The sequence below is a fragment of the Danio aesculapii genome, chromosome 3, assembly GCF_903798145.1.
Source record: "Danio aesculapii chromosome 3, fDanAes4.1, whole genome shotgun sequence".
Classification (NCBI taxonomy): domain Eukaryota; kingdom Metazoa; phylum Chordata; class Actinopteri; order Cypriniformes; family Danionidae; genus Danio; species Danio aesculapii.
The window spans coordinates 45,697,518-45,985,875 of NC_079437.1; the positions used below are offsets into that span (position 1 = coordinate 45,697,518).

At 35.2% G+C, this 288,358-nt stretch overlaps 8 protein-coding genes across 11 annotated transcripts in view; 1 reads left to right on the top strand and 7 right to left on the bottom strand.

Moving 5' to 3' along the window:
• pbx4 (pre-B-cell leukemia transcription factor 4) overlaps positions 1–8,384 on the bottom strand; it is a 77,098-nt gene extending 68,714 nt beyond the window's left edge. The window contains exons 1-2 of one of the 2 annotated variants that reach the window (XM_056454110.1): positions 7,218–8,384; positions 2,027–2,128 (exon numbers count right to left, since the gene is read on the bottom strand). In XM_056454110.1, the coding sequence (XP_056310085.1) occupies positions 2,027–2,128; positions 7,218–7,402 (287 nt within the window). In that variant the 5' untranslated portion in view covers positions 7,403–8,384. The remainder of the gene's footprint in view (positions 1–2,026; positions 2,129–7,217) is intronic. The other variant, XM_056454111.1, reaches the window with a different exon arrangement.
• Positions 8,385–27,738: 19,354 nt separating this feature from the next.
• Positions 27,739–41,401, bottom strand: LOC130219641 (kinetochore-associated protein DSN1 homolog). 3 transcript variants are annotated; one of them, XM_056452088.1, is made up of 11 exons: positions 41,342–41,401; positions 41,045–41,072; positions 37,330–37,588; positions 37,176–37,249; positions 37,015–37,087; positions 34,470–34,551; positions 34,345–34,395; positions 31,752–31,823; positions 31,504–31,675; positions 30,771–30,858; positions 27,739–28,222 (listed from the first exon to the last, which is right to left on the bottom strand). In XM_056452088.1, exons 1-11 carry the CDS (start codon positions 41,374–41,376, stop codon positions 28,140–28,142), a joined length of 1,017 nt encoding a protein of 338 aa, XP_056308063.1. In that variant the 5' UTR covers positions 41,377–41,401; the 3' UTR covers positions 27,739–28,139. The 3 variants fall into 3 exon arrangements, with proteins under 3 accessions (XP_056308063.1, XP_056308079.1, XP_056308070.1); XM_056452104.1 differs by having other exon boundaries at positions 37,330–37,522; positions 41,342–41,376; XM_056452095.1 differs by having other exon boundaries at positions 27,741–28,222; positions 31,504–31,651.
• A 1,721-nt stretch (positions 41,402–43,122) lies between these two features.
• Positions 43,123–89,607, bottom strand: atp13a1 (ATPase 13A1). Its single transcript, XM_056454112.1, has 25 exons — positions 89,151–89,607; positions 88,874–88,963; positions 85,198–85,461; positions 82,788–82,943; positions 77,931–78,000; positions 76,425–76,531; positions 76,220–76,349; positions 75,536–75,591; positions 75,332–75,458; positions 72,378–72,515; positions 72,170–72,290; positions 67,979–68,136; positions 66,622–66,797; positions 64,007–64,117; positions 63,803–63,928; positions 62,881–62,989; positions 60,329–60,522; positions 58,564–58,660; positions 53,886–54,073; positions 53,675–53,789; positions 52,441–52,637; positions 51,152–51,294; positions 49,272–49,383; positions 46,848–46,991; positions 43,123–43,643 (listed from the first exon to the last, which is right to left on the bottom strand). The coding sequence occupies exons 1-25, from the start codon at positions 89,469–89,471 to the stop codon at positions 43,533–43,535; spliced, it is 3,561 nt and encodes a 1,186-aa protein (XP_056310087.1). The 5' UTR covers positions 89,472–89,607; the 3' UTR covers positions 43,123–43,532.
• Positions 89,608–90,367: 760 nt separating this feature from the next.
• Positions 90,368–94,224, top strand: LOC130219660 (coiled-coil-helix-coiled-coil-helix domain-containing protein 5). The gene is made up of 4 exons (XM_056452117.1): positions 90,368–90,458; positions 90,686–90,826; positions 93,710–93,861; positions 93,955–94,224. Coding segments are annotated over exons 1-4 (321 nt in total). The 5' UTR covers positions 90,368–90,456; the 3' UTR covers positions 93,981–94,224.
• Positions 94,225–102,569: 8,345 nt separating this feature from the next.
• lmx1al (LIM homeobox transcription factor 1, alpha-like) lies at positions 102,570–174,549 on the bottom strand. Its single transcript, XM_056452807.1, has 9 exons — positions 174,512–174,549; positions 170,950–171,035; positions 166,297–166,504; positions 117,351–117,583; positions 111,080–111,243; positions 110,920–110,997; positions 109,257–109,374; positions 106,450–106,605; positions 102,570–102,871 (listed from the first exon to the last, which is right to left on the bottom strand). The coding sequence occupies exons 1-9, from the start codon at positions 174,547–174,549 to the stop codon at positions 102,714–102,716; spliced, it is 1,239 nt and encodes a 412-aa protein (XP_056308782.1). The 3' UTR covers positions 102,570–102,713.
• Positions 174,550–178,217: 3,668 nt separating this feature from the next.
• gmip (GEM interacting protein) lies at positions 178,218–241,303 on the bottom strand. Its single transcript, XM_056454114.1, has 21 exons — positions 241,100–241,303; positions 230,799–230,889; positions 225,508–225,601; positions 225,318–225,390; positions 217,657–217,782; positions 214,901–214,965; positions 211,227–211,334; positions 211,051–211,131; positions 207,539–207,700; positions 205,742–205,879; positions 203,380–203,570; positions 201,557–201,654; positions 201,417–201,476; positions 201,251–201,340; positions 201,013–201,173; positions 198,065–198,241; positions 197,557–197,694; positions 195,273–195,475; positions 187,290–187,617; positions 182,850–182,952; positions 178,218–180,377 (listed from the first exon to the last, which is right to left on the bottom strand). Exons 1-21 carry the CDS (start codon positions 241,140–241,142, stop codon positions 179,845–179,847), a joined length of 3,063 nt encoding a protein of 1,020 aa, XP_056310089.1. The 5' UTR covers positions 241,143–241,303; the 3' UTR covers positions 178,218–179,844.
• A 4,452-nt stretch (positions 241,304–245,755) lies between these two features.
• colgalt1a (collagen beta(1-O)galactosyltransferase 1a) lies at positions 245,756–281,142 on the bottom strand. The gene is made up of 12 exons (XM_056454115.1): positions 280,046–281,142; positions 269,576–269,686; positions 269,374–269,491; positions 264,833–264,967; positions 264,545–264,749; positions 261,500–261,619; positions 261,223–261,299; positions 259,356–259,462; positions 259,134–259,266; positions 255,966–256,093; positions 255,673–255,879; positions 245,756–251,982 (listed from the first exon to the last, which is right to left on the bottom strand). The coding sequence occupies exons 1-12, from the start codon at positions 280,291–280,293 to the stop codon at positions 251,715–251,717; spliced, it is 1,857 nt and encodes a 618-aa protein (XP_056310090.1). The 5' UTR covers positions 280,294–281,142; the 3' UTR covers positions 245,756–251,714.
• Positions 281,143–281,515: 373 nt separating this feature from the next.
• pgls (6-phosphogluconolactonase) overlaps positions 281,516–288,358 on the bottom strand; it is a 10,871-nt gene continuing 4,028 nt past the window's right edge. Inside the window, exons 3-6 of the mRNA XM_056454116.1 lie at positions 287,662–287,769; positions 287,468–287,569; positions 285,794–285,934; positions 281,516–282,650 (exon numbers count right to left, since the gene is read on the bottom strand). Coding sequence (XP_056310091.1) covers positions 282,504–282,650; positions 285,794–285,934; positions 287,468–287,569; positions 287,662–287,769 — 498 coding nt within the window. The 3' untranslated portion in view covers positions 281,516–282,503. The remainder of the gene's footprint in view (positions 282,651–285,793; positions 285,935–287,467; positions 287,570–287,661; positions 287,770–288,358) is intronic.

Here is a 288,358-nt window from a genome sequence, read left to right on the forward strand (position 1 = left end):
ACCGCTGGATATGATTACAATCACAGGTGCAAACATCTCCTCAGGAATCAATCAGGATGTAATGGACACACTAAGACTAAGAGTCTTTAAAAAAGCTCAGTGTCTGTAGATTGAGAAGACACAGCAGCAGTCTCGGCTCACTCCAACTAAATGAGTAACTGACACATGGTCATCATTTGTCTTCAGGGAAAAGCATTCCACCTTTTAATGGTATTATCCAGCCCTTTTTACACCCTGAACGTGCTTAATTTATTGAGCAGGTCTGGAGAATATCAAAACAAGCGAGGACCCTCCATCTCGCTGTGGAAACATTCTTCTCAAAGCCAGAATCATATGTGCTAAATCCAATCATCGATCATTTCGGGGCAGTCTCCCATCAGCAAACTTTATTTCTAGGCTCTGTAAGCTCTGATGCATGGGAAGCTTATCTACATGCAGCCAGATTTCAGTGCTACTGTATTAGAGAGCAGATGAAGCATGCTTTCCAGGAGCATTGTTAACCCGTAACAAATGCCAATAATCGAGGTGTATTCGTTAAAGCGGTTCAGCTAACAGCTGGGATTAACACGCCACCTGAGCATGCAAAGCGATAATGCCACAAATCAAAAACACACCGTCACTTCCAAATACGCAAAAGGTGTCTGCAATTGCTACAAGCTGCCCCACAAGCCTGAATAATCTTTTTTAAAAAGGACTAAACTGAACACCACAACACTTACTGCCTAATATTGCAGTTGGCTGCAACTAAACACTGTTAGATTGCTCCTCTTTTGCTTGAGGCAAACATATAACATGGGAAATCCCAAAAAAAAGATTGTTTTTTGTGGATGAGGCCTTAAGCTGATGACACACAGTGCAATACGTTGGGTAATTCTGTTGGAAATGGGCAACAGCACTAGCTTGGGCAATGCTGAACTGGTTACTGTTGATTAGTTAGCTTGTCTTATCATATTGCCTACTTTCCAACTGGCTCGAGTATCATGCAATGTGAGTTACTCCTAGCCAAGACTTCATTTGATTCTTAAAATGTCCTTTGTTGGCTTTGACGTGTTCACACCCAGATATTTCAGGTATGTAGCATTCAATGCAAGAGGAACAAACATTTCAAGTAATGAGATGGCATTAATGTAGGTCATTTCTTTATGCTTGAAAATTAATGCGATGCAAGCACAACAAATACAAAAAAAAGAAGAAAAAAACCATCCAGAACTGACAAGACATTACAAAGAGAAAACTAAACTTGAGTCTATGGATGGATGATCATGAAAAGACATAACGTAAACTTTTACTAGGGTGTTTATGAAAAGGGCAAAGAGTTTTTCAGTTAATTGTAAGACTAAAATATCCATGTGGTGGTTGGTCGAGAGTCATGTAACTAATCAAGAGCATTTGAAGAATTACTTTAAGTCCATCACTTATAAACAGCAAAAAGTTCCATGTTCACTTTACCTTCTCAAACACAACTAAACACATACTACTAATAATAACTGGCCAATTTAGGCTACTAAACAAAGAGAATGATGACATGCAATCAAACAAAGGAAAATTCAAGTTGCTTGTTTTTATCTGTAAAGGTAATCAGGGGCATATTTCAAAGCTATTGTAAAATGCACACTAATATTGAATTAAGTTCAGTTTTCTGAATGAAGAATTATTACTATGAACTATGATTTTGATAAACAAAAAAGTTAAGAAAATAAAAATAAAATAAATCTCCATTATAAACAAACAACTAAAAGCGGTATTTGACCACAATACTTGGCTACAACAGACCCAAATTAAAGCCCAATTGTGTAAATGTGAATGCAAATGGTGGTTCTTTCTTAACTTGCTTTGCATTTTTCTTCATTCAAAGAGGTCTGAGTTTGGTTCTTTTAAGAAGAATTGCACATTTGAAGACGGTAATATAAGTTTAGCCCCGCTGAGGTCTTTAAAAGACTGAACTGTATTTTTCTCTTTGTCATCAGCATGGAGGGGATGATGGGGGAGAGAAGAGGAGGGGGTGCTCATGCGCTCCTGTACTGACCTGTGCTGGAAGTTGAGCGGCAGGGCACACCCTGCTGTGCTCCCCCCCAGCTCCCCCTCCCTCTGTGGGGTCCACTGCGCCGGTGCCTCCTCTGGCCAGCATCTGGACACAGGGCAACAGGGTGAGAGGCTGAGGGCAGTGCTGGCATCTGCCCCCACCGTCCCAATGACATCCCACCACATCCACCCCTCAACACCGGGGACTAGAGACCCCCACAGCAAATAATGCAGATCAAGAGAACAAAACAGAAAATCAAGTACCGTGGCATTTGAGTCAGATTTTCTTAAATAAAATAAGGCAAGCTAACGAGTCAGTGTGAAAAGAAAATGATGAATAAATGATCAAGCACATAAGCATTCATTGCTTTTAAGAATAACTGGAAGCATTTTTGAATAGATGTAATCAGTATACTTAAAATGACCTTATCCTCCAATTACTGGCAGGGACAACAACAGACCAAAGCAAGTTAAGAAGTCTTGTGCATTTCATTTGTTTGTTTTTAACATGCAGTGAAACGGCAATCCAGCCAGGACCAGGTCTTAACGCGCTCTTGAGCGAAGCACATGCCTCCACTCAGCAAATAATGCAGGTTTGGGACACATTATACTAATTAATTTAAGAGGCATTATGATGAGCCACAAATCCATTTAATGAGATACCACAACTGTGCATATTTCATTAGTATCAAATAAAGGGAATCTGTTTAAAAGGGACAGGAAAAAAATGCATTTGTGTCCAGGAATGCTGACCACACTAGGTAAAATCCCTCTGAAGTGGAGTCAAGCGCTCTTCTCTGCAAATGAAGCTGCCTCCTCTGCCCTAAAACCATCCCACACTTGACAAAATAATAATGCATATTTCTCTCAGGTATCTGAACTATTTCAGGTCTGTGCGGAAGCACCGAAGGGCTTTTTTTGCCTCATAACTGAAGGCGGCAAGCGCTTATACTCAAGAAAATATGTAGGATATCAGTGACAGGGAAACAGTAACTAATGAGAAAATCCATTTACGTCCATCACCAACCATTTCTGGTAAAATCCTTAAAGGAAGAGTTCACCCAAAAATGAAAATTCTGTCATTTACTCAGCGCCGCTTTAATAAAAAGCTCTGAACACTGTTCACACTTTTATCATACGTCTTTCCCCTTTTCTCCAGCTCTCAATTCTAATTCACATCTGTATATTCAAACTTGCCATATCATGATCTATATCATGATGAGACACAAGAACCGACAGTGTTTGGGATCATTAACATGACACATGCTGTGACAAATCTTCATGCAAGTTTGAAGATGGCGGGTTTTAAATGAGATTTGAGAGCAACAGTGAGGGATTTTCTTTGCACTGTAAAAGGTAATACAAGGCTTAGTTTATTATAACAGTGATTTACTTGCTTGCTAGCTTTTAAAACTACTTTATTGTTTAGTATTATTCTTACAACAACAAATATTACAATGACTATTCAAAACCTTCCTGCTTCAAAAACTGGTCGATTAGTTTTGTTATACCATGTCGATGTCAAACTGTGACAGCACTCTCTGGATTTCCTCAAGTGTGCATTAAGTAACTTTTAAAGTTATTTCACATTTTAAAGGTACGTTAACACAGCAATGCACCACCAGGCCAGTAGATGGCGATGTCACATTGTGAAGAAACACTATGCATTTACGAACATACAGCCTTAGGCTACTTTTAGATTTAAAAAACTGTTTTGTTTTTTCCCTTTTGTTTCAAAGTTTCACGACAACGTTTTTTAACCACCCATAAAATATTGAAAATTCTGTATTATATATTTCAGCCCAGTATTTGACGCTGTCACTTGAAAGTGACGATATACCTGTGGCGGCTTGGCATCCACTGTTGTGCATTTAAAACGAACTATGTTAACGATGCATCTCAACTGTTGGTTGTATTACTGAATCAGTAAATCCACACTTTACTGAAGACACGTTACAAACTCATGAGTAGGCCCAATCGAAATCTGAGCGCACAGTAATCCGCAGATTTTTAGCTCATCATTGAGTCTATTTATTTACTTATCTACTTTACAACTTACAAAGATTATTTAACTTCTTATTAAACTCTTAATTTAGCCTTATTCCATCTGAAATTTAAAACAAAGCAATATCTTAACTTGATCGAAGATATTTTTTTTTGATATTTGGACTAGAAATTAGACAAAGAAAGTAAGAAAAGCATTTTTGCATTGTGATTATACAATTTCTGTACATGAATACTGTTAGATTCCCCAGAAAACAATCAAATACTGCTATTCAACTATCTTGGGAATCTGTATTTACGTCACATTATTTATTGCAGAAAAATAAAATATAATCGCAATAACATATTTTCCAATATCATGCAGCCCTATTATTAAGTGAACGCACAAAAAAAGACGTGCTAGCTTAGCATTTTGAAATCAATGCTTAACTGATATTTAGAGAACACACAGAATTCATTGTTCTAAGAATGACGAATGTACAATTATTTTACACTATATTTAAAACTCAAAGATGACAATATTATTGGGATAATTACCTAAATTATTTAAAATTGACAGTCGTGCATGCCATGAATGATAAAACACGCTTGACCATCTTAGATGCTAGTCTTTTCCTTAAAGTTATCATACAGCTTCATAAGACGCCGGACATAAAACTTAAAAATATATAGCACCGGTCATATTAACTACTTAGTACTTTATCATTTATGGAGCTGGGTGGCACCGCCAATCGCTTTCATTACTTAAACCCAGCAGCCAGGGCATTCGACGAAACAATAAAAGTATATTCATTTTTCGGTGAACAGTTCCTCATTCCTAATGACTGCTGATCTTCCACCAAATACCCATAAAACCCACTTCAACCAGACAAGCACGCTCTCGCAACATCATTCATTCATGAGTCTCTAGCACAAGCGCAGCGAAGTCACTACACAACACAATCACCCAGCGCACGCACTATAGATATAAAGGCAATATCTCGGCGTTCATAAGTTGGCCGTGTTGCGACCCTCCATCTCATTAATAGAAACTCAATTTGTGGACAGCTGCACACGCGCACACATTATAGGAGAATTGATTGCGCCCAACACACAATGAAAAGGATGAACACCAGGGAGGAGGAGGAGGGTAAAAGAGAAGTGAATTAATTAAGAGAACCAGGTGGTCAAATGGCTTGGTGGAAAATCACAAGCTAATGACACATCACAGGGCATACACGCACATACGATCCCTCATTAAAAAGCAGCTTTTGTCCAGGATCCGCCGCTCCAGTTGACCTTTCAACAGATCGCAGGTCACAGTGCGCAATCTAGCGATCCATGCCAGATCAATTTCACTGCGGTCAATATATATAAATATATAAACACACACCGGCTGTGTGTAAGGACAGTCTGCAGGAAAAGGTGGGAAAGTCGTCAAACTTGTCGGGTGTTTTCGTCTCGAGGTTAAGTCTGACACTGTTTGACGGCGATGACTTAATTAAGCGCGTGCTGATTATCTATGCTAATGACGAGGTAGCACATTAATCCAATTCATTTATCTAGTGGGGCCTCAATCTGGCAGACGCTCGCTGAAGACCAAATGGCTTCACAGAGCCCATGGGCTCCTGATAACAAACATATTGGTTGACCTCTGAAGCCTTTTTGGCCCTATTTAGCAAAGCTAGAGGAGGGAAAATACTTGTGTCTTTGGTTTATTTTTGGAGCATATTAAGGGCATTATAGGTGGGGAATTCAGGAATGTTTGTTGGCAGAAATTGTTAAAATCAAAAGACATACACACAAGGCGGTAATAGTATTTTAAACAGTCCATTCAGGATTTTGCAGGGCCATTTTTTTTAAATATATAAATCTGCAACCTAAAATGACTGCTTTTCTCAAAACTTGTGGCATTATATGCTTCAACTCGAGTAATGCTGTGAAAATGCACAAAATTCCTGTAAATGTTTTCTTTTTTGATATCAAAAACCATTGGACTCACAAAATCTGATTAAAAACACTTTTTTGAAATGTGATTGTTGGTTATCCTGGCACAAAAATGCTTTTCTTCATTTAATTTAACTTAACACTGGAATGGTATGAAAGCTAAAACTAAATCTTAGTGACTTAAGTCTGTACTCCAAAAACGTAACATTTTCAGGTCTATGCATAAAGACTATTAATAAGTAATAAGTGGATAATAACTACATAAATTGAATTAAGTAGCATAAAATCATTTTAAACGTAACATAGAACAAAACAATTGGTTAAATCTGGCATTTTTGGCTGCCACAAAAGGAGCACCTGATGGTTAAAGCATGATTTTTATAAACCTGCAATTACCTGATTTCTATAAATCTGCAACCTAAAATGACTGCCTTTTTCAAAACTTGTGGCATTATATGCCTCCTGTGTTTTGCTGTGAAAATGCACAATTCCTGTAAATGTTTTCTTTTTTGATATCAAAAACTATTGGACTCACAAAATCTGATTAAAAACTCTCTTGAAATGTAAATGTTGGTTATCCTGGCAAAAAAAAGGGTTTAATATTTATTTTAACACGGGAATGGAATAAAAGCTAAAACTAAATCTTACTGACTGTTGTCTGTACTCCAAAACCCTTAGTTGAAAACTACATTTATGGGTCTATGCATAAAGGATATTAATGAGTAATAAGTAGATAATAACTACACCAGTAGAAATGCATTGCATACAATTCAAAAAGAAATACTGAGCAAAACAAATGATAAAAATGGAGCATTTTGGCGGCCACGAAAGGATCACCTGAGGGTTTAACATGATTGCATTATGTAATCCTCAAAAGATCATTTACCAAGTGCATTTAGATTCATTAGGCAGATGCTTTTCTTCATTAAAACCTCAAATTAATTTCTTAACCTTAATCATCTTAAGGCCAACTTTTTACAACTTGAAAAAGAGGGAGCCAAAAGCACCTAAACAAACGTGGTGAATTAACTGTATTTTGCACCGTGCATATTTGAAAGCGTAAAACGCATTACACCTTATGCTTATTTCATCACAGTGGGTTTTCACGCGGCCGCACAAACGCAGCTATTTATATATAACGCAACGAGGTGTGCAGATTGTGTCTATTTGCTGTTGCACATCAATTCCCCTCAGAGAGCTCAATGAAGTATCTCTCAATCCATCAAATAAACAGTGCTTTTCCAGAGTGCGGCCACACTTCTTACCTCGCCTGGGCTTCGTCGAGGCTCTCGTCGGTGATGGCCATGATCTGCTGGAGGATATCTCCTATGTCTTGCTGCGGTTGACCGAGCGACTGCTGCTTCCGAACCGAATCGGGGTCACCCACGTCGGCTTGCGAGAGTCCGCCGAGCCCGCCCATGCTAGCCAGCATTCGGGTCTGATCATCCATAATACTTTTGAGCCGAATCTCTCCGTTTCCCCACCGCAAACCAATGAAAGCGTGTTTCAGCGGGCTGTCTCAGTGAGCATGTACCACCGACAGCGCGAATACAAACGCGGAACCGAACGAGCCACTAGATGAAGAAAGAAAACAAACAACGAGAGTGCGACTGAAATGTGAGGCTGAACCACATCAAAACGACGCGCGACCGATGGTGAAACACCGCGTGCGGTTCCTGCTAAAAAACCAGTGTTGTCTACAGCAAAAGGCTGCACACTAGCACTCCCATAAAGCAGACTAACAAGAAAATAAAAGCGTCCCTGGAAACATGAAGTATCCCACGCGCGGCATCTCAAACTATCGCCACTCGAAACAACCAAACACGATCATTCATGTCCACATAGACTGGCTTTTCGTCAAGGGGCTGTTGTCGCTGACAGCTATTACAGTAGAAATCTCAGACACTACTAACAAGCTGGACTAAACCAACCAGTGCGGCTAACAAGCTAATAGAGAGAAGAAAAAAGTCTTAGCTGGAAATAAATCGAAATAGAAACTCGCGCGACCGCTTATTAGCGTCCTCCCGCTGGGGAAAAAGACGAAACTCAACGAGCAAAACGAATCGCGAGAGCGGCGGGTGAACGTGACCGCTTTTAAACGTATTTCCGAGATCTCCGACACAATTGACTCGCAGTGTTGGCTAGCTGCTTAGCAGCGGGGCTAACTAGCATTCGAGCGCTGCTAGCAACAGATTCACTCGGGCTCCACAAACCCCCGGGACCAACAGCAAAACTGCCCCCGGCCTTGCGCGAATTGCCCCGGCTCTAGGCGGACGGCTCGAAACGGCTCAGAATGGAAACGCTCAGCTCCATGCCAGCCGACCCGACACAGTTGGTTTGTTCCCAAGCCGCGATGCTGTCGTAGAAAGACTTGCCCCTCTCTTGTGTTTCTGCCCTCCTCGGCGGCTCTTTCTCCCCCTCTGAGCGAGCGCACCACTGCGCGCGTTCACGCTACTACAGACGAGCCCTACGTCATCACCGCGCACAAAAGAGCCGCTGCGGTGCCGCGCGCGCACGACTCGCGCCTCCGTGCACGTTTGTAAACAACTTGCGCGTCTCCTTTCCCAAACAGATCATGCAAAGTGCTTTTGTACACTTTCGTACTGTAACCATAGCCGAACAGAGGCATGTGTGGTGCTTTCAACAAAAGTAAAACAATGGATGGCGCCTCATTGCTGTGCTTTGATCAGTGTAACTATGGTTTCTTTTACACAAGCGGTGGAATTTATTTAGAGACTGTAATTACAGATTCACAGTGAATGAAATTGATCCGCGTACAATGGATTAGAAAGGTGAAACCATGGTAAGTTTAGGTAAGGGTGGTTTAAGGAAGCATAGTCAAAATTATGTTCAAAACATGATGCAAAATATATCATTATTCTCATCAAATCAAATACGTAGAGGATGAAACAAAAACTTACCTGAATCATGGTTGTAAAAACCAGAACTGATGACGTTTAATAATATTGCTGTTTCCTTTTTTTCTGTGGCTTACATACAAATGAATTAACTGTAAAATATTTAACACTTAAATGCAAATATCACTAGACATAATTAATAGCAATTGACAATATGAACAGTTGTTTCCAATTCTTCAATAGTCCAGGTCCACTCAAGAGGTCTCCATGACCTCTGACCTGGCTGGGTAGATCCTGAGGAAACAAATCATTTGACATACAGAAAAAGCCATGATGTACATTTATTCCAGTTTTTCTCTGGAGTTGGATGACACTAAGGTCATCATATAATGTAGGCTCTTAAACATTTAACTTCATTAATAATCATAAAGGCATAAGAAAGTATGTTTTACTCCATCCTGGAGTGGACGTCCGTCAGAAAATCCACGCCATTAACATCATTGCAGAAAAGTAGTCTTTGAGGATTCATTCATTCATTTTCCTTCAGTTTAGTCCCTTTATTCATTAGGGGTCACCACAGCAGAATGAACCACCAACTTATCCAGCATATGTTTTACACAGCGGATGCCCTTCCAGCGGCAACCCAGTACTGGGAAAGTCTTTGTGAATTCTAAATAGTGAAGTCATATTAGCAGCCAATGACAACGAAAGCACAACATTGTTCACAGTCAAATAAATAGCGCTAATGTTGTTTTGAAGTCAATATACAAACAATATAGGGAGCATGTCAGTTTTCGCTGAGCAAATGTGGCAATATAAAGCAAACTTTACCTCAATTCATAATTGTAGGAGCCTTTTTTTCTTCATTAGAACATGTTTTAGCTGCAGTGGTGTGAAGTAACAAATTACAAATATTCAAATTACTGTAAGTAGTTTTTCTCTGGAACTGTACTTTACTAAATAGTTTTAAAAATGTGTACTTTTACTTTCACTTGAGTACATTTTTAGTACTGTATCGATACTTTTACTTCACTGCATTAACCTGCAGGCTATACATTATTATTTTTGTTGTCTATGGTGATTGGCTTGTAGAGAAGAAAGAGGAGTACTAGAAGTAGAATAATCAGTTCTGTGTTTGCCAATCAGTCAAATCGCACAAAAAAAAAAATCCATTATACAGAACAACCGTATGACAAAATCATTACACGCAATGACTGAGAGACTGTTTCGACTGCATGTCACTGATGAGATGGCGGATGTCTACTGTATGATGAAATCACCAAATGACCTTAAACAATTACTAAAGGCACTAAAGAATGTTACATTTTCACACACACACATGCACAGATTGATGCATCAATCTTTCACAGTGTGATACTCACTACTCTTGAGGACCTTTAAAAGAGCTACTTTTAACTCATACTTTGAGTAATATTTACAACAGATACTTTTATTCCCACTACAGTTTTGGGCAAGTAATGGTACTTGTATGATTTTCAGTACTTTTTCCACCACTGTTTAGCTGCAAAGTAAACATTATAGTAATTTTAATGGTTACTGACACTGAAAGATGCTATTTATCTGAATCATAATGTGTCCTAAGTTTGTCACCCGTGGTTTTTCTATCTTGGCTTTATCTTAAAGAAAATACATTGTGTCAGATGTCATGTCATGTGTTTGAGGTGTCATCTTCCATATTTTATGTCCTGTAACGGACCATATCAGTTTTTATTTACGTCTTTATATATATATATATATATATATATATATATATATATATATATATATATATATATATATATATATATATATATATATAAATATATATATTTCTCAAATTATGTTTAACAGAGCGAGGAAATTTTTAAAGTATGTCTGATAATATTTTTCTACTGGAGAAAGTTTTCTTTGTTTTATTTCGGCTAGAATAAAAGCAGTTCTTCATTTTTTAAAAACATTTTAAGGTCAAAATGATTGGCCCCTTTAAGCTATATATTTTTTTCAATTGCTACAGAGTAAACCATCGTTATACAATTACTTGCCTAATTACCCTAACCTGCCTAGTTAACCTCATTAACCTAGTTAAGCCTTTAAATGTCACTTTAAGCTGTATAGAAGTGTCTTGAAAAACATATAGGAAAATATTATTTACTGTCATCATGGCAAAGATAAAATAAATCAGTTATTAGAAATGAGTTAATAAAACTATTATGTTTAGTAATGTGTTGAAAAAAATCTATCAGTTAAACAGAAATTGGGGGAAAAATAAACAGGGGGGCTAATAATTCAGGGAGTTAATAATTCTGACTTCAACTGTATGTGCACACAGGCACAACAAAATGAGTACGTGTGACTGCTGATGGTACTTGGAGGTCTTGTGAAGTGAAATGATCAGTTTGTGCAAGAAACTAAACATTATTTACAGCATCATTACCTTTCATCTACATCAGGGGTGTCCAAACTCGGTCCTGGAGGGCCGATGTACTGCAAATTGCAGCTCCAACTTGCCTCAACACACCTGCATGGATGTTTGTAGAAAGCCTACACTGTAAAACCCAAAAAGTTAAGGTAACTCAAACCATTTGATTAAACCGATTGCAACAAACCATTTAAGTTCAAAAACTAATCCTAATGAGTACTGTGAACTTAATCCATTTGAGTAAACGAAGCAATTTGAGCACAGTTAAACCCAATAAATGAAGAGAACTCAAACCAACTGAGCACTGTAAAACCCAATAAGTTTAGGCATCTCAAACCATTTGAGGAAACTGATTGCTACAAACCATTTGAGTTAAAAACTAATTTATATGAGTACTGTGAACTTACTTCATTTAAGTTGAAGTAATGAGGTATTTAAATAACTCATTACCTTCAACATGGAGTTCAAAACTCTTTTCAAATGAGTAGAATTAACTTTGTCAATTTTGAGTTAACTACACTCATTTCATTTGATAAATTTACTGTTGGGATTTACAGTGTGGTAAGAGTTTGATTAGCTAGCCCAGGTATGACTAATTAGGGTTGGAACTAAACTTTGCAGGACACCGGCCTTCCAGGAGTTTGGACACCGCTGATTTACATCCTCAGAAAACTGTCCTGAAGTGTTAATGACAGTCTGGAGTGTGAACTTTTAGTTTTATAATGACGCGCGAGCGGACACAAACTCACATGTGAGCTGACGCTGTTTTTTATATAGGTTGCTGCATCCAGGATAAGCATAAGTGACATTTTGATGAACAATACAACACGCACGTCCTCCCTCAAACAGATATATATGACTAGAGGTTTGCGCTCCAGACTACAGTTGTAAATAATGTTCAGTTTTTCACAGTGAAAGAAGAGGACTTCAGAAGAACAATGTGTAAATGATCTTGGGGAAAGAGAGATCTAGATGTTACCTTGCTTTCTGACTGCAGTTAAAGGGATAGATCACCCCGAATGAAAAATTACTCACCATCTACTCAGACTCAAGTGGTTCTACACTTTTATGAATTTCTTTCTTCTGTTGAACACAAAACAAGATAATATAAAGAATGTAGGCAGAAAAGCTGCCATTTACATCCATAGGGACACAAAATAGCTGTTTTTTTCTTCTTTTGTCAATCAGTTTTTTACAATAAAGTTTTGCTTTGATTTTGAAATCAGGCACAGAAAAATGTATATAATGATTTTTAATTTTACAAGCCCCAAAGTGATGTGGAACCCCCCCCCCCCCCCCCCCCCCCCAAATACATACATAAACATGTAATATGCATGTCTTGAGCACGCGATATGTGTGTCTATGTCATGTTCATGCAATACGCATGTCCTGCACATACGATAAGTATATCTATAATTATAGCTATATAACTATATCTATATCTATAGTTCGCACACGATACTATGTTGTGCGCACACAATATGTGATGCGTATGTCATGTTCATGCGATACTATGTTGTGCGCACACAATATGTAATGCTTATGCGATACTATGTTGTGCGCACACAATATGTAATGCGCATGTCATGCTCATGCGATACTTTGTTGTGCGCACACAATATGTAATGCGCATGTCATGCTTATGCAATACTATGTTGTGCGCACACAATATGTAATGCGCATGTCATGCTCATGCGATACTATGTTGTAGGCACACAATATGTAATGCGCATGTCATGCTCATGTGATACTATGTTGTGCGCACACAATATGTAATATGCATGTCATGTGCACATGATTTGCATGTTGTCCACACATGATATGAAATATGTATGTCATCCGCCCACGCGATACTATGTCGTGCACATACAATACGTATGTTTATGTTGTCCGCATGTGATATGCATTTCATGCTCATGCGATACTATGTTGTGCACACACGATATGTAATGCGTATGTCATGCTCACACGATATGTAATGCATATATCATGCACACACAACATGTATGTTGCATGCATACAATAACCATGTCTCTTTTGTCCATATGCAATATGCATGTCGTGCTCTTGCGATACTATGTTGTGCACACGTTATGTAATACGTATGTCATGCGCATGTGATACTATGTCGTGTGCATACGATTCGCATGTCTAGGTTGTCCACACAAGATATGCATGTCGTCCTCATGTGATACTATGTTGTGCGCACACGATATGTAATACTGTACGCATATCATGCGCACACGATATGTATGTTGTGCTCACATGTTACTATGTTGTGCACACATGATATGAAATACATACGTCATGTGCATGCAATACTATGTTGTGCACATACGATGAGTATGTCTATGTCGTCTGCCTGCGATATGCATGTTGTGCGCACACGATACTATGTTGTGCACACATAATATGTAATGTGTATGCCATGCTCTTGCGATACTATGTTGTGCGCACACAATGTGTAATGCGTATGTCATGCACACGCGATATTCGTGTGCATACGATACGTATGTCTATGTTGTCCACACGTGATATGCATGTCGTCCTCATGTGATACTATGTTGTGCACACAAAATATGTAATACGTATGTCATGCGCACACAATATGTATGTTATGCACACATCATACTATGTTGTGCACACATGATATGAAATATGTATGTCATGCGAACGCGATTCTATGTTGTGCACATACGATAAGTGTGTCTATGTTGTTCGCACGTGATATGCTTGTCATGCTCATGCGATACTATGTTGTGCACACACGATATGTAATGCGTATATCATGCGCACACGATATGTATGTTGCGCGCATACAATAAGCATGTCTGTGTCGTCCACATGCAATATGCATGTCGTCCTCATGCGATACTATGTTGTGCGCACACGATATGTAATACATGTCATGCGTACACAATATGTATGTTGTGCACACATGATATTAAATACGTATGTCATTTGCATGCAATACTATATCATGCGCATATGATAAGTATGTTGATGTCATCTGCCTGCGATTTTCATGTCGTGCTCATGTGTTACTATGTTGTGCGCACATGATATGTAATACGTATGTCATGTGCATACGATAAGTATGTCTATATGTCGTCCACATGCAATATGCATGTCGTGCTGTGCTCATGCGATACTATGATGTGCACACATATGTAATACGTTAGTCATGCGCAAAAGATATGCATGGTGTGCACACTCGATATGCATGTCGTGCACACATGATACTATGTTGTGTGCACACAATATGAAATACATATGTCATACGCATACGATAAGTATGTCTATGTCGTTTGCACGTTTTTTGGTTTGTAAACAATTTATATGTGCTGAATTTAAACAAACATGAAATGATGTAATGCTAAACTTAACTTGTTTGTTTAAATTCAGCTTATGTAAATTGTTTGCAACAATTTGTAATGAATGCATGTATATACATCTCATATATTTTGCACGTCAATTTAAGGGCTCCATAATATATAAATTATCGCCTTCTAAATTTTATGAATTATCAGTATTGGCTAAAATATATACGTATTTGTGCATACCTTAAATTTTTTTTTTGCATAGACCGGTTAATCTGCTTTATTAGGCCTCAGCGGGTCCTCATGGAGTCACAGGTATTAATTTTGTTTTGCCATTAAGTTTTTTGAGTCTGAAAGTGCAGGTAGCTGTTGAAGTTTCGGCTAATAATCTTTTTTTAAATGTTTTACTGATGAAAAAAGTCACCTTCATCTTGCCTAGCTTGATGGTCAGTAAATTAACAGAAAGTTTTCATTTTAAGATGCAGGAGTCAGGACTATTCCCATTTTGGGGTAAATTTTGTTTACAATGTGCTGCTGTTTTAAAAGTGTGTTAAGCTTATACATTTTTGTAGTTAAACCTCAAAAACGGACTTCAACACACTTTTGACTGAAGTGTAAAACGAATGCTACGAGACAATATGACGACAACTTTTGTTTCTTTTCACACTAATGATATGTACAGGGACAAAATACTAAAAAAAGGATTATTTTTGTGGTTTTTCTGCACAAAACCAAATCAATAGCACAAAACAACTTATTTGTATCTGTGATTTGAAATTGAATAAATGTGCCTCACCTGTCTATCTTCAAATGGACAACTTTTCTGGTGTGGTCACTGTTTCTTCTCACACTGTAGATGTGAACAAGAAGTACGAATATATGAAACGTACCAATTCTTAAACAAAACATACTCAGAAAAATGTAGACACAAATTTCCAATTAGCCTAGGCTGAAAATGTTTTCCAAAGATACAGTGCACAGCATTAAATGAGTACACCCTTCACATATCTGCTTTTCTTTTAATTGTTATACTTTACAGGATGCCCATACAATAAAATATCTGTGTATATTCATTAGATTAGTCAGTACCAAAAGCGAAAACCTGAACTAATATAACAAACTAATGTAAGCTCATGTACAAAAACTAGTACACCTAAAATAATATGTTAAAATAGTATTTCAAATTTTAATCGAGTGGAAAAATCAAGAGAGCCATAAAAATGATTAAAATTCACTTTGTAGCTTGTAAATAAATTTTTCAACATCTCATCTGAATGTAAATGTGTTATACTTCTATGGCTAATGATGTTTTATGGCCAAACTCTAATTTTAATGAATTTAACCCTTTAATAAAACGGTTTTGTTTAAATGCATCAAAATATATTGTCTATATTTACTGAGAAATGGATAAAAACATTCATTTTCAAAAAGGGCTGCATTTATGCTAAGCAGTGTATTCTTGAAAATATCTTTCTTCTTCCATGGATATGTTTGAAATAAAAAGGATTTTCATTTCATTAGAACCATCCCTTTAGCCCATTGTAACAAAATTATTGTAATAATTTTGTGTAGAAAATATATGTATATATTCATCAAAAAGCAATGGGTCAGAGAACTTCAGATGACATAATGACTTTCAATTCACTTTAAGGGACAGTTCACCCCAAAATTAAACATTTCCTCATTTGCACATGCTCAGGTGGTTCTGAACTTTAAATTTCTTTCTTCTGTTGAACACAAATCAAGACAATGTGATGAATGTTGGGAGAAAGTAACTATGGATGTCTTTTCCCCAGCATTTTTCAGTATATCTTTGTGATGAATCCTTTTAAGACAGGTGTCAAACTCAGTTCCTGGAGGGCCGCAGCTCAGCTCTGTTTAGCATCAACCCTAATTAAATACCTGATCAAACTAATTGAGTGCTTTAGGCTTGTTTGATACCTACATATAGGGATGTAGAAGCAGGGCTGGGACTAAACTTTGCAGGGTTGCGGCCCTCCAGTTTGACACACATTTAGATATAACCAATTACATGTGAACCATGAATAACTTTTTGCATACATTGTAATAGATGTAGAGTGGGTATAGATTTCTAACATTTAATCTGAATGACCTGGCACAACGTTCCATTAACATGTACATAAATTAAGGTTTCAAAAATGAATTCTGAGAAAATTATATACAGTACATATGAGAGTTGCCTTCTTACCTTTGTATGCTGTAAAAAAACTCTTGGTATTTCTAAATGTTGTCTCAACACAAATCCATTAAGTTAACCTAATCCTTTTTACAAATTTAAGCGTAATGCATAAAGCAATTAAGTTGTCCCCACCAAAAAAACAACAACTTAAGAATTATGTTGTTTCCAAGTCATTTTAAGTGGATTGAACAAGCAGCAAAGGTTTGAGTGTAGAAAATGGCTCCAAAATATTAATAATAATAATTCAAAATTCAAAAAAGAGCCCAAATGTTTACATTTGTTGTCAGTGAAAATCAGAGTTATTAAACCAAATATTGATTTCCCTACTCTTCTGAAGTTAAAACATTGGTTGTGGGTCAAATATATAAAACATAAACCCTTTGTTAATTTGTTTAATTTACACTTACCGGTCACTTTATTAGGTACATCTTACTAGTACCGGGTTGGACCCCCTTTTGCCTTTAGAACTGCCTTAACCCTTTGTGGCATAGATTCAACAAGATACTGGAAATATTCCTCAGAGATTTTGAGAACTGGTGACTGTGGAGGCCATTTGAGTACAGTGAACATTGTTATTTTCAAGAAACCTGCCCGAGATGATTCACGCTATGACATGGCGCGTTATTCTGCTCGAAGTAGCCATCAGAAGATTAGTCCATTGTGGTCATAACAGAATGGACATGGTCAGCAACAATACTTAAGTAGGCTGTGGCGTTGACATGATGCTCAATTGGTACTAATGGGCCCAAAGTGTGCCAAGAAAATATCCGCCACACCATTTCACCACCACCACCTGCCTGAACAGTTGATAGGCAGTTGATGCTTTCATGTTGTTGATGCCAAAATCTGACCGTACCATCTGAATGTCGCAGCAGAAATCGAGCCTCATCAGACCAGGCCACATTTTCCAATCTTCTATTGCCAGTTTTGGTGAACCTGTGTAAATTGTAGCCTGTTTCCTGTTCTTAGCTGACAGAAGTGGCACCCGGTGTGGTCTTCTGCTGCTGTTTTCCATCCGCCTCATGGTTCGACATGTTGTGCATTCAGAGATGCTCTTCTGCATACCTCGGTTGTAATGAGTGGTTATTTGAAATACTGTTGCCTTTCTGAAGCTCAAACCAGTCTGGCCATTCTCCTCTGACATCAACAAGGCATTTGAGCTGCTGCTCACTGGATTTTTCTCTTTTTTGGACCATTCTCTGTAAACCCTAGAGATGGTTGAGCGTGAAAATCTCAGTAGATCAGCAGTTTCTAAAATACTCAGACCAACCCATCTGGCACCAACAACCATGCCACATTCAAAGTCACTTAAATCACCTTTCTTCCCCATTCTGATGCTCGGATTGACCTGCAGCAGATCGTCTTTTGACCATGTCTGCATGCTTAAATGCATTGAGTTGCTGCCATGTGATTGGCGGATTAGAAATTTGTGGTAACAAGTCGTTGGACAGCTGCACCAAATAAAGTGGCAGGTGAGTGAATGTGTATATATACACACACAGTTGAAGTCAGAATTATTAGCCCTTCTTTAATTTTTTATTCTTTTTTAAATATTTCCCAAATAATGTTGAATAGAGCAAGGAAAAATTCACAGTATGTCTGTTAATACTTTTTCTTCTGGAGAAAGTCTTATTTGTTTTATTTCAGCTAGAATAAAAGTGGTTTTAAATTTTTAAGAATCCATTTTAAAGTCAAAATTATTAGCGCCTTTAAGCTATTTTTATAGTCTACAAAACAAGCCATCGTTGGCTATATATACACATACATACACACATACAATATCTTTTTTTTTGTTATATTTATTGACCACATTAAAATACATTTACCAAATTGATTTAAACACAAATCCTATTAAATGTAAGTAGTGTACTTTAAAGTTGCAAATAAAATTACCCCCCAAAGAAAGGAAATTTAATCTAAAAGACGTTCCAAGGTCAGTTCAGCAGATATATTTACACAAACACTCAGGCCTACTAGCTACATAAAAAGAAACACATTATCTATAACCACATGAAGGATTTTAATGTCATCAAACCATTCTCATTCTAAATATGTAACCTTTTTGTTATATAAACTGTACTTACATGCACTGTTTTTTTTTGCTCAGGAAAATAAAAAAATAAATAAACAAAAGCCAGATTACAAAGACAAACGAATGGTCTAACTATATTAAGATGTTCATTTGGTCTCTATAAATATCAGACCATCGCTTATTTACACCAACATCTCTTTTTCTCCCCCCAAGTGCGCAGACAGAGCAGATTAAAAATAAGTGGTCGCAATGTTTTTTTGCAAACGTGGACGTTTCGGGGCAGTTCATCACTCAGAAAGAAAAGACAGGCTTCCTCCTCAGACGAATGGAGGTAGAGACTGAGCCTGGAGCATTTCAATGGGAGTTTGATGATGTGTGTGAGGCAGAGGGATGCTTTATGCTGACGCCGGGCACATCTCTCGGCTACAATCTAACACTAATCAATCTGAGCCCGGAATGAGAATATTAGAGAACAAACTGTAACCTCGACTCGTTATCACAGCGTCGCTTTCACACTCAGAGATTTTGAGTAATTGGAAATCTATATATTTTTTCTCTCTTTTTCCAAAAAAAAAAAAAAAAAAAAAACGTGGACAATGCGGCCCAGTAGTAAAATAAGCTATGATATTTGGCAAAAGCAGCCGTTTTGAACAATATTCCGGTCATTTACATTGTGTTAGAGTGTAGCTAATTAGCTTGTGTACATTTGCCATCGGTTTGTCACCGTTTTTTCGACGCGAACACATATAACTCATTCTGAATAGAGAATGAGATGATTAGAGATCAGACTGTAACCTGAACTCGTCAGAGGGAGATTTTGAGTGATGGTAAATCTATATTTTTCTTCTTCTTCACCATCTTTCTCCTTTTATTTTTTTTAAACGGTGGACAACCATGGAAAAATCTGGTAAATGAAATATGTCGATTTAAAAGTTTTAAGTCGGTTTTATATAGCTTTGAAAAAAATATTAGGATACCTACTATTTATGAGCTTGAGTAAAATGTTACATTAGCATATGCGTACGACTTATGAGACATTCAGCGACGCAACAAGAGACAATACACACAAGGGCTAATTATACAAACTGTAATTAAGCAACTGATGGTGCTACTGATAATTATGCACAAAATAAAGTGCTATAAGGAAGGGAATGTTGATAGATAGATAGATAGATAGATAGATAGATAGATAGATAGAGTAGATAGATAGTGTTTGTACAGGTGGTTTATCAAGCCCACTCAGCTGTTTGAAGCACACTTCATTAATGCACAATATGTATAGGGGAGCGCGGGGCACAAAGTAACGCGGGGTTAAATGTAACACAGAGTTTTAAGGTATTTACTCAGGGTTTACCATGGCATGCTTCCAAGGTTTTCACCAGTGTCGGCAGACATCATCTTGCCAATTATTGAAAATTTTTGGCGAAATTTGAATGAGAAACAATTTTTGCAGCATAAATGTATTTTTTATTATAGTCAATATTTTTTTTATTTAAAAAAAATCTGTGAAAGTATGAATGTAAAATCTTATATTGTTGTGATCACCGTTTTCTAGGCTAAGAGATGAAAGTATTTTGAAAGATGTAAGAAACACACAGTGACTGCTAGCCAGTTTTGAGGAAAACATGACACAGCAGGGTTAGTTGTAACAGGGTGTTACAATTAAGCAACACACTGTTGGACACCAATTCAACAAACAAAATAATTTTTTGAATTTTGAGTGTAATGTTGAGAACTTTTAAAAGAAAATGTTTTTTTAATAGAAAATATTGTTTTAATAAAATATATATATATTTTATTGCTAACAATGCAAATAGATGCATTATAATAATGGATAATAATGCAAATAGATTCAAATGTGTTTATCCAATAAACAAATAAACATACTGTGCTATATAGAATGAGAAAGAAATGAGCCAACTACTGAGAAAATATAGCTACTATTTAAAGTAAACTGAATTTAAATTAATTGTGTGAAATCTGCCTTTAAATTCATGTGATACAACTAACACTCTGTCTGTTACAACTTGCCTCGCAGGTGGGGTAAATAGTAACATTTTTACCTCTGGCACTTTTGGCAATACTGCACAGAAAGCATAGGTCCGGCGATCATAATTCCAGTGCTCATTTGTAGGAGAGGCCTGTGTGTTATTGGTATAATAATATGGTTCGTCTAACCCTATTACTTTGTTCATTATTTGACCAAAACCAAAAAGTGTTACTTTGTGCCCCGCTCTCCCCTATGTTTTAAATTATTTTGAAATATGGAGTGATTGTAAGAGTGTGTCTAGTGCAAACGTGCAAAAACTGGTACAAGTGTCAGGTAAAGTGTCAGAGAGATGAAAGAGTGTGTTTTCTACAGGGGTTTTGTCAAGCCCACTCACCTGTGTGAGGCATACTCAGAATTGCATAATGTTTAGAGGTTGTCGTGTGGTGATGAGAGAAAATGTTATTGCTTGTTTTACTGTGTGAAGGCCTGAGAACATTTCTTCCACATTTCAAATTAAAGACCGTCAGTATATTATGCATATTATGTATATTAATTTAGAGTGGATGCTTCTTGGGCGACGTCTAAGGACAATAGGATGTTCCACAAACCGTTATAAATTTCTTTTTGTGCCTGAAGCAATTCAGTTATGTAATAACTGTAGTTAATCAGTGGATCATTATTTATTATTAGTAATTATTAAAATGTTTGTATAAATTATTATTGTTAATAATTTGAATTTTTTTTCTTTCAGTTTTTTGTTTGTGTACTTGATGTTAAGCGTTTGTGTTTATTGTGTTAAGTGTGTCATCATTGTTATGTGAAGCACCACCATGTCAGAATGAATTACCCCAAGGGGGATTAAAAAAAGCTTTAAACTCAAACTTTTATTTTTTTACCTCATTGGTCAGAATAACAAATATTTAAATTTAGTGTAAGTGGATTTCAGGGTAATTAAATCAAATATGGATTTATGTACTCTTCTGAGGTTTGAAAAATTAATATAAAATGCCTAAAATCATGGAACTTTTGTGTTATTTTGTGTAAAAACTGCTTTAAATTACTATTTATTGATCACATTAAAAGATTTTCAAAATGATTTTGTATACATAAAGCATATTAAATAAGTATAGTCTACTTTAAAGTTGCAAATAAATGTAATGAAAAAAAAATTATTTAGGTGAAATAATGTTCAGTTCAATAACATTTACATACTACAAAAACATTATCACATTATCTTTATAACCATATACAATACGAAGTATTTTAATGTCATCAAATAATTCTCAATCGAAACGTTTTGTCATAGACACTGTTGTTACTGGTTTATTTTTTATAAGTAAAAAGTAGTTTATTTGCCATTAGACAAACCTATTTTAATATTTTGATAATAAACCTGTCATTACACATCACAAATTACAACTGTTTCTAACACTCAATATTGAAAATGAATCCTAAAGCAATAAAATGTCCATCTAATTTATTTTTATCCATATCGCCCTTAAAAAAACATTTATAAATATATTTAAAAAATATTTATATTACACAAAAAATTATATATTTATGATACATATCATCAGAAAAAAAGTGGCTAATTCAAACAGATTTTTTTTGTATGAAAATATATAATTTTTAAAAGGCATGGCCCCAAACCCCAACCCTACTTGTGGGATGAGTAAAAACTTGAATAATTGACAATAAATACTAAATCAAGTTAATTGTAGCAAGATTGCATTAAAAAATACAATTTTCCTTTGCACTGATGCTACAGAATAACTATCTATTTTCTTAAATTTAACCACATTATTCCATTATAAAGAAGCATTTGTGAATGTAAAGCTTCCATCAGTGTCGTCTTCACAAACGTCTATAAAAATTTGTCACTTTCAACAGAACCACTACACCTCAAGCACAGATTAATCCTCGTTTAAGGCAGATGCAACATATTATATCGACATTCATAAATTAAATGTTCAAAATTGGTTTTATAATACATAAAAATCATACTAAATGGAAGTGTCAAGTTTAATCCTGCAAACAAAATGCCAAAATCTGCATCAACTAATCGTCATTTAGCATAAAACTTTTAGACAAAGATGTAGTAACAAGAAAGTTAAATAGTTAAAAAAAAAAAAAAATCACGGCAAATGTTTTTGGTTCTGTAACTAGTTAAATAAACTCTGAGTACCAGGTACCCCGTCCGTGACGTAATTTACTTCTGCATTCTTTAAATTTAAAGGTCCGTACTGGCCCAATACACCTCATAAGTGGTTCCATTCTCTCATTAGTTAGAATAGAATAACGTTTGCATAGATTATGATAGAGACATTTTTCTTTTTTCCTATGATTACTGACATGTCCAGGAACCAACAAAATTAATACAGCAACCTAGACCACACAGAACCGCAAAGGTACACTTTCAAATTTGAGTTTACAAAAAATAAATAAATAAATAAAAAAATGAGCCTCTTTTTTTGGAGGGGTTTATTATAACACCGAAAACATATACAATTATTTTAATCACTTTCAACAGTGTTTTATGAAAATTCAAAGGGTTTTATTTTAAATTATACCAAACTTTTGCATTTACATCTTTGCATGTGGATTTGGGAAGCTTTTGAAGTTGGGTAGGCAAAATCCAGGCGGAAACCCCAAAATAGCACTTGACTTTAAGAGGTTAATCTAGTTAAGTTAATCACTTCAACTAATTAAACTTATTTGTTTATATAATTCTGAGTCAGTTTGACTGATGTAATGGGCTTTTTGCACACAGACTTTTAATTTCAGTCGGCCAGCCCCAGGGCTTCCGGTTAATTGTCATCCCATACAAAATCAGCACGTTTAAGATCTGATTTCTTTAAAAAAAAAGAGTGATCATCACTGCTTGGCTGAGATACGATATAAAGTGGGTCTCAGACCAAACAAGAAGCACTGCAATAAATTATGTTGTTCTGCACTATGTCTTTAAAATATGAAAATTCATTTTACCCCAGTATTTTCAATGGAATTTCTGCGCAGGCCTGCTACTGATGATGACGTCTGCGTTTAAACAGAATCTTTAGTCTCTTTTTACGCTTTAAGAAACAAATGGATGCTGAAGTCTATTCAACTGATTATATTTAAATGACATTACAACATCAATGCTGTAAAAGGGACCTTATGAAATTGAGAAAAAAAAATTTAAATAAATCATCATTGGCTGAAAAACACTAGCTGTGCATATAGCCCATTGATGATGTGATTAGAAAAGTTTAATCAACTTAAAAAAAAAAAGTATGGTGAAAAAAAATCCATTAATTTGAATCCATTAATAATAAGAATTTTGTCCTGCGTAATACACATTACAACCATAAAAATCTATTTATAACACTAAATATTGAAAACACATGATTTAACACAGCTACCAATAAAATGGCTGGTTAATTTTTACTCAAAAATAGCCCAAAAAAAGCTTGTTTTCCCACAATAAAGTGCCATCTACAACCATAAAGCTTCCGTCAGTGTCAAGTCTTCTCACAAAAGCACAGACATCTATAAAGAACCTTCATTTTCACAACTGCACCTACACAGGCAACTACTACACCTCTCGCACAGATTAATCTTAGTCAATTGACGTTTAATTTAAGAGCATTTGCCACCACGAGGATAGTCCCCCCCTCCTCTCTCGCCTGTGAATAGGTATTCTCCTTGAATCTGTTTGAGGCAGATGCAACCCTCGGCCCACGAGCGCTGAGCCTCATTTTCATCTAAATAAGAATCGATCCCTCTTGCTGTGCCTCCCCCAGTGCTGCGAACGCTTAACCCCGCTCTCAAACCACCTCCATCTCCACATTAACACACAAAACTAAATACAAGCCAAGTATAATCAAGCCCTTCATGTGCACACACATACACACACGCACACGCACACACAAAAACCCTGCTCTCTAACATCAGAAGGCTTGTATTTTTGGGTTTGTTAAACGTCGGTCTTTGATTTCTTTGATCACGGTGGACGTTGTATCGTTTTTGGTTTCAAGTCAAACTGTGCGATTATGGCATGGGTTGTGTTTGGTCTTGTGGGCCTGGAAATGTGATATAAAGAGGGAGGATGTGGCTGGTTTGTTGCTCAGCAGTCGTGTGCTGGGCTGAATGGAGATGCTGGTGTGGGGGAAGGTCACGGGACGCTCTCACAAACTCGCATAATAGAGGCTAAAAGGCCCTCCAAGAGCTCATGACTGAAGCCCAGAAGGCTAACGTAGTCTCTTTAAGCTAATAATGATGACTTAAAGGAACACTCAACATATTTGTTTCGAAAATAGGCTCCCCTAGTGTTAAACAGATGAGTTTTATTTTCCATTTTTGAGTTCATTCAGACAATTCTGGCAGGCACATTTTTAGCTTAGCATAGATGATTCGTATTAGACCATTAGCATCTCGCTCAGTAATCAAAAACAAGTCTTTTGATCATTTTAAATTTAAAATGGAGAACTGTATAGTTACATCATGCAGCAAGAGTCACAGAAAATGAAAAGTTGCTATTTTTAAGGCTGATATAGGTCACAAACGGTCTGCTTGTTAAGTCGTGACTTATGAAATACGGTTTCCAGGTCCAAGCAGCTACTCATTTGAATTGAGAAGATATTCATTTATGACCACTTTTCAGTCCTAACACAAATTAAAGTGAATTTTATATTAAAATTATGGTGTACATATATACATTGCGATCGTGATTTTCGAAAGTTTTACATCACTTTTTTATTACTATTTGTTGAGTCTGCCTGTACAGTTTGATAAAGCGATTGGACCTGAATTGGACCCGTAAGCTGTTTTGCGTGATGTCACACGTAACAAGTGGATAGTTTCTTGATTATTACGCTAGAATGAGAGTTCCTATAGCCGTATCGACTTAGCAAAGAGCAACTTTTTAAGTCCACAATGTAACTTTAAATATGCTTTAAATATATATTAAAAAAATCTAAATTCTTTTTTAAAAATTTGAGTGAGATGCTAATGGTCTAATCCGATTCAATGATTTATGCTAAGCTAAGCTAAATTGCTTCCGCCAGATCATAAGATTAGCTGCATGGATTCAAAAATGTTTTACTCTAGGAGATTTGAAAAATTAGCCTATTTAAATAATTGATAAGATAAAATAAATAACAATAATAATAATAATAATAGTATACAAGATAAAAAAATATAAAAGTTTTTTCTAAGGTTTACATTTGATAAAGATTGCACAAATTTGGAAAGATTTACATTTAAAAATATTTTACCTTTTATTCATAATTCACCACATTAGATGTGCGATGGATCAATTATATGTAGTACAGTTCAAATGTTTGAGGTCTGGAAGATTGCTTTAATGTTTCTCAAACAAATATGATCACATTGGCACTAATTATTAGAAATACTAAAAAACTGTAAAATTATTAGATATTTCCAGTTTAAACTAGTGTTTCTATTGCAATATACTTCTAAAGCATCAGCCTTCAGTGTCACATGATTAAAAAAAATAATTGCACAGGGTTCCCACTTTAAGCCAAATATCCAATTCCCCGCCACTCAAAAAATACACAACAATAAATAATTTAAATATTGACACTTCTGTAGTTACATTGTGTAGTAAGATTGAAGGAAAACGAAAAGTTGCTATTTTCAAGGCTGATGAAGCCACAAACTATATAGTTTATTGATTATTATGCTAGAATGAGAGTATAGTTCCTAGCCATTTCGACCTAGAAAGGAGCAACTTTTCATTTTCCATTGGTCTTAGTACACAATGTAACTATAGAAGAGATTTATTTTTCTTTTTAATTTGAGTGAGATGCTAATGGTCTAATCTGATTCAATGATTTATGCTAAGCTAAGCTAAATGTCTTCCACCAGATCAAGAGATCAGCTGCATGGATTGAAAAATGCTTAACTCAAGGAGACTTGAACAATGAGCCTTTATAAATAATAATAATATACAAGGTAATTAAAACAGTTTAAGGTTTACTTTTGATAAAATTTTTTGGAAAGATTCACATTTAAAAATATTTTACCTTGTATTCATAATTCACCACATTAGATGTGCGATGGATCAATTATATGTACTACAGTTCAAATGTTTGAGGTCTGGAAGATTGCTTGTTGAATTTTTCTAAAACAAATATGTTTACAGAGGCTCCAATTATTAGAAATACTAAAAATACTGTAAAATTCTTAGGTATTTCCACAGTTTAAACTAGTGTTTCTATTGCAATAGACTTTTTAAAATGTAGTTAATTTCTATGGTTCAAAGCTTCAGCCTTCAGTGGCACATAATTATAAAAAAAAATTTTCAGGGTTCCCACTTTAAGCCAAATATTCAATTCCCCGCCACTCAATAAATACACAACAATATATAATTTAAATATTTTAAATAGTGACTCTAAGATTGACGGAAAATGAAAAGTTGCTATTTTAAGGCTGATATAGCCACGAACGATAGTTTCTAATTCCTAGTCATATTGACCTAGAAAAGAGCAACTTTTCATTTTCCATTAGTACACAACGTAACTATAGAAGATTCCAGGTTCAAATATATATATATATATATATATATATATATATATATATATATATATATATATATATATATAAACATCTAAATTCTTTTTTGAATTTGAGTGAAATTCTAATGGTCTAATCCGATTTAATGTTTTATGCTAAGCTAAGCTAAATTTCTTCCGCCAGATCAAGTGATCAGCTGCATGGATTAAAAAAAGGTTAAACTCTAGGGGACTTGAAAAATGAGCCTATTTCAAAAAGAAAGTGGAGTGCTCCTTTAAAACGTATAAACATGGGCTGAGTTTGCCTTGGAAACATGATAGCAGGACAAACTCTTTATTCCGCTTCTGCATTCAGGCGGAGGAAATACAATCCAGGGATGGATGAGTCCATTTAGACATATGGGACTGTTTAAAAACTTGAAATGCAATCAAACCTTTTTGGGGTTTTTTTTGCGAAAAAAAGAAGAAACGGTTTTGTTTTGTTTGAAGGAAACGTCAAGGCATTTAATGTGGAATTCAGATTAAAAAAACGTACAAGAGAGCACTACACAGCTGTCTTTAAAATCTTACAGGTAAAAAAAAGAGCTTTAGGTGAACAACTAGTCTGCCATCTAGTGTTCATCTTTGTGTAATCTGTATACATGGCTGTTTCCTGCCACTAACTGGAAACAGATGCTAACGGACAATTCATCAGTCACAAAGATCAGATTTTTTTAAATCCTGGTTTACAGAAAAATGACATTTTGTTACTAGTAACATTGAAGAAGTTGATATTGCATAGCCAAATGGGTGACGTCAGACCGCTGAGCTTTATATTTGAGTATACTATGAGAGAATTTTACAACACTGTGAACTAGGAGGAAACACTAGATATGTGTGCTTTCACCAGCTGTCTGATTGGAGACGAAGGAAGATCCTCGAATCCTGCGCTGGAAGCTGTGAGGGGATAAAAAAGAAAAAAAAGTGCAGCGTCTAATGAAATAATTGTATTGCATGTCAATTTGCCTTGTATTCAGAGAGTTTTGAGTTTATTGCCATATCAGCTTCTCTGGCTAGGTCATGGTAAAAAACCAAAAACAACAGATCAAGTTTACCACATTTAATAAATATCACTTTTTTATAATCATAAAGATATTTTAACAATTAAAAGTCAGCAATAAATAATACATAAGATAAATACATAAATAACAGTAATAATAATAAACAAGATACAAACAAATCAAAACAGGTTTTGCAAATTAAGGTTTAATTTTGATACAAATTTTGGAAGGATTAATTTAAAAATATTTTGTCTTGTATTCATAATTCACCACATTAGATGTGCGATGGATCAAATATATGTACTACAGTTCAAATGTTTGAGGTCTGGAAGATTGGTTTAATGTTTCTCAATCAAATATGATCACAGAGGCTCTAATTATTAGAAATTCTAAAAATACGGTAAAATTATTAAATATTTTAAGAATTTAAACTAGTGTTTCTATTGCAATATACTTTTAAAATGTATTAATTTTAACAACAATTCATTTCTGTGGTTCATAACTGAAAATTCAGCATCATTACTCTATTCTTCAGTGTCACAAAATAAAAAAATTATAATAAACATATCCAATTCCCTGCCACTGAGAACAACAATAAATATTATTAGGGCTGCACAATATAAAAAAATCTGACATTGTAATATTTTGTTTTTCTGCGATTTATAATGCGATATGAATACAATTTCACAATAGGGCTTGAATAGGTCTATTTGGAATGAAACCCTTCATTTAGATTCATTGAAGTAATTTTGTAAGTGTGAAAATAAAAAAATAAACAAATTACAAGCAAAATATTTACAAAAGAGCAATAAAAAAAAAAGTAAAATAAACAATGCTTTATGGTTTTCCTGCGAGTCAAACAGTATTCAGGTACAGAAACATATATTCTTCATCATATTAATTCAGTGAAATTATTCTTTTTTTGTGGCAAAATGCTTTAAACTATTGAAATGCCTTTAAATACATGCAAATATTAAAGTTTCACACTGCTATGGTTATACTTTGCAATGACTCCACAAATCTCATGTATTCCCAACTGTTGTGCTGATCAACTATAATCCCAACTCAACATTGCAAATCCTGTGATGTGGCTATTGCAGACACACAACTCTTTTTTCAAAATCTGGATATTTTATGCTTGACGGTAGTTTTAGAAAAGCTACAATTATAGTGTGAGTCATCTACTTTTAAAACCCAGTCTTTGAATTGGACATTTTAAAAGAGAGAGAGAGTTAAGTTTATTGCCATATCTGCTTCTCTGGCTATGGTATGGCAAAAAAAAAAAACAGATAAAATTTACCACATTTTATAAATATTACTTTTCTAGAATTATAAAACTATTTATTAACAATAAAAAAAGCCTTCCACAGCAATAAATAATACAAAAGACAAAATACATAATAATAATAATAATAATAATAATATTATACAAGATAAAAACCTGAAACAGTTTATGGTTTACTTTTGATAAACATTGTACAATTTTGGAAGGTTTCACATTTAAAAACATTTCATTTAAAGTCTCTCCAGGTAACTGGAGAAAATCAGATCACTAAAAAAACTAAATCTGGCAACCTTTCATAGATTATTTTAAAGACATATATTCTACACGAAATTTAAAAAGAAGAGGATCAGACTACTTTAGATTAAACTAAAAGTCAGTATTTTGTTTCTATTTGATTTATTTATGTTTTTTTTTTTTTTTAAATCTTTTTTATTATTACTGACATTGTATTTATTATTTTTTTACTTTCTTATGTTTTGTTTGTACATGGTATCTTTTATTGTCAATTGCTGTGCAAATGTTTGTAGGTCGGAATTAGTAAGCCATTATGTTTGAATGTTTAAAAATCAAGAAAGTAAGTTGTAATAAAATGACAAATTAAAATAAAGTCTCTCCAGGTTAAAATCGTTGTCTGATAACATAAAAATAGGGCATTCCACAAGTACATCTTTAAGAGTTTGATAACTGGACATTTTAAAGCCAAAGTTTTAAAATGTTATATTATCATTGCATGTTAGCGGTAGTTAACAGGTACAGCTTGGAATGATTAGCGGTTGATTACAGCGAAAGGAATAAAATGAAGCTGAAAATAGCCTATAACAATAACAATAAAAAGTGCAATTTAAAAAAAAAAAGATAGAGAATTTTTTTTTTGATAAATGTAAAATAAAATTTAAACTGAAAAACAAAAATCCTGGATATACCATGACTTGAACAAAAATATATATTTTATATACTACAATATATAAATATCAAACTACCTGGCATTCAATGTCAGGAATACACCTGTAAAAATTCCATTATATTCCATAAATGTCCATGACTAGTGTAAACTCTGATTCTAATATGCTGATTTTCTTTGTAGAACCAGCTGTATTCACCTTACTGACCCCGTATTTTATGTCTATTTTCTACAGAGTGTATATCCACATATCCTCACCTAGTCTGGCGCTGGTCTCCTTCAGCAGCAGCTGAGATTTCTCATGGAAAGACAGCAGATCCTTCATTATACAACACTGAGAGTCCATCTGTGGACAAACACAACAGCATCTCCTTATGCATTTATAACAAACAATTATGAAATAATACTTATACGCTGAGCTTATACACCAACGCTAATCCGCACACACACTGAATTAACCACAGCAGCGGGTCATTCACATATCGCGTCTTTTCCACCCGCAAGTTCGTTATTTCCAATATTAGAATATATGCCAATATGCGTGCGCAAGCGGAGCTATGTGCTCGCACCTTCCAGATGCTCCTAGTAGAACAAGTAGGACAGTCATCAAAAACGACATTTTTATCATTTGCACATTAGTGTATTATTAAAGCATATTAGATATTAATGATATTAGAAATGCCATAAAATAAAAAACTGAAACAGACAATCAGAGCAGAGCTCATCATTAATATTCACGACCCTTCCAAATAAGGTCAAAATAGAGCATTTCATTATGGGGGCAAATACTAAGGTTGTAAATGAACGTACGAAAAAGTTTCTGGAGAATATTTGAACAAATTTATGCCACATATCCTCTATGTAGATAAGACAGAACAATTGAACATTGTTTTTCCAATGCATTCTACGGCACCTTCAACAGTTTTATATGACTGCTTTCTGAATCTATATCTGGTTCTCTGGACTGAATAGTTGAGCGTCACGGTCTCACCACTAGCTCCATGTTTTGGAGTAGTTTCTGCTGTCTCGTGAGCACGGTCTTGTAGTCAGGTTTGTTGAGAATGAGTTGACTCTGTGAAGACTTGGCAAAGCATGATGGGTCCAGCGGCACACCCGTGTCTTCACCCCGCTCCACACATCTGCAGCACGACAGAGAACCACAGCTAACACACAATTCAACAACACAATGCTCATAGTCCTTCTGCATCTATTCATGTGCTCGTGTGTTTGTGCACTCACTTGTTTAGTTCATCAGCTTTGAACCGGTGTTTGTGCAGTAGTGACTCCCATGAGGAACATTCGGCCTGTAACCTTCAGAAACACATGACGGCTATTAAAGTACTATTAAAAATGATCTGTCATGTAACTCAGTTCAAAGTAAATGAAAAGATCCAGCTGAGTTTTAAATATCAAAATACCCAAAGGAAATAATGCAAATCAAAAGAATAAAAGTTGGCTGACTACAAAACAAAAAGGATTGATTTTATTTGATATTTTTGCATTTATGTGGAAAAAGCCTCATTATGGATGTGATGCCTCTCTGTTATGGATGTGACAGATGTGAAATTGACATTTGCATGACTTTGGTAAATCAAATATAATTGTTTGAAAACACTGACAGAGATATTTGAGTATTTTACAGTACTGTAAAATAAAGGCATACGCAAACATATTAATTGCTCTGTAGTGGATTCTGGCAGATTCGATTGCATCACATTGCCACCTTTGGCTTGAGCCATGCTAACCTGAGCAAAGCGCATGCCACAGTCAAATCTAACTTTTGAAGGTATGCAAAATGAGTCTAATATTTCTGAATGTTGTCATATTACTTGAAGTTTTGATGAAGTATATGCTAGTCTACAAACTGCAGTGCTTTATTGATATGTTCCTGCATTGGGCTTACATATACATGCATTCATTTGACACACGCTGTAGACCAATCACAACAGACCTCATCATCAATTGGGAAAATTAGGAAAATTAAATGCATATTAAAAGACAATGAAAGTGTTTTATTTAGCCTGTTGTTGGGGACTTCCCAAAACTAAAATATAAACCTTTAATAATGCATAATAGAGCACTTTAATATCCATTGATGAACATGGCAAAATTAAATCCTGAAATCAATTAAATTCCTGTGGTGATGTAAGGCTGGGTGATGTGACCCAAAGGGTTCCCACTGTTTCATAAACAGCAGATTCAATGACTTTTTAAAGCACCATTAATTTCCAATCAAGCACCGTTGTAATTCACACCACCAGCATATATGAAAATCCTTACTGTAATTAACATTTCATACTTAATATTAACATTAAAATGCCACAATAATGATGTTTTGAAGGTTTTGATCAAAGGTTTTGAACAGTCATGATCAAAGAGCTTTAATAACATTATTTGAATTCAATACTGGTAATATTCAATTGTGGTTTCTGAAATATTGATAAAAATGTAAAAAAAAAATTTGTCATAATTCTTCTAAAAGATTTAAATTTAAGATTCTTAAATTGTTAAATACCATTCATACATTTATTAATTTTCCTTCGGCTTAGTCTCTATTTCAGAGGTCGCAACAGCGTAATGAACCACCAACTATTCTGGCATGTTTTACACAGTGGATGCCCTTCCAGCTGCAACCCAGTACTGGGAAACACCCACACACTCTCACATTCACACACGCACTTATACACTACAGACAAATTTAGCTTCCCCAGTTCACTTATAGTTCATGTCTTTGGACTGTGGGAGAAACCGGAGCACCAGGAGGAAACCCCACGCAAACGCGGAGAGAACATGCAAACTACAAAATGCTAAAGAAATGCTAAGCCAGGATTCGAACCAACGAACTTCTTGCTGTGTGGTGACAGCGCAAACCACTGAACCACCATGCCACCTACTGAAATGACACCATAAACTAATTTAATTTCTAATTGAATCCAAGCACTTGTTGTTAAAGTCAGAATTAGTAGCCCTCTTGAACTATTAGCCCCCCTGTTTATTTTTTTCCACAATTTCTGTTTAACGGAAAGAAGATTCTTTTCATCACATTTCTACACATAATAGTTTTAATAACTCATTTCTAATAACTGATTTATTTTATCTTTGCCATAAAGACAGTAAATAATATTTGACTAGATATTTTTCAATACACTTCTATACAGCTTAAAGTGACATTTAAAGGCTTAACTAGGTTAATTAGGTTAACTAGGCAGGTTAGGGTAATTAGGCAAGTTATTGTACAATGATGGTTTGTTCGGTAGACTATTGAAAAATAACATAGCTTAAAGGGGCTAATCATTTTCACCTTAAAATGGATTTTTTTTTAAATTAAAAACTGCTTTTATTCTAGCCGAAATAAAACTAATAAGACTTTCTCCAAAAGAAAAAATATGATCAGACATACTGTGGAAATTTCCTTGCTCTGTTAAACATCATTTGGAAAATATTTAAAAAAGAAAAAAAAATTCAAAGGGTGGCTAATAACTCTGACTTCAACTGTATGTTTGTTTTTAAGTACTTTCCAGGGCTTGAGTCCATATGTCTGAAATACAAGTACTTTCAAGATGCATGGGAATCCTGGACTCAACAATAAAAATATCACAAATGTGTATTGATAAAATTAATTAAATCTTCACACTGGTTTGATCTGCATGTAAACAAACCTACATGTGTTATACAGCTGTTGATTTGCACAAACAGAAAATAAGATCTAAAAAATGCTGTTTAGTTCAGATTTCTATTTTTAATCAAAGGAAATTTGATAATTTCATTAATTATTGTTACATCGCTCAGCCGTATTATTGTGAAGTCTTGCCAGATGATAGAGAAGAGTTACCTGTTAATGTCCTCCTGAATGCGTGCAGTGGTCATGTTAACAACGGGATCGCTGCAAATAAAAAGAGAATTTGAATGTGTTTCAGGATTGAATGTAAAATAGCAGATAAACAAACTGAACTTTACCTTTCAGCAGGTGGAAGTGAGTTCTGGATTTCTCTGCTAAAGTCTTTAGCCAGACTGTCCCATTCTTCATGCAAAGATTCAACTAAAAGTAAATGACATTGATACTGATCAGTGTCTGAGCAGAGGAGATGATTTTGGACACGTTAATGTAACCCAGAGTAAATTTGGGTTACTTAATATTATAGATGAGTGTGAGTGTGAACTCTTTTTATAAACTCTATGCAAATATGGTTGGTAAAAGCAGTGTCTGCTATTGGCTTTAAAAGTTATTGTCATGCCTCCAATAATGAAAGGAGGTTTCTGATTGGAGAGTGCGGGGGTTAATGAATTTGGAGAATCGGGGAGAACCATCAAAAAAACAGGACCAAAGTGTATGCACATTAGCATTAGCTGTGATTATACTTTCATTGCATATTCTGCTGATTTGCATGGTGAAAAGGCTTAATTGAAACTGGAAAAATGGCTTTTTGCTAAAGTCTTCTTAAGGTTTCTATCGTTCAAAGATAATATTAAAACAACCGTTTTCACAATGGTTAATTATAATAAATGTTTCTTAAATCAACAAAATCAGGATTAAGTGACACTGAAGATAAAATACTGAAAACTCAGATTTACATTATCGCCATTTACATTTCATAACTTAAAAATAGAAGAAATATTTCTTAATGAAATAAGTGCAGAAATGGTGAGTGTTAGACACTTCTTTTAATAAGTTTAAAATCTTGACAACTTTAAACTTAAACCTGACCTAACTGTAGAATTTCTAGCTAAATATAAATCAAACGCTGCGGAGAAAAAAATACCATTGGAAATTCTATAATTAATAGGCTTTCTACAACAACAACAAAATAATTTTTTTTGTCTGCGCAGTGCCAAATGTTAGTGCAGGCTTGCTGACCTTTCCCAATTTCATCCCCCGCTCTTTCTCCAACTTTATGGAGCCTGATCAGTCTCAAAAAGAATAATTTTAGAAATAAATTCATAACACAAACTTTGCAAATTTATTTGTAAATTTAAAACACGATTCATAAATACAACACACAATTTGTGAATTCAAAAGTAAAAATCCCAAAAATCTGCCCAAAATAAATTGGATTTGTGTAGTGATCTCTCACTATAAAGCAGTTAACGTTTTGCAGGCTTGCAGTTTCTCCGATTTTTTTCATGTAATTTAACATCCTTTTTTTCTACAGCACAATGTGTTCTGCTTCCTGATTGGCTGTAGACAATTGTCAATCAATCCTCTCCATCCCGTGTCTCCAGTACAGTACAGAATGCGTTCAGCTTGTCAAATTTAGATGGCACCACCATCTCTCAGGACCTGAAGTGGGACACTCACATTGACTTCATTGTCAAAAAAGCTCAACAGAGGCTATACTCTCTTCGTCAGCTGAGGAAGTTCAACCTCCCAAAGGAGCTGCTGAAACAGTTCTACACCTCCATCATTGAATCAGTCATCTGCACATCAATAAATGTAGCTGGTTTAGCTCAGCTACTAAATACGACTTCCAAAGACTACGTCGAATAGTTCGGACTGCTGAGCGAATTATTGGTACAACCCTTCCTACTCCCTAAGAACTGTACTTATCCAGAGCGAGCAGAAGGCTCATATAACGAGGGACCTCTGTATATGGAAATATGTGTTTTGAACTTACGAAGGAGATTTGTGTATTTATGAATTTATGAAAAGTGTTTTGAATTTACGAATTGAATTAAGGCATTTATGAATTGTGTTTTGAACTTACGAATTGAATTTTATAAATGTGAATTGTGTTGGGAATGTCTAAATTGTCTTTTGTAAATGTATTATTTTTGAGACTGATCTGGCTCCATACTACTTTGCTTCTTGTATATAGTGTCCAACCAAGCACATGTGCTCAGAACACAAACAAGTCGCAGGAAGTATTAAGTGTTTCTTCCAAACAAAAGCTTGTTTAAGCAAAATGCAAGCAGGCGTCTGTAGCTCCGCCTCTTTGCCCTTGTTTGGTATGCCCTGGTGGGTGCGAAGATGCATGAACAAAATGTCGATGGTTGGCCACACCTACTTGTAGCTTCTTTTGTGTTCTTGAAAAATCTATGGGTGATGTGACGGATACTATGTCCATATCTTTTACAGTCTATGATCCGAACACTGTGCTTTCCCAATAAAAGGTAAAAACAGCCAAAAAATAATAATAAATTAGATGGTTTTAAGGTCTAAAAAGTGAACATTTTATATCTATCAATTTTCATTTTCTTCAAATGAATGATCTAAATGATTGACACTTTCAAAACACATTAACAGTAGTTCATAAAAACAAACAAACTGACTTTAATTCAAAGTGCACCTATTATCCAGATCCAGATAAACAATAATAACTTTGAAGTTGTCTCTTAAATGTTTTTTAAAAAGCTGTTATTTTCAATGAATTCCCTCCCAAAAAAATAATTCCCTCATAAAAATGTAACACTTACTATAAAAAAACTGATCATTACTTTACGATTGATCCTTACAGAACAAGTAAAAAAACAAATTAAAAAAATCAGAAACCCTGACTTTACTTACCTTGAGTCTGAAGAGTCTCCGTATCGACACCAGGGATGGTGTACAGACTGCTTTTGACCCTCTGCACCGTCCTCTAGAAAACAACCAGCAAAAACAAAAAGTTCAAAAGGTGAAATTCATCAAGGACCAAAAAATAATAACAAAAATGGCATTGTAAACACCTGCATCGCAGCTTTCATGAGCATCTCCAGTCTCTCGTCATCAGGTAAAGACAGACTGATGGTTTCACACAGAGCTAAACGAGAAGAGAACACCAACAATCAGAAATGACTCAAGAAGGACGTTGTATGACAGGCTCTGTGATGCAGGACTCACGCTGAGAGGAGCTGCTAAAGGCCGGAAGAGAGCGTCGGCCTCTGGATGATCTCCTTAAAGACTTCCGCCGAGACCGAGGGTTTTGTTCGGGAGCAGGAACATTTACACTTTCCTCTTCTACCTTGTCCTCGGGCTGCTCGTTCTCTCCTAAACTCTGCATTGCTGCTGGAGCAGGAGACGTGCAGGGAGACTTCTGAGGAGGACCAGAGACGTGGTTGCTATCATGAGGACGTTTGACTCCATGAGACCCTTCTGAGGCCTGTCATACACATGACATTTAAACAGTTAAAGGGACAGTTCAATCAAAAATGAAAATTTCCTCACCATTTACACAAGCGTTTATGAATGTCTTTCTTCTGTTGAACACAAAACAAGAAGATACATAGAATGTTGGTAAAATGCAACAATTGACCTCCATAGTTGGAATACAAAATACAACGGAAGTCAATGGCTGCAGCTTTTTTTTGATTCAAAATATCCTGTTTTGTGTTCAACAGAAGATACAAATTCAAACAGACTTGTAAGAAATTGAAGGTGAAAAGTGGTCACAATTACACAGTATTTTATTCATATTCGTTCTTAAACGAATCTTCGTTCTCTGCAAAAAGATTAATCTGTTTTTTTACAAATCAACAGTAAACAATCCAATTTCTATTCTATTTGGTAGCCTTTAATATTTAAAAAATATCATCTAATCAAGTTTCATCTAATCTCTCTACACACACACACACACACACATGTATATATATATATATATATATATATATATATATATATATATATATATATATATATATATATATATATATATATCCACATATAAATTTATTTTTTTTGATGTCAAGTATGTTTTTTTATTTTCTAGCACTAACATTCCCTTTTCTATTCTTCTCCAATTAATAAAAACAAAAACATGATCTGACCTTCTAAAAATAAATCCTATTATTTTTTGTTTTTTATTAAACGCATTTACTTATATAGTTTTATACTAGAAACTATCATATCAATTACATACTTTTGATTTGTTTACTTCCATTATTCTCAATTGAAAGCCACTTTGGAGACATGCGTCCTTAAAATAATCAAAAGTAAATGTTCACCAAACAGCAAGCTGCAGACTAGGGCTGGCGATTAATCGAGAAGTAATCGAAATCGACATTCAGAACCTATAATCGATCAAATTTTTTCAGATCAATTTTTTCATTGACTTTTCCTACCACATGTAGTCACATGACCCCACTCTGTTTTATACTTCTGTGGCCAGTTTGCAGCCACATCTAATCTCTGGTCAAGCAGGACGATGGACCCATTCTTGAGCCTTAATTTGCACTACATTATCAATGATTGGAAGCTGCACCAGAGATGCCTTGAGACGGCATATTATCCCTTACATTAAAATTATTATTTACATTAAAATATATGTGTACAGTCGGCGCCAATAGCCAAGTGGTTAGTGCTTCGACACATAGCACTGAGGTGCTCGCGGTGAGCCGAGTTTGATTCCCGGCTCGAGGTCCTTTGCGGATCCTTCCCCTCTGCTTCCCACACTTTCCTGTCTCTAATCTCCACTGTCCTATTAATAAAGGTGAAAACCCCTAAAAAATAATAATAATTTAAAAATATATGTGTACAGAAGATGCAAAAATGCACTGTTTAAAATATTATTTACAGGATATACAAGAGTCACTTGATTTAGAAAAGATACTGTTTATTTTCTACTTTTAACATAAAAAAGCAACGAAAATAATAAACATTTTTATCCAAAAGTGCAAGTTATTTATTTTCACTTTTTTATAAGAAAAAAGTGGCTGTTGGTTTTAAGCAATGTGTTTTTAAATTTCAGTTGTTCAATGTTGATGTTCAATAAATAATCATAGATAGTGTGTTTTCTTCAATTATATTAAAGTCAAGTAATGTACCCTTCACTCAAAAATCTTTCACTTGTAATATGTGAGTATATTTACTGTATAAAAACCTGTCAGTGAACTATGAAGGCAAAAACATAAAATAAATAGATAAAATAATAGTTCATTAATCGTAATCGAGTTAACATGCTCAATAAATTGAGATTTTGATTTTAGCCCAAATCGTCCAGCCCTACTTTAAACACTTATGCAGGGGTTGTTTATGCATTTTTGGTGACATAAATCAGAACTCAGAAAGAGCTAAAGGCAACTAAACATGTTTATAAAGATGTGGAAAGATTTTTTGACCATCAGTTACAGATTTCTATAACTATACAGTATTTCTGAAATATTTGGGGTCTGGAAGATGTCTCTTATGATCACCTAGACTGTATTTACTTGATCAAAAATGCAATAATCTTGAAAATATTATTACAATTTAAAATGAAAAGTTCAAATTAAAACATTTTATGATCATATTCATAGTAGTAATAACAAAAACATAATTTATAAATTCATTAAAAAATCATTATGGGTTATGAGGTTTGTTCTTATTTTGAACACAAAATATATTGTTGATGTTGGAATGCTTGAAACTGAAAAAAATTTTTATGTTTGGAACAACTTGAGAGTAAATTTTCAGCTTTTGGTCAATCGCTATACTAATAATAGTCTAATAATATTCAAAACAAAGAAACTGCATATAAACAAAACATTTAGGTGAACAAAAACAGAAGAAAACATACAGTTGAAGTTAGAATTTTAGCCCTCCTGAATTATTAGCCCCACTGTTTATTTTTTTCCCCAATTTCTGTTTAACGGAGAGAAGATTTTTTTCAACACATTACTAAACATAATACTTTTAATAACTCATTTCTAATAACTGATTTATTTGATCTTTGTCATGATGACAGTACATAATATTTTACTGGATATATTTCAAGACACTTCTATACAGCTTGAAGTTACATTTAAAGGCTTAACTATGTTAATCAGGTTAACTAGGCAGGTTAGGGTAATTAGGCAAGTTATTGGATAACGAGTTTATTCAGTAGACTATCGGAAAAAAATGTATAGCTTAATGGGCTAATAATTTTGACCTTAAAATGGATTTTAAAAATTTTTTAAACTGCTTTTATTCTAGCCTAAATAAAACAAATAAGACTTTCTCCTGAATAAAAAATATTATCAGACAAACTGAGTTTAAACATCATTTGGAAAATATTTAAAATAGAAAAGAAAATTCAAAGCGGGGCTAACAACTCTGACTTAAACTGTACATGTTATACCTTATTTCCATGTTCATATATTCATATCCAAAGATAATGTAATATAAATCTATATAAATATAAAAGCTTTACACACGTATGCAGGTGTTGTTTATGCATTTTTGGTGACATTAAAGACAACTAAACAAGTTATAAAGATGCGGAAATGATTTTATGACCATCTAAACATCTAAAACTATTCAGTATTGCTGTATTTAAGTTTGTATTATAAGTTTGGCAGTATTTATTTGACCAAAATACAATAACATTGTAAAATAATATTACACATTAAAATAATTGTTTTCCGTTTTAATAGACTTTGAAATCATATTTATTTCTGTGATCAATTTCAAGCTCGATTTTGAGCATCATCAGAGATCACGCTATATATTATGAATATATAATGTATAAATATAGTATATAACATATGTTATTATATTATACTCAGTTGTTGAATAAATGTAATCATTTCTAAGAAAAAAACAAAAAACAAACACTGACTCGAAAGCTTTAAATGATACATAAATAACAAAGCAGATTTACCATAGTATTGATGTTACTGGCATCACATCTGTGAGAGAGAGTAGATGGTCATTTACAATGCAGCACGTCCAACAAACTAAACAGCCTTCTTTGACAGACAAAATATATTATAATGTATTAAAACATCTAAGAACATGTATTTTAGTTCCTAGTCAAGTTTAACGTTAGCAGTTTGACAACATCAACATTATTCTAAAAACTGTGTTGATTTCTTTATTATTAAAGGACATCGTTTGTGCAAGGTTACAATCAAATGTCACTGGTAAACATAAACTGTAATCATAATAAAACACTCACTGCTCGTAACCTTCTTGATTCTGAGGCTCCGCCATTTTCTTTCAAAGCCCGCGCGTCGACTCATATAAGCCCCGCCCACCTTCATTTCCACCGCGATGCCTTTTGGGATCTGTAGTTGTGTTAGATTACGGTCGATAACCTTTTCCCTAACATATTAACATGGCTTGAGGAAAAATCATTTATTCATACAAGGTGTACGTTCGTGTGGATACGAATAAATAATGTTTCCATATACTCAATGTAAAGCCCACTGGATTGGTGAAAATCAAAACTTCTGCGTGCACATGCAATGCTTTTGCTCTGCGGGCGCGTGTGGTGTAGAAACATATGATACATTAACATATCAACAACTGTGAATAAAACTCTGAAAATGTTGCTTACTTCTGTGCTTGGAACAAAGTGCTGTCGTGCTCCTCTTCATCCTAGTGGATATTTTCTTAGATTACAACAGGCAGAGCTTTAAAGCTGGTTCATTGGATGACAAAAGTCCAATAAATGATGAACAGTAACTTTAAATTCAGTGAAAAACCTTGGAATAACAATAACAACAACAAAAAAATTACCTGACATGTGATGTCAATTGAAACGGACGGAGGGTGAGAAAGGGTTAAAATTATTTATCATTTTATGATAATATATTGAGAGTTGTAATAAGAAAACATTATTTCTGAAAAAAAAAAATTATTGATTTTCAAATCTCGAGTTTTGTTCTTATTCTGAACACAAAAGATATTTTTAATGTTGGAATGCTTGAAACTGAAAATAAAAATGTAAATGTTTAAAACCACTTGAGAGGAAATTTTCAGTTTTTGTTGAATCTCTAATAATAATAATAATAATAATAATAATAATAATAACAATAGTAATAATAATAAAATCTAATGATATACAAAGCAAGGAAATTACATTTAAATCAACTATTTAGGTGGATAAAAACAGGAGAAAATGTATACATGTTAAACATTTATATTTACATCACATTAAATATTGCTTCTGTTTGTCAGCTTCCTACTTGTCATGTGAACGGTCAAAAAATGTGGGACCTTTGGGTTAAATTGCACCAACATAGGTGAAGACAATGTTGGGGTAATGCATTACAAGTAATATTTATCTTCTGAGTTATGAGTAAACTAATTCAAAAAATAAATAATAATATTTGAGTTACTGGTATAAAATATATAATACGAGTTACTTTAGCTTAATTAATCTAACAGCCCCAATCTAAAGCGTCTGGTAATTTCCTTATTTATCTGACAAACACTCTTTACCTTTCAGATTACCTTTCCAGTTGTTTTCCTGACTCTGCAATGTGGTGAGTCAATCTAAACAAGTGGTACTCACTGCAGAGCCACGTGGGCAGAGCTGAGCTCCAGCAGGGGAGGGGGCTTGGACTCCAGCTCCTCCTTGCTGCACTTCTTCTTTAAGTGATGTCACTGGGTGGGGTACATGCATTAAAACAGCTTATAAGAGGAGGAGAGCTTAAGCTCCCCCTCATTGGAGGTGAGCTCCGCCCAAGTGGCTCTGCAACAAAGTGTCCGAAACCCCCATAGAACAGGTTGTCCAGATGAAGACTAAATGATTTCCAATCCTGCTGAGGCTGAAAGTGTAACTAAACTCATGAGTCTGCAGGGCTGCAGCTCTCAAAGAACTGTGTCCGACCCCCTTGACGATGTAAAATAATGTAGTTTAAGTTCCCTTGCCTGACATGAACACAATTTGCTTGTTCTCTCATAAAAGTGTTGACATACAGAAGTCACACAAACAAACAACACAAGCACAGCTGTTTTATGGTCATTTATAAGTCTCTCTGAGAATCGTCTTTTTACAAAATGATGAAAACAAAAGGAAAATAAAGAAACACTTCTTCAGAATGCCCCATCACAGCCGTGTGCTTCACCCACACTACACGCACACACACATACACTCGCACCTCAGCACAATACTGTCGTTTTGTTGGCCGTCAGAGCGGAGGGGTGGTTAAAGAGGTCAGTAGACAGAAAATGAAGCGAGAGTATTAAAAGAGAGCGCAGACAGAGACTGGGAAGAAAGAGGGAACACTGGGGTGTGTACAGTATTGAGTTTCACGCCCGTCCATGTGTGCCAGCAGTCCAGAACCGTGTTCCTGTAAAGCCCGTTCACAGTCTGGTCACGAGGGGCAGCAGCTGCTCTGGTGATTGTCGACAAAAACAGTTCATTTCGGCAACCGCAGGGTTCCTTTGCCCAGCAGGAACTGCAAAACTCGGTCCACCAGCAGGGCGGCGACAAAATCCACAACGAGGACCTGGGCTATTATTAACTTAAACTGCAGAGAGAAGAAACACATCCTCACATTAAACAACAATACATGGATACAGAAATACGCATACAGAAAATTAAACAGGTGACATATATTTTAGAATAATGCTGTTCACACCAGATAGTGCGTACATAGACTTGTGAAAATTTTGAGTTTACTTGCTTCATTCGTGCATCAAATTTACATCACAATAAATGCAGATTCATGTCCTGGACAAGGCTTCTGTCTGCCCAGTGACTCTAGCGTCAATGCTAAATGGCTAACATGGATTTTATTGAGAGAGCAGCTGTGCTTTATGGAGGCTGAAAAAGAGCGTCGATACGTTTGGCGCCGTGACTGAGTGCACTAGATAATTTTCAGAGGTGCACCCAGCTTTGTGAGTTCATCAACAACTCCAGAAACTATAGCTGGATGATGGAGGCTTTCAGCGGTGCTTCCGACTGAGCCGAGCCCAGTTTGATGAGCTGTTGTCCGGTGTCGACAAGAGAGTTTCCCCTCTGAACACCAACAACAAGCACTACGTCATAATCACTCCCCTACAAGAGCAAGCTCCTGATTGGTTACCACGGCGCGAATGTCTGCTGAAGTTCAGATTTTCCTACTAAAGCCTTTTGCATCAAACACGCAGAACACTCAACTCGCGAGGCTTCATTCATGCGAATTGCGTCATTCATGCCACCTTATTCTCGCGAAACACACTGCAGGGTGTCTATTCACGTCTTTGCATTGACTTAACGTGTAGATCACTTGTGTTTTACCCTTCATCCGCATCTGGTGTGACGCAGCATTAGACTTTATCGTTTAAAATATGATGCTATTTGTATTTCAAAGTAACATTCGGCTGAATGAGTCATGCAAATATCGACTGTTACAGTAAATAAATTAGTTCTTTTTTTCATTCAAAATAATTGCTGTATATACATAGTGCCTAATATATAAACAGCATAAATTACATTTATAATGTGTCTAATTTTTATATTATTTATCTATGATATACGGTGGCCGGGAAGTACAAAACAATATTACAAAGTGTGAAACACTTTTACAAAGCTCGAGACAAATATACATTTTGAAAAACATTTTTACCTATCATAAGACACAATTACGTAGAAAAAACAATTTTACCAAGGACAAAACTAATTTGCATTTTAGAAAAAAATAACAAAACGCAAAACACTTTTACCAGTCCCGAAACAAATTTATAATTACAGATTCCTTACGGAAAGGGAATGTACCACACACCGGAAGTGACCTGGAATGTACAACGAGAGTGACGCAGGGAAAAGTGTTGTTGTTGGTGGTGAGCGCGGTAAATTCGTGCTGTGGAGTGCATGGCGTAAATAAAGATTATGGTGCCCGAACATGGACTGCAGTCAAGGGATGTTTTGCCTGTTTTGTGGCAAACACATGAGCAGCTTAACGCGGTTTTGCTTTACATGTGGTTGGTCCTTGGAGTTTATAAAGGACACGGACCAGATGGAAACACCAGACATACTGCATCACTCCATCAATGTGTTCAATATTTTAACGAGGGCCACTCGTACGCTATAATCATGGACATGATGTCAAGTCTACACGGTTTAAACATCTGCTTGAGGACTCTTAACAGTAAACTAAATGAAGCCGGTGTTGCGGTTTAACTGGTGACTGTGTTAACTGGGGATGTAAACTATTCACGTTTGCAGATTCGTCACTTTTTCACAGCAACAAAACATGCCCATACCAAATAAAGATTCTTATTACTGGGTGTCAGTGTAAACATTATTGATTTTAATATTTCTGTAGCAGAACAGTATATAACCAAAATTAATGTAAATAAATAATTATAATTGACATGTCATCAACGGGATTTGAACCCAGGTAAAAAGGTTCAGAGCAGGTATCAACCGACCTATCTAACTGAGCTATCCAGGTCTACATGGTGAAGTCGTTTCAATATCTTTATCAGTCAACATATGTCGTGCTGTGATTGTTTCCATGTACTTGCGTTTACATGTTTCTTCATACTCTCACCTGATTTTTCTCAAAATAACTCTAAATGACAAAACGATGTTTCATCGCAGTTGAAAAAACAATGATTTTTATTGTTATAGACGTGTTAACCTGTGTCTACAAAGTCACACACGAGCTGATATTTTCCGGTGTGTGGTACATTCCCTTTCCATAAGGAATCTGTAATTGTAAATTTGTTTCGGGACTTGTAAAAGTGTTTTGCGTTTTGTTATTGTTTTCTAAAATGTAAATTAGTTTCGTCCTTGGTAAAATTGTTTTTCCTATGTAATTGTGTCTTATGACAGGTAAAAAAAATTTCTAAATGTATATTTGTCTCGAGCTTTGTAAAAGTGTTTCACACTAATATTGTTTTGCACTTCCCGGCCACCGTAATGATAAAAGCCACGATACCATAACAAAACATGCAGAAAAAAAGACTTATCATCATCTTTACAAAAAATCTCAATAAATTATTCAAAACACACAAACACTTTTGTGTGTCTGAGTTATTTCACTCAACAATGACATTTTTTAACCGAATAATAGTCGTGACTTATTTTCATTTGTTCCATATCATGTTATGTTCATAGTTTAAGTCAAAGACCCCAAGAACTAAATATATAAACAACAGATCCAACAGTGTTTATGTCACCATAGAAATGAATTGAATTAATGCATGTTTTAAAGTCACTTTAAAGTCAAAACTGACAATTCATATTTGTTTATTGACTTACCAAATGTATTACTATTTTGTTGCATCTGTGCATTATTTATTTAAAAGAATTTGCTTTAGTCAATTTTAAATGAAAAAGGCCTCCTTTCCCCCTTCAACATCATCCCAGATTGGCATCTACAGGTGTGAGGGCAGGATTAACCTGTCACTCACATTAGATCCACCAATAGAAAACCATAACCATTCAATCAGTTTCCAATAAACAAATTCAAATGTTCTTGTAAGACGAGCTTGTGCACTTGGATATTCAATAATAAACATTTCTCGTTTTTTTAAAAAATTGTCCTAAGACAAAAATGGGTGTTGTTCAATAGTTTGAGGACCACTTTGATGAAAGATTTTGATCCACTTCAAATATTGACTACCGTACATCTCAACAGGAAAGAAAACATGATTGTGAATTCTCCTCGTTGTTGTTTTCCACTTCTAAATCTTTCCTTTAGTCATTGTAATGAGTTAGGGTTTGTGATGAGCTGGATTCATACCTCAGTTGGAATATCCACCAAGGCAAACTGCTCATTGAACTCAGGTGAAGATCCTGTCAGCAGTCCTACTATGGCGAGCCCTGATATAGCGATGCTCCACAGCAAGGGCCGATTCTCAGTGAGAGACTCCATGAACGGATGACCCTGGATGACAAGTAAAACCGGTCAAGGATAGGTTTACACAAAAACTAAAACCATAAAAATACTGTTAAGAAAGGCTGTAATAAAAACCAAATAAAGGCAACCTGCTTAAATAACTGAAAATTAGAGTGTTGATCTGGCAAAAAAGGCTCTGTCCACATGAACACAGGTATTTTGAAAACCAGCATTTTTTTCATGCACTTTGGCTGTTTGTCCACAAGAAAACGAAGTAATTCGCAGGGTAAAGATTTTCTGAAATTCTGGTTACAGGAGTTTTGGCCTCATGACATCAGTGTTTGCGGTGTTTTCTCCTTTCTGATTGGCCAACACCACTGGGTTCACATCAAATGTGGAAGACACAGTTGTGGTGAATTACATACATTAGTGGCATAGGATGATAATCCATCTTTGTTTTCAAGTTTGCATTGACCTGTATGCAGTTTACTCAAGCAAATACTTAATCCTGTGTTTGGTGTAAAGTAGGGCTTCACGATACTTGAAAAAGCGAACATTGCAATATTTTGTATTTCTGCAATATATGTTGCAATATAAATACAATTTTACCAGATGAATTGAATAGCTCTATCTGGAAACCATAAATAATTTTCGATTGATTGGCAGGAATTTGTAGGGGAACAAATCATGCATGAAATGTAATAAACAAGTGACAAGCATGGCTAAATGCAATAGAGCACATATAAAAGTGAAATAAACTTTATAAAATGCTTTATGGTTTTGAGAATATAGTCAAATCATATTCAGGTGCAGAAACTGAAACAAATCAAACATAAAACAACACAGCCAAGACTTTACTCCTTAAATAGTTCAATAAAATGATTTTCTATTAAAGCTACAAATGGTAAAATTGCTTGTGTGTAAATGATTTAAATTCTTATAGCGCTTATAAACTTGTGCAAATGATAAACTTTTATGGTTAAAACATTATGGTTAAACTGCAGTAACTCCACAAATTTTCTGTATTTTGAACTATGGTTATATAATCCCAATATGATATAAACAATCTTAAACTAAATAATCCCAATTTAACATTGCAGATCCTGTGATGTGACTATTGCTGATGTGCACATTGCGATATCAATGCTAAAACCATATATTGTGAGGTCCTGGTGTAAACCCAGCATAAAAGGCTTTTATCGCCACCTGTTGGTTCGGTGTTGCCTTAACATGCATCACAGTGAGTTTTTGTCTTGACTGAGTTTCTTTCCCTAATCATTGTACATATAGACATGGCCCAAATAAATCAATCAAGGTAAGTGATTGTAAAGTAAAATGACTAAAACTAATAAAAAGCTCAACAGGAAAAAGTTAAATAGCACAATAGCATTAAATTTACTAAAACATTAAGAAACATGAGTGTACAAATAAAATCATATATATATATATATATATATATATATATATATATATATATATATATATATATATATATATATATATATATATATATATATATATATGTGAAAAATAGTAGATGATCCTAAAAAAACTCTGGCTTGCACAATTAATATTGACACCTCAAGAAACACCTACAGTATGTGCTCAAATGTGATGTTCAACTGTAAAGCTTCCATGACCTCTTTCATTTTGGGTGAACTATTGACAGTAGAAAATGCTTAATTCCTTCACGTTGTCCAAACACAAATCGATTGTGTGGAATTAAGTTAAATTATGTATTCATTCATTCATTCATTCATTCATTCATTCATTCATTCTCCTTCGGCTTAGTCTTTATTTCAGAGGTTGCCACACTAGAATGAACCACCAACTTTTCCAGTATATGTTTTATACAGCGATGCTCTTCCTGCGCAACTCAGTACTGGGAAACACTCAAACACGCACATTCACACACACTACAGACAATTTAGTTTACCCAGTTCAACTATGGCGCATGTCTTTGGATGGTGGGGGAAACCGGAGCACCTGGAGGAAACCCAGGAGAACATGCAAACGCCACACAGAAATGCGAACTGACGCAGCCGAGACCTGAACCAGCGACCTTTCTTGCTGTGAGGCGACAGTGCTAACCAATGTTTTAGCAAATTTAAGTGGACTGAACATAAAACAATTATGTTATCCTCTTAAAAAATCTCAAGAATTGTGTTGCTTCAGCTCATTTTAAAGAAGTCTTTATTATGAGTAGTCATTTTCTGAGTGTTTGTTGACATGGAAAGGAAATAATATTTGACCAAAAGCACTGAAAATAATCGTTTCACATTTATGCAAGTCTAATACATGCAATTGGTGTAATTAATATGAAAGTACCTTATAATTAATGGCAAACGTGGCCATCTGCATGGCCATGGACATGATGTATACTGTACTGTTGATGAGGCTGGGCTCAAACTCTTTGTACAGGTCCACAAATTGCTCTGACCTGCGGGAGAAAAACACAGGGAAAAGCCAAACATCAAGACAGATCTGTTCAAATCTGATGCAAATGAGAACAATAACATCACATATATATAAAATTAAATAAAAGTCAGCTACAGACTAAACAGACATGCACTGATCTAAAGATTATTTTAAAAAAGATACGTTAATTACATCAGATACAAATTAAATCAATAAAGAATGTGTAGTAAAGACTACACGAGATTTCTCAAATAATCTTGAGCAGCAAATCATCATAGTATACTGATTTCTGAACACTGCAGTGATGCTGAAAATTCAGTTCTTGCCATCACAGGAATAAACAACATTTTAAAATATATCAACTTGGTAAACAAGTACTTTAAATTGGTAGTAATATTTCACAATACTCCTGTTTTTATTGTATTTTTATCACATTTAATTCTTGTGTATAAAGAGCGTAAATGTAAAAGTATAGAAATTAACCACCATGACTAAATACTTCTACAGCAATGGTTCTCAAACTGTGGTGCATGTACCACTAATGGTACACTGGCTTCCTTATAGTGGTACGCGGAGGAATCGCTGATTAATTAAAGTAAAAAAATTAACACACTTTTAACCTTTTGATGCATATGATAACACCGATGTGATCAGTAAATTGATTTTAATAGGCTAAACCTTCTATTTTATTTTCAGTGTTCTAATGTTTGTTATATATTTTATCATTTGAAGCTAATTTCCTCCCCATATTTGTAACTGTTGTTGGGGGGTATTCTGTATTTTTATATCCCAAAGTTGACAGGTATGGTTTAATGACTACATTTTCTGACACACAAAGCTGACTCTAGCGTGCAGTAAGCAGATCTAATTTAAATATGTTAATCCAATTCATATATCTAAAATACAAGTTAATGTTTAGGTTTTAAAGATATACAAATAAGTCACATGCATCATATATTTCAAAATTTATCAAAAAGAGTTTATATATGAATATGATGACATATAGCTTTTATTTATGAGGTCCAGGGAATATTTCCAGCTTTTGAGGAATAGGCTACTTTATGATAATACTTTACATTTAAGTACAGCAGTTTTCCTTTTACTTTTTTTTTAAAGAACAGTGGCATTTTTAATTAACTTTTAAAAGCTTATTTTCTATTTATAATGTTTAAAGTGGCTGACAATAATAAATATTGAACTGTGCAGTGCTGTAGCTGCTTAATTAGGACTACTACGCTACTGTATTTTAATACTGGTCATTATGGAAGTACTTGGAGAGACAATTATTTTCTGAGGTGGTACTTCGTGAAAAAAGTTTGAGAACCACTGTTCTAGAGCATAGGTCTCAAAGTTTGTTCCTAGAGGGCCGCAGCTCTGCACAGTTTTGCTTCAACCCTATCAAACACAGCTGATCCAAATAATTGAAGTGTTCAAAAGAGTCATGAACACCTTCATTAGTTTGATCAGCTGTGTTTGATAGGGTTGGAGCAAATCTGTGCAGAGAACTGGCCCTCCAGGAACTGACTTTGAGACCTCTGCTCTAGAGAATGCTGATGATGAACTTCTCTTCAAAAAAAAGCAAAGAATTAATGACAGTATATATAAAATCATTAGGATATTTCATTTTTGTTGTTGTAAAATAAATAAATTAATCAGTTAACAAAAAAAGGAAAAACAGGAATAATCATCCATCAACCAACAACTGCTCTTCTGGAAAAGCAGAGTAAGTTTGTGACTAAAATCCTATGTGCCCCGAATCTGTGGAGAATGATACCCTCTAGTGTTCATACCTGGGTGGGCTTCTGGTCTGCGCCCCCCTGTAGAGGTACACCAGACTGCAGAAGTGCACCGCAAACTGTAGCAGCACAGTGAGGACCGTGTACAGGTTGAAGATGTTTGGTAAAGGCCGCTCCTTAGACAACGACTTCAAAGGCTGACGAGAAACACACACACAGTCAATATCTGAGTTTCCATCACTCTGTGGTAAAGCACATTTTGAAGTACGGCATGAGAATGATGGAAAAGCCAAATTTCAACTAAAATCCCTCAAGTTTTTATACAAGCTTATATTAAACATTTGAACGCTTTATAGTGAGCATCTCAGCTGTGAACGGCCCTTAAAGGTTCAGTGAAGTGCTCTTTATACTCAAGTTTGACAGCTGAAATACGAAGACAGGGCAGAACATCTAGTAGCTCCTCCCCTTTTACAAAACAGCCAATAGGGTTTTGTTTTTATTAGAGCTCTGGCAGTATCTGCAGTTCCGAGAAGGACCAGTGTTGCCATATTGGACGGTTTTTGAATTTATTTTTGCGGGTAAAAAAGGACATAGGCGGGTGGTGAAAATTTGGGCGGTTTTGCAACGCAACGCCCGCCCCATGGAACATAACAGTTTATAATGTTTTGAATAATATAAAGAGATAATAAAGATAATAGAAAAACAAAAATTATATACAAATGTTTGTCATGACTTATTGTATATCCAGCTATTTGACAGCCCATATATTACACACTTTAACATGATTTTCCATTAATATAATAATGTTTATGACAGTATGTATTATTATACTGCTGTTTGTGTAAACTGTGCATTTAACATTAATAAAGGATCTGTCAACATATGAATAATAATTAAATAAATGTTTGTAAGAACTACAACACTTGTAAAAACATAAAAAAAGTAAAAAATAAATAAATAAATAGTTTAGTTAGAACTACAAGCGATTAAATAAAGTTAATCAAAGATGTCCTAGGCCAAGAATGGCTATTATTTTGGTTTTAGGTTAATTTGATCAGAGGTGTTGATCCACTTCAAATGTTGACTACATATACCAGCTGGTTTAGGCTACCATGTGTATCATCATTTGGGTGGTCAGAGTAAAATAAGTCAAATTTGAAGTAATCAAAGTACTTAAAAAAAAAAAAAAGTAAAAGTAAAATTTGAGCACAGAAGATATATTTTACCGACAACATGAATTTAGGCTAGTGGAAATGTCAAGTGGCTAGTGATTTTGGAAAATGACTAACCACAGTGGCTGATGAGCAAAAACAGTGAATGTCAAGCCCTAAATGAAATATTACCTTTGAGCGTGAGATGAAGAGGAAGCAGCCGGCCAGCAGCAGGCCCTGAAGAGTGGCCTGGAAGTCGCTGAATTTGACGCCCTCCAGGTAAAGCACAGACTGACTGTAGGCCAAAATCAGAGCGTTCAGCGCCAGGATCTTGAACATCTGCAGTGTGGTGACCAGAGTACAGCGGCCCTGCTTGATCACGTGACAGACTGGAAAAAAAAACACACACAGCAAAGTATGAGGACAAACATAAGCACATTAGACTAATAATCCAGACACATTTAGAGATGATGTTTTATTTTCTAATAGTGCACACTAACTAGGGCTGCTCCCAAACCGTGCGTACGAGATCATCAACACCCTGCTGTTGGCACTCTGACAATCCAATATGTTTACATGTTTTCTAACTAAACAAATAGATTTTAATTGGTTTACTTCATGAAGCTGTTGTGCTCATGTTTAAGTGCTAGTCTAACTTCAACAAACTGTTTATAGAAGACATTTAATAGCCTTCACCTTAACGATAATTTGAACTCATCCTATTACAAACTCGCCACCTGCTCCCATTGAAAATGAATGACTTCCACCTACTTTGGCCCTCTCAAGCACACCATAATAGTTGACTAACTGATAATCCACATGTAAATAGTTTATTAATAAATGTGTCAGTCACTAATGGTTAAAATGACTATTAGTAGACCATGAGGCCAGATTTGCAGGCTAGCCAGTTAAGTTTCATTTTAGTTTGCACAAATTCTGACTTTTAGGTACAATGAAAGCAGCTGAGCTGCTCCATAATAGCATGGAAACAAAGGGTGATTAAAGTCAAGCTGCATCCATGTTACCTAAAACCCAAGATTGACGCAGACTAATCTGAAACTTTACAGGCTAGTCAGCTAATCAAGCTTTATGCTACAGGCCGCAGAAAAACCTTTAGTCAAAGTTTGCAAACATTTTCCAATCATGTTCTTGTTTACACCAAAAAATAACCAAAAGACGCTTAGACATAATTTCCACACTATCCTCCCGTCACAATCTTTTTATTAGCAGATTTATGACAGAGTTTAGTGTGACTGTTAAATTGTGCAGCCTGTTATTATTGTTTTTAGAAAAAATGGACAAAGATTTCATACATTTTGATCATTCATTTACCAAATTCAACAAGTTTTTATGGGATAAAACCTTCATCTAGGTGTGGAGGCAAACTATAGAGGAAAAAGTATGTACAGCTTAAATGGTGTCTTACTGCACTGTATGGAGGACAGTTTGGAGGTGAACGGAGCAGCGATGGAGGCGTCACCCAGTTTGACAACCTGAATCTGGTCCTCTTCTAACTCCCGCAGCACCTGACTGATCCTCTCCTATGACACACGACATTAACACAACACAGGGTTACGTATTTAAAGTAAACAGTTGAGGATTAATATAAAAGCTTAAATTTAAAGATGATGAAGCACCTTCTGCGCAGCGAGTTGCTCCTCTCTCTGGGCCATGAGTCTCTGTCTGGCTGCACGGGAGCTTAGTTTGCCTCCTGAGGTTGGGACGGGGGGTCCAGGTCTGGACTCTCCAGATGAATACTCTTTCTCTTTGCTTCTCTTCTTCTTCTCAGGCATCCGCTCAGGAGCGTTCGCTAACAAGGCCACGCCTGGGAAACAGAGGACATCATATGTGTACATCTACTTTATACTAAAGATCCAGATATACAGCAAGTCAGCGCCATTCTGACTAAATGATCATTTCTGGATAAATTATCCCTTTTAAGCAGGGGTGTCAAACTCCGTTCCTTAACACAGTTTAGTTCCAACCCTTCTTCAACACCAAGTGGCAACCTCCCGCTCTCCCTCGTGAAGCAAATACGAAAGGAACTGAAACTGCAACTCGTCGAAATTCCACTAGTCTTGGCTTCATAATAGAGAAAATTTCTATTGAGCTCACTGTTAAAATGGCCAAATTTACAGCAGAAAAAGGTGTTTACAGCCTGGTACAAAGAATAATATTGGTTCATACGGCTAATATTACCCTTTATGACAATTGTTAGGTGGGAAATTTTTTATAACTCATCCGTTTCGTTTATATTAAGTTACATTATGTCTGCATATATAAGGGTGTGGCCACTTGAGTGACAGCTGGGTCTCGCTGGTCTCAGTCACTTCACCCCATCTGATTCTGGCTGATTAGCCTCTGAATTGGGCATATACATTGTATTTTTGTTTCGTTTTATGTGGCTTTACACAGTCAATAGCTTTATGGAATTCCTTCTTACAATTATCAGATACTATAGCATGCTGTGTGCACTTAACTGTGCTCACAAACCATTCACATGGCCTCCATTTCCCAGGTGAGTGAAATGATATACTTATACCATCTCTATAAATGTATTTGCTTTATTTAAGATCATTTATCATTTATAATTTTGTTTAGAACTTGAGTGCACTCCAGAATCTGACAGATTGATTAGCTGTAGGCTATAAATCAGTCATCTGAAACATTGATTTACAGATTTCTGCGTGGATTTCATAAATAGCCTTGCATTTACTAACACAGACTATATTTGAAGTGTTTGGAAATAATTCACCTTTTCCTCCTGTAGAAAAACATAAGAACAATGTTTAGTAGCTCAATGCATTTGCAGTGTTTTTAAACATCTAAAACTTTATTGACATAGTATACAACCAAGCACATGTGCTCAGAAAAGAAACGAGTCGCAGGTAACGAAGTATTAAAGAGCCCATATTATACATGAAATAGGGTCATATTTAGGTTGTAAGGGTCTCCAACAACAGTCTAATATGCATGCAAGGTCATAAAACACTTTGATGGTCTTATAACCTGCATTTATTTTTACCTAATTATCCCAACGACTCCCATATGAATCGTTCAGCGATTCATTTGTTCCCAACCCCCTCCTCAGCGCGAAGCTAATCTGCGCTGATTGGACCGATGACAGCCTGCTGCGATTGGTCGACAGTGACAGGCTTCAGCACGAGACAGAGTGAAATGCCCAGCTGGTAATCAACTATATAAAAGTAGTCACAGTGCACACGCGCTTCATAGTGTAAGGCTTTTTTCACACACACACACACACACAACCCTCCTCAGAAGAACTGGGGAGATCGACGCGAGTCTCTCTCTCTCTCTCTCTCTCTCCCTCTCCCTCTCCCACACACACACACAACGCTCCTCAGAAAAACTAGGGAAAGCGACGCGAGTCTCTCTCTCTCTCACACACACACACACAACGCTCCTCAGAAGAACTAGGGAAAGCGACGCGAGTCTCTCTCTCTCTCTCACACACACACACACACACACACACACACACACACACACACACACACACACACACACACACACACACACACACACACGCACACACACACGCACACACACACGCACACACACACACACACACACACAACGCTCCTCAGAAGAACTAGGGAAAGTGACACAAGTCTCCTAGCTTACGATCGATCGCCATAGCAACGACAAACGGCAGTGGAACGCGAGCTCACAAAAGCCTTTAACGTTAAATCCGTAAACAACGCGGCACGCGTCGCGTTTTTAACGTGGCTTACATGTGATAAGAGAATATAAAGAGTAACCGCGTGTACTGTACCAGGTTAACAACTCATCTTTGGGTAGAGACTGTCAATATTATCCATCTGAGCACAGCGTGACTTCATTCGACCGGCGGAGTCTGTGTGTGTGTCTAGTGTTTTTTCTGTGTTAGTGGGCGGGGCCGCAGGTTTCAAATCTCCCTGGTTTGCGCGCGTAACTACTGGCGAGGCTTGTGTTTCGTGGCTGCGTCATCGCGAAACACCTAATGACTCGTTATCAAGGCGACTCGTTTGAAGCACTATGAGTCGACTCTTTTATAGATGAATCAATAGTTTTAAACACTGTACACTTACAGATTTAAGCCTTAGCTGGATATTTCACTTCACTTAGAGCATTGATACACACTACATGGAAGGGCATTTTCAAAAACCCATAATATGGGCTCTTTAAGCATTTCTCCCAAAGAAAAGCCTGTCTTAGCAAAACGCTAGCAGGCGTCTGTAGCTCTGCTCACACTTCGCCTCTTTGTCCTTGTTTGGTATCCCCGGTTGGTGCGATGACGCACGAACAAAATGGTGACGGTTGGCCACGCCTGCTAGTAGCTTCTTTTGCGTTCTTTTGAAACCTATGGGTGACGTCATGGACACTACGTCCATTTCTTTTACAGTCTATGGTCAACACACTTGCCTGTAGGTATCAAACAAGCCTGAGGGACTCAATTAGTTTGATCAGTTGTGTTTAATTAGAGTTGGAACTAAACTGTGCAGAGCTGTGGCCCACTAGTTTGACACCCCTGCTTTGAAGTTTGTGTGTAATCAAATTTACAATGTTGACTTTACTAGCAAACATTGTTATTATTTAGGTGAAAAATTAATTCATGCAAGTAAAAAAAAAATTGTTTTGGTAATCTTCAATCAAACACTGACCATTTTAGAGTGGTGTTTTTTTTTCTGATGAAGTCGGTTTGATGGCTTCATCCACAATATTCTTAACCATGCCCCTCTTACCATTAGTTTCCGACGAGGGAATGATGGACAAAAAGAAATCCCCACCCCTACTCAATATTCAGCTTCAGCTGGCAGTATATCAACATACTGAAATAAAAAAAACTTTAAAAAGATTTGTTAAAGAAGTTGAAACTATTGACTTATTTTTATTTATTCCCTCGTTTTCGGTCTCTGAAAAATCAACATTCACACAGTGTTGGAAAACCTGGATATATGAGGAAGCCTAAAATCTTTTTAATATCATTGTCATGTGACACTTTTGTGTGTGTGTGTGTGTGTGTTTGTACGTATATGTTTTCCAAGCTTTAATGTATTTTTGGCAAATTGATGAGTAAACAAATCCATAACCTTACTATTAAAATCACAACCAACTTGACAAAAAAAATAAATAAAATAAAAAAAATAAAAAAAATCAAGTGAATTCCCAGGTTAAAATAATGGAATGCCTGAGGAATATTCAGCTATTCTGACCTTCTGAAAAGATGATATTTTATGCTAATTTTAATCATAATTACTTTATTTACATAAGAGAATCACTAGGACACAAAGGCTGCATTTACACTGCACTGTTCAAGTGACTCCATTCCGATTTTTTTCTCCCATCTGGCACAGATCGGATTTGGCCCATGTACGTCTAGCAGGAACAAATAACATGGATTCCGATTTACTCAAATCAGATTCAGGCCTTGTTCGTATGTGGAAATTTATCCGATATGAATCGAATCTGCGCCCTCGTGTCTGCAGGTTAAGCAGGTAGGTCGGATTTTCACCTGTCAACACGAGTCGTGCATCATTAAAAAGGTAGCGAATGACGTCAATTCTGATGCTTGCGTCAAACCTTAAATCTTTGGGACCAAAGTTACCAATAATCAAACATAAATAAATAAAATATAAAGATGCATAAACACATAGGCACTAGGGTAACATTTATTTGAAAATTACTGATTTAAAATAAAAACTCTTCAGAATGATATGTAATAAATTAAAAGTAATATATATTTTTCCACCAAATCATTTTTTTTACACCAGGCATAATCCATTACATGTCAGCCGCTTAGAAATAAAACTGTTTTGAGTTTTTTTTTTTCTCAACAAACACGCGCTGAACAAACACATATACACACACAAAAAAAAAGATATTTTGAACAATGCCAAAAACTGGTACCCATTCTAAATACTATGTAAATCAATGGTTACCAGTTTTCAACATTTATCAAAATATATATTTTTTGTGCTCAGCAGAAGAAGAAAACTCTGTCACACTTTATTTTGATGGTCTGTTTGTTAAATTTAAGTAACATTGCATCTACATGCCAACTAATTCTCATTAGACTGTAAGTGGACTGTCAGGTTGGAGTTAGTGCTTGCAAAGTTTCTTATAGTCAGTTAAATGTCTGTTGAAGGAGCAGAATCAACAGATATTAAGCAGACTGTCTAGTAATACTCAAATGGACCATCAAAATAAAGTGTTACCAAAAACTCAAACAGGTATGTTAAAACTGAAGGCTGAGAAAATTATGAAGTAAATTCCATTTTTAGAGGAATTGTACCTTTAAGAGGTTCAATGACTCACCTATGTGTGCATGTTTGAGTGCGCCAACGTCATTTGTGCCATCACCACACATCAGCGTAACAAAACCCAGTCCCTTCAGACTAGTTATGACAAACTCCTGCACACACAGAAACCAACACAGATTATCACATTGAACAGTTCACAGGGTTCCCACATTAAAGACTCTACTTCAAACTCGCTGATTTTTCCCTGGTTTACTAAAAAGCTGAATTTAAAAGCTACACAATCTATGCATCTAGTTTTTACTTGACTTTTAGGCTAAATGTAGATACAAACACCTATTTTACAAGAAAAGTGTCTTGTGAACACTTACAATGTCTTTATAGACTGACTGATGCTCCAACATTAGGCTCATTCAAATCAAGACTGAAAACACACCTGTTTAGCTGTGCCTTTACTGAATAAGCACTGTGTATGTTCGACAGATCACACTATTATGTCTCTCCTTTCTATTCAATCTTTTAAATCCTGTTTTAACACATTTCAATCTGTTTTTAATAATTCTTATGCTTCGATTTTATTTTTCTTGTTTCTTTTATTCTTGTTTATGTGAAGCACTATGAATTACCATTGTGTGTGTATTGTGCTATCAATAAACCTTCCTTGCCTTAATAGGTGCGATTATGCAATCATAATGGCAAGACCCTCATAGGGGTGGTCAATGTATATTTATATTATCTAATAGTTTAACTATTAATATTATTATTTAAGATACATGTCAGAGGAAACGGTTTCTCACTATTAAAGAGCTGACCCCCACACATCTTGTTTTCATGTCCTTCAGGTGTGATCAAGCGTTAAATTAGGGGGGTCAATCCCCCCAAACCCCCTTGTAATTCGCACTTTGTCTGTAATGAACTGTAAAACAGGCAGTCGTCATGTTGGGAAGTCCTTCCAGTGTTACGTAATTATGAAAATGCTAAATTTTAACCTTACATATGGAGAAGCTAACATCTGCATGAATAAAAAAAATTGTATCACACATTTTAGAAACACTGTAAAAATGTGCTTAAAGTAACTGTTTTCTGTATATTACGATTCATATGTTTTTGTTTTGTCCATTTATTTATGCATTTGAATTGCATATAGAAAGTGCCTATTTGGTGTGTGAGACCTCATGTTGTCAGAGAGGAACCAATGGTTCTTGAGGTAAAACAAAAAGAACTAAGATGTGCAATTTTTTGTGTATTTTCACAGTAAAACAACACAGGAAATTCCATTAATGTTGCCACAAATTGTGAGAAAAGACATAGCAAAATTAGTCATTTTAGGCTGCAAAAAATCTATTTTCTTTTGCAAAAAAATCTAGGAGCACTGAGTAGACAAAAAATTACAAAATTAAATAAACAAATTTAAAAAAAAGCCACAAACAATTTTAACATGTACAGCCTGGTGACTGCATTTAATTGTCAGTTGCCAAGCGAAAAAAGGAATAAAATGGCAGTAAAAGACAGCCTTCAGCCTAACCATAACAACTGGCAACACACGTAAAACGTTTAAACTTGATTAAAAATATATGTAAAAACGGTACAGAAAAATACATTTAAATTAAATAAGTAGTAAGTATAATTAAAAATGACCAACAAACAGTCCCTGATATTCCATGACAGACCAAAACAAATATAAAACTCCCTGACTTTTCAATGTCTGGAATAGAACTTGTAAAATTCTATGATATTCCAGTAAATTCCATGACCTGTGGGAACCCTGAGTTCTACTGATAATTCAGCCATCAGCACAGGTTTCTCAGATATGTGAATCTGACCTTCTGTTTGGGGCTGACACGAGCAAAGACTTGCACGTGAGGAAGCAGAGCGCTGAGCAGCCGTGGGTCAAGGGTCAGCCTGGCCAGTCCCTCTCCAGTCACACAAAGGTCGTACCGCTGAATCAGATCTGACACTGAAGATGGAGGAAGAGGAAGAGACACACTGCCGTCGATAGACACCCACTGCCATTCAGCTGTAAAACCCACATCACAAAAACAAAAAAATAAATGAGATTTATTTATGTGTTAATGCCATATCAGCAGCATTGGGTATATTCACTCACAAACATAACAGTTTAGCTTCTTAATAAATGTATTTTGTTTTTGAATGGTATTTATTTGTGTCCCTCCTTGCATAATAATAAAAATCAACAAATAACTGTATTAATACTGATACAATAGTGATAATGATAAAACAAAATTTATTTCATATAGTGCCTTTAAAAGAAGCATCTCAAAGCTCTTTAAAGGCAAATAAAAAGCACTGAAGTAAAAGATTCAAACAGGACTACATGCATAGACTGAACTAAAAACTATTTATAATAAAATAATAATTAATAATAATAATATTAATAAATTAGGATTATATAAATATATAACTAATTATAATAAAAAGCATCTTTAATAAAATGAAAGAAAATTTTAAAAAGCACATGAAGGCTAACATTAAAAAGTAATGTGTGAGTGATGATTTAAAAACACTCAGGTCTGATATAAATAAAAAGTCAGTGATAAATATTAAAATAAATAAACAAATTCCACACCTTTTAAACATATCCATAAAAAACGAAAGTAATCTCTATAATATTTAATCATCTATACAGTGCTTAGCCTAAATGAGTACACCCCTCACAGAGCTCTCTTTTAAAGGGCCACCAAACCCCCCTGTTTCAGCAGGGTGTTTTCACACCCCTAGTTTGGAAAGTCAGGAAAGTGGGTGTGTCCAGCTCTGTTTAGGTGGGAGTGTTGGAGGAGGGAAAGGTGCATAACAATTTGCATAAAAATGGGAGTTTCGGTTTGGGCACACGCTGATTTACAGAGGCAAAACAAACACACAGACGCAGGGCAGAAAGACAGTGACTGTGTTTACATGGACATCAGTAATCAAATTATTTGCCAAATTATTAAATGATAGACTTTAACTGAAGTTTGGAACATTCATTCATGACCCCTGTGACAAACGAGATATTTGACTCAAGAAACTGCTGGAAGCATGTATTTTTAATGGGATGTTTGATACTGCAAGGCGAATGTGAGAAAAAAACCCTCCGCATTTCTTGGCAACTTAGATGCACTCGGTAGGTAGCGTCAGAAAGCTGTGTGTGCATAGACTATCCTGTCACAAAATGTGGCGAAAATCCTACACGACGTAATTGTTTGATTGTGGTGTTTACATGTTTACACTTGGGGAGCTGCATTTACAGCGGATCTTTCAGTCCATAAAATTGTAGTGATATTAGCGTACTGCCAACTTAGAAATCATTTTGATATGGTCCGTCTTCAAACACTGAAAGAGTACTACTGACGACACGAACTAACTTTGCCATCTGAATAAACAAACAAAGACCACTGATCGCTTACTTACCAAATCTGTAGAGACAGGACGATCAACACCAACTGGAGCAGTGTCAATTTTAAAAGGAGACGAGCGGCAAATCGGGATTTCATCGTTTCCAGATGAGAGACGCTCTTGGGTAAAAAAAATGTTCCTTAGACACGTATTTTTGTTGCTCGTCGCGTGCACTGTAATCCACACGTGAGTCCAGCTGCGCTCTCATAGCGGGAAAATTAAAACAAATCCTTTGTTGCAGCAAATTATAAAAGCAACACTGACAACCTGTGTCTCCAAACAATTCTTCTTCTTCCACTTGTTTTGGCAACACAACATGGCGTCTCTCGGCCGTCTTCGAAACTATCATGCATATTAATGAAGTTGCACCGCATACACAATAGAGCGCGCTGATTAGGTTGTAGCAAGTCTTTGTCATGAATTAATGCTGCACACTCAGAGATGTCACGATGCACTTGCAGGTAGACACATCCAGTCTCCACGCTGGAACACATGAAAGTATCTAATCGCCGTGACGCAGCTTAAAAAATTTGTTTTAAACCGGAAGAACGAATTTGCTTGAAATAACGCAAAAACAACCAACTTGCACTTTTTAGTGAAAAATGTGTCCTAATAGTGTTTTTAGCAGCGTGGGACACATAACGCTATATGACTGTCAACAGCTCAAAAAATATGTTTTGGTGTTTCGTGACCCTTTAAATGAATATTTTCTACAAGATGCTTTACAGTGTCATATTTGTGAATATACATTAGATTATTCAGTACCAAAGCCAAATCTGGAGTTAATTTAACTAAATAAATGATAAGATAACGGTACAAAAAATTTGTACACTCAAATAACTATGTTAGTAAAAAAGAAATTACATTTTTTAAAATCAAACACTTATCCAAACAGTGACACGATACATGTCTGTAAAAGCGTAATAGCAGCACTTTAAAGCATGTAACTCAAGCTCTGAAGCTCCTGAGAGATGTCACGCACCTTGACTGGAGCTCTGCTGCAGGATCAGGGTGTGCTCTTTCTGGATGAAATGCAGCTCTCTGGCCACGTGACACGCTGTTAGAGGGTTGTCACCTGTGATCATTACAACCTGTGGACAGAGATTGTGACAATATTAGACCTTCCACAAACCAGAGCTTGCGAAATAATGTTTAATAAATGCTAAAAAACATGTTTACCATATAAATGTTTACGTATTTACCACTAACTAATAAATGTGCAATTTATCTGCTAAATTATTAATACATTTTTGTATCCGTTAATAAAAATATATGTATGTCCATGTTAGCTCAGATTCATTAAAAAAATGGTAATATTAGGGTAAAACGTTTGCTTTAATCAGAAAATCAAGACAAGATCGGAAAAGTTGAAAATAACTTGAAAATATGCCTCATTCTTATATTCTAGCCTTGTTTAACTCAAAATCTGAAATTGCATACTTTGAATGTAGTGAAATGTATATTTTTTACGATAACCGGTTTCAATGTTTACCGTGGTTTTAACAAGTCAAGATTTAAACATTTTCTGTTATGTTGTTCCTAAGGTATATGGTATCTGGCATAAAGGTTTTTGTGTGTTGTAAAGAAATCTGTGTTTCTGAAATTAATGAAGACAGCAGAAGTCAATTATTTATTTTAGTTATTTAGCCTGACATGTTTACTGTCATTATAAATGTTTCCTAAAATGAAATATTTTGTGTTCAATGGGGGGACAAAATGCAGTGATCACAATACAGTGATATCGTGATATTTTTATCCAAGGTTATCGTACCATCAGAAACTTATACCGGTCTATGCCTAACTGTATCGAAGTGTTTTTTGCATATTTTAATGAAAGAATTTGATCTTGCCTTTAATGCATTTGAAAACACACACAAGCTAGCATACAGCGATAATACACTCACATGGTGTGAGGCCTCTTGTATTTCTCTGATCACTGCTTTGCTGTCGGACTTCAGAGGACAAGACACGACCATGAATCCAGCAAAGCGCAGGTCACACTCAAGCTGCTCACGGCTCACCTCTCTCACCTGAAAACACACACACAGAGAGCAGAATAAACCACAGAGAAATTGTAAAGCTGAGGTGTTTCACTCGCTCATCAATACCTGCTGATGGCTCAGGTGGCCCATCTCTTTATATCCCAGGGCCAGCACTCGGGCTCCCTCACGGGACATCTCTCTGTGCACCTCGTCATAGCTGGCCGGACACTCGGAGAACTGCAAAACAACAACAAATTAATACATTATATTTGAACCACAATCCATAACACCTAATCAACTTAAAAAAAATCTTTCTCCATAATGTGGGGATTTCATTTCAAAGGGTTTTTAAATTTTTTTTTTTTTGCAAAGTAAGTGGCATACATAAAATTTTAACTCTTCAAATATTTTCTGTGTTTTTTAATATAAAGAAAGACTTTCTCAACACATCTCTAAACATAATAGTTTTATAACAAATTTCTAATAACTAATTTCTTTTATTTTTGCCATGATGACAGAACATTCAGTTGAAGTCTTTTGAATTATTAGCCCCCGTGAATAATTATCCCATTTTCTTTAATAAATGAACCTGTACAGGACAAAGATGACAAAAAAGCTGCTGCTTTGAATTGGACTCACTACTATTCATCTATTGATCGTGTCTATTAAAAATAAACAAACAAAAAAAGTAAAATACAGCAATCATCCAAATTATATAAAACATATTTAATAATAAAATCAAATAATAGAACAATAATTAAGTTTTTAAGCTATCTCGCTTTCCCTACCTGCAGGATCGCTGAGGCCTACGAGTGGGCCACTAGGAGGCAAATAATACTGATCTTTTTTTTTTTTTTTTTTTTTTTTAAGTAAATAAAGAAAACTTCCCCCGCCAAACTAAAAAAAATAATAGTGTCTAACTTCATTATACTTACTTGCATACTTTCTTGAATACGTTATTTAACACTTCTGTGTAATTAATTCACAGAAGTAGAGTAATTGTATTTATTTTGAAGAATAATTTTATTTTTCAACTAAAGTTGCGCACATAAGTCATATGTATGATTTGTTTGTTTGTTTGCATCATGAAACATCAACAACTTTTGGCTACTTCTAAATTGAATAAGAGATGATGGCAAAATATTACATATTATATTTACTTTACATGAATATATTAAATTAAACATTTCCTGGAGTACATTTTTAAAAGCATTCATCAAAGTGCTCTCAGCGGTGGCTCAGTGGTTAGCACTGTTGCCTCACAACAAGAAGGTCGCTGGTTCGAGTCCCAGCTGGGTCAGTTGGCGTTTCTGTGTGGAGTTTGCATGTTCTCCCCGTGTAGCCGTGGGTTTCCTTCGGGTGCTTCGGTTTCCCCCACAGTTCAAAGACATGCGCTATAGGTGATTTGAATAAACTAAATTGGCTGTAGTGTATGAGTGTGTGTGTGAATGTGAGTGTATGGGAGTTTCCTAGTACTGGGTTGCAGCTGAAAGGGCATCCGCTGCGTAAAACATATGACGGAATAGTTGATGGTTCATTCCGCTGTGGTGACCCCTGATAAATAAGGAACTAAGCCGAAGTAAAATTAATGGATAAGTAAATGGACTAAGAAATTATTGACAGTATACAGTATTTATCAAATAGGCTTTCACTACTTTGGTTTAATACACACAATTGTTACAGTTTTGCATTACAGCATTTGTATTTTTTAACACAGCTACAGCTACCATGTTGGAATCACATTTAAAGAATTAAAAATTTTAATTTCTATTGTCCGTGTTTTGATTTATAGGGACTTTATTTAGTATTTTATGTAGACAAGTAATTAAATTACTTTTTATATACGAAAGCACAATTAGAACATTTAAGTATAATTAACTGATGTAAATACTAATCAGTAGGGCCAGACAGAATCTGCAGACATTTTGTGCTGTTTCTGTGGAGAATATTGTAAAAAACCTGAATGATTTTGGGAGTATCATAACTAAAAACAATATATGAAATAAAAATAATACCTTTTTATTTAAAGTTTACAATGCAAACCCAATTAGATCCACTTATTTAGTAAACAAAGTCTCTATATATAATCTATAATATCTATATATAATCTATATCTATATATAATATCTCTACTAAAAGACAGAACATATTACTTTACAAATTGTATTGTAAATAAATCACGTGAACATTTTTATGCTAGTCAATAATATTAGTGAAATTCATTTAAAAACTGAATAAATATCCATTTACACAAGTAAATAAATAGACTTAATAACCAAAAAAATGTCTATGTATTCCCTATTTACTCTCCCTCAGGTGGTTCCAAACCTTTAAAGGTTTGTTTACTCTGTTGAACACAAAACAAGATGTTATGAAGCAAGCTGAAAACCTGTAACCATCGACATTCATAGTAGGAAAAACAAATACAATGAAAGTCAATGGTTACAGGTTTCCAGCATTCTTCAAAATATCTTCTTTTGTGTTTAACAAAAGACTGAAGCTTATAACCGGGAGAGTAAATAGGTGACAATGGTCATTTTTTGAGTGAACAATGCCTTTAAATACTTGAAGTAACTTACCCAACACTGTATACTCAGTGTAAAGTTTAATCAGGGAGAGTGGCTCTTGCTAGCTAAAGAATGTGCCTGTCAGGGTTTTCATTCAGTTTTTGTCAAAAGCAGAGCAGATGTGTGTGGCGTGTGTTGGACGTAATCCAGCTAAAGAGCAACAGATCTGCTCACCATGTTCCTCAGGGTCTCTGGAGCTCCTTTCACAGTAGAGATATAGCAGAGCTCGGTGGAGCCCATGCGCTCATATGACGCCAGCACAGACATTCGCTTCAGAGCGCTGGTGAAGTGAAACCTCTGATGGATCTTCAGCCCTGGAGTCTTTATGCTGCGAGCAAACACCTTCTCGTCTAAACAGACCAAAAGAAAACATGTCATAAATTACTATTAGAGGCGGATGAATTCTAAAGTATAAATACTTTCGATACTTATAATGTATCAAAAGTGTAAATTTTTAGTAAATGTATCTTCACTATGTTTTTTTAAATGAGTGATCACTAATTTTAGATTATCTTAATAATAGCAAAGAGCTCAGAATCACCAAGAGGCGACACTCAATAGAAAGTTTCATTGCAACAGCAGCACCCAGCACTTAGGAGTGAGAGCAATCATTTCTGTCGCGATGACAAGCTGCTGCTTTGTTTTTTTATTTGAAAAGCACATTAAAGCTGAAATACAAACTGAAAGACGACAATACAGACTATTAAGAAGCAAGACTATAACAGATAGGTTTTTAAGCTGTTTGGTCCATTCTAACATGCAAATTAGGGATGCACCGATATGGATTTTTGGCCTCATAATCGATATTTCATAAGAGATAAATATAAATATTTAAAAATTTTAGATTTTTGTACAACTGATTTTATTTTAAAAACTTAAAAAAAAAAAATGTGAAGTGATCTTAGAATAGCCAACCCAAAGCAAAAGAAAATAAAAACAACAATTTCAAAATTTCACAGTGAATATACAGACCTATTCACAATTTCACATAAATCAGCTGCCAAAAATAAATTATTTATTTTTCTTAGCACAACAAATTAACATGCAACTTGACTGTTGCATAAAAATAATAGGTTAAATGACAAAACTGCATTTAATTAACAGACAAGTTAAATAAATATATTTCAAATAAAATGAAAATGAAAGAACTAAGAACTGAAACCAACTCAAATGTTCTTGAAATAAAGTGTTACAGTAAACGTACAATTGTTAGTCATTTGATTCTTTTATAACCACACTCCCACAAGATTCTCACTGCTTACTAGGGACACATTTCTGTACAATTACGTAATTTATTGGCTTAAAGATATCTGCCTAATTTTAATACCGGACAGATAACGATAACATTAAAAATAGCATTTTTCGGCCAATAACGATATGGCCGAGTGTTTTAAAGTCTAGGGCCTGCCACTGCAAATGCACTGTAATAAATCTCTTCAATATAATCCAAATGTCCAGCAATGTGGAAATCAGAGCCTTAAAGATGATGTGTGCGGCTCAGCCTCTGTCTTGTGCAATGTATTAATCAAACCTTTAGTGAGCGTCCAGTCTGCGGCGGTCAGCATGGCCTTCTCCAGCGGGTCCCCCACCAGCTGACCGTCATCTAGAGTGACCAGCGAATGACACGTGGCCACCACCCGATGAGTGTCCACTGGAATCTCTGACACTGGCATCACCTGTTTCCCCTCTCTGAGGAAAAGAGGATCACAATTACACACATTTCACATTTACGGCCTTCTCAGAAGCAGAAGCGGTCATATTAAGGGTGAATTTCTACACAACTATGTAAATGTGATATTTGCCTTCCAGTTCGAGGTGTGTGACATTTGTCACCAATGAAAAAGGTTTATTTCTTTGATTAACTAAAAATACATCTAAAATCATTGACAGCATGATAAGGCTATTAGAATGTAGTTAGAATTAGGGGTACATTTGGCAATGAATTGTGGTTGAATTGTGAGTACATTACAGCAAAGTATACCTTGTTATCTATAAAAGAAATAATGATTGGCTGTAGATTTAGGGACATTTTTCTTATACTTTTAGACTCCCATTATCCTCATTTTTGTCTGTTTCTATCTTCTGAATAAAACATAGAGTTTTTATTATCAAGAAGTTATTAAGTTTAATTATCAATTTCTTGTGTTTAAATAGTAACTTGCATAAAACATCTCATATGCATGTTATTTGTAATTGATTAGAAAAACATTATTTTGTGTTTGTCCCTAAGTTCTGGTCAACTGGTTACATCAGTTATAAAAAAAATCTTGAACAATCTTTAACAGAAAAGCATGCGACTTGCTGCAAGGAAGAAAACTCTGAAAGGCACTGAGGCATGTCATTATTTTTCTCTCATTAACTTGTACAAAATGCTTAGGATACATCTAGGGTTGCAAAATACAGGGAATTTTGAAGGCTGGAAACTTTCCATGGGAATTAACAGGAATTTATGGGAATTAATGGGAATAAACTGTGAATTTGGTTAGCCTATGACAGGGCACTTAATTGTAATCGACAAAATTAATTTTGGTTAAAACAACAACCAAAAAAACCCGGTGTCTACTGCGGTGTGTGTGTGCACACGTGAACTTTGTGTGACTCTGCGATGCAACTGCACAATAAATACTCATTGGTAAAGTTCTTACTGTAGTATTTCTCACAAACGCTACATGAGATCTGCTTCCTTTAAGTCTGTCTGTTGCCTGACACAGCTGAGGAAGAAGATTAAGGCACGCAGAAAGGCATGTAGAAACGGTGGGCGGGGAGGACTAGCCTTAAAGGAGCAGTACACCAAAACCGCCACCCAGTGAAAAAAAGTGTATAAATAGGAATTTAATAAAAGGTATAATAAAAAATCTTATGGGTGTTTTGAGCTGAAACTTTACAGAAACATTCTGGAGACACAAAACACTTATATTAAATCTGAAAAAGGGATAACCTAGGTGCCCTTTAAAGGCTTAACTAGGTTAAGTAGGTTAACTAGGCAGGTGTGTAATTAGGCAAGTTATTGTATATCAAAGATTTGTTCTGTAGACTATCGAAAAAAAATTGCTTAAAGGGGCTAATAATTTCAACCTTAAATTGGTTTTTTAAAAAAATGTTTTTATTCTAGCCAAAATAAAATGAATAAAACTTTCTGCAGAAGAAAAAATAGAATCAGACATACTGTGAAAATTTCCTTGCTCTGTTAAACATCATTCGGGAAATATTTTAAAAAGAAAAATCAAAATCAAAGGAAGGCTAATAATTCTGACTTCAACTGTATATCCAAACACACGTCCTATGCCCCATATGGTTCAAAACCTGGCAGGAGGGCAAAACTAACCTTGTTTTTAATAAAACAAATATAAATATGCATATAATAAACAATACTGCTCATATTATTAACATTATACAAAAGCAAGTTGTCATGAATAAACTGAAAAAAAAAAAAAACCCGAGATGAAGGCAGTAGTTTTTATATTTATAGAAAAAAATAATTTTTGTAATATTTTAATCCTTTAATTCTTTTTCATATGTAAAGACATTTGCTTATTGCTGTATATCCTGTGTGTTTTAAGCAATGTGTAAGTAGTAAAAATTTTGTTCCTCAAAATAGCAACACAGAAACAACGTGCCTTGACACACCTCTTTTCTAGACCGGAACACCGATGAGTCCACAAAGTAGCGCAAATGGATTTGCTATTTAAACGTAGCGGAAAAATGGAAAATTAATGTTTCAATGGTCTGAAAATAGCAACACGTCGAGGCAAACACGTCTTGCGTCTTATTGCGCCGGGTGTGTGATAGAACCCAGAATGTTAGAAGGTGAAGTTCCCATAGAAATGTCCGCCCTTTTGCAACCCTAGATACAGCAATAGAAGATAAATTATTTGTCAACTCTATTATTGTGATTTTTCAGTGAAAAAAATGACATGCCTTGTGTTATCTGGTTTGAGGTTAGCATCTTGAGTTAAAGCACATGGTGTTAAAAAATTTGAACTCTTATGGTTCAAAATGTTTATCACCTAGTTACACAACTAATAACAGAATTAAATGTTCCATATCCTGGGTTGTTTTCAAGTGGCAACCTCCAGCTCTCCCTCATGAAGCAAATACAAAAGTCACTGAAACTGCAACTCGTCGAAATTCCCCTAGTCCTGACTTCATAATAGAGAAAATTTCTATTGAGCCCACTGTTAAAATGGCCAACTTTACAGCAGAAAAAGGTGTTTACAGCCTGGTACAAAGAACGATTTTGGTTCATACGGCTAATATTACCCTTCATGACAATTGTGAGGGTGTGTATTTTTTTTATAACTTTATAACTTATAACATAGCTTATTTTCGTTTATATTAAGTTACATTATGTCTGCATAATTAAAGGCATGGCCACTTTAGTGACAGCTAGGTCTCACTGGTTGCAGTCACTTCACCTCAGCTGATTCCGGCTGATTAGCCACTGAACTCGGCATATACATTGTACTTTTGTGTTGTTTTATGTGGCTTTACACAGTCAATTGCTTTATGGAATTATTTCATACAATTATCAGATGCTTTGTGCACTTAATTGTGCTCACAAGCCATTCAAGTGGCCTCCATTTCCCAGGTGAGTGAAATTATATACTTATACCATCTCTATAAATGTATTTGTTTTATTTACGATAATTTATATTTTTCTTAAGAAATGAAATGCACTCCAGAATCTGACAGATTGATTAGCTGTAGGTTCTTGAACAGTCATCTGAAACGTTGTCATTCAGTGGTATAACTGGATTTCAAAAATAGCCTTGCATTTACTAACACAGACTATATTTTAAGAGTTTGGAAATAATTTGCGTTTTCCTCCTGTAGAAAAACATCATAAGAACAATGTTTAGTGGCTCAATGTATTACAACAGTGTTTTTATAAGACTAAACACTTTATTAATATAGTGTACAACCAAGCACATGTGGTCAGAACACAAACGAGTCGCAGGTAATAAAGTATTAAGCGTTTCTCCCCTGTCTACCCCCGGTTGGAGCGATGACGCGCAAACAAAATGGCGACGGTTGGCCACGCCCACTTGTAGATTCATTTGCGCCCTTCAGAAACCTATGGGTGATGTCACAGATCCTATGTCCATATTTTTACAGTCTATGTGAAAAACAGTAATCTGGTTTGAGGTTAGCATCTTGGGCTAAAGCACAAAATGGTAGAAAATGTCAAATCTGTTAGTGGTTTAAACTAAATTACACAACTAATAACAGAAATCAATGTTCCCTATCATAATTAAGCATTTTGGGATATTTTCCACAAAACATATAGCATTTTCTGTCAATACTGCACACTCCTGTTTTATCCACAATGATAAGAATCAGCTCTTTTCAAATCCCGCCACTTCAGTAAACTTAAAACTGCTGAACTGTTTTCTAAAGAATGACAAACATGAATTACAGATTCAAACTAAGATATATGAAAATGTCATTGATGAATAAAGTGCAATATTCACTTCAGATCTAAGGCCAAATTACAGGAGAGAAATTAACTTTAGACAGGTGGTGGTTTCATAATATTTATACAGAGATTCCTGTTTTATTATATGCCAATGAGTTGAAGAATGAAAAAATATTAAATGCATCTCATCATCCCTGTTGATGTTGCATCTGAATCAACATTGTTTTGGAATCCAGAAATGAGTATAATTTTTTTTTATACACATTAACCTTCAAATAGTCTGTGAAAAGCAGACTATTCAATCACCTGAGCCCTGCGACTCCACGGACTACCAAGCTGTCGCTTGTCAGGGTGCCGGTCTTGTCGAAACAGCAAATCTCCACTTTCCCAGCAAAGGGGATCCTGAACGGTTCTGTGCAGAACACATCTGTGAGAGAAACACACAAGAGTGAGTGTGAGAAGGCAAAGATGAAATAGTGTGATAAAAAGATAAACAATGTTGAATCCAACCCACAGAGTTTGGCCAGGGCTATGAGAGATGTGTTAACAGCCAGCGAGAGCTCTATGGGTAATTCAGGAGGAACCACTGATGTCAGGATTAGCGTACACTCCAAAAACAGCTTATACTTGTTCCTGCTTGGATCCTTTGTCCCTGAAAGACACACAGAGAGAAAGAGAGGTATTTAAGAGACTAAATATGGAGCATGTGTGCATCTCAATCAACACCCTAGCTCCCTAGGTAGTTCATCAGTAGGTTGAGTGCATTAATTCGGCATTGGTAAGGACAGTGATTAGTTTGGTTGACAACACATTGAGTGTAACATGAGAACATACTCATTGTATATTATAGCAGCAAGATATTGGAAAAAAAACTGACATTTCGATAATTTTTTTCATTTTTCATGGAGACATATATTACAATACGAGTACAATTTTTCCAGATGACTGGAACAGCTCTATTTGTGAACAGTTCATAATTTTAGATTGATTTAGATGATTTTGTAGGGGAGCGTATGATCATAAAACATATTTTAAAAAACATTTTATTTATGATTTTCTGGAGAGTCGAAACAGCAGTTGGAACAGCAAATAAATAACCAAATGTAAAAAAGCACTATAGTATTTTAATTTTGTGAATAATCAACTTAACTTGCATGGTATAGCTTCGAAGACTGTTTTTACCTATTTAGAGTATATACAGGAATTAGAGAGTAAAATTCAATACCTTTTAAGACCTTTAAGACCCTTTCCATACATTTTTTCCATACATACTTATAACCACTTTTCAACCAGAAACACTGGCGAGACTTTAATTTACAGTATATTTACTAATTATTAATCTAAGAAAGTAATCCAAAACTAAAACATTATTCATGTACTAAATAAAAATCTATTAAAACTAGCTAATTCAGCAGATTGGCGCCTATAGAACTGCAGAAACAATGGTGTTGCATGGTGTCAAATCTAGTAGGATATCATTGACTTCATAAACTACACAGCATCCTGATATTCGCAGATTTAATTCAGGCAAACTTTAGCATACAACCATACATTGCATAATCAAAAATGATCTAAAATTTAATACCTTGCAAAATAGCAATTAAGACTTTAATACTTTTTAAGGGCCTTAAATTTCTCTACATTGATTTATCAACTTTTAATACTTAAGACCCCGCGGACACCCTGCTGTCGCAGTGTTCAGAGAGATGCCGCGTTGTGTTGCCAACCTGAATTCAAACTAATTATAGAAAATTAACAATAAAAAGACATTAACAGCAAGAAATAACATATATCTCCATAAATAAACACAAAAATAACTCACATATCACACAGTAAAATGCTATTTAAACGAAACAGGCTTCCTTCAAACTGAAGTAATGGTGAAATATCAGTCCAATTTGTAAGGAACTTATTGTGGAATTAGAATGAATGTCTGATATAAAAAACAAAAGAAACACACAAAAAGCGCAGGGGCGCAAGGACTGGAGTATGTATTGTTGGAAATTTGTGATTTTAGTCTCTATCCAGGTCACGGCACCAAATTGTTGAAAATTTCAGAACCCAAGCCATGAGACTCGTATCAAGCAGAATTGTTTATTGAGAAAGTATTGGTTGTTCTGCAGCCTAGCAGGCATCTTCAAAGAAGTCTACAAGAGTTTGATTTGAGTTAGTTGTCCCATCTAATATATATGTTATGAGGGGCAGAGTTTATGGGTGGAGATAAAAAAAAAAACAGGCTTAGTTGACTTGGTCAAAGGCTTTTATAGATCCTGAATGGCCTGAAAGTATCACCCGGACCCTGCCCTTAGCATTTGTATTACTTTGGGATCTGCCAATGATCAGCAATGCAAAAGGTTTAATGTCTCTCACACCTTGGCTTTGAAGTAAATTACATTTTTAAAAACCCAATGTATTTAACTATTCGGTTATATGTTATCTTTAATTTGGAACTGGATTGTTTGGGACATTCTACCAGAAATGTACATTATCTGTCCCTGAAATAAAAATATAAATACAGTGAATAAAAGCATTTCATCCCAAAAATGTCTAAAATGGACTAATGGTTCATTTTGAGCTGGTCTGCAAAGGAATATGTCATTCAATTGGTTCTCAGATTTTTGTTCTTTATTAAAAACACTTTAAACTTTTACAAACTCTGTCACTGTCCTTGTCCTCAGCCTAATTGATCCTACAGCCTTAATAGTTTTGTTATACTAAAAACTGTTATTTAGAAAAAAACTACAGAAATAGCAACTTTAAGTTGTTCTCATTCACATCAGTTGATTAAAAACGTGAAATTATAAATAAATTCTACAAATAAATACTACAAATATATAATACAAATAAATTTGCAATTGTCCCTGTGTTTCAGTCAGTCCTGTCACATTTGCATTAAATTTAACATAAAATGCATGCAATACACCTTCAAGGCTATGACTCAAAGGAAATGACATCATTTGATGGAGAAGCGGACAGTGATCAAGGATGCATCCTATTACTGAATCGTTTGATTTTATGCTTGTTTTTGTATGAATGTTTGAGGAAGACAAGCTTAAATCAGGTCCTGTCACATTTTTTATAAGTGAAAATGTACATTTCTGGTAGAATGGCCCATTACATTTTTAATTGCACATTATATATATATATATATATATATATATATATATATATATATATATATATATATATATATATATATATATATATATATAAAATTCTTCTCTAGGATAAGGGAAAAAATGTATAAAATTAAATAAAAACGTGATATAAACTATTGTATGCAATATTGTACTGCAATACTGATTTTATTTCTCAAATAATGCTGAAAGATAAACCTATTATGCTTTCCACAGAAATATTATTAATAAATATTATTATTGATAATTACGAATTGACAATAATAAAAAATGTTTCTTTAACAAATCAGTATATTCATCTCAGAGCAAGAGTATTATGCAGATAACTTACCCTCGACCCAAACATACACAGCGGCTGCAATTGCAAAAACCAATAGGAACAGGATGAAGATGAAAGTCTCCAGGTTGTTGGCTGTTACCCTTTTCACACCAAACAGAATTGTTCTCAATAATTTTCCCTAAAAGATAAGACAAAGTTTAAGACGATAATAATAAACTAACCTAAAGGAAAAATCTCCTTGATTCAATGGCTCACCTGAGAAGTGTAGAAGCCCGTTCTTAAAACATAAGCAACACAGCCATTGTCTACAGCTGTGAAAAGACAGAATAAGACATTACATAATAACATATACAAATCTTAAACTGATATATTAATCACATTTATAAATCATTAATTTGCATGTTTGAGCTGCCTTAAAGGGATAGTTCACACAAAAGTCTAAATTACCTCACCATTTACTCTCCCTTATGTGGTTTTATATATATTTATAAGTTTCTTTTTTCTGCACACAAAAACATATATATTTTGGAAAAATATGGCAATCCCCACTCGACAATGCAGATGTGACTATTGCAGAATCACACATTGAGATTTAGTTGCTGAAATTATATTCCTACTAACATATAAAGAACTTGATTTTAATTTCCCGGGACCTTTACGTTTTCACTTGAGGACATCTAACCTCCACAGACTAAAAGAAAGAAATGAACTGGCAATTTTTGCAAGTTAAAGAGGACGGGGCCAGAGAGACACACCCACTAATTATATAATCAACCAATGGCAGTTTTGAAGGTGTTTAACAGCTAGATAGACCAAACTTGACCCAAAAGCTTGTTTTGGCAAGCCGTTTCAAATGATTAAACTGAACAGATTGTTTTGGCCTCATATTCTTTCTTATTACGTCAAATTATTCTTTAGAGCTGAAGCACATGTACTAACGTTTCAGGCCTGCGCTGGCTTTGAGTGGTGGGCTGTGCTGAACCACTTTGGTGCCGCCTGAAATTATGTGAAGACGGGAGTCTGTCTGCAGGTCCAGGATCCTGTTAGGGTCCAGGTCCTCTATAGGCTCCTGTAGACACAGCATAGGCAATTACAGAGAGCTGATGGTGTAGAAGTTTGAATTAGAAAGAGCGAGCAGACGCACCTTCATCTGCGGCACAGACTCTCCAGTGAGCATGGCTTCATCCACAATGCAGCGGCCCCTCAGCAGCAGCACATCACACGGGACCAGGTTATCCTGAGGAGAACGTCCTGTCAAGACACAGGAAATAGATGCTCATTACTTGCTAGTACGGTTATTGTAATTATTAATATATTTTGTAAATTTATTTTTTAAAGTAACGTGTAGTTCATCCCATTAAATACAATTGAGACGAACACAAGTTTATTAAGTTTTATTCTTAATTTTAAATAGTATTATCCACTGTTGGGGTTTGTTAAGATGTTTTTTAAATAAACTTCTGCATTTATTTGACTAAATATGGGTGAAAAAAACAGTATTTAGCAAAATACTAGTGCAGTTGAATATAATTGTTTTCTATTAAATGCATTTTGAAATGTCATTTATTTCTGTGACATCAAAGCTGAATTTCCATCATCTTTACTCCAGTCTTTAGTGTAATTTAAAATCCTTCAAAAATCATTGTAATAAGCGTCTTTTTCAGGGTTATTTGATAAATTCAAGTTTTTTTTTAAAAACTTCTTCACCATTATAAAAGTTTTATAATCAATTTTGATCAACTCAATGAATGCTTCCTAAATAAAAGTATTTATGAGAAAAAAAATTATATACACAGTTAAAGTGAGAATTATTAGCCCCCATTAATATTTTTCCCAAACTTCTGTTTAACGGAGTGAATATTTTTTCAACACATTTCTAAACATAATAGTTTTAATAACTCATATCTAATAACTGATTTCTTTTATTTTGGCCATGATGACAGCAAATAATATTTGACTAGATATTTTTCAAGACACTTCTATACAGCTTAAAGTGACATTTAAAAGCTTAACTAGGCTAATTAGGTTAACTAAGCAGGTTAGGGTATTTAGGCAAGTTATTGTATAATGATGTACTGTTCTGTAGACTATCGAAAAAAAATTAGCTTAAAGGGGCTAATTATTTTAATCTTAAAATGGCTTTTAAAAAACTAAAAACTGCTTTTATCCTAGCTGCAACAAAATAAATAAGACTTTCTTCAGAAAAAAAATATATATATAATCAGACACACTGTGAAAATGTTCTTGCTCTGTTAAACATCATTTGGGAAATATTTGAAAAAGAAAAAAAAATAAATAAATCAAAGGGGGGCTAATAATTCTGACTTCAGCTGTATGTATGTATATGTGTACATGTATATATACATATAAATAAAAATTAAATAAATAAATAAAAACTACTTAAATGACAGCAGTAGTCCATATATTACTTTACTATGTCCTTTTAAATTCTAGCAAACCTTTTGAAAAAAGAATTGCTCAAAGTGTAATTGATTTATTATCTGCCATTATAATAAGGTATAGCATGTGTTATTGCTTAAAAAAAGCAAAGATATTCTTATAATTTTTTATATAAATAACTTATACACTAGAGTCTCTAGCGATTAAGTATTTGTTTTGTGGCCATATAGACTGATTTCACGAAACTCACCAACTGAGACGATGTCTCCAGGCACCAGCTCATCACTGGATATAGGCCTCCATTTTCTGTTCCGATAAACCTGTTACAAACAAAAATGAGCTCAAATTATACAAATCACCATAATACATAACTGTTCATTAATTAAGCAGAGAATGTGAGTTAAGTGAATGCCCTCTAGCATTTAGGAAAAGGCAACAAATACTGAAAGGAAAGTACAAGTATGAACAGTCCTAATGTAATTTCAAACTAAATCATTCAGAGTTTGTTTCAGGTCATAAAAACATTGAACTCTGATTTGCTCATCCTAGTATGTTAACATAATATCTATATAACATGACTGCATAACAGTTATTACATAAACTACAATTACTACTTATTACAAAAATCACATTCTTTGAGCACCAACCTTCGATTTACTTCATAATAATACTCCCAATACTCCCTTTCTTGCTGTACATGGACGGTGTGTTTATATGTTACTAAATCATAGACAATACCACTTAGAGAATGATAAATTGACCAATCAGAGGCAGAACCTGCATTATGTACTTTTTGAAGAACATTTCAATAAGAGTTAGTAGACAAACATGATAGGCATTTAAAGGTACAACAGAATCAAATGTGACGATTCCTATTTATATATAAAATACTGCAGTAAGTAGCATTTTGGTCTGGTTCCAGCAGCCATTTTAATTTTATTTGTGTTACAATGTAGAAAATAATAAATAAAGAATAATAAAAAGTAAATAAATTAATCAAAATATTTGTATTTTTGCCTGAACTGCAATATACAGCACACATCTCTATATTTTTACTTTATTTTATTTGTTATTTATTTTTTATTTATTCTATATACAGCATACATCTCTATATCTTCTAAATGTTTTGTTTAATTTGTATTTATTTATTAGTGTTGTTTTATATCCTGTCCAATATCTTCAAGCAAATTAAGTTATATATAAAAATACTATAAAGGCTATAACACAAATACAGTAAATGCATAACTATTTAGGCTCTGCTACACATTGTGCAAAAAATGGTTTAAACACAAGACAATGTGAACGATTATCAAAGCAGAAGTGAAATTCACCAAACTATCTTGAGTACACCATTACAATAATTCCTTTACAATTACTGCAATTAGAACACACTTACTAGATTTAAAATTATACAAATGGCACATTTACTGTCCAATAGTATATATATTTTAGCCCGAATTATTGTGCTTCTAAGTTACTGTATACACACATTCTCATTTGTAAGTCACTTTGGACAAAAGCATATATATATATATATATATATATATATATATATATATATATATATATATATATATATATATATATATATATATATATATATATATATATATATATATATATATATATATATATATATATATATATATATATATATATATATATATATATATATATATATATATATATATATATATATGGCTTTATAATAACAACCATCAGCCCTGCCAAATGAGGGTAGATTTCAGCTGTGGCGGGAAATTGCAGTGTTCTTTAAAGCAGGGTTTGACAATAAAGATGGGCCAATATGCGTGCAAATGTGAATCGAGAAGCAGCACGACTGACAAAGCTAACTGTTCGCGCAAGCAAAAGAAAGCAGGTGAATCCTGAATGAGAGGATGATCACTTGCGCCAACAGCTGAAGTGATGCACGCGGCTGTTTAAAACAAGTGCTCGCTCCCATTTCCTCCTTGCTTGAAGAAACTGTGCCTAGAAACACAACTGGTGTGATCGGTTCTCATTCAAATAGACTAGACAAAAAGTAATGCTCATGCAGCCACAGTCCTGCTGCTTTCAAGAGCTCCAGATTTGTCTTTTTGAAAGCAGCACTGGTTGCTTTCGTTTTAACATTATTTGAACAGACTATTAACAGGCCTAACGTTAACCGTGTGTGTGATCATCCTTCCATTACCACACGCTATTTTTCCACCTGATTTCTTTTTCTTAGAGTTATTGTTGTTAATATGGTTTAATTATAATGTTTTACAATAACATTGCTTTAATAGGAGATTAACTTCCCATTTATGTGAAGTTAACTAGTGATCTGGGACCTTTAGCCTGGACAGATTACCGTGCATGTTTTAGATGCATGACAATAACTATTTTTATATGTCAATTGTCTTTTTTTTTTAAAAATGTTTTGTTAAATAAAAAGTATAGTATTCAGCTATTTTTTGCTTGTTTTGCCACATTTAAAATTTGTGGCTAAGAAATAAATATTTATTTATTTTTAGTGTGGTTAGAGAAATTTATTAACTCCTTAATTTTCAGCTCTGAAAAAGTCATGTGGGATTAAAATTGTAATACGACACTATGAAACCATGACCCATTTAAAAAAAACACAAAACAATGAAATGAATGAGGAGGCATGTGGACATAAAATCTAAATCAAGTAACTTTAACATCATATTTATGCATATAAAATATGTTTGCCCAACAACAAAATTGTCACAGTGGCTGGCGATCAAAAAAGTTAATGTCAAGCCCTGTTCACATGATTTGTGGGCAAGTGTGTGTCCTCTCAGTAGTAAACAAACAGTGCTTCAGCTCATGTGTCATTTGGGGCCACGAATACATCAGCTTTTAAATGTCAATTTAAGCTGAATAGAAGTGTCTTGAAAAATATGAAGTAAAATATTATTTACTGTCATCACAGCAAAGATAAAATAAATCAGTTATTAGAAATGAGTTAATAAAACTATTATGTTTATAAAAATGTTGAAAAAACTTCTCTCCGTTAAACAGGGGGGATAATTTTGCTGACTTCAACTGTTTATTTTGATTATCTGAAACAATAAAGTGTGACAAACATGTAAAAAAATAAGAAATCTGCAAACACTTTTTCACACCATGGTAGGGCTGCATGATTCATGGCTAAAATGAGAATAACGTTTTTTCCGAAACGATCTCTCTATGTAACAAACTGAATACTATTTTAGCACTTTATTACCTGTTAATCACAGCCTATGCAGGTTCTGTTCACATCATTCATGGGCAAGTGTGTGTCCACTCAGTAGTAAACAAACAGTGCGTCAGCTCATGTGTCATTCACGGCCACGAATACATCATTACATTGAGACAGAAATGATATTTTTGGTGAACTATGCCTTATAAATAAAGTATGTAACTCTTCAAACCCTATTTGGAGGGGTCCATGTTGATGAATGGGCGACGCAGTGGCGCAGTAGGAAGTGCTGTCGCCTCACAGCAAGAAGGTCGCTAATTCGGGTCTCGGCTGGGTCAGTTGGCATTTCTGTGTGGAGTTTGCATGCTCTCCCTGTGTTTGTGTGGGTTTTCTCTGTGTGCTCCGGTTTCCCCCACAGTCCAAAGACATGCGGTATAGGTGAAAAGGGTAGGCTAAATTGTCCATAGTGTATGAGTGTGAATGAGTGTTTATGGACTATTGATCAGAGATGGGTTGCAGCTGGAAGGGCATCCGCTGCGTAAAACATGTGCTGGATAAGTTGGCGGTTCATTCCATGGTGACGACCCCGGATTAAAAAAGAGACTAAGCCGAAAAGAAAATGAATGTTGATGAGCAACGTATGTAAAACAATGTATAGACTTGTGCAAACTCCTTTATTCTTCTCCCAAACTTGAAAATATAATTGGCTGTAGAGATGCTAAATTAGGATCATGTGGGGGATCAAATTGAGATGGCGATCTTTTTTCGAATAATTTTGCAGCCCTAACCATGGTTTCTATTTGTATAAATATCAGTGGTGTAAAGTAACTAATTACAAATACTCAAATTACTGTAATTGAGTAGTTTTTCTCAGGAATTGTATTTTACTAAATAGTTTTAAAAATGTGTACTTTTACTTTCCCTCGATAACATTTTTACTGCAGCATTGGTACTTTTACTCCACTACAATCCTTCAACCTGCAGTCATTACTTTTCAATGCTTTTTGCAGTCACTACAATTTTTTCTTCTCTATCGGGATCAGAAAAATCAGTCCTGTGATTCCTGTCTAATGAAATCACACATTGAAGGTAAATTGCATCATAATAAACTAAAAGTTTCTAAGATGTCCAAAATCTTTACACACATTGACCCAGAGACTGTTTAGACTGTTGGTCACTGATGAGAAGATGACGGCTGTTTACTGTATGATGACCGAAAGGGCCTTAAACAACCAGCAGGCACAAGACGTCAACATGACGTCAGATTGACTTTGTACTCTAACGTCATGGGGATGTTGCATTTTGTTTGGAAATCGGGTTGATGTCAGAACTCAACGTCAGGCCAATGCCATTGTCCAACCTAACACCATCCAAATATCAACATCTAATGATGTTACAGTTTGAAGTAGTATGGACGTTACCACTATGACGTCCTTCAGACCTTGGATTTTGGTTGCCATACCTGACAAATAAATGTCAGTATTTGACGTCAATATGACACTGATTTAAGATGTTGGCTTGATGTTAGATTTTAGTCACTTTCTAACAACCTAAAATCAATCAAATATCAACATCATTTGACATCGTTATTGGACATCAAAACAACATTGTCCTTAGATGCTGGCTAGATGCTGAATTTTGGTCACCTGACATCACAACCTAAATCTAACCTAATATTAAGGTCTTATGATGTTGTGTGCCTGCTGGGCAATAACTAGGTGCACTACAGAATGTTACGTTTATACACACATGCACAAATTCCATGTAAACGCATCAAATTTTAACAGTGTAATACTCACTAATCACTACTCTTGAGTACTTTAGAAAGAGCTACTTTTTACTTATTCTTTGAGTAATATTTACAACAGATACTCTTTCCACCACTGATAAAAAAACTCCAAATAATCTAAAACCGAGAGTCACCTGGATCATGTAAGGCTTGTTCCCCATTCTGCGGATTTCTGACATATTCCTCATCTGCTGCTGCACTAGTGACGCTTCAAAGGCCACCAGCATGAAGAGCGTGAAGACACTGTAGTACCAGTACTCGTCCAAACACCACAGACCAACACAAAACACCTGCAGACCAACACAAACAAACAGATCATATCAAACACACAACATTTGACTCAAATCTAGACCTGGTTTCAATATCTGATGCAGAACCACTGCCAGGAGCATTTACAGTAACCTTCAACTCAGAGCTGGGTAGTGGTGTCATTTTTAAAGAATAATTCAGTAGGATACTTTTCAAGGCTTGTTGTCGCCACCTTTTGGTTAATTAATGTAATTGCTGCCTACAATTTTTATTTTTGACCGTCAAGTTAAATGCATATGATGGTGATTTTAATCTTTACCATAAACATCAGTGGTTATATCTACATTATAAACTGTTATCCCAGTACTTCTGTTATTTGACTATTTGTAACTTTCATAACTAACTCAAAACATTAAAAATTCTCTTTCTTCATTTTTGTGTTTTTCAATCACAGATTTGAATGCAGCAATTGGAAGGATTATTAAACATGTGCAAATCACCATCATTTATAATTTTTGCTGCGTGGTTGTTGAGATCGCAATCTTTTAATGATTAATCGTGCAGCTTACACTGAATGCATTAATGCAGGCTAAACAAGTAGTGACAGTAAACACCTTTAATCAGCTAAGAAACCCGCCACATTCCGAATAATCTACCACAACTTCCTCCGTCATCATTACATTTTACAGGAAAGCCTAAATGTTTTTATACATGTGATTTGAATTACACAAGCTTTCTGTGAACGTTACAAATTTAGCATTAATCTACCAGTCAAAAAATTTATTTATCCGTGGGCCATGTGTGTTCTGAACCATGGGTTGTGATCCGTACGAATCACAGATCAGTTTTAATAACTCAATTCTATTAACTAATTTATTTTATCTTTGCCATGAAAACAGTAAATAATATTTGACTAGATATTTTTCAAGACACTTCTATACAGCTTAAAGTGACATTTAAAGGCTAAACTAGGTTAATTAGGTGAACTAGGCAGGTTAGGGTAACTAGGCAAGTTATTGTATAACGGTGGTTTGTTCTGTAGACTATCCGAAAACAAATATAGCTTAAAGGGGCTAATAATTTTGACCTTAAAATGGTGTTTAAAAGAATTAATAACTGCTTTTATTTTAGCCGAAATAAAACAAATAAGATAATGAAATACTATTAGACATACTGTGAAAGTTTCCTTGCTCTGTTAAACATAATTTGGGAAATATTTAAAAAAGAAAAAAAATTCAAAGGGGGGGGGGGGGGGGGGGGGGGGGCTAATAATTCTGACTTCAACTGTATATTGAAGTAGGATAATCTATTATTTTGACACATGAAATCCATTCTTTAAGACATTTATCTAATAATCATTTTACTGATCGTTAGCTTATGATTTGATTACTATTGACAATTATTTGTCAGTTGATTATGATTTATATTATTACTATTTTCCTATACTTATGGCTTTATTATATTTCCTTTTTTCAATATTGTTATCATCTTAATAGTGTGTGGATTTAAGCAACACTTGTTTTCAAGAATAAGAGAAAAAAAATGTCTCCATTTCAAGGTCTGTATTGTCTCTGGACAATGTTGTGAAGCAGTAATTTTCCCATTGCTCTTGATTTATCGTAGAATTGAAACATTGAATCATACGCAACTATCATTCAATAAACTCTGCTCTTTCTTGATCATTATTACTTCGTTACCTGTTTCTGCTCCTCTCTGTAAAATCTGTAAAATAAAACTCACAAAAGATTAATAATAAAAGTTAAATATAGTTTACTCTAAAATTAAATATACTCTTATTACAAGTATATTGGTTTTTTATAATTTGATTACATAATTCAGATTCTACATACAATTATTAGCCCGGTTGTGATTTTTCTTTGCTTTTTCAAAAATTTCCCTAATGATGTTTAACAGAGCAAGGAAATTTCACAGTATTTGCTAGAATGTTTTTTTTTCTTCTGGAGAAAGTTTAATTTGTTTTATTTTGGCTAGAATAAAAGTAGTTTTAATCTTTAAAAAAACATTTTAAGGTCAAAATGATAATTTATTAATAAATTATTCAAATAAATCAGTTATTGGAAACGAGTTATTAAAACTTTTATGTTTAGAAATGTGTTGAAAACAATCTTCTTTCCGTTAAACAGAAATTGGGTAAAAAAAATACAGGGGGGCTAATAATTCCTGACTTCAACTGTTTTCTGCTACTAGCCAGCTCTACTTTTCTATAGTACATGCTATCAATCCAGCATGTAAAGCTTGATGGTAAATATCCAATAAACCACAGATGTACAGTACCTGGAAGACAAAGAAGGGTGCTGTGGCTCTCTCCTTGAAGAGCTCAAGGAAATCCGGCACCACCATCTCTGCACGGTTGGTGCCATATCGCTTCTCTGCGGCCCGCAGCTGAGCCTCCTCCTGATAGCCTCTCCAGTTTTGGAAATGGCTCATGGGAAAGCTGATGGGAAAGGCCACCGGCAGAAACTGCTTCTTCTCCTCGCTGTCGTACACATAACGGATCTTCTGGAACTCAAAGGACAGGATTTCTGCTCCATCCTCATCCTACAGAGAGGAAAAAAGGGACATCTTTTGATTTCATTTCATCTACAATAATAGGCATGGGTTGGTATACGTTTCAGATGGTATGATAATCTTGGATAAAAATACTATGGTTTCACAGTATTGTGATTACTGCTCTAATATATGCTCTTTTTTTGTCTGGGTAAAATAAATAAAAATAAAAATTTCCCCCTATTGAACACAATATTTTAAATTTTAGGAAACATTTATAATATTTTGTAACAGTCAAGCTAAATAGTTTAAATAAATTATTGACTTTTGCTGTTTTCATTAGTTTCAATAATACAGATTTCTTTGCAGCACATTTTAAAAAACACATTAAAAAAACCTTACATATACCTTATGAACGTTATTGTCCCATGCCTAATGTATACATGTATTTCCTGTACTAAAAGTGCTAATTTTGTGAACTAAATTTGAAAAAAAAAAAAAAGTATAATATACATGTATGTAATTTGCTAAACATAAGTTTAAGTTTTAAGATAAGTTAAGTTTAGCAACTTTATTAATCCCGCAAGGGACAACTAAATTAAGGCAGTAACATCATGATACAACAAACACATAAAGAGACAAGTCACTTACAAACAATATTAAAAAACACAATCCAGCATGCTTCATAATGATGAAAGTATATCCCAATATATTATATTATATATTTGTCAATATACATTACCAGTCAAAAGTTTTTAAACAGTTATTTTATAGTGCAATAACATTTCATAATTCACAATTTGTACTGTATTTTTGTCAAATTTTTTTAATATCGTGCAGCACTAAATACAATCATGACGTTTCAGGCAAAAATAAGTAATATATTCTAAACTTATTAGCCCAGTTTTAACTCTTTCAAATATTTCTAATGTGCTGCTTAATGGAGACCTTTCTTTCAACACGTTTAAAAAAAATTTAATGGCTTTAATTACTCATTTATTTTGTCTTTGCCATGATGAGAGCACATATTTTACTAGCTATTTTGCAAAACACTAGTATGCAGTTTAAAGTGTGTTTTAAAGGTTTTATTAGACAGGTCATTGGACAACAGTAGTTTGAATAGTTTGAACTAATAAATTTCTTATTAATAATAATAATATTTACTAATAATAAAAAAGAACTGCTTTAATTCCAGCCTAACCTAAAAAAAAACATTTTCCAGATCAAAAATATAATAGAAAATACTGTGAAAATTTCAGAGAGCTGTATAACTACTATTACATTTCAGAGCAATATATATATTGTTAAAAAATAAGAATAAAACTTAAATATTAGGTTTTATTAAACTGTTACTTAGTTAATTCTCTAGTAAACAAAGAAATCTGAACAAAGAAATCATGGGCATGATTAGAAATGGCCTCAAAGACTAGTCTTTGATAATGAATGAGAAATACAAAATACAGTTGAAGTCAGAATTATTAGTCCCCCTTTGATTTTTTTTCTTTCTCTTTTTTAAATTTTTCCCAAATGAAGTTTAACAGAGCAATAGAATTTTCACAGTATGTCTGATAATATTTTTTTCTTCTGGAGAAAGTCTTATTTGTTTTATTTCAGCTTGAATAAAAGCAGTTTTTAATTTTTTAAAATCCATTTTAAAGGTCAAAATTATTAGCCCCTTTAAGCTAATTGTTTTGACTGTCTACAGAACAAACCATCTTTATACAATAACTGGCCTTATTACCCTAACCTGCCTAGTTAAACTAATTAACCTAGTTAAGCTTTTAAATGTCACTTTAAGCTGTATCGAAGCGTCTTGAAAAAAATCTAGTCAAATATTATTTAATGTCATCATGGCAAAGATAACATAAATCAGTTATTAGAAATTAGTTATTAAAACTATTATGTTTAGAAATGTGTTTGAAAAAAAAATCTTCTCCCCGTTAAACAGAAATTGTGGAAAAAAATTAACAGGGGGCTAATAATTCTGACTTCCACTGTATGTAGGGCATTTTATTAGGGTACAATCTGCCAATAAATGAGCTATAAAACCACTTATGTCTAAAATACTTTCATTAGGACAACACCTAGGTCCTACAATAAATTTATACAGATATATAGCTAGAGAGTATATTTATGTAATTTCCAAATTTTCTAAATCAAATGGTATCAATGAGCAACCCACGACTGAGAATTTAAACACAACCATTCCATCTTTAAATAAACACAACATTTATCATTAATTCATTTTTTTTTCGGCCTAGTCCCTTTATTCATCAGGGGTTGCCACAGCGGAATGAACCACCCACTTATCAAGCACATGTTTTACACAGCGGATGCTCTTCCAGCTGCAACCCAGTAGTGGGAAGACACATTTAAAAAAATAATAATAATAGTAATAATAAATTTGAATTATTGTTTAAAAGACAAATGTAGCATAATTCAACGAAGAATGTTATTCAGTGCCATAAAACCCCTAAAATAATATATATATAGCTATTTTGCCAAATAGTATTCAGTATTGAGTATTCAGCTTGAAGTGCGATTTAAAGGCTTAACTAGGTTATGTAGGCGTTTTTGGTTTATTAGGCAAGTCATTTGATAAAAGTGGTTTGAATGGGTCAAACAAATAGTTTTAACAATATTTATGATATAAAAAAAGAACTGCCTATATTACAGCCAAACTAAAAGAAATAAGACACTCTCCAAAAGAAAAATATTATTAAAAATACTGTGAAAAATTCAGACAGTTGTGCAACATTTCAGAGCAATATGTAAAAAGAAAATTAATAAAACCCTCAATATTAGTACAACTGGTACTAATTTAGTTCTCTAGTGGTCTTTCATCAGACTAGTCACACTTGTGTCTTTAGAAATGAAAGAAAAGTACAAAAAACATTAAAAAATGCCCTATAAAACCAAGCAATTATGTCTAAAATACTTTTATAAGGACTTATATACCAAGTTCCTATTATCATAGTCATTATCAAGTAGTTATAGAGTTTATTTATATAAGGTTCTAAATCAAATGGCACAAATCTGCATTCACAAACAGTTGCATCTTTATATAAACCTAACATTATTTGAAAATATCATTATTACAAATTTTTCTATAATTGTCAACAAGATAAACAGCGAATAATTTAAAGAAGAATGTCATTCAGTGCCATGAAAACCCCTAAAATAAAAATAATTAAAGAACAATAAATATTACTAAAACTAAATACAGTGAGATTTAAACCACACTGAACAAAACTGTATTTTAACTCTGAACTGTGAACTGTATTTTAAAACTGGACTGACACAATTTCAATTTATTAGAACTTTTATGTCAAGCTGCTTTGACACAATCTACATTGTAAAACTGCTATAGAAATGAAAATAAACATCGTTTTCATTACCAAATTTGCTTATTGTCTTTGTGTTTTTGACCAATATCAAGCAAAGGGGAAAAAAAAGATCTCACCTTATCCCTCAGAAGAGGCACTAATTCTGCTGAGCCATTATTGGGTGTTGGTATAACTTTTGCAAATGTGGCTTTGACTGGATCAGACTCCTGTTTGAGACATAATTTCATAATCACAGTCTGCTTTTTCATTGAGAATCTCCCAAACATATGTTAGACATCATCACCAAAACAAGCCAATAAATAAAAGCAATCATTAAAAATGTGTCATTCTATCAAAACACCGTTTATGTTTAACGTTTACATGAAGCAAACATGTTTTATTCGTGATTTTCACCTTCGAGCAGGTGAGCAGGCAGTGCGCGTGCACGGACCAGTATCCAGAAAGCACCGTCAGGACGTGCGCGATCCCGAGAGCGGCGAGAGCCAGTAGTCCGGCCTCAACGTACTCCGCTGCCCCGTAAACACCAAACCACGTATATAAACAGGCCGGGTAGAGGATGAGGAACGGGAAGACCGTCCCGTGCAGCATGCGTGGCCTGCGGCTGTGGAGAGACACTGCTCTCACCAAGTCGTCGCTCGGCGCGCGCGTCCGCGTCCCCGCCGGCCCATCAACGCCGTCCGCGGCCATATTTGCCCCTTTTTTAGCTTCATCCATTCTTCCTCCTACTCTCCACCTCCTCCTTGCAGGCGCTGGTGGTAAAAGGGCAGCTTTGCACCGGCCTGTTGTCTGCCCACTCCACAGATTTCTGAAAAAATTCAGACACACACACGCGACAGCTTCCGCGTACGCAAGCACGTACGCCGGTGACGCAGTATCCGGTGCATGTCGTTGCGTGGAGATTTTTGTGGAACGATATGTTTTTTTATATTTATGACCTGTAAAAGCATAAATAAACACCAGTGGATATACAAAATTTGTGCACAATTCTTGTCCAAATTATATTATGAAAAAACGAATGCAACATGCATCTATAATTATTTGTGAATATGTACTTTTTCTAAGTTACATTGCGTATTTTTGTAGTCATTGCAGAACTGACATTTATTTACAAATGTATTTATTTATTTCAGTAATGTTAATCAATCTTTAATATATTAATAATATACATTTATAAGTTATATATTTATATATTTATATATTTATAAATTATGTAATAACTTTTTTATTTATTCGCTTAAAATTATTAATGCTGTCATTATTTTTAATCTTTCTTTTTCTTTCTTTTACTGCATTTTTTCATTTATCTTAATACATTGTTTGTATATTAATTATTAATATTATTAATTTATGATTTATTTTATTTGTTTTTATTATTTCTTAAATATTTATATATATTAAATATTTATTTATACATTTATTTATTTATTATTTTCGTCCTAAATTTGTAAGCTTTTTTTCATACATTTCCAAGGTCCCCGTAAAAGTGAAGATAAAAGTGGAAACAGAAATTAATTTATTAAAGTCACGCCCATTCTTTCAACCGCTCAACAAAAACCACCAATAGGATCAAGGTAAGTGTAAAAATTGACCAATCACATTCCTCCGGCGGGAGCGCGGACGTTCCCTTGAACATGTGCGTGCGTGATATTCGGCATAACCTTCATTCACTAGAAGCGGCTGAAAATAAAAGTAGTTCAGCATGTGAGTAAAGCAGAGCTACAGCTGTGTGTTCGACATTATGTGTATTAAATGTATCATTCTTTACGCTTTAATACGACGACAACAGCCTGATTGCAAGCTAAACTTCATTAGCTTAATGAACTAGCATTAGGTAAACCACAATGTTTATACGGTCGTGGTGTTCTTGACCGCTGTTGATGTCCTATTGTATTCTAGATGTAGCGTGATAAAATCTTTTTTACTGACAGGGAAGCAGCAATGGCCATTACGACCAAATTCTGCCAGAAGGAGCTGGAGGAGTACGGCGGCTGCGTGGTGTCCAACCCCACATCCTGGCAGGAGAAATGTCAGGAGCTGAAGCTGAGGGTCGCTCACTGCACATCCTCACAGTATGTGCACAGATAGACAGACACACATCATCACATACATGCTGAACATCACCAGCAGCATCAGGTTTCAGTCTCAAGCTTTCCGTTTGAAATTAAGAGGATAGTTGACCCCATAAATTAATATTGTTATTATAATAGTTCTCATAACTGATTGTTAAATACGTCTAAGTCAATGAAGACATCATAAAACAAGACCACAAAGCTGAACACACACACACACACGCACACACACACACACACACACACACACACACACACACACACACACACACACACCACGTATGTGCACATCACAAACATAATGTTCATCACCAGCACCATCGTGCTTTCAGACTCAAGCTTTCTATTAGAAATAAAGTGATAGTTCAATCCATAAATTTTAATAGTTTTCATAAGACAACAAAGTTTTGTTCTCTGTTGTTTTATGATGACTGCACACGGTTTATTCCACCACACAGAATGAAAACATCAAAAACCATAATGATATTTAATGTACAGGGTTCAACGCTAAGGATTTTGTTCTAGTAGCTGCTCGGGCCAGTAGTTCAGATTTTTACTTGCCCTGCCAAAATTTTGACTGGCCCCACCAAAAAAATAAGTTAATAGCTATTTCTTAGCCAAATATTTTAAATAATGTGTCAAAAATAACGTCTGTGAATCTATAATTTAGATATATAAAAAAAAATGTTAATAAATACATAATGAGCAAAATTCAAAGTGTTTTGCAATCAAAAAGCGCAGTATGGAAATTTTGCAGGCATTTTATTGCACTTCTGAATTATTTAACAAAAGGTGGCTGACTTACCAAACTGACAGCAAATTGTCCACTTCATTTTTTTTTTCGTTGTGTTGTACCCATGAAAATGTCTGCTTCCAAGACGTTAGAAACAGACGTTTCTTTTTGGCCTTATAATTTGATGTTACAGCCTCTTTGCTGTACTGATTGTTACCAGGTTATGGGAAAAAAATAACGTGCTAAAAACATCCAATCTGTTAAACGGAATTAAAAAGAAGTATGATGTTTACGACATCACAGAGAAGGTAACATTTAAGACCTAAAAACACAAACTATTTCTCCATTTTAAGACTGTATTTGCATGCAATTGATAAATAGTCGCAGGCAAATTAAACTTTATCAACAAGGCCCGATCGGGCCAGTAACGATCCAGTCCACTGTCCCGAGCATCTCTCACGATGACCAGGACAATCGGGCAGTCCTTATTGTTGAGCCCTGATGTACTACTTTGTCAGTCAGACAGCTGTGCTAGTGAAGATAAAATCTGAAACTGAATGTTGTATGTTCTTTTTTTTATTTAATTGTATATGGTTTATCCAAACATTGCTGGTTATGAAATATTAAGTTGAAAACAGCCTATTTTATGTCACAAATCTTTACATTTATAATGCTTTTAAAACTTAAAATTAATTAAATACATTTTCCCCCATATACAAAACATAAGTGACACTAAAATATCTATAATATTGAATATATATATATATATTTAAATATTATAGACATTATATATATATATGTATGTGTGTGTGTGTGTGTGTGTGTGTGTGTGTGTATATGTATGTAGTTGTCAGCATAAATAAATACACCCCATTTTGAAAATGAATATTTTTATCCATCAAACATCTCACGAGTCACTGAACATCTTTAGAAATGGAAAGATAGTTCATTACATTTAAATTCAAGCAAAATATTGAAAAAAAAAAATAGAGCTGTGTGGTTTGGGGAAAATATCTAATTGCAATTTTTTGACGGATTTTGCGATTTAATTTTGTAGTCAAGCTTCAGCTCAATAATCTGCATCATAACTTTTTACTGCTAAAATACAGTGAGTGTTAGTTAAAAAAAAGAAACTGAAAAGATAGTAACTTACTCCAACATTTATTCTGATTTGTTTTAAAATATTTAGAAATTAAAGACATTTTTCTCTAAAGCAAACACTAAGCACACATAAAATGACCTTACCTTTCTGTAAACAAGTTAGAGAGATTGTGTAGCTTATTTTACAAACAAAAAAAATCTAAATCAAAAATACAGAACACTCAGCAAACAGGGCTAATAAGAGGCAAATTGAAACATTCTGATAGGGCAGAGCAAAAATGTGCACACTCATTTGGCCGGTAAGTCTATCACACACAGACAGCAGTCACACATTTGCTCTGGGTGGGGGAAATTAAATAACACATATATATTCCATATCACAGCCTTTTCCGATTAGCTAATCACAACGCTTCAAATAGCGATTGTGATTCGATTTTAATTAATTGCACAGCCCTACTCTTGATTTTTGCTCTTTCTTTTTTTATTTAATATTTGTCTATAACATATGAATTTGAGTGTACTATTTTTGGACCATTATCGTAAGTTATTTTGTTAGATAAGCTCCAGATTTGGCTTCAGTACTGACTAATCTAATGTATATGCTCAATTATAATATTGTATAGCTTCCTATTAAAAATATGAATTTAAATGAGAGATTTGTGAGGGGTGTACTTATATATGCGGAGCACTGTATAGATAGATAGATAGATAGATAGAATCCTCATCAGTTGCAGCTTCAAGCCTTTAGGCTGTATCTATTTGTTAGTTACAATATTTTTCCCTAATTCTTATAAATTTTTAAATGAGTACAACTCAGAATAAGTATCTATTTCAATTATTACCTAAACATGTTTGCTCCACACAAGATCTTGACCCATATTTACTTAAGAAACACAAACATGTTCCTAAAAAAAGTTCCTAAAAGCTCACATGAGTTTTCTGAGTACAGTGTCTGACAGAAAAGCTAAATCAAGAACTAAACAGTTTATTTACCCAGTTGAATATGCAAATCAGTCTGTATGTGATGTTGTTGTCGTTTGTCGCTGCAGTCCAGTGATCAGGAAGATCCGCTCAGACTGTGCAAGTGAGTTCTCGGTGTTCGAGCGTTGTCTGCAGGAGAATCAGAGCTCAGCTGAAGTCTGTCAGTCTCACCTCTCACGGTTCCTGACCTGCGTCGAGACCGTCGATCTCTCTGGAGTTGGTGAGAACTGACTGTGTGTGTGGGTGTGTGCTTTTATCATATCCAAAATCTGCAGCATAAAGACATAATGAATGAACAACTTTCTTCCTACAGCACACGCTGCGCCTCAGCCGTCATAGACGGGTTCTGTTTAATGAGGAACACAGGTGATTAATGCTCAATACTGGGAAGAAATGGGTTTTGAAAATGTCTGAAGAAGTGCCACACACACCAAAAACAAGAACTCAATATTTTGCAAACCTTTAGTTTTTCTCAAACTGTATAATGTGATTTTTTTTCTTCTTCTTTTGTTTGTTGGAAGTTTTCACACTATTTATGAGATGAACCATTTTTAAAATGTTTCCATGATATTAAAAACACAGTTGCAATAAAAAATAATATATTTTTAAAAAATATCTCTGCCCTTTTAAAGATTGTGTGTCCTGTTTTAGCAGCATTTTGGTTCACTGTTGAATCGATAAATCCCAAAGTGTTTATTGTTCCCTAAAATGAGATTCTGCTGCAAAAATACACAGAGGACTTATAACAAGAGAAATAAAATAATATAGTTTTTAAATGAGATGTAAAAAAGGTCTGAAATTAGGAGAGGCAGGGGAAAAAATGTAATTCTTTTTAGATTAACATGCTCTTCTTTCTTTCGTTTTATTATTATTATTTTCACATCTCTGAAACATGGATTTCTTCCCCAAAAAGGGATTTTGAGCATCAAAACAAGAAAAGTAGGATACAGCTTTACATGTTTCCCCATAAATAAAATTAAAACTATTAATAAGTACAGTGATCAATATATAGTTGAAGTCAGAATTATTAGCCCCCTTTGAATTTTTTTTATTCTTTTTTAAATATTTCTCAAAGGATGTTAAACAGAACAAGGAAATTTTCACAGTATGTCTGATAATATTATTTCTTCTGGAGAAAGTCTTATTTGTTTTATTTCAGCTAGAATAAAAGCAGTTTTAAATTTTTTTAAAAAACCTTTTAAGGTCAATATTATTAGCGATATTGATAGATATTATATCGATAGTCTACAGAACAAACCATCATTATACAATAACTTGCCTAATTTCCCTAACCTGCCTAGTTAACCTAATTAACGTAGTTACCCTTTCTAGTCACTTTAAGCTGTATAGAAGTGTCTTGAAAAATATCTGGTCAAATATTATTTACTGTCACATGGCAAAGATTAAATAAATCAGTTATTAGAAATGAGTTATTAAAACTATTATGTTTAGTAATGTGTTAAAAAAATAGGGAAAATACAGGGGGACTAATAATTCAGGAGGTTTAATAATTTAACTGTAAATGGGTACACCCCATTTTGAAAACTAATATTTAGATAATATATTTTGGTGCATTTGAAACTGATGTTTATTAAAATAATATTTTAGCCACCAAACTAAATTGAACTAAAGCTTCCTATATCTTTATAAATAGAAAGATATAACATTTAAATTCATTTGAAATATTGGGGAAAATTTTGAAATAATTTTAGTTTCTCTTGAATTTTGCTCTTAAAATTTGTATTTAATATTTTTCATATGAATTTGGGTGTACTAAGTTTGGACCATTATCGTAAGTTATTTTGTTAGATGAGCTCCAGATTTGGCTTCAGTACTGACTAATCTAATGTATATGCACCAATATAATATTGTATAGCTTCCTATTAAAAATAGGAATTTAAAGGAGAGATTTGTGAGGGGTGTACTTATATATGCTGAGCACTGTATGTAGTACCATACACTTTTATGATTTACATAAATTCACTAAAACGCCATTCTGTTCGTTTATATACCAAAACATACGCGAGCGTATTTAAAACAAGGATCATTTGATGTCATAAAATATTAATGCTAGTTTTTATACTTTGGCACAACACTTTAAACGACGCTTCAAATTACGTTTGACCGTAGGTTTTTACTCATTGAAACTATAATTAATCTAATATGATCACATGATATTTTATGCATCTTGGATCTAGACCTTCAGGAGCAGGTGGAGGGTGCAGTGGCAGTTTTTTATTTTAGCTCAATAAACTATTAAATTACCTGCTTATTGATAGTTAATAGTATAGTGGGGTTTAGGTATTGAGTATAAGGGATGTAGAATAAAATCATACTTTATAAGTGCTAATAAACAGTTCATTTATTGATAATAGGCAGGTAATAAGCCAGTAGTACACTGAAAGAAATGACTTTTTAGTGTAGTCAAATCTAATAAATTGACTCTCATAATTTTTAAATTGTAATATTAAGTGTCAAGGATAAATAGAATTTTCTTAGTACATATTTAATATTTACACATTTACTTTATGTAATAAATGAAATTAGTGGAAAGAGTTAAATATTAATATTCATTTACTCGTAATATTTAAATATTTTCTAATCATCGCAAACCTAGTATCATTAAGTTTTAATAATGGATATGCTGCAATGGATTGTTCCCAGCATGCTTTGCAAGAGATTGAATTAAAAGAAAAGTATTTTGAAAATAAAAGTGTTTAAATTTGAGAGAAATATTTGTTAGAATTTGATCATCTTTAGTTTGTAGATTAAGAAGAGTTTTGAGTGTGTCTTTTAGTTTTAAGGTTACCACCTTGCAGAAGAGCAGCACTCATGTTTTGGGTCTTGTCATTTTTATTGTCAGCATTAATGTTTGACGCTTCACTCAGATAATCAAAGCTGTGCTAACACTATCGCTGACATCAGTAAGCATTTATAAAGTAAATTTGCTCTTGCTAAATAAATTTGCCTAAAATTAAGGGAAATAACACTTTTCAAGTGGAAATGTGTCTTAATTAAACCAAGTTGCACCAAATATACTAATTTGTAACTAATAAGATTTATTTAAATTGATAAAAGCAATGTTCCTTCTGCTAAAACAAGAAAATGACATTACTTGGTTCATTTAAATAAATAAAGACTCAAAAGTAAAGATAATCTACTTTTACTTAATGTTTAACCTAACACTCCTAAATTAAGCAAATTTTAAATGATATTGACTAGTTAATTGTACCAATTATAGGATTGTAAAATTTACTTGAAATTTGTTTGTGCAAATTGTTACGAGTGTTACCATTTTATTTGTACATAACTATATCTGTTACACTGAATGATCATTTCACTAATATTTGGCCATTGTATTTTCACAAAATGCATTTCTAGAAGTTAAAGTATATAAAATCACTTTTGTAAATCGATGCAGACACAAAATGGGCTAATAATATTAGCTTTAAGAGCTAAAAGAGTCTGTTTAGGATACCTGCTGATTTAGTGTATTAATGAGCCTAACTTCAGGTTTATGTCATGTATAAAGGGTTTTTCTTGTTCTCTATTAGTCATTATTTGAATATTTTTCTTCTTACCTCAGCCTAGCTGTGTAATATTAAACTAAGGAATGCAGGCATGTAATGTCTCCCCCTCATATGCCCACTGGTTCCCCGCGTCCAGGAACAAAAGAGCGAAGGGGAGGCATTAGATTAGGACTGCTTTGACCGCTGGGTAAACGGGTGGGAGGACACAGACTTCTGAGCCTTTGACCACCGGCCTGAAAAAAAGTAGTGTATTCCCAGAATCACGCATATGAGCCATAAACCACACAGCCGAGCATCAGTGCTTGAAATGACGAGTTATATTGAAAAAACTGAGAACAACACACACTAAAACACAGTCACTGAAGAAAACAGAAAGACATAGCGATTAATCTCCTCATCAACAGCCGGAGAATTATTACACCACTCCAAAAATCAAACAGTTTCACAAATGAATGCTAGAAACTACATTTGAGTTGTTTTTTTTCATAAGCAGGTGTTGTTACTGTACATTCCTCCATATAAATATTACATTTCACATATACAGTGCATCATGCTGCAACATAAATATTCCCATGATATTTCAAATAGCCAACAAGAGGAACAGAATGAGTAAAAAGAGGCGAAGTAAGTACATGTATGACAATAGTGGCAATCACAACAACAGTCATGTGACCAACACATTTAGGTAGTATATTACATTAAAGCACACTTTGCCAAAAGCACACATTTTGTAACATTTAGGGGGTATTTTTTTAATACTTGTGCTATTCTTCTTGTGATAGATGTCATTTATGATCAACCCTGTATCTGTGATTATATCTAACCCTGTAACGGCAATAACCCTGATTCTTTCCTCATCATAAAGTCAGTTTTTCCTACATTTTACCTGTTGCCTAACAATCTAAAACTCTGCCTGTTTCATCATGCTGAAAATCTACCCTGTGTCCAAACTTTATACAGTTCAAAACCTGAGATCTAAATTAAATCATGTAATTTGTGGTTTTGTTAAAAATGTATATCTATTTCCATACTTGTGGTTAAATCAAGCGCTGTATTTTATTTGATTTAATCGATGCATGTTTTGATAGTGTTGACTGAGTCACTATGGTATGTGTGTCTGCTCTGCTCTGTGAACCCTGTCAAAACTCCCTCACTTGTTTTGTCTTTGAGATATTTAATTCAGTCTTGCATTATCCTAACTATATTTTATTATTTATAATCTATTTTAATTCACAATTAATGGAATAGTTCACCCAAAATGGTAAATTTCCTTTGTTTATTCACACTGAAGTGGTTGTGGGCTTTCTTTACAAAATATCTGACAGAAGGGGAAGAGAAAAGGATAGAAGAAAGGTTTGGAAAAGTGGAGGATGAGTAAATGATGACAGAATTTTCTATTTTGGGTGAACTATTCCTTTAAGGTAGCATTAAGAAAAAACTGGAAAAAAACACTGAGCACGAAATATTGAAGAAGTAAAAAATAAAGAAAAACTACCAAATAAATTTTTAATGGGAGAAATTTATAAAGGTGCACCCAGTTTTATTTTCCTTTTAGACATCAACAAAATCCAACATTTTTCACAAAAATAATGTATAATTATACATTATCATGAGATCAGCCTTAAAATTGTAATTTTAAACTGTAATTTTCATACATTTATTTTAGCTTTTTGAATTACTTTATTTTATTACATACTGTTTTTGAAATGCTGCATTCTTGCCACTAGGTGTCAGTTGAACACCAAGACATTTACTTTATCAGTCAGCTCCTTGTACTGTACATTAGCAAAAAACTACACAGTAAAAATTAAGGTAACTCAAACCATTTAAGTTCAAAACTAATCCTAATGAGTACTGAGAACTTAATCCATTTGAGTGAACAAAGCAATTTGAGCACAGTAAAACCCAATAAATGAAGAGAACTCAAACCATTTAAGGAAACCGATTGCTACAAACCATTTGAGTTAAAAACTAATCTATATGAGTACTGTGAACTTACTCCATTTAAGTTGAAGTAATGAGGTATTTAATTAACTGATTACCTTCAACACTGAGTTCAAAACTCTTTTCAAATGAGTAGAATTAACTTTCAGTACATTTTGAGTTAACTACACTCATTTCATTTGATAAAGTTGACTGTTTGTTTTACAGTGTAATAATACCTACTGAGTGCATCTTCAATAGTTTTCTTTAGAAGAACGTAAGGATGGCAATAACAGTTGTAGGAGTAATAGGAAATTTTAATGTGGATTTGTCCAAAATATTTTACTGTATCCTTTATAGTGCACTATTTTAGTTGACAGCCATTTGTGGCGTTCAAAAGCGGACAGAACAATAGGCTCATTCCTTGGCTCATTCAGAGGGCTTTATATGTTTAAACTTAATATAATTTTTTTGTAGGCCAACCTGAAAGTTTGCATCATCTGGACTCCCTTTGTAAAAACTAAATATTAGGATTTATCTATTAAGATGAACCTCTTGAGATGCACCATTAATTACAGCATAATAACAACAAAAGATGCCGGTTGCATGACTTTAACGTCACCAAAATAATTCCAAACAAATTCCTGAAATTTCTAATAGTTTGCAAGAACATCAAAACAGAGAGGCTATAATGGGTGTTTGTAAATGACTCTCTTCTTAGTCAATGCTTTTGGAGCTCTATAGAGCGTACTACTGATCTGTTAATGCAGAAAAAATGTGAAAATATTTTGAGCTTGTGCGTTAAACGCGTATCCAAAGACAAAGATAAAAAGCTCATTGATTTGGATGATGAAACTGAAAGTGCTAAAATGGGAAGTTGTTTGAGGGTTTTGGCCTATAAATATAGCTGATCCCTGCAGCACTCTGTTTGTGGATTAGTAGGGAATAGTGAACGGGAGGCATTTTCGGACACAACCTTGCTCAATTCATCAACTGTTCAGTGAGTAAAGGGTGAGGTAAACCTTACACCAGTGTTTCATAAACCTGTTCCTGGAGGCACACCAAGAGTACATATATTGGGTGTCTCTTTTTTATCTAACCCAATACAAGTGTAATGGCTAAAACTCTTGGTCTGACTGTCAACACACAACTCAACGACTGAAAGTCATTGGACGTCAAAGCTGTAATGTGATTGGTTATGAAGATCCAATTTGCTTTGAACATTTTGACTTACCTGTGGCATGTGAAATCACATACTGTCTGTATAGGTAGTGTATTTGAATGTGAACTTGCCTCACAACTGTTAAATAACACCACTTATATACAGTAATATGAATATGAGTAGTGTACTAATGAAATTCAGGGTATGTCTCAATCTGCTTCATAAGTCGTGAATCAGTATTGTAGGTGGTGTACATAATGTCAGGCAATGGTGAGGACGGTGCCTTGATCCACTACACAGAACGTTGTACTACATCAAATCTGGAACTAATGATATGAATAAATGTAATGAATAAAAGCAGAGCTGATATTTTTTTACATAATAATTTCATAAATTAATACATTTAAAAAAGTACATTATAACTAAACTGACTTAAAGCATGTATTAATTATAAATATTTGCTTAATTGTTAACAATGTTTATGGTTAAAAAAAAGCCTAGAGCTTGATTAGCTAGCCCAGGTGTGTCTGGTTGGAGTTGGAGCTAAAATCTGCAAGACACCAGAACTTCAGGACTAAGATTGATAACCCCTGCCCTAAACCCTTGAGCACCTAGGAACTAAACTGTTGTGAAGTCACAATCGCATTGCATTCTGGGACATATAAGTTCTGGATTGGACATATGAATCTGACTCCCTTCCCTGGTCAAAATCAAGGGCATGTCTATGCAAGCTTCTCTTGTTCGCTTGATGAAGTAGAACACACTTTAAAATGGGAAGTGCTGAGGGAAATTCACAAATGTATGTCTAAAAGTTGATTGGAACGCAGCCATAGTGAGCATCGATGTTCCCTGATTCCCTGATAAGTACATAGTGCATGAGTGCATAGTGTATAGTGTGCCATTTGAGACGCAGCTAATGACTTGGGCCTTGTCCACTCTAATACATTGTCCTGTAAAAATCTGAAAGTTTTGCTTTCATTCCACATTTAGAAGGTGTTTTTGTTAATACAAACGCCACTTTTTCAAAACATTCTCCAATGGATAGCTATAAAAACGTGGGCTGTAAAATTGAGCTTTTCATTGTAAAGTGAAAATTGAGCTTTTAAAAAAACAATGACACAGTTGTAGTCATGTCATGCAGTCACTTACTGTATCTGTAAACCTGATAGCTTTCAGTTTTTCTGTATTTCATATTTTTCTGTGAGAGATCTTTTTGAGATGAGAATTTGAGAATATTGAGAGTCTTTACTGTAGGGGTATCATCAGCATGTTTTCACAAATTTTTACAATTTTATACTCTCATGTTACTCACAGCAACTCTACCTCATCATACATGCATCTAAAACCCCCCACAAATTTCAAGGAGAGTAAAGCATCTTATTTTTTACTAAAGCACAGTAGATGGGCGTACGTGATTTCACACATATTTCAGTGATTTCAGAGTGGTTAAGCAACTTTTGGAAAATGTCTGAGAATTCTAGTTTGGATGAAGAATGTTTTTAGACGAACACACTTTTTTCGTTAATATGCATTAGCAGTGTTGGGGTAACGCAGTACAAGTAACACGAGTTACGTAATAACATTACTTTTCTAAGTAACGAGTAATGCATTACTTTTAAAAATTAAGTAATAATAATTGAGTTACTTTTTAAAAAAATGTAATGTGAGTCACTTATTAGATTAGCTATTTCGCTTAAAAAAATAAATTGCTGTGGTCGTAATGACGATGAAAATGAAGATGGCAGAGCCTTATGTTTCTGAGATGGAAAATTCTCATTATTTTGAACACATGGAAGAAAAGAAAAAGAGGATGACCTGAGTAGACAGTGGTTTTACTTTTTAATAAGTACAAAAAGTAGCAAACGCATTGCTTTAAACTTTCATTAATCGGTATATACGGCATGTAAAGCTCTGGGGTCAAGTTTTCTGAAGATAACGTTGTCCTACTTTAATTTTTTCTGTAGTTTTTTTAGGTAAATAACCTAAACCCCACCCCCCCCCGAAAAAAAAAATTCTGAAAAAGATCAAGCCTTAGGGAGGACAGAAAAAGTAATGCAAAAGTAACTCAAAAATAATGTAACGCAATATTTCCTATAAACAGTAATGCAACTACTGTACTTCCTTTTTTGTGGAGAAACTCAATATTGTAATACATTACTTTCTAAAGTATCTTTTCCCAACACTGTGCAGCTGCCTGTTGATGTCTGTTGTGTGCCCATGATAAAATAGTGCATATGTAGAATATTAAACATGTTATTCCAGTGAATTGCCATTCTGTCCATGACATTCTGCATTTCACAGGGTCTGATCCTATCCTGGGTGGCTGTTTAAAGCTTGATTGGCACCACTAAGATGTGAATTTAGTAATTGAAGTAGGTTATGATGTTGAACGACACCTCACTTTATCTGCTGCTCCCTGAAGTGCTGTTGGAGCGCTTTAATTAGGCTGAACCAGGGTCATGAAGTAAAGTAGGAGTTCTGCATGGAGTAGAGGCGATCGATGGGATTTCCTATCCGTCCTGCCAGAACGCCACCATCCGCAGTCGACAAGAGACAGTCGCCAAGATGACTGAGGCTTCCATCACTGTCTAGGTCATGGAAAACTGTCTCTGAGTCTGTAATGAGGCCAATACAATCCGTTTCAATACTAATTCACGTAAAGGGTTAGTTCACACAAAAAATTAAGATTGTTTTATTAATCCTTGTGTGCTGTTGGGGATGTTTTCATCCACTCTGGGGTGATTTTGAGTCTTAATTTGGCCACAACTTTCTCTGTGTTTCAGCAAATGGAATGATTATTGATAGCAAATCTTATTTTGACACATATTTTGGGAAAATGCTTTGACATGAGCAAATTTACTACCCTATCGTTATGCTAGTGGCTGTTTTGGCCCCATCGACTTTCTCAATTTTAATGACATTTTTTTATTGCAAAGCCATGATACCATATAATTCTGCATTCTTAATTGTTGGTGGTTTTCCCTGTTGAGGAGAGGTCAAATCTGCAAATTTGTGTGATTTGTGTTGGGGCAACGTGAAGAAATAAAGTTAATTTATTAGTTTTTACAAATTTAAGTGGATTGAACAAAGCATTTATGTACCCCCCCCCCCCCAAAAAAAAAACAAAAAAACTCAAGAATTGTGTTGTTTCAGCTTATATTCAAAACATTAAACATAATTTTTGAGTGTATGCAAGTGAACACTGAAATTTGATTTATGTTTTTTTCCTGCACTCAGAATATCTTTATGGGATATTTCTGTTTATGTTCAATTTCAGTATGAACTGATACATGGAGTTTTGGTTTTAATATGTATGTTTGTGGCATTTTTTACTTTTTTTTTTTTTTTTACTGTTGATCATCAGTATCAGTTCAAAAACCTTAGTTTCTGGCTTTTTTCATGGAGTATAGTGTGTGAGAGAATGTAAGAGAGATGTTTGCAGAATTAACTTGAAATGTCTGAGTAAATCACCTCTGCTCTCAGAAGAACACAGTAAACAAAAGTGTATTTATGCACACACACACACACACTATAATCTGTTGTTTTCTCCTTAGAACTCTATATAAAAGCCATAAATGTTTTTGCACAAGCCTATCTAAAGGGTTAAGGGTGCCAACTGTTGACCAACACTAAAAATGACTAGTTGTACCTCTTCCCAACAGAGAAAATCAACAACAATAAAGAATGCATGATTATGTGGCATCAAGGCATTGCAATCAAAAAATGTGATTGTAATGGAAGTCAATATGACCAAAAACGGCCACCAACATAATGAAAGGGTAGTAAATTTTAACAATACATAAGAGTTAATTACTTGCCCTCATTTTGTTCCAAACCCTTGAGACATTCGTTCATCTTCAGAACACAAATTAACATATTTTAAATGAATTCGGAGAGCGCCCTCATCCTCCATATACAACAATGTTTCAGACTCGTTTAAAGTCTAGAAAAATACCAACAAAAATCCTCAAAATAGACCATATGCATTCAGGGATTCAATCCGAATATTACAAGCTACAAAAATACTTATGTGCGCACATAAAACAAAAACAACTCATTTATTCAACTGTTTCTTTTCCTCAGTGTCAGTATATTGTGCATACCTGACAGCCAAATTCTGCGAGACCGGTATGTTGGGATGGCAGTACGTGTTGTACAAATAACACGGTTGAGAACTGGGTTAGTAACTGTAATATTAGTAACTGTACTGGACGGGGTTTCGGGCTGCCGCTGCGATCGGAGACTATACCAAAGTTGGTGACCCTGGGGCGTTACAGACTATACTAAAAACCTGAGGACTTGGGGCGCAATGAAATTTTTTCTGGGAGTTTTCTGGGAGAAAAAAACAAACGGGAGGGTTGGGGGAAATGGGTCTGTAATCCCCCCCCCCCCACACACACATTTGTAGTGTTACAAATAATTATATATTTATTATAAGTACAATTATTAATATTATTATTATTAATATTCATTCATTCATTCATTTTCTTTTCGGCTTAGTCCCTTTTCTTAATCCAGGGTCGCCACAGCGGAATGAACAGCCAACTTATCCAGCACATGTTTTTTGCAGCGGATGCCCTTCCAGCTGCAACCCATCTCTGGGACTCATTCACCCTCATACACTACGGACAATTTAGCTTACCCAATTCACCTGAACAGCATTTCTTTGGATTGTGGGGGAAACCGAAGCACCCGGAGGAAACCCAGGCGAACGCAGAGAGAACATGCAAACTCCAAACAGAAACGCCAACTAACCTAGCCGGGGCTCGAACCAGCGACCTTCTTGCTGTGAGGGGACAGCATTACCTACTGTGCCACCGCGTTGCCCATTATTATTGTTATACAATTATTATTCTACATAAATAACATAAAACAATCCTAAATGTAACTAGAAAACAACGTAAAAACAAAACTGGAGTGATATGCTAAGATCACCAGAAATATTTTGCATGAATATTATGACAATTCTATAGAATACAAAAAAATATATGTTTTACAGAATTATCTGTTCATCTTAGACCTGACCCAAGGCCGAGAATTAATGTTATTAAGTCTTACCTCCCTGACTCTATCCTTTTTTCTGCTTCATAGTCATGCTTAGTCAAAATAAGATCATCGTCATCATATTATAAGCTTCAGTTTTGTCAACTTGCAAAACTCGCTGCGTGTCGACACCTCGTGTCATAAAAGTAACAGAAAAGGCATTTACTTTGGTTTCACAGCGCATGAGCATCGCATAATTTATCGGCGTGCATGTAAACGAGAGCAGGATCAGCGCGTGAAGTGCGCGGGAATGGTTTTCTGTGCATATGCGTCAGTTTGCTTTCACCAGTCACCAAATGTGAGTGGTCCCTAACGTCTTTATTCTGGGAATACCACTCTAAATTAACACATTTGCATAAAGTAAATTGTATCTCTTAAAGCTTACTGGGGCACAGATGATTTTTACTGGGGCACATTTTTTTTCCTCCCGCCCCGCCCCCCAATAAGAGGCCTAAATCCACCACTGTTGACAGGTATGATATTGTGCACATTCATGAGAATGCTGTGCAGTGTACAGCATTCTCATGAACGAGTGCAATATACTGACACTGAGGAGAAGGAAAAAAAAAGTTGAAAATAGTTGCTATTTTTGTTTTATGTCTGAACAAAAGTATTCTCGTAGCTTGTTAATATTCTGATTGAACCACTAAATGCATATGAACTGTTTTGAGAATCATTTTTGGTTTCACACGGGGCATCAGCGTCAAAGCTTCAGTAGCGTTGCTTGCTGCAGAAGTTGGGAATTTCTCAACTTTTCAAGCATCAACGGACACAATAGCCAATCAGATCGCTTTATGCAAATATCCCAGCTCAGACAGTAGCCGATTGCGGACTAATTTAATTGGCTGACGCTTCTATGATGATCGCATCAGCCCCAACTTCAGACATGCCCTTGGTCAAGCGTTGACTCTGAAGCCCCGTGTGAATGCATGGTAAGCGTCTCAGGACCCTTGCTGTCTATGGAGGATGAGAGAGTACTCAGATTTCACCTAAAATACATTCATTTGTGTTCTGAAGATGAACTAAGGTCTCAGGGGATTGGAATGACATGACAGTGAGTAAAATAATAAAACAATTACATTTCTTTCTGTGAACTATTTAATAAAATAAGATAAATCTTGCAGACATTGATACAGTGAGAAACTTTTACCATAGGAGTGCATCTGGTCAGGGCCCAGCTGTGGAGGTGTGAGGCCGTGTCTGAACTGCTCGCTGCCATATATGTTCGGATCTAAGGCCAGCAATTGTTGTCGTGGCAGAGAGGAATATGAGAGCAGACCATCCAGTCCATGAGTGCTGGAGCCATCTGTGGAGCGACAGAATTGGGTTTACACCTTTATTAAAGTACACATGAAATCAAAACTAACCATATTGATTTTGTTAGCTCACATTGACAGTTTTGTGGTGAATAATTCATCTATGTCATTAAGAGAAAAAAAGCCCTTCTTGTTTGTTTTCAGTTCAATTTTCAGATTACGTCTGTCTGAGGTATTGGGTGAGGTCAAAGTCCCTTTAAGGCAAGTCATTTGAGAAGGGTAAACAGAGGTCAGAGGCAGCTCCATGTTTGTGGAACTCGAGTTCCAAGTGGGTGGGCCTTCGAGCTCCAAGTGGGCTGTACAAACTTTTTTTGATTTATATATTGTCTTGTACATGACATGGAGTCCAATATTGTGCTTTATGAGTTTCTACACCTACGCCAATCCTAAACCCAACCTCACAGTTACGTGATGTGCTTTATTAATATCTGCTCTACCTACACCACCTAAACACAACCTACTTGTGGTTTAAGTCCCTCCCACTTGATGGTCACCCAACCTATTTGCGGTGTAATCCCTCCCACTTGGAGGTCTCCAGGCTGCAGCGATACCTACTTCAGTCACTCACCGGCCATCTTTGAAACACCTCTCGGGCACTTTGCTTGAATGGGGAAACATCAAATTCTCCAAAATTACTTTACATTAGGAATCACCAATAAAATTAAACAACCGTCTCTTTAGTTTCATTTCTAAATGTTAGAATTATACAAAACCTACAGAAACTTACATCTGGTCAAAGCCCCTCCACCAGAGAATCGTCAGTCTATAGCAATTGATAATTGTCTCCTGTACTAGAAGGCGGGGCTTCATTTGCTACTCTTTTCCCCCATTCAAAACTATACAAGTGACACGTCTTGTGTATTCTACTGTCTTTGGCAAGATTGACATCCTTAACCACTCCCCTCCAACTGTCAGTTTGGTCAGAAATGGTCTGAGAGGTTTTAATCACCCTCCAAAAACGCTTTCACCCCATCTTTCTGAATAAAATGCCTACTTAACTACATCCAATCAGCTCGCAGTAGACAAAACAAGCCACGCCCACTGTTTTCTCATGATATTTTGTTTCTCTAGGAACTGCGTCACAGTACAAAAAAACTGTCACAGCTTCTGGTTCATGCACACTTTAAAACTTTTAACACAATTGTCCTTAACCCTCCTGTCGTGTACACATCCTGCCCTTTACGTTAGTGTTCCTGTTCAAAATTGACCGGTCTGTTTTAACTGCTCTTATATTAGCACAAAAATCATTTCTCTCCACCAAATCTTTATTCAACATTCTTTAGCTGTGAACAATGTCTCAAAGTAGTGTTTTGTGTCAGAATTAGACATAATTAGACATGTCAGAATTAGACATAAAATAACTGCAATAAAAATAAAATTAGGTGCTGAAAATATATTACAAAATGAACAATAGATGACAGAATTCAAAATACTTTGTTTCATTACTAATAGAATGCTTGCTAAAATAACTATCACAGGGTCTGAGCAAAGAAATTGAAATGTTAATCCATCTGAATGATTTATCAACTAGCAAAGCACAATCAAAATGCTATCCTTTCCTGTGTTCTCAGTGATCGAATTTTCAGTCCTTCAAGTGTAATAATATAGGGAATAGTGACTGAGGGTATATACGGTGAGCATGGACACAGAACTAGCACTAGTTATGCTTTGGTCATTTTTGAGCGAGATAATAACAGTCTAATATAATATAATAATTGTTGCTAAGCTAAGCTAAAAGTGCTCCTGCTAGACTCAGAGATTGGCTGAGCGGAGATTGGCAGAAAGAAAGGAAGAAAAAAAGGGAACAAGTTTCCTTCTCTGTGCTTCTTTCCAGAGAGAGAGAAATAAATAAATAAATAAATAAATAAATAAACAAAAAGAATAAAATAAGAAAAAGAAAGAAAGAAAGAAAGAAAGAGACACACACAGATGGATTTACCTAACAGACACCTAGTCTGTGTGAAGATATGATACACTGTTTTATCAGGAAGTTAATTCACGTTGGAGCATCCAACAATTTCATGGCCATTCATAAATTATTGGTTTAGTAGCTAATCCATATGAATTTGTACGGTCTCTTTCATAAAGTTTTGTACAATTTGCCTATCCTCAATGACGATTGGGTTTAGGGGTGGGGTTGGGTGCCACGCCTCTTTTCAAAATCATACAATTTTGTACGACTGAACTCATATGAATTAGCCACTCAACTGACAAAACGTAAAATAGTTATGTTTCCTTGTGAGATCAAGCTGGAGAATCAGCAAATAAGCGCATAAAACAGATGTGTACCTGCAAAAGACATTGCTCAGTCTGAAATGAGTGAGTGAGTGAGTGAGTTGGGGTAGTGTGTGTGGGGATGTTTTTTGTCTGATGAATGAATATAGCCTGGATACCCATTTATTTTCTATGGCGGTCACTTTTGACCGGAAACACCACAGGTGTAACAAGGTTGATTAAAACACTCAAAATTCAATGAAAGAGATGATCATCACTTTTATATGTTCAAATGCATACTGTGGAGGATATGTCATTAGGCCTTGAGGCAATCAGATGTAAAACACAATAGTTATGAGGGATTTAAGTTGTAAATCGGTCAGATTTAACCCAAACACGACAGGGAGGTTAATTGTGTATGTCTTACCCTCACTGTCATCGTTACTCTGGCGCCCCCCTCTGCTCGGGCCCCTTCTGGAGCCCCCCATCTGCTCCTGTTCCTGCTGCTGCTGTTGCTGCTGCTGTCTGCGGGCAATCTTCTTCATCTGAACAACAGACTAATGCCATCAGCTGCTCCTGGATCAGCACTCACATCTAATTCTCATGTAACAATTAGCCTAGGTCTGTTCACACTGACAACAATTCTGTCGCTTGAAGTCAGAACAGCAGTGCTGTTGGATGCTAGTTAAAGGTGATATAAAAAGGAGATTTGAAAAACACTTGAGCAGAGTGTTGGATCGCTACCCAAAACACACTTGCAGCCAGTCAGCGGTAAGGGGCGTGTCTAGTATTATGGAAATATCAAAAATCTTTCTGTTTGTCTTTCTGTCTGTGTGTCTATATATCTGTCCATCAATCTGTCTGTTTCTATCTTTTTGTCTGTCTATTTTTTTTCTGTCTGTCTGTCTATCTATCCATCTTTCTCTCTATCCTTCTTTCTGTCTGTCTATCTGACTGTCTAGCTTTGTCTATCTGTCTTTTTGTTTATTGAACTTTCTGTCTATTGGTCTGTCTATTTTTCTTTCTGTCTGTCCATCTGTCAGTTTATCTTTCTATCAGTCTGTCTTTCTAGCTTTCTGACTATCTATATTTCTGTCTGTCTGTCTGTCTTTCTGCCTGTCTATACATCTTTTTGCCTGCCTTTCCATCTGTCTATCAAGTTGTCTGTCTGTCTGTCTGTCTGTCTGTCTGTCTGTCTGTCTATTCGTCTGTATGTCTATCTGGCAGTCTATCTTTTTGTCTAGCTTTCTGTCTGTCTGTCTATCCATCCCTCTGTCTGTCTGTCCATCCATCAATTTGTTTGTCTTTCTATCTGCCTGTCCATCTGTCTATCAATCTGTCTGTCTATCTTTCTGTAGATCCTTTTGTTTGTCTGTCAATCAGTCTGTTTGTCTGTCAATTAATCTGTCGGTCTGTCTGTCTATCCTTCTGTCTGTCTGTCTGTCTATCTGTCTGTCCATCAATTTGTTTGTCTGTCTATCTGTCTGTCCATCTGTCTATCTATCTGTCTGTTTGTCTGTTTATATTTCTATATATCCTTTTGTCTGTCTGTCTGTCTAGCTTACTGTCTGTCTATCTGTCTATATATTTTGTCTGTCGGTTTGTCTGTCGAACAGTCTGTCTGTCTATCTGTCAATCCTTCTGTCTGTCTAGCTTTCTGTCTATCTGTCTTTCTGTTTATTTATCTCTCTGTGTCTCTGTCTGTCTGTCTATACATCTTTTTGTCTGTCCATCTGTCTGTCTATCAATCTGTCTATCCTTCGGTCTGTCCATCTGTCAGTCTATCCTTCTGTCTGTCTCTCTGTCTGTCTGTCTGTCTGTCTACCTATCTGTCCATCAGTCTGTCTATTCTTCAGTCTTTCTAACTTTCTGTCTGTCAATCTATCCTTCTGTTTGTCTGTTTGTCAATTTATCTCTCTATCCTTCTGTCTTTCTGTCCGTCCATCTGTCTGTCTCTGTCTAGCTTTCTGTCTGTCAATTTGTGTGTCTATCTGTTTTTCTTTCTATCTGTCAGTCCATCTGTCTATCTGTATAGCTTTCTGTCTGTCAATTTTTCTTTCTCTTAGAAATAAATCATGATGGCAGCCCACCTTTGCCCTCTGATTCTGGAACCACACCTGTACGACCCTGACCGTCAGTCCAGTCTCAGCTGCCAGAGTTTCTCTGACCTGCAGAAACAACGTATATAGATCAGATAAGTTCCAATCCCACATATAAAACCTGCACAGATGCCCTCTGACCATCACTGACCTTTCGGCAGGGTTTGGAAGACACCTCGAAGGAAGCCTTGAAGGCGCGCCGCTGTTGTGTGGTCAGGATGGTCCGGGGCCTCTTGGATCTCTTGTGCTCCTTTCCATCCTCCCCAGCCTTCCCTCCGACAGAGACACCACCACCCTCCTCATCCTCACTCTTTACTGCACAGGGGAAAAAAGATTAAAGCTTTGAGAAGAAAAGTGGACACTACTTGAAATTTTTAAAATGTTTGTAAAGTCTGTGTAAAATCTAAACGTACAATATCAATTTTGATAGCGCACATTGCTATTCTTTAGGTGAACATTTATTCTGTAAATTAATCCACTGAAGGAAATGGTTCATTTTTAAGCAAACAATGTCGTACTTTTTTAAAATACTAGTTTTCTTATTGAATACACTTTAAAAATGTAATTGATTCCTGTGATTCAATGTTGAATTTTCATCATCATGTCTCTCCAGTCTATAGCATCACATGATCCTTCAGAAATCATTATGATACATTATAATAAGATGATCTGCTGCTCAAGAATTTTTTTATTATTAATAAGCTGATTATTAATTTATTATTATTAAGTGCTGAAAACTGCTGAGCTGCTTCAGATTTAAACAATATCATTCAAAAAAGTACCATTACAAATGTATTTACTTTTATACACGAAAGACATTTAGAATGGACCCAGTTCAAAGCCTGTTACACGCTTAATGGTCATCATAATCTTAAATCCTTGAAAGTTTTTAATATTTAGATTTTTTAAAAAAGCCTATGGACATGTTTATGTATTTATGTATGTATTGTATCATTTTTGCGTCAAATAAAAAAAAATGTATTACTGCTTATGCAAGGTGTTTCTAATGCAGCTATGCGTCTGTGGGGCTGAGAGTAAATTTGATGTTATTTGATGTCTCACACTGTTTTCTTCGCTTTTTTCTGAACGTCTCGATAAAATAATCGTGGAGTTTTTCTTTTATTATTTCAGCAAATAGGATTGTAAAAAAATTATTTGTTGTTCTCTCACATTCACTGCACTCTAAGGATGCTTTCACTCTTAGACTTTTGTTTCGGAACCTGTCGCGTTTCCCCAGTTAGCGCGGTTCATTTTGGCATGTGTGAATCCAGCAATCGCGCTCGTATCCGCGCCAAAACAATCGGTCTGAAGGTGCTTTTGTAACGCCGCCGGTCGTACACCACCCAACCCGCTCCACACCACTTACTAGCTGGCCTCCGTTACACTCACCCCCCTAAACCTCACTCCCACCCTGTCGCGGCACGAATGTAACGCTACCAGTCCTACACCACCCAAACCGCTCTGAGCTGGGATCGAACCGGCGACCTTCCACATGGGAGTCGGTTGCTCTAACAAGGAGGTTAAAGACCATGGTTCCTAGCGTCCGTCGCTAGAGCACCTTTAGAGGTCAGAGGAGTGAGGTTTACCTGCACAGCACTTACTAGATGGCCTCCGTTACACTTTCACTACTGTTTTGTTCCGAAACAGGGATTAAAATTGTTACAAGGTTGCACTTTGTACTTGGTGCGGTTCGCATTCACACTGCAAAGTTTCTAAATGGACCAAAAGAGCTAAAACAAGTCACGTGCGAGTAAACTCTCCTCACATTGGTCAGAGTTTGACGATTTATTTTGCAGTCCTGCTCAGCTGTCATGCGTCCTTATTTTAATTTATGGCAATGAGCAATAAGACATTAATTTTGAATGGTGACACCCACAGACATCGTCACCAAGTATAAATCAGAGGTAAGACTTTCTCATACAGAGCCTTTGGCTAGAATTATGCATTATAGGCTTTACATTATAGAGAGAAAAAAACAGATCTACATTTACATTTAGTCATTTAGCAGACGCTTTTATCCAAAAATGAGGACAAGGAAGCAATTTACACAACTATAAGAGCAGCAGTGAATATGTGCTATAGACAAGTTTCAGGTGTATAAAGTCTAAGAAGCAAAGCATTAGTAATGTTTTTTTTTTTTTTTTGAGAGAGAGTACAGTTAGTGGTATAGCCAGAGAGGCAGTTAAGATTAGGAAGGAAAGTGGAGACTAAATAGTTGAGTTTTAGTCGTTTCTTGAAGACAGCAAGTGATTCTGCTGTTCTGATGCAGATAGGGAGTTCATTCCAGTGATTTCTTCCCTCTTAGGGATGGAACCACGAGGCGACGTTCATTCACAGAACGCAGGTTTCTAATGGGCACATAAATCTGCAGAAGTGAGAGCAGATAAGAAGGAGCAAAGCCAGAGGTCGCCTTGTAAGCAAACATCAGAGCTTTGAATTTGATGCGAGCAGCAACTGGCAGCCAGTGCAAACAGGTGAGTAGCGGAGTGACATGTGCTCTTTTGGGTTCATCAAAGACCACTCGTGCTGCTGCGTTCTGAAGCAGCTGAAGAGGTTTGATAGAATTAACTGGAAGCCCGGCTAGTAGAGAGTTGCAATAAACCAGTTTGAAGAGAACAAGAGCTTGAACAATGAGTTGTGCTGCATGTTCAGATAGGAAGGGTCGAACCTTTCTGATGTTGTAGAGTGCGAATCTGCAAGATTGAGTAGTTCTAGAAATGTGGTCAGAGAAGTTTAGTTGGTCATCAATCGTTACTCCAAGGCTTTTTACCATTTTGGATGCAGTAACGGTTGCCCCATCCATCTGGATTGAAAAGTTATGGTGTAGAGTCGGGTTGGCAGAAACTTCAAGCATTTCCGTTTTTGCGAGGTTAAGCTGAAGATGATGATCTTTCATCCAGTGTGAAATGTCTGACAGGCAGGCTGAGATGCGAGCTGGAACCGAGGGATTATCAGGGTGAAAAGAGAGGTATAGCTGGGTATCATCAGCATAGCAGTGGTAGGAAAATCCATGTTTCTGGATGACTGGTCCTAAAGATGTCGTGTAGATGGAGAAGAGAAGTGGCCCAAGCACAGAGCCCTGAGGTACCCCAGTGTTTAGATGCTGTAGGTTGGACACCACTCCCCTCCAAGACACCTTGAATGACCTGTCAGAGAGGTAAGATCTGAACCATTGCATAACAGTGCCTGCAACGCCCAGTGACTCAAGCGTAGATAGCAGGATCTGGTGGTTTACAGTGTCAAAAGCACCTGATAAATCCAGCAAGATGAGGACAGATGATTTAGAGTCTGCTTTAGCCAGTCTGAGATCCTCCATGACCGAGAGCAGGGCAGTCTCAGTTGAGTGGCCTTTCTTAAAGCCAGATTGCTTGTTGTCCATGAGGTTGTTTTGAGTAAGAAAGTCCAGGACTTGATTGAACACTAATTTCTCCAAAATCTTGGCCATGAATGGAAGCAGGGAAACCGGCCGGGTAGTTATCATGTAGCGTTTGATCCAGGTTGGATTTCTTTAGCAGTGGGGTTACCCTAGCCTGCTTAAATAAAGTAGGGAATAAACCAGTCAAGAGATGTGTTAATTATGTGAGTCAGTGTTGGTATGACTGCAGGAGAGATGGCTTGCAAGAGATGAGAGGAAATGGGATCAAGCGGACAGGTGGTTGCATGGCTACATAGTACGAGATTGGACACCTCCGACTCAGAGAGCTGGGAAAAAGAGGTGAGTGTGTGTGGAGTTGGTGGTGTATCTTGCATGTTTGTTGTAGGTGCAGCAAATTGAGCACTGATTTTTGCAGTTTTGGTGCAAAAGAATGTAGCAGTATGTAGTAGTATGTTGGTAGCACTGTTGACTTTCTGACGGAAGTATGTCTGCTTTGCAGAAGTAACCTCAGCCGAGAAAGAGGACAGAAGAGTTTGGTATGTTATGAGCTGTTCAGGATTTTTAGTTTTTCGCCAAATTCTCTTTGCAGCCCGAAGTTTTGAGCGATGCTCACGGAGAACATCAAAGAGCCAGGGTTCAGGAGGACTGGCACGGGCTGGCCTGGATGTAAGAGGACAAAGTCTGTCTAGACATGATGCTACTGTATCAGTGGCACTGTTCGTATCAAGTGCAAAGAGTTTGCAAGATGGAGGAAGAGAGTTTGAAACAATGGTGGATAGATAAAGACTGCTGTTCAGTCAATTTTCCTAACAGAAAAACAGCTCTCGTTAATAGTTTCGTATAGTTCTCGTTAATAGTATCGTATTTGACATGAAACATGCTCATTTACCGATAGGAATGATGACATCTCGCCCTACTCATAATTCATATAGCCATATTACATATCAATAATACACTATGATATAGCCGAGCTCGGATCACTTTGCTTTCTCACTACAATCGATATGCTCCAGAGTTCCTTTCAATCGAGCAGAGACCACCTCATTCAGGCGATCTAAGACCAATGGTTTTGAAGCGGATCCGAGCGTGAACGCTGGATTCACATATGTCAAACGAACCGCGCTAACTGAGGAAACGTGACAGGCTCTAAAACAAAAGTCTAGGTGTGAAAGCACCCTGATATTGCCTAAATGAGGTGGTCTCGGCTCGATTGAAATGAACTCTGAAGCAGATCGATTGTAGTGAGAAAGCAAAACGATCCGAGCCCGGCTATATCACAGTGTATTATGGATATGTAATAGGCATATACAGTATATGGCTATATGAAGAGAGAATGAGTAGGGCAGGATGCCATTCCTACCGGTAAATGTTTCATGTCAAATACGAAAGTGAAAGCATGCTGAACTATTAACGAGAGCTGTTTATCCGTTAGGAAAACAGCAGTCTTGGTTTATCGGTTATTTCTCTCTATAATGTAAAGCATATAATGCATAATTATAGCCAAGGGCTCTGTATAAGAGAGTTACCTCTGATTTATAATTGATGACGATGTCTGTGGGTGTCACCACCAAAATTAAAAAAAGTGCAGCTTTCCAATTATAATGTCTCATCGTCATAAATTAAAATAAGGATGCATGACAGCTGAGCAGGACTGCAAAATAAACCATGAAACTCTGACCAATGTGAGAAGAGTTTAGTCGCACGTGACTTGTTTTAGCTCTTTTGATCAATTTAGAAACTTTGCAGTGTGAAGGAGAACAGCACAAAGTACAAAGTGCAACATTGTAACAATTTTAATGCCTGTTTTGGAACCAAACAGGAGTGAAAGCACCCTAAGTTTGCCCAACTATGATGCCGTCCGCTACTGAGAAACCCGGATATGTGTAAAGGGTCTATATACACTGTTAACCATTTCCTGTAGAATCTACAGTAACTTATTGTAAATCAGTTACAGCAAAAACACCGTATTTACATTTACAGCATCATTTATCTTGCTGTACATGTATTTACAGTATTGTACTGTATATCTGTAAAAAATACAGTAATTAGCACGATGCAACTTTAAAATACAGTAACATACTGCATAACTGTCTTAGTAAAGTAAAATACAGTAAAATACAGTTTATATAGTAATAATAGTTAATATAGTTACAGTTAATATAGTAAAATACAGTTTATATTACAGTTAAATACTGTGCCATTTACAAATATCATTAACAGTGTAAAAAAAAAAGATTTTGTGTTAAATAAATGTTGATGTCAAAGAATCCAAAAAAGTTGTTTCCATGAAAATGTGAATCTGCAAAAATGTCTGTATATATCTTTGTGTGTCTGTAAATCTGTCTATCTATCTGTCTGTCTGTTTGTTTGTCTATCTGTCCGTCCATCAGTCCTTCCATCCATCCATCCATCCATCCATCTATCTATCTGCCCGTCCGTCCGTCCGTCCGTCCGTCCGTCCGTCCGTCCGTCCGTCCGTCCGTCCATCCATCCATCTATCTATCTATCTATCTATCTATCTATCTATCTATCTATCTATCTATCTATCTATCTATCTATCTATCTATCTATCTATCTATCTATCTATCTATCTATCTATCTATCTATCTATCTAATGTTTGTCTAACCATCTTTCTATCAGTCTGTCTGTCAATCTGTCTATAATTTCTGTCAATCAATCAATCAATCAATCAATCAATCAATCAATCAATCAATCAATCAATCAATCAATCAATCAATCAATCAATCAATCAATCAATCAATCAATCAATCAATCAATCAATCAATCAAGCAATCAATCAATCCTTCAATCAATCAATCTATCTATCTATCTGTCTGTCCATCTGTCTATCTTTCTGCCCATATATTTTTATGTATGTGTGTCTGTCCATGTGTCTATCAATCTGTCTGTTTGTCTGTCTGTCTATCAATCTATCTGTTTTACAGTTTTTACAGTACTTTTGATCAAATAAATACTTCTTTTAAAGACTCTCTTCGATCAGTAGTGTCCATCATCCAGCTCTTCTGTGTGTTCAGTGAGTTTTACCTGACTCTGTGGGTGCCGGGCTGATGGCGGCCAGCATCTCTCTCTCCTTTTCATAGTCTCCTCTGCAGAGCAGCTGTCCCTCCTTTAGCACAAACTCATCTCCTCTCTGCAGGCGGCGCTCACACTCGCAGCAGCTGAAGCAGCCCAGGTGATACACCTGTCCCAACACTCGCATGATGAGCTCCGAGCGGCCGATCGCCTGCAGACACGCGCTGCACTTACGCACAAACAACCTGACAAACACACACAAACAGTTATTCAATGATTCTGATCCTGAATGGTGGCTTTATGCAGTGTTTTGTTTGTAACACTGGGTGGCAATATTTGACAATAGACTAAATATCACACCAGCAACCTAACAAATTTATTACACTGTACAAAATGATGGGTTCCACATAATTGTCCCAACACAAATTAAGTTAACTTAATTGTTTTTTCAAATTTGAACATAAAACAATTAAGTTGAGCCCCCTTCAAAACACTTAAAAATTGTGTTGTTTCAGCTCATTTTAAATAAGTAGTTTGAACAAGCAGCAAAAGTCATTTTCTGAGTGTACTTATGCTTATAAACCTGCTGTATTGTGTGTGGTATATGACAGACATCCATAGAAATAGCCTGATCACCAATGAGAAACTGCTGTGCACAATTTACTACATGAATTATATGTAATTATATATATTTTTGTTCATGAAGGGTTTTTTAGCAAGCAAAGCTTTTTGTACAAAACGCCTAAATACATATAAGAATAAAAATGTACATTATTATGAATATTATAAGATGAACACATATTGGACTGATGCTACTTAGATTAACTTGATTTACCTCATTATTATCTACCCAAAATAATCATCAAAATAAAAAGGGCTGCGGGATTATTACCCAATTTTACAGTATGTTCTTTATGTAGCTTTAAACTAAAATGTCAATGTAAATAAAGGTCTTAAATATGTCAATAAAATTCCCTTTATTAACTACAGAGTTCAAAACATTGAACGTCCACTGTAAAAGAAACGCTGGCTTCTGCATCATTACATCATGTTATCTCAGCACAAATCGATTGCTAACTTAATAATTTTTACAAATTGAAGTGGACTGAACACAAAACAATTAAGTTATCCCCCCAAAAACACACAAAAAGTGTTGATTCATCTCGTTTTAAATAAGTAGTTTAAACAAGCAGCAAAAGTCATTTGAGTGCCGTTTGACCAGAAATCTCTATAAATGCAGAATATTAAACTGTAAATAAAAAGAAATAATAAAAAACACAATTGACTGCCTTCTCAAGTTGCATTTAAACAAGAGCTGGCTTTTGTTTATTTTCAATGACTGTTATGTTGCATCACATACACGCTGTATTTTTTTACAGAAGTGTCCTGTCTTTTCAGTAAAATATATTTGTGTGTATTTGTGTTTTTTAAAACAGTCGATCATTTACGAATTTGTGTATTTTTAAATCAGGTTTTGAATTTACGAATTATATTTGTGTAAATGTTTATGTTGTAAATGTGAATTGTGTTGTGGGTCAATAAATTTTCTTTTGTAAATGAGACTGAACAGGTTCCATACAGTTTCAGATACTTGAAGGGAAAATGTGGGCAAGCGCTCACGAGTGTCCCATTAGCAATGCCCACAACCACCTCCTGCTCTCCATAAGCTGTGTTTTTGCTCATCACCATCACACAATTGCTTTTAAAGGCGCTCTCTGGCTCCTCAATCCCTAGCAAACCCCTTGTTTTTTTCCTCGTCTCTCCCCTCCCTTGCCGCTTGGTATTTTCTGCCAGAATTCCCTGTCCTCCCGCTCTCCCTCCTCCCCAGCTCCGTGAAACTAATAAAGACAGGATTAATTAGATTGTTGTTTAAACAGTGCGATGCCCAGACAGACGCTGTAAACTCATAACCAGGGATTGAGGATAGCATGGGGTTAATCTCTCCTCTCTCTTTTTCACACACTCCAATAAACACACACACACACACTCTCAGCAGCACCTATATAGGGCCGAGCTGATGTACTCTCATCCGTATTGACAGGTACCCACAGATGAACCTAGAGATGCTCATATGGAGTCGATGGCAATCTAATCCTTGTGTACATTTCATTAAGCCAAAGCAACAGCCATGATTCACCCCAAAATATGAAGTTACTGTCTATATATATAAACCAGGCACACACCGATGAGGAATTTTTAATTGATGGCTGATAACTATTTAGATTTGAGATAGATTTGGAGGCTGATAGCCGATATTATATCACATTTTTATGCATGACTGCAAAAACAAAATACGAAAACGTACATTGAACAATGGTTTTAATTTTAAAAACTACATTTATAATGTTTATTTTGCTAGTGCACATTGGTATCATTTAGGTGGTCAATTAAGGAAGTTAATCTACAAGAAAAGTTTGTTTTGGTAATCTTTAATCAAAATCTGTCCATTTGCATTCATGTTTGGAGTGGCTGTCCATCTGTTGATATCAGTTTTTAACGGCGTCAGCCCCAATATTCTTAGCCACACCCCTCCTACCTTTAGTTGCTATGAGGGAATGATGCACAAAAAGAAAGTGCATCTACTCAACATTACATTGCAGTTGAAAGTACATCAACATACTGAAATAAAAGTCTCAGCAACTTCCTGTTCATGAGGAATTTAAAGGGAACCTATGATGAAAATCATCTTTCGTAAGCTGTTTGGACAGGACTGTGTGCAGGTATAGTGTGTCCACAGTCATATTGTAGTGATAGAAACACAATAAGCCTCTTTTTAAAAATTTTCTGATGTTTAAATAGGATCCAAATCCCTCCCTATTTTGAGGCCAAATGCAACATGACATAGGAGCACGGTTTCCCCGCCCAGCAAATTGATTGACAGCCTCGTATTAACAAGTCTCCGAAAGTAACACATATTCATGTCAACAAGACAGGACGTGCGCAAAGCAACTGAGATGAAAAGATCTGTTCATCTCTCTGTGATCATCAATCATCATAAAATGTGATCAAGAATGAGTTTTACAAATTTAAAACGTTTTTAGAAACAGTGCATGTTTGTAATGAATTACAGCAATTTTACCGTCTTTATCACCACAGCCCCATAGTGTCAGTACAATTATATACAAAGACGCTTCAATCCTGGTTTGTGGATGTTAAATCAGGTTTATTATGTACATTAACATATATCCATACAGCAGTGGATATTAACAGTGTGTCCGCTGTGTGTGTCTCTGTGTATGTGCGCGAAAACTGTAACGACATTGTGTGTGACTCATAGTTGCAGAAAGACTTGAATTAACTCCACAACAAATACATCAAATAACCATTGGGAAAGTTCTTACTGTAGTATTTTTCACAAACGTTACGCGAGATCTGCTTCCTTCATGTCTGTCACTGTGCTGTTTATCTGATGCAGCCGAGGCGGAGATTAAGGCACACTCTGACAGGCACGGTGGGCGGGGAGAACTAGCATTAAAGGCACAGGCCACAAAAACAGCTACCTTGTGTTTAGAGCAGAAAATTTCAAACTTCTGAAAAGTATCATAAATAATCTGATGGGTGTTTTGAGCTGAAACTTTACAGACACATTCTGGAGACACAAAAGACTTATCTTAAATCTTGAAAAAGAGGTAAAATAGGGGCCCTTTGACTTCAAAAAAGTTTGAACTGATCTCTGAACTTTAATAATTAGCTATTAAATTATTTGGCCAACTTTTAAATAATTCATAAATAAAGCAACAAAGTCAACAATCTTTTAACCAAACTCAAAATACCAATAAGGTAATAAAAATGTGCAACAAATAAATCAATGTTTTTTTTATACAGCACATGGCACTCTAGTCTACCTTTTAACAGCAAATGTTGCTATATGCTAGTTTTTAACAGTAGATGGTGCTCTACAATACCTTTTTTTTTTACAGTAGATGGCACTCTAGACTAGTTTTTAACAGCAAATGGCGCTATATGCTAGTTATCATCAACAGTCGGTGCTTTAGGCTAGTTTTTTTTTTTTTTTTTTTACAGTAGATGGCACTCTAGGCTAGTTTTTAACAGCAGATGGCACTATATGCTAGTTTTTAACAACAGCTGGTGCTCTGGGCTAGTTTTTAACAGTAGATGTGCTCTAGGCTAGTTTTTAACAGTAGATAACCCAAACAAGGCTAGTTTGTAACAGTAGATCTGCTCTAGGCTAGTTTTTAACAGCAGATGGCACTATATGCTAGATTTTAACAGTAGATGTGCTCTATGCTAGTTTTTAACAGTAGATGTGCTCTAGGCTAGTTTTTAACAGTAGATGTGCTCTAGGCTAGTTTTTAACAGTAGATGTGCTCTAAGCTAGTTTTTAACAGTGGATGTGGTCTATGCTAGTTTTTAACAGTAAATGTGCTCTAGGCTAGTTTTTAACAGTAGATGTGCTCTAGGCTAGTTTTTAACAGTAGATGTGCTAGGCTAGTTTTTAACAGTAGATGTGCTCTAGGCTAGTTTTTAACAGTGGATGTGCTCTAGGCTAGTTTTTAACAGTAGATGGCACTTTAGGTTAGTTTTTAACAGTAGATGTGCTCTGGGCTAGTTTTTAACAGTAGATGTGCTCTAGGCTAGTTTTTAACAGTAGATGGCACTCTAGGCTAGTTTTTAACAGTGGATGTGCTCTAGACTAGTTTTTAACAGTAGATGGCACTCTAGGCTAGTTTTTAACAGTGGATGTGCTCTAGGCTAGTTTTTAACAGTAGATGGCACTCTAGGCTAGTTTTTAACAGTGGATGTGCTCTGGGCTAGTTTTTAACAGTAGATGTGCTCTAGGTTAGTTTTTAACAGTAGATGGCACTCAAGGCTAGTTTTAACAGTAGATGTGCTCTAGGTTAGTTTTTAACAGTAGATGTGCTCTGGGCTAGTTTTTAACAGTAGATGTGCTCTGGGCTAGTTTTTAACAGTAGATGTGCTCTGGGCTAGTTTTTAACAGTAGATGGCACTCTAGGTTAGTTTTTAACAGTAGATGTGCTCTAGGCTAGTTTTTAACAGTAGATGGCACTCTAGGTTAGTTTTTAACAGTAGATGTGCTCTGGGCTAGTTTTTAACAGTAGATGTGCTCTAAGGCTAGTTTTTAAGTAGTGCACTCTAGGTTATTTTAACAGTAGATATGCTCTAGGGCTAGTTTTTAACAGTAGATGTGCTCTAGGCTAGTTTTTAACAGTAGATATGCTCTAGGTTAGTTTTTAACAGTAGATATGCTCTAGGCTAGTTTTTAACAGTAGATGTGCTCTAGGCTAGTTTTTAACAGTAGATATGCTCTAGGTTAGTTTTTAACAGTAGATGTGCTCTAGGTTAATTTTTAACAGTAGATATGCTCTAGGCTAGTTTTTAACAGTAGATGTGCTCTAGGCTAGTTTTTAACAGTAGATATGCTCTAGGTTAGTTTTTAACAGTAGATGTGCTCTAGGTTAGTTTTTAACAGTAGATATGCTCTAGGTTAGTTTTTAACAGTAGATATGCTCTAGGCTAGTTTTTAACAGTAGATGTGCTCTAGGCTAGTTTTAAACAGTAGATATGCTCTAGGTTAGTTTTTAACAGTAGATGTGCTCTAGGCTAGTTTTTAACAGTAGATGGCACTCTAGGTTAATTTTTAACAGTAGATGTGCTCTAGGCTAGTTTTTAACAGTAGATGTGCTCTAGACTAGTTTTTAACAGTAGATGGCACTCTAGGTTAATTTTTAACAGTAGATGTGCTCTAGGCTAGTTTTTAACAGTAGATGTGCTCTAGACTAGTTTTTAACAGCAGTTAGTGCTCTAGGCTAGTTTTTAACTGTAGATGGTGCTCTAGGCTGTTTTTAAACCTAAAACTCAAATGCATGTAAAGTTATGTAAGTTTGCTTGTATGTCACAAGATTACTATAAACACGACTATATGCCCTCTTGTATTTTGCTTAAACTTTTTCTAATTTTACTATTGATTATCTTAGATTCAAACGGTATTTGTATGTATGGCTGTTTGTAAAGCATACAGCATCATCTGCTGTTAAAAGCTTAGCGATGCATTTTGAGAATCACTGAATCAATGCAGAATCGATTTCCCAATTGATTTTTCACCACAGCTCCAAAGAAATATGTTTAAATGCCATTCAAATTGATGTATCAATTGTTCATGTTGTCAGGAATAATTTAAAGGAAAAGAAACAATAATAATTGCGGCAAGAATCACAATAAATATTTAAGAATTTAAATATTCATGCTAAAAGTTGTATTCAGATCTCTAACTCTGAATATTAGCAATAATAATAGTGATAGTGCACTGTTGTATATACATTTTTTTTTCACATTTAAGCAAATTTGAGTAAATTTTGGCCAGTGCCAACTAATGAAAACAAAATTACACATATAAGAAGCAAAGGAAAGCCTATCCTCTAAATAAATAACCTGCTGTTGAGCCAAATATGGACAAACTCAACACTGAGCTAATTTTTAGAATTAGATTCAAATTTAAATTACACTCTTTAACCCATATTTGTCCATATTTGACTCAATGTTGAGTTACAATAACCCGGCATGTTTTAGAGTGTGCATGATGTCATGTGCTGAGATGAATACAAAAAACCCCCAAACATTTTGGAGTTGAGGAACAGATGAAATGCTCGTTTGATGGATAACACAGACTTGATGACAGTTGCAGAGACGGATGGCAGGAGTGCTGGTGTGTGTGTCTGTGTCTGTGTGTGTGTCTGTTGAGGAGTGCAGGAGATGAAGGTGTCATCTCTGAAATCTGCTGAAGGGAGAGGCAGCCAGGTCCACACATTATAGCCTCTAATCTGCACGGATGTGATGATCCTGTCCGAAACGCAGCTGCTATGGCTAATCTGTCTCAATCCATCTGCCAAAAATACCAAATTACCCAAATCACCACCTACTACACCCAGATCAAAGACCAAGAGTTTTCTTTCTTTTTTTATGAGTCCATGAGTGAATCCGCCTGTCAAGAACACACATTTCACCTCAAAGCTGACAGAAATAAGAAAAAAAGTTAAAACACTGAAGCCTGTTTTGAGCTTTTTTTTGCATTATCACAGTTTCAAGTCATTGTGGTCCCAAAGCAGTAAGAATAATGAATCATGAAACTTCACGGTTGTGAGTTGGTGAATATATACATTAAAAAATAGAGACAACTTCCAAACTTAAAATATAGCAATTCTTGTTTTCAGACTTCACCTTTAGATAATGTAATACCAATTCAGACAAGTTAAGAAAATAAAATATTTTTTGCATTATAACATACATTATTATATGCAATTATCATCACAGTTTCAAGGCTGTGAAATATTGTAAAGACAAAATAAGATCATGACACTTCATGGTTGTATGTATGTATATATATATATATATATATATATATATATATATATATATATATATATATATATATATATATATATATATATATATATATATATTTTGTGTACATTTATACAACAGTTCAAATCTGATTAGTTGATAGCTGTGCGATATTCTGCATTATCAGAACTCCTACAGTCTTATATATTTTGTGTACATTTATACAACAGTTCAAATCTGATTGGTTGATAGCTGTGCGATATTCTGCATTATCAGAACTCCTCCAGTCTCTTCCCCCTTCTGTATTACTCCGCCCACATATGGTGACAACAGATCAATGAACTCTTTAAAGTTTATAGTTAAATATAGCAGCTGTTGGACAAACAAATGCTTTTTTTAGGCGATGATGTACTTGTTTAGGTTGCATCTATGCAGTTTATGTATAAAGATAGTGCCTATTTTAAATTTTTATAATTTCTGAGAGACAGTACCTCGGCATCTGTCATACTGAGCAGAGCAAATATGGTTGACGTTGTCCATCCACAAGATGGCAACGGAGACCACATAATAAGCCCTTAGAGGAGAAAACATCAGCGTAATTTTAAACTACAGTTGATCAAATCATTAAACATCTGGTAAGTGACGTTCAAAGTAGATCTCTCTCTTTTGTATGTTGCAGCGCTGTATTTATACCATAGTAAATGTAGTGTATTGAGTGTGAGATGGGACTCGCATATCAGGAATGTATGTATTTTGTGTTGGCCACTCTTTGTATGACAGTGTTACTTTTTGGTTGGCCATCTGTTTGTTTCTAATGCATCTCCTGTTTTCGTTACTGCAGACTAGATCGGTAAACAGAAAGAAAGATGAAATGCCCGCATGCGTTTAGCGTTTTTCCTTATCGCAAACACAACAGTATTCTGGTAGTGATTTTGCTGCTTTAGCTTTTTTGGGGTTAATTATTGTAATCTCCCGACTGCAACAGAGAAATACTGGGAAATATCTCTGTAGACTGATGGCATTTCATGCCGTTCAGCCTTCTAATCTTAAAATGTGAGCAAAAAAAAAAATCACCCTTTTTTGACATCACTTTAGACATTATGCAAGAGAATCATTCAAATACAACGCACACCTACCAACAGTGCCGATATACAGCCTTATCGCACTGTTTCTCATGTGGTATTGCTCATATAAATGAAAAGACTTCCAAACTTAACTTTTCACTTAACTTTTCCAAACTTTTCTTTTTTTTTTTTGAGTAGATTTAAGAAAAAAAAGTGCTGTGTTTTTAGACTTTAAGCTTATATAACATAATACCAATTCAGACGAGTCAAGAAATCATATTTGGTGAAAGATCCCTGATTTTTAATAACAAAACTATTGAGGAAAAATGCTCTAAGTGACAATATTTTAATTTGAAATTTAAAAGAAGTGTTTTCAGATTAATAAAATTGAATAAAGATCGATATTTTACTCAAATCCATTTCTAATAAATCCTAAATTTGGTCAATTTTGTTTTCTAGAAACATTTCTAAAAATGTCAAGTGGTCTCTTGTTTCTTTTTTCCATTGCTGTAGATATTACTTTATTTATATTTACACTGTTAACGATTTTTGTAAATGACACAGTATTTTACTGTAATATGTACTGTATTTTCATGTAGGACTGTTACTGCAGTATGTTACTGTATTTTAAAGTTCCATTGTGAAAATTACTGTACATTTTAAGTGATATTAAGTAATATTATATATTTTAAGATAAAAGACATACTGAAAATACACTTACAGCAAGATAAACGATGCTGTAAATGTAAATAATGTATTTTTTGCTGTAATTGATTTACAGTAAGTTACTGGTGAACTACTTTATTATTCATATACAGGACATTTTTAATAGTGTATATAAACTACATATTATACTTAAGTTGATGTTTAGCCGAACCAAATTGGTGTATCGTAACATCTTCTTTTTTTATGAGGTGGGTTGTTAGCCCAACGCTCAACCCCCAACCTGGAAGACCAGGACACACACACATACACTAAGCCTAATTCACCTACATCACATGTCTTTGGACTGTGGCGGAGACCAGAGGAAACCCACGGGAACACGGGGAGAACATGCAAACTACACACAGAAACGCAAACTGACCCAGCCGGGACTTGAACAAATGACCTTGCTCTGAGGCAACAGCGCTACCCACTGCGCCACTGTTGCCATATATAAACTACATAGCGTTACAAAACATCTGGATACAATATTGACAATCTAAGGTGTATTTAAAAATGATCACAACACAGAGACTATTGATCGATCATAAAATAACCACTATTTTTATCATGCAAAACACACAACATGTTTAAAGTTTTATTTTGAGACATTCAGCATCAAAACAAAATAAAAATTCAGCTGAAACTTGATATTTGCGATAAAGAGAAGTCCATATCTCACACTTTAGCATTCAAAACCAAAAGTTAACCGAGAATGAAACTACCTCAGGGAGAGAAATTACGAGTTCAGGAAGGAAATCAGGCGCTTTGTTCCTACGAGCTGTGTTTATGATGTCAATTCAATAAAGTTTTACATGAATCTATAGCCAAATTGTAATGTGTGTGGAGGGGGCCTAATTCATGCACGAACACATAATTTTACATAATCAAACACTTACTGTCATAGTTGCGAGGTTGATCTCACACACTTTTGCAGCATGCTGTATATATAGAGAGAGCCAGTATGTAAATCATACATGTACACATAATTGCAAAGGTTGGAGCTGTGTGTGCGTGCGTGCATGTGTATGTGTGTGCGTGAAAGAAAGAAAGAAAGAAAGAGAGCGGATATTGCTGTGAGGGAAGGTGGCTCAGAGCCAGGGTTCAGTAATCACATCATCTTCTTTTATTAAATCTCACTGCACTGCTTCTGCGTTATTAAAATCTCCCAGCATTCCCCACAAACCCACCGCCACCGCCACCCTCCCTCCCCTACACACGCGCACCAATATTCACAATGATGAAATATGAGAAAACCAACAGGTAGCTGATAAAAATGTACACATCCGAGCAGTCGTACGCCAAGGAGAAAGCGCAGGTGAGCAGCTAAACCGTTCAGCACTGACACATATTATGCTGGCCCGGCATTGTCACTTACTTTTAAAATAAATAAATAAATAAATTAACAAATAAATAAATAAGCTTTTTTTTAACTTGGCATGCGATCAATTCAGTGCAATAAAAAGTATTAAAGTGATAATCAACTGGTGGCATGCTTACTTTAATTGAGTAATTATGTTTGATTGCATTGAGACGCGTCGTAACATTTGAGTTGATGCTAATAAAACAACAAACAGTGCGACTGTACAATATCTGAAGCTCCAAACTGCTCTCCGGTGAATTCAGAAGGTTACGTTTGTCGTTTATTGGTCATATAATGAACATTTCACCAGGCTCGCTAATAAATGTGCTGTCTTTCAAGGTAGCAGTAAAGTAGAAATGACATTTCTTATGATGATTGCTGTCTTTAATGACAATCAATAGTTTTAGGTTTATACACTGAAAACAATGATTCATTGGATTTACACATTTTTTTAAGGTAAGTGGTCGCAAACAATTTATATGGGCTGAATTTTAACAAACAAATTAAATGTGTTAAATTTCAACTTAATTTGTTTGGTTAAATTCAGCCCATATAAATTGTTTGCGACCACTGACCTTAAAAAAAATTTGTAAATCCAATGAATCATTGTTTGCAGTGTGGAATCACACTGTAAAAGCGATTAGTCGACTTTATTTGAATAAAAGTGAATACAATTTAGAAAGTTTTAATTAAGTCAACTTAACAGGTCTTGGTGACAATGGGAGAATGTTTGGATTTAACACCATATTAAACGTGCTTTTAGCTTATCTGGTAAATGTAATGCAAAGAACACAATTCAAGAGCTTAAAGTACTGTAAAAAGATGTAAATATGGCATGGTTGCTTAAAAAAACATAGTTACTGCACATTTGTTTCTTTAGGTTAGGTTTACTGTAGGTGGTTTGTTATTTTAAAATGCAAAAAATACATTTTTAACGTCACTTGCAGAAATCTTGACGTCTAAATTGCTGTAATATTTCCTTTGGAATCCTTCAATATATCTTCTTTACTGTTTAACATAAATAAAAAAAACATCTATCCATTAAAATTGTGAACACAAATTAATAATCCTTATTCAAAATTCAATTATAAATTATGACTTAATAAATATTCCCTTATTTTCATTTAATTACAATAGATAAATTACTACAAACAACAACAACATGTCCACAATTTTGTAAAACTGTCACCTCATTTTAGCAGCAGAAGCAGATTTTAGCACAGCAGTATATGATTTATTTAAAACCCCAAAACACCAGGATCACAAATTGTACAAACAACCTAATCTGAAGAGAATGAAAACTGACTGTAAATGAACAGAAATGGAGATCATGCAGACAAACCAATTCAATTCAACCAAAATCAAATATAGAGGGAAATGTTGACCTAAAAAAGTAATCTAAGGTGTTTAAAGTTAATAGAAAGACTTGTTAGAGTTGAATCTTCACTTTTGTTTAAAGATTTAAAAGATTTCCATGTAAGGTTTTGAGGTTACCATCTTGCAGAAGCACCCATGTTTTGAGTGTTGGCAGCTTAATTAGCAAAATGATGTTTTTGCTTTGCTCAGTGAGCAATAACTGCCCTATAAAGTGAGTTCTGAGATCAGTCTCACTCAACTATGTAACTCATCAAATATGCTTAAAAATCACTCTTTTAGTTCATTTAGGATAACTTCAAATGAAAGAGACTTCGAAATAAATGACACAATAGACACATCATATTATCAGACCTTTGAGTTTAAGTTTACAAATGTATTTAAACTTTTATTTGATAAAATCATGTTGGACCAACTCAATTACATTTAATTGTGTAAATAGTTTTTTAGTTGGTGTTAAATAAATTTGTTGGATAGAAATCCTGTCCTCAATTAAAAACAAGGTAGCATATTGGGGCATACACTTTTTAACATTTATGTTAATGATATGGCTTCTGCTGCAGGTGATTCTTACATAAATCTATACGCTGATGATACCATCATTTATACATCTAGTTTTTCTTTGACTACAGCACTTTCTTCACTGCAAGCCAGTTTTTAAGCATCCAACGCGCTTTTACCAAACTTAATTTAGTTTTAAATACTAATAAAACAAAATGTATGGTTTTTAATAGAAATTTACCACATGTTGAGTTTCCTCCTACAATGTCCTCATTGGACAGTACTGAAATTGATTATGTTGACTGCTACAAATATCTTGGCACCTGGTTAGATGGGAAACTGACATCTGAAATTTACATAAATGAATTGCTCAAAAAGGTTAAAGCCCGGATTGGTTTTCTTTACAGAAACAAATCTTCCTTTACGCACTCTTCAAAGCAGCATTTTGGTCAAATTAACAGTATTACCAATTTTGGATTATGGGGATTTAATTTACAGATCAGCTTCAAAAACTCTCCTTCACAAACTGGATGTTATTTAGCATGCAGCAATTCATTTTGTTACTGGTGCTCCATTTAATACTCATCACTGTCAACTGTATTCTTTATTGAACTGGCCTTCTCTTCAATCATGTGGACAAATTCACTGGTTTCATTTACAAAACTTTTATCAGAAAAACTCACTATATTTACAAGCACTTTTTAACATTCAGGAATCATGTCGAAATCTGCGCTCTAGCAGTTTTATTAAACTTTGCATACCCAAAGTTTGCTATTTTTTTCAGTTTTCTGCTGCTGATGCTTGGAATCATCTGCAGCAGACTTTAAAGCTCAGCACTTTCATTCCACTATCATCTTTTAAAAGTTCAATCCAGTCAATAGTACAAGATCACTGCTTGTTTTTAGTTTTGCGTTAGTTTTATATGTTATGATATCTGCATTTGTGAAATTGTTATTGTATTGTGTCCCTGCTGCTTTGTACTGTATCTGATTTTGATGTTGCCTCTTGGCCAGGTTGTCATTGTAAATAAGAACTGGTTCTCAATTGACTTACCTGGTTAAATAAAGGTTATTATTATCAATAGTTAACATTGTGTCACGTATTAATTAATGTTACAGTATATGTTAATCTTTGAGTGTAAATAATTGACTGTAAAAATTGCTGAGTTTCACACAATCGATTTGTGTTGGGACAACATGAAGGAATTAAGTTAACTAATCAGTTTTTACACATTTAAGTGGATTAAACATAAAACAATTAAGTTGTCCCCCCAAAAAACTGAATAATTGTGTTGTTTCAGGCTATTATAAATAAGTAGTTAGAACAAAAATATTTAGCGTTGGCTCTGGTCTGTTCAAACCTTTGGATGTGTATTAATTTCTAATAATTCAACTTACTGGAATCAATTATTCTGCTAATACTATGATTAAGTTAATTACAACTACAGACACTGTTCAGATGTTGTACTTTGAGACATTTGTCAAAGCCTTCTGATGTGATTGTTGAATGCTCTGAAATAACTGAAATCATTCAGTGTACTTTAGCTGTACATTTATTTGAAAACCCCTTAGACATGTTCGTCAGCCAATCAGAATCAAGCATTCAATAGACACATGCTAGTATAATGCCAGTTAATAAACATGCATTCTTGTTTTATTTCATATTAAGTCAGTTCTGTTAAATAATGTTAGCAATAGTTTTCCAATTGAATAATGTATTAGTAAATTGGCGATATATAAGTATTTTAACAACCTTAATTATAAGGTAAGTATACTAATAAGAATTCATTTTACTTTTACTATACTATATTTATATTTTACTATAATTGTTTAGAAATATATTTTTCAAAACGAAAGTTCATGATTTACTGCATTTTTTAGCTGATGTGAACATCAGAGGCAATAAAACACAAACAAACCTTCACACCTTTTTCCTAAAATTATAATTATGGGGTAAATTATTATTAAACACTCGCTAAAAATATTAATTAAGACTCGCTTCTGAACCTCCTTGCACAATACTCTCACATCAATACACATTTTTACCGTAGTGCATGATTTGGAACCAAATATCTTTTAAGATATTAAGGCATAACATAGAGATATCATAGTATCATAGAGATACAAAAGTTGTTACTGTTTTTTTTGTACTTAATGTTTATACTTTAGGTATTAAAGTACTTTTAAAGGGTTAGTTCACTTAAAAATAAAATGTACTCACAATTTATTCACCCTTAAGTGATTATAAACCTTTATGAGTTTCTTTCCTCTGTTGAACACCAAAAGAAGATATTTTGAAAAAAGCTGAAAGCCTGTAACCATTGAATGCCATAGCAGGAAAAAACAAATACTATGCAAGTCAAGGATTACAGGTTTCTAGCAATCTTCAAAAATGTTTTGTGTTCAACAGAAGAAAGAAACTCATAAAGGTTTGAAACAAGTAAAGTATGAGCAAATGATGGCAGAAATTTCATTTGAGAACTTAAGCCTGCGACACACCAACTAGTGTTTAACATTCTTGTTTGTCTTGCTATTTCTCACATCTGCTGCCAAGAGCACATAGCTCATTTATTTACCCATATTTTTGTATTATTTTTGTATTTTTATTTCTGCCTGTTTGTTTTTTCTGTTATGTTGTTCATGCATTGTTGTCTGGATTTGTATGTTTGGTTGGTTTGAGTAGTTTGAATGAGTAATTTTTGAGCTAGGGGAGGACTGTATGTGGATGGGGGCTAAATGTTTATTTTAATTCATAAAAATGTGAAAAAACAGAACAGTGGACATTTTGTAAACACTTCTCCCACAGAGTGGGAGAACAAAAACTGAAGTGACGTAACAAGTTAACTATTGAAGTAAACATTTTGTAAACACTTGTGTTTGCATACAAAAAATTAAGCACCACTGTCACAGTAATTGTAACTCCCCACTAAGGGATTCACTCATACAAATATGTCTAATAATCTAGTAATCCATATTGTTTGCAAATATTTGAGAAATTTTGCAAAATGACAGCTGGCTTCTCTGTGTTCCTTCTTAACTTGAATCCACTTGTTAGGTCGTGACGTATAAAATACTGTTTCCGGGTCCAAGGCGCTACTCATTTGAATTGAGAAAAAATTTATTATTTTTATTAGTCCTATCACACATTAAAGTGAATTTTATATAAAATCATGGTGTACACAACAGACTCTGGACTTTATACTCTACATCACAAATACCAAAATTTTAACAATTTATTAAAAATTAACCACTTTCTGGCCATCTGATATTAGGCATGGTTATATACAGTATATTGAGGTCATGATTTACGAAAGTATTATATTGCTTTATAAATGTTTATTATTACCATTTGATGAGTCTCCCCATACATTTTGATAGAGCGTTTGGACCCAGAAGTCGCTTTGTGTGACATCACAGTTAACAAGCGGATAGTTTGCTTGCTACGCCACTTCAGTTTTTGTTCTCCTGCACTGATTTGTCACTGAATAACTAATCAGAGAGCTCTTTTCAGCTGATGGCCTACGGGAATTCTACATGCTTAGTTGAGCCAATGAGCTCCAACATTAACACAACAAGAGCTCTCTAATTGGATATTCAGCAACGAATCAGAGTTGGAGAACAAAAACTGAAGTGACATAAGTAAATATTGAAGTCAAGAAGAAACACCGAAATTTCACTACATTTCTCAAATATCTATCTTCAGCGGATGTTAATCTGATGGGAGGAGATGTGTGGAACACCAAACCAACTACCTGGAGCGAGACTCATATAGACTTATTTTGGTTGTGACATGATTTGACCAAAATTCAATGTCTAGCCAGCATCTAAGGACAACGTTAATTTGATCTCCATTAATTTCAAATGACGTGGATATTTGGTTGATTTTAGGTTGTGTTGGAAAGTGACACAAATCCAATGTCGAGCCAACATCTTAAACCAACGTCATATTGACGTCAAGTACTGACATTTATTCGTCAGGTATGGCAACCAAAATCCAACGTCTGATAGACGTCATATTGGTAATGTCCACACAACGCCAAGCTGTAACATTATTAGATGTTGATATTTGGTTGATTTCAGGTTGGACATTGGCCTGATGTTGGGTTCTGATGTCAACCTGATTTTCATTTCCAAACAAAATGCAACGTCTCAACACTGGGGTACAACATCAATTTGATGTCATGTTGACGTTCTGTGCCTGCTGAGAGAGCACTCGGTTAACACATTTCATCAAAAGAGTTTAAAGTACTGTAATAAGAAGTAAATATGGCATGGTTGCCTTGGAAAAAAAAAAACATCTTTACTGCACATTTGTTTTTTTAGGTTAGGTTTAGTGTAAGTGGTTTGGTATTTCAAAGTGCAATAAAACAATACTTTTAATGTCACTTGAAGAACTCTTCATTTCCAAACTTCTGGAATATTTGCATGAAGAACTGTAATAAAACATTGACAATAATGTGTACTTTGGAGCCCAGCACACATGGAGAAAATAAAAATATTGTAGTCGCAAAATAAAATGTACTAATTAATTAATCATAAGTAATTCACACAAAGGCATAGTTCATAACATCCATAGTAGGGAGAAAAAATAACTACCATTTTCCCGAAATCTTCAAAATATCTTAGTGTTTATCATAAATAAATAAAAAACACTAAGGATTGAACTATCCATTTAAATTTTGTCCATCAATTAATAACTAATCCAGAGACATATTAAATATTCCCCTTTCCCCCCCTAATTACAACAAATAATAATAAACATGCTTACAATTTAGCAAAACTGTCAACCCAGTTTAGCAGCAGAGGCAGATTCAAGCACATCAGTATACGATTTATTTAAAACCTCCAAACACCCATACATCACAAAATGTACAAACAACTTCACCTGAACACAATGATAACTGACTGTAAACGAACAGAAATGAAGATCATGCAGACAAAATAAAATCAAACACTAGACAGAAATCAATCAGACAAGCAGTACAGAAAAAGAAAGAAACCTGCTGAAAACTAGGTCAACTCAATACGCCAAAACTAAAACAGATCAGGATAACCACAAACAAAGGCTACATAAATGAATGAGTCACATTCTGTGCATAATATCCTTTAAACGACAGAAAAAAAATTAGCAAAAATATTCAAGAGAATTAGTTCATCTTTGGACATGTTTATGTCTTGTGCGGGGCTGCATAGGACAATGTACTGTCATTTTTAAAAAAAATGTATTTAGATTGAGTTGTATTTAATAAACAGAGTAACAAATACATTAACTAATGTTACTGATGGAGCCTCATGGATGGTCGACACAGCTGGGCAAAGTTCTACCATGGTGAACGCAAACTGCTGTTTTATTCACTTCGGTTATGAAAGAAAAAACTTCACAATAGTTTTCTATGATGTTATAAGCAAGGAAAAAACATTGAGAGTTTGATTACGCTCACACACAAAAATGTTTTTTTAAAGCTGAAACTCCTCAATTCTTGAGATTTTTTAAGGGACAATTTAATTGCTTTATGTTGAATCTACTTAAAATTGTTAAAACGGTTCAGCTAAAGTAGTTCCGAGCATACAAAAATCACATCAAAACTAATCAGAAGGCTTTGGATGAGATGCAAAAACCCAGTACCATACGAAACAGTGGTTTCAGGATGAAAACCTGACAAAAGTCTCGGAATACAACACCTGAAGTGTCTGTCTGTAGTTGTGGTAACCATAGCATAAGCAGAATAACTGACTCCGATAAGATGAATTGTTAGCAATGAATGCACATCCAAAGGTTTCAACAAACCAGAGTCAACACTCAAAAAATTACATTTGCCATTTGTTCAAAACTACTTAATGAAAATGAGCTGAAACAACTCAATTCTTAAGATTTTTTGGGGACAACTTAATTTATGTTCAGTTCACTTAATTGTGTTAAAACAGCACAGCTAACGTAGTTCCAGCTAGTCTCCTATCACTACACAAAATGATTTAATTTATTTCAGAGCATACAACAATCACATCAAAACAAATCAGAAGGCTTTGGATGAGATGCAAAAAACCCAGTCCTACACAAAACAGAGGGTTCAGGACAAAAACCTAATAAAAGTCTCAAATTCAACATCTGAACTGTGTATAGTTGTGGTAACCGTAGTATAAGCAGAATAGCTGACTCCGATAAGATGAATTGTTAGAAATGAATGCACATCCTGACGTTTCAAAAAACCAAAGTCAACACTCAAAGAAAAAAAAAAAATCACATTTGCTGTTTGTTCAAACTACACATTTAAAATGAGCTGAAACAACTCAATTTTTAAGATTTTTGGTGGAGGACAGTTTAATTGTTTTATGTTCAGTTCACTTACATTTGTTAAGTTAACTTAATTTGTGTTGGGACAACAAGAATGAATTATGTGTGCATAATGATCAAAATCTGCCATCACGCAATCTGTCGGTGTATCAGAAACACTCATAATCACAGATAATCACTAAGAGCAGTGTAGTAAATGTACATTATATTTATAAACAATGAAATTTATTTAAATGAAGCATTTTAAAGAAAGTTCAGTGCATTAAAAATGTGCTTAATGAATACATGTTGTATCTGTTTCCACCATTAATGAAATGTTCATGTTATTGATAGTGTAACAGACAAAAAAATATATGCATATAATAATCAGCTTTTTCTTTCAGTACACTCTTATAGACGTTTTATTGGCAGTGAAGATTTTTCTGAAAAGCCTTTAATATCCATTCAACCTTTCCATTCCACAAAAGGATCTTTAAAATAAATTATTTTTTTTATTTTGTACTTTCCCTGCCAGTCATAGCCAGCTTTTTTGATTTTCACCTAAATTTAACAACCCCTTAGAATATTTTTTGACTATGACTATATGAGCATATTATATATCAAAATATAAAAGCAAATCTCTGCTATTTAGCAAAAAAAAAAAGCATTTTATTCAATCTTCATGTGCTCATGTTTCATCACCACTTAAATGCAAAAAGTTGCATCTGTTTAGAATTTCACTGTTGTACATTTGCATGTTTTTATTTGCTCAGTGATGTACATTGTGCATTTTGTACTTACCTCCTGTGCATTGTATGCCCATATTTATAGTACAGTGTTAATCAATCATAACTGTGTGGACTGTTTTGTAATGCAAATCTGTATTTTATTAATTCAATTCAGTTCATGTTTATTTCTATAGTGCTTTTACAATGAAGATTGTGTCAAAGCAGCTTAACATTAAGTTCTAGTAAACTTAAACAGTATCAGTCCAGTTTTCAGAGTTTTGTTCAGTTCAGTATGGTTTAATTTTTACTGCTGAAAGTCCAAACACTGAAGAGCAAATCCATCAATGTACAGCTCCACAAGTCCCAAAACCAAGCAAGCCAGTGGTAACTGGCAAGGAACAAACTTTAACAATTGACGAAAGTTAAGGAAGAAAATCTTGAGAGAAACCAGGCTCAGTTTAATATCTGCAAAATTAATATTTAACATGAAATATTGAATATTGAATGTAATTAATTGAACCTTTCAACTTCCAGTCTAAGACCAAACTTTTTTAGGCCAAAGACTTTATATAAATTGTGTTTCTGCCAACTAAATTGTGAGCTTTTTTTATGTTTTATTGGTAAGATATGAAAAAAAGGGACACGCAGACAGTTAAGAAAACCACTTAAAATCACCAAATTAAATCACCAAATTGGTCGCATTAACCAGTTCAATCTCTACCAGGTACACCAAAAGCGAATTTTAAATCATGCATTAATATATATAAATGATACAAGAATTATTTCAAGTAACTGAATTAACCTGACAACAATACATTACACAAATAAAAGTCATTTTGAAGGGTCAGACTCTGCAAAAACAGATTAAGCCAAAGCTCATTAGAACATGACATTTTGCCATCAGCATTTTTGTCTGACAATGAATGGCAGCGGGATCTAAAACAATGTTGTTTTAAAATAAAGGCTCTTTTACTCCATCAAGAACCTTTAACATATTGTTAGGTGAATAACAGTGGACAAAGAATCAGAGATTAAATCAATCACAAAGACTTTACTAAAGATAATAATCTGCAGTGTCTTCAGCAAAAGCCAGCTTCGCTTACAATCTCAAATCAACTACAATTATAATATTGTTATTATTTTATTATTTATTTCCCAAATAAACAAATCTACTCTATTTCTAAAGGAAGGCATACCCTTGCCTGTTCAAGCTGCGAATGCAATGCATTGGTGGAGCAATCTTATTTTTCTCTCACACTCTCTGGGTTAATTTAGTCTATAATAAATACAAAAACAACTCCCAAGTTTTTTTACATCGCCGAGAATGTTTTCCAACTTGTACTATACACAGAACAATTCACTCATTCATCATGTTCCTTCGGCTTAGTCCCTTTATTCATCAGGGGTCACCACAGCCGAATGAACCACCAACTTATCCAGCATATGTTTTACGCAGTGGATGCCCTTCCAGCTGCAACCCATTACTGGGAAACATCCATATACACTCATTCACACACACTCATCCACTACGGCCAATTTTGTTTACCCAATTCAACTATACCACATGTCTTTGGACTGTGGGGGAAACCAGAGCACCCTGAGGAAACCCACGCCAACATGGGTAGAACATGCAAACTCCACACAGAAATGCCAACTAGTCCAGCCAGGACTCGAACCAGTGACCTTCTTGCTGTGAGGTGACAATTCCTTTTCACAAAATCATCTTTAAAAAGGAAGTTAAACTCAAAATACATCACTGGGATACCTATTTTTAACTATTTTTGGTTAGTTAACTTCATTTGTCCCTGTAGGGAAATTTCAATTGCAGCATACACTCACAGAGACATCTGACATTTTACATTTGGCATATATACCACAAGATGTAAACCATTGGTATGCCTAAAAAAACAGGAAGGCCAGATTAGAGTTCTAAAAAAGCCTTCACAGTTCTGGAACAACATCCCATGGACAGATGAGATCAAGATCAACTTGTACCAGAGTGATGGGAAGAGAAGGGTATGGAGTAGGAAAGGAACTGCTCATGATCCTAAGCAGTGAAGCATGGTGGTAATAGTGACATAGCGTGGGCATGTATGGCTGTCAATGGAACTTGTTCTCTTGTATTTATTGATGATGTGACTGCTGACAAAAGCAGCAGGAGGAATTCTGAATTCTGAATCTGAAGTTTCGGGCAATATTTTCTGCTCATATTAAGCCAAATACTTCAGAACTCATTGGACAGTGCTTCATAGTGCAGATGAAGAATGACCCAAATGCATATTACTAAAGCAACCAACGGGTTTTTGAAGGGAAAGAAGTGGAATGTTATGCAATGGCCAAGTCAATCACCTGATCCTAAATCTGATTGAGCATGCATTTCACTTGCTGAGGACAAAACTGAAGGGAAAATGCCCCAAGAATAAGCAGGCCCTGAAGACAGTTGCTGTAGAGGCCTGGCAGAGCAGCACCAGGAATGAAACCCAGCGTCTGCTTATGTCTATGGATTTGTCTAAAGATTTGCAACCAAGTTTTAAAAAATATGAAAGTTTGATTTATGATTATTATTCCGTCCTATTACTTTTAGACCCTTAACAAGTGGGAGGCACATATGCAAACTGTTGTAATTCCTACACTGTACACCATTTCTTACACATCTGGGAACACACTTTCGAAGACCGGATGGTAACAATTGGAAGGTGTATGATAAAGAATGTCTTTTATAATTGACTATCATGATAGTCTTATTTACTACTCTTTCTTTGTATATACTATCAATGCTCTTTAGTTTTATTCCCAAAAACTTACTGGCTGTTGTTACCACCTTCTCCAGTGACCTCTTCTGGGCCTCAGAAGCATTTCCATACCAACAGATCACACAAAATGTTACAATACTTTCAATAAAAGCACTATAGAACATGATCAACAATAGAGTGGAGGCCATGTAGGCTAATTGGTTTTAAAACTGTATGTATAAATGTGCCTACATATTATTATTTAAGACATATTTAAATAAGTGTATCGGTCGCTTGCATACAGCCCGTTTACCTTAGTAACAGATGACAGAAATGAAGCGTGAGGGACAAGTTTATGCTGGCAAGTTCCATCATGGACACAGAACAACATTCAATATTCTTTTTTTGTCACAAAGTACAGCGAAAAGCAGCCCATACCACACGTGCTTTACATTTTAAGGAGGAGTGTAAAAATTGCAGTTATGACAGAGTTAAATGTGTTTAGATGCAAACTGCAAAAAATCAATTGATCACATTAAAATGACAGATAATATGTATGTATTTTTACACATTTAATCACATGTTTGCATTACTGAGAACAGGAAAGAGACAGGCTGCTCTGGTAAGCAGTAACCCCAAAAATATAATTTAATTAAAATAAAGGATCAACAAATGAACCTGTCTTGACGGTTTCTACAAGTGAAGGAATTCTCTACACACAATATGAATTCTCAATAAGAAGAATACTACAAACTATAAAATACTATTAATGAAAATACTTAAATCACAGACAAATCCTGATGCTCAACGCAAGCGAGCTGTGTTCCAGACCAGTTTAGCTGGATGATGTATAATGTCTCAGACACCACCTGTAGTCCCATTTAGCAACTTGTTAGCAATCGTCTTTTTAAAGAAGCGCAACCGATTAAAAAAGTCAAGAGTGAGATGTAACTGATGGGTTTTATGTTGTAGAATTAAACGTGAAATCTTGAGTTTGTGGAGGCCACGAACTATATTTAATCGATTTTATCGAAATCCCACTCAGAAAACCCATTGACATTGGGACGAGGGAATCGGAATTGCTAAAATGCTACCTTGCTTCCGGGTTTTTGCATACAAATTGACATCATAGTTCCTTCACTCTATGTGTTGTCAACATTCAAAGACAGTAAATTCTAAAAAAAAATAAAAATTTGAATTTTCTCATTTAAAAAAGATCTGTTTTGTTTCACAGAAGAAAAGAAGTGATACTCACTCAAAATACATATTTTACTGATTGTTCAGACTACTTATTTTAAAAAAGCTGATACAACTCTTAAGTTGGGACAGCTTAATTGTTTTATGTTCATTCAACCTAAAATTGTAAATACAATAAATCAACTTAATCAATTTTAGTTGAGACAACATGACTGCCCAACTGAGCCTGGTTTCTCTCAGTTGGTGTTGTCCCTCGCCACTGTTGCCACTGGCTTGCTTGGTTTGGGACTCGTGGAGCTGCGTATCAATGGATGTGCTCTTAAGTGGTTAGACGTTCAGCAGTGAAAATTAAACCACACTGAAGTAAACTTCAACTGGACTGACACAGTTTCAGTAGTTTACTAGACCTTCTATGTTAAGCTGCTTGGACACAATCTACATTGTAAAACCGCTATAGAAATAAACATGAATTGAATTAAAATTGAAAAATAAAGGGATTGTCTGCACTGTAAAAAGTAAAGGTGCTTAAAATACCCTGTTGAGTATACTCAAGGAACTTCAAAACGTATTTTAAGTGCCTCAAAGCCTTTTCTCTCAAAAAGGGGTTACTTAAGGAATCACTGACAGTCTTTGCAGTACTTGCAGGATCCTTTTGCAGTAATTGGGATCCTTCAAGCACTTTTTGTCAATACTGAGGTTGTGGAGTCACTGTTCCCTTTTACTAAGACCTCTGAGCACTTTGAAAGTTGTTAGAGTAACTCAAATTATAAAAAAAGAGTTACTGTAAGATCTGTAAACTTATATAATTGTTCCTGGTGGATCTCTCTTCTTAAAGCTAGCACTTAAAGAAACCAAGAGATTTTGTGACAATTAAATGGGACAATTGTAGAAACCAGAAAATAAGAGGAATGTTCCTTTACTTAATATTTACTTAGGCAGTTGTGTTTTTGGGAAATTGTGGAAAAATCTGAAAATGTAAAAGTAATTCTGGAGGGTAAAATACAAATGAGCTTCAACAGAGGAAAAAAGAGACAAAAACATGCACAGGCATGTACAATCATGGAACCCTGCATTTTTTACAGTAAATGGTGAAAAAACATCAATGAGAATTTTGTGGAAAATGATACCTTCAACCTAATATATTTTACTCTTTTAAATGCTGCACAATCTATGATTTCTCATTCATTACATGCCAATAAACCTACTGAGACACACTGAATCTGACAGTTGGCCTGTAGTAGTGATGCGCTTCATGATGTGCCACAAACAAAGCATTTCAAATACACACAAAAATACACTGTTGATGCACTTATTGCCATCTTTTCCCTGACTGACAGCATATCCTGTCCATCCGCTACAGTCACACTCTTCTCGTGTGTGTGTGTGTGTGTGTCTGATACTCAAGGGTTCAGAGAGCGTCAGTATGGATGTGTGGAACTGTGTGTGTGTTTGGATAAAACAGCTAATCCCCAGGCCACCCAAACGCAATATCCTGTCTGGCAGATTCTCATTTCCTGTCTCTCTGTGGCGGGGCGTCGAGGGGGGACGGGGGATTCGTTGCCCAGAAACAGGAGATACGGCAGCCCTGTTTCAGGATATCTATGGCATTCTTCCTATCTCTCCCCCCTCCCGCTTTCATTTTTTTTTTGCCGTTCTTCTTTTATTATCTCAGATTTAATAAAGCCAAGGCGAGCAGCTTGTTCTGCCATGAAACATTTATTAGCCGTCTGTAATGAAATTGTTGTGCGGCGGGCGAGGTGATGGAGACTCATCACACATTATGCAAAAACAGTGGCAATATCAGGAGAGGAGACACCTCCAGCTCATCTCTGCTCTTCCTCATGTCATCTTCCTCTCTCCACCTCTGTTTGTCACCTCTGTGTCCTCCTCACTCACGCCAGATCCCTCCACCACAGCAAATAAATCTTCCATCAGGAACCTTTCACAGCTTTAAAACAATGAGGGCTTTTGCATTGATGCCATTCAAGAGTTATTTTTGGGGAAGAGCAAAGAATTCTTAAATTGATCCAGGGTTCCCACTCTTTCGTGGACACCGAATTCTTTTCGTGGACACCAAATTCAAGGACTATTTAAATCACTGATCATTTTAAATCAAGCACCTTTGTAATTCACAGTGTATATATAGTGCCATGAAAGTCCTTCCTATATTTAAATTGTCATTTACACTTAATATTTACATTAAAATGTCATAATGATGGGCAATATGGTGGCTCAGTGGTTAGCACTGTCACCTCACAGCAAGAAGGTGGCTGGTTTGAGTCCAGTGGGTTTCCTCTGGGTGCTCCGGTTTCCCCCACAGTCCAAATACCTGCACTATAGGTGAATTAAATTAACTAAAATGGCCGTAGTGTATGTGAGTGAATGTGAGAGTGTATGGATGTTTCCCAGTACTGGGTTGCAGCTGGAAGGATATACGCTGTGAAAAACATATGCTGGATAAGTTGGCGGATCATTCCGCTGTGGTGTCCCCTGTTGAATAAAGGGACTAAGCCGAAGAAAAATGTAGGAATGAATGAATATCATAATGATGTTTTGATGGTGTAATTTTCAAAAAATGTTGAAAAAATGTTTTAAAGTCATGTTCAAAGAACTTTAATACCATTAGTTGAATTTAATACTGGTGCTTTCTGAAGTGTTGATGAAATACATTATTTGTCATAGTTCTTCGATAAGATTTAAATGCAAGTTTAAGGTAAATTAAGAATTTCTTCATTTTTTTCAATTCAGTTTATGAAAGCAGCTCAGCATAAATGTTGAAATAACACCATAAACTGTAAATTCAAGCACTTTCAAGAAACTATGTTTGTTTTTAATACTTCTTTGAATTCGTATGTCTGATATTGAAGTACTTTCAAGAAGCATGAGAACCCTGTGATCACTTTAATCAGTGCATGGTACATTTTGAATAAAGATCCTTATTCCCTGTAAAAGAAACCTTTGTGGAATATGGAGGTTTTGTGGATGTCTATAAAAGGAACCATTAAGGTCAAATTATAAAGAACCTTTATTTTTTTAAATGCAGAAACCTTCCCAGCCAAATGTTACCTTACAGGGGAATAAAATGTCCTTTATTGTTAAAATGTTCTTCACACTGAGAGGATAGCAATGATGCCATTTTAATTCCCCAAAAAAGGTTTCAGCAAAGAGTTCTTAAAAGGACTATTTTTCTCATTTTAACTAATGAACCCTTTTGCCCTATAAAGAAACTTTAATGGAATATGGAGGTTTCATTGATGTTTGAGATTCTCAGTGGAACCATTGATGAAAAATTCAAAAGAACCTTTTTTTTTAGTGTGCAGAAATCTTCTGTGGTACAAATGTTACCTTTCAGTTGAAGAAATAGATTATTCAAATGTTCTTCACACTGAGAAGTCAATGATCAGTCTTAAAAATAAAGATTACAAGTTTTTTTTTCCATAGAAGAGCCATTTTTGGTTCCCAAAAACCTTTTAGTGAAGAGTTTAAAAACAAAATAATAAAAAAAACAACAACAATATTTTCTTAGTGGAAAAGCATTTCCATGATCTAAAGAACCTTAAAGACAAGGGCGTAGAATTGGCATAGAGGGAGGGGACATGTCCCCACCAATATCCACCAATTACTGAAATGTCCCAATAATTTAATCAACTTCAAAATAAAGTAATGCTCCATCAACTCTTAATCCACAAGTCAAGTTCAGCGTAATACTATTAACCTGTGGTTGTGCAATTAATCAAAACTCAGTTTCAATGTTGGCCTCCATGATTATAAAAATACAATAATCGGGATAAAACAGTTAAATTGCATCACACACCTATCTAAATTCTTCTACATTCATACCTCCTCAAAGCCTGACTGCAATAAAATCATGTAAATTGACTTTGCAGCATGGGACAGGATGTTATTTGTATTATTAAGTGTTTGTTTAATATTATTAAGTACTTTATTCATGTTTTTAAAAGCGTGAAACAGAATTTGTGCCGTTCAATGCATGCGCTTTAGGGATGTATGTCCCCACCAATGTTAAGAGCGTATCTATCTAGAACATTTTGTGCAATGGAAAGGTTCTTTGGAAGATAAATGTTTTTATAAGAGCATCTTTACACAGAAAGGGCTGTACAGAAACCAATAAATTTACGGCATAAAACACCATAAATGTTCAAAAATGTGTATTTAAAAAAATGCGGAATATAATCTGCTTTCAGCCCACGTTAAACTAGCTGTGTGAGGATGACTTAATATAAGAACCTTTTAAAACCCTAGTGAGGTAAATTGAAAACCAAGAATTTTAATTTAAGATGTGCGAACACATTGCATTAAAATATGCACTTATATTAAGCTGAAAGAAAGCAGGCTGATGTGTTTATATGCAGAGCAAAATTTGAGTAACCTAAGGGGCAAAAATCTACCAGTGATCATACGTTAATGTTTATCATATACATTGAACTGGTGCTGCAAACCAAGCTTGTGCAGCTCTGATCGAATGCATGACATTTGGGCATTTGTTTGTAAACATGCATTTAGTTATTGTTTAAGGATGTCTCTCAGTTGAAGCTCGCAATGGTTTTGCATCTTCTTGAACACTTTGAATACATCCGCACTGTATGTGTTTGCTGCATTTATAAGGTGTTCATGTTTTGAGGTTGGTCTGTGTGATGCAAATTTCTATGCATGATTTGATTAAATGCGTATCACAGGACTGATTATTCTACTAGCCAATCACCACAAATACTGTGATGACTGCATGCTAAAGGAAAATAGCACAGTAAAAGCAAAGATACAGCACTAAAAATATACTCAAGCAAAAGTAAAAGTGCACTTTATCGATGTTATAAAGTACAGTTACTCAGAAAAACTACTCAATTTCAGTAATCTGATTATTTGTAATTCATTACTTTATACCACTGCATATAGCCCTTTTATGAAGTGTTCACTGAAAGATTCTACAAAACCCCATCTGCAGGCTTTATTTTTAAGATCTTCAACAAGGGATACAACTCCTCGGGTTTAGAAAAACAAAGTAAGCTAGAAAATGTCTTGAACTTCTTAAACAATATATTTGTGTCCAGATCTGAAGCACAGTGTAAACACATCCACCAACATCACTACACACGTGAGGTTCTGTATGATCAGGACTAATACTGGGCTGAGGTGGTTCAGTGTCTTTGATCTTGAGGAAGGAACTGGAGTTTATATTTGAAAAAAAGCGCAGCCATCATTAGCCTGAATTAGCATATCCAACACGATTTCACAGCTATTCGTAACTTTTTGATTTAGTGGCTAATTTGTATGATCTCATTCGTACAATTTAGTACGATTTCAACACAGGCTCATTCTGAAAACGTAGGCCTATATACACTTCTGGAGATCGCAAATTATGAAGCTAGAAGTGCATATGGCTGCATTTTGTCTTTAAAATGAATGCTGCGAGGCGGTATGATGCCGTTTCTTTTCGCACAGATGGCTTTCCCGCTGTTACGAGTTTGTCCAGCAGCTCGTGCCATGTACGTCTGCGGATAAACGAGTAAATAACAGGGTTAGAATGTGGCAAAATCTGAAAATGTGGTAAAAATAAGGCGAGGGCTTTTCTTTTTCTGGATTGCTTTTTAAAACTGGTGATTGGTTGGTTGGGTTTGGGAAGTGGGTGGGCGGATAAATCTGTGCTTTTGAAAATACTAATGGTTGGGTTTAGGGAAGGAGGATGGTGGGTTAGTTGATCAGTGGCCTCTGGTGGATTTACGTTAGTACAGCAGGCGCGAATGGTACTCGCGCGAGAAATTTGAGATCTCAAAAAGCATACAGAGAGGCCTCTGGTGGATTTGCGGAAACAAAAACTGCAAAAAAAACCTCCTGGGAAGTATTTTCCGCTCTCCAGAAATGTATATAGCAGTACGTTTTCAGAATAAGTCTGGGTTGTACGATTTGCTTGTCCCCCAATGACGATTTCGTTTAGGGGTATGGTTGGGTGCCATGGCCCCTTTTTTTTAATCATTAGCCACCAACCTGAAAAAAATGTAAAATTGTTACATTTCCTCATGAGATCAGGCATGTTAATATATCAGTTATGTTAAATGATGACAAAACTATTTTACACACATTTTGACTTTTTTCAGTTTTCTTAAACATCAGCTGATACTCTACTTGCATTAAATCTGATTTGTTTGCATATAAAAATAAATAGCTAATTTCCCATTTGACGTTGCTGTGTGTGTGTTTGTTTACTTTGTATTCCTTATATTGTGGGGACCATAAATGTCCTCACTAGTATAGCAATACTAGTAATTTTTGAGCTTATGGGAATTTTTTTTTTTTGGCCCCCATGAAGACAATAGCTCTTTAATAAGACACAAATAAGACAATTTTGAAAATTTATTCCTCTGAATGGTTGGGTTTAGGGCTAGAGCAGGATTGAATATATAGTCAGCAGGGCTTGACAATAACACCCTTCAAATGCTGGTGGATTTCAGCGGTGGCGGGTTAGACAGTCACTCCCACTAGCCACTTTTGCTGGTTGAAAGTAATTTTTAAATTGTAGTTTTCTTAAAAGCAGGGTTTGTGCACCCCTTTCAAGAGCTTGTGATAAAAAAAGGTATTTTATGTAAGCAGCAGCAGCAGTTGCAGCTTTCGCTTTTACCATTCTTTGAATAGATTATTAATGGGCTTAATGTTAACCGTGTGCGCGTGATCATCCTTACATTATTGCACACGGTATGTTTTTCACCTGCTTTCCTTTGCTTATGGCTATTTTTGTTAATATGGTTTAAATATCATTTAATTTAATTATTGTTATCATGGTTTAAATATATTATAATTTTTTGCCAGTTTTTGAAATAATAATAATAATTTATTTATTTTTTGGTGTGGCCAGAGGAATATTTGTTAAAGACCATGAAACCACTACCGATTTGTTCATGCTCTTTGAGTAAAGTCATACACAACACGCAAAACAGTGAAATAAAGTCATGTAGACATAACACAATATCTAAATCAAGTAATTTAGCACGCAAGTCAATTTATGCATGTAAAATATATTTTCCCAACAACAAAATTGTGGCTACTGAAAATGACGATTGGCAAGTAATGTTAAAAAACTCATGATAATGATCAAAAAAGTTAATGTCGAGCCCTGATAGTTAGTATAAAAATCATTACTTCTACGAGACATCCCCATTAAGATTAAGGAATAATTTACATTTTTCTGTATTTCCAAACATTTGTCAGGACATTTTTTGTAGTCTAACTGCAGCCTGATCTTACGAGGAAAAGTAACTATTTTATGTTTTGTCAGTTTAGTGGCTAATTCATTCAAATTTGTATAGGTTCAGTTGGATGAAAATGTACGATTTTAAAATGAAGGTGTGGCACACCACCCCTAAACCCAACCATCATTGGAGGATGACCAAATTATACCAAATTCATACGATTTCATACAAATTAGCCACAACCTTAGAGGTACAGTGCATCCGAAAAGCATAGTGCTTCAATTTTTCTACATTTCTTATGTTACAGCCTTATTCCAAAATGGATTAAATTAATTTCCTTAAAATTCTACACACAATACCCCATAATGACAATGTGAAAAAATAGTTTTTGAAATTGTTGAAAATGTATTAAAAATAAAAAACCTAAAAAAATCAGATGTACATAAGTATTCACAGCCTTTGCCGTGAAGCTCTAAATTGAGCTCAAGTACATTCTGTTTCCACTGATTATTCTTGAGATGTTTCAGCAGCTTCATTGGAGTTCACTTGTGGTTAAATTCAGTTGATTGGACATGATTTGAAAAGGCATCCACCTGTCTATATAAGGTCCCAGGGTTGACAGTGAATGTCAAAGCACAAACCAAGCATGAAGACAAGGGAATTGTCTGTAGACTTCCGAGACAGGATTGTCTCGAGGCACAAGGCTAAAGAAGTTTACAGAAAAATGTCTGCTGCTCTGAAATTTCCAATGATCACAGTGGCCTCCATCATCCGTAATTGGAAGATGTTTGGAACCACCAAGACTCTTCCTGGGCATCTAAGCTGAGTGATCGGGGGAGAATGGCCTTAGTCAGGAAGGTGATCAATAACCCGATAGTCATTCTGTCTGATCTCCAGCATTCTTCTGTAGAGAGAGGAGAATTTTACAGAAAGACAAACATCTGTGCAGCAATCCACCAATCAGGCCTGTATGGTAGCGTGGCCAGACAGAAGCCACTCCTTAGTAAAGGGCACATAGCAGCCTGCCTGGAATTTGCAAAAAGGCATCTCAAACAAAATTCTCTGGTCTGATGAGACTAAAACTAAACTCTTTGGAGTGAATGCCAGGCATTACGTTTGGAGAAAACCAGGCACCGTTCATCACCAGGCTAATACCATCCCTACAGTGAAACATGGGGGTGACAGCATCATCCTGTGGGGATGTTTTCAGAAGCAGGAACTGGAAGACTAGTCAGGATAGAGGGAAAGATGAATGCAGCAATGTACAGAGACATCCTGAATGAAAACCTGCTTCAGAGTGCTCTTGACCTCAGACTGCGGTGACTGCTCACCTTCTAGCAGGACAATGACCCAAAGCACACCACCAAAATATCAATGGAGTGGCTTCACAACAACTCGTCAAAGTCCTTGAGCGGCCCAGCTAGAGCCCAGTCCCAAATCCTATTGAACATCTCTGGAGAGAACTGAAAATGGCTGTACACAGTCAAAAGTGAAGCGCTATGAATACTTTCCGCATGCACTGTACATAATAACACCTAAAAAGTACAACCATATACCTTGTAGTACCATGAAGGTACAAAAGTGTACACCAAAGTGTGTATTGGATATCCTCCACAGGCTTTTTGACAGTTGAAATCATCATGATTAACAGCAAATAAAGTCTGATTACATAAACCACAATAAAAGTATAAATGTTAATACTAATGCCTTTATTATTACCATTTACCAGAAGGCATGGCTAACTAGCTTAATGACTCCATAGAGAAATGCAGTGTATACGGTGGCATCGTACATATGTCATATCCCTGTCTGACAGTACTACAACTCTCTAAGCACAGCACAGCTTGTAGTCGTGTGTAAAAACATAATTAGCGCCGTTTCCCAATCAAGAGGCTTCCTCCACCCTCCTCCACCCGCTCCAGCAGACAGCCAGCGGTGAGATGATTAAGCCAAAATGTGGGATAAATGGAGAGATAAACTGATTGGTGTCATCGCAGCTATAAATCTCAACAAGTCGGAAATGAAGTTTGGAACAGAAATATTATTATAAACCAGACAGTGATGGATGAGCTAGAGGTGAGAAACACAGGGAAAGAGAGAGAGAGAGAGAGAGAGAGAGAGAGAGAGAGAGAGAGAGAGAGAGAGAGAGAGAGAGAGAGAGAGAGAGAGAGAGAGAGAGAGAGAGAGAGAGAGAGAGGAGAGAGAGAGAGAGAGAGAGAGAGAGAGAGAGAGCAGAAGAAAGGTGAAGGTTTTTATAACCAACAAGCTAAACATGCTCATGATAATCACTCCGACTGATGATCTGAGCGGAGAGGTGTAACTTAAACATGACTTCAGTGAGAAAATGGAACAATTTAGAGGTTGCTCTTTCAGATTTAACTTGTTATTACAAGCAATTTGAAATGTTATAATGAAGAACTGTCCTCCATATGCTTTAAAAAATGTTTCATGAAAATGGTGGGGCACGTTTTGTTTCAATATTATTTAACCCCTTCAGACCCGAATTATGTTCGAAGTTTCTGAAAAATGTAAAACTATGTTTTTGCAGTTCCTCCTATAAATCAGACCAAATAATAATAATAAAAATTCAACACCCTTCAAGTATATACAGTTGAAGTCAGAATTATTAGCCCCCTTGAATTATTAGCCCCCTGTTTATTTTTTTCCCCAATTTCAGTTTAACGGAGAGAAGATTTTTTTTCAGCACATTTCTAAACATAATAATTTTAATAACTCATCTCTAATAACTGATTTATTTTATCTTTGCCATGATGACAGTAAATAATTTTTGACTAGATATTTTTCAAGGTACTTCTATACAGCTTAAAGTGACATTTAAAGGCTTTAACTAGGTTAATTAGGTTAACTAGGCAGGTTAGGGTAATTAGGCATAATATAAATATAAATAAATTGCATCATGTCAAGTAATGTACTTTCCCGCTGGTACTTTTATTTGAGCGTGATTTTTGTTTTGAAGTACTCTTTCAACCACTGATTTTTGTAAAAAGCAGTAATATTGCAAATGATTATTTGTCTGTTCTTATAAACTTAATTAAACTTAGAAAATTACAATAGCCTTACCACTTCTGTTAGATCTCATCTCTGATTATTTTTTACTGGCTCAAGAGCGGGACAATATCATGTCACTCATTCAAGATCCAAACACACCAATTACAACTAGTTCCCCATCAAGTTCTATATATTTTTCCATGTTTGGAAAATGATTTTACTCCAGTATACAGTTGAAGTCAGAAGTATTAGCCCCTCTTTGAATTTTTTTTATTTTTTAAATATTTTCTAAATGATGTTTAACAGCAATGAAATGTTCACTGTATGTCTGATAATATTTTTTCTTCTGGAAAAATTCTTATTTGTGTTATTTCTGCAGAATAAAAGCAGTTATTAATTTTTTAAAAACCGTTTTAAGGTCAATATTATTAGCCTCTTTAAGCTATATATTTTTTCAATATTGTAGCGATGATTTGTTCTATAGACTAACTTGCCTGATTACCCTGTCTGTCTGATACCCTAGTCTGTCTGAAAGATTAAATAAATCAGTTATTAGAAATGAGTTATTAAAACTATTATGTTTAGAAATGTGTTGAAAAAAATAAACAGGAGGGGATAATAATTCAGGGGGGCTAATAATATTGACTTCAATTGTATGTGAGAATACAGAAGAAAAACAGCACATTGCTAATTTGAAATGAATCCAGATATTATGGATAGCCTACATAATTCACATTAAATCTAAAAAATTCTTTTAGCAGACTGATATTTTGACATCTTATAAAACTGTAAAAAGGACATGATTTTTTGGGGTCTTTTTTCTCTGACATGCAAGAGAATTTAGCAAAAAATATCCATTTGCTGTCCTGAAGAAATGACTGTGACATTAAAGAGCTCTCATTTGAGATTTTAATTCATTGGTTTGAGATCCTCTCTGCATCTCTTTACACTCTGGGGGCTGTTTTGGTTTTTGTTTCCCACCCCGCAGAGTGATCTATTAAACGTGGGGCCGTCTTAAATATCCGCTCCCCTGTCTGTGTTCTGATAGGCCACAGAGAGGCTCGCTAGTCTAATTTTCTGCCAGGGATCCAGGCACCGTACCCTGGGGCTGCAAGCCTTTATTGGTCTGGGACTGGTTTCTCTAGTCTGGGCTATGTGCTGTTTTTTTGCTGGATGTCTGAGAGCTGTCGAATCAGCCAGGAAGACAATGATGGAGACGATCTGACTATTTCATGGATGTTCAGCAAGTGTATGTGGGTTTAATGAATAGGGTTTGGCTTTGGTTTCAGAGGTGCATAGCTGTTGTTGCGATAACACAGAATCGAATATCACACATGAAATGAATGCCTGTGCATAATCAAACATCTGATATCACAACAATGATATATGATGAAATAGTAAATTTCTGTAAATTGAGATATGAAATAATATTTTATATCTACTGAGTACATTGAAAGGCCATTTCTGGATTACATTTTAAAGTGTATAGTCTAAGATGTATTCATTTATTTGTCCTTTTTTACCACTTTAGTACTTTTTGGCAAATGCTTGATTCAAAATGTAGAAACATAGAATAAACAATAATGAAATATAAAACAGACTTCAAAGACGAATGATTACAGGCCAAAAAGAAAAGAAAATATTGATAAATAAAATGAAAAATGTAAACGTCATACCGTCAAGCTTAAAAATTGTACATACTTGATAAAAAAAATACATACTTGATAAAAAAGTTTTACCATAATTTTGTACACTGCCTGTCCAAAAAAAGTCACACACTCTAATAAGAAGTTAAACCAACTTTAGATTTGATTACAGCTAACTTTCACTGTGGCATCATTTCAATATGCTTCTGCAATGTCACAACATTTATTCCCATCCAGAATTATATACTTTTTTTGCCAGGATCGTGTATTTTAGATGAAAGAGCACAATGTCTTCAGCACATTTCAAAGTTGCTCAATAGGGTTAAAGTCTGGACTCTGTGTGGCCAGTCCATGTGTTAAAATCATGTCTCATGCTCCCTGAACATTTCACAATCCCAATCCCTCGAGTTCCCTTCACACTGTGGGTCAAGATGGTGTCATTTTCACTATTAAACATAACCTTGAGATTTTATCATTTGATTTTACCAGACGTTTAAGTGATCTACGATCTTTATCATACAATTTTTTTTTCAGACCACATATCTTCCTTTAACTGCCTGCTCTACCCAATGGTTGACTGTATTTGAATTGTACAAAATAATCAAACAAACATCATCATCAGTAGTTGCACTACTACACTTGATTTTGGTTTTATTGTAAAAAACATGTTAAATGAGAATCTGAAAAATGTTATGGTGTACTTCAAAAAGTAAATTTCGATTTAATATTCAAAAGGGATTTAATTTGATTATGTTTTAAATTAAATTGGTCTTACACTTCATATTTTCAGATTTTCTTAGTATATGTATTAATTCAGGTACTTCTACCATAAACCTACATGTGAACCATTTATTAGAGGTTGATATTTTAGAAATTATGGGATGTGTTGAAAATGAAATGCATTCAGTGTGTTAACTAAACATTAATATTTAAGTTAAATGCAATCCTAACATTTTTTTCATAGTGGGGCAGTTAACGAACTCACAAATATGCTCAAAAATATTGAAGACGTACCCAACACGTTACTATACAACGAGCCATTAGATATGCCCATGACATTTACATTCACAAACACATTCCCAACATGTCATAACTGTCAAATATTTGATCAGATTTTGTGGTGCAAAGTGAAAAACTAGTTTTAATGAGTCTTTAATAACTTGGCAAATGACTATGGAATAAGCAGGATAATCAATGGCTTGTTGTGGATTTTAAATGCACTTCATGATGTGAGGTGGTTTTTTGAATTTGAAATCCTTTAACGCACGGCAATCTGTTGATCATCTTTGACTTAATATTACCAGTGTGAGGCTGAATACCAATTTACTTGGCATTTATTTTCTTGCGGAAAGCGGCAGCAGTTTACCTCAGATCTTGAAAGTAAAATAACTAGCAAACATAGATTACACTACACATTAGAACTGTGAATTCAGTGCAAACCAAAAATATCCATCACATTTAGCATGTAATTTTAGTAATGTTGTAAAGGTTTAACATTATTAATTTTATTATAAACCTATGCATTTGGGAGTCCAGTGGACTTTTCTGCACTTCTGTTGTGTATAAAGGAATATTTCATCAAAAAAAAAATTTATTCTGTTATCATTGACTCGCCGTTTCCAAACCAGTTCCATTTTTTTTCTGTTCTGAATACTGTGGAATACTAAAAAGCTGAAACCATTTACTTCCATAGCAGGAAAAAACAAATACTATGGAGGTCAATGGTTACAGTTTTCCAACATTTTACTAAGTATCTTCTTTTGTGTTCAACAAAGGAAAGAAACTAACTGGTTTGAAACACAAAGAGTGGATTTTCCCATAAAATGTTTTTGTCATGTCACTGTCATCTGGTGCATACAGCCATATTGATTGTCACTGAATCTTTTTGTTGTAAGGACACAGCGTAACTCACCACTGATTGAGCCAGAAAAAAAAGGTGACAATGGCTTTTGATGAAATCAAGTTAAGTTCTAATTTTAAACTAATATTCTCCCTTGACGTATTTGTTTTAAATGAATAAAAAATTAAGAGATTGTTCTAAAAGTATGCACACAATGACCACGATGAAAGCTCAAATCTCGACTACAAATCTCAAAACCGTGTCTCCTTTCCCGGATCTAAAGGGACACCATTACTGATCAGGTTAAGGAGGGAGCTTCCAATAAGACTGAATCCAATTATGACTTTAATATACCGTACATAGTGATATATCCAATATGTAGTAATGATTGCATACTGTTTTGGGTTATAATGGACAATAGAAGACTAAAAGGCTGCTTGATCTGATCAATCTGAATATTTCTACTGCAACATTCAGATAGAGTCAGAACTTGGCATGTGTGATGGTGGTGTGATTGTGTGAAGGATATTTATTTGGCACACTTTAGGCCACTTAGTACCATCTGAGCATCGTTTATAAACCTCAGTATTGCTTCTGACGATCTTCATCCCTTTATGACCATCTTGTGATGCTGCTTCAAACAGGAGAGCATGCAATTAAACAAAGCTCGAATCATCAAAAACTGGCATCTTGAACATGACATTGAGTTCACTATACTTTAATAGCCTCCATAGACTCCAGATTTTAATAAAGCTCTATTGAAATGTGCTTAACTAGGTGATTCACATCATGAATGTACATCACACAGTCCTGCAGCAACTGTGTGATGTTATCATGTCAATATGAGGCAAAATATCTTAGGAGTGCTCCCAGCACCTTGTTGAATCCGTGCCACAAAGATTAATTCATGATAAAGTGTAGCTAAAGAAGTGAATGTCTGTTTCTCCATGCTCTTCTTGTAATTTTATAGATTTTCAATACATGTATTAAAGCAGTTTTTTATTTAAAGGGCACCTATTTTACCTCTTTATCAAGATTTAACATAAGTCTTTTGTGTCTCCAGAATGTGTCTGTAAAGTTTCAGCTCAAAACACCTATCAGATTATTCATTATACCTTTCAGAATATTGTAATTTTCTGCTCTGAACACAATGTTGCTGTTTTTCGTTGCCTGTGCTTTTATTGAAAGCTCTCCCCGCCCACCATTCCCACGTGCCTGTCAGAGTGTGCCTCAATCTCCGCCTCGGCTGGGTCAGATAAACAGAACAGTCACAGACATGAAGGAAGCAGATCTCACGTAACGTTTGTGAAAAATACTACAGTAAGAACTTTCCCAATGGTTATTTGATGTATTTGTTGTGGAGTTGCAACGATGAGTCACACACAATGTTACACACACACACACAGCACGTATGTTTAACTTTGCACTGTTTTTGCACACAAATGTGACAGGATACCCGTTAATATTCACTGCTGTATGGATATTATTAATGTAATGTAATATATTGTTAATGTAAATAAACCAGATCTAACATCCACAATCGGGATTAAATCGTCTTCTTTTATAATTGTACTGACACGCAGCTGTGGTGATAAAGATGGTAAAATCGCAGTAATTCATTATAAACTGTTTTAAAAACGTTTTAAACTTGTAAAACTAATTCTTGATCACATTTGATGAGGATTGGTGATCACAGAGAGCTGAACAGATCTTTTAATCCCAGTTGCTTTTTGTATCTTGTTGATATGATTATACGTGTTCCTACGGAGACATGTTAATGCACAGCTGTCAATCAATTCGGTGGAAGGGGAAATTGAACTCCTATGTCACATTGCGGTGGACCTCAAAATGGAATCCTATTCAGAATCCTATTTTAACTTTGGGAAAAAAAAAAGAAAAAGAAAAAGAGACTTGTGTTTCTATCACTCCAATATGACCAACAAGTTCTGTCCAAACAGCTTACAAAAGATGGTTTTCATCATAGGTGCCCTTTAAAAGTCACATGAAGTGCTTTGAAATGTGTAATGTAGTAAGACTAAATTCCTATCTAAATGAATGAGAATCTTGAAATCTTGAAAACTGAACTCGCAATTAAATGACATTTCGAATCAGCAACAAAATTTGAAGTGACATGTTCTATTACTATTTCCATTTACTCCAGCTACTGCGCATTCACAAATACTGGCATGAACTAACCTCCTTTATGGTGGTTTCAATGGTAAGCAGAGGATGTGGTTAAAAACACTAGAAGAACAGAGACAAAACACTTATAGTTCTTAAATAAAATAAAGACACGAAAGATAGAGTTATAATCGAAATTCAATGTTATCAGAGAGCAGCTCATCAAAACACGACTACGCCATATTTTCCACACATGTGCCCCCCTTTTGTTTTTAATCACAGCTCTGCCAGTGAGAGGGATCGAGATAAAGCGCATCAAAAGAAAAGTGTCTTAAAGGAGGCGGGACTTGTCAGAAACTATAGGGCAATTACCAACCTACATCACATGGGTTCAACCACGTATACGGGTTGCAAAAAAAAGACCGGTTCAATAGCAAACATGTCGTGCTGTGCAGTAAGACACAAATTTAAAAACTTAACTTTTACCTTGCACCACACTGCTTTTATGCCAACCGCAGACGTCTTTGGCTGAAATGGAGCTGAATGGAGTGAGGACCTAATTAAAAATGCTAGACTCTGCAGTTCTCATATTATATCAGGTAAGTTCATGCTATGCTGAATCATTCACATTACTCGTTTTTGATTGCAGCAACGATTTTAGTAAAAACAGTTAAATATGTTTATTAAACTGCGGACACTGAGTGCTAAGAATGAAATGTAAAAATGTACATTCACATACCCTGCCGTACAGGTGTAGTTCGCTGTCAGAATGCAGTTGTTTTGCTTGTTGATGATTACCCAGGCCTTGTACAGTTCTGTCTTCTTTCCTTGTCTTTGACTAGGCAGAACCTCGGTTTTTAGTACTACAAAGTTTTGAATCTGGTAATCATGGAACATTATTTCTTGCACATGACCACACAGAAAAAAAATTGTTGGCATCCAAAGACTTTAATTTTAACCTCTCTCTTGTAAAATCACTTAGAGTTTTAATGAGTTGTATTTTTTGTGGTGGACTCTTGGTCATTTCGTCTTATCCAATATCCATTGGGAGGGTGCTATTGCAAATGGACATGTAAGACAAATGTTGCTCACTTTAACGTTAATTTAGCAGAATAACTGTGCTTATTACTGGGTGATAAGTTGTTATAATATGCTGAAAGCATTATATAAATAAAATATATATTATATAATCAATATAACTTATCTCTAATACAACAACAAACTCTGTACCGCATCGGATGTAATTCCCTTGCTGTAAATGCTAGCGCTCCTGGTTTTTTCTGCAACCTCGCTGTGCGTGCATCCTGGATGTTTACAAACCGGTAATTCGTCTATAGAGCATTTGATTGGTCAGAGGATTTGATGAGAAACGGAAGTTTGAGGTGATGACAAAAAAATCGTTAAATCAATACAAGTAACAAACTGCACGCTTTGGATTTTTATATCTTCTTAAAGCTAATTTTGTCGATCTATTGGTATGCACTAGATCATGTTTAGATATCTTTAAGACCAAAATACTGATACATAAAAATTTATTTTGATTTTACGAGGACTTTAACATTATTACATATAGAATATTTAAGTATGTGTTTTACACTAAAGTATATTATTAGCACAAGCTTTTTTTTCCATTTGCCCAAATTCCATTTTTTTAACACCATCAAAGATTCCTTGGCACCCCCAAACTGGAGCACACACCTGCTGCAGATGGGACAGGGGTGAAATAGGCAAGAACGGCAGTGCTGACGGACAGACCGCGAGAACACAAGGAGACATTGTTGAGGATTCAGTCAAGGTCACCCGCACAACACTGTGCCAACTCTCCTCCACAAATACAGCACATACCACGCAAGATCCACTAATAACCTCTGCAAACCAAACATTCACATCCACACACACACTGTACACAATCATTGTGCCTTACTTAGTATAAAAAATAAGATGAGAAAATATTAAATCTTTAATCACCCCAGTAAAACTTTCAGGTCTGTTTGGGCAGGAAAGATACACAGTGATTCCTGAAATTAGATAAGGAAGCAAATACTTTACTATCAAAATACACATCATATATTATTTATAATTTATTATTATTTATTCATTATAAATACAGTTTGACATTTCCTGTTCATTTTGATGTGGTCACTTTGGTATGTGGTTAGGTATGGCCCATTATTATTATTACTATTATTATTATTATTATTATTATTATTATTATTATTATTATTATTATTATTATAAATATTATTATAAATATTATTATTATTATTGTTATTATGTGTCAAAAACTTTTGTAAAACACATTTAGCCTGTTCTCGGTATCTCTCACACTTTAGGAACTTAATTTTGTTTATAATGAATATGTGCACACATTAACAAATAATGTATGAAAAAATTTTAAAATTATAATTGACAAATAAAATGTATTTAATTAAATTCAATCTAATGGGGTTATTTAAATTTTCCATCCATTATATTTTATTGTAAAATTTAGATATATACATGCAATTGGTCAATTGGTGAATGCTCCATGCCACTGTCGCCACTGGCTTGATTGGTTTGGACTTGCAGAGCTGTGCATTGATGGATTTGTTCTTCAGTGTTTGGACTTTCAGTAGTGAAAATTAAACCACACTGAACCTATATATATATATATATATATATATATATATATATATATATATATATATATATATATATATATATATATATATATTTATATATATATTTATATATATATATATATATGCTAAAACACTGCTTTATTTATTTATTTATTTAATTATTTATTTGTGTATGTGTGCATGTTTGTGCTTTCATTTTGGTTGTCTTTTATTTCTTCAATTTTACATTCCAAAATGAATCCTCTTTGCCCTTAACAAGTTTTTTACAATGATAATAAAGCTTGTTAACAAGTTTTTAATGACTATTGAAGGAATTATAATGCTTTGTTTCATTATTTCATTTTCATTTACAGGTAGCAGGGTATTTACAGCTACTGTACATTTCTTTCCATTCACATCTCATCCCCACCTAAAAACATGTTCTTAATCCCTTAGTGCCATGGTGCCGCTACACGCGGCAGGAATGGTCCTTTTGAAGTGTCACCCACTGTATATATGAATATTTTTATAAATTTCTCATTGAATATTGGTAATATAATTTGGTGGATTTTAACAAATTATTTATTAAACAGACATTTATTTACATAATATTTTACTCATCGAACATCCTTGGAAATAGAAAGATAATACATTTAAATTCAAGTGAAATATTGCACGAAAATATTACCAACTACAAAATTTCAACCACATTTTTGTTTCTTTTTCTCTTTTTACTTTTCCTCTTTAAATATTTTTTCCTAACATATTCATTTGGGTGTACTACTTTTTAGACCATTATCATAAGTTATTTTGTTAGATAAGCTCCAAATTTGGCTTCAATACTTACTAAACTAATATATATGCACAAATATAATATCGAATAGCCTCTTATAGAAAATATTAATTTAAAAGAGAGATTTGTGAGGGGTGTACTTATCCATGGTCTGTTAAAATTCCTGATTCTGATTGGCCTGAAGGTGTGCAGTGCAATCATTAAACGCACAGGTATAGTTTTGCATATTTAATGGCAATATACAATAAGCGTAATGAGTACCTTCTTTATAGCAGAAAAAAATACAAATCAAGCTAAATATAATGACACTGGTTTCAGTATTTTAAGCATCCAACTTTTGGAGCTATAGGCATTATAAAAATCATTTTATATAATTCATTTAAAAAAAAAGAAAAAATTAGACTAAACTAATGTATATGTAAATTTTACAATGTAAAATAAGTACACTAATGTAAATTTACGAATAAAGCTTGATAAATTGACTCTTTAGTATTCTAAGCATCCAGCTTTTGGAGCTATGGGCATTATAAAATACATTTTAGTTTGTTATACTTCCACTTTATAAAACATATGCCAGAGTAGTTGGCGGTTCATTACACTGTAGCGCCCCCTAATAAATCAGGGACTAAGCTGAAGGAAAATGAATTAATTAATTTTTAAAAACTGAAATTTCGGAGCAGGGGATACAGTCATCCAGATTCCCAAAACATGGAGAACAGCATTTAGTATTATATCCATGTCAATGGCAGCGCACAGTGTATTTATAGGCAAAAAAATGTAATGTGAAGTCGCAAGCTTTCTTTACCAACCTAAGAGCTTCTCACAACAATAAGAAGTCTTGTATAACTGGAAAGTTTTCTTTTTCCACAAGTGGCTAAAAACAAATGGTTTTACTAATGAACAATGATTCTTTGGGTCTAAAAAAAATAGGTCTGGAATGAGCAAATAGTCTATGGATTTTGAATGTATTAAAAGTGATACACAAAAATCCAAGTCCTGAATGCAAATGATAAACAAACTCCAAAACTCCATGGAAAAAACTGCAGCAGCCAGCATCCGCTTGTCGTTTGTAATCGTTGATCACTTTTAGCCTCATTATGACATGCTTTGCTGCAGGCCTCTATGCAAAACAATTATCAAATCTATAGTCCCATTTCTCATCACGGTGTGAAGTGCTGTCAGTTAGTATGGTAATTTCATACCCCGGAACAGTCCGGTGATCTATCTTCCCGGCAAGAACGATTTCAGACTCCATGAGTTCGAAATTCTTCCAGTGTCTTTTTATCCTGTCCTGTCTCTTCTTTCAGGATGGCCTCCAGATGTCAGCAACAGAGGGAGAGTCCATACTTCTCCATGGTGTCTGACACTTCTCACAACAGTGATAACAGGCCACAAAATTGCCCTTCAACTGTCCGCACTCCTGCTGATGTCACGGGGAAATTATGGCTGCTGGGAATCTCCCTCTGACCCTAACCAATAACTGACGGATTCATCAGAGAACCAGCCTTTAAAGCAGCGGTTCACCCAAAACATGTTCAATTTTACCATGTTCATTTTTTAGGTTAGGTGAGTAGTTTTTAGGTTTTTCAGGTTTCTCCTTTGTTTTCCACACACAAAAAAATTATTTAATTGTTTATTAATGGACCGTTGGTTAACTGAACTGAGATGTGACCCTGGACCACAAAACCGCAGTTGAACAGGTGTATTTTTTTGGCAATAGCAAAAGTATATAGTACACTGTAAAAAATGCTGGGTTCCACACAATCGATTTGTGTTTGGGACAACATGAAGGAATTAAGGTAGAGTATTAGCTTTTAAAGATTTAAGTGGATTGGACATAAAACTATTAAGTTATTGGCCCAAAAAATCTCAATAATTGTGTTTGTTCAGCTTATTTTTAAGGGGTCACGAAACCCTCCTATTTTAAAAAATGTTTGTTATATCATTTTAAAGATAATAATGTTTGTATAAACACAAATGAGGCGTCACGGTGTTGCAGTGGGTAGCACGATCGCCTCACAGCAAGAAAGTCGCTGGTTCCAGCCCTGGCTGTGTCAGTTGGCATTTCTGTGTGGAGTTTCCATGTTCTTCCCGTGTTCACGTGGGTTTCCTCCGGGTGCTTCGGTTTCCCCCACAGTCCAAAGACATGCGCTATAGGTGAATTGGGTAAGCTAAATTGTCTGTAGTGTATGTGTGTGAATGGGTAATTCCCAGTTTTGGGTTGCGGCTGGAAGGGCATCTGCTGCGTAAAATATATGCTGAATAAGTTGGTTCATTCTGCTGTGGCGACCCCTGATTAATAAAGGGACTAAGCTGAAAAGAAAATGAATGAATGAATGAATGAATGAATGAATGAATGAATGAATAAATGAATAAACACTAAACGAGGAGGACTTTTCTCCTTCTAAATCGCTGGGTCTGAATGCAGACAAAGTGGAGCAATGCAGCAGGTCTCTTGACCCATCTATTTCAACCATTAACCCTGCCGGTAATCTAAACATGCGTGAACACAGCAGCACGGATATAGGTGACGTGTCTGAATGTTAACGAACTCAACTAATAAAAGACAAAGTCAGCCATTCTCCAATTCTCGTACAAAGCACGCATAGCACGTACAGCCATGAATAATTAAGAAGCAGGGTCTTCTCATAGAATAAGAAAGCTCAGTCTATGAATAATAATGAGAAAATGACACATCATCAATGGACAGGCAGAGAGATATTGCTACGTCACCGATTTTGATGCCAATAATGATTTTAAACCCGGAAGATGAAATTAGCTGACAAAACCTCAAAATTATCCAGGTTTCCCCACAATTAATTAAAGCTGACAGGTGCTAATGTTGTCTTAAATGATGCTCAACACACACAAATCTGATAAAATCTCAACAAAAAAAAAGTACTCGAGGGTTTCTTAAACCTTTAATAAGCAGTTTTAACAAACAGCAAACGTCAATTTTTGAGGTTATGAATGGGTTAAAAAAAGATTTAACTTTTTTGTCAAAAATCATTTGAATTTTGGGTAAAGATCATGTTCAATTAAGATATTTTCTACATTTCCTACTGTAAATATATTACAACTCAACATTGCTAAGAACTTCATTTAGAAAACCTAAAATGTGATTTTCTCAGTATTTAGATTTTATTTTTTTAACCTTCAGATTCCCGATATTAAAATAGTTGGCCAAATATTGTCCAATCCTAACAAACCAAACATCAAGCTTATTTATTCAACATGTGATCTATAAATCACGTTCACAAAAATCAACACAAACTTGTATGGTTAAACTACAGCTCTCAACCTATGCTTAGAAACAACTTCCTAATATGACAATTGGACTTTAACATATGAATCTTGAACATGAGCAAATATATCATGTTAACATGCAGCACAACCACTCTTATTTTTTATTGTGGACTTTCTTTTAATTACTTCTAGGCCTTTTAGTTTGTTAGGTGAATTATAGTTTTTGGGTTTTATTGAAATATATAGTTGTGTATCATCTGCATAGCAGTGAAAGCTAATTTAATAATGTCTACTGGGACAGCGAGTGTATTTGAAATAGTAAAGGGCCTAAGACCGATCCTTAAGGCACTTCATATGTCACTGCCATTACATCTGACGGTTGTCTATTATTCTGTATGTCATTTTTGATCTGCAGCACAGCAGTGTACATACATGCAAAGTATTTTTTAAATCCGGTTGAGAAAACACCTAAAGTACATGCTTTTTTTCTGAATTATTTCACAGTTATCCTCAATTGTACTCGATTGTTCTGAGCTAAATTCAGATTTATTGATTTGAAAGGCTATGTATGTAAATGAAAAGTATGAATGATATAAATAATTGAATCATGTAAATGCTGTTTTCTAAAAGATCATTTTAAAATAGCTTGTGCACATGTGGAGTAAAGTCATTGTTGCTAGTAAACAAACCCAATTAGGACAAAACTTTCTTTTTGCATAAAAAGATTTTAAAGCAATTGCAGTTTTTAAAACCAAATTACTCAACTAAAACATTTTTTTATTGTCTTTCAGATCAAAACTAACTTGGGATGTATTTCCCAAATAACCATGTAATACACACAAGTGTTTCCCAAACCTGTAGTCGGTCACAGATCCATCTTTTGAACCATGTTGGTTAAAATGTAAAAAGTCCACAATGACGCTCTAATCAGAGTGGAGTAACAACTTCTTTGAAGAAAATCTGCATCATTTTTTTTCAAATCTAATCTTGATAAAAACATGCGTTTACTTTTCCTTAATTACAACACTTGGCTAAACAGCACACATAGGACTTTCTTTCTTCTTCTTCTATTTCTTCAACAAACATTGTTGATAATTTTCTATATTCTATTCATTTTCTTTTCGGTTTAGTCCCTTTTATAAATCTGGGGTCGGAATGATTTGTTTTCACAAACTTTGGAGATGCATCAAAGATTTCAGCTTGTAAATAATATCAAGTCACCTACTGTATAGCTTTCATCACGAGCCACGACTGCATTCAAAACGGCATAAATGATTTCAAAGTGTATAAGCAAGGGAGCACAATTGTCAATTTGAAGATCGTTAAAAATGCACTATAAAAAAAGAACTCTGAAAGCAAAATCACAGTAAATGTGAGAGACACAACTTTATGCTTTTTAAAAATCATTCAAAGTGGAAGATGAAGTGTGAAAGAAATGTGGGCATAGAGTGGAATAACTCGGAATACAGCACAGCCATAAACTATGCTTCTAACTACAGTTCTTTACAATAAACAAAATCTGTAAATGAGCAGTTTTCCATATTTTGTGATTCATATTTTTTTTATTCTCCCTGTTTATTTGCTTTTGAATTGAATTATGGATCCTTGATCTTTCTTCGAACAACTTTTAACAGGTTAAAAAATTGACTTTTATGAGCAATTTTGATAGTTTAAAGTAATATATTGTCTGGGTTGGTGTTGTATATTATGATTCAAAAACCTTTTAATAAAACTTCCAGCACATTTTCAGTTATTTTACAGATTTATTTCTCTCTATATGTTATTTCTTATACATTACACAGTGGTGTAAAGTAAAAAATTACAAATACTCAAACTACTGTAATTGAGTAGTTGTTTCTCAGGACATGGCGATTTATAATTGCAGCAAACTGTTTGGAAGCATTAAAAGTGTCCAAGATGTATAAATCTTTACACACACTGACCCAGAGACTGTTTTGACTGTTGGTCACTGATAAGAAGATGATGGATGTTTACTGTATGATGACCGAAATGGCTTTAAAAACCCAGCAGGCACAAGACATCAACATGACGTCAGACTGATGTTATACCCCAACGTCATGGGCACGTTGCATTTTGTTTGGAAATGAAAATTGGGTTGACATTAGAACCAAACATCAGGCCTACGTCAATGTCCAACATCGAATCTAAAAATCAACCAAATATCAACATCTAATGATGTTACAGCTTGACGTTGTGTGGACGTTACCACTATGACGTCTATCAGATGTTGGATTTTGACAAATAAATGTCAGTATTTTACATCCATATAACGTTGGCTCGACGTTGGATTTTGGTCACTTTCCAACAAATACACTTTCCAAAAATCAACCAAATATCAATGTTATTTGACGTTGTTATTGAACATCAAAATAACGTTGTCCTTAGACACTGGCAAGACTTGAATTTTTGGTCACCTGACATCACAACCTAAATCTAACCTAATATTAGCGTCTTTAGCCTGCTGGGCACTACAGAATATTACGTTTACACACATCCACAAATTACATGTAAATGCATCAGCTTTTTACAGTGTAATACTCACTACTCTTAAGCACTTTTGAAAGGTCTACTTTTTACTCATACCTTGAGTAATGTTTACCACAGATTATTTTACTCTACTTGCACTACATTTTTATGCAAGTAATAGCACTTTTACTTAAGTATGATTTTTCAGTACTCTGTCCAACACTGACATATATTATAATATTATTTCAAACTACGAAAATGTCAATAAAAGTCACTTTGTTAATCTCTAGAGTTGAAGTTACAACATCAAAAGTCAAGAGAACTGAGATGGAGGTCCCATAACACAATTCACAACTGTAAATAAACTGAAAATGATTCACAAAATATGGAAACTGTTAATTAACAGATTTTTTACATTTGCAACCACACAAGTTTGCAACACTAACATTGGATTCAGGCAACACCAAAACAACTGAACTATGTTTGTAAAGACAGAAATATCGATCATTTGGGGAAACACATCCCTGAATGGGTTTCAGTGAAGGCTGAAAAAAAACAATATTTCCAAAATTCCTCATATATTTCCCAACAAAGGCTTCAGCATCACAGCATGATCAGAGCAAACACACAAACACACTCATGCTTCATTTAGAGAGAGATCAGGGGGATGTTCTGCTACAGTACACTGAAAGCTGAAGGTTTTGCCACACCAGGACTTTGACTGCGTGTGTACAGACACAGGATAAACAGTGAACTGTCTTACTTCTCGTAATCGTGCTTGCAGTAGAGCAGTCTGTCCCGACAGTAGCAGGTCCCGCTCAGAGCACTGCGACACACTGCACACTTCACACAGGTCTCGTGCCAGGACAGTTCATTGACGCGCAGCAGGAACCGGTCCGCGATGGGGGACTCGCAGCCTGCGCACACCTCACCTCCTCCCACATGCTCTGGTGGAGGAGAACAGGTGTCAGCTGATGCCAGGACACAAATAAATGCACCATTACTGCAATAGACACAATACACACACATCATTGCATGCAGATCAACATGTAAAGATTCAAAAATGTGAAATGTGGCCTGCAAGTGAAGTGCATTGTGGTGCTGTCTCCCCCAAAAAGGACAAAAATCACATTGACATACTGTACTTCTACTGTTGAGTTTCTTTCTTCTTTTAAACACTAAAGATGATGTTTTGAAAAAAGCTGGAATACTAGAACCACTGACATTGATTTGTTTTCCTACAATGGAAGTCAATGGTTACAGGTTTTAAGCTTTTCTAAAAATATTCTCATTTGTCTTTAATGAAAGAATTCCTTGAGGGTGAGTAACTAGTGAGTACATTTTTCTTTTTTGGTTAACTACACAAAAAAATGAAGACTTTTGCTGTTTATTCAAGCTATTTATATAAAATGAGCTGAAACAACACAATTATAAAGTTTTTCCAGGCAAATTTTTATTGTTTTAGTTTAAATCCGCTTAAATTTGTAAAAACGATTGTGTACACTAAAAAATGCAGGGTTCATCACAATTCATTCATGTTGTCCCAACACAAATCTACAGTGGCCGAGAGAGCTTAACATGCTGCAATTTAAGAACATGTGCAATTAGAAAAAACGGCAGCAAATTGAGAAAAGATCTTCATCCGTTTGACACCGAAACTCATCTTTCAAAGATCACCTACAACTTCACTGAGCAATAGTCACGGCAAAGCGGCATCCGTCACGTATTTGGGTCCACTTGAAACATGTCAGTTGTGTTCCATTCTTTTTGCAAGTGTTGTGAGAAAATGCAGCGTGGTTTCGTAATTATTGTTTGCTTTGTGAGAAAATACAGCGTGTTATTAATTGTTTGCGTTGTGAGAAAATGCAGCACATTTTATTAATTGTTTGCGTTGTGAGAAAATGCAGCGTGTTTTAATAATTTGCTTGTGAGAAAATGCAGCGTGTTTTATTAATTTGTTTGTGCTGTGAGAAAATGCAATGAGTTTTATTAACTTTCTTGCGTTGTTAGTATGCAGCATGTTTTTTTATGTAAATTGTTTGCGTTGTGATAAAATGCAGCGCGTTTTATTAATTGTTTGCCTTGTGACAAATTGCAGCACGTTTTCGTAAATTGTTTGCGTTGTGATAAAATGCAATGCGTTTTATTAATTATTTGTGTTGTGAGAAAATGTAGCACGTTTTAATAATTTGTTTGCATTGAGAGAGAATGCAGCGCATTTTATTTGTTTGCATTGTGAAAAAAAGCAGCATGTTTTATTAATTGTTTGCATTGTGAAAAAAGGCAGCGCGTTTTATTAATTTGTTTGCATTGTGAAAAAAAGCAGCGCGTTTTATTAATTTGTTTGCGTTGTGAAAAAAGGCAGCGCGTTTTATTAATTTGTTTGCGTTGTGAAAAAAGGCAGCGCGTTTTATTAATTTGTTTGCGTTGTGAAAAAAGGCAGCGCGTTTTATTAATTTGTTTGCGTTGTGAAAAAAGGCAGCGCGTTTTATTAATTTGTTTGCGTTGTGAGAAAATGCTGTGCGTTTTATTAATTTGTTTGCATTGTGAGAAAATGCAGCACGTTTTATTAATTGTTCGCATTGTGAGAAAAAGCAGTGTGTTTTTTAATAATGCATGCGTTGTGAGGATTTGCAGTACATCTGCTGTCAAACGGATGAAGATCTTTTTTTAATTTGCTGGCGCTTTTTGTAGATGCACGTGTTTTCTTAAAATGCAGCACGTTAAGCACTCTCAGCCGCCATACAAATCTATTAAGTTAACTTAAATTTAGGTGAATTGAACGTAAAACAATTAAATTGTCCCCCAAAAATCTCATGAATTGTGTTGTTTCAGCTCATTTTAAGTAAGTAGTTTGAAAAAATAGCAAAAATCTTTTTGAGCATGCAAAATTCTGTTGTATGGCCCTGCGAAAAAGGGATTAAACAAGATGATAAGAAATTTTAAAAAGCCATGATTGTTCCATGTTTTAATTTCCTGTTCAGAGAGGTTATGTTTCAATGTTCGACTGGTCTCATGCAATCATGCGATGCAATTTCACAGGTCAGAGCTCACCAATCTAACTTTCATACACAGAGAACTGCGAAACTTAATGTACGAGCTTGCGTTTATGGTCTGACGCATGCGTGCAAAAAGTGCAAAAAGACTGGAAAAGTGCAGTGTGACCGCAGCTTTATTCTGTCCTTCTCGTCGGTCTTGTTTTGCACGGTGCATTACACTGTAAAAAAATGCTGGGTTTCACACAATTCCTTCATGTTTTCCCAACACATATAAAGTTCACCTGTTTTTATAAATTTAAGTAGATTAAACATAAAACAATTAAGTTGTCCCCCCAAAAACCTCAAGAATTGTGTTGATTCAGCTTATTTTAAGTAAGTAGTTTGAATAAGCAGAAGTATAGATCAGGCAGCCAGGACTGGGAAATAATTCAGTTCAGTTTAATATAAATGTCACTACTGAAGTTCAGTTCAGTTTATTACTAACACTTTCTTTTATAGACTCAATTCTTTTTATTCTGCTTGTTCAAACGACTTATTTAAAATGAACTGAATCAACACAATTCTTGAGAGTTTGTGATAACTTAATTGTTTTATGTTCAATCCACTTAAATTTGTAAAAACTATTAAGTTAACTTATTTGAGGGCAACCTGAAGGAAATGCATGAAACCCAGGATTTTTACAATGTCTTTTCTACTATATAACAATGCTCTTGTCCTCCAACACCAGTGTTGCCGACTTTTTTGCTAAATTTAGCAACTTTAGCTAGTGACTTTTGGACCAAAATCCTTTTTTGCTCTGATCATTGAGCTCTGATGTGCATGTGCAGGCTGTGATGTCTCCTAACAGCTTCATCTGCTTCTGCTTTGCTTTATAGTTAAATTATTTAATTTGATCATTTATTTGTTTCTAGTAAATGTATTTCTCACAGTCACATAGCTACATACCAGTTTCTGAACTTGTCTGAGTTCGTGTTTTATGTCTATTCGAGTATACTATAAATGACCTACACTGTATCGGTTTTAGTTTTACTGTATAGTATTGAACTATATTTTACTGTAAAACAAGTAGCGAAAATATAAATGCCACTTTATTAAACACAGATACAAACTGATATAAATAGGACATGATGGCATCAGTAATAAGCACATTTTAACATGACGTCATCTAGCAATATTTAGCAAATTTTATCCCACCAAACCATATCTTTCCCATACACTAATGTTACCATACACTCTTAAAACGAAGGTTTTTTTCTTAATGCCATCAATGTTTCCTTGAAGAACATTTAACACCCCTTCATTCCAGAAACAAATTCTTTCATTTGGAAAAATGTCCCTTCAATCACTGGTTCCCAAAGTGGAAAGTGGAGGGGGGGGGGGGAGGGCACTTGGCGATTTCCAAAAATCTAATTCATTTTATTAAACTATTAGAATTACCATATTTTATCCATAACCTGCTGAAGAACAACACAGTAGTTAATAGTAACGTTTTTAACATGTTAATAATAAACATTAAAAACAACATGCTAATAAAAAGCCATCAGCCTTTTGATTTTTTTGCGACCCCTGGGGTGATTACGGTATATTAAAGACAGCAACAGGGTCAAATGCAGCACATTGACTTTACAGCACCAGGTTAAACTTTGTGACACCTTTATGGCACTCAAGCACATTAAAAATAAATACAAGCCACAACTGAACATGGAGGATGGTCTCCGAGTGGCGTTCTCCAAAACTAAACGATGAATAAACTTGAGCCTATTGGTATGTGTGCGCCATTGTTTGGAAGGTTAATATATTTATAAACCACCTCAGAGAATATTGGGGGTCGCGAGTCACTGGCATTGTTATTTTGAGGGCCGCATGGTGAAAAGTTTGGGAACCCCTGCTTTAGATTATTAAAATGCTTACTAAATTGTGTTCTGAGTACCAAAAAAACAAGGTTCTTCATAGGCATCACTGGAAAGTCACCTTTTTGGCTCCTTTATAATCAAATGGAAACCACACTTAATTTTGCCTACCAAAAACTGTCAAACAGAATACTGCAGGGAGGTTTTCTGTAATAACTTAAAGGGAACCTGAAAGAGAATTTTCTGGTAACGTTCCAGTTTACAGTGATCCATCTATTTATGCAAATAAACTTTCCTAACTAACCAACAGAGAACATTCCAAGAAAATAAATCTAAAAAATTATATTCCCAGAACATTCTGGGAACAAAGATTGTTCGCTGTAAAATTGTATACTGCATAAGACTAACAAGGAGTTAATGTGTTTTTTGTGCTATTGTTGCTTTGTATACGTTGATTATTCTCATTTGACAGTCGCTCTGCATAAAAGCATCTTCTGAATTACTGAATGTAAGGAGAGAACACAGACTGAAGGGGGTTTGATAGTCAGATTATTGGCAGTGTCTCACCGTAAGGTGTGGCAGAGGGGGCCTGCTGAAGACATGACTGGTTTTCTTCTGTTTTCATTCCGCTCCTTCCTTCTTTGGAGTGCTGACTGAAGACCAACAACATCACACAAAAAACTTCATCAGTTTGTGCTAATTTCAACATCTGTTGGCTACAATAGGGCTTTTTACACTGCTCTAAACTTTGGGTCATCATTGTAAATACCGCTCTTAACCCTGGGTTAAGGGTTGTTTCACAGTTGTGGTTGGATTAGTAGCAATGCTTTTAACCCAGGATTAAAACAAATTTTGCCCCTGAAGAGGGCAAGCACTGCGTTAGCGCATGCGCAGTATGAGAGGATGATGCAGCGTTTAACTGTTTATCGATTGACAGGCATTATCACGTGCTTCAATTATCGCCTTTGTTTGAGCGTTTGACTGAAAAGTAAATAGCCTAGGCTACGTCTCAATGGAAGTGGAGAAAAAAACCTTTGTACCTGTTTATACCGAAAAGCCCATTTAGGACCAACTTCATTCTGAAGCAGGTCGAGTGTTGTTCATCCACACATTGGCGTAAATATGCAAATGCAAATTAGGCCGGTAAATCAGGGTTTGTAAATGTTTCATCAGTGTGAAAGGTTTGCGTGTTTAAATTGACCCGAATTAGCTGTTTGTGCATGCCAAATGATGAGCAATGTGAAACTGAAGCAGGTGGCAGCGCTCCCTTAATGGCCCAGGGTTAGTACAAGTGTAACACAGGCTGATGGTGAGGTGTTTAGTTTTAATGTGAGTATTTCAAGGTATCGTATCAATCGTTCATCATTCATTTTCCTTCAGCTTAGGTCCATTTATCAATCTTTCAATAGCAGAATTTAAAACACAAAGGCGAACTGCAAAAATTATTACAATTGTTTGTTTTAGGCTACCTTATATAAGGTTAAAATGATTTTACAAGTAATGTTGAGATGCAGATAACATGAATATTTAATATTAAATGCGTAAATTTGTAAGCTCAGTTTTAGTGAATGAGGCTATATGTTATGGCTGCGGTGTAGCCCAATTAGGCTATACAGCAATTCAATAAATTAAGTTTTTTTACGTAGGAAATTGTAAATAATATGCATACATCATACGTTTGTGCAATAAATGATTAATTATCAATTTTGAATGCAAGTAAAGGGTAAATAATGCGAAAATGCATGCCCTGCATCACGCATATTTCCACTGAATAGGCTATTCTTACCTCGTTTATGTAGCCTATATGCTATAGCCTAGTGTTTGCCTGTATGCCTTTTAATGTCAACACAATATTTTAGCTTTATATCTTAGGTATTTTGTGTTTGAATCAATAGCACACACGATCACCATTGCTAATGTCGGCTTTAGGCTGAACTTTAAGGCACCGTTTTTCTCAGCAGGTTGTACAAAAGAAAAAATAGCCAAATATGATATAGACTACATAAACATGATATGATTTAAATACTTATTGACAGGAACAGTATGGTAGCCTACAATGTGAAAGTGATCTTGTATGTTTGGAAGAATGTCAAGTTCTGGACGCGGGTCTTTAACCTTATTTGGTGTTTTTTTTATATTTATTTGTAGCGGCTTAAGTTAAGAGATAGTGTTTTCTTTTCTTCTATTCGACCGTTGTATAATAGAAAATGTTTAATGGGTGTATTTATAGGTGTTCATTAATGAGCTCGTGCAGGTGTGCCCGGTTTGTAAGGGCGCGCGCGGATCGGCAGACTGACACTTAAAGAGCACTCTATGGTATTTGGGCAAAACCCCCCAAAAAATTAAAAATCATTGTCGGTTCATCGTTAGATTTAAAACAGCGAGAATATTACTCCTGCAAAAATACGGATATAATTAGGCTAATCCTTTTATTATTGTACTGTTCTAAAATAATTGTAATAAAACTATTATTTTGTTGTTTTAAATATGATCATTTATTTAGTTTATTTCTGCTTATTTCCCATTTCCCCCTTGAAACTGATTCATTCATAGTATTGTGTGTCTGAAATCACACTGCGTGTGTTAGGCATTAATAATGCAGTTAATTGCATGAGTTGATTATTAAAAAAAAAACACGGCTAATGGGTCATCAGTCTCACTGAGCAATAATAATACTGTCATACCAGCATTAGGTGGGAAATGTATAGGCTAAGCGTTATTATTAAAACCTAATCGTCATTTTTTTTTGCGCAGCCAAATGCAATTAATACTGGGAAGATCTGTTTTTGTAGTGTGTTTTTCTATTTAATTTAATTTTATCTACACAACTGTCGCAGTAAAGGGAACAGGCTGTTATGATTTCGGCTAACAGACCCTAAATACAGAAACACTCACAGCAACTGAGGCTGTCATTCCAAGTGTAGCCTAGCCTTATTTAAAAACACTCCTACCAACATTTGATCTGAACATTGAACATCTGAGGTTTTCGTTATATTTTGATGTTAAAATCATATATCATTTAGTTTAATAGTAAAGTTTAATTTTAAGATTTTATGACAACTACTAATAGGCTATACTGCAGTCAATTTGGTCCTAAAATTGTTCAAACTATTTAAAAACGCCACAATTAAAAAAAAAATTTATTTTACAGGGACTCTAAAGAACCATATTCGTTTCTTTAAATAGACCCACTCTATTTTTCATTGAACATATCTCTAACTAATATATATTTTTAGTCTGATAAACATTTTTTAAAAAGCCCAAAGACCGCTTTTGCGCACTTAAGATTCAAGGGTTCTTTGGTCATTGATGCCTAGAAAAATAAAGCCAATAACTGACCTAGTTGTGCTCAGTTAAAAAAAAAAAAAGAAAAGAAAAAAACCCAGATTTCTAAAAGGTTAAGCTATTCTGGAATAAAAGGCTTTTTATCTGTTAGAATTATGTATTTACATTTGATATTTGCAAATTTGACAAATTATTTTCTTCCACATTCGCCAGGTCTTAAAGATGTAAAATATAAAGCACAATTTGTCATTTTTTCCTCAAATTTTTATCATACATTAATATGAATTCGTAAATAATTAAATTCGAGCACAATCAAAACCGCATTTCTGTAAAATACAATGCAGCAAAAAGCAATGCGTGTGTGTGCGCAAGTAAAATTGTTAATAAAATTATGGGGGAAAAATACCATGCAGAATTCTTTGCGACATTAAAAGTTCATTAATATCATCAAGTATCATTTGTGTCATACTTGACTATAGTAATGCCAGTCAGCGCGTTCCGTGCACTCACCTTGTGCTGAAACACACTCCTCCTGAGATTTCTGTAGGTAACATCAAAATACCTTTGAAGAAGGGCACGGGGAACAGACCTCCAAAAGCCAAACTTAAGTGTTATTATAGTCCAAGACGGAGTAACGCTCAAGCAGAGCCAGACTGTGTGTGTGATGTTCAGGCGCGCTTTATGTGATGGAGTGAAGACTCGAGCTGCGCGCGCACGATGAGTGACTGCTGGAGGAGGGCAGAATCACTGAGGAGAGAAACAACGACAAGAAAAATCACAAACACTCAGTAGAGGAAAACGAGGATCTGTCTTTAATTGTCTGACCATCAATTAAAACACTTACCTGTCTGATTGATAGGCTGTTCTACTGATAAATTCCATAACGCAAGGAAATCTGATGGCTATGGCATATGAACATAGCTTTTATAAAATGAGTATAGCTAATACATAGAATTTTAACACATGACAATTAAAACACACGGCCAATTTTGCAATAAAATAGGTTACATGACATACATAGGCTATGTTATGTGAAATTGAAGCTTGAAATAGGCCTATATCAGATAACTTTATGGGATGGATAACCTAATAATCTTAGACTTTGGGTAATACTCAGACTAGAAATAGAAGGTATTTTAATAATAATACAGTCTTAAGTTAAGACAATGAGCGTTCAACTTGTGAAGGAAAGGTAAAAATGCGCATAGCCTGTACGGTTGAAAACAGCTCTTTAGTGTGCGTATTGGGCAAATATACGTACAAATGTGTGCCTTTTTCGTGTAGTCTGCATATTTGTAACATAAAGCGAATATAAACATTAAAAACCACACATTTTAACTGAAAAATTGGCTATAATAACACAAGTAAGCTGCTAGTTTGTATTATAACCTACAGAGACGCCTCGCGAGCTACAGTCTAGGACCAGTTATTCTGTATTTACAGATCTGTTGACAAAACAGTGGTTAGTATTGAAGTTTAAATCATTTTCATAAGTAATTAAGATACCCAATTAGGAGACTGATAGATTGAACAATCAGGCAAATGCAGTGCAGGTTCACGCGTGTCGCTCCTGCCATCTAGTGGCTTAAAAGAGGCACAGCAGAATTTGAAAAGGTCATACACAGGTCTAACTTCTAAGAAATAATTTTCTCGGATGATGAAAGGCATCAGTGTATTTTTTCACTTTACTTTCTCATGCTACCTGTTAGTCTCCACTTAAGCACCTCTAAATTGTCCGGACAGCTTAAATTTACGACGTTTGTCACGTGATTGAGGTGATTAAACTTTTCTCAACATAGTAGGCTACTTGGTGGCCTGCATCAGAAATAGCATAGTTGAAAAAAAAAAAAATAGGCTTAATGACAAAAAGTGTGTACTTTAATTAAAATAGATAAACAAATAACTTTATAGACAAAAACTACGACGAAGTAGCCTAGCCTACGTCCAAAATACACTATATCAAAGCTACAAACACACATGCCGCTACAATGTAGCATACTTTTTCGGTGGTTACTTAGTAATTACTTAATCAAAACAAGTAGTTACTTACCTGATTATGTGTGATTTTAGATGACTTTTGATTGCGATAACCGTATTTACTAGTGGTAATATTGTTAGTAGTATAAGTAGTAGTACACTGATAAAACTATTTTGTACCATGTAGTTAAGGCTAGAATAAACTAATAAGTAAATTCACTATTGTGTTTACTCACCCTCAAGTGATTCCAATGCTTTGTTTCTTTCTTCTGTTGAACACAAAAGAAAGTATTTTGAAGAAAGATGAAAACCTGTAACTATTGACTTCCATAGTAGAAAAAAACAACAACTATGGAATTCAATGGCTACAGGTTTTAGCTTTCATCAAAATATCATCTTTCGTGTTCAACAGAAGAAAGTCAGTCAAACAGGTTTGGAACAAGTGAAGGGTGAGTAATGATGATAGAAATGACATGAAAGCTGGTACTTAAAGTGTATATTTTACTTAGAATGTTTTATGTTTGAGTGAATATCAAAGCAAGAAAAAATAAGTAAAACCAATTTACGATAGACTACTGGTTTCCCCATCATGCAGCTTCAGTTAAATGTAGTGTTTTATCATTGCTTTTGTTGTTAGGTGTAGTAGCTTGTTGTTTTATAACATCTAGAGTTCACTTATGTTTACTGAAAATGACACACTTATACTCGAGGAAACATTAACATTAACTGGGATTGTGTTGAAAAAATCATACTCTAGTAAAAGTAAAAATGTAGTGCAAGTAAAGTGAAAGTATCTGTTGTAAATATTACTCAAAGTATGAGTAAAAAGATCTTTCAAAAGTACTCATGAGTTGTGAGTAGTGTGCAGCATTACGCTGTCAAAAGCTGATGTGTTTTTCATGTAATTTGTGGTTGAGTGTAAACGTAACATTATGTAGTGCATTTAGTTATTGCCCAGCAGGCACACAACATCATCAGACATTCCTATTAGGTTAGATTTAGGTTGTGATGTCAGGTAACCAAATTCAAGTTTAGCTAGCGTCTAAGGACAATGTTATTTTATGAAGTTGATATTTGGTCGATTTTAGGTTGTTAGAAAGTGAGCAAAATCCAACGTCGAGCCAACATCTTATATCAACGTCATAATGCTGCAAACACTGACATTTATTCGTCAGGTGTGGCAACCAAAATCCAAAGTCTGATATACGTTATAGTGTTAACATCCACACAACGTCAAGCGGTTACATCATTAGAAGTTGATATTTGGTTGATTTTAGGTTGGACATTGGAATCGGCCTGATGTTGAGTTCTGGCATCAACCCTATTTTTATTTCCAAACAAAATCCAACGTCCCCACAATGTTGGGGTATGTTGGGGTCATGCTGACATCTTTTTATACCTGCTGGATGTTTAAGGCCATTTTGGTCTTCATACAGTAAACATCCGTCATTTTCTCATCAGTGACCTGCATCTAAACAGTCGCTGGGTCAATGCGTGTAAAGATTTTGGATATCTTCTTGGACACTTGTAACGATTCCAAACAGTTTGCTGCAATTATAAATTGCCCATGTCTTGAGGTAGTTCATTATGATGCGATTTACTTTCTATGTGCAATTTCATTGGACAGGAATCACAGGACAGATTTTTCTAACCCCCATAGACAAGAAAAAATAAAGTAGTGACTACAGGTTGAAGGAAAATAGTGGAGTAAAAGTACCGATACTGCACTAAAATGTTCTCAAGGGAAAGTAAAAGTACACATTTTTATAACTACTTAGTAAATTACAATTCCTGAGACTACTCGATTACAGTAATTTGAGTATTTATAATTTGTTACTTTACGCCACTGGTTGTGTTAGCGGCCTATAGTTCACTTTAGGAACCACAGTACTAGATCCAGTCATTGTCTGCAATTCAGTATAACAAGATAAAACACAGAACTTAATTGGATATGTTTCCAATATATAAATGTTCAACTCTCACTGAAGATTCAATCTGCATTACATAATATATAACATTTTGGTAATATACTTAAAGCTATTAAAATATACTTTTATAATAAGGAAGCATTTCTTGCTCAGAGGATTATTTCACCAGTAGTTCCCTTAGGATTTTAAGAATTTGTAAGTTTATGCATTAAACAAGGTCTGTAAACACAAAATCTTTTTTTCTGTTAAACACAAAGAAAGCTATAAAGAAGAATGTTGAAAAAGCAAACTGACATTATTTTTCATAGTGTTCAACTATACAGGCATAAATGGTTAATTTTTTCCACCATTTTTCAGAATATCTTTTGTGTGTGTGTGTATGTGTGTGTGTGTGTGCGTGTGTGCGTGTGTGTGTGTGTGTGCGTGTGTGTGTGTGTTCAACAGATGAAAGAAACTCAAAGTTTAAAACCTCTTGGATCTAAGCAAATGATGAGGATATCTTGAGTATGAGAAAAAGTGTATGAACTGTCCCTTAACAAGAGACCTTATTTTACTCATAAATGTAAAAACACATCTGTAAAGAAAATCTGCCCCACTACCTACAGTAGCTCTCCATAGTTAAAGATAAAGATGTAAACAAACACAAAAAATTAAGTAGTTTTTATATACTCTGGAAAAAAGAAAACAAATATCCATTTTTTGTTTCCACATACAGCACGTTCATCCCAAAGGAGTCATGTTTCAGCATTAAACATCTATACAAGACAGGCTGTCTATGTTTCACAAATAAACACCAGAAAATCTGCCAGATATCCAGTGAGAATGGAAACTGCCATCTGCACCGTGTATTAAGGGAACACTTATTCTTAAATATTTTGAAAAAAGGGCTATTTTTACAGCTCTACTCAGTTAAACAGTTGAGTTTTACCATTTTGAATCTATTCAGCCGATCTACAAGTCACTTTTAGCATAGCATAAATTATTGAATCGGATTAGACCATTAGCAGCTCAAAACATTTTTAAAAAAAGAGTTTAGATAATTTTTGTATTCAAAGCTGGACTGTTCTTCAGTTACACCGTAGTAATGCAGCAAAGTTCCTTGATTATTACACCAGAATGAGAGCATAGTTCCTATTGTATATAGACCGAGAAAATAGCAACTTCTCATTTTCCATCAGTCTTAGCACACGATGTAACCACAGAAGAGTAAAGCTTTAAATAGGAAAATTATCAAAAATATTTTTTCAGCAAGATGCTAATGGTCTAATCCAATTCAATGATCTATGCTAAGCTAAAACTGCTCCCGCCAGAATGAGAGTACAGTTCCTACTGTTTATCATCCGGAAAAATAGCAACTTCTCATTTTTCCGTCAGTCTTAGTAGACGATGTAACCACAGAAGAGTAAAGCTTTAAATAGGAAAATTATCAAAAATATTTTTTGAGTGAAATACTGATCTAATCCAATTCAATGATCTATGCTTGGCTAAAAGTGCTCCTGCCAGAATGAGCGTATAGCAACTTCTCATTTTTCCATCAGTCTTAGTATACAATGTAACCACAGAAGAGTCAATCTTTAAATTGCAAAATGATCAAAAATGTTTTGTGAAATTTTGAGTGGGATGATAATGGTCTAATCCGACTCAAGGATCTATGCTAAGCTAAGCTAAAACTGCTCCCGCCAGAATGAGAGTAGAGTTCCTGATATATATTGACCAAGAAAATAGCAACTTCTCATTTTTCCTTCAGTCTTATTACACAATGTAACCACAGAAGAGTCGAGCTTTAAATAGGAAAATTATCAAAAATATTTTTTAAGCGAGATGCTAATGGCCTAATCCAATTCAATGATCTTTGCTAAGCTAAAAGTTCTCCCGCCAGAATGAGAGCATAGTTCCTACTGTATATCGATTAAGAAAATAGCAACTTCCCACGATGTAACCACAAAAGAGTCAAGCTTTAAATAGGAAAATTATTGAAACACTTTCTTGAAATGTTTCGAGATGCTAATGGCATAATCCGCTTCAATGATCTATGCTAAGCTAAGCTAAAAGTGCTCGGCTGAACGAATTTATAAATGGTAAAAGTCAACCATTTAACAAAACGTGACTCCTAAAATGAGCCTATTTCCAAAAAAATGTCATCCATTCATCGTGGGCCACAAAGCAGGAAGACTTAAAAATGTACCGCGCATGTTAAAATACTGTTGCTTTACAAATCGGGATTTATTCCAGCGAATCCCAAGTAAACAAGTTAGCTCTGTTTCATTCAGTGTCAAACGAAATGAAGCTGCTCGCCCTTCCCTGAATTCAGCCTAAGTCCAGACAGCACCTTCTGGGATGTTTTCTCTTCAACAGGACGCCTCCTCAAGGAGCGAATCAGGCGCTCTCTGCCCCGTAGGGTGTTGTTGGACTGGTTTGTGTTACCTTCTCTGACCAATGAAGACGCTCCTGCTTGAACAGACTCCTGTGAAACTGTCCTCTGCACCCCTGTGTGAGCTCCAATCTGACTCTCTGTCTTGTCCTGTGGGACAACGGTCTTTTGTAGGTGGAGAAGAGTTTTTAAGGGCTCAGGAGAGGAGCTGCGACTGCTGTCTGCGCTTCCAGATACGAGTCCTTCTCCGCTTACAGAAATGTTCTCATCCCGTAACTGAGTAGCTGTTTTTCGTGACTGCGCTCCTGCTGAACTCTGTCTGTAGTACTTGACCGGCTGCCTGCTGAGGTGAGTCCTGGAGCGAGTTTGTAGTTGATTTTCTGCAGCCTGTCCTGGAAGCCCTTGAGGAGATGCCGTGGCACTCATAGCCAGGACTAGAAGAGAACAAATCAGACATTTATTCACAACAACTTGGTTTTGTTTGAGAATCAATTTAATTTCTAGTATGGCTGCATGATATTGGAAAAATCGCACATTGCGATATTTAGATTTTCTGCAATAAATATTGCGATAAACTTCAAATACTATATCATTTCACTAGAAAACTGCTGTGTGGAAAATATTTATTAAATTAGATTGATTGGGATTGTTCTGTAGAGAAGTTAGTTATGCATAAAATGTAACAAACAAATGATAAGCATAAATAAATACAAAAGAGCAAAAACAAAGTGCGATTAAATAGTGTTTTATGGTCTTCAGGGCAGTCAGATAGTATTCAGGTACAGAACTTTAAAAATAAATGTAAAATAACACTCCAAAAGTGTTCGAAGGATAAATAATTCAATACTAATTATTCTGTATTAAAGTTACAACTGGTAAAATTTCTTGTGTCTGAATTCTTTGAACTCTGTCAGGTCTTTAAAACATGTGCAAATGATACATTTTCAGTCTATTATGGTTAAACTCTGCAAAACTACACAATTTTCATGTGTTCTGAACTGTTTTTGCTGGTCAACTGTAATCAACTTAACATTGCACGTCCTGCTATTGCTTATGTGCACATTGCTATATCGATGCTGAAACAATATATTGTGCAGCCCTAATTTCTAGTCATTCAAAAAATGTAATAAAATAAAACATTGGTTACATTTTAGCTTGGGGACCAACTCTCATTATTTACAACAACTTTTACACCTTAATTACCTTCTTATTTGCTGCTTATAAATAGGTAGTGAAAAGTGTCCTGCAAGTTATTTCAAAACATTTATTAATTATTAATTACATTGAATTTTATTAAAATATTTTATATTCACTGGCTGAAAAGTAACAAAATTACTCAGTAATTTAATTACTTGACTCGATACTATATAAAATCCCTAATAATATATACTTTTAAAAGAATTTTATTAACAAACATAACATTATTTAGTTAATGAAGAGACTTACCTTGCAAAAAAAATTAAAAGTTAAACATCATATGTATTAAAGTATTCCTTTACTGATATTTTTATAAAAATGTTTCATGTGTATGATGTTAAATAAGTTACTTTAAAAAGTAATTAATTAATGACATGATTAAAAATGTATTTAATATTTTTTTTAGTTATATCCCCTGAAACATCTTACTCATGTATTACATAAAAACTGAACTTTATTTCAAAATTTTGACTCCATATTTGGTTTATTTGGATCCTACTGTAGTCTTTGCCCTATCATATCAAAAGAAATACTGTAACTGTATTATTATCTGGAAAATAAGTAATGTTTTACCCCTTTTTCTGATCTGTTTTATTTGGGGTAGTCCTGTTTTATATATAATCTGAGCTTTCTCTCCCCTTTTATTTCCCTTGTTTTATTTTGAATTTATTATCTGTGCATTTGTTGATGAAGTATTGTTATGCAATACAATACAATACAAAAAGACTTTATTGTCAGACTTGCATCTGAATTTTTTCTTGCACAACAGCATGCTAAATACTCCTTACAAAGAGACAAAGACTAAAAGAATATAATAATAATTTTAAACAGACCTTATTCAGCTCCAAGACAGCCTGATGTACAAATGACTGTTTTATTCATTAATTCGGGTTAGTCCCTTTATTAATCAGGGGTCACGACAGCGGAATGAACCGCCAATTTATCCAGCATATGTTTTACACAGCAGATGCCCTTGCAGCTGCAACCAAGTACTGGGAAACATCCATATACACTCATTTACACACATACACTATGGCCAATTTAGCTTATTCAGTTCATCTATAACGCATCTCTTTTTGGACTGTGTGGGAAACCGGAGCATCCGGAGGAAACCTATGCAAACACGGCGAGAACATGCAAACTCCAGGGTTTGAAATGATGTTCCTGCCAGCCTTGTGAGGTTCTTGTAATATGAAAGGTCATATAATTTCTCAAGAGGTTATATTAGTGTAAAAATTTAATAAACATAATTATGTAAATGTATTTAAATGACTTTCTAATTACTTTAAAAAGTAACCACAACACATAATTACTTAAATTCCTTATAAATCTAAAAGCATACAGAATAATTTTAATTCTGCTCTTTTAATTCTTTAAAATTGCCTTTTAGCTTCATATTAAACCTAACAAAAAATGTATCAAAATCTTTCATAATTATAAATATAATGTAAAAATATAAGTTAGAGGGTCTTTTCTGTAATTGTGGACATTTTCTCATTTTTTTTTTTTCAAAGTTGTTAGTGAGAATTGGTCTTCAAACTAAAGTGTTACCAAAAAAAAAAAAAAAACCAAAAAACTTTTGTAAGAGCAGACGATAGCTTTGCTTATGACAACAGGAAGGAAATGACAAAGGCACAGAAACACAGAGCAAATGTTTGCGCAAGCAGCCAGCTGATACTGAACGTCAATACCATTTAAAGCCCGCCTACCTGCTCTCTCATTGGCTTCTGGGCTCAGCTGGTCCATTGCTTCGTTGGATGAGGACTTGTCAGAAATATAACCTTCGCTTGAATCTCTCTTGATAGTGCGATTCTGTTAAAATGATAAGAATTCTGTGTATTATTGACTTGAGAGCCAATAAGGCAGAATTTAGATTTATTGTACTTGTGTTTTTTTTTAACTGCAGTATTATAAACAAAGAGTCGGTTCATTTACATAAAAGTTAGAATGTGAAGTTACACAAATTAACAATTTCATAACTACATTTGGGGTCAGTAAGATTTAATTTTACTTTATTTTATTGTATTATTTTATTATATATATATATATATATATATATATATATATATATATATATATATATATATATATATATATATGTATATATATATATATATATGTATATATATATATATATATATATATATATATATATATATATATATATATATATATATATATATATATATATTTTTTTTTATATTTAATTAATTTATTTTATTTTATATTTTATATTTTATTTTATTCTTTTTTTATTTAGTTTTTTATTTTATTTTATTTATTTACTTTTTTATCTTATATATATTTTATTTTATTTATTTTATATATTTTATTTTAAAAATATATAAAATATATCAAATAAATCAAGTATTTGTTGATTTACAAAATATGATAATTATCAGTGTCTCATATTTTGTGATTCACGAATGTTTTACATTTACTTGCACTTCTGAATTGGAATATTAGACGTTTATTGATGTTTTTAGAAGATACACACTATATTGTGTAAAAATTACTAATTATTATTATATTATTCATGTTTTGTACAGTGTTGGTGAGCACAAAAGACATATTTTTCTTTTAAATGGTGAAAATCTGACTGGCTTCAAACTTATAAATGGCAGGACTTGTTGATGTGAATCATTTTCGCATACACTTTAAAAATGACATTGTGTTGGGACAACATGAAGGAATTAAGTTAACTTCTTAGTCTTTACAAATTTAAGTTGATTAAACATAAAACAATTAGGTTGTCCTAAAAAAAACCTCAAGAATTGTGTTGCTTCAGCTTATTTTAAATAAGTATTTTTTCTGAGAGCATAAATATATTATATAAATCTATTTGTGCCAGTCAGTGTGGGTTAAATTAAACATGCTGGTCTAGCTCCAGCTATTCGTGAGAAAGGATTCGGCATTAAACCGCTAAGACAATCTTAACGTGTGGAAGACTTTGACCTTTGAGTTCTGTTGTGGTTCTTGCTATAATCAGAAATCCTCTGATGGGTAAACTCTTTTGGTTAGAGGACACTAGGTTTAATTGCAAAGCTATTATCATCCTCCAGCCTTTACCGAGGTAAACAATTATCAGAAAAGCCCTTCACTGTCTAAAGGTTAATATTCACTGAGTGTATTATTCTTCAATAGTAGTTTGAAATACCTGAGCAGCAGGATATGATTAGAAAAGATTCTGTCATTCTTCACACATCGCAGGACAGCTTTTGGATGAACATTAAAGTGTTTGCTGAACACTTTCTTCCCGATAACAAAATAAACATAAACTACAATGATAAGAGTAGTACATAAAGCATCTGATAATTGCGATAGACATTCATTTTAACCTGATTTTAATTAATATGATGTCTAAATGTGTGAGTATATCTGTTAATACAATATATTGAGCTAATGAACACGCATGATATTGCCATCTTGGGCACTTTAAAATAATGTAAAGAATTATTATTTAATCTTTTAGATTATTATTTAATGTATTATTTAATGTTTTTTATTTCATGTTTTTTTTTTTTTTTTACAGATGACTTATTATGTTTTTATTTTTAAACACAGACATTTGTGATCTGGCCTACAACATGCCTGAGACATAGAGTGAAAATGTTATGATTCTTGGTTGTTCCTTAATACAGCAAGGATCTAGTTGAGCATATTAGACAAATAAACTAAACTCATAATGAAAACTACTTCTAAAGTATTCATTAAAGCCTCTTATGTGATGTTACTTTTATAGGTAATATCCAATAACTCCATAAAACAGAACCTCTGTAACAGAAGTACTGTAGCAATTTCTCACTGCTGATGTTAGTTAAAGCATTATTATTGTTCTTGTTATTTAAGTGTTACCCAGTGTTGGGGAAAGTTAATTTTGAAAGTAATACATTAAAACACTGAGTTACTCCCTAAAAAAGTAACTAGTTCCATTACTTAGTTACTTTTTATGGCAAGTAATGCATTACGTTAGTTTTGAGTTACTTTTTCTGACCTGGCTGAGGCTTGATCTCTTTCAGAACTTGCAGGGTTTCTTTTCTTTCTTTTTTTTTTTTTTTTAATTGAGGAGCTCTGCAATTTACAACACACTGTGTAACCTACATCTACATTTACCTTTAAAAAACATTACACATTTACACATAAAAAAAATTAAGGATAATGTTATCTGAGACCTTCCTGACCCCAGACCTATGCTGTACAGTATATACAGATTAATGACAGCTTAAAGCAACGTGTTTGCTACTTTTGTACTATTGTTCATTGAGACAATCCTTTTCCTTTCTTTCGATGCGTTCAAAATAATAACTACTTTGACAAAATATTGTGACTACTTTTATTTTAATTCAGCAATTTGTTTTTAAAAATGCTAATTATTTAATTAAAATGTAACTCGCATTATATTTTCAAAAAAGTAACTCAAATATTATTACTTATTTTTTTAAAAGTAATGCTTTACTTTACTCGTTACTTAGAAAAATAATATTATTATGTAACTAACGTTACTTGTAATGCGTTACCCCCAACACTGGTGTTACCTATTATGCCTCATTCACACTAACAGAGACTTTGTAGCTGCCTGTTGTTCTGGGTGGCAACCTGCTGCAAACGCAGGTCTGTGTAGGTCTATAGCATAATATAGCATAATATAGCAAACTGAGAGAGGATCACGTGAGCTGCTATTGGCTGTCGTTCAAGAAAGTCGCTCTTCATTTGCATGAAGTTGAAAGATTCTCAACTTTGTTGCGTCGCTCGACATGCCCACCTGGTTGCCAACAGTCGCTGTCGCTTGTGTTGAAGGGGGTCGCCAGAGGTCGCCGGAAGTGGCTCACGTTCCATTGAAATTAATGGTCGCTTGTCACTTTGCCTCTGCAAGTCACTCGTAGTGTGAATGAGGCTTTACTTATACCTTTTAGCAAGTTAACTCTATATAGGATTGGAAAAAACCTGGAGTGCCACTAGGGGCAATTATAAGACCTTTGAACTTTAATAAATAATAAAAAATTATATTGTAATCGACGTCATTAAAGTTACCATTTATGGTCGTTCACCACCATAAATGGTTAATTTGTTTGAAACCTTCGTTTACTTTAACTGAATATCTTTAGAAATTTCACCCTATATAGGGCACTCATTGAAATACTCATTGAAAAAACTCTGGAGTGCCACTGGGGTCAATTATAAGACCTTTGAACTTTTCTGACTATTATATAATCACTGTAATTATATATTATATATATTCATTCATTCATTTTTATCTCGGCTTAGTCTCTATTTTAGAGGTCGCCACAGTGGAATGAACCGCCAAGTATTCTAACATGTGTTTTACGCAGCTGATGCCCTTCCAGCCGCAACCCAGTACTGGGAAGCATCCATACAGACTCATTCACACACATACACTATGGCCAATTTAGTCTTTTCAATTTACCTATAGCGCATGTCTTTGGAATGTGGGGGAAACCAGAGCACCTGGAAGAAACCCATGCGAACATGAGGAGAACATGCAAACTCCACACAGAAATGCCAACTGACCCAGCCAGGACTCAAACCAGATACATTCTTGCTGTTAGGCGACAGTGCTAACAACTGAGCCACCGTACCACCCTATTGTATATATATTAATATAATGTAATCATTGTAATTAACTATTAACATATGTACAATATTTAAAAATGTAGTTATTTTTTGTAACTTTTAAAAACAATTATGGTACCGTATATCGTGGTAACACTTCCAGCTTTTAAATTGAATAAATTATACATTCATAAATATTAAATAGTAATTAAATATTAATAAATAATTCATAGAAATCATTCATTTGAAGCTAAGATATGCCTATTAAAGTAATGTTGAGTTCACATGTCTATCTTGTTTTGTCTCTTCTTTGATTTCTCCTAAAGTATATTGGGTCCTTAAAGCGCAGTACAGCAGAGGTGAGACTCTGACATAAGCACAAGCGCACAGGCAAGCAAAAGTAATCTTCACAGAATAAGCGTTTAATCCCTCCAGGCCTTTCCGCGGCCACGGCGGGACAATTCAAGCCCAAGCGGCGCAAGAGCGGCTCAAAGCAGATTAAGATAAACTCCTCCAGCTGCACGAGCACATCCACCTGAGGCAAGCTTTACTAGCCTGGTCATGACATTATTGCCTACCTCCAGCGAGCGCGGACGTTCTCTGGAAGCAGATGCAGGGTCCTGAGAGGAGCTGCCGGATGGAGAAACAGGACAGGTCGCTCTTGGTGGAGTTTCTGGAAGCGGTGCTGTGGGTGGAGGTGGCGGAGGTGTGCTGGATCTTGTGGAGGAACTGAATACTTGGTCATAGTTGGAGATCATGAACTCCACCAGGAGGGCTTGATAGCTAGTTTCCAGAAGCGCGATCATCGATACGTCTCCAGATACTAGGGGCCGCAGGAGCGTCGGCCCAAACACAATACCCAGGTTTCCTGGAGACATCTTGTTGTCCTCGAATTGTTCAGCCACCCTGAGGAGAAGAACAGAGATTTATAAAGTACTAGAAACCCAGACTTAAGTAAAAGTACAAGTGCTCTATCAAAAAGTGACTTGAGTAGAAGTTGAAGTGCTCTTTAAGCATCATACTTAAGTGGAAGTACTACAGTATTCAACATTTTTTGTACTTAAGTATTGCAAGTAGTTTATTTCAAAATTGACTACTCAAGTACTGAAAGTAAAATAACAAGTATTGTGTAATGTAGTTATTAAAGAAAGCAGTCAAAATGCATCACATTTGTTATCATATCATGTTTTGTTTATTTTAAATATCTTTTTTTGGGGCATGTGATTAAGCAGCATGAAAAGAAACATGGCTTACGATACTGTTTTCTCTCGCACTTGAACCACAGATCTGACAGATTAAAACAGCTTTAACACACACCTTTCAAAGTTCTGTGTCACAAAAACACTCCGTAATTCACTCAAAATGCTCCAGTACATGCACAGAAGACAGCATGAGCATTTATAGCAAATAAACTTATGTAAATATTATCCCGCTTGCTTTTTGAGCGCTGACAGGCGAGATCTTACACCCCTATGATTGGTCATTGTCTTTACCTGCTTAACTGAAAGGGCTGCGATCAGCTTTAGAAATGAAAGTGCTGTTCACCGATGGCAGGAACAGCCGGGGTACAGTCTGTATGCGCATAATATGCGGTTATCACAGGTAATCCATAATAGACACAGTGGAGCAAACTTGCACCTCAGACACGCTCGTGCCAGAATCCACAACTATCGCTTTAACAGCCAAGAGGAGAGGAAAAGTTACCTCACAAACGCCAGAGGATCAAATGTCCAAAGTAAGAGAGAAAGGGGCAGAGATGGAGTTTTACAGAATTTCTCCGTAGTAGTGAAATAGCGGCTCGTGTGCTGTGCCACCATGATTGTAGTAAGAGCGTTATTTAGTCGCCCTCGCCTCCTTCGCCATAGTATTCTACTGTGACATCACGCATAGGAGATAAATGACGTCAGTACGTAATACCTGATTATGATCTATTACTGAACCTATATCAATAATTTTGACACCCCTAGTAACGAGTAACAATGCAGCACATAAATAATCTATTGGAGTAAAAGTATTAAACTCATCGAAAATATGTATTGAAGTAAAAGTGGATGTAGGAGAAAAAAACAATACTCCAGTAGAGTACAGATACTACCTTTTAGTACTTAAGTACAGTAGTGAAGTAGTTCTACTTCGTTACTCTACATCTCTGGATAAGAATGACATTTAGGAGGGCTGAACGATATTGAAAATATCTAACATTGCAATATTTTGTCACTCTGTTATATGAATATAATTTCACCAGATGACTTAAATATCTCTGTTTGGAAAGATTTGTTCATTTTAGACTGATTGGGAAGATTCTGTATGGCAGTAAATCTGCATTATAAACAATCTACAAGCATAGTTCAAAACAATAAAGAAAAAGATACAAATAAAATAAACAGTGTTCCCATTGTTTTCTGAAAAATCTAATTATATTTATTTATTCACTTTCCTTCTATTTTAGAGTTTGCCACAGTGGAATGAGCCACCTCCAGCATATGTTTTACACAACGGATGCCCTTCCAGCCACAACCCAGTACTGGGAAACACCCATACACTCTCACACTCAGGCCAATTTAGTTTTTTCAATTCACCTATAGCGCATGTCTTTGGACTTGTGGGGGAAACCGGAGCACCCGGAGGAAACCCATGCCAACACAGGGAAAACATGCAAACTCCACACAGAAACGCCAACTGACCCAGCCAGAACAGTATTCAGTATTCAGGTATACAGAAATTGAATATTCAAATGTAAAATAGTACTGCATAATCTTTGTTGTATAAATAATTCAGTACAATTAAAAGTTATTAAAGTTGCAGTTGGTAACATCTCATATGCCTGAATGCATTTAAAACCTTCATACAGTCACAGGCCTCAACAACAAATGATAAATATAATAATCCAGACTCTACATTGTATATCCTGCGATATAACTATTGCAAGTGATCACATTGTGATGTCGATGCTGAAGCAATATTTAGGACTTATTTATATTAGTTATTAAAATACCCATTAACTGTATTATATTAATGTAATGTAACATCCCACCCACCCCAACACTTAACCTACCCCTCACACAATAATGTAGAAACAGTCATTATCTTTGTACAGTAATTGTATTGTTGTAATAATATAAATAATTGTTATTAACTTCCAGTTCTAGCCCTACTAGACTGCACCTTTCTTCTTTCAGGAATTGGAATTTAAAAAAGGTCAGAAAGAAATAAACATGCTCATACAAATCTCTTGTGAATACTTGTGTTTGGCTTTTTTTGAGAACCTTCCCTCTCCAGACTAATGTTGGGTTCACACCAAATGCAAATTTAAAGGGCACCTATTATGCAAAAATCACTTTCATGAGAGGTTTAAACACAGTTTTGTGTCAATAGTCTATAAATATAGCCAGCCTCTAAAGTTAAATGTTTACTAATTCTGTTTTTTTATAATCACACTTCATAAAAAGAGTCTGCAGAAACACTTTAATTGTCACTTTCCAGTTGTACATGTCATCAGTTGTACTCTGCCCATTAGTGGTGATCTCTCTCTCCCTCGTTAGCATAGACAGCCCTGAGTGAGAAGCAGCCCCTATGCTGATACTTAAGACATTTATAGCTCCACCCTCTTTTGAAAAGATCCTAAGACCACAATCTCATTTGAACTTAAAGCGACAGTCACCAAAATGTCACAATTTGGATCAAAGCCTAAATGGGTGAGATCCAAATAGTTATAAATTGTTATTTTTTGGGTATTTTTAGCTAAAACTTCACATACAGTTGAGGTCAGAATTACTAGCCCCCCTGAATTATTAGCCCCCCTGTTTATTTTTTCCGCAATTACTGTTTAACGGAGAGAAGATTTTTTTCAACACATTTCTAAGCATAATAGTTTTAATAACTGGCTTCTAATAACTGATTTATTTTATCTTTGCCATGAAGACAGTAAATAATATTTGACTAGATATTTTCAAGACACTTCTATACAGCTTAAAGTGACATTTAAAGGCTTAACTAGGTTAATTAGGTTAACTAGGCAGGTTAGGGTAATTAGGCAAGTTATTGTAAAACAATGATTAGTTCTGTAGACTACCGAAAAATATAGAGCTTAAAGGGGCTAATCATTTTGACCTTCAAATGGGTTTTAAAAACTGCTTTTATTCTAGCCAAAATAAAACAAATAATTTCCTTGCTCTGTTAAACATAATTTGGGAAATATTTAAAAAAGAAAGAAAAAAAAAAAAAACCAAAGGGGGGCTAATAATTCTGACTTTAACTGTACAAACTCTAAGGACACCAGAGATTTATTTTAAATCTTGTAAAAAGGGGCATAATAGGTCTCCTTTAAGTATTTGCATGAGTAGATTACATACGAAGACAATGCAAATGCACAAATGGCATAGAACAAAAGTCTTTGCACACTGAATGCTAATTTTTCTTAAAAGAAAGTCTTTTCCTAAAATTTTGTAATGCACAGAAACCTTACACGTTGAGTCTGATGCATATTAATTAAGTTGTTGCCAAAAAAATTCCCCAAACCAATACAAAAAGTCTTTAAGCTGTGAGTACGGCTTTGTTGTCCTCTCTCTTCTTTTAAAAAAGAAAGAGGAGATGCTGGGTTCATCCAATCATTATTAGACTGACTCAGCTTAATACTGGTGCTGAGCTGTTCCACAATCTGTCTTTATGTTCCATATGCAGAAAAAAATCTAATTGGATCGTTTTTTTTTTTACAGAAATATTTTGGTTGCAGTGTTTAAACATGATTGACAAAATTTCAGACACTGTGTTCAGTGATTTTTAGGATTAGTTTACCTAGAAATTAAAATTATGTTAATTACTCTCACTTCGCTCCAACCTTTGAGCCATTTGTTTGTCTTTGGAACCCAAATTAAGAAATTTTAGATTAAACAACCTAACAAACTGGCCATATACTGTACCTACAATGGTTCAATAGGGTATAAGCTCACAGACTTTTAATTTTAGCCAGCCAGCTTCAGCGCTTCCGGTGAACTGTCTTTCCATTATAAAATTGTCACGTTTAAGATCTGATTTCTTTAAAATTCAGTGATTTTTACTGCCTGATAGATTTAAGATATGAAGTGGGTCTCAGATCGGACAAGAAGCACTGCATTAAATTCCATTTTCCTCACCATGTCTTTAAAATATGGCAGTTTATTTTAACCCAGTATTTTCAAGAGAGTTTCTGCATTAGTCTGCTGATCCTGATGGCGCTAGCTAATTTAATGCTTAAGTCTATTTAACGGAATGTATTGTAATTACATTACAACATCGATGCTGTAAAAGAAACTTTATGAAATTGAAAATAGTCACATAAGGCTTTCACCGAAAGTTTATCATTGGCTGAAAAACCCTAGCTATGCATATAGCCCATTGGAATATTATCAAGCTATGAGAATACTTACATGGGCACGTAAAATAAAAAATAACGACTTTAATTAACAGTTTCTTCACCTCAGTGTACAGACTGTGCAAAATTTGATATGGCATACCACAATACTAAGGTCAAGTTTGTGTTACCACAGTAATATCCTGGGTTGATTTGTAGACTGAAACACAAGCCCTGATTCATTTTGTCTTTTGTCTAGTTTAAATCACCGACACATTTGAGGTTGCTAATATAACGCAATTCTAACCCGATCTCAAAGTGCTGTTTAGTGCCTAATATGACAAATATTAAACAGCAAACATATCAGAAGCATTACAGAATACCCTACTTGTCTGATCCATCCTCCACACAAACAACAAATGGTCTCTTGCAGCACAAAGTTCAAATAAAAAACGCTATTTTGTTCTACTTAGTTGCTCAAACAGGAAAAAAAAATTGCAAAGTGAAACCATTTAGTTGCAGTCTGAAGCCCTGTGCCTTATTTTTCTCGCTCTACAAATCTCTTTCATGATAGCAAATGAAAAGAATGTGGACAGCAAGTACAGTTTCAGTTGTAACCTTTGTGTTTAGATATTACAGCATATAGTGAGGTGTGACTAGTTTTGGTGTGCTTCCTTACAACATGAAAGTAGACAGAGAGTAGGTGATTATTTTTTTAAATTCTTTGTACAACAAATTTATTAAATATATATTATGAATTATTTTTTGTACTATAAAAGCAATCTGATCAAACATCCAATTAAAAAAGTTTCAAACCCCATATTTAGCATTGTCCATTTGTAATCATATTGACCAAATTGCATTGGTTGGTACACAGTAAAAAATATGGACGTAAAAGATACGGACGTAGTATCCGTAACGTCACCCATAGGTTTCTGAAGAATACAAAAGAAGCTACCAGTTGGTGTGGCCAACCATTGCTAAATTGTTTGCGCGTCATCGCACCGACCGGGGATACCAAACAAGGGCAAAGAGGCGGAGCGTGAGCGGAGCTACAGACGCCTGCTAGCATTTCGCTTAGACGGGCTTTTCTTTGGGAGAAATGCTTAATACTTTATTACCTGCGACTCCATGTTCTTACCACATGTGCTTGTACACTGTTGTACAGTATATCAATAAAGTGTTTAGACTTTTAAAAACACTGTTGTAATACATTGAGCCACTAAACATTGTTCTTATGACGCTTTACTACAGGAGGAAAACGCAAATTACTTCAATATATAATCTGTGTTAGTAAATGCAAGACTATTGATGATATTCAGGCATAACACTGTATGACAACGTTTCAGATGACTGTTCTAGAGCCTACAGCTAATCAATCTGTCAGATTCTGGAGTGCACTCAAGTTCTAAAAAAAATGATAAATGATCTTAATAAAACAAATACATTTATAGAGATGGTATAAGTATATAATTTCACTCACCGGGGAAATGGAGGCTACGTGAATTGTTTGTGAGCACAATTAAGTGCACACAGCATGCCATATCATCTGATAATTGTAAGAAATAACTCCAGAAAGCAACTGACTATGTAAAGCCACATAAAACAACACAAAAGTACAATGTATATGCCGAGTTCAGCAGTTAATCAGCCGGAATCCGCTGAGGTGAAGTGACGGCACCCAGCTGTCACTCAAGTGGCCACTCCCTTAATTATGCAGGCTTAATATAATCTAATATACAGAAAACGGATGAGTTATAAAAAAAATCCTCCCTCACAGTTGTCATGAAGGGTAATATCAGCTATATATATCAAAATCATTCTTTGTACCAGGCTGTGAACACCTTTTTTTCAGCTTTAAAGTTGGCAATTTTAACAGTGGGCTCAATAGAAATCTGCTATATTATGGAGCCAAGACTAGCGGAATTTCAATGAATTGCAGTTTCAGTTACTTCCTTATTTGCTTCACGAGGGAGAGCAGGAGGTTGCCGCTTGGGTTCCACACAATCGATTTGAGTAGGGAATGAAAGAATTAAAGGTGCAGTAGGTAAGTTTGACACCCAGTGGTTAAACTAGGTATTGCACGCCTGGTTCAAAACACAGGCAAGCGCAGCAAGCGCAGGAGCAAGGCCGAATATTGAGCCTAAAGGTTGATTTAAGGCTGATTTTAATCGTGTTCTAAATAAAAGCTATGGCTCGCAATAGACTGAATGTTTTCCATATTAAAAGGAGTTTTTGTTTTAACCAACACATGAAATTTATATTTTAGAAATGGCTTATATTTTTGCAGCTGAAGAACAATAAAACTGACAATGACCACCTAAGGTACACCTCATGTGCTTTATTCAGTGTTAAATGCTAATAATGTGAGTTTGAATGTCATTTCACATGACAATATTGCTATACTATTGAAAGCAGCAGCAGCAGATAGTTCACCTCAGATCTTGAAAATAAAATAGTCACAGTTCTAAAGTTCAATTTCAAACTCAGTTCACGCCAACGCATATCATTGATTCAGAATGTACATTTTAAAATGTTAAAAAGGTTTAATATGTATTAATTATTTTATAAAAGTTACCATTTCATTGGAGTGCAGTGAGTGCACTATTCTGTGCTTCTGAATGGCTGTATTTAGATTTCTATCGTGTTTTGTCTGGTGCAAAAAGCCAAATCACGTCACGTAGCATGTTGATAGTACACGGGGTAATAATGTAACCTGCTCACCTAATGTTTACGTTCGTAATATTTATATTTTTAGCTAATTAATATCCTCATGTGGAACTCTGCATCTGCTTCCAGTTTCAAAGTCCGCTTCTGTCCACTGGAAGTCGCATTTCGGTCATGGACGCATGCTTTATGAGCCTTCCTGACTGAATGAATGAAATTCTCTGTTTTCCATTAAGGCAACTCAGGGTGGTGAAATATAATTGGCTAAACTGGCATTGGGTGGGTTAAAAGACCAAAACAAAGACTGTGTTTTTCTTACCAGAACACTTTTTCAAAGCAGAATATCTGACTTCAGCAATGTTTTTCAGATAAACAAGAATGTTCACTTAGCATGTTTCATATTATGGTATTTTATGCTTTAGAAGAGTCAAAAACTTACACACAGCACTTTTAAGTTAAGTTATTTTACAAATTTAAGTTGTCCCAAAAAAACTCAAGAATTGTGTTGATTCAGCTCATTTAAAATAAGTAGCTTAATCAAACAGCAAACATAATTTGAATGTACCTGTTCAAGTGGGCAATCATGTGCTGCACTGTGATGTAGTTGCACACAGGTAATCGGCCAATGAGCTCTCTGAGCCTGCGCACTATATTCTCCATAATCCCAGGAGTCTCGGCAGCATTGTCCTTTTCGCTGAGCCTCTGAATCTCCTTACCCACACCAATGAAGTCGTTGTAAAGGTCAAAAGTGAGTAACGGCTCTGGGAGCTGAGAAAGAAGACAGGAAGGCCACACGTTACATAACCCTATATTAACCCTATGAACCTACTGTACAAATCGCTAATGTGTAGTTTATTTATGTTTTCAGGAGTGTCTATTTACTCTTAAAGCACATAGTCCTTCCTATTTACTATTTACACAAACCTTTCAGACCAATAATGTACCCCAAAACAATTTCTTTTAAATAAAAATGAAATCAAAAAAGTATTAATAAAATGCCTAAAGCCTTTATTTGTTCCAACAAGGCAGCTTCCATTTGATAATTAATATGGTATTGTTACATACTGTTTTATGTAGCCTAAACACGAAGGTATACACTCACCAGCCACTTTATTAGGTACACCTTACTAGTACTGAGTTGGACCCCCTTTTGCCTTCAGAATTGCCTTAAACTTTCAATGCATAAACTTAACAAGGTACTGGAAATACTCCTCAGAGATTTTGGTCCATATTGACATGACAGCATCATGCAGTTGCTGCAGATTTGTCAGCTGCACATCCACAAGCAATTGAAAAAGTGTACCTTATAAAGTGGCCGGTGAGTGTATCTCTGCCATTATTTCCCCTAAGTATTAACTAAATCTATTACAAAATGTATTGCCATTTTTAAAAAGACCATAAACAAAACCTACAGCTTATTGCATACTGTTTTAAAATATTGCATCAACACTGAAGTGAATCTGCCACTGTTTCCACTAAGCGTTAACAACTTTTATTGTATTGTTAACAACTTGTATTGCTATTTTTACATATTGTAGGGTATAAACAAATCCCGTTTTGCATAAAGCTGCTGCCTATTTAAGGCTTTTAGCGTAATTATACAAATATAACATGTTATTTTGCCTGAAATAGTGTTTTGGTATAAGTATTGGTTTATGTAATGTAAGATTTTTACATTACATTTTTTTGTCTTTAGCATATTTAATGAATGCTTATTTTACTGAAATAATTTAGTTGATTTTTAACAATTATTTCAGTTTAAAAAAATCACATTAAAACGAAAGCAAAAAAGGATTCAATCATAAAACAAATAATTTAAATGTCCTATTAAGATATAATATTGGAAATATAGAGCAACCCATGATATTAATCTGATTTCATGTCAGTATTCTGTTATTGTGTTATATAAAGACCTCCTTGATATGTTAACTTCGATTCAGCTTTCAGCCATTTAAATATCAAAATCTGCACCAAATGTTTGGCCTGAGATGCTTTTTTGCTCCTCAATTGTGAACTCTGTATTCCATTACAGAATAATGAGCTATTAAACAAAATCAACAAAAAACACTTATAAAAAAGTTTTGTTTATACAAATTTTGTCTTATATTTAAGTTTTTGTTCCATATTGAATTTTTCTTAATTCATATGCAGGTTGTAAGGTAACAAATTACAAACACTCAAATTACTTTAAGTAGTAATTTTTTACTGTATTGAGTAGTATTAATTACTGTATTAAGTAGTATTACTGTAATTAATTCTCAGGAATTGTAATTTACTAAGTCGTTTTAAAAATGTGTACTTTTACTTTCCCTTGAGAACATTTTTAGTGCTGTATTAGTACTTTTACTCAATTATTTTCCTTCAAACTGCAGTTACTAGTTTATTTATTCTTATCTATGGTGATTAGCTGAGTGAAAAATCAGTCCTGAGATTCCTGTCTAATGAAATTGCACATAGAAAGTCAATCGCACCACACTGAACAACCTCAAGACCAGAGACTGTTTTGTCACTGATGAGATGGCGGATGTTTACTACACTAAAATCACCGAATAGTCTTAAACAATCACTAAATACACTACAGAATGTTACATTTACACACACACACACAAATTTCATCTAAATGCATCAGACTTTCACAGCGTAATACTCAACACTCATATAAAGACTACTTTTTACTTAAAGATTAAGTAATATTCACAACAGATCTACTGTACTTGTGCCACATTTTTGGCCAAGTAATGGTACTTTAACTTGAGTATAATTTTTCAGTACTCTTTCCATTACTGTTCATATGAGAGGGTTTAAATGAGCGTGAGTGAAAAAAACGTTGAAAATGTGCTTTTTTTTACCTCCTTGAAGAAGTGCTTGAGTACAGAGGTGATGTCGTGTGGTGAAAGGTCACTAAGGTCAACTTGGTCCTTCTGGATTTCAAAGGCCTGACATAATTTCAAAATGCGAGGTTTGGATCCACTGATTCGATACACTCCCTACATAAAGAAGAACAAGAGGGTGAAGAAAACTGAACCAAAAATAAGATCAATCAATCAATCAATCAATCAATCAAATAGATAAATAAATAAAAACTAAAATCTTATTTACTAATAATTCTAATTTATTAATAATTATTAAGCCTGTACTTAATTATTGATACTATGAAAACCTGTGCATTTGCTTGTGTGTCTTTACTAACACACACATTCACAAAGAAATGTGGTATACTTTGGGCTTAAAAGTACTTTATGAGCAGTAGTATTAGCTGACTTTCGTTATACTAATAAGCACAGAACAGGAAAGTAATTCCTGTAATATTATTTGATACACTTTCTTCAGTAGCTTAGTGTTTTGTTTTATTCCTACCTGCACTCCAAGAGCCCTGTTCTCGATCTCTTCGGTGCAGCGCAGGACAACGAAGGGCACAGAGTCTTGCGTTTCTCTGGGCAGTAAGGAGAACTCTGTGCCAAAAATGAAGCCTCTCCTGTGCTCACACTCCAGCTGGCAAACCTCCAGGCACTTCCTATGGACTGCGAGACCACACTGACAAGAGACGAGCGACAGTCAGTCTGCATCTTCAAACTAACCATTCACTAATACAACCTATGTCTGATCTTTCTTTTTCATAGAAAAACTGAAAAAAATGTTGTATCTTTTAAAAGTATGCAGTAGTGTGCAGTAAACATGCGGCAGGCTAAAACTGAGTTTGTGTAAGATGAGTAAACCTGCAGAAGAGCAGGAGCAACTATGAGAAGCTATGCTGTAAAATAACTGCACTGATTACGTTAAATACCCATATGAAGCTATATCTGTGAAAGGCATTCATTAGAGGGAATGACATATTATTTTAATATACCATCATGACAATGTATGTAAACCCATATATAACCATACTAGAAGAATTTAGCAAAGGAATGTAGAGCTGAGCTATCAATGACCTGGGCTGCCAAGAATAACGCAGAAACAGCATATAGTGTATTTATGAAATGTATACTGAGTAACAAACATGAGTGGGAGAAAAATAACGTATAAAAGCAGGACCATGGACGGACAGATTGTCTGGGGGAGACTTCAGCTTGGCCTGAAGGGCTGTTTTCAGACATCTCGGCTTTATGTTCAATTAAGTCTGGTATAATCTTCATATATTGAAAACCTCCAGTCTGATTGTGGTTAATTAATGGAAAGGCCGGGATATATATTTTAAAGCAAGCTTACAATGTGATACTAAAAGATCTTCTTTAAAAGATGCTAATAATGTGCTAAAACAGGGGTGCTCAACCCCATTCCTGGAGATCTACCTTCCTGCAGAGTTCAGCTGCAACCTTGATCACACATACCTGTCTTTAATCACCAAGTGCTCATTAGTTTATGCTTGGTTGTTTTGGTTGGGTTTGATCAGGGTTGGAGCTAAACTCTGCAGGAAGCTAAAATATTGTAGTAACACGCTATCATAACATAAAAATGCTAAAACATGCAACTTAGTTCATGATGTCAAAAGAGTAATTTTATAAAACATGCCAGGAATCTTACATTGTGATAGCAATGCCTATTAACACAAGTTACCAACTTTCTGAAACATGCTATGAATATGCTATTCAATAGCAAAGTTTGCAAAAAAAAAAAAAAAAAGCTACAAAAAAACAAACATGTTTTTCCTGTTTGTCTGTTTGTTGATAACACGATTTTTTTTTTCAGATCAAGCTTTTAAAGGGTCATGAAACGCTCCTCTTTCAGTTCAAGTCTATCTCAGAATTTTTTCAAAAAATGCTCCAAGATGGGTGTGGATCTCTGGGAGCAGAGGGAGGAGTGGGCGTGGCTGGCAGAGCAGGTGAAAAAACCATGAGGCAGCCCATGATTTTATAGTTGACAAAGTTAAAATGCAAAACACTAAGTAATTGAATGCCCTGCTACATATACGATAGGCTTTTTGCAATTTCATATAATATATACATGTGGGCTACACATAACCATTGTTTTATCCTGATAAAGATAATCATGTTTATATAAACACTAAATGAGGACTTCTCCCCTCCTGAATCCCCGGGTCTGAATGCCGACACAGTGGACAGCAGTACAACAGGTCTCTTTCTCTATCTATTTCAACCATCAAGCCTGCCAGTAATCTAGAAGATTTTAAACATGGCAGCACGGATATAGGCGATGTGTCTTAATGGTAACAAACTCAACTGATAAAAGACAAAGTCTGCCATTTTTCGTACAGCTCTTTCGACAAAAATGCTTGCTACACACAAACAGCTTGGCTGTAACAGTAGCCTGGACAGCATTGCAGGGAAAAACATGCAACAAACCCCGTGGATCATGGTAACAATGCACGGCCATGGTTTCACAGCTTGGCAGATCTGTCATAACAAAGCATGTGCTCTCATGAATAATTAAGAAGCAGGGCCTTCTCATAGGATAAGAAAACTCGGCTATGAATAATAATGAGAAATGACAATTCATCACTGGATAGGCTGATGAGAGATATGTCACAGATTTTGATCCCGCCCCAAAAATGATTTTAAACCCAAAAAAGTTGAGACCCGGGGGTTTTTAATACAAATACTATACAATACAATTTTGCATTTAAAACAGTTTAATATGTACAAAACTAAAATGAAGTCACAAATTATTTCTTTGATAACTGGAAAAGAATATTTGAACCTATCGGTTTACAATATACTGATGGCCTGTTTTTCTGGGCTTTATGGTGATAATGGTCAGGAATGTTGGACCATTATTGCCTTTTTAGAATAAGAAGAGGACAGAAACAAACCAGACAGTAATGAGTAAATTGTGGAGCGGCTAAGTCAAAAAAAAAAAAAACATCTGTATTTTTTAGTAGTAGTACTTTTTTTTGCTTTTATTCTTGCCATAATAAAATATATATTTGTAGAGCAACCCTTTGTTCTGTTGTCATTGATATTTTAATAAACTTTAATAGGTAAAACTGTCCGAGATATGAACAAAAGCAAGTCATGAATGAAATTTTGATTACAAAAAATCTTGAATGTTTATAAAAATCCTTATAATCATTTAAATAATTTATAAAAATAATACAAATAATTTGTTTAAAAATAATGAATGATATTAATGATATGACGTAGTTCCGGAAACTTTCTACTTCTCTGTTAATCCGTCTGATTTTACAGTCAGTTTCTTTTGACCGCCCACTGCCGTTTTAAAAAATATCACAAAGGCGAACACAGCAAGTATAAAAGTCTCGTCCGTTTTGTGAGGTGCGCACACAGTCAGCGGAGGTCCGCGATGCAGCGCCAGGCAAAAGTATAAATCCAGCTTTAAACAGCACTAACCTCCTCACATTCAATCCCGTTGACCAGGATGTAGTTGTCACACTGCTTACACTTGACCATTTTGCTCTTCATTTTTCTCAGTCTGTGGGTCAAGGCGGCACGCGATGCAGATCGTGGTTTGCATGTCATGCCATTGCTGTCAGACAAACCCTCTTCACTCTCTGTACACGGATCAAGAAGAGTCAACAAATGCCATGTAAAATCCATTAAAAGCATACAAAAAAAGAAGTGTGCAAACCTGCTTCTTGCAGAGCATCTTTCTCATCCAGATCATCTGAAGACATGGTTCCTGTGGAGGAGGCCTTGGGCAGCTTACGGGTCCCATGAGCTTCAGAGAGGAGATACATGAGTAACATCCAGAGGCAACAGTGATAAAGTTGAGATTTGTTAGAGATTTCTTCTACCTGGGCTGGACAGTGATTCAAGACTTCCAGTGCTGTCTCTATCACTCTGGCCTGGCCGTCCTGTACATTAACACGTCACATGACAATTTTCAGGAGCACTAGAGAAATGCAACAAATTTCATGACAGGAATCAGACTTACGTCCATCTACTAAACTGCTGCTGTGTTTCAGATCATCTGGCAGTGCATATAAATCTTGTTGGATATTGCTCTGTTTACGTCGGCCTATTGGTGGGGATCTGTGAAAATGAAAAGTGAAAAACAGATATTTTATGGATATAGAGAAATCTGCGTCATATCAAAGAGAAAATTAAAAAAATTTGATGTGATTAAAAAAATGTTTTTCAAAATTATTTTAAGACAAGAATAGGTGTTGTTAAATAATTCTAGGACATTTTGATTAATGGTTTTGATCCACTTCAAATGCAGATTACTGTATACTGTTTATTGTTTTAAAGTTTTTTGTGCGCACCAATTATAAATCAATTAGATCAAATACAGTAAAACAGAAATACTGTGAACTATTAAAAAATTTAATAATTGTTATTTCTTTTAATGTATATTAGGCCATTATTGATAAGGCTAAACATTACCCTAGGATATGTTAAGGATATTCAAAAAGACATCAGCATAATGGGAAAAAAACTATCGGCATGCAAGGAATGAGTTGAAACAGGATAGCAAACATAAAAAGATGCTACAAATATGTTAGCACTTGCTGCAACATGTAAGCAATGTGTTAAAACATATAACAGCAGGTTAAAACATGGCAAAGTGTAAAACAAGAGGCTAATAGTGTCAAAACATGTTATCAATGTGTTGAAAAAAATGCTGTGCACTCTTGAGAACACAGTAAAAACAACAATGAAAATGTAAAATATTATTGCAATTAAAAATAATGATGTTATTGTGTTTGTTTGAGAAGGTTAAAAAGTCACTCACTGTAGAGGTTACTGAAATGCTGACATTTGCTATTAATGAGCCAATGCAAATTACAAATGCTAACAGTGTGCTAAAACACACAACAAACAAGATACCAGTGTAAAATATGCAAAAATGGTAACAAGATGCTAGCAATATGTTAAAACATGCTAGCATTGGCTAAATATCCTGGAAATATGTTAAAGCATGCTAGCATTGGCTATTAATGAGCCAATGCAAATTACAATTGCTAACAGTGTGCTAAAACACTCAACTAACAGGATACCAGTGTAAAATATGCAAAAATGGTAACAAGACGCTAGCAATATGTTAAAACATATCAGCAACATGCTATTAATGTGCCTGTAACATGTAACATGATACTAACAAGCTACCAGGGTAAAAAATGTTAGTAATAACAATGCTAGAAATATGTTAAACATCCTAGCAACACGCTGCTAATTTGCCAATGCAAACTAAAACAATGCGCTAAAACACTATATTAATATACTACAGTACCTTTATAAAACATACTAAAATGATAACAAGAAGCTATCAATATGTTAAACATGCTAGCAACATTCTATTATTGTGCTAAAATTGTTAACAGTGTACTAAAATGTGTTACAAACATGCTAGTAGTGTGTTAAAAGTTGCAACCAAGGTGTTAAAACACGCCAGCATTGCTAACACACACACAGCAGCCACCCAAACCAAATTTCTAACGATGCCTTGAAAGCCACACCATCTATATCTAAAACTGTATTAACCTCAAACTACTTTGAATATCTTCAACCTTAAGTATTTCAAATTCTTCAAACTTTCTGCTAAGAATTTTTCACATTCAAGTTTTTTCTACAGTTCAAAGTTCAGATTTTTCTGCAGCATTCAGTGTCACATGATCCTTCAGAAGTTCATCTAATATGATGATTTGATGTTCAATAAGTGTCACTCATAGTAATATCATGCAACTGTTTTATACCTAATATTTTTTATAAAAACTGTGATGAACAAAAAGACTAAAGAACAGTATAGGTCCTCACCTCTTGTTCTGGGGAATGAACTCCTGAAAGATGTAGGTCTGGGGAGGCTGGTCAGGCAGGCGTTTGCCCAGTATGTAGTGCAGGTAAGGTTCCCCTGGCTCACAGGGTGCGCATGTCAGCTGCAGGTTCTGGTAGGCCAGAGGAACCGGCTCTGTCTGCTGCCGCTGGAAATTGAACATTTTCATCGTTGCCTGGCGTAAGAACAAACCACAGACACTGATTAAGAAGGCATGGGTAAATGTAAATATATAAATACAGAGTTCCCACTCTTAGCCAAATGTCCCTGACTTTTATGCATTAAAAAGTGGAAAAGCATATAATAAATAGATTCTGCAGGCTATGTGTGATTCTGCGATCGCTGAATTGAATGTATTGTAAAATTTATTTAGAGAAGATTGCAATTTTCTTTAGTGTTAACATATTTCCCACAGATGTTGGCTAGCTAGAATGTTGTTCAATTGTCATCGAATTTGCCTTCTGCACAGTTTTAAATTAAATAACACTTAAATGATCTAGACTTAAAAGTCTAAAGCGCATGGCGCAAAAGCATTAAGGCCGTGTCTGAATCCACTTTTGCTATTTTAAGGATGATGTTGATGATGTTATTGTGTTTGTTTGAGAAGGTTAAAAAGTTACTCACTGTAGATGTTACTGATATGCTGACATATGCCAGTAAATAATACTAGTAATGTGCTAATACATGCTATTATTATGTTAAATATGTAAAACATGCAAAAACTGTGACAAGATTATAGAAATATGTTAATAAATGTCTCCAAAACCTGATAGGTGGACAAATCTAAACAAATATAAAAAAATATATATAATACTACTAACAATAAAAAACATTATAATACAAATGCAAATGGCCATGAATAAACTGAAAAAAGCCCCCTGGCATGGAGGTAGTGGTTGTTATATTTATGTAGCAAATAATAAATTGCTAACACTTCATAATAACTACACATTATGAATCATTTATTAAGCATTAGCAAACAGTGAATTTATTATTTGTTAAGCATTAACTCTGCATTAATAGATGCTAGTAAGCTGTTTATGACTGCAGATACAAATGCTCTATTCTTGACTTATACACTGTAAAACCCAACAGTCAACTTTATCAAATGAAATAAGTGTAGTTAACTCAAAATTGACTGAAAGTTAATTCTACTCATTTGAAAAGAGTTTTGAACTCAGTGTTGAAGGTAATGAGTTAATAAAATACCTCATTACTTCAACTTAAATAGAGTAAGTCCACAGTACTCAACAGGATTATTTTTTTAACTTAAATGGTTTGTTGCAATATATTTCCTCAAATGGTTTGAGTTACCTTAACTTTTTGGGTTTTTACAGTGTAAGAATATATATATATATATATATATATATATATATATATATATATATATATATATATATATATATATATATATATATATATATATATATATATATATATGTGCTTATTGGTAGTATTTTTATACTTTGTTAATTATTATTATTTTTTATTACTAAATTAAGTATTGCATTATTTACAAACCAGTTATTTAAGAGAACCTGCATAGGCGCATATCTAACTTGCTCTGTGCTGCACTTTAGACCAGCTTTTGCTTGGTCAATGGCACAGTCTATTTCAGCTTCTCAAAATAGCAACGCGCCAACAATGCACCTTAACACACCGGAACACCCATGAATCCACAAAGTGGCACAAATGGATTTGCTTTTCAAACAACGAGTCGCAAAATGTGAAAATTAGGGTTGCGCTGGTCTGAAAGGAGCAAAAAAATCACGCCAAACACATATGGTGCCTTGTTACGCTGGGTGTATGATAGTTTTTATTTGTATATTGTATGCTTTTGCCCAGTGTGTGACAAACAAAAATCCCCGATATTCTTTGATAATAATAATAAAAAGATTTCCATGGGAAATCTGTGGATACAGTACTGTATGTACATTTCTAAGTGGTCAATATTCATTTGTTGGGGCATCTTTTGGATTTCTATAATTATTACTTAAAAGTGTAGTCCACTCAAACGTAATTAAATTTACTCCCCCTTAATTCCAAAATTTTTTTTAGAATTTATTTAGATATTTTGAAGAATGTTGGAAAGCGGTAGCTACTGATATCAATAGTAGGGGAAAAATATAATGGAAGTCAACCAGTTTCTAACAATCTTCAAAATATCTTCTTTTGTGTTCAAAAGAAATAGGAAATTAGTTAATAATCTTTGGAACAAATGGAGGATGAGTGAATGGTGACTTTTAATTTTAAGGTAAGCTGTCCATTTTACAGTGCAAAACAAAAAAGCCTTCAGTTATTATATAGTATTTTGGTCTCTAGAAATTATTTTCAAAGGTGACTAACCTCTTTGAGCACAGTGTCTCCTTGACAGATAAGCTTGCGGATATGGACGATGATCTTGCGCTTCACCTTGTCCAGCTCTTTCTGATGGTTGTTTGCTTCACTCACACACTGTCTGTACAGCACCTCAGTTTCTGTTACCTATACAATCACAAATGAAGAGTTTGGATGAGAACGTGCTATTTGAAAATTTCTTCTAAAATCAGCCATTTTTCTCAGGCTCACGTTTATGTTCAGTATTTTTTACTTTAAGGGCAATGAAAATAACCTATTCATCACCATAAGTTAATGATTATTGGAGATTTTGCATCTAAACTCTTCAAATACACCATATTCAAAGAATGTTAATGAACATAACGCATATATTTAGACATTTAGCTATCAGAAATAGTTAAACAAGGAATAATAGTGAATCAAAGTCTCACTAAAATGTTTATGGCACTTTTTTACCATTAAGGAAAAGTATATAAGGTTAAATTTACTATGTTTTTGGACGGTGGTACTTTTGCAATTATCTTAATTTACTGTTATTACTGTTACGATTACATGTAACTAGCAATAAAGATACTGTAAAATGAAGTAGATACTATAATCTCATTGAAATGTTTGTACCCACTATTTATTTGCTTTAAATTGCCTTGAGATTCTTTACAATTTTAATGTCCTTTTTGAATTTTGAGTGGTTCTCATGTTCAAAAATATAAATAAAAATCATGTCATCATGTTTTCCCTTCACTTTTTCCAGCAAAAAGGTTCTGTCAAACAATTTTATTGAGTGGACAAAGAAATAACTGTACAATATAGCAACGTTGATACAATATTCTTATAAATATGACTAATTTTGTTTTGGATTCTTTTTTGTCAACTAGTTTTAATTGAAGTTAAAATTTTGTTAAATTTTATTTTGTCTGGTCTCCATTAAATGGTGAAATAAAATGTTTGTGATCAAAAAGCTAATTAACTGAAACTATAAAGTTCCTTAGAAATATTAGTTACATTTTTACAAACTGTACAATTACATTAAGCAACTTTAAGCAATAATTAAAATTGTATGTTTATCAAATTCATTTTAATTCTGTTCAGATTTTAAAAATGTGTGATTATGTCTTTTAAAAATGCCTTTTTCCATTATGAATTATAATTGTTCTCAAAAGGGGTGTCACGGTGGCACAGTGGGTAGCACGATCGCCTCATAGCAAGAAGGTCACTGGTTCGAGCCCGTCAGTTGGCATTACTGTGTGGAGTTTGTAAGTTCTCCCCGTGTTCACGTGGGTTTCCTCCGGGTGCTCCGGTTTACCCCACAAGTCCAAAGTCATGCGCTATGGGTGAATGAATAAGCTACATTGGCCTGCAAGAGCACTGGGTGTTTCCCAGTGATGGGCATCCATTGCTTAAAATATATGCTGAATTAGCTGGCGGTTCATTCCACTGTGGCGACCCTTAATTTATAAAGGGACTAAGCCAAAAAGAAAATGAATGAATGAATGTTCTCAGAAGTACATTTTACTAAAATAATAGGCCTATTTTACACAATTGTATTTATTTTTGGCTCTCAAATGTTTTTTTAAATTATGAAACAGTTTTTTGTTTTGCATCACAAAAATAAAATATACCCTAAATTTGTCCTAGCAAGCAAATATAGCAGGTAAACTACCTTCCTCCAATAATATCTTAAGTGTTAAGCTAGGCAACTCTCAGATATCTAACACTGATAAAAAAAATGACCACCAGTAATTGAACTGAAAAACCATTATGCTTTGTTCTCTTTTGTTAATGTGAAGTTACAAAACGAGGAATGACCTTTGTCTGTGCGTCATCTCTTGACTTCCTCCTCTTGTCCAGGGTCTTATAACCGCCGGTCTCCTCTTCAGCTTTGGCGGTCATGGCTTTGGCCTTCTCCAGTTCCTCACAGCGCTGCGTATACTGCTGCCGGGCTCTCTTCAGTGCCGACACCGCATCATGCTAATGCACAAAAACACATCAGTAACATATATCAGCAAAAACAGTGCCACTTTATATTAGGTGGCAATTAAGAGGTGGCAATTAGGTGGTTAAAATTAAGTTGTTTTTCGTTAAAACAAGTAAGTAAAGTGTATTTATAAAGCACGTTTAACTTCAGTTTGGCATCGACTAAGTGAAAAAAAAAACACACACACTATAAAACAGCAAAATATCAATAAAATTATTAATAAAATAATAATATGAACAACAACAATGCACAATAAAGATTAAAAGCCTGGGAAGGCAACATTACAAAAATGTGTCTTAAGTCTGAATTTAAAATAGAGAGAGAAGAAGCACTCATAATGCCCGGTGGTAGCTGGTTCCACAAATGTGGAGCAGCGACTACAAAGGCTCATTTAAGTCGTGGTCGAGGAATTTGTAGTAAAACATTGGTCGCTAGTTTCAGCTTGGCGCAAGAGTCGTTTTGACATTTTAAATATAAAAACCATACTTTCATGCCTTCTTCATCTCAGGGTTTTTTTTCAGTTTATTCACGACAACTTGCGTTTGTATAATGTTATTATTATTATTAACAATATTATTTATTATATGCATATTCATATTTGTTTTATTAAAAACAAGCTTAGATTTGCCCACCTGTCAGGTTTTAGACCACATAGGGCATAGCATGTGTATTTGGATATAACTCAGTTTTTTGACTACACTTCGTTTTTATTGTTCATTTATTTGTTTGAGGGAAATTAGAACTGACTTTAGAAATAGTTTTGAAACAAATCTTTGGCTTAATAAACAAAATTAATTATGTATAGGCTAATAGATGTCTGTGCGTACAAGAAGTTTCCCTATCCACGAGAGTGAAAGTGAAAGTAAATAATGAGGAGGCTCATCTCTCATTCTCGTGCTGTAAATGCTCTGTTTAACTGTTTTCTCGCTAGTTAAGCGTTCAGTTTTTCCACTTACAAAGTCCGTCGTGCTAAGCAAATGCACCATGGCACGACGCAACTGACTCTTAAATGGAATGGGAGATAAGACTCTCAGTGGTTTATTCTCAAACACACCTATAACTCAGTAAGAGAATAAGCTCAACTCTGTAGGACCACGCGCCGAGGCGCAAAGCGGATTTTTCCATCCTTAAAATAGCAAAAGTGGAATCTGACACGCCCCTAATGCATTTGCGCTCTGTGTTTTCCATTTTGCGCATGGATCGTCAAAATAGAGCCCTTAGTCTTTTAACTAAAATTCCATTTTAGTTTAAGTCATACTTTAGTCTTCTGAATCATTTTAGTTTTTAGCATTATTTCCTCCCAATATGGTTTACAGTCTTTTTGTCTGACATCAAACGTGAATCTTGTTTTTCTCTCAGCTATGGCTATCTCATTATAGTTTAATGAATCTGACAGACGCCCCTATGGATGATGATGATGTAATCGCATCCAGCATCTAGTCGATCAGTTACTTTTCAAATGTGTGCATCATGCATCACACACCAAGATTAATTCTGATTGGATATTTCAATCACATTCTCGTCTCGTTTTTATTAGTCAACGAAAATGTCAGTATATTTTTATTATAGTTGTCATCATCATCACTTAATTTTTATTTAGTTTTCATTGCTAAAAACTAGGTGCTTGCCCATTAAGTGCTTTTAAAAAACAAGAAGTAAAATCTAAATTCTAAAATCAACTGGAATCCAATGAAGGGATGCTAAAACTGGTGAGTTATAAGCAGGTTTTTTGATGCCTGTTAAAAGTCTAGCTGCCACATTTTAAACCAATTACAACCACGCTAATGACGATTAAAGGAGACTAATTTATAAGGAATTACAATAGTCTAGGCGAGATGTGATAAAAGCATGAATGACTTTTTCCAGATCTAGGAAGGAAAGTTTGGATTTACATCTGGAGATGATCCTCAGCTGATAGTAACTATTCGTAATGACTGAGCTAATTTGTTTTTCTAGACAAAGCTCAGAATTTAAGAGAATTTAAGATTTTTTTTACTTGAGATTTAACATATACAGTTAGGTCAATAAATAGTGGGACATTGACACAATTCTAACATTTTTGGCTCTATACACCAACACAATGGATTTGAAATGAAACGAACAAGATGTGCTTTAACTGCAGACTGCCAGCTTTAATTTGACGGTATTTACATCCAAATCAGGCGAAAGGTGTAGGAATTACAACAGTTTGCATATGTGCATCACACTTGTTAAGGGTCCAAAAGTAATTGGACCAAAAAATAATCATGAATCAAACTTTCCCTTTTTAATACTTGGTTGCAAATCCTTTGCAGTCAATTACAGCCTGAAATCTGGAATGCATAGATATCACCAGACTCTGGGTTTCATTCCTGGTAGTGCTCTGCCAGCAACTGTCTTCAGATCCTGCTTATTCTTGGGGCATTTTCCCTTCAGTTTTGTCTTTAGCAAGTAAAATTGTGAAGTGAAATTGACTTGGCCATTGCATAACATTCCACTTCCTTCCCCTCAAAAACTCTTTGGTAGCTTTAGCAGTATGCTTTGGGTCATTTTCCATCTGCAATGTGAAGCGTCGTCCAATGAGTTCTGAAGTATTTAGCTTAATATGAGCAGAAAAATATTGCCTGAAACACTTTAGAATTCATCTTGCTGCTTTAATCAGCAGTCACATTATCAATAAATACCAGAGAACAAGTTCCATTGACAGCCATACATATCATCGCCATGTCACTACTACCACCATGCTTTACTGCTTAGGATCACACACCTGGTCATGGAACAGCTTAGAAGCCAAATGTCCAATTACTTCTGGACCCTTAACAAGTGGGAAGCACATATGCAAACTGCTGTAATTCCTTTAGCATTCACCTGATTTGGATTTAAATACCCTCAAATTAAAGCCGATAGTCTGCAGTTAAAGCACATTTTGTTTGTTTCATTTCAAATCTATTGTGTTGGTGTATAGAGCCAAAATTGTTAGAATTATGTCAATGTTCCAATATTTATGGATATAGAGATTTAACATATGGTGTACAACTTCCCAATGCCTCAATATAAGACACTCTTGTTCTAGAGGGGCCAAAGAGAATCATCTCAATATTGTCATTATTTAGCTACAGGAAAAACTAGCTCAATAATCTGCCAGAGGGGTAAGCAAAATAAACTTATTTCAAACCAAGATTATTTTACTTAGCCCACTGGCAGATTATGTGACTTGTTTTGACCTATAATTTAAGAAAACAAATCTATATATTTTACTTGACTGGAAAATGCTTCTTCATTATTAGATATAATATAGAAATATTGAATTTTTACATTTTTGTTCAGATAAATCAGGAAAAAACATTTTTGGCAGTGAACTAACCATCCTCTTCTGCTCCTTCGACCACTGCTCTTTGAATTCCCTCCTCCACTTGTCGATCTCGTTCCTCTTGGCTGACAGGGCCTTCGGGATACAAACACATCACACTTTACATTCATCAGATATAGTGTATATAGTATATTTGTTTGTAAAGATAGCTAAGATGTTGGATGGAGGACCTGGTAGCAGCGCTGTTGTATGTTTTCAGCACTTTGTTTGGCTGATGCGCTGGTTTTGAGATCATGCTCCAGTGCCTGTGTGTAGATGTTCTGTAGAGGCATCATATCCTGCCCAAATAGATCAATCAAGACAGTTATTAGACAATTACGCAGCATAAAACAAAATAACACTTAACATTTACACTTGCCACTTGTCAATTATAAACCAGCTGACCATTCTGAGAACGCGGTATGGTTTAATGTGATTGCAAATTCATAAAGAGTGTGTTGTAATTATTTTATTATGTAATAGGCGTTATTGTGATGTTTTGATGTGAGGAGCTTATTATAAGAGTGTTTCTCAGCATCTAGGATTAGCCTGGTTTACCGTTAATTACGCATATTATCTCCATTTGGGGTCCCTTTTGAAAATGAAATGTGCTAAATGTCTTATAAGAATGATTTATTAATTATTCCTGTGGTTTTCCATCAAATCAATCCCATCAGATCAAATACTTAAAAGAAAAGAGAAAAATATATATAGTTTAGCAGTTTTATTGTTGTTATATGAAATAGTATAACAAGCTAAAATATTAAAAACAAAATCAGTGATAAAATGTGTTTTCTTATGGAATAATTAACATATTTCAGGCTTCAAAAAAGAACTTCATCATATCAACTTAACCATCCATGGACTCTTTGAAATGCACAAAATTTAAACAAATGTTTAAACATAAATTACCATTACATTTTTTCCAATAAAACTAACAATCCATCATTTGATTCATTTAAAAACACACTCCTTTGAAAAAGACATTAAAAAAAGACAAATAAAATAAAATAAAATAATTTATATACACACACACACACACACATACATACACATACATTCAATCTGCTATCTCTAATAGCTGTGCGATATTCTGCAAATAACAGCACTCGTCCAGCCTCTTAACCCTTCACCCTTGTGTATTACTCCACCCACATACAGTGACAAACAGAAGACACTCTACAGCAGGGCTATTAAATTGGCAGCCCTCAGGCCGAACCTGGCACTCGAGGCAATTTGTTCCGGCCCTCCAAATATTGTGACCAAGACATAAAAAATAAATTTAGTTACAATGCACTAATATCGTTAATAGGGATGCAATGATTAGCCGATTTCACTATTAACCCCGCTTTAACTCATTACAGTTAATTAATCGTAAAGGCTTCTCAACGCCGCGTTTCTACGCGACTAATATGCACGCACATTGGATTAACTATAGCAGCAGGCTGTTCACATATTGTGTATTTTCCGCACGCAAGTTCATTGTTTCCAACGGAGATGTGCGCATACTGGGAGCGGTGCGCGCACGGCTCGTAGAGCGGAACGATGCACTCGCGCCCTCCAGGTGCACACAGTAGAAGTTATCTGATGCTGTAGCGGTGAGAGTTGTGCGTGGCTTTCAGTGCAATGTAAACAAAAGATACATTAGACGAAATATTACAAATTATTTAAATGATTATGTATGCATGAACGCAGATGATAACAACAGTTCATTTTTTATACTTACCTAATATAAAGCTTAAATTAACATTAAACCAATTTTTTTTTTTTATTCTTATTTTTATTTATTTTTTTCATTTGTTCTGTCATTTATTTTCATTGTAAAAATATCACTCATGTTATAATCAAAAACTTTTTTATTTATTTTTAAGTACAAAGAGTGAAATTGACTATTTTTTGTGTTTCATTAATATTTTGTGCTGTATTTGGTTACTGAGCGACAATAAACAACAATTTAAAGTTTTCTTGAAATTTTCTGAACTAGTAGTGTTTTAAATGTAGTAAATGCATAATAATCGTGATAACCGTAAAAGATTATTCTACAGACTATAATTGTACAACCAAAATCTATAATCGTTGCATCCATAATTGTTACGCAGTTCAAAACATAACATATGAATGTGTTTGAATGTAGAAGAAGCCTACTTGAGCAATGCACTGATTTTGTTGTACTTTGAAATACAACGTTTGAATATGTTTGTAAAAAAGCCACATTGTACAATTCTGTGATGTTGTGTAGTTTAAAAATACAATATATTAATGTTTTAACGTAGACATCACCTATATTGCAAGTAATATCTCTCTGGCCCCTCATTTTGGATGCTTTTCATGAACTGGCCCCCATGACAATCTAATTAAATAGCCCTGATCTACAGTTTGACAAATATTGCTGCTGTTGGACAACATAATGTACTTTTGAGGCTTTTCTAGTTGAGAATGTAGTTGTTTAGATTGCAACTATGCAGTTTATTTAGTGGGATAGTGCCTATTTTAAAATATTTATCATTTTGGAGCATCAGATTCAGTGCATAGGCCGCCATCAGCCTGAGTAGACCAAAGAAAGTGACGGTTGATGTTCTGCCACAAGATGGCAACAGAGACCTTAGGTATTAAAAACAGCATTTTCTCATAAAACTACATAATAATAATTAACATCCTTAAAACTATGTACATTATATTTTTGACGTCGGTTGCGGGCCGGAGGGAGGAGGAGGGCGGGCTGTAAATTACACTCATTGATATAAGTATTGCAATGTGGTTGTATATTGTCACTAGTTAGTGCACTAAGCCACTCTCCTGCAGCCTCCCACACCAGTGCTGATATAAAGCCCCATTGCACTGCTACTCATGTGATATTATATATATGTATATATGTGGTGTCACGAAAGTAGACATTCATGGATTGATTCAGGAATGAGTACTATAATACATATTGTTATTGAATTCTACAGCCACAAACAATCCATTGTGAATTTTTAATGTTTGCTTTTTGCTAGTCTGAATGAAAACACGGTGGCATGGTAGCTCAGTGGTTAGCACTGTTGCCTCACAGCCAGAAGGTCGCTGGTTCAAGTCCTAGCTGGGCATTTCTGTGTGGAGTTTGCATGTTCTTTCAGTGTTCGCGTTGGTTTCCTCTGGGTGCTCAAGTTTCCCCCACAGACCAAAGACTATGTGCTATGGGGGAATTGGGTAAACAAAATTGGCCATATGAGAGTGTGTGTGATTGTGATAGTGTATGGGTGTTTCCCAATATAGGGTTGTGGCTGTAAGGCCATCCGTTGCGTAAAACATATGCTGTAAAGCTGAAGGAAAATGAATGAAAGTGCAACTTTTTGACACTCTTGAAAGATTTTATATATAGACAATGGTGTGTTCCAAACTGGATATATCTCCCTCAAATGCATTTTGGAGTGAAAAGAATCATGGTCGACATTTTGAAATGTCGTTCAAAACTGGCCCTTTCGGAATGGAGGTTTTCGAAGGGTACAACTGATGGCCCCCATGATCCTTTGCGCAGGGAAGTCGTTTGGTGTCGAACAGCTTGAAACAGTGTCTAAAAAATGTGCCGGTAACATGTGCGATGATTTTAAAGATGTGAGACGCGAGCGTAACATTGACGTGTTTACATTGAAAAAGAATAGAAAAGTAGCACATTCTGTGTGAAAGACCAATAATGGCATCTTTTTTAAAACTTTAAAGCTGAAAAGTCTGCCTTTTCAAAACACCGTTATCATGTAAATGATCAGTCAAAATTTAATGTTTGTTTCACTTTTAATTCAAAATGGTGCCTTACATATTGATGTGTGGAGAAATAAATACACTAGTTAGAATATGACAACAACAGACAAACACACACACACTTTACCTGTTGAGCAACACATGACTTGGCTGCATCTGCCGCTCTCATAATACTTTTTGCAAACTCTTGCTCTGTAAACAAACAAAACGATTGCTGTAAACATATAAAACACAGGATCACTGATAAGTCTGAGAAGTCACAAACTGAATACATGTAGCCAAACACTAAATGGAAAAAAATTCACCATTGACCAATAGTTATAAAATAATTTACATCTGTGTTGGTGGACTGAAATCAGAGTGCTGCGAAATATCAATACTAGAATGATCAAACATGAGGTGACATAACTGTATCGGGCCAGAAGCCATTAGCATCACTGCTGAATGGAAAATAGATACTCACTATTAGTGATTCCAGGAAAACTGCACAGATTATGTATTACAGTGGTCACGTACTGCATGCTCTCTCTGTACGTTCATTAATATTGATGCTTGCTCTTGGCTCGGTTTCAAAGTCAATTTTCTCTTATTGCTCTTGTCATGCATTATACTTCAGTTTATAGCAAAACTATATATATTTCAGCATTGTTTATACAGGTTATAATGCATATAATGCAGCCATTTGCTGTATCTTGTGAGAAATGAGGGCACTTAACTGTATTGAGAGTACACTTGTGGCATGCTTTAAATCATGAAAGCATATATAGTGATTTTAGAAAACTGTACGTGCAGATAATATAACATTAATTGTATTTATTATTTCTATTAAGTTAAGTTATATAAAATATAGTTGTACTTTCATGATTTTTTCTTATCATAAAAACACTTAAAAGTGCACTTTATAATAACATCCAATTAAAAGTATCGGTCACACTTTATTTTAATGGTCTGTTTGTTGAATTTCGGTACATTGCATCTACAATGCCAACTAATTCTCATTAGATTATAAGTAGAATATTATAGCGTAAGTTGACATGTACTTGCAAAGTTTCTTATAGTCAGTTAAATGTCTGTTAAAGGAGCATATCAACAGATATTAAGCAGACAGTCTACTTATACTCAAATGGACCATCAAAATAAAGTGTTAATAACGTATTAATGTAAACTATATTTTAAATAAACAGTTTTAATGATCTTTTTATGTGTTATAAACAGAAATATGATCTGCTGACTAACATGTGAAATACTTGAATTTAATTTAAATATAATTAGCTTAATTCAATATTACATTATCCAAACTCTCAGAAATAAAGGTACGTGAGCTGTCACTGGGGTGGTACCTTTTCAAAAGGTACAAATTTGTACCTAAAAGGTCCATAATAATACCTCAAGGGTACATATTTTACCTAAAAAGTACAAAAGTGTTCTTCTTAAAATTTTTAGGTACTAATATATACATTTGAGGTACCAAATTAGACCCTTTAAGGGTACAAATGTGTAGCTTTTCAAAAGGTACCACTCCAGTGACAGCTCACATACCTTTTCTGAGAGTGTAGCACATTCAGCCAATATGCAAATGTAATAAATGTACGTGTATAAAAACAACCCATATTGTATGTACAAATATTATTTATAAATGTTAGCTATATTTGTAGTCAAAAACTATATACTGACATAAATCAAGCTTATAATAATACTTTACATTAACATACAATATAATATATTTGGATTCTATATACAGTTGAAGTCAGTATTATTAGCCCCCCTGAATTATTAGCCCCTCTGTTTATTTTTTCCCCAATTTCTGTTTAATGCAGAGACACATTTTTTCAACACATTTCTAAACATAATAGTTTTAATAACTCATTTCTAATAACTGATTTATTTTATCTTTGCCATGATGACAGTAAATAATATTTCACTAGATATTTTTCAAGATATTAGGTTAACTAGGCGGGTTAGGGTAATTAGACAAGTTATTGTATAATGATGGTTTGTTCCATAGACAATTTAAAAAATATAGCTTAAAGGGGCTAATAATTTTGACCTTAAAATGGCTTAATTAAAAAAATAAAAACTGCTTTTATTCTAGCTAAAATAAAGCAAATTAGACTTTATCCAGAAGAAAAAATATTATGAGACGTACTGTGAAAATTTCCTTGCTCTGTTAAACATCATTTGGGAAATATTTAAAAAAGACAAAAAAAATGCTAATAATTCTGACTTCAACTTTATACATTATATATTATATTATATTATATTATATTATATTATATTATATTATATTATATTATATTATATTATATTATATTATATACAAGTATATTGTTGTATAAGCACATTATTACCTTAAGGGGATTGTTCACTCAAAAACTAAAACTTCCTCACCATTTCATCACACTCATGAGAGGTTTTAAACTTGAATTTCAATTGACATCCATAGCATAGAAAACAAAACATACTGAGGAAATCAATGGCTGTTTCCCCCTAACATTCCTCAGTATATAGTCCTCTGTGTCCAACAGAAGAAAAGAACTAATTGTCTAGAATCTGGTAGAACTATCCATTTAATAAGTACTCTTTTTTTTTTAATTTAAGTATGTAGAATCTGTCCACCAGATGGCGCTGCTGAGAGTGACGTTATGTTAAAGGTTACTTCATCCTATTACAGGTGTCATTCACAAGTCATATTCTCTCCAAGATCTAAATTTAGACTGTTATGCTGTTTCCAAGAAGAGGACCTTCGACTTACCTTCCAGGCAGAAGCGATCTATAATTACTGCTTAACAAATCCAGCCTAACAAAATGTGTCGGAACATTAAACGCATCTAATTTCTGACAGTAAAAGTGTGTGACTGTTATACATAAATCAGAAGCACTCACCAAGGCTGATTCTCTTGTCCATCCAGGTGAGCAGGTCTTTGGCATAGCGGCACCACATTTTAGCATACTGCAGGGCGAGCTCCACGCCATCCTCGCAGTGGCAGAGGCTCAGGTCGGCATCCTGGGCTGAAAACGAACACATCAGCATCAACAGATCGTGTGTGCGCAAATTGGACCCGCTCAGGGCGGACTGACACTTGTCCTCAACCAGCTTTACTGATCCTGATGGCTGTCAATCACAGCCTTCCCAGTCACTGGGGATGAATAAAACTCTTCAAGCATTGGAAAATGCAACATATTTCCATCATAACACAAAAATAAAAGTGATTAAATAATGCAGATAGGCTCCATTCTTCAAATAAACACCATCTATGACAGTCAAGGAGTCTTTCCAAAACAATATTCCAGATTGATAACTCAAAAATCCATGCTAAAAGTCTGTATAGGAACGTCCTGGTCTCGCTCAGTTGTGTCCATCAGGCTTTGGGACTCAATGGCGAGTGTGTGTGAGGATTTGATGCACCCTCCCTCTGTTTGCTGTCTCCTCCCTGTCCATCAAATGCAAAAAATCTGATCTGATTAGGAATAAACGTGTAGTTTTTCCATCGTTCCTCATTATTATTTGTACTGAAGTGTCTATATCCTGCTGCATTGGCTTGTTTTGTCTAGTTAAAGCATGTGTGGTTGTTTGTGTGGTTTTGGCTCAGCGGGGAGGGGAATTAATCCTGGACGGTGGCAGATTGTGGAGTGATGGTCTGTGTATTAGGGTGGAGTTGACTTCCTGATATGACAGTATAGATTTTTTATCATTACCTTGCACTTTTTTAAATACAATAGCTCCAACAGTTATCAGTTATATGACAATGATTGCTTTTTCTTGCCAATAACAGTGTTAATGTTTTAGATTTTCTTGATTTTCTGTTTACATACACTTAAAAAAAAAATGAAAAAAAAAACTCCTTAATGTTGTCCCAACACAAATCGATTAGGTTAACTTGATTGTTTTTGCAAATTTAAGTGGATTAAACTTGAAACAATTAAGTTGCAAAACTCAAGAATTGTGTTATTCAGCTCATTTTAAATAAGTAGTTTGAACAACCAGCAAACTTTTTTTTTGAGTTTATGTGGTCACACAATTACCATGATATTAAAAATCAATCAATAAATAAATTTTTTTGCAATCATTATTTTTTAACCTTTATTTTACAGGATAGGCCATTAAAAATGCTGGTTTCCACACAATCATCACGAAGAAATTAACTTAACTTCTTATTTTTTTTACAAATTGAAGTGGATTTAACATAAAACAATTAAGTTCAGCTCATTTTAAATAAGTGGTTTGAATGAACAGCAAACATAACTTTTTTGATAGTATAGAAGTGACAGGAAAGCATGAGGAGCAGATAGAGAGGAGAATATCGGTAAAGGATCTCGAGTTGGGAATCGAACCGCGAGCATCTCAGTGTTATATGTTGATGCACTAACCACAAGTTTTTTCACTCAAATGCAAATAAAAATGTCTGTTTCATGATCTACAGTATGATAGAGGGGAAAATAACTTTCTCAGGGGTAGAAGTGTTATTCTCATTGCCATCATCAACATGATGGTACAGAGAAAAAAATGGCCATTTTGTTTTTCTGGTCATTTGAATCATTTTGTTTTCATGACTTGAATGCAATAACTGTGATATGAAAATGTCATTTCCATTACTTTATTTGTAATTTAAATATTTAGATGTTTTTAAAAATCTCACTGCCATGAGTTAAAAGGATTTCATTTTTGTTCGGAAATATTAGAAAAATGTTATTTACCATGATATACAGAGATAATCTCATTCTTATTATCATGATATTTTATATGTTATATCTAATAACAGATATACAGAGACAAGACATCATTTTTATTACTGTGACATGAAAAAAAATATTTTTGTTTTACTCAAATATAATGTTTTAGAAATTCTCAATACTCTGATGAGAAAACAAATTCTCATTCTTCAAATGCAAAATAACAAAAAATAAAAAATAAATAAATCTGATTGTTTTAACATTTCTTTTTTACAAATCACATTCTCATTACTATAGTGTAAAAAAATCTAGTTTTTATAACACAATTTCACTCCCTTCACTGTAAAAAAAAAACTAAGTTGACTCAACTTTAAAATTGAGGCAACAAACTTAAGGACATTTGAGTTTACTCAACTTAAATTGAGTCAAGTGCAGTAATTGACAGTTGAGTCAACTCAAAAATGTCCTGAAGTCTGTTGGCCTAAAACTTTAATATAAGTTAAACTTTTTTTACAGTGCTGTATCTTCCCTGTTCATTAAAAGTTCTAAACAATTTAAATAAAAAAAATATGATTTAATATGATATTGAATATTGTACAAGATGAAAAACTGACGTCACAAAATGTCTCTGCTTACTCAGTCCCTTTGAATGATCTGATCTCACAGTGGGGGTTAAAGAACTAGGCTAAGACGCCATAAGAAAAAATGGTTGATGCTGAATTCTGTCTCGGGCATGTAAGCTGTGAAAGCACTGAGGCCATTTGAGAGAATGAGACTGTGTTCGTGCTAATTCATATAAAAGTTTTCCAAGTGCTGTTTAACAGAGCAAGGAGATTTTTCACAGTATTTCCTAATATATTTTCTTCTGGAGAAAGTCTTATTTATTTTAGTTTGGCTGGAATTAAATGATTTAAAATACAATTATTATTATTTCAGAATTAAAATAATAAAAAAAAATTAAAAACTACTAAAAGTCGATATTTTGTTCATGATTATATATATATATATATATATATATATATATATATATATATATATATATATATATGTATTTATTTATTTATTTAATTTTTTTATTGGCTACAGAAAAGAATCCACTGACTTGCTGAATTTACCAAACTTGCCTATAGTTAGCATAATAACCTACACTTTATGGTATCTGGTCTGGCAAAATAACTACTAAAATAAATATGCTGTCATGGCAAAGACAAAAGAAATTAGTTAATTAGTTAAAAATAATCACGTTTAAAAAATGTGTTGAATAACACTTGAGAAATGTTTGACAGGGAAGCTAAACTTCAAAGGAGGGCTAATAATTTTTTCTTCAACTATCCATGCAAGCATAAAGGAAAAGCACTGCCACCTATTGGCTATTCCAGATAACACAGTCCTACTTTTAAATCAACACCTGCCATCGTGTTTCTTTCAGTCTCTAAAAAATGAGACAGCATATCTGGTTAAAAACATCAGCGCTTAGCACTGGTCTCAGTTGTTGAGTAATGAAGGTAAGTACAAGCTAAGGGATCACCTTTAAGGTCAGCATGCGGATGTTTTATTTAAACTTTAAGTGTTAGCGTAATCCCTAATCTCAGCTAGCAAACAGCTAGATACTGTATGCTCACAAGAAGAGCGGCTAGTCTAACCAAAGTAGCACTCAAAGAAAGATTGCATCGATATATATATTCAAAAAAGCATAGCTAATGCTAAATCAAACTATATCTAAATTATTTTTTAACGACTAGTCTTTATTAAATAAATATCTTCCTTTTGTACATGAATTTCATATAAAGATTACAGTTCAAATGCTAACATTCTTAAACATTCGCTCTTCTTCCTCTCTCTATAGTTCTCGTAGAGATGGATCAGCGGAAAAAAACAAGAGAGCAGCTGTCTGCCGGTTTAATCTGCTCTCTAACCCCCGTCCGGTGCTAATCTTGTTAGCGAGGGGCAATTAGTCCATGTGGCTAATTACACGTAAACAGCGCTGGTTGAAGAAGAGAGATTTAGTAGCTTGACATGATGCCTCCGAGTCTGATCAGTCACTCTTGCTTTGCTCTTTTCAGATATCATGCTATGTCATGTTATGTCATTAGATTGTGTACATAAGCCTATTGGTGCATTAGAAATGGCATATTGCCTGGAATAAAAGATGTAAAAAAAACAGTCCGTGCATCCAAAAATCGCACTATTCCGATATAGCAGTGTGTTTGAATTCATAGTATTATTTATATAAAAGACAGTAGTACTCGGATGACCTACAACTTCAGGTGAGATCCTGAAAGGTGCATCCAATAGACACTTTATTATCCCATGAAGTCACAATAGAGAATTTATGAATGGGAGTAAAGCGGGACGTGGGACTGACTTGGGGAGGTTGTGTGATACTGACAAAATGGTGGATGCAACATGCCCGAATTTCATTCAAACTCCTCACATTCATACTATATAGAAGATACATTTTGTGAAATAAATTCAAATTCAAACATAGTACCAAGTTGAGTATCAAACACTATAGAATACACAAGACAGGGGAAATCTGTAACGGTCAATATGTAACAGTCAATGAAGCCCCACCTGCTAGTACAGGGACCAGATTTAAAATGTAAACAGTGCAAAGCTTGTTAGATTCAAATAATGTAGTGGCAAAACATTGTGAAACATCAATATCTGTGCACTGTCCATTAATATAAAAAGTTTATCAGATGTATAGGTATTATGAAGCAATATAAATAATGTATAGTTTTATACATTATATTAATCTTTTAAAACATAGCTCAAATTAGCAAATAAAACACGAGGCAGGCCTACTGGGCAAAAAGGGGATCAGACCCTTTTAGAAGCTGTCATTCATTCATCCTCACCATACTCAAGGTCTTTTTATTGTCTCTTGTTTATCCCTCATAGCCTCCATGTGAGATAAAAGAACAGCATCTTAACTTTGCCTTTCATGAAATGGAGTTGCCGTTTAATATATAGTAAATCAGAGTTATTCAAAGTAGCGTCACTGTGCAAAAAATTGTTATGAATGCATGCTACACTTCTGTCTGTATAGTGTGTTTTCTTTTTCTTATAATGCACAGAGTTTTGACGTAAGGGACGTTTTCGTTTGCCATTCACTGACAGTCGGACAGGCTCATCCAATTGATCAGACTCCATCTTTTAAAATCTAAATCTGAAGCGGAATAAACCAGTCTCCTCATAAAAGCCAGCTTATCAGCGTGCCATTACATTGGAAACATATGATTTGATTCACGCCTTCTGATTGGTTCTCGGGACATAGTGGCTTTTGCTGTCAAAGGCATAGAGGCTTTTGCAAACAAATTGTTATTTCTAAATGCACTGACTCTGGGACTAAGATGATTCAAAGCAAAAATATTTGTTGAAAATGTACTACTCACTTAAAGCATTCGCTTAATGTCATTATCTCATTTTTGGCAGAAGTGGCGTTTAGCGGCTTTTGCATCTGAACTCTTCAAATATATCGAAATAAAGCTTGAAATCTGTACTTTTAAATGAACCAACTACACTGGAAAACAAAAGCTTTTTTAGTTTTGTAATCTGCATGTGAGGCACAGTCCGTGCTGTTAAACGCACATCACATGACAGCAGCAACTCCAACGCCCACAAACTTGTAAACTGAGTCGCTGTCATTTCTGGAAGAGATTCACCATCAAGACCAAGTTGTGAATTACTTCAGAAAAGCAGCGATGATCATTATCCAGAGGATGATAATGTGTAACACGGCCATAAATGAGGTTGGTGTCGTGATCTCGTTTTTTTCGAGTGAAAAACACTTTCTTTAGCTTGGGCAACCTGAAAAAATGCCAAATTTGTTTGATTCAGATGTTTAGAAATTAAACTTATGAGACAGATGTTGTTTAATTTTATTGATGATTTCAAACGTGCAATGTAATCGTAAGCTTTTGGACAATTTAATGTTTACCAATTCAGACAGAATGCCCAAGCATACCGCCTGAGAGGCGTTTCAAAGACAGCCGCCGAGTGAAATGACTTGCTTTAAAGACTTTGGTAGTATGCAAGTTCAGACACTGCTAGTAAAAAAAACCCTTATATGATTCACAGACACATACACACACACACGAATGAATGTTATGAAAACAATAGTTTGTTGTACAGTTGGTGGTTTACTTCCATTATTTGGTCCGATTGCTTTCATACCAGAAGTGAACCAGACCAGAGTTCGCATGAACCGTACCCCAGACCACCTCTTTCAGGCGGACTCGGGTACAGTTCATGGGTGCGCACTCGAGTTCAGGGGCCGGTTGCACCAGCAGTGCGTAAGTTAAAACGTAGCCTAGTTGAGACCTAAAGGGAAACTAAGTTAGCACCCCCGAACTTAGTTTAAACGTAACACTACGTTCCAGCTAAATATTTACGGCAGCCTCCACCCATGTATAACGGTAGAAAAGATATGACCTTGATATTAGTTTACATTGAGGAGCTTGCGATCATATTGAAGAATCACCTCCCTCCACCCACAGCCTTATTTTCCTCCCAAATCTCGCAATCTCTTGTTTCGGTTTGTGAAAAGAGTTTAATTTTCTATCAAGGAGTGATTTTTGTTAATTGTAATTAAAACGAGAATTTCTTCATGACTGAGTTTTCCTTCCTGCTGTTTTCTCTATCATATGTAGGATATATATAAAAAAAACAAGTAGGTTTTAATTACTTCATATGTATTTCGCATGCATTCACGACTCGCGATGCAGGTGTTAATAGTGACTGACTATAATTTAATTTATTATAAAAACATAATTTGTTATTTAATTTTCATAGGACAGTTATATACAGATGCATTAGATGCAGAATTTTAAAGCAGTTTAACAATTTAAATGCTTCTTATTGGATATTACGTCATTCAATGCAACTACGCATGACTTTAGGGAGACCATACGACCTACTAACTACGGTTTGCCCTAAGAACATGTGGTGCAATCGAACTGAGAACAAATTTAGTTACAAACTAGCTAGTAGTTACTAAACTCCTAGTGTGGACTTTACGTTCCAGTTTAAGAAAGAACTTATGAACAGCTGGTGCAACCCTTCTCAGAAGACACAGTCACACTAGCCTAACGTACTGTACTCTGACGTCAAATAAACGGTGCGGACCAAAAGTGCTAGTGTGCAAGCACCCTCATACACTACGGCCAATGTATCCAAGTGATCTTTACAGCATGTTTTTGCATCCAGAGACTTCACTATACTCAACAGGCCTTCACAGTCTCCAGATGTCAGTGAAGCACTTTTGGCATGTGCTGGAACAGTAGACCTACATTATGTATGTGCAGCTGACAGATCAGCAGATCAACTTCATAATGGAATTGTTTTAATATTTGCCAACGTTCCCATCTCCTTGTTGAATTCGGGCAATTCCATGACACAAATCTAATTCTAGTGAACGTGTACCTTGACTATTGGTCGGGGAGTCTTTGATTGCCTTAGTGCTCAATATGAAACTGACAGGATGAATGAAAATAAATTGAAATCGACATTCAGAGCCTATAATCAAAGTTTTCTAGGTCAATTTTTTCAATTACTTGAAAAGTAAAATGCTGTGCTCTGTTAAATGCAGAGGCTGACTATACTTATGCGTCCACTTTGCAGCCACATCTGTCTCTGGTCAAGCACAGGAAGCTGCACTAGAGATGCCTTGAGAGGGCATATTATTTACAGGATAGTACAGTCGAGATTTTGATTTTACGCCAAATCACCCAGCCCTAATGATATCAGTTCTAATATTTGATATTTCACTTTAATATACAAGTATATACGAATCTCATTAGGACTTCAAAATTGAGTGCATGTTTACTCATTCACATCGAGTAATAAACAAATATCTTAAAAAGAATTACCGATTGTAAGAGTGCCTTCGTCTTTTTCCTCCTCTTCACGGCATATCTTCACTTCATCATCCACATCTTCACCCTGGAAAATATGCAGCTTTTAATATTCACAGTAACACATGGAGATTTCTTGCCTGAGACACACAAAGCTACTAAGAAATGGGTGAAAAAGAGAAGTAATTCATCAATCATGTCTCACTGTAATATCGTCCAGATCAGCGTTCAGCGTGGTGTCTGCTGAGGTGTCTGGTAAAGACAGCGAGTCTCCTTCTTGCAGGAGCTCATCCACAGTCCTGAGGAATTTAATAAACAGACACAAAGATATTAAAAAAAGAATTGTGTTAGTTCACATAGAGACAAAATAGAGATGCCTAGAGATTTTTTATATCCTTAAAGAGGCAGTTCACCCAAAAGTGTAATGCTATCTTCACTAACTTACCTTGGTGTTGTTCTTGTACCATAAAAGGAGAAATGTGGAGGTCATGCTAGTGTATTTAATGGTGGATAATAGTGACCAGTTTTAAACTTTAAAAAAAAGATGCAAATATGACACTGAATGGCCCCATGCAACTCATGTTTAGGCATGGGCCGGTATAAGTTGCTGATGATATGATAACCTTGGATAAAAATATCATGGTTTCACGGTATCACAGTATTGTGATTACTGCGCTAATATAAGTTCTTTTTAAATGTCTGGGTAAAACAACAACTTCTTCCCCTTTGAACACAATATATTACATTTTAAGAAACATTATCATATTTTCTAACAGTAAACATGTCAGGCTAAATAACTGAAATAAATCCTTGACTTCTGCTATCTTCATTAGTTTCAAAAACACATATCTTCCCAACACACACAAAAAAGTCTTATAAGATAAACCATATACCTTAGGAACAATATAACAGAAAATTGTAGCAGTTTTAAAACCTTGACTTTTCCAAACAGAGCTAAACCTTGAAACCCATTATCGTCTCATGCCTACTCATGTTGTAGTAGTGTCAGAGCTATCAGTGGGCGCTAGGTAATAGTAATAACAGAAATCTTATAAGATCCTGGGCACTATCATACACCAAGCGCAATAAGGCACAAGACGTGTTTTGTGCGATTTGTTGCTATTTTCAGACCGGGGCAATCCTAATTTTTACGTTTTGTACCACATTGTTTAAATAGCAAATCCATCTGCTATCACTTTGTGGACTCATGGGTGTGCAGGTCTAAAAAGGAGGTGTGTTAAGGTGCATTGTTGGTGCGTTGCTTTTTTTGATGAACTGAAATAGACTGTGCCATTGACCAACTGGAAGCAGGTTTCAAGTCCAGAGCAAAACGCTTACTCATTGTTTAATACACCCAGGATGTACAGCAATACACAAAAATTTGTACATATGAAAAAAGGATTAAAATGTTACAAAAATTATTATCTTCTACATAAATATAAAAACCACCACCTTCACCTCGGGGGGCTTCTTTCAGTTTATTCATGACAATTTGCAATTATTGTACAATGTTATTATTATTAGCAGTATTATTTATTATATGCATAGTTATATTCGTTTTATTAAAAACAAGTTTAGATTTGTCCACCTGCCAGGTTTTGGAGACATTTGCATCACCTTATGGGTATAAGAATAGGACATGTGTTTGGATTTAACTCAGCTTTTTGTCCACACTTCCTTATTATTGTTCATTTATTCATTTGTTGGAAATTAGAACTGAATTTAGAAATAGTTTTGAAAGAAATCTTTGTGCTTAACAAACAAAATTAAATATGTAGGCTAATGCATGTCTTCAGTGGAGCGTGTACTACACCATCTTGACCATATTATTCCATCCTTAAAATAGTGGATTCGGACACACCCTTTATGCTATAGCGCCATGCGCTTTAGACTTTGCACCTATGATTTATATGCTTGATTAAAGGGGTAGTTTACCCAAAAAATGAAGATTTACTCACTATTTATTCACCTGCAAGGGGTTCCAAACCTTTAAGAGTCCTTTTTTGTTGTTGTTGAACATAAAAGAAGATATTTTGAAGAATGTTAGAAACTGATAGTTATTGCTATTTATAGTAGGAAAAACAAATATTATGGAAGTCAGTGGTTACAGGTTTCCAGCATTTTTTTTTTTAAATTAGCAATTATTTCTGTTGTTACAATATCAGGTAATGTTTTCTTCACAATGGTATGAGAGTCTCGAAATCTTTGAACAAATCTCAACAGAAGCTGCATTTCAGAGTCTCAGTAACGAAACAGAATCTTCTCATTTGTTTATGGCTAATACGGATATGAAGAGTTCAGAAACATAAACCTCTAAATGCCGTGTAAAGTTTTCCTCTAAAATTTGCATTTTTATCAGGTTCCTGTGTGTAAGTTATGGCAAAGAATAAGTTCTTTTTGAGGTCTTTAAAGTGGAATAACTCAACATAAACAAAGGAGGCTAAGAAAAATTTTCATTTTCGATGGAAATTTTCGACGGCATTCAGAGGTTTTTGCATCTGAACTCTTCATATAGAGTTTCAATTTGTCCGTTCATTTGTTTGTTTTCATCTGCTTTTTCCAGGGCCGGGTCACAGGGGCAGCAGTCTTAGGAGAGAACCACAGACTTCCCTCTCCCCACACACTTCCTTCAGCTCCTCCAGGGCGATCCCAAGGCGTTCTTAGGCCAGCCGAGAGACATAGTCCCTCTAGTGCACATGTGTCAAAGCCAGTTCCTGGAGGGCCGCAGCTCTGCACAGTTTAGTTCCAACCCTGATTAAACACACCTGATCAAACTAATTGAGTGCTTTAGGTTAGTTTGATACCTACAGATAGGTGTGTTGATGCAGGGCTGGAACTAAACTCTGCAGGGCTCCAGCCCTCCAGGAATTGACTTTGACACCTCTGCTCTAGTGTGTCCTGGGTCTTCCCTGAGGCCTCCTCCCAGTGGGACATGCCTGGACACCTCCCTAGGCAAGCGTCCAGGAGGCATCCGAAACAGATGCCTGAGCCACCTCAGCTGACTTGTCTCGATGTGGAGGAGTAGTGGCTCTACTCTGAGCTACTCCCGGGTGACAAAGCTCCTCACCTTATCTATTAGGGTGCGCCCTGCCACCCTGCGAAGGAAACTCATTTCGGCCGCTTGTATCCAAGATCTTGCCCTTTCGGTCATGACCCAATGCTCATGACCATAGGTGAGAGTAAGAACGAAGATTGACCGGTAAATCGAGAGCTTTGACTTTCGGCTCAGTTCCTTCTTTACCACAATGGACCGATACATCAAGCGTTTTACTACTGCCGCTGCACCAATCTGCCTGTCAATCTCACGTTCCATTCTTCCCTCACTCATGAGCAAAACCTCAAGATACTTGAACTCCTCCACCTGGGGTAAGGACTTTCCTCCAACCTGGAGATGACAAACCACCTTTTTCCGGTGGAGCACCATGGCCTCAGACTTGGAGATGTTGATTCTCATCCCAGCCGTGTCACACTTGGCAGCAAACCGCCCCAGTGCATACTGAAGGTCTGTGCCAAATGAAGCCAACAAAACAACAACATCTGAAAATAACAGAGATGAAATCCTCTGGTCCGCGAACTGGGCCCCCTCTACCCCAAGGCTGACCATTGCAATTCTTTCCATAAAATTATCAACAGAATTGGTGACAAAGGGCAGGATTGTTTTAATACTTCATAGAAAATAGAAGAAGCCTTTATTTACTATTCAATGTTGCCTATAGGTTGAGTTGCTATCTTTAGACACAACAAATTTATTGAACTAGAACCAACAGTCACAGTCTCGGTACACCGTACACTCAGTTTCATTTTCCCCCCAAACTCTACTACAGTATATCCACAAAACACTTAGCCCAGAATATACAACATGGCACATGGGACACATGGCACAAGCACAAGCACAAATATACTGTATACATTTCTTTTTTGAACCAGGAATATAGATAGATATATATGACCACATTGAATACCCCTTTTGGAACTTATAAAACAATATTGAACCTTTATGGAAGTAAAATTAAGTATCACATATGATACATCAGACTTTTACTTTTATAAATAGTAGTACAATATAAAGGGTAACCTAAAGTTTCCATTTGAGAAAAAGAACCATTTCATTTTGAGGCCTAAATTTAAATCAACAAGCTTAATAAGATGATATAAATATGGGGCCTATAATACACCTAGTGCAAAACGGTGCCAGATGCATATTTTATGTTTTTGTTTCAGATTGGCGCATGTATCTTTTTCAGGTTTTGTAACACGTTATTTAAATAGCTTAATTTCCAAATTCAAAGCTCCTTAATGATTACAGAATCTTTAAACTTGCTAAAAAAATTATGCATTTGCACCACTTTGTGTGCTCATTGTTGAGCTGGTCTGAAAAGGAGGTGTGTTAAGGTGCCGTGATGACGTGCTGCTATTTTGAGTCAACAGAAACAGACCATGACACTCACCATTTAAAAGCTGGTCTAAAGTCAATGGTGCAGGGTTGTTATTTAAAGAGTGCATTAGTTATGCACCAATGTGGGTCTAAAACATTGCATACACATTGCTTAATAGATACAGATGATGTACAGCAACAAACAAATATCTTTACATATGAAAATGAAAGGATTAAAATATAACAACCAGAGGGCTTTGGTGGAATCTGGCTCTGTTGTAGTTGTAGTCAGTTTATTCAGTTTATTCACTCTTTAAGGATCAGTTTATACAATTTACATTTGTTTAATGTTAATATTATTAAAATAGTATAGTATAGTATAGTATAGTATAGTATAGTATAGTATAGTATAGTATAGTATAGCATAGCATAGCATAGCATAGTATAGTACAGTGTTTCCCAACCCTGTTCCTGGAGGCACACCAACAGTACATATTTTGGATGTCTCCCTTTTCTGACCCATTAACTTCAGGTGTTGGAGTCTCTTCTGATGTTATGATAAGTTGATTCAGGTGTGTTTGATAAGGGAGAGGTTGAAAATGTGTACTGTTGGTGTGCCTTCAGGAACAGGGTTGGGAAACACTGGTATAGTATATCAGGTTTTAAAGACTTATGCATCATCAAATTAAGTGTTTTTTCAACACATTTCATTGTTATTGATACTTTATTAGTTTGCTGGAAAGTAAAACTTAGAAATAGTTAAGTTCAGTTTAGTCTAGAAACAAATCTTTGTTGATCAACTATCAATGAAAATGTCATTTATTCATCCTTCACTTGGTGCAAACCTTAGTTTCTTTCTTCTGTTGAACATGAAGGAAGATATATTAAACAACATTAGAAATAAAACAGCCACTGACTTTCATAGTATTTTTAGTTTCTAGTATGAATGTCAATGACTGCTTTTCTACAACATTCTTCATGTTATCTGGTTTTGTGTTCAACAGAAGAAACAAATTCATATATTGAATCCACCTGAGCATGAGTAGATACTGAGAAATGTTTCATTTGTGGGTGAACTGTCCCTCTAAGACTGAATTTTGAGGGTAAGAAGGTTTACATACGAGCATGTTAGGGACAGATCCAAAGCATCAAAATCGCGTAATATCTCACTGTAACGCTTGGTTTCTGAGTGCCGGACAGGAATATCCCCATCTGAAACAGAAGAACATGACAGGTCTTTAAAACAAGCGTCTTTATTCATAGCATATACACTATACAACTGATTTAACAATCTAATTAAAATTAGTTGAGTTTTGTGCAATATTATTAAATATGTACGTGCTTATGCAACATACAAAAATATCAAGCATGCAATACTGTACACTTCTTGCCAAAATGTTTATTTATTGTACTGAAAGTAGCACTGATTAGCCACACCAGGTGCCACTCCTGTCAGCTAAGAACAGGAAACTGAGGCTACAATTCGCACAGGCTCAACAAAATTGGACAATAGAAGGTTGGGGAATAACGTTGCCTGGTCTGATGAGTCTCGATTTCTGCTGCGACATTCGGATGGTACGGTCAGAATTTGGCATCAACAACATGAATGCATGAATCTATCCTGCCTTGTATCAATGGTTCAGGCTGGTGGTGGTAGTGTAATGGTGTGGGGCATATTTTCTTGGCACACTCTGGGCCCATTAGTACCAATTGAGCATCATTTCAACACCACACCTGAGTATTGTTGCTGACCAAGTCCATCCCTTTTTGTCTACAGTGTACCCATCTTCTGATAAAGCGTGAATCATCTCAGACTGGTTCCTTGAACATGACAATGAGTTGACTGTACTCAAATGGCCTCCACAGTCACTAGACTCAATCCAATAGAGCACCTTTGGGATGAGGTGGAATGGGAGATTCTCATCATGGATGTGCAGTTGACCAATCTGCAGCAACTGCATGATGCTATCATGTCAATATGGACCAAAACCTAGAGGAATATTTCCACTAGCTTGTTGAATCTATGCCACGAAGAATTAAGGCAGTTCTGAAGGCAGAAGTGGGCCCAACTTGTTACTAGTAAGGTGTACCTAATAAAATGGTCGGTGAGTATAAATATACTTATGTATCAAAGAAATTTCAAATATATACGTGTGTATTTATATATATATATATATACCCTGTAAAGCAAAAAATCTTGTTCCCTAAATGTTTAGTTAAATCAAAGTAACTTTTAGTCATCTCAACTTACATCAGTCAAACTGACTACAACTATAAAAAGTTAAACTTTGTGTAACTAAAACAAATGTTGTTAAAACTCAATCAACTAAATAATATTAGTTAAAGTAGCATTAAAAAGATTTGCTTTTATGACTTTTTGTCAACATTTTTTACAGCGTATATATTATGTAAATACACACTTTTATTTTGCATGTGATTAATCATGATTAACGTTTTGAAAGAACTAGCTTAAAGTGAAGGAACTTCCAAAAACGGTAACAATAGTACTGTAAGTATAATATAACTGTAACTATAACTGTCAAACTATAACAATAATAGTTAAAACCAGAGCAAAAACAACTAATCACTGAAATGTGCATCTAACATCAAGACAGGAAGTCACACTGCTGAAGTTCACACTAAAGTTTTGTGACAAAGTTATATATTAAAAAAATAAAACAGCAAGAGTGGGTCAGACTCTTGTACATTTGCACAGTCATAATAATAAAGCTATTATCTGAATAACTTGCACATGCATGATTATACTGGATATTTTTAAGCACAGAAATCACTCCATTCGATCAATTTATCTGAAGGTTAGAATTTAAAATGAACTCTTAAATGCGCATCTGTAATGCTGTGGATATGGATGTGAACATGAATGTACCACTCTTGTACTGCACTTACAATGAAAGTGTCACTGTTGCTCTCTTTTTTTTCTGTGTGACAAGCTTCATTTAGGTCAACCACATCCTGTCTAGGTTTTGAAACATGCTCTGCTACAGGGACAATGAGGACTTGTTTTTGATGAAGAGATTAGTTCAACTGCATGGATCAAGACTTTTGTTATCAACTCCATTTTTAAATCAATCAATAAATAAATGAAAATCACCCAGCAGAAAAAAGTCAAAAGTCATCTCAAGAACGGTACTGACAGTGTTGGGTGTAATTAGTTGCAAATTAACTATTTAAATAGCCTTTAAATTTTTCCCTGAAACAAGTTAAGTAAGAGACTGCTTTTCATTTTTATGTAATTTAAAGGTGCATACTGCATGTTTGACAGCCAGTGGTTGAACTAGGTATTGCACTCCCAGTTCAAAACACAAACAAGCACAGGTTGCCAAATTATCGACACCAACAGGAGTGAGCCTGACTATTGAGCCTAAAGGCTGATTTAAGTCATGTTTTAATGGCACGCGATAGAAGGAATATTTTCCATATTAAACTGAGTTTTTGTTCTAACCAACACCTGAAATTAATATTTTAGAAACGGCTTCAATTTCTTGCAGCTAAACAACAGAAAACTGACAATGATTACCTCAGGTACACTTCATGTGCTTTATTCAGTGTTAAATGCTAATAATGTGAGTTTGAATGCCATTTTACATGACATTTATTGCCGTACTACTGAAAGCAGCAGCAGATAGTTCACCTCAGATTCTGAAAATAAACCGTTTGAAATTGAACTTCAGAACTGTGACTCAGTGCAAGCCAACACACATCAGCATACCTATCAACCCTCCCGTTTTTCCTGGGATTCTCCTGAGTTTTACATTTCTATCCCGCTATCATCCCGTAAAGGTATTTTCCTGTATTTCTCGCGCATTTTCAGTCTTTCTCTGAAGGGTGGCAATAAACATTAAAGAGCCGATCCTCCCTATAAGCAACCAATACCGCCAAACCACCTGGGGCTGCCCCTTGCTCTTAAATGTGAGTCTGTTTTGTGCTTTCGTTTTATTCAGGCATGAAAACACTTTTGAAATAAATATAAAAACGGCAGGATTCCCATTCCTTTTCATTACGGGTGCTGTCACCCCTCCTATACAATCCTCAAAACAGTTATATAGCTGTGCGTGACTGTCAGCTGATGCGCTCCTTAGTGATAAACAGACGCTGTTTCCCAAACGGATTCTGTACACGTGATTTGAAGCAGAGCGAAAGTCTGTGTTTTGGGTGTGTAGTGTGTATTTGAACAGACATATATACATAAAATGTATAATAATAATAACATCTAAAGATGTCAATCTTGGTGGGGTTTTTTCAAACACATGCTTTCGAATGCTTTCATTATAACTTTAGATGTGTGCATTTAAGTGACACCTCTGTTATTTAATGTAATCAAACGAAAAAAATCCAAATAAATGAGATTCATTTGTTGCTCTTTAATCAGAATGTGCAAGTTATACTGTGAAGAAAAGATTCATGATTTGATAACTTAATTCTATTTCTTTAAAATGTTAGAGGTTTATTATGTAATAATTAAATTATAAACCTTGCCAATTTGTTGGAGTGCAGTGAGTGCACTATTCTGTGCTTCTGAATGGCTGTATTTAAAGTTTTGTCGTGATGCGTCTGGTGCAAACAGCCAAATTGCTATTCACTGCAAATCTCATCACGTAGCGTGTTGTTACAACACGTGGTTACAATGTAACCTGCTCACCTAATGTTTATGCTCATAATATTTATATTATTTGATAGTTAATAACCTCATGTGGAAATTAAATCTTCATCTCATTTTGGAGTCTGTTACAGTCCACCGAAGAGCCTTCCCGCAGTGGTGAAATATATAGTGGCAACCCGCAGTGCTGAAATATACCTGGCTAAACTGTGATTAGGCAGGTTAAATAACTTAAAGACAGTGTTCCAGCACGTAACACACATTTTCAAAGCAGAATAGCATTGTTTTTCAGATAAACAAGTATGTTCACTTAGCATGATTCTTAAATATCTGCAAGCATATTATGGTATTTTATGCTTTAGAACAGTGTCCAACCACATTCCTGGAGGACCACCAACACTGCCTGTTTTGGATGTCTCCTTTGTCTGTCACACCCATTACAGGTCTTTCTCTGCTGATGATGATCTTAATCAGGTGTGTTTGATTAAGGAGACATGGAAATGTGCAGAGCTGGTGATACTCCAGGAACGTGGATGAGAAACACTGCTTTAGAAGAGTCAAAACCATGCATACAGGACCTTTAATCTAATTACTTATAATGTACTTTATTTAAATACTGTAAATTTATTCAAGTTAAATCAAGTTGAGCTTCATTTTCATTCCGCTACATGTGTGGACATACAGTGGAACGAAATGTTGTGTCTCACAGTCACAATAAACAGTCATGAATATGAACGCAACTAGATGTAAGAGCTATTTTAAACCTATACATAACTAACATGCTGGAGCAGTAATATAACTATACTAACTACAAACTATACATACACTATAAATACAGAACTATACACACAACCTAAGTGCTTTTAAGGTACTTTTACATAAGACAGAACAATATTGTGCAAAGGAGGTATTTAAGGTTGACGAAAACAAGTAGTACAACATGATTTGTGGTACATTCACATGTAAACAGTGTTTTCCTTATTAAGTACTTGTAGGATGATGTTTAAGTAAAGTGTACATTGCATATAGAGAGAAGAATGTTTCTACAGGTGGTTTGTCAAGCCCACTCACCGGTGTGAGGCACACTTCAGAAATGCACAATGTTTTTATTCTGGAGATATGGAGCGATTGTAAGAAACAAATGTTTAACAGTATTATATAAATCAAATGAGAGAAGCAGAGTAATTGTAGGTCTTGTTTTATATAAATATATTTTGCAGAATTATTATATTCAGAGCAGCAGATTTGTTGTGTATGTGGATACATGGGTTGGACAATGAAATTGAAATAACTGGTTTTAGGCCGCAATAATTAGTATGGTGCAGGACCTTTTTTCGCGGCCAATACAGAATCAGTTTATCTTTTGAATGAAAGATACAAGTCCTGCACAGTGGTCAGAGGGATTTTGAGGCATTCTTCTTGCAGAATAGTGGCCAGGTCACTACGTGATACTGGTGGAGGAAAAGCTTTTCTGGCTTCCTCCTCCAAAACACCCCAAAGTGGTTCAATAATATTTAGATCTAGTGACTGTACAGGCCATGGGAGAAGTTCAACTTCACTTTCATGTTCATCAAACCACTCTGTCTTGCTGTGTGTATTGGTGCGTTATCATCCTGATACATGGCACAGCCTTCAGGATACAACGTTTGACTCACTGGGTGCACATGTTCCTCCAGAATGGTTCGGTAGTCCTTGGCAGTGACGTGCACATCTAGCAAGTATTGGGCCAAGGGAATGCCATGATATTGTAAAAGCGCTAAACAAATAAAGGTGAATTGAATTGATATTGCAGCCCAAACCATCACTGATCCACCATCATGTTTTACTCTGTGTATGCAACAGTCTGGGTGGTGCACTTCTTTGCGGCTTCTCCACACTGTAACTCTCCCGGATATGGGAATGACAGTAAAGCTGGATTCATCAGAGAACAATTCAGGATCCACATTGTCCACACCCCAAGTTTTAGACAGATTCCTCTTGCATTCACAGTTACTCCTGTTGGATGTGGTTTGTCCTTCTTGGTGGTTTGCTGACATTATCCTGGATAATGTGGCTCTTGATACATGACAAAGACTTGCTGTCTTGGTCACAGATGCGCCAGTGAGATGCATGCCAACAATTTGTCCTCTTTTGAACTCTGATATGTAACAATGTTGTGTGCATAGCAATGTTTTAAGCAAAACTGTGCTATTACTCTGCTAATTAAAACTTCACACTCTGCTCTTACTGGTGAAACGTGCAATCAATGAAGCTTGGCCACCAGGCTGGTTAAATTTAGCCATGAAACCTCTAAATTGAGGGCCAGTGTTTCTGTTTCATTGTCCAACCCCTGTATATATATATATCCCCACATGCTTCAGAAATCACAAAATGAGTAAAAAATTATGTCAATGTAGTATGTATGAAATAGGATATCATTATTTTTAAATGTTTAAGGTTTTGATATACCGTTGAAGTCAGAATTATTAGCCCCCCTTTGAATTTTCTTTTCTTTTTTAAACATTTCCCAAATAATGTTTAACAGAGCAAAGAAAGTTTCACAGTATGTCTAATAATGTTCTTTTGGAGAAAGTCTTATTTGTTTTATTTTGGCTAGAATAAAAGCAGTTTTTAATTTTTTTAAAACCATTTTAAGGTCAAAATTATTAGCCCCTTTAAGCAATTTTTTTTCGATAGTCTACAAAAACCATTGTTATACAATAACTTGCCTATTTACCCTAACCTGCCTAGTTAACCTAATTAACCTAGTTAAGCCTTTAAATGTCACTTTAAGCTGAATAGAAGTGTCTTGAAAAATATCTAGTCAAATATTATTTACGGTCATCATGGAAAAGATAAAATAAATCAGTTATTAGAAATGAGTTATTAAAACTATTATGTTTAGTAATGTGTTGAAAAAAATCTTCTCTCTGTTAAACAGAAATTGGGGAAAAAAGTAAACAGGGGGGCTAATAATTCAGGGGGGCTAACAATACTGACTTCAACTGTATATATGTTTTTACTTTTCTTAAGAATTAACAAATCTAAAAGGCCCTGATTGACTGATTGAATTAAAATGGTTTAATGTCTATTGTTTATGCGTTGGGATTTATGGGGGTTTTAAGTAATATCAAGTCAAGTAATTAAATTACTTATAGAGTAATAATATAACTTTCAGGCCAAGTAATTAGAAACTATTTTCAATACAATTGTAATGATTCAATCAATAATTTGTAGTTACTTTTATGAACTAACTTACCCAACACTAGTAACATCGGTTATGCTGTCATTATGCAGCGAGTTGTCGGGCTAAATGTTTTCATTCTTATTTGGACACTTAATTGCAAAAGGATTGTGTTAAATGTCATGTGATACCTGGTTGAAACAAGAAGCAGTGCTTCCATCACAAAATTATTTGAAACCATGCGCATGTGACTTCCTCTCACTGAGGTCTAGTTGAGGTTGTTTATTTCCACATCCTGAATTTTAGTTATTTAATTAATGTATTTCTCAGAGAGCATCTGAATTTAAAAATGTAGTCAAAGTAAAGTCAATTCCTAGCTGAAAGAGAAAGTTTTAGGCACTTTTGTTAATGTCCTAGAAAAGTGTTATCACAAAGGTTAACAAAGTAATTTTTTTTCCCAAATTTTCAAAGATTCAGAACATTTAATGCAACAATTTAACGTTCATTTATATACAGTGCATCCGGAAAGTGTTCATAGCGCTTCACTTTTTCCACATTTTTTTAGGTCACAGCCTTATTCCAAATTGGATTAAATTCATTTATTTCCTCAAAATTCTACACACAATACCACATAATGACATTGTGAAAAAAAGATTTTTTTAATTTGTTGCAAATTTATTAAAAAATAAAAAACCTGAAAAATCACACGTACATACAGTAAGCATTGACAGCCTTCGCTCAATACTTTGTTGATGCACCTTTGGCAGCAAGTACAGTCTCAAGTCTTTTTGAATATGATGCCACAAGCTTGGCACACCTGTCTTTTAGAATTTTTGCCCATTCCTCTTTGCAGTACCTCTAAAGCTCTATCAGGTTGAATGGGAAGTGACAATGTACAGCCATTTTCAGATCTCTCCAGAGATGTTCAATAGGATTTAGGTCGGGGCTCTGGCTGGGCCACTAAAGGACATACACAGAGTTGTTGTGAAGCCACTCCATCGATATTTTGCCGGTGTGCTTTGGGTCATTGTCCAGTCTGAGGTCAAGAGCACTCTTAAGTAGGTTTTCATTCAGGATGTCTCTGTACATTGCTGCATTCATCTTTCCCTATATCCTGACTAGTCTTCCACCACCATGCTTTACTGTAGGGATGGTATTAGCCTGGTGATGAGCGGTACCTGGTTTTCTCCAAACGTAATGCCTGGCATTCACTCCAAAGAGTTCAATTTTAGTCTAATCAGACCAGAGAATTTTATTTCTTATGGTCTGAGAGCCCTTCAGATGTTTTTTGGCAAATTCCAGAAGAGGAGTGGCTTCCGTCTGGCCACTCTACCATACGGGCCTGATTAGTTTATTGCTGCACAGATGGTTGTCCTTCTGTAAGGTTCCTCTCTCTCCACAGAAGAACGCTGGGGCTCAGACAGAGTGAACATCGGGTTACTGATCACCTCCTTGACTTAGACTCTTCTCCCCAGATCACTTAGCTTAGATGGCCTGCCAGCTCTAGGAAGAGTCCTGCTGGTTTCAAACATCTTCCACTTACGGATGATGGAGGCCACTGTGCTCATTGGAACTTTCAGAGCAGCAGAAAATTTTCTGTAACCTTCCCCATCCTTGTGTCTCGAGACAATCCCGTCTCGGAGGTCTACAGACAATTCCTTTGACTTTATGCTTGGTTTGTGCTTTGACATGCACTGTCAACCCTAGGACCTTACTGTATATAGACAGGTGTACAGTATGCCGTTCGAATCATGTCCAATCAACTGAATTTACCACAGGTGAACTCCAATTAAGCTGCTGAAACATCTCAAGAATGATCAGTGGAAACAGAATGTACCTGAGCTCAATTTAGAGCTTCACGGCAAAGGCTGTGAATACTTATGTACATCTGATTTTTCAGGTTTAATATTTTTAAAAAATTGCAACAATTTAAAAAAAAAAATTTTCACATTGTCATTATAGGGTATTGTGTGTAGAATTTTGAGGAATTAATTTAATCCATTTTGGAATAAGACTGTAACATTAAAAAAAATTTGGAAAAAGTGCTATGAATACTTTCCGGATGCACTGTATACACAGTGCTGAGCATATATAAGTACACCCCTCACAAATCTATCTTTAAATTCATATTTTTAATAGGAAGCTATACAAAATAATAAATTTGTGCATATACATTAGACTAGTCAGTACTAAAGCCAAACCTGGAGCTAATCTAACAAAATAACTGACAATAACGGTCCAAAAACGAATACACCCAAATTTATATGCTATAGAAAAATATGAAATACAAATAAAAAAATGAAAAATCTTTCAAAAATGGAAAAATTTAGCAGAAATTTTGTAGGTTGTAATGTTTTTTGCACTATTTTGCTTGAATTTAATTGTATTTTGTATTTAATTGTATCATGTGAAACCAAGAAATAAAATGTTTGTAAAAATATTTAATTGGTTCAAAAAGAATGAAAACATAAAAATCTCTTTTAAATTAATATTTTCTACAGGATGCTTTACAGTAATATATTTGTGCATTTACATAAGATTAGACAGTACCAAAGCCAAAACTGAAACTAATCTAACAAAAGACTTAAGATAACAGTCCAAAAATTGAAAACAACCGAATTTATATGTTGGGGGAAAATATTAAATCAAATTCTAACAAACAGAAAAATTTGAATTGAAATGTTGTTGTTTTTTGTATAAATATTTATGTCAAAATCTTGTTAATTTCGAATTTAAATGATTGATCTTACATTAGGTGACCAAACTCTTATTTTAATGAATAAAACTCTTTAATAAATCTGTTTTAACCAAAAATTATTGGCCATATTTATAGAGTAATGGATAAAAATATAAATTTTCAAAAGTGGGTGTATATATTTATGCTGAGCACTATATATGTATATATATATATATATGTATATATATATATATATGTATATATACACACACACACATATATATATATATATATATATATATATATATATATATATATATATATATATATATATATATATATATATATACACACACATACATATATATATATATATATATATATATATATATATATATATATATATATATATATATATATATATATATATATATATGTATGTGTGTGTATATATACACATGCATACATACATACATACATACATACATACATGCATACACACACACACACACACACACACCCACATATATATATAAAGCAACATTTTTAGAATTATTATTAAACTATTCAAGACAAACTGTAAACCATGATTGCTGAAAACGACTCAAAACTCTTTGTAGCCATTTCCATCAATCATGTTGTTTTTGCAATAATACTCTTCAATGCAGAAAACATGATACTAAAAATGGAGCCAACTATGTATTTAACAATAAGTCAACCCAAGATGTGGCAATTATGTAAATCTGCACATGAAAACTTCCTTAAGATGCAACTTTTGCACAAAACCAAAATGGACGAGACAGGAAGTTCTCTGATCACTGCATGCAAGACAAACACGCAAGCACGCACATGCCAAAGAAAGAGGACAAAATATAACTAATGAAATTCACCTATGCACTATAAAATCAGTTGCACATTTTCATCTGAAAATTTCCCTCTTAGTCTCAAAGAAACACAGTCTGACCTTTGGGCTGCCTCAGCTGTGCAGTCTCCACCGTCTCCTCCATCTGGTCCTCTTAGCCTCTCACAACAGGCCGTGTGGTCATCCAGTACTCTGTCCGTCCACCCCAGCCCAAGACGATCCGGGCAGAAGCATCACCTTTCATCAGACATTGAGAGAGGACATGGAGACCGTGTGCCCTTCTCTTGTCTTCTGTTCTCTCGCATGCAGCACTTCTCTTCCTCTAAAGCGGAGGCTGGGTTGGCCAATGCTCTTTCACCATCACACCAGGAGGAAGTTTGTCTCACTATCACTCTCAGACACACCTAACAACTTCTGCTGTGGCTTGAGATATTGCTGGTGTTTGTGGATGCACTTTAGCAATGTTATTAGTATTTTTGGTCTATCAAATTTGGTCATGTTTTAGTTGTGATTTAACATTTTCATTTTATTTCATTTGTCCACTCTCTAAGCATCACTGCTTACGTCACTGCATATTTGGCTTTAGATAAACACTTATGTGCTTAGAAACTATTAAATGAGCTATAAATCTTGCTGTTGCACTCAGCCAATGAGATGTAACTTTAAAACACTGCTCTCTGCTGGCTGATGGTGGTTAAGGCACAGGAAGAGAAGCACTGAGACTGGTTTGGCCTGGTTTATACTTCAGAAAGGTACTGGATGATGATGACTCAAATTCATTACACTTGCACTCACATATAAAGCTTCTGACATTTAGTGCAGACTAATTTTTGATACTTGAAAGTAATACAGTGGTCATTTTTAAGAAAAGTATTTGAAACATTTTCATAAAACAAATGCAGCACACAAAATCTCTCTCTCACACACACACTCACCTTGCTCCATGGTTTGTCTTTACACTCTGGGTCCTTTGCTGAAGTCCACGGATTACAGAACTCTGAAACATAAACACTTATCATATATAAGAAGTCAACTATGTATACACTCACCGGCCAATTTTAGGTACACCTTAGTACTGGGTTGGATCCCCTTTTTGCTTTCAGAACTGCCTTAATCCTTCTAGGCATATATTAACAAGGTACTAGAAATATTCCTCAGAGATTTTGGTCCATATTGACATGATAGCATCACACAGTTGTTGCAGATTTGTCGACTGCACATTAATGAGAATCTTCCATTCCACCACATCCCAAAGGTGCTCTATTAGATTGAGATCCGGTGACTGTGGAGGTCGTTTGAGTATACAGTGAACTCATTGTCATGTTCAATAAACCAGCCTGAGATCATTCACCTGTTATGACATGGCGCATTATTCTGCTAGAAGTAGCCATCAGAAGATCCCCCTTAAGGTAGGACGTGTTGTGCGTTCAGAGATGCTCTTCTGCATACCTCGGTTGTAAAGAGTGGTTATTTGAGTTACTGTTGCCTTTCCATCAGCTCGAGCCAGTCTCAGTGTTTTACTAGATATTTTTTAAGACACTTCTATACAGCTTAAAGTGACATTTAAAGGCTTAACTAGGTTAATTAGGTTAACTAGGCAGGTTAGGGTAATTAGGCAAGTTATTGTATAACGATGGTTTGTTTTGTAGACTATCAAAAAAAATATAGCTTAAAGGTGTAAAAAATAATATTGACCTTAAAATAGTTTTTAAAAAATTAAAAACTGCTTTTATTCTAGCCGAAATAAAACAAATAAGACTTTCTCCAGAAGAAAAAACATTATCAGACATACTGTGAAAATTTCCTTGCTCTGTTAAACATCCTTTGGGGAATATTTAAAAAAAGGAAAAAAAAATCAAAGGGATACAGTTGAAGTCAGAATTATTAGCTCCCCTGTTTATTTTTCCCCCAATATCTGTTTAATTGATTTTTTTCAACACATTTCTAAACATAATAGTTTTAATAACTCATCTCTAATAACTGATTTATTTTATCTTTGCCATGACAACAGTGCATTATATTTGAAAAGATATTTTTCAAGACACTTCTATACAGCTTATAGTGACATTTAAAGGCTTAACTAGTTTAAGTAGGTTATAGGCAGGTTAGAGTAATTAGGCAAGTTATTGTATAATGATCGTTTGTTCTGTAGACTATTGGGAAAAAAATAGCCTAAAAGGGCTAATAATTTTGACCTTAAAATGGTTTTAAAAAAATTAAAAACTGCTTTTATTCTAGCAGAAATAAAACAAATAAGACTTTTTCCAGAAGAGAAAATATTATCAGACATACTGTGAAAATTTCCTTGCTCTGTTAAACATCCTTTGGGGAATATTTAAAAAAAAGAAAACAATTTTTTTAAAGGGGGGCTAATAATTCTGACTTCAACTGTGTGTGTGTGCGTGTGTGTGTGTGCGTGCGTGTGTGTGTGTATGTATGTATATATATATATATAGACACAAACACACACATGCACCTGCCACTTGTGTAAGGTACACCTTACTAGTACTGGTTTGGACCCCTTTTACCTTCAGAACTGCCTTAATCCTTTGTGGCATAGATTCAACAAGGTACTGGGAAAAAAAAGCACTACCCACTATCAATGAAGGGCTAATTATAACAAACTATTTCCATGAAAAACTAATTTTAAAATATATTCTATTATAAACAGTTAATTCTAATGAGATAATAGTGGCAGGGCCGTACACGTTTCATATAATAAACCAAATATAAATATATTTAAATTTTTTCAAAAAAGTACATATATTATTAAAAATACCTTTGTTTAAACTAACGATGTTAACCATATCAACTATAGTGTCTACAATAGTCTACTTGCAGTAAAACTGTAGTTATACATTACAAATTATATAAATGGCAAATAATAATAACAATAATAATAACGTGGTTATTACACTACATATATATCTATGCATTTTTGCTAGATAAAAAAACATGGTTGACTAACTAATGGTGGTTAGTTTTATTACAGTGTTGCCTACTTGCCACTTAAGTTTTCTCTGTTTAAAATAATAATGACCAGTAAAAATTCATTTGAGAATAGGCCTATATACATCTTTTTATAATCTTACCATAATGTATAAAATGACCGTTTTAGCAACAAGTGGAAGACTTAGAGGAATATCGCGCACTGCAAAGTCAGCCTTAAACGAAAGCCGCAAAGATAAAAAAACTAGATAATTAATTAAATAAATAAATCAATATTACCTCATGTCACCGCACTGACCAATCAGAATTAAGCATTTTATAGTCGCGTTTTCATATTTATTATCATATATATATATCATATATCATATGTTAAAACCTTTTTTCTTTGGAATTAATGTAATCATTTTATGCTAGAGACTAATAAAAAAACTTACTCTACATAAAACTCACCTTCAATTATTACAGACTCCTGCCCTTACTATTTATTTACAGTTGAAGTCAGAATTATTAGCCCCCCTGAATTAATAGACCCCCTGTTTATTTTTTCCCCAATTTCTGTTTAACGGAGAGACACATTTTTTCAACACATTTCTAAACATAATAGTTTTAATAACTCATTTCTAATAACTGATTTATTTTATCTTTGCCATGATGACAGTAAATAATATTTTACTAGATATTTTTCAAGGCACTTCTATACAGCTTAAAGTGACATTTAAAGGCTTAACTAGGTTAATTAGGTTAACTAGGCAGGTTAAGGTAATTAGGCAAGTCATTGTATAATGATGGTTTTTTCTGTAGACTATCGAAAAAAAAATTGAAATATAGAAATTTGGAGTTCAGATTTATCATCCAATAGCCTACATATCAGCACTGAACTAAACCAAATGTGCTCAGCCAAACCAACAGTGATATATTTACTATTAAAATTGGGATTTTTTTTAAAGAAGATATCCTTTAAAGTTTTCTATGCTAATTTTACTGCCCTATGACGTGAAATCGAGACTGAAAGTGGAAGTCATGTGATAATCTTCAGCAGCACATAGGAAAATGTTTTGCAGTTGTGTGCCAGCATCTTCTTGTGGTTGAGATATAATTAAACTGGAGCAGAGATAAGTATGACATGCAGGCATCAGGTCAGATTAAAGAGACAAACATTTCTTTCAGTGAAAAAACATTTGAATAGTTCTTTATATTTAAGGCACAGTTGGTGAAATACAGTCACAACACATACTGACAGTATGGCAATGTGACTAAACAGCGCAATCACACAAAAAAAATCACATCAAGCATATTTGAAGCCTGCTAAGTTGTCCTGGGTTAAAAAAACAAGGAAGAGAAAGAACAAAAATGTGGAATGATGGTGTGTGTGGAATGTGTTAAGACCTTAAATTGCTGTCCTGATGACACGACTGCAAAACCGCTTAGCGAGGCGTGTGTGGTTGCTGACTTTGATGAAGGGAAGTAACACCCTGAAACTCCACCAACGAGGGTAATGGCATCAAGGCCTAAAAATACCAACATCCTTCATGTTAAATTAACATGCATAATAGACCTGTAATTACAACATGTGCTTTTTTCATTATTGATGATAAAACAAAATGGCAGAGAACACTGTAAATTGATTATTGTCATTAGTATTGCCATTTTCAGATTGGTTAAAAGCTAACGCTTCATAAAAAGGTTCCAGTAGGTATCCCAATAACTTAAAATTTACTAAAAATGAGCAACAAACCTACCACGTTTATCAGTCAACATAAACATATTGGTCGCTTTTAATTGGCTGGTCCCCAAATCAAACGAGACATAATTGTTAGGCCTATAGTTGCAGATGAATATACAGACAAAGTCAAAATTATCAGCCCCGTTTATTTTTTTCCCCAATTTCTGTTTAACGAAGAGAATTTTTTTAAACACATTTCTAAACATAATAGGTTTAATAACTCATTTCTAATAACTGATTTATTTTGATCTTTGCCATGATGACAGTAAATAATATTTTACTAGATATTTTTCAAGACACTTCTATACAGCTTAAAGTGACATTTAAAGGCTTAACTAGGCTAATTAGGTTGGGCAGGTTAGGGTAATTAGGCAAGTTATTGTATAATGATGGTTTGTTCTGTAGACTATTTAAAAAATATAGCTTAAAGGGGCTATTAATTTTGACCTTAAAACATTTTTTTTAAATTGCTTTTATTCTAGCCGAAATAAAACAAATAAAACTTTCTGCAGAAGAAAAAAATATTTTATGAAATACTGTGAAACATTTATTTATCTGTTAAACATAATTTGGGAAATTTTTAAAAAAGAAAGAAAAAGGGGGGCAAATAATTCTGACTTCAACCGTATATAGTTCAGATCTAAAATGCACATTTATCTCAGCATCATATGATTAGGTTTAGTTATTTCACTTTAAAGGGACTGAGAACAATCTATTCTCTGCCAAATGGAAATGACTGAAATGAAATTACTGAATGTACACACAGAAGCATGAGGAAAATTCTCATGTTAGGGGGAAAAGTCTGTAATTAGAGGTTTTTGAATCTGAAAGAAAAATCCTGCATACACTGAAAAAAAAAATTCTTGTTGCAAATAATTTATATGGGTTGAATTTAAACAAATGTTCAACTTAATTTGTTTGTTTAAATTCACCTTAACACCTTAACTTAAAAAAAAGTTAATCCAAAGAATCATCTTTTCAGTGTAGTACTACTATGTATAGAAAATGTAAAAAGTAATGAAATCCTGGTGAATGAGATCTGATTATAGAGTTGTTTCCTTCTATTCTATGCTGAATGGTCATTTTAAAGTCTGGACTATAAATCCAATCACTCAGTTAAACAGTCCTTGATTGGTTTAATGAACTCATCAAATGCATAAGCAATACGTCATTGCTCTCTGTAAGGATAACTATGCTGTGTTTGGGCTCAAAAACACCTGCTCTAGATAAATACATATGATATACTATGGTTTACTAAAGTTTTGTGAAGCTACATACCCTAAAATGTTCAACAGCCATTTGGGATTGTTGTATTCTAGACATTTTCCACATTATGAGACTATCTGCTCAGTACAATAATGTGAAAAATGTTAGGATGTCCTATTGAATTTCATTATTTTCTGTATTAGAATATCCTCAAAAAAAAATTGGAAATAAAACATGAAATGAACAAACAGCAAGTGACATATCGCTCCGTGTCATTTTTACATAATCATGCATGACAAAAAACATTGGACAAGTATGCCAAGCTTTGATGAAGAAAGCCTCTCCTCTCTAAAAAAACATTGCAGCTTGTTTGCAAGGTTTGCATAGCTGCATCTATGACTTATTGAACAAAATAAAAAATTTTAAAAATCAAGACGTTGCAGTAGTCCAGTCAAAGTACAGACTTCATACTGAAAACCACAGAATTCAAAAGGCAGTCCAAACTTTTTCACGTGACTGTATAAAAGCTCATCTTTCATCAAATGAACCAGTAAGAACAAATCTTGAGCAAGTAAACGAATTGGGTGTCAAACCAGCTAAGACCAATCAGCCTGCTTTGTAGAAGCAATGTGTTTCCAGCAAACAACATGTAAAGGACCAATCAGCTTGTGTCATTTTGAGTTAGCTATTTCATGGCTAATAAAAATTATGAAATGTGTAAGGAGTAACTGGCAATATGCTGTTGAATTTTTAGAAAATAATGCACACCTGAAATGGAGATACAGCTACGATGAGAAGCGGTGTTGCAGTTACATCTCAATTGTGTAATATTTTCTACAAATTTAATAGACCAGTGTAAATTTTCTCACTTAAAATATGATTACCACACCCGGAGACATTGCTGAGATGTTTTTGTCCTCATACCACTACTACTTACTAGTTTCTTACATATGTCAAGAAGACCTGCCTGGAACTACTTTAGCGGTGCCTTTATTTTTAAATAATTGCACACCTCAGAATGTTCATCAGCCAATAAGAAACAAGCTTTCAAGAGCCCTGTAGAATGAGAACAGATACACAATCCACCAGTGTGGAAAAAATTTTGGCCCACCTGAATAATGAAAAATGTTACACAGACATTTTCACCATTGCGTTTTAGCTTGTGTTACCTAATGTACTAAACCAATGTTATTACACTGTTGTCTGGAATACTCTGATTGGTCAGTCACAACATTCCGAGATAACAACCGCTAAATAACACAGGCTCATCTGGAAACTCCATCAGCTATTTACTGAAAGCTTTGCATTTGTGACTGTTTGGCGCCATCTTGTGATTGAATATTACGCTGGTTAGTATATACTCAATCAGCTTATTTTCTGTAAGCTTAGCATTTGAGACTGTTTGGCGCCATCTTGTGACTGAATAATGCGCAGGTTAGTATATACTCCATCAGCCAGTTTTGTTTCTGTCAGCTTTGCTTTATTGACTATTTTGTGACCTCTAGTGACTTAATAATGCGCAGGTTAGTATATACTCCATCAGCCAGTTTTGTTTCTGTCAGCTTTGCTTTATTGACTATTTTGTGCCCTCTAGTGACTGAATAATGCGCAGGTTAGTATATACTCCATCAGCCAGTTTTGTTTCTGTCAGCTTTGCTTTGACTATTTGGTACACTCTAGTGACTGAATAATGCGAAGGTTAGTGTATACTCCATCAGCTGGTTTTGTTTCTGTCAGCTTTGCTTTATTGACTATTTGGTGCCCTTTAGTGACTGAATAATGCGCAGGTAAGTATATACTCCATTAGCCGGTTTTGTTTCTGTCAGCTTTGCTTTATTGACTATTTGGTTCCCTTTAGTGACTGAATAATGCGCAGGTAAGTATATACTCCATTAGCCGGTTTTGTTTCTGTCAGCTTTGCTTTATTGACTATTTTGTGCCCTCTAGTGACTGAATAATGCGCAGGTTAGTATATACTCCATCAGCCAGTTTTGTTTCTGTCAGCTTTGCTTTATTGACTATTTTGAGCCCTCTAGTGACTGAATAATGCGCAGGTTAGTATATACTCCATCAGCCAGTTTTGTTTCTGTCAGCTTTGCTTTATTGACTATTTTGTGCCCTCTACTGACTGAATAATGCGCAGGTTAGTATATACACTCCACCAGCTGGATTTGTTTCTGTCAGCTTTGCTTTGACTATTTGGTACCCTCTAGTGACTGAATAATGCGAAGGTTAGTGTATACTCCATCAGCTGATTTTGTTTCTGTCAGCTTTGCTTTATTGACTATTTGGTGCCCTTTAGTGACTGAATAATGTGCATTTAAGTATATACTCCATTAGCCGTTTTTTTTTCTGTCAGCTTTGCTTTGACTATTTGGTGCCCTCTAGTGACTGAATAATGCGCAGGTTAGTATATACTCCATCAGCCGGTTTTGTTTCTGTCAGCTTTGCTTTATTGACTATTTGGTGCCCTTTAGCGACTGAATAATGCGCAGGTAGGTATATACTCCATCAGCCGGTTTTATTTCTGTGAGCTTTGTGTTAATTAGCAGGTTAGCGTATACTCCATCAGCTGGTTTTGTTTCTGTCAGCTTTGCGTTATTGACTGTTTGGTGCCCTCTAGCGACTGAATAATGCGCAGGTTAGTATATACTCCATCAGCCGGTTTCGTTTCTGTCAGCTTTGCATTATTGACTATTTGGTGCCCTCTTTCGACTGAATAATATGCTGTCTGTATGCTTGAGATACTGAGATATTGTTCAGAATTGTACACATGCACACACATGGAAATTTTCTTAGTCTATCTGTGTTTTAACCAATCAGATTAAAACACCTATATGTAATGCAGTTAATGATGTTATGTAAGAATATAATTGTTGTTGTTTTGAGATTGTAAGCAGAGCGACCTACGAACTGGCTTCTGCTAATGAAACTGCTTTTGTTAGAGTACACTCCATCAGCTGGTTTCGATTCTGTCAGCTTTGCTTTATTGACTATTTGGTGCCTTCTAGCGACTGAATAATGCGCAGATTAGTGCATACTCCATCAGCTGTTTTGTTTTCAGTCAGCTTTGCATTTAATAAAGGAACGAATAAACCGCTACGGCGCAGAACAATGTTTTGTTCTATTTTTCATGTTTCGTGGCAAGTAACTGAGAGAAGTTGTGTGCTGTGAAGTAGCAAGCGAGATAAAAGTACATCCAGGGATGTGTTTGCCAAACAACGACGCAGCTGAACTACCATAGTAAGATGCGTTACGAACGATGTAGTGATGAGTGTTTCCCAAAGCCACGGTTACTCTGTCACAGAAGCACTGTTTGATCCATATTAGTTATAAAGTAAATAATTTAAATAGGCTACTGTAGCGATAATAAGCTCTGAACATATTTACTCGATATTGATCTAAGAGCCAATCACACAGAAGTAACATGTGACAACAACAACCAATCAGTATGAAGTCAAAAAGATAATTTTCTACTGCAATTTGCTAACAAACTCGACAAAACGACAAAAATAAAGAAATGAGTGACAAAAGTAAACTAACCTCGAGTTATTATCCAAAGATGATGAAAATGTGGACAAAAATATTTAGTTACATGGAAGTGGTTCAGCTACCTGAAATGTGACAAGGAGCAGATTTAAACAATCTGTAAAGTATGTCAATGGTTTGTCAAAACCAAGTCTGGCAACACAACCAACCTATTTAATTACCTAAAAAAAGGATAATCCAAAAAAAAAACTGATAGTTTTACAATTTGTGTGGACTTGCTGGAAGTTGTACTGTATATTTTTAATTTTTTTTTAAAAATATTAATGCCAAATTAATCTTTTTAAATGATTTTACTATTGGTTTTAATTTAAGGCCAAATGTGTAATCTGTTTTTGTTAATAAACAATATTTTAAATTGTAGTTTAATGAATTTTTGTTGCATCAGTCATTGTTGGGTTGATAACTTTTAAAGCTGGAAGTATTAACGATTTATTTAGAAATGTACTGTTATTGTTCAATATGGGAAAAAAATTATCGAGTTTGCATTTTTGCCATATTGCCCAGCCCTAATATATTCTATATTTTTTGTTTGCACAAGCTCTGAAGATTTCTGCTTATAAATCATAGGTCGCTTTTGGTATGAGCCACGGCTGTGCTCAAAATGGCATAAATGATTTCGGAGTGCACTACGAAGGGAGTGCACTTGCCAACCTAAAGTTCGTGATAACTGAACTCCAAAAAATAACTTTGAACTCAAATTAGACATGAGAGAGAACTTTTTTGAAAATTATTGATTCAAAGTGGATGTTGGAACATTCAAAAGAAATAGGGCATAGGGGGGATAACTGGGAATAAAACATAACCCAGAACTTTGTTTCTAACAACAGCTCTAGAAAAGTAGTTGCAACCGCACTCATTTACGAATGTTCGTTGGAACGACGGATTCGAGAATCGCCAAATCGCTGAACTATAATTGCACCAATGGAGTGAGTGACTTTAGTTTGCTAACAAGTTTTTATTTTCGGAAACGCACCCCAGGATGGTTGTTTTTGCAGAATAAAGCCCTTCAGTCTCTGCATCGCGTCACTATGCCGGTAAACCTGACAACCTCCTCAATATACTGTATCCGTAACTTAACAAATGGAACCCAATTATGAACAGTTACCAGTTAATCATCTTAATCATTAAATGAACAGTTGCTGTGCACGCCAACGCATCTGTAAAAGAAGGGACAAAATGTTTAAAATAAAAAAAATCTCTAAAAAGGCCTCTTCTGCTTCCTCATATTGTGCTTATTAGGCTGAATGTCCTCCAGAAGAAAATCTAGCTGTCCAGAGTCCAAAAAACGTCTTATAGTTCGTCTCGGGCTGTCCTGTCCAGCGGAGACTGAAGCACATCTGAGTTCTGGGCCTCTGTGCTGATCTCACCCTGTTCCTGGGTCTTACCCCGACGCTCCCTGTCCCAGTCCGTTCGCACTTTCTCATTGTCCCACACTGTGGAGGTCTCTGTGTCACTGATGTAGCCAGCCTCACCAGTGTAGTGTGTGGGGAACACCAGCAAGGGCTCTGCTGAAAACGCTTTCAGGTCCCTCGTCTCAAACTGCTCCATATAATCCGATCTGAAGAGGAAGATGATGATATTAGATGTAAACATATATTGATAATTATATTTTCTGTTATTAATAACTGTATTGTTATTCAAAGTCCATTATAAATATGACATTTTATAGTTCTAAATGATATTATAAAAGAACTAGATTTACACGTGAAATTACAGTCAAGCTCGAAATAATTCGTACCACTAGCAAATTCTGACTTAAAATTTTAGTTCAAATGTAAATAAAATCTGAGAAATATACATATATATTTTTTAACAATGATGCCTCTTTTACATCGTCTTATTATCTTTTGGGGTCATTTCCGATCAACCCAGAGTGTAGTTAACTCAAAATGTACTGAAATTTAATTGTACTCATTTGAAAAGAGTTTTAAACTCAGCGTTGAAGGTAATATGTTAATTAAATACTTCTTTATTTCAACTTAAATGGAGTAAGTTTACAGTACTCATATAGATTAGTTTTTTTGAACTCAAATGGTTTGCTGCAGTTGGTTTCCTTAAATGGTTTGAGTTGCCTTAACTTATAGGGTTTAAAGTACTTAGTTGGTTTGAGTTCTCTTGATTTATTGGGTTTTACTGTGCTCAAATTACATCGTTTACTCAAATGGATTAAGTTCACAGTACTCAATAGGATTAGTTTCTGTTCTAAAAATAGCTAACCATAGTGCCACTTAACAGTAAGCTGCATCTAATATTTTTTGTAGCTATTCTTTTTAAAATCACAATTGCATTGGTGTAAATTTGAAAACGACATTAAGTTATATATATATATATAAATATTTCATATTAGCTAGCTGGTCTCCATAGCAACGGTTGCGGGTGCAGTAAAGGGGAGGAGATGATTTGAAAGCATGGCAGAAAAAAAGATAAAAACATATCGTTTTCACAGTGAACAGGAGGAAGAGTGCCAGCAAAGCGGCACAATGTTGAGAAACATTCCAAAACGTGTCACGCAAGCTAACGTTACCATGTTAACTACCCACCGGGCAGCACACTACAAGTGGATAGTGAAGGAAGTCCGGAAGGTTTGTGAAAGCTGCAGTCTTTTTTCACGAGACCGGTGAAACCCCCCCAAAAAGAAACCGAAGACTCATTTAGAGCTACACATTTTTGACTAGAAAAACATTTTATTTTATTTTCAGACAGGATGTAATCTCCACTCTTCCCGATGTCCAACTTGGGGCAACTATAATAGTCAGAAGAGTGTTGGCCATGTTAAAATTCTGTAAATTTGGTGATAATTCAGTAAAATCTGAAAGTTGATTGATGTTACACATTGTACATCATAGTGCATGATTTGTTAAAAAGGGTTATTGGCTAGTGAAAATATTGTAGAAATAATCATTTGATAATATAAATACTTGCAGAGATTTATGGAAATAAAGTGTTGCATATTGATATTTCTGTTTTCTACCTTGTTAAATCATTGTTGACAACTATTGTAGAATCATGGAATAATGAAATGAAAATGAGAGTGGCCATCTAATTAATGACGCATAGTGATTGACTGTGGGATAAAAATATGGAGAGAGATTAGACTCAATAATAATTCACGCAAAAGACACGATGTACACATGCGTAGCCAAATTCACGTACGTAAAATATTTATTTATACTTACAAAAACAATTCACATGCACAAAATAAAAATACATTTTCATAAAATACGTTTCACAAATGCAAAACACCATTTGCAAATATATAAGAGTGTACAAAAAGTTTTGAATGTTTAAAATTCACGAGTTCATCCTGAATGAGAATGTGCAAATCCTCTCTCACGTACGACTCACCCTGAATACGAGTGTGTGCATTTTGAGACTTTCCTGCCAGAAACAGGCAACTCGTACCTCTCAGCCAATCAGATGAGAGCTTTACTCGATGTCAACCACTCTGCGCTCCTTTTGCGCAGTCTGTACTCTAACCAACATGGCGGATACTCCTGTAAGTCAATACTGTTTCCTACTAGTTTGTGTATACGCTTTTTATAGTAGAATCTGAGTGTATTTTCAGTAACTCAATAGAAAAGTGCTTGTGTTAAGTCTATGCTAATTTAAGTGTATAGTAATAAATGTGCAAAGCATCTTGTATTAGCCGCCATGTTGTAATTTGATCATTCCCGTTCTCAGTGAGTTGTGATTGGTTGAACAGTAAGCTCGCATCTTATTGGCTACAGGGCACGAGTGACTCACGTGGGAGGTGTGTGCTGACAGGAAAGTCTCAAAAAAGCACACACTCGTATTCAGGGTGAGTCGTACGTGAGAGTGGATTTGCACATTCTCATTCAGGATGAACTCGTGAATTTTAAACATTCAAAACTTTTTGTACACTCTTATATATTTGCAAATGGTGTTTTGGATTTGTGAAACGTATTTTATGAAAATGTATTTTTATTTTGTGCATGTGAATTGTTTTTGTAAGTATAAATGAATATTTTACGTACGTGAATTTGGCTACGCATGTGTACATCGTGTCTTTTGTGTGAATTATTATTGAGTCTAATCTCTCTCCATATAAAAAGGGTGGATTGAGAGGATTGTTACACACTGAGGAAGGCATTGTGGCGAAACTTTTGTGTCTTTAAATCACCCAAAGAATGTAAAAATAATAACAGTACGAAGCAATTACTTAATGACTGCGAATAATTACCTTTTTGAATAATGAGAACTATTGTGAGAAATCATTAACATGATCAGTGTCTTCACATAGATGAATCTCATTAATTATTATTAGTAATATCTAATTAAAAGTAAATTGAGCAAATTTGTTATTTGAGAAGTGTGTATCAAACTGGTAGCCCTCCACGTTAATCGGTACCCAAGAAGTAGCTCTGTTTCAAAAAGGTTGGTGACCCCTGGCCTAAAGCATAACCTGGTATGAACAGCATTATCTCAAAGAGCTAAGGTTACATTTAGTGCCTTTTAAATTCCTTTTAATTTATGGCGAATTAATAAAAACCCATAAAGCCCCAGAACTGGCCAATTATAAAAATTGTGTCATAGAAACATTAATTCTCTAATGCCTTTTTGCTTCATAGGTGTATTAATTTAGTTTTGCCTGTCTACATGTTTTGACTCTGAAAGTGCTGCTAGCTATAACTAAATATGTTCATCGTTCTAATGGAGTACCTAAATCTTTGATCGATAAGAATATTAACAGCAAATTGAAATTTCCTATATTCCCATGAACCCCATCATTTTTCTGTATTTTCTGCTTTTAAAATTTTTTTCTGTTGAACACCGAATTTCTTAAGGATGTTGGGAACGGGTAGCCATTGACTTCTACAATATTTTGTATGTATTTTTTTGGATGTGAATGGCTACCGATTACAAATATACAACTTCAAAATATACAATCAAACAAGTTTGGGATAGCTGAGAGCAAGTAAATGGTGTGTAAAATTTTAATTTGGGGGTGTTCTTCTTTCAACTAGTTAGCAATGTTAGAGCTAGTTTGTTTGTTTGGAAAAATATACTGTATTTTTTGGTTATTAAGCGTTTGTGACTATGTAACAACATTTAAGATGACAAAATAATTTTAATATAGCATACTTTCATATATTATATTATATTATATTATATTATATTATATTATATTATATTATATTATATTATATTATATTATATTATATTATACCAAAACTGTTGCTGGCATATGTGAGATGTGTAGAGGATTTCCTTAATTTGTAATACTTACACAGGATGCTTATTGAACATAACAGGAAGGAATTCATCTACAGGCAACATTTTACTGAGTGGTTGTGCTTTAAGAAGCTTTCTGGCTCCTTGTAAAGACATCATGTAACCCAAGGTCCAGTAGGAATAGTCTGCCTCCACTAGGTTGCGAATATTTGGTACTGCTTTTTCAGGCCGGTCCACTTGCATCCTCTTCCTCCCAATATAACTGAAGGGTTGGAAATCAAATAGCCAACATGAAGAGATCTTTCATCGATGCACAAACCAAAAATGTGACAGTGACTTTAGACTTACATGAGGTCCCAGTCCAGATTCTGACTTTGCAGCTCACGCAACAGATTTTGCAGGCGGCGCTTGAAGAAAATCTCAAATCTTAAGTCATCTTCAAGCACCAGCGAGGTCTTCAAGCCTCGGTCTACAATCTGTGATGCACAGGACATATATGTGAGATTTTTAAAGTTCCCCACAAGGTCCTTAATCTAACAGTAGCGGTACACGGACTGTAACACATGTTCCATGAGAAATTTTGGATTTTGGCCAAAAATGTTAAATATCAAAGAAACACTTTTTCCACTTTTTTTGGTGGGGGGTCAGTTGTGTCATGCCATGGCACATTTGCTATTTACAAGGTGGACTTTGTAAGCGGAAAAACTGAACACTTCACTAGTGAGAAAACAGCTAAACAGACCATCTGTAGCGAGGATTAAGAATGAGCCTCCTCCATTCTGCCTCTTTACTTTCTCTTTCTCTTCACTTTTACTCTTTACTCCTTTCGTGGAGTAAGAAAACGGTGAAAACTCACTTCACTAAAGACATCCATTAGCCTACATATTTAATTTTGTTTGTTAAGCACAAAGATTTGTTTCAAAATCTTTTCTAACAACACTAATAGAACTAATAGAACAATAATAATAAAGTGTGGTCGAATAATTGAGTTATATCCAAACACATGTCCTATTCTCATGCCCCATATGGTGATGGATGCATACATCTCCAAAACCTGACAGGAGGACAAATCTAAACTTATTTTTATTAATAATACTGCTAATAATAATAATAACATTATACAAATGCAAATTGTCATGAATAAACTGAAAAACGTGAAAATTACAGTTACACTGATCTGAAAATAGCAACAAATCATGCCAAATAGGTCTGGCACCTTATTGCGCCGGATGTATGACAGAGTTAGAGCCCCTAGAGTTGAACTGCTGAGTTAAAATTTTTTTAAATCCATTCAGCTGATTCCAGGCTACTTTTAGCTTAGCTTAGCATAGATCATTGAATCGAATTAGCCTACTAGCAGCTCGCTCAAAAATGAGTTTTGATCATTTTCCTATTTAAAGCTTGACTCTTCTGTAGTTAATATGTGTACTAAAACCAATAGAAAGTTAAAAGTTGCTGTTTTCTAGATCAGTGTTTCCCAACCCTGTTCCCAAAGGCACACCAACAGTACACATTTTAAATGTCTTCTTAATCAAACATACCTAAATCAACTCATCAGAAAATAAGACACTCCAAAACCTGAAATGAATGGGTCAGATAAGGGAGACAAAATATTTACAGTTGGTGTGCCTCTAGGAACAGGGTTGGGAAATACTGATCTAGATCAACATGGCTAGGATCTATACTCTCATTCTAACGTATTAAATAAGGAACTTTATTCCATGGCTGCAGTAGGCACAATGATATTACGCAGCACCTGAAAACAGTCCCCAGGTGGGTAACTAATAATAATATCATGCATAATATTGTTGCACCTGCTGCAGGCCTGGTATGGCTGCAAAGTTCCTTGTTTATTACGCCAGAATGAGAGTATGGTAACTAGCCATAAGCCTAGAAAACGGCAACATTTAATCTTCTGTCAGTCTTAGTACATGATAGAACTACAGAAGAGTCAAGCTTTACTAGGAAAAATAATCTTATTTTGAAAACTTTATTTTGAGTGAGATGCTAATGGTCTAATCCAATTCAATGATGTATGCTAAGCTAAGCTAAAAGGGCTCCAACCAGACCCAGAAATTGACTGAATGGATTCAAAAATGGTAAAACTTAGGCTAAGTTTACAAGTCCTCTATAGTAAAATGGCTATTTCCAATAAATATGCATTTATAAATGCAAATGTATAAACCTAATAAAACGGTTTCTGAAAAAAAAAAAACGGCAACAATTTCTGCAGGCAATGTAAAATAATTTACTCAAATTATCTGAAAAATCACGAATAAAGTCACTAGTATTATGATTTAATGATTTATCACTGATGACCAACAGAGACCAGTGATGGGAATAACTGGTGTTACTAATGGCGATACTTTTTTCAGTAACGAGTAATCAAATTAATTACTGCTTCCCCCGTTACAATGCAGCTACCGTTACTGACACAATAAAGTGTGTGCTACTATAATTGAGAACACTGAAGTGGTTTTCATGTGAGCAGCGTCTCTCTCAGCCATAGGACATCTCTTTCTTTGAGGGCGAGACACATAAAAAACCAGTGATGATGACTGGTGTGTCTGTGAACATGGCGTAACTGAGAATGTGATGATTGGCTTAGATAAGAGTTCATTTCCATCGTTTGTCAACACAGAAGCACACGCACAGTCAGTCGCACGCACCAAACTAGAAATAAAAGCACTACTTTTCCCTTTTTGAGGTGAAAGGCAAGAGTCTCTCTGCGTCAGTGAGAGGTAATTCTAATCTAATGAAGCACCTCAAGTCTTGTGAGTTGTAGTTTTTGCAATAAACATTTAAAGTTCTAAACCATCTATTGTGTTTTATTGTGCAACTATAGTAATGAGAATATTTATAATATTTTGAATTTGATGGTTGACTCACATTATCCCACAACAACATTAGTGTACAATGTTTTATATTTATTTAATAGACATTTGACAAATTAGATGTTTTTTTTTAAAGTAACGCAATCATTACTTTCCATGCTAATTAGTTACTTTTAAAATTATGTAACTCGGATACTATTTGTAAGAAGTAACTAGAAACTATAACCGATTACTCTTTTAAAGGAACGTGCCCAACACTGAAAGTGACGCTGCAAATTTGCCAAAGAAATCCAGAAATACAGGCTTAAGTTTTAGCAACATGTAAACAATTTTGTTGATCAGTAATACATAAACTGATTGAGAAATCATTGTACAGCTTGTCATCATGGTTCTAAAATTATCTAAGAATTTAAATGGAATCAGGTCAACAAACAGCATGGTGCAAGATGTGAAAATGATACCTGCACCAACACTTTCCTGTCGCCCCAATACAGCAATATAGCAAGGCATTGTAGAGATATATCAAAGTGTTTGATTTCGCAATTTCATTCCTGTATTATTTTGAGAACAGATCAGTTTATCAAAAACTTTTCCCTAGGCTTTTAAATGGTACTTCACGCAAGCAGTTGATTCTAACGCAGCAAATTTTTAGCCAAACTGCAAACAGGGATGTGTGCCAGACCTCTTTCCAGATGTTATAGTGGGACAGGAAGCAGCCCAGCTCTCCTTTAGTGAGAGGTCTGCCGTGATAAGGGTCACTGTAGCCGGGCAGCATGTGGATTCCCAGAGCATGGATCTCGCTGACGTTCATAGCTCTAGATTTAAAAAAAGACAAGCCGTGAGTGAGTGTTTTGACCTGATAAAGAAGGCCTCGTTTGTTTGAAGATAACACAAGCAGACTCACTTGCCATCAACAGCAGCAATAATCTTACATTCGATCTCTTGCTCTGTCAACGCCCTCAGCATGCGCTCACGCCGGTCACCTCGTCGCTTCAGGTTGATCATAAACACCTTTAACAAACACACACACACAGCACTTAATAAACACATCAACCAAGAAGCACCCTGATTGCTAAAATGTGACCATAGACCACAAAACCAAGACTCCATTTTTGATGTTAAAGAGCACCTATTATGCAAATATCACTTTCATAAGGAGTTTAAACACAGTTGTGTGGCAGCAGTCTGTAAATATAACCAGCTTCTAATGGTAAAAATGTATTAATTTAATTTTTTTAGAATCCCACTTAATAAAAACAGAAAAACTTAGATTGACATTTCCCGTTGTACGTGTCATCAGAGGTTATAAGCACACACTAGTGACAATCTCCCCCTCATTAGCATAGGAAGTTAGTCATGTTACCACTATGCAGACACGTCGGTATTTGTAGCTCTGCCCTTTTTTTGAAAAGCTCATCTCATTTGAATTTAAAGCGACAGTTACTAAAATGGCACAATTATGAAATAAGCCTTAAAGGTTTTTAAAAAATTTTAAGAGGTATACAACACTATTAGTGGGGAATTTAGAGCTGGAACTTCACATACACACGCTGGGGATGTTTTGCGTTCCCTCGCAAAGATGTTTTGCGTTCCCTCGCAAAGATGTTTTGCGTTCCCTCGCAAAGATGTTTTGCGTTCCCTCGCAAAGATGTTTTGCGTTCCCTCGCAAAGATGTTTTGCGTTCCCTCGCAAAGATGTTTTGCGTTCCCTCGCAAAGATGTTTTGCGTTCCCTCGCAAAGATGTTTTGCGTTATCTCGCAAAGATATTTTGCATTCGCTTGCAAAGATGTTTTGCGTTCCCTCGCAAAGATGTTTTGCGTTATCTCGCAAAACTGTTTCTCCACAAACACTTCCTGTTCACTTCATTCATGTAAACCCTCACGTTTTTGTTGAAATTCTCAAGTATTTTACCATTCTATCCCACTTTCTTTACATTAAAGCTGTGCGCCGATCATCGCCTTTCATATGCAACCTCTGAACAACCTCTGATATATTGCTCACTGGAGTAAGATGGGTATTCAGAAAGGGGATTATAAATGCAAGCAAGATGCTGTAATTCAGAAAAATTATGCCATGGCAATTCCACTGAATAATATGACTTTCCACTTTTATTCCACAATTAAAATGATTATGTATGTATGAACGCAGATGATAACAACAGTTCATTTAAATACTTACCTAATATAAAGCTTAAATTTACATTAGACGTGATAACTGTGCAACTTTGAAATGAAACTGCTGAACTGTGAAACTGCTTTGAAATACAACATTTGAACGTTTGTATATATAAAAAAAGCCACATTGTAGAGTGCAGTGATGTTATGTAGTTTCAAAATACAATATATTAACAGTTTAATGTGGAAAAATACAACGTGGGTGTCTTAAGGTGCAAAAATACAACATTTGGGCCCCATGACAAACTAATTGAATAGCCCTGATGTACTGTATAGTTTGTGAGGAAATGGCAATGTTTGGTTGAGATGCAACTGTTTGTAAATCTGGAAGCTAAGGGTTCAAACAAATCTAAAATCACTTTTAAAATTGTCAATATTCGGTTCTTAGCAATGAAAATTACTTAAAGTTTTTATTTATTTATGGTAAGAAATTTACAAATTATCTTCCTGAAACATGACCTTTACTAAATATTCTAATGGTTTTTGGCATAAAGTTGATTATTTTGACCCATCCTATGTAATTTTGAGTATTCCCAAAGTAATGCCTGTATAACATAAGACTTTGTGGTCCAGGGTCACAAATGAAAACATAGTTACCTCATCAAAGCCCATTTTATCAGGTTTTCTGACAGGTTTGGGTAAGTATCTGGAAGGTTCAACTGGGGGATTTCGTACTGTGAAATAAAAGAAGAGGTTACATTTAATGAAACAAATGGTAGAAACTGCATGTAATGTTAAAATGGCTGCATGTAAAACTCAGAGAGCCTTGTTATTAAAACAACCATTATTAAAACAAGGCTTTATTTAGCAACAGTCGAGATTAATGTTTAAATGCATCGCAGACTACTATTACATTTCCTTCTTTGAAACATACCATTGACCTCCAGCATAGTGTGAATGAAGCTGTCTGCCTCGTCCTGCAGAGTGCTGTGGGCACGAAGAGGAACCGGCAGGTGCCCATATATTTCTCTGTTGCAAATAAACATTTGGACCTCTGCAAACAAACATAACAGAATACAAAAAAAGTGAGAAAAAAAATTTAATGATAGATATTTTTTTCCTAAACTGTCCCTTAAAGGAACTGAACATTTCCTCATAACCTTCAGTATATTTTCCTTTGTGTTAAAAAAAAAAGGAAAAAAAAAAAGGACTAAAACAGGTTTGGAACAAGTAGAGGATGGAAAACTGATGACATGATTTTCATTTTTGGGAGAACTGTTTTTATGGTGTTTTATGCATATTATGAAATGTTTTTATGCATATTATTTATGCATATTATAGCATGTTCTTAAAGGGGCAATTCACCAAAACAAATCTGTTATTCCAAACCTAATACTTTCTTTTGTAGGGCAACAACAACAACACAACAAATAAAACAAAAACTCATGATACAAGGTTTTGAACTCCCATTGACTTTGTGTAAACAAATCTTCTTTTAAGTTACATGAAGGAAAGAAAGTCATACAGGAATAAAACAACAAGACAATAAATACAATTTATTTTGGGGTTAAGGGTGTTTTCACACCTGTTATTTGGTTCATTTGGTCCAGACCAAGGACAACACATTCATCCATTTTGGTTTCTTTTCTCACCTCACTGGTTGCTCTAGTCTGAATCACTTGAAACAAACCAAATTGCTCTCATTTGACAACATTCAGACCACTCGTTGGCCAAATGTGTTATTAAACATACGCAAATATTCCTACAAAACTCCATCAGACAAGATGCTTGGAAATACAGAGAGACAACTATGCCGGATGAATAGTATGATGTATGCCTGGTCACCGTTTATTATTTGAAATATATGTTGAAACATGTCATTTTATGCATGCATAGGACAACTTTCATCATTTAAATGTAGTTATGACATTATTTGATATGTCTTTGTCATGACAACTTGACATTATCAAGACAATACACTTACCAGCCACTTTATTAGGTACACCTTACTAGTACCGGGTTGGACCCCCTTTTTGCTTTGTGGCATAGATTCAACAAGGTACTGGAAATATTCCTCAGATATTTTGGTCCATATTGACTTGATAGCATCATGCAGTTGCTGCAGATTTGTCAGTTGCACATGCATGATGTGAAATTCCTGTTCCACCACCATTATAGCACCGGTACTCTTGTAACCGGTATGTACCGGATCAAATCAGCTGATGAATTTCGGTGCCTAATTTCGGTGCTGCGACAATTCTGACACAACAATGTGAAGCAGATAATTTACAAAAGTTGCTTGTGAGGGGGATACACGTCAAACTTAATGCCACATTTGAGGGCTCAAAGGCAGAGGAATGCACTGTTTCTGCCACCATCTGGCACGTTTAATGAGTACGTACATGGACACTAATGCTCCGATTTTAATATGATTTAGACAATACTCTGATTTAGAGACTAGACTACCATGTAAACAGTGATTTTTGATAACCTTAAAAGGACCACAGACACCTGCATCGCGAAATGCGGAGGTTTTTTTCTTTCAATTTAACATGCGGTATCAAATTCCATTAAAAGAGCACTCTTCCACCAGTTCCTGTGTCAGCAAACGATAGCCAAACGATACTCAACCCTATCCACTACATCCCAAAGGTGCTCTATTGTCTGAGATGTCTGAGATGATTCGTGCATTATGACATGACAGGTTATGCTGCTGGAAGTAGCCATCAGTAGATGGGCACACTGTAGTCATATAGGGAAGGACATGGTCAGAAACAATACTCAGGTAGGCTGTGGCGTTGACAAAATGCTCAATTGGTACTAATGAGCCCCAAGTGTGCCAAACAAATATCCCCCACACCATTACGACACTAACACCCTGTGTGGTATTCTGCTGTAGCCCAACCACCTGAAGGTAGGACATGTTTTGCATTCAGAGATGCTCTTCTGCATACTTCGGTAATGAGTGGTTATTTGAGTTACTGTTGCCTTTCTATTAGCTCAAATCAGTCTGGCCATTCTCCTCTGATCTTTGGCATCAACACGGCATTTGCACCCAGAGAACTGCTGCTCACTGGATGTTTTATCTTTTTTGGACCATTCTCTGTAAACCCTAGAGATGGATGTGGATGAAAGTCCCAGAAGATCAGCAGTTTCTGAAATACTCAGACCAGCTTGTCTGGCACCAACAACCATGCCACGCTCAACGTTTCCTAATTCTGATGAATTCAGTTTGAACTGCAGCAGATCGTCTTTACCATGTCTACATGCCTGAATGCATTGAGTTGCTGCCATGTGATTGGCTGATTAGAAATTTGCATTAACGAGCAGTTGGACAGGTGTACCTAATAAAGTGGCCGGTAAGCGTATAACTTGTCATAAATATGTCACAAACATCATTGTCATGAGGTCATTGTAATTGCACTTGCCTTCAGCCCATAATGCAGTGGAAAATAGCAGCTGGTTTAGTCTAAAAATGTGCAGTACTTTCTGCAGTTTGATCTGTGTGAGAATGTTTTCACCACAAAACAACCGCTCCAGACCACCTCTTTGGGCAGGTTTTGATATGGCTGTTAAGTCTACTTTTGGCACACAAAGTGAGCGCGATTGTTGCATTCACAAATGCCCAAACAAAAGGCACCAAATGAGAAAACAAACTTTTGTGCAATTCAAATATACTAAATGAGGCATGCGTGGAAACAACCCAACCACACAGAATACGTTTTCTCTTTCAATGCGTTGTGTAGACATGCAATCGGCGGACTGGGTGACCATTATGTCTGTGTCTTTTGAAGCGGTATACACATGAATGCCACATTTTTTAGATGCCATTAAAAGAACTTTTACACACAGAGCTGCTCATCACTGTCAGTTCCAAAGCAGTGGACCAATCAGAAAAACTCGAAGGCAGGCAATGTTGCAGTTTTCTGTTTACAGGCACTAAGAAGCCTGCATTGTGGTTATCTGTCGTGGCACACACCTGCTATTCGGGCTGAGAAGGCGAAGACTATAATGTCATCAAAAGCCCAGGTGTAGTCTGGATGTGGCGGATGAAAAGCCAACTGTTTGGAAGCTTCTTTCCGCAGGTCCACCAGGAACGTCGAGTGCACCATTGGAACCGCAAAGCATCCCTTACGAACTTGCTTGCGCATGGGGATGTAGGCAGGAGTTCGTTTATAGTAGCCCTAGAAAAGATTTACATGTTTTTTCATACTTTTGGAAAAAAATTTAATAAATGTTTATATGCACATGTGGACGAGAGGTTTACCTGTGATGTCATTCCGCACCAGAAGTTTGAGTAGGCGGCACGAGACTCCATCATTGGTGCCACAATTGTCTTGTTCTCCTTTATTAGTTTCCATAAGGCATCTCGGTTGATCAGGAGATTATCACAATCAATCATCTGAAACATTCAAAAGTAACTTATCCAGTGTGCTTCGTACTTAAGACTGAATCTAACACAAAGTTCCCTTAATTTATTGGTTAAGACACTTCCTCTATAGAGTTTTTACTGTAATTTTGGTGAAATTGTAATTCATAATAAATATGTATTATTTATTTTTTTACTTTCCTAAAACTGGGTTGTGGCTGGTAAAACGTATGCTGGAATAGTTGGCAGTTCATTCCGCTGTGGCGACCTCTAAAATAGAAACGAAGCCAAAGGAAAATTAATGATTTATTTTATTAAAGGCACAATATGTAATTATACGCCATCAGAGGGTGCAAATTCACACCAAACAAAGGCATATTTTAAATGAAGCCCTGACTGAGTGTGGAATCATGGGAGTTTTCCACTTTATTACATAAGGACTGTGTCTGAAATCACCTACTACTAAAGTAGGTACTGCATTTAAGTATAAATGTACTGCTTGGCCGTTAGAAAAGTATATTCTATACAGTATGAATGAAACTCGGACATATTGCATCCGCCATTTTGTCATCATCACGTAACTTACCCGCATCAGTTGCATCGTTTCACTCCCATTCATAAATTCTCTCTTGGTGCGTCAATGGATGATGTACCCGCATCCAATGTGCACTTCATAATTTCGCGGGAAGTAGTAGGTTATCTGGGTACTAACTGATTTTCGAATTCTATGAATTTGAACATACTACTCGGCTCGCATACTGTTTTTAGCGTACTATATAGTATGGAAGTATGCGATTTTGGACGCAGCATATGTCTTCATTACATTAAGGGACTCCTGCAGAAACCATGTTTATGGATGAGCTAAAGTATTCAAAAATGACCACTTCTGGTTCTTGCTGCAATGATAATGTGGAGAAGATGCAGTGCTGTTTTATCATACTTCACACATTTAAAGTTCTGTTATAATGCTGTTCTGTGCAGTCAAATAAAACACAATAGATATTAAATAGATTGCATTTGGTGATTCCCTGATTTCAACAACACTGAAGCAGTAATCAAGGGTGTGTGACAGCACTAGCATGAAGGCACAGAACATAGTCTGTCAATAGTTAAAACTGCTTATTTCTCCAGATTTTATCATTCTTTGAAACTTTTGGGATAATGCAAGTACAAAAGTCCGCAATACATAATATTCTGAACTATAACTATAACTCTAAATATATATATATATATATATATATATATATATATATATATATATATATATATATATATATATATATATATATATATATATAAATTATTAGACCCTTTAAGCTATTTTTTTCTCTCGATAGTCTACAGAACAAACCATTGTTATACAATTACTTGCCTAATTACTCTAACCTGCCTAATTAACCTAATTAACATAGTTAAGCCTGTAAATGTCTGTATTTGTGTATAGAAGTGTCTTGAAAAATATCTAGTCAAATATTATTTACTGTCATCATGGCTAAGATCAAAATAAATCAGTTATTAGAAATGTTTAGAAAATAAACAGGGGGGCTAATAATTCAGGGGGGCAAATAATTCTGACTTCAGCTCTATATAGTTCACTGTTCACATGTAGAACACTGTTCTTGTGTTTTTTTTTGTGGATATTTTAATGAAAAAATATTGTACTTTTAAACTGAGCGACTGTGCTTTTGAGCTGAGCTGATCTGAACTGGTGCAACAAGCTGCTGTAAAATTTCCTCTCTGTCAATCTTGCCTCTCCCCTCCTTGCTGTGGTTTATGTGTAAACTGCTTTAATGTCTAGACGTGTGTGTCTGAGCTGAGCGCTGTAGAAACTGAGTGCCAAAGTTAAACACTTTTCTCCTGTTTTAGGTTTAGTTTAGGTTTAGGAACTACAAGAATTCTACCAGAAAACTACAAGAATGGCCACAGCAGTCACTCTGATCTGTGTGTACTAAATTTCTTTCTCAAATCATATTTACATTCTAAGCTTCTATTGAGATTTTAGAATTAAGCTTTGATCATATTTGATCATCTGTGGTCATATTTTATTAAGTCATTACCCTAAAAACATCTTTTTTGTAATATATCCTATAATTGTGTACGAATTACGAGACCACTGGCAAAGGTATTTACCTTCCTTTGTCTGGAAAGCTTGAAAAACATATCTGAAGTTATGTTTTTGTTAGTAGGAAGTTGCTAGGCAACAGAGCCAGGCATATTCAAAGGCATGTAAAAAAGCAAACACTGAAATGCAAAAGTCAAACTCACTGCTGTTGTCATTCAAGACAGAAATACTCAGAACTCTTTTGTGTTTAAATAAATTAACAATGTTAGAATGAAATATATTGTACACATTTGGAAAACGTCATGGTACTATAGTTATATGGTTCTATTTCAACAAAGTTATTAACGAGCCTCTATTATGCATTATAAAAGATCATATTTTGGTTTTGAGGGTCTCCAACAACAGGCTGATATGCATGCAAGGTCAAAAAACACTTCGTCTGATAATATGCATTTTGATTTTTTCAGTGATTCATTTGCTCCCAAACCTCTCCTTTGCATGAGGATAATCTGCTGTGACTGGCCCAATGACCCAGTCTGTTGTGATTGGTTGACTGTTCAGCGTGAGACAGAGAGAGAAACGCCCACCACGGCTATGAAGTAGCAGAAAGTATGTAAGAGCCCAATGCAGGAATGCAATAAAGCAATGCAGTTAAACACCAGCATATTACTCTACTCTTAAACCTAACCCCAAGTAATAACAACAACACACATTCAGTATTAATCCACACAGTGGCAAAAGTTGTGGTATTTTGAAAATTGACTGCACCGCGCGTGTGAGGAACAGCATGGTGGCCGTAGCAAAGACAAATAGCAGAGAATAGCAATTTCAGAAACACATTTAAATCAGTAAAGGAAAAAGCACGCATTGTGTTTCCGTGGTTTTGGACGCAATATTTGAATAGCCCCACACAGATTTAACCTGAGGGATACAGTACAAGCACTGCTCTATAATAGATAAGTGATTACAAGCCATGTGATTACTTTTTCGTGGCTTGCACATTATGCTGGTGCGGTAAACATGATCATTTTGCTAATATTCGATTCAAATGGTCTCATTTAATAGATTTTCCTCATATGCCTATTAAGATTTATATAAAAATGTGCATTAGTAAAGTTTCACTGCTGGCTGAACTGAACATGTTAAAGTAAATGTAAATATATACATACTTTACCCCTCTTTGTTGTAGTTTTACAACAAAAAAAAAATGATTTTAAGAAGAACAACTAAAGTAGTCACTAAAGTTACCCAATCTGCTTTCTGCTGTCTTAGGCTATATGTTCAACTTTTGGTTAAGCAACAATTATTATTATTATGCCTATTATTAAACTGCAGTAATTTTAGAGCAATTTAAAACTACACCTTTAATCTGTACAACAGCAAACAAAAAAAGCTTTGACTGCATATACTCTGGGGAAGAATGATTGAGTGCATCAGTTGCATCAGGTTTACACTTATTTCTTGTGCTTGAATGTTAAAACGTCCAGTTACTGATATGGCCCCCAGCCAAATTGAGTTTGAGACCCCTGTCCTATACATAATAGTCTTCTTTGCTCCTTTTTTTAATAGCAAACAGCCGACCAATCCGGCGTTGCAGCGTAAGTTATTGTATCAATCATCAGAAAAATGACAGGAACAAACACAGCACTAGGTTGACTATACTGTGGTTTTGTTGTGAAAATGAACTTCAACTCTTTATTCCCTACAGAATCTCCATCTGTCAGTTATCGCCATCATCAGTCCTGTGTCTGAATAGAAAGGAGCGTTCACGTTTTACCGAATCCGGCACTACATATTCATATGCTACATACAGATCCGAACCCATCTCGATTAATTATTCGACTCTTGAGTCGACTATTTCGTTAAAGAATCAGTAGTTTTAAACACGGTGCACTTTTAGATTTAAACCTTAGCTGGATGTTTTTATTCACTTAGAGCTGTGCTACACACTGCATGGAAGGTCATTTTCAACAACCCATAATAGGGGCTCTTTAAATGATCAAATCGAAAAAAAAAATCAAAATTATTTGAATCAGTAGATATGGTTTTAGAGAGCCAGGGAAGTGATTTTAATTTTCTTTTGATTCTGTTAAGTCATTTATCTTTGGAGTGGAGTTAGTTAATGTATTGTTTATTATATTGGCCTAGCTCAGCCCTGTTGGGCTTTTATTTTTGGTATTCTGTCATACAAACAATTTTCCTTATTCTCTAGTATTAAAAGAATCAGGAGCTCTTTTAATGTTAACCTGTTTATTTAATCATTCATTTTTAACTTAACGTTTTAACCTCAGGCCTAGACACCAGCATCGTAAAACTGCTACAACTTTTTGTGATTCACATACATGTCAATGAGAAAGGTCAAAGTCCCAAATCTCACCATAAGATAGTCGGCCCACATTTCTCGTGCAGACTCCAGCGCTGCCTGTCGAAGTTTCATGACATAAGCATAACGTTCATTTGTCCAATCCTTTGGTCCTTCCTCACCATTATACTGACTGAGTAGGGAAAATAAAAGTAAAAAATTCAAGGAAATTCAACAAACCAGCTCCATGAAACCACAAGTGAAGGAACAAGCAAACCTTGGTTGCTCCTTTGGCCTCCACTCCACATAATGGTAGAGTTTCTGTACGTTGATGAGCCAGTCTCGCAGCAGGTATGTGGTGTTGTCTATATTGTGGTCAGTCGCTACCCTGCCAAAACAGAAACAGAAAAAGTGCTTATTAAGTTCACTTCACTGGGGAAAATGAAAGAACATTTATATTAAAGGAGTTCTGTCAGTGTGCAAGGTATATTTAGACCAGAAATAGAGAAACAGAACGAAGCCCTAAAGTAAACTTGATTTCCTTACAGCTGAACGACACTAAAAGCAGAACATGGGAAGCGAAACTGCAGAGTTATCTGGTAATCGCTGAGATACAGGAGCAGAGATAAAGTAAACAGAGTTCATGTTTTGCTGTAGGCATGAATTAGACCATGCGTCCTACTTCTGGCTGGCTCTGTCTTAGCATGAACAGAGACTCTGAGTGCAGCATGACATCATCGGTCCAGAGGATTCTCCTGCAGAAGAGCACGAGCAGCTGTCAGATGCAGAACACAACAGCTTTGGCCAACAGCTTAACTGCAGCTACAGTACAGGCCGGTTCAGGACAGATGGTAACTAAATCAGTTTTGCATAAAAATTAAGATAAATGGATATTGAAAATATGTGATTAACAGCTGTAGTTTGAGTTTCTGTGTCGGAGGATTGGGATTGCTTTCCTTTCTTATAGAAAAAAACAAAAACAGTTGTTGGACTATTAACATTACACTCATAATTATATCTATTTTTTGTGTTTATAGCATTTACACTCACCAGCCACTTTATTAGGTACTCCTTACTAGTACCGGGTTGGACCCCCTTTTGCCTTCAGAACTGCCTTAACCCTTCGTGGATTTAACAAGGTACTGGAAATATTCCTTAGAGATTTTGGTCAATATTGACATGATGGCATAATGCAGTTGCTGCAGATTTTTCCGCTGCACATCCATGATGTTAAATTCCTGTTCCACCACATCCCAAAGGTGCTCTATTGGATTGAGAACTGGTGACTGTGGAGGCCATTTGAGTACATTGAACTCATTGTAATGTTCAAGAAACCAGTCTGAGATGATTCGCTCAAACATGGTGCTTTATCGTGCTGGAACTTTATCAGTAGATGGGTACACTGTAGTCATATAGGGAAGGACATGGTCAGCAACAATACTCAGGTAGGCTGTGGTGTTGACATGATGCTCAATCGGTACTAATGGGCCCAACGTGTGCCAAGAAAATATCCCCCATATTGCTCACTGGATTTTTCTCTTTTTTGGACCATTCTTTGTAAACCCTAGAGACGGTTGTGTGTGAAAATCCCAGTAGATCAGCAGTTTCTGAAATACTCAGACCAGCCCGTCTGGCACCAACAACATGCCACGTTCAAAGTCACTTAACTCACATTTAAATAACAACTGCAGCAGATAGTCATGACCATGTCTATATGCCTAAATGCATTGAGTTGCTGCCATGTGATTGGCTCATTAGAAATTTCCGTTAACGAACAGTTGAACATATATTAGGTACACTTTATTGTACCTAATATAATGGCCGGTGAGTGTATATTTGCAATAAAATATAAACATTCATTCATTCATTCATTTTCTTTTCGGCTTAGTCCATTTATTAATCCGGGGTCGCCACAGCGGAATGAACTGCCAACTTATCCAGCACATGTTTTATGCAGCGGATGCCCTTCCAGCTGCAACCCATCTCTGGGAAACATCCATACACACTCACTCACACTCATACACTACGGACAATTTAGCCTTCCCAATTCACCTGTACCGCTTGTCTTTGGACTGTGGGGGAAACCGGAGCACCCGGAGAAAACCCACGCGAATGCAGGGAGAACATGCAAACTCCACACAGAAACGTCAACTGACCTAGCTGAGGGTCGAACCAGCGACCTTCTTGCTGTGAGGCGACAGCTCTACCTACTGCGCTGCCAAAATATGAACATGTAAAATATTAATAGTTCATTAATCTAAATAATTTTAGACATGTCATGAGACCCTCTAGTTGAAGGACGTATGACACAACATTTGAAAAAATGCTGCTAAAGATTTCAGAACATTACTTTTTCCCGCCTCACTCACTCATTTTCCTACAGCTTATTCACATTACAGTCAATTTAGTTTATCCAATTCACTTATACTGCACGTCTTTGGAATGTGGGAAATATGCAGAGAACATGCAAACAGCACAGAAATGCCTCCTGGCTCAGCTGGGACTCGAACCACCAACCTTCTTTGTTCATGTAGTAACCAACCACACACAAAAAAGGGGATCACCAAATGACAAGATTTATTTATTCCAATTTATTCCAGTAATGCTAACACTTGCATTTCAGAGCATGTTTACCAACCTATAGACCATAGCTGCCTCACTAATAGCAAATGTATAAAAACATAACTAAATAGATTACCAATTATATTTATTTTAAATGTAGTATGACCAATCAGAATCAAGTATTCTGCATAATGATTTAATGCAGTGTTTGCTCCATCTGTTCTGTAGAGTATGGAGCTAGTTTAGTATCTAAAGCAGTGTTTCCCAACCCTGTTCCTGAAGGCACGCCAACAGTACACATTTTCAACCTCACCCTAATCAAACACACCTGAATCAACTCAGCAGAACATTAGAAAAGGGATAGATAAGGGAGACATACAAAATATGTACTGTTGGTGTGCCTCCAGGAACATGGTTGGGAAACACTGATCTAAAGTAATTCACGCAAAAGACACGATGTACACATGCGTAACCAAATTCACGTGCGTAAAACCAAATTCACGTGAGTAAAATATTTATACATATTCACAAAAACAATTCATGTGCACAACATAAAAATTCATATTCATAAAAAATGTTTCACAAATGCAAAACACCATTAGCAAATGTATAAGAGTGTGCAAAAAGTTTTGAATGTTTAAAACTTGCGAGTTCATTCTGAATGAGAATGAGCAAATCCTCTTTCACGTACGACTCTCCCTGGTTACGTGTGTGTATTTTTGAGACTGTTCTGGCCTGGCAGAAGCAGACAAACTCGTAACTTTCAGCCAATCAGATGAGAGCTGTACTCAATGTCACTCACTCTGCGCTCCTTTTGCGCAGACTGTTCCTCTCCAGCATATCGAACGGAGAAAGAAATGCGCAGGCTTCAAGCTAGAACTATTAAATTCCTTGACTTTCACTGATTAAAAACTTAATTTACAATATATCTAATGAACGTAAACAGGCTGTTGTTGTGCTTTAGTTGCCTAAAATGTAAAATATACCCTCTCATTCGGTAATAAATATATAAATAATCATTTTAAATGATTCTTATGAGTTTATTTTGTTCTTTATGACAATGAAAATATGACAACATAAACTAAGTGTTTATTTGCTTATATCACAGGCTGTAGTAAACTTATTTATCTCCTTTTCTCAGAAGGTGAAAATAGAGCACAAATCATGCTAAAACTCCTGTAGTCTGAGCTGTAGACTTTATTTGACTGGATTTGATTGACTGAGACAGCGACTCTGAACACAAAACTAAAGTGCTGTCCAGTTGAATATTCTGATTTGCTGGCGCAGGACATTATAGCCTAAGTAATAAAACAAGTGTAAAAAAAAGAAATACAATACAATCTAAAGTCACTTAAGAAAAGAAGATAAATGTGTTACTTTTTAAGGAAAGTAATGTGAAAGTAGTCTATTGGTTTGGTTATTTTTGTGTTTAAAAAGAGTAAGGTTTATTTAAAACACTAATTTGCAGTTATTATTAAGCATTTACACTTTATTTTATAAATGGGCTTTATTCAACATGCCTGTACAACATTTAATCAAATGTTGAATATTTACACTAGCTGCATTTAGAACGTCTCATCACTCATTACTGATCTGAATGCGCTACCTACTGGAATGATTTAGCGTTTTTATTCTGCAAAGTCTTTTCTGCAGGAGTGATTAATGTGGCATAATTTCACAAAGTCAAGATGTGTTTTACTTAGGTTTCATTTCGTATTTTAAAATAATAAACATAATTTAAATAAACAATTGCTCAAGCTAGCTAATGGCCACCACCACAGTGTGGATCATCATTACTGCAGTGGTTGACGTTAATTTAATTGCAAATAAGTTTACTTCAGCCCGTAATAAGCAAACACTTTATGTTGTCATGTTTTCATTGACCGAGCTGGGAAGAATCGCGTCAGTTTATCCAAATAATTTTTATCTATAATTGTAATCTATTATCTATAATAATCCTAAATTATCTTTTTTTCATTAGACACATGTTAGTCTGTGTGTGCGGTAAGTTATTCATGGCCTAGATGACAAATAATAAAATAACAAGCAAATAGGCTAATCAAATTTAATTTAGTTTTTGATAATTTGGTTAAGTTTTTTATCAGTGAAAGTCAAGGAATTTAATAGTTCTAGCTTGAAGCCTGCGCATCTCTTTCTCTGTTCGCTATGCTGGAGAGGAACAGTCTGCGCAAAAGGAGCGCAGAGTGAGTGACAGAGTACAGCTCTCATCTGATTGACTGAAAGTTACGAGTTTGTCTGCTTCTGCCAGGACAGTCTCAAAAATACACACACACGTAACCAGGGAGAGTCGTACGTGAAAGAAGATTTGCACATTCTCATTTAGGATGAACTCGCAAGTTTTAAACATTCAAAACTTTTTGCGCACTCTTATACATTTGCTAATGGTGTTTTGCATTTGTGAAATGTATTTTAAGAATATGTATTTTTATTTTGTGCATGTGAATTGTTTTTGTGAATATGTATAAATATTGTATGCACGTGAATTTGGTTAGGCATGTGTACATCATGTCTTTTGCGTGAATTACTTTAGATACTAAACTAGCTCCATAGTAGAGCACCATAACCTGCTAAACTGACTCAATTACATGCATTTCTTTTGCAATTTAGTTCACAGTTCCATTCAATGTTTCTAGGACAAGACTAAGCTTCAAAGACTCTTGGGTAACTGACACCTTTAAAACATGGCTCTTCATTCACTGGTTAGACAATGACAACTTTACAGGACAATAAAAATATTAGCAGGGACTCTGCAAAAACATTCGGACATTAGGTCATTTTCTTGGGAATCAAGTTAAATGTTTTAGGGAAAGTTCTTTGCAGGCTTTTTTGTAACTCTTCCGACTATGTTGCATGGAAACATTATTAGCTGGTCATGATTGTGGAAAAGCCATTCCTATCAAGTTGCTGGGAGACAGATGTTCACCATGACCAAAAATTAAACTCAGGCCCAAAAGACGAACACACAAACAAACAAAATCTATGAATTAGTTTTACAAGAAATAATATAATTACCAAATATGTTTACAAAATTTATAATAAAATCTAATAAAATTCCCAATAAAATAAAATTCCTTATAAAAACAAAAACAGTTATTAATAAATCTAGATACTAATTACAGAACTTAGTAGTTGTCTAATGGGCAATCAAATGTTACAAGTAACAACTGGAGAAACATTACAAGAACTGGAAATACCCTACTTCAATGGCAAGCTGTTTTAAGATGAAATACATAATATACTAATATCGATTTTTAAGCTACTAGTACTTACAATTTAGCTACGAGTATCCATTACTTTAGGTAGTGCTTATTCCTTAGACATCAGAACATATTCATTAGATACTAATACTTGCTTTGCTTATTTTCACTTTAAGGTGAATTATCTCTTTAAAGTCCACATGAACTGGAAGTTGCTGAGACTCTTGTTTCAGTATGTTGATGTACTTCCAACGGGGTATATGCACACAGACTTTTAATTTCTGCCAGCCAGCCTCAGTGCTTCCGGTGAACTGTCTTTCCATTATAAAATTGTTAGTTTAAGGTCTGACTTCTTTTAAAACCAGTGATATTCACTGCCTGGTATATATACGATATGAAGTGGGTCTCAGATTGGACAAGAAGCACTGCATTAAATTCCATTTTCCCTTGCCATGTCTTTAAAACATGGCAGTTTATTTCACCCCAGTATTTTCAATGGAATTTCTGCACTCGCCTGCTGATCCTGACGGCACTAGTGATTATATGGTCTTTTACATCGTCTTACGCTTGAACAAGTAAAATGGATGCTTAAGTCTATTTGACTGAATGTATTGTAATTACATTATAACATCAATCCTGTAAAAGGAACAGTATGAAATTGACAATGGTCACATTAAGCTTTCTCCAGAAGATTATTATTGGCTGAAAAACACTAGCTGTGCATTTAGGTTTTCACATTACGTCATTGATGACGTGCGAAAGGCGGCATGTAATAAACATTTATTCAATACATCCATGTGTACAAGCTTCTTTTTGAACGTAACAATTGACACACCAATAAAGATTATATACAGGCCTAGCTATCTGTATAGATATGTTAACATGTTATATAAATATCAGATACAAACACCTCCACACTTCTACAAAACCCAGGAGAATATAAATAGCGTACCCTGCCATGTAATCGCTGCAATGAAAGCGTTTTGTTTCGCAATAATCCAAGTCTTTACTGGTGTTTCGGCGGAATAAACAACCATAATGTGAACATAGAGATGCGCAGCAGCAGTAAATGTTTGTGAAGTTCATCGACAGAACAAAAGAGGAATGCAACCCTTGCGACAAAACTAGACGGTTTTTATTGAGTACGTTTAGGTGGACACCAATAATTCGATTTTAATGCGATTATGACAATACTCTGATTAGGAGTCTACTATGTAAACAGCGATTTTTGATTCATTTAATCAGATTAAGGTCATAAAATGGAACTAAAGACAAATCGAATTAAGACATGTGGAGTATGTCGATTTTAGTCGCATTATTGAAGTGCAGTACAGACATGTAAACACCTTAAATCGAACTATTACCGTCATGATAGGACTTTTCGCTGCGTTTTGCAACAGGATAGTGCACACTTACATCCACGACTGTTTGACATTCTCTGCACCTACTGAGTCAGTGCAGAACTCTGTCACCTGCATCATGAAATGCAGAGTTTTTTTCTTCCATTCAGCATGCGGTATGAACTTCCATTAAAATAACACTCTTCCAACAGTTCATACTCGCATCCAATATTTCATTTGTTACAGGGGCATGCATGAAATGATTCTGAATGAAAGTGAAAATGCCAAACTGCAGTTAAAGTCGACAAATTGATAATGAAACAACTGAAATTTACATGAAACTCCGGAGGAAATGCGGATATAGTGGTGACGCAATGACGTTAATCGAATTATGTGCCACAACATGTAAAACTGGATCATGAAAGGAACGTTCAAAAAGCAACTCATGTAAACACCTTAATCTAATTAAGACAATAATAAGATTAAGGCAAATAATTTGATTACTGATGTCCATGTAAATGTAGTCTATGAGTCTACACTTGTGTATGCTTTCATTTGTTATTTCGTGATGTCTGGAAGATATCCGAATGGGAGAAAAACTATAGTAATTTATAATAAATATGTTTTACCCACATAGTAAAGTGTATAATGTGTACAACTCTTTATTAATGAATGCTACAGAACTCTGTAGTACAGTAAACTCATAAACTGTAATACATACTGTAACGTTAGTGTAAACTGTGGTGTATTGTGATGGTGATTTGTTTATTACTACATTAGTGTCATACCACACAGCAACAATAAAATTACTAAGACAGTTTTTGAGTAATTATCTATAGCAGGGGTTGGGAACCTTTTTTCACTGGAATTTAATATTGAGAAGAGGGGGTGGGGCTTTCATTTGAGCATCATTTTCTCTTAGCAAACTAACGATAAGAGGGGTGTGGTTAAAGCTACTGTTATATAGTTGCTATGGAAACCCATAAGTTGATGTCAACCAGTGTTGCCAGATTGGGCAGTTTTGAATTTGATTTTGGAGGTAAAAAATGGCATTGGCGGGTTGACAAAATTTGGCCGGTTTTGAAAAGTAAATTTTATATGCAACTTATTTAACAAAACATAACTGTGCTCCATTTAGTAAGTAGTGACCAGTGCATAGCACTAACCACGTGGTCACACCCGCAAGAGGAGGTGAAGGAAAGTTATATCAAAATATCAAAATCTGACTCAGACAAATCTCAGACAAATTTGACTCCCCTTCGTGTGCACACGAATCACTCAGCGCCTGCAGTTAAACTGACAGCGATTTATCACAACACTTTCATTTAACATTTTCTCCACAATTGACAGCAAGAACAAACATAGAAGCACTATCTGCTTGAGAAGCAGCACCTAATTATGTTCAAAGAATTTAAAACGCCAAATAGGACAAATTTATACCCCATTTCGAAAGTAAAACATACTCTAATAAGTAGTGCAATCTACACAATAGTAACGCTCGATTCACACGGGACTTCGGCGTCCACACTTGACGGAAGGTGTGTCTGAAGTTGGGGCTGACGCGATCGTCATTGCAGCGTCAGCCAATGAAGTAAAGTCCGCATTTGGCTATTGTCTGAGCTGGGGAATTTGCATAAAGCGATCTGATTGGCTGATGCTTCCGTTGGCTCTTGACAAGTTGAGAACTTCCCAACTTCTGCACCACTGTTGAATCGGCGCTGACGGATCCACAATGCAGTTCGGCAACGCCTGATGTCACCTGTTACATATTGAGTAACATTATTTTGACAATGCTAGTGTGTATTGTTCCTGTGTGTGTTGTATCCTCTATTATCTGTCTCTTTCTCTCTCTCCACATGAGCGGAGATCAGGGGCAGCTGTGAGAGGGGGGGGCGCCAATTATAAAAGCACGTTGTTGGCGCTGTTCATCGAGTTCTCTTTCTGTTTCCCCTTGCTGTTGTGTGTGTGTGAGCAGATCACTTTAAGTTCTCTGTGTGGCAGTGATATCTTTCTGTCTGAAACCTTTTTCCAAAGTAATCTGGTGAGATATTTTGTTAAATACGGTAATAGGACGGTAACTTGCATTAGTGGTGGCTGATCATTTATTTCCTGTCTACAACCCTGTTTCAAAGTCATCTGGTGAGATACTCTGTTAAATACGGTACTAGGACGGTATTCTTTGTTAGCTGTGGCTAAATGTTTACTTACTGCTGAATGATCTAATGGAAGGCCCTTTTTCTTCTGTCCCGTTTTCTCCGGTTTAATGGATAGTTATGGAGGTCAGAATTGTTTGTTTTATTTACGGAACTTTATTTTCGTTTTAGTTAAGAAATTTAATATTAGGTAGTGTGCCTTGTTTTGTTTATTGTTTTGGCCTTTTGTTCCCTGGTTCTGATGCTCGAATTTTTGTTTAATAAATTTGTTACCCCTTTTTGACAACTTGGCCTGTGTGTGAGTGCTTGGGGAACAGGAACGGGGACTCCGGGTGACCTCTTTTAACAGCGGTCATCCTTAACCTTATGTGTGTAGCGAGGTGCATTCACTATGTAACACACCTATTCAAAGTGCATGGGAAGCGTTGATGCTGAGTCTGACACCCCGTGTTAATGGGGGGTTAGTGCACTGTGTGGGGGCAGTGTTTTGATGTGATCCAGTTATGATGTGGTTCTGTGACTGCTGGTGTTATATGGTTAAAAATTATGACAGTTAAAGTAACTCGTTTACTTTTGATTTAAATCAATAAAAAATATATATTACTCTAATATTTTGGGCGTTTTTTTTATGCAGGTTTTTAACAGCTTTGGGCTGGAAAAAGTCCGCTATATCTTGCAATGCTGACTGCCACTCCAAAAGCAGATGGTCAGACTTTGGCTGCGTCTGAAACCGCATACTTCCATACTATGTAGTACGCGTAAATCTGTATGAGAGCTAAGTAGGTTGTCCAAATTCATAGAATTCGAAAATCAGTATGCGATTCCGGTGAGATTCTAAAGTGTGCATTCCATGCACGCTGCACTACCCATGACGCCCTGCGAGAGAATTCATGAATGGGAGTGATGCGACGCAACTGACGCAGGTAGGTCACGTGACCATGACAAAATTGCAGATGTAGTACGTTCGAATTCCATTCATACTTCTCACATTCATACTGTATAGACTTTTCTACTGGCCGAGTAGTACGTTTAAATTCAAATGCAGTACCTACTGAGTAGTAGGTGGTTTCAGACACAGCCTTTGATTAAAGATTACCAAAACATTTTTTTTTTCAGAATTTAACATTAAGATGCGAATAATAGCACGTTTCCGTTACATGCACAAACACTCCCAGAATGCACTGCGACGTAACAACACATTCCTATTCTTTTTTTGGGTGAACTGTCCCTTTAAATACTAAAGCCGCTTGCCATACCCCTGGGGTGTGTGAAGTTTGTTTCTAGAAACAATCGGGGAAGCAAACAATAGAAAAAAATAGCTACAGGAATGCAATGAATAAACATTGCTCTCTTTTTATAAATTACAAGAAATTAACACGTACTTTTAACGCACACATACTGCAGACATTATGACGTGTAACAGTAAGACGCGAGTAACAGCACGTCGCCGTTACACACACACACTCAGACTCACCACAGTGCGATGCGGTCTTTCGGGTAATTAAGGCGCTCAATGGTCCCGAGGAAATGCGGCAGCGAGTGCTGGTTGTTCCGGCAGATGAGAGCAATCATTACCCGCGGAGCGAGTATTGCAGACTCCGGGCTCCAGCGCTCCTCATGGAAGTATCCTTGAGCTGGTCCGCTGTTTATCAAACAGGAGCACAAAAGCGACACGAACAACACGAAACACCGCATTGCGAAGCACAGACTAGTTACAAGCATACATACGAGTTATTACAGCTCACAGTAACCCCGGGCTCATGAGGAGGTAGAAAGTTAAAAAGGGGCAACTTTGTTGAAATATTTCCGCCGACTAAAAAGAGCCTGCGTTGACAACACTGCAGATGCAAGACTGTTAAAGGGGATGTTACTCGGTGACGTTTAAAGGGGAGGGACCCTGCAAACTGATGCTGCTGACACTGTAATAATAACTGCAAGGGTCTATATAGCAGATCAGCAGTCTTCTAGTGTGGATATAAAATATACCAAGCAAACAATTTTGCGTTTAATGGACGTCTAATAGACATCTTGAGTAAAACAAGGCGGGCTATTAGTGAAAATATAATAGACATCTAAGAATAGCCCAAAACTAGACTATTTGTCAAATAGACAAATTTGACTGACTTTATATGTGCAGTCATTCGTTTCTTTTTATTTGATGACTAGTCTAGTTTTGGCCTATTCTTAAATATTCACTGACAGTCCAAATTTAGCCTTTTTAGCCAAGCCTAGTATGTTTAGACTTAAAGAAGTTTTTTAAGTTGAAATCACTCTTCATTAAACAGAAGTGAATGACTTGCTTTGAGAGTCAAGAAAACGTATAGAGGCAAAACTAAACAAACAAACGGCCTAAGAAGCATTTATGAAGTGACTGTTCCGTCCAATGAAGCAAAAATAATTTCTAACATTATTATCTTTAATCCAGAACTTCTGCAAACTTATTTGTCACATTCACAATAGTCTGGAGCACAAGATTCCAAATTTATTATTGCGTGATCCCTTTGAAAATTATTTGAAAATCCTGCATTATTATAAAATGTTCAATGTGCTATTATTGTAAACTTGGAAAAAGTCTTCAATAAAAAAGAGATTTAATTCCCGTTCATTGATTTTTTTATTTAACTATGTCTATGTAGTAATTCTTAGTTTAGTGAGAAATACCACTGAAACAGTGGAATAAAGAATAGAATAACTAAAATAGGTTGGTTATTACAGAATATCAACTTGATAATATGCGTAATTATGTCTTGGCAACTAGCTGAAGTAAAGTAGGTTGAGAGCGTTTTTTATAAATCTGGTTTTATTTTATTTCAAGCACTGAAAACGATTAATGGTTTTAGATTTAGTTTAATCATAATGCTTGTTTATGCAATGGAATTGAAAAAGGTCACTGTGACTAGAATTAGTAATAATTCTAAGAAAAAAAGGCATAGCCCTATAAAAATAACACAAAAATGTTTTATTTTTCCTCCACAGTGGACACAATGCTTTTGACAAAATGTTCAAAACTATTCACAATTTCATCAGTTTTTTTTTAAATAACACATTGCGTCTATATCAAAAATGTGCAATGGCTACAATGGGCTTTTCAAAAACCATGAATGGTTATTGATGCCATAATGGAACTAAATTGATTTTATAGAATATTATCAAATGACAGAAAAAAATAATCAAAGATCCTATAACAGTTATAAAGTAGAAACAATAACTGCCGTAATTACTTTTATGATGATTCATTTTCATAAGTGCTAACAAGAAAACTTCTTAAACAGTGCCGTGTAAGGACTCCACGGGAATACCAGTAGAGCTGTGATGAACAATCATTTGAGAAATTGATTTTCAAAACGTATAGCTTTTCATTCTTGAATGGATTCTAGGCTTAGTTTTTATCAGCAGGTGGCGCTGTAACTTTCACAAACAGCAACACTCTGCTTGTGTCCAAATTCTTTACAAATACCAGTCCAACCTAAAATAATCATTAATAACGTTTGGAAAGATTTAAACGAATGATAAGAATTTTCACAGTGAGCTGTGTTTACATCAATTGTCTCAAAGTCAATTCCTGGAGTGCCACAGCTGTGCACAGTTTAGCTCCAACCACCTCCAACTCACATCTGCTTAATTGTCCACAGTAGTCTTTAACATCTTGATTAGATGGATCAGCTGTGTTTGATTAGGGTTGGAGCAAAACTTTGCAGAGCTGCGGCCCTCCAGGAATCCAGTTTGAAACCAATGCTTCACATGCATTTGAGGGTTTAGTTAAAAAACAAGCCTAGAGCACCATCTGCTGTTAAAAACTAGCGTAGAGTGCCATCTACTGTTAAAAACATAGCTCAGGATCATTTTGAAAATTGCTGAATCAATTTCTCAAACAATTTTTCGCCAAATGCGTAAATACTAGCCTGTGTTTCTACAAGTTCAGTGTCCTGAATTCAGAGTTTAGCCCCAGGACCAGGCCTCTCGACTGGAGACGTGAGTGAGGCAGCGGCCGGTTCATCCAGGAGCCAGAAGAGCTCTCCTTGGTTAGGAGAAACCAGAGCTGCTGGAAGAGCAGGCCCTTCACCACCCTCCAACACATGCTAAGGAACCACACAATACAAACTGTGAGAATATCGCTCTTTTAAAGTAAGTCTGTTTCCACTAATTCCCATGACCAATCATCGTATAAGAACTTAACAAATCAGCCAAATTATTGACATTTATAAGACTTTATTCAATCAGACTTAATTCAGTCAGACTGATTCAATTAGACTTTATTCAATCAGATTAACCCAGGCGGAGTTTTACATTTTATACTGGTTTTTCAATGCTGTATAATAGTGATGGATGGTGGCTTTTTAAGCTTCTAAAAGCACATTTATCTATTATTATTAAACGCCGCCATGTTATGCCCTACTGACGTATACGGCATGACATAACATCTCATGGGAACTTCTTCCCACACAGTTCATTTATCAACAAACAAAAATGAACAAGAAAAGTAGTTGGCTTGGCATTACTGTTTAACAATATACTTTATATTACTCTTACAATGTCTTACGTCATATGTCTTTAATGTCAGTTGTGCATAATGTGCATACGGCCACTTGAGGGCAAGTAAATGACACTTAATTAAAAATTTGTATACATATAAACTGTAAATAGTTTACACAAATTAATCTAGATTAAATGCATTTGATTTTAATAGTACTTGAAAAACTGTACGCGAGAAGTATCCAAATGACCTACTACTTCCTGCGAGATTCGGAAATGCATATCCATTGGACACTACTATCCCATAAGACTACAGGAGAGGATTTGGTCAACAGTACAGGGCTGGGCGATATGGCAAAAATGCGAAATCGATATATAATGATATCTATTTCAATATGAGTTGTTAATGCTTCCAGATTTAAAAGAGTACCCCAACAATGACTGAAGCCACAAAAATTAGAGAGTCCATTAAAATGGCATAACAAGTTTTCAGCCAAACAAGTTTTTCGGTGGCCAAAAATTTTGTATATCTACTATGCACACACTTTTAGGGCCCTATCATCCACTCGGCGCAATGCAGCGCAAGGCGCGACGCAATTGTTGTTTGCTAGTTTCAGCTTGGCGCAAGAGTCGTTTTGACGCTTTGCACTGCACTGTTTAAATAGCAAATGCATTTACGCTCATACAGTATGTGCGCCCATAGGCGTTCTGGTCTAAAAAAGGAGGCGTGTTGAGGCGCATTGCTGGTGCGTTGCTATTTTGAGAAACTATAATAGATTGTTCAATAGACCAGAACAAAGCCGGTCTGAAGTCCAGCGCAGAGCACGTTAGTTGTGTACTTCGCTTACACATTACATAATACTCACAGGATGTACAACATTATGCAAATATCTTTACATATGAAAAAGAATTAAAATGTTAAGGATATATTAGATATAATAAGGATATAATAAGGATATATATATATATTAAAATATTACAAAACATATTATTTTCTAGCCTACATACATATAAAAACCATACTTTCATGCCTTCTTCATCTCGGGGGGCTTTTTCAGTTTATTCATAACAATTTGCTTTTGTCTAATGTTATTATTATTATCAGTACTATATATTATATGCATATTTATATTTGTTTTATTAAAAACAAGCTTAGATTTGCCCACCTGTCAGGTTTTAGACCATATGGGGCATAGCATGTGTATTAGGATACAACTCAGTTTTTTAACACACTTCGTGATTATTGTTATTTATTCGTTTGCTGGAAATTAGAACTGACTTTAGAAATAGTTTTGAAACAAATCTTTGCGCTTAACAAACAAAATTAATTATGTATAGGCTAATAGATGTCTGTGCGTACAAGAAGGTTCCCTATCCATGAGAGTGAAAGTGAAAGTAAATAATGAGGAGGTTCATCTCTCATTCTCGTGCTGCAGATGCTCTGTTTAACTGTTTTATTGCTAGTGAAGTGCTCAGTTTTTCCACTTACAAAGTCTGCCATGTAATAAGCAAATGCGTCATGGCGCGATGCAACTGACACTTAAAGGGAATGGGAGATGAGACTCTGATTGGTTTAATCTCAAAACGCCCCTATAACTCATTAAGAGAATAAGCTCAACCCTTTTAGACCATGCGCCACAGCGCAAAGCGGATTTTTCTGTCCTTAAATTAACAAAAGTGGATTCTGACACGCCCTTATTGCTTTTGCGCCCTGCGCATGGATCATCAAATAGTGCCCTTAGTCTCCCATTGTTGCACATTTCTGCTGTGTGACTGGCTCTTGGATCAAGAAAGAGTAAAAAAAAGTCCAGAGCTTATCATTGTTATTGACATAAATTTTATCACGATTCGATATAATATCGTTTATCGGCCCAGCCCTACAGCAGTTGTTTCTTTGTGCTCTATAAATAAACTGAAATTGATTTATAAATAGGAGTGAAGTGACACAACTGATAGAACATGATAATGACAGAATGGCGAAGGTAGTACTTCTGAGTTACATCCATACTCGCATTCATACTATATAAAATGTACTTTTATAATGCCCAAGAAGTAAATTAAAATTCAAATGTAGTAGCTGCTTTAGTATGCAATTTCAGACGCAGCTTTTGTGTTTCATAATTTATCCATTTTTTCAAAATATGTTCATATACTTTTGTTAATTCTTTTTTCAAGTAGAAAAAAAAAATCATATAATAACCTAAATAAAGTTTCTAAAATATTTAAGTTATTGTCTCTTTGTACTTTTTAATTGAATTGGGAAATAGTGTCTTAACACCTAAAGGATATGAGCTAGTGGCACATTGGGAGCGCTGCGCAGCGAGCATTTTTAGCTCATTCATATGGAAGTTAAGTGTAAACACCCACATAGCGAATTTAGGGATTGAAAGTAGCCGATAGGGTCAAAAAGGTTGGAAATTTCTTGACATTATGCAAATGTCAAATGAAGAACGCTGTAAAAATAAGCAAGGCAAGATGATGACGTATGTTTGTGGAGCTGGATTACTGAGCTGAAATCACTTACATGAAGGCTACTTCAAGAATGAGCACTAAGGGCAGATTTGACGTTGTAACTGGTATATGTAATACAGTGGATAGATATTGATCAACTTTCTCTCATATCTGCGGGACATTTTGTGTTTAAGCCGCATGCACTTCAAAACCGTGCACATTTATGACTTCTATGCTCAAACATAATATTCATTATTATAGATGTACCGTGAGCTCTGAGACTCTTGCCAGCGCTTACCTTCAGTACAGGGGCTTTGCTACCACCAGTTGACACAAACACCACACATCTAGCAGCGTTAACCATGGGTAATGTCATAGTGACTCGCTGAGGGGGCGGTTTGGGGGAATCAGAGATGGGGGCCACTGTCTTCAGACGCTCCTACAAAATAAATAATTCACAGTCAAAACAGTTTTGTGAAAAAAAAAAACAACAACATACAGATACGTTTTATGTTAGCTTGAAAAAGCCTGTTTACTTTACAAAACAAAAAACAAAGACTGATTTACTATAATTCTAGGATGTTTTAACACAATGTTAGCATGATTTAACACCGAACAAAACATTGAACAAATAAAAATTGACATTTCTAACATGTTGACTTTATGGCTAACATATTTAGTACATTGCTATCACTACATTAACATGCATTAGTGCTAGCATGTTTATTAGCATATTTAAACATTTGCAAACAAAAACATGGATAAAATGAATTGCTAACATTTAAAATATTAACATATGAGGAGTTCAGATGCAAAAGCCGCTAAACGCCACCTCCGCCAAAAATGAGCTAATCCCGAGAACCAATCAGAAGGCGTGTATCGAATATGTTTCCAATGTAGCAGCACGCTGATACGCCGGCTTTATGAGGAGACATATTCCGCTTCTGATTTCGATTTTAAAAGACGGAGTTTGATGAACTGGATGAGTCTGTCCGACTGTCAGTGAATGGCAAATGAAAATGTCCCTTACCTCAAAACTCTGTGCATTATAAGAAAAAGAGAACAAATGGAGTTTCACGAAATTTCACAAAAGACAGAGTTAAGATGTCGTTCTTTTATCTCACGTGTATGCTATGAGGATATATATATATATTTTTTTTTATATTTTTCATTTTAGGTGGTTTGTGTATGTGTTTTATGTTTGGTAAAATAATTTCTAATGGCATCTTCATTATCAACTAATTACACTGTCTTGTTCCAACAGGTGGATTTAGAGATTTTTGCATAAAAAGCAGACTTGGATTTAGCTGGTTTTGACACAAAAGAAAATTTAAAGAGAATGTTTGTTAAAAAACAAAGAATTGTCTAAAGTGACATTTTTAAAAAATGTTTTAATTTTATTTACTAGCTAATAGCCTTTTCATGACATATAAAATGAAACGTCTGAACCTTATTAGAGGAGCCTGATAGAAAATGCTCATTTACAAGAAGAGGTCTGATGGATTTAGAGGTTTTTGCATCTGAACTCGCATGTCCTATGGGTGTTGCTAAGCTTTGCTTGTAATACATACCTAGATAACTAAAGAATATAAAATAGGGAAGTTAGTATAGTGATCACAATATGTGAAAAAATTATTCATATTATATTTTTAATTAATCTACAGCAAAATACTGTATATCTAAGGGGTTCAGTTGACAAACAAAATTACCCTTTATTTTAAGGTATCTACAAACACTTACTTGGTTACTTGGTTGGTTAGGGTTAGAATGTGGGTTGTAACAATAAGTTATTAAATAATTGTAATTAACAATTGAATTACTATAGTAAGTACATGGAAAGTGTACAAAAGACACCAACAAATAATAACTAGGTTATCAAACATAAATAATAAAAGGAAACCCATGTTATATATTATTCCATTAATTTACTGAAAACATATTGATGCTCATTTACTATGAATGTATCTGAAACCTGTAATAATGGATGATCTGGAAAGAGAGAGCAAGTGTGTCCATCTGGTCCCATTCCCAGCAACAAAACATCAAACACTGGAATCTGCTCTGTGCTAAAAGCCTAAAACAACAACATTTTATTAAGAGCTATGAATTAAAATTCATGAAGTGATGAATTAAATTATTTTTATTTATTAATGAATAGAATCACACCTTGCTCAGTTTGCTTGCATACTCCTCGGCACATTCTTGCACAGGTAAAGAAGGATCTATAGCTAAAATCCTTTCGTCTGGAATGTTGATTTTCCCAAATAATTGATTCTGTAAGACATAAACAGTAATCAGTATGCATAGCTTTTCATGCTACAACACAATCCCTAAAGAAACACCTGTCTGGACCTCATCCTCCATAGACTGGCACTCATTTTACCTTTTTTTAACTGAATACTTAATGTCCTGAGACAATCAATATAGGCAGCCCAGGCTCACTGGGAATACAGTGCTCCAGGTACGTTTTGTTGCACGTTCAAGATGAAAAATCCACTAGAGGGCACTGTACATTTTTGTAAATTCAAAATGCGTTACTTAGGGTATGTTTTGTAGCACGTTTCAGATACACGTACATCTGGTCCATGCATCTGATAAAGATCACCTACATCTGGTACAGATCACCTATGGCTTGTTTTCACTGAGTGGTACGGTATGGTACGATACAGTTTGGTACGCTTTTATGGCAGTGTTCACGGTCAAAAGGTAACAAAAAGTGAACCGTACTGTACTACTTTTTGGGTACCCTTCCTAAAGGGTACCTTGCATGACAAAAGGGTACCAAAAAGCGGAGCGAGATTGGTTTACAGAGAAACGTCACTAGCGCGTACACAAGCAGGAGAATGAAAACAAAGGAACCGCC

What these genes read in the sequence shown, in the direction of transcription:
- atp13a1 (XM_056454112.1), bottom strand. Translation starts at nt 89,471, where the DNA reads ATGGATGAAGCTAAAAAAGGGGCAAATATGGCCGCGGACGGCGTTGAT. An exon ending in TGGAGACATCGTCTCAGTTG is followed by an intron (nt 76,532 to 77,930) that starts GTGAGTTTCGTG and finishes GTGTCTTGACAG; the next exon opens with GACGTTCTCCTCAGGATAAC. An exon ending in GCAGCAGAGCTCCAGTCAAG is followed by an intron (nt 60,523 to 62,880) that starts GTGCGTGACATC and finishes TGGGTTTTACAG; the next exon opens with CTGAATGGCAGTGGGTGTCT.
- gmip (XM_056454114.1), bottom strand. Translation starts at nt 241,142, where the DNA reads ATGGAGGAGACGGTGGAGACTGCACAGCTGAGGCAGCCCAAAG. An exon ending in GAGACACTGTGCTCAAAGAG is followed by an intron (nt 203,571 to 205,741) that starts GTTAGTCACCTT and finishes TTCTTACGCCAG; the next exon opens with GCAACGATGAAAATGTTCAA. An exon ending in TCAAGCACTTCTTCAAGGAG is followed by an intron (nt 195,476 to 197,556) that starts GTAAAAAAAAGC and finishes CTTCTTTCTCAG; the next exon opens with CTCCCAGAGCCGTTACTCAC.
- LOC130219660 (XM_056452117.1), top strand. An exon ending in GCTCACTGCACATCCTCACA is followed by an intron (nt 90,827 to 93,709) that starts GTATGTGCACAG and finishes TTGTCGCTGCAG; the next exon opens with TCCAGTGATCAGGAAGATCC. An exon ending in CGTCGATCTCTCTGGAGTTG is followed by an intron (nt 93,862 to 93,954) that starts GTGAGAACTGAC and finishes TTCTTCCTACAG; the next exon opens with CACACGCTGCGCCTCAGCCG.
- LOC130219641 (XM_056452088.1), bottom strand. Translation starts at nt 41,376, where the DNA reads ATGGCGGAGCCTCAGAATCAAGAAGGTTACGAGCA. An exon ending in CCAGTAACATCAATACTATG is followed by an intron (nt 37,589 to 41,044) that starts GTAAATCTGCTT and finishes TGTGTATGACAG; the next exon opens with GCCTCAGAAGGGTCTCATGG. An exon ending in TCACTTCCACCTGCTGAAAG is followed by an intron (nt 34,396 to 34,469) that starts GTAAAGTTCAGT and finishes TTTTATTTGCAG; the next exon opens with CGATCCCGTTGTTAACATGA.
- colgalt1a (XM_056454115.1), bottom strand. Translation starts at nt 280,293, where the DNA reads ATGCTTGTAACTAGTCTGTGCTTCGCAATGCGGTGTTTCGTGTTGTTC. An exon ending in ATAAAATGGGCTTTGATGAG is followed by an intron (nt 259,463 to 261,222) that starts GTAACTATGTTT and finishes TGTTTGTTAAAG; the next exon opens with GTGTTTATGATCAACCTGAA. An exon ending in ATTGCTGCTGTTGATGGCAA is followed by an intron (nt 259,267 to 259,355) that starts GTGAGTCTGCTT and finishes TTTTAAATCTAG; the next exon opens with AGCTATGAACGTCAGCGAGA.
- lmx1al (XM_056452807.1), bottom strand. Translation starts at nt 174,549, where the DNA reads ATGGAATTTATCAGTAGAACAGCCTATCAATCAGACAG. An exon ending in ACAGCCTATCAATCAGACAG is followed by an intron (nt 171,036 to 174,511) that starts GTAAGTGTTTTA and finishes GTTGGTCTTCAG; the next exon opens with TCAGCACTCCAAAGAAGGAA. An exon ending in GAGTAACGATGACAGTGAGG is followed by an intron (nt 106,606 to 109,256) that starts GTAAGACATACA and finishes GTCGCTCCACAG; the next exon opens with ATGGCTCCAGCACTCATGGA.